This window comes from Furipterus horrens, unplaced genomic scaffold, assembly GCF_987537825.1.
Source record: "Furipterus horrens unplaced genomic scaffold, mFurHor1.1.pri manual_scaffold_5, whole genome shotgun sequence".
Lineage (NCBI taxonomy): Eukaryota > Metazoa > Chordata > Mammalia > Chiroptera > Furipteridae > Furipterus > Furipterus horrens.
In genome coordinates this window covers 152,860,667-153,149,024 of record NW_028327175.1, presented here as the reverse complement: position 1 = coordinate 153,149,024, position 288,358 = coordinate 152,860,667, and the positions used below count along the sequence as shown (strand labels likewise).

General features: G+C 37.2%; 1 protein-coding gene across 1 annotated transcript; it reads right to left on the bottom strand.

Annotated features, from left to right (window-relative positions):
* Positions 1-102,070: 102,070 nt before the first annotated feature.
* Positions 102,071-229,226, bottom strand: CABCOCO1 (ciliary associated calcium binding coiled-coil 1). The gene is made up of 8 exons (XM_090279299.1): positions 229,143-229,226; positions 214,081-214,184; positions 207,817-207,986; positions 190,818-190,962; positions 186,239-186,311; positions 109,027-109,149; positions 108,458-108,598; positions 102,071-102,377 (listed from the first exon to the last, which is right to left on the bottom strand). Exons 1-8 carry the CDS (start codon positions 229,221-229,223, stop codon positions 102,303-102,305), a joined length of 912 nt encoding a protein of 303 aa, XP_090135425.1. The 5' UTR covers positions 229,224-229,226; the 3' UTR covers positions 102,071-102,302.
* Positions 229,227-288,358: the final 59,132 nt, after the last annotated feature.

The following is a 288,358-nucleotide window of genomic DNA, read 5'->3' as shown; positions in this document are numbered from 1 at the left end:
TGATAGCCAGGCACCTGGGTGCTGCCCAGGGGAAAAGTATGCTGGACCAACACCTGGTGAAGATATAGATCTCACAGATCTTTTATTTATTAACATTTATCCTGAGGGAAGAATGCTTTATAATTTCATTAAAAAAATAAAAAGTCCTCTAAGCTAGCATTGCATTATAAATAGTGCTAATTTGGTTCAATTATTTTGCTCATTATGGGCAGGAACACAGGTGACATTAGAGACCTAGGACTGAGAAATCAAGTCCCAGATTAACACAAGTGGGATTTAAAAAAGGTATCAAATAACTAGCTGTCACACCTGATTAATACCACCCCATCTAAGAGAAATGGCTATTCTATCTTCTAAAATGTCATTAAAATATCAAAAATAAAGAGTTCATGTAATTAAAGAAACATTATTTTGTTCAAACGGCCTGAAAAAATGTGATTAGGCAGCAGTTCTGAAATGGTGATATTCAATCAGGTAGGTGTTTGTATACCAGCTCCGAGCAGATACTGCTTGTTATGTAAAATGTTGCCTCCTTATGTGCCGTGTTAGGACAGTCGCCAGGGAAAGAGAAAGATGGAGCTGGGGCACATGGTTCATTCACAAGAGTGGAGGTGTTTGTTCTTTGTTTTGTTTTTGTTTTTTGTTTTTGTTTTTTAGTTTGTTTCAAAGCCAGAATAGCCCTGTTTTATCAAATAAGCTATCTGGGTTACATTTCCTGTCAGCAAAACCACAGGAGCCATGTCAACATTTGGGCTATAAAAAGACTGACTTAGTTATTCTGTCACTAAACACAAGCTAAATTTCCATTCAATAAAAACAAGAATAATTGGTTTGGTTTTAGAAAGACAAGGTATCATTTTCCATTAGTGTATGTGGGAAAGGGAGCATGCTGTTGGCTGCTAATATATGCTCGCAATGGTGCCAGGGGACGGGCATGGGAAGTCCACTTAGCAATCATTTTCTGTGAAATAATTTTCCTAAAATGGGGGTTCTGTGTATAACTGGATCTCTCAAGCCACATATCTATGTTGGCTCAAGCCATTCAGCAAGAATAAATTCCTATTTGTTGTGTCTTATTCAACATAGGCACTCAAGAAATATTGGTTGGTTAATTTGCATAAATATGAGCAGACATTGGTGTAAGGAAACATTTTCTTGTAGTTCATGGGCTTCACTATTTTGCCTTGGAAATGGAGGATGACAAGAATACTGATGCTTCATAACTGAAGGCCTGGTGGAAGTGTGCGGCCAGGCTTGTCCAGGTAATGTGTTTCTGGAGAGAATGCACCAGAGATTTTTCTTAGTCTCTGTGAGGTTTCTGGCATTGATCAATAAACCAGCTATTCCTGGTGTGTGAGGTATTTTGTGAGGAATAGTCACTCAAGCAGTGTGTCTATCCAATGGCAAAATGAGTGGTTAAAAAGTGAAAACTCAGTCAAACAACATATATGACCATGGTTGCTCGGATTTTAAGAGTGATTTTAGGTGTCTGCGAATCCCAGACAGGACCAGTGATGTTGGCCAGATATTGGTCAGTGGCTTCCTGGATGGGAATAAAAAATACTCAGCCCAGCCCTAGCCCCAGGATGTAGGTCAGTCCTTGACCATGCCTGAAGGGAGCTGTAATTCAAGTTAGGTCAATGCATGGACATTGGAAGTTCAGCTCACTAGACCAGGGGTCTATGTTCAAGGGTTTTTCTAATAATGGAGTGAAACCATCAAAAAAGCTTAGAGATATTGTACTTGGTCGAGCTCTGTGAGGGCAGCAATGGAATCAGTTTTGTTGATCTCTGTATATCCAGTTTCTAGCACAGAAATTAGAAGGTGCTTTTTATACCGTAAGCTTAATACTATGTCTCAAGAACCTAGCACAGTCCTTGGAATCTAGTAGGTGTTAAAAAAAACCCACATTAAAAAAAAAAAATGACTACTAGATAAGTCAATTGTTGTAATTGAAGGTTTGTCAAGTTTTCCTGACACATTTGAGGATCTCTAACCCGTGAGATCTTTGAAAGCATTTTAGACATTTTGGATGGTTTATTTGTCCAAACATTTAAAATAGAAGGTAGGGAAATGGTCTTTTATACATGACTGCATGCTGCCAGGATTCCCTTTCTCTTTAAAATATAAACTAGACTTATTTTTTAAAAATCCTGATTGATTAATTTCCAGATATAAATTAGGGCACTAATTTGCTTTTCAAAATTAAGATTCTTCACTTTGCAGAAGTATCACAATAAAATTTCTTTAAATAATGACGCCTCTATACAATAAAAATTGGCTAATCAAATATAATGAGTGCTCACATTTTTAGGAATACATATCTATCTGTATTGTGTGGGTCAGACCTTCAGAGTCATCTAGAATAATTATAAATTTTGATTGGACAGTGTAGTGGAATGACCCACAGAGGTTATTTGAAAATCTCACTGTAAGGTATAGAGATGTGTGTGTGTGTGTGTGTGTGTGTGTGTGTGTGTGTCTGTGTGTGTGCTTCCCTTATCCACTCTGTGTCAGGTGTTTTGCCTCATCCCTGAGAACAGTAAAGTATAAAGCTAGGAAATCTCAAATTCAAACCTTAACTGTACTAATTATTAGCTATAATTGGGCTAATGTGATGTTTTGGAGTCTTAATTTACAATAATTATTTTCAATACTTCCTTTATTGTCTTATAAATAAAGACTCCTGGTTTGCAAGTTATAAAAAGCCTAATTCTGACTGACTTACATAAATAAAGGAAGTTGATTTGCTCATGTAAATGACAAGTCCAGATCATAGGAGTGGCTTCAAGCCCAGCTTAGTCTAGGGCTTATCCAGCATCATCATGACTCATGTCTCCCCTCTCTTGGCTCTGCCTTCCTCTTTTTTTTTTTTTTTTTTTTAAATATATTTTATTGATTATGCTGTTACAGTAGTTCCAATTTTTTCCCCTTTACTCCCCTCCACCCAGTATCTCCCTCCCCCAGCATCCCCCCCCAAGTCCATACCCATGGTTCGTAAAAAATAACTATCCCTCCCTCTCAGATATTAAGACCCTTTGTAATCTTGTAAAGGACAATGGGCGAAGGTCTCAAGCTCCTCTAGCTGCTTCAAGCTGGACATGGTCGTCGTCCTACCTACCCTTGGGTCCAGAAATCCCTAATAAGAGTGGGGGTGTGGAGGGGAGGGTGGCCTTCCCACATGGGGAAGGATCATGCAGACTCCAGGTCAGTTGGCTGTCTCCGGACAACGGCGTGCTTGGTTTAGCAGGCTGGCATCCTTGTTGTGTTCTGGGGGCAACAGATTTGGCAAAAAGGGTTAAAAAGCATCATTCAATCCATAACTACTAGGTGGCAAAAGGCAGGGATTAATTTTTCAATGTTCCACATTAGGAGAAAAAAAAAAAAAAAAAAAAAAAAGGGCTTCTTTGGAGGAAGGTGTGCTAGGCACATCTCTCCTGTCCAAAACCCTTTTGCCCATTTTATTTAGTTTGGGCTGAGGGAAATAGTTTATGTTTCCCCCCTCTCAGACCTCTGGGCCCTTTCTGTCCAAGCCATTAGGATAGAAAAGAGAATTCAGTTTTAAAGTGAAGCCCACAGACCACCCCATTCTTCACCAACTCAGCCATTTAGTTCAGCCAAACTGTTGAGTCTCCGGAGGCAGCGCTGCAGAGAGGATTAAGTGAGGCTTATGCGTACAGACAATCACTCAGGTAATGCGGTCATAGGCTTATGCCCTTTGAAAACAGAAAACACATGTTAATTTATGTAACATAACCAACAAAAAAGTCTCTAAATCTGTAAGACTGTCTTATTGGGAAGACATACAGTTGCAAGGCACTTGACATTCTACTTGCCTGCAACTTGAATCTCTTTGGTGATATCACAGATATGGTTTAATTTTCAAGTGAAACCATTTTTTAAATGAGAAGAAACTTTTAAGACGGTTAGCTGCCCTACTTTACAGTCTGCCACTGATCATTGTGATTTTCCTTGAATACTGATTTTTCTCCCTAAGATTACTCTCCTTGTCTTTAAAGGGACTGCATTAAGTCCATTTTTAATTTATCCTGTTCATTTGCATAAGCATAACAAGAGCAGCAAATGATCACTTATGATCTTTAGTTCTGTTTTGCTGGAACTTACCCAAGGAACATTTAGGGTGGCCCTCAGTCTGCTCTTCAGTGCACAGAAGCTGGGCCACATACCTGGCATTCATCCTTGCCTGTACACACCTGTCCTTTCCAAGTCTTTCTGGTTTTCCATTGTGCCTTAAGGTCCCTTCTAGCCATCTTTCAGGAAAACAACCTTCGTTCCTTCCCTGGAGAGATTGCTGTGGACCGCACAACCAACCATGGCAGCAGGCCTTTTATTTCGCGGGCTTTTATTACCTTTGAAAGTCATTCCCAGTTCCTTAGGGCTTTTTGGTAACAACATGAGCCCAAGCATGTCTCCTTTAGGCTTGACATTCCAGTCAAAGGCTTGTTCAGAAAAAGGAACCTCTATTAACAACTGGTCTTATTAGGTCTATGCAAAGAAACTTAAGTCATTACTTACTTGTTTAGAATGCCAAACTCTGGAGAGATCAAATAGGGAGAAAAATATACAACGTGAAGGAAAATCTTTGTCCTAATATTCACTGAACTGGCATTTCCATTCTTCATATTTTCATTTTCCCCCACTAAAAAAAATTTTTTGTTTGTTTTTCCATTACAGTTGTCTCTCTTTTTTTTTTTTCCCCCTCTTGCTTCCCTGTATCCTGCCCCTCCCTTCCCCCACATTCAGTCCCCACTCAGTTGCCCATGTCTGTGGGTCATTTATACATGTTCTTTGATTTTACACTTCCCCTTCTTACCCCCTTTTCTCCCTCCCCCCTCCCCCCTTGTTACTGTTAGTCTACTCCTTGTTTACATACCTCTGGTTCAATTTTGCTCATTTGTTTGTGCTGTTCATTAGTTTCCTGTAATAGGTGACAGCATAACGTATTTTTCTTTCGTTGCCTGGCTTATTTCGCTAAGCATAATTCTCTCTAGTTCCATCCATGTTGTTGCAAATGGTAGAAGTTCCTTCTTTCTTTCTGCTACATAGAGCTCCATTGTGTAAATGTACCACAGTTTTTTGATCCACTCATCTACAGATGGGCATTTAGGTTGTTTCCAGCACTTGGCTATTGTAAATAGTGCTGCTATGAACATTGGAGTGCATAGGTTCTTTTGAATTGGTGTTTCAGGATTTTTCGGATATAATCCCAGTAATGGAATTGCTGGTTCAAAAGGCAGTTCCATTTTTAGTTTTTTGAGGAAATTCCAAACTGTTTTCCATAGTGGCTGCACCAGTCTGCATTGCCACCAGCAATGCACCAGGGTTCCCGTTTCTCCGCATCCTCTCCAGCACAAGTTGTTTGTTGATTTGTTGATTATGGCCATTCTGACTGGTGTGAGGTGGTATCTCATTGTGGTTTTTATTTGCATCTCTCTGATGGCTAGTGATGTTGAGCATATTTTCATATGTCTATGGGCCCTCTGTATGTCTTCTTTGGAGAAGTGTTTGTTCAGGTCCTTTGCCCATTTTTTAATTGGGTTGTCTGTCTTCTTGGTGTTGAGTCGTATGAGTTCTTTATATATTTTGGAGATCAATCCCTTGTCTGAGATGTCATTGGCGAATATATTTTCCCATATGGTTGGTTTCCTTTTCATCTTGCTGATGTTTTCTTTAGCTGAGCAGAAACTTTTTAGTTTGATGTAATCCCATTTGTTTATTCTTTCCTTTATTTCCCTTGCCTTAGGAGATATATCAGTGAAAATGTTGCTACGTGGGATATCTGAAATTTTCCTGCCTATTTTTTCCTCTAGGACTTTTATGGTATCACGGCTTACATTTAAGTCTTTGATCCATTTTGAGTTTATTCTGGTGTATGGTGTAAGTTGGTGGTCTAGTTTCATTTTTTTGCATGTCTCTGTCCAGTTCTCCCAACACCATTTGTTGAAGAGGCTCTTTTCACTCCATTTGATGTTCTTTCCCCCTTTGTCAAATATTAGTTGACCATATGAACCTGGGTTTATTTCTGGGCTCTCTATTCTGTTCCATTGATCTATATGTCTGTTTTTATGCCAGTACCAGACTGTTTTGATTACCGTGGCCTTGTAGTATAGTTTGATATCAGGTATTGTGATTCCTCCTACTGTGTTCTTCTTCCTCAAAATTGCTGTGGCTATTCGGGCTCTTTTTTGGTTCCATATAAATTTTTGAAGTATTTGTTCTAGGTCTGTGAAATATGTTGCTGGTATTTTAATAGGGATTGCATTGAATCTATAAATTGCTTTGGGTAGTATGGACATTTTAATGATGTTGATTCTTCCCATCCATGAGCATGGTATATGCTTCCATTTATTTGTATCTTCTTTAATTTCTTTCTTCAATGTTATGTAGTTTTCTGAGTACAGGTCTTTTACCTCCTTGGTTAAGTTTATTCCTAGGTATTTTATTTTTCTTGTTGCTATGGTAAATTGAATTTTTCTTTCAGTTTCTATCTCTGAGTTTTTATTGTTGGTGTATAAAAATGCCTTTGATTTCTTAATATTGACTTTGTATCCTGCTATTTTGCCGAATTCACTTATTAGGTCGAGTAGTTTTTTTGTGGAGTCTATAGGGTTTTCTATGTACACTATCATGTCATCTGCAAATAATGACAGTTTTACTTCCTCTTTTCCAATTTGGATGCCTTTTATTTCTCTTTCTTGTCTGATTGCGGTGGCTAGAACTTCCAAGACTATGTTGAATAGGAGTGGGGAGAGCGGACATCCTTGTCTTGTTCCTGATCTCAGGGGGAATGCTCTCAGTTTTTGCCCATTGAGTATGATGTTGGCTTCAGGTTTCTCATATATGGCCTTTATTATGTTGAGGTATGCTCCCTCTATTCCCATTTTGCTGAGAGTTTTTATCATAAATGGGTGTTATACTTTATCAAATGCTTTTTCTGCATCTATTGATATTATCATGTGGTTTTTGTCTTTCATTTTGTTTATGTGGTGTATTACGTTTATTGATTTACGAATGTTAAACCATCCTTGCATCCCTGGGATGAATCCTACTTGATCGTGGTGTATGATCTTTCTAATGTGTTGTTGGATCCGGTTTGCCAATATTTTGTTGAGGATTTTAGCATCTATGTTCATCAGCGATATTGGCCTGTAGTTTTCTTTCTTTGTTGTGTCTTGACCTGGTTTTGGAATTAAGGTTATACTGGCTTCATAGAATGAGTTTGGCAGTCTTCCCTCTTCTTGAATCTTTTGGAATAGTCTGAGAAGGATAGGAGTTAGTTCTTTCCTAAATGTTTTGTAGAATTCACTTGTGAAGCCATCCGGTCCAGGGCTTTTGTGTGCTGGGAGTTTTTTGATTACTGCTTCAATTTCACTAGCTGTTATTGGTCTATTCAGACTTTCTGCTTCTTCTTGATTCAGTTTGGGAAGACTATAGGTTTCCAGGAATCTGTCCATTTCCTCTAGGTTGTCAAATTTCTTGCCATACAGTTGTTCATAATAATTTCTTATAATCCTTTGTATTTCTGTGGTATCAGTTGTGATTTCTCCTCTTTCATTTCTGATTTTATTTATTTGGGTCCTCTCTCTTTTTTTCTTGATGAGCCTGCTTAAAGGCTTGTCAATTTTGTTTATTTTTTCAAAGAACCAGCTCCTACTTTTGTTGATCTTTTGAATTGTTAGTTTAGACTCTATGTCATTTAATTCTGCTCTGATCTTGATGATTTCCTTCCTTCTACTTGATCTGGGCTTTGCTTGTTGTTCTTCCTCTAAATCTTGTAGCTGTAGGGTTAAATTTTTTATTAGATATTCCTCTAGCTTTTTTAGGTAGGCCTGTATTGCTATGAACTTTCCTCTTAGTACTGCTTTCGCTGTATCCCATAGGTTTTGGGTTGTTGTGTGTTCATTATCATTAGTTTCCAGAAACTTTTTGATTTCTTCCTTGATGTCATTGTTAACCCATTCATTATTTAATAGCATGTTATTCATTCTCCATGAGTTTGAATGTTTTTGAGTTTTTTCCTTGAGGTTGATTTCCAATTTTAAGCCATTGTGATCTGAGAAGATGCTTGATATAATTTCAATTTTCTTGAATTTGTTAAGGCTTGTTTTGTGTCCTACCATGTGGTCTATCTTTGAAAATGTTCCATGTGCACTTGAGAAGTATGTATATTTTGCTTCTTTGGGGTGAAAACTTCTATATATATCGACTAAGTCCATTTGATCTAGGGTGTTGTTCAGTGCCTCCATATCTTTGGTGTTTCTTTGCTTCGAAGATCTGTCCATTGTTGACAATGGGGTGTTAAAGTCCCCTACTATGAGTGTGTTGTTGTCTATATCTTTCTTGGAGTCTTTCAAAAGTTTCCTTACATATTTGGGTGCTCCTAAGTTTGGTGCATATATATTTATAAGGGTTATATCTTCTTGATGGATTTTTCCCTTAAGTATTATGAAATGCCCTTCTTTGTCTCTTTTTATGGACTTTGCTGTGAAATCTGTTTTGTCTGATATAAGTATTGCTACCCCGGCTTTTTTTTCATGTCCATTTGCTTGGAATACATTTTTCCATCCCTTTACTTTCAGTCTGTGTAGATCTTTTGTTCTAAGGTGTGTCTCTTGTAGACAGCATATATGTGGGTCATTCTTTCTAATCCATTCAGCTACCCTATGTCTTTTAATTGGAGCGTTTAATCCATTTACATTTAAGGTTATTACCGATAAGTACTTATTCATTGTCATTTTTCCCCTTTGTACTCGTGTTCTTCTCTGTCTCTCTCTGTTTCTTTATCTTCTTAGAGCAGACCTTTTAGCATCTCTTGCATTGCTGGTTTGGTGGAGATGTATTCTTTTAGCCTTCTTTTGTCTTGGAAGCTCCTTATTTCACCCTCCATTTTGAATGAGAGCTTTTCTGGGTATAGTATTCTAGGTTGTAGGCCTTTGTTTTTCATTGCTTGGAATACTTTTTGCCATTCCCTTCTGGCTTGTAGTGTTTCTGCTGAGAAATCTGATGATAGCCTTATTGGAGTACCCTTGTATGTTATTAGTTGTTTTTCTCTTGCTGCTTTTAGGATCCTCTCTTTGTCTTTGAATGTTGCCATTTTAATTATGATGTGTCTTGAGATGGGCCTGTTGGGGTTCATCTTCATTGGGACCCTCTGTGCTTCCTGGACTTGCGTGACTCTTTCTCTCGTCATGTTAGGAAAGTTTTCTGTCATTAGTTTTTCAAAGAGGTTTTCTATCCCTTGCTCTTCTTCTTCTCCTTCTGGAATTCCTATGATACGGATATTATTACGTTTCATGTTGTCCTGCAGCTGTCTTAGAACCTCTTCAGTCTTGTTCAGTCTTTTTTCATTTTGTTGCATTGTCTGGGAGTTTTTGTGTAGGTTGTCCTCCAGCTCGCTGATCCGATCTTCTGCTTCCTCTAGCCTGCTTTTAATTCCTTCTACTGTGTTCTTCAATTCAGAGATCGTATTTTTCATTTCCTCCTGGCTCTTATTGATAGCTTCTATGTCCTTTTTCATGCTCATGTAATTTTCTGTGAGTTCCTTGTAGTTTTTCTGGAGTTCTTTGAAGTTTCCGCTGAGCTCATTCAGCTTCTCCATAATCCATGTTTTGAATTCCATATCTGATAGTTCGCTCCCCTCTATTTCATTTAGCACTCTTTCTGGGGATTCTACCTTTCCTTTTGATGGGAGGTTGTTTCTCTGTCTCCCCATTTTTTTGACTCCTATTGTTTGTTGGTGCTTCTTGGAATGATCTGCACTTCCTGGATCTGCCTCTGGAGGCGTCAGATCATGTACCAGTCATGGCCCTAGGCAGCCTGTTGGAGACTTCCAGGGATCTACTGCTGTTGTCTGTCTTCTTTGATTGCTAATCTATTCAATCTGTGATTAGCTGTCAGGCTTAAGAACTGTGGGTGTGGCAGCTTAACTCCTGTAGGCAGGGCTTTTGCTTCCCCTCAGGCTGACGCCACTTGGAGGGGAATGGTCTACCCGCAGTACTGGGGATGAGTCAGCACTGGGACCCAGTCAGCTGCTCCTCCAGTTCTCCCCTCAAAGCCACCGTGCCAAATTCTCCCCAAGTGTCTCCAGTCCTCTCTGCCTTCCCTCTGCTTGAGCCCAGGGTAAGTGGTGGCCAAAATATTTTCGTATGTGATCCACTTAAGAGCTCTTTTTCTCCTGCTGTTTCTCTCCGGCTAGCAAGAAAGCCTGTGGCTTTTCGCTTTTCACAGCTGATACTATTTTACTTTCCACTCTGTCGCTGTAGGCTGGGAAGCCCAGCTGGGGGTTTAGACCCTGTCCTTCTCAGGGGGAATCCCCGGCTGCTGAGCTGTTTCTCAGTCCCTTCAGCAGCCACCCGTGTGAGCCCAGCCAGCCCTTCCGCGTCTCCGCACTCCCTACCGGTCACGTTGTGATGTAGCGGCCTTTTCTGTCTCTCCGTGGTTATAAGACTTCTTTCCAGCTAGTGTTCCATTGGTTATTCCAGATGATTTCTCCAAAATTAAGTTGTAAATCCAGACTGGTCCTGGGAGGAGGTTAGTGTAGCTTCCACTTACTCCTCCGCCATCTTGGATCTCTCTGTGCCTTCCTCTTTATTGGTGTCATTTATAGGCTCAGGTGGGGCAAGTTGGCCATAGCAGTTCTGGCAGTATATATTTTGGGGAATAGAATCTAAGTCTATCTTAGCAGCTTAGCTGCAAGGGTATTTTTTGTTTGTTTGTTTTTTGTTTTTGCTTCTCATTGGCTATTTTGGTCATGTTCCCATTCCTGAGACAATAACTGTGGCCCCAGGAATGTGATATGATATTTGGCTTTAGTCTTTAGTCTTGGTCATATGTCCATTCACTACTGTGTGCTGTTAGCACCCCTCACTCCACCCAGATCTCTTGGTGCTGAGTAGGGGATGGCAGTCCCATAGAGGAAAATTGGAGTACGTTTGTGAGATGAAGGAAGAGTGAATGCTAAAAGAAGACATAAATACCAGCTCTCTACCATGGCCAGTTTGAGGGAAGATTAAATGAAGTCATATATGTGAAAATGCACAGCATGTAGATAATCAGTAAACCATCAAAGTCAATGATCAGATTAAGTAAATCTCAAGAAATGAGATGGAGAAGCAATGTAGGACAAGTTTTACATAAAGAACACAAGGAAACTTGGAAAAAATTAGTTGAGTTCACTAAATATTTCTTCAGCATCTATGATGTGGATAGGCCTCTGGGTACTGAAATTTAAGAGAGCTGGTCTCTGCACTGGATTTTCTTATAGTCTAGCAAGAGGTGCAAATGTGTATGTAATTTTAACACAGTCTGCAAAGTGTTTGATGGATGTATGCTCATGGGTCTGTAGGACCATCAGGCAGGGGCTCCTAACACAGCCTTAAGGATAGGTGATGAGATGGAGGGGCATCAAGGGAAGCGTTCCCCAAGAAAAACCTTCTGATCAGATTTATGAACAATTAATAAGAGCTATCACGGTGATAGGCTTTTTCTGGGCAGCGCAATGGCATGGGTAGATGTGACAGAGCCAGAAAATGCACAATGTGTCTGCCAGAGTGGGGCTGAGGGCCATTTGTTATATCTGGTATGTAAAATGGAGGCTGAGAGTGGCAGGAGATGAGCCTGGAGACATGCTCATAGGGGCCCCCTATTCTATGTAATGGACACCGGGCATTATCCTTTGGCTATGGGAGGCCACTGAATGGCTTTAAAGCAGGGGAATGACATGGTCCAATTGGAGTTTTTGGAAGACGACTCTGCCTGGGAGTGGTGAAAAGATAGAGACGGGTCCAGATGGGCTTTAGGGAGTTCAGGGAAGATGCTATTGCACTGGCCCACAAGAAAGGTGTGAGAGGGCCTGTGCAAGCAGCAGGACTCAGTGACTGGTCAGATGTGTGGAATTAGGAGGAATCAAGTGTATGACAAATATTGCGGTGCAGGTGAATTTTTTTTTTTACAATAAAAGGTAAAAAGGAAAACAAATAACTGAAATTGACAAGTCCATTAAAAAAGAACTAGTTGAATACATGATGGTATTTCCATATCGTAGCCTAAATTTGCTCTGCAGAAGTCAAAAATACTATTTTTATAGAATATTTAATGGCTGAGAATATGCTCATAATCTATAAAGTCAAAAAAACAGGCCATAAAACAAAATAGCATTATGATACCAATGTCTGTAGAGTTAGTTATTGAAACATCTGCATTGTATAATTCCAGATGACTTACAGCATACTGTGAATAACTTTTGTCTTGGAAAAGAGGGAGCATTTCTGTATTTTCCATTTTTAAAAACAATGAACTTGTAATACTTTTTAAAATTAGAAGAAAATAAATGTTACATTATAAAAGAAAACCCAAACAGTCATTTCTGATAGATGCCGACTTTTTAGGAAAGAGGTTCCCGATAAGATGGGCACTGGCTCTGGGGTTTACACCTAGAACATGGGGAAGGAGAATCAGCTTTTGGCCTGTTGCACTTGTGGAGAGAATTGCCTTTCACACCACAGCCCTTGAAGGGGGGCTAGGAAAGACTAAGACCTGAAATATCTACCCCACTGTAGCCTGGAGTCCACCATTTGCTATTCCTCTAGCAAGAGGCTCCCCCATATCCAAAGACCCAAAAGTCAGGAGATGTAGATGTGAAACTCCACCCTGTGGTTTATGAGCTGTGGGATCACAAATCATGTGTGCTCCTCAAATCTGTTTTCTCATTTCTAGAATGGGGTACAATCTACCTTCTCTGCTTAGCATATAAGTTTGCTGTAGGCTTCAAGAGATGGTATGAAAGAACTTGCTTAAGGGTAAAATGTTATCTGCCTCTGAGCTATTATTACCTTTGTCCTATGATGTTTTATAGCTTGTACCACTTTCTTTTCCCAAGATGGCTGCCAACCTTATGGTGGGATACTCGTAGGCTTGTCAGTAGGAATAGATTTACAGATAAATCTATGAATGTGTTCACTGACATCCCTCCCTTACTCCCCATGCTAACAACTATAGAGTGTATTACATTTTCCTGCTGAGAAGCATGGACAAATGTGTTTGCTTTTCCCTTTTCCCCTAGTGATATCTGCTGGCCTATACCTTACATTTGGTTTAATGTACTAGAGACTGTAAAATTCAAAAGGTCATGTGACATCAAACAAAAGAGGGACCTTTAGATGAGCTCTGGGTGAAAGCCGTTTTTTAGCTTATGAATTTATGATTAGTGGTATTTCATTTTTTAAAAAATGTATTGAATTTATTAGAATGACAACGGTTAATAAAATTATATAGGTTTCAGGTGTAAAATTATATAATACATCATCTAAACACTGTAGTGTGTATTCACCACCCCAAATCTACTTCTATTTCTATTTATCTCCCCTTTACCCTTTTCTACCTGCCCCCACTTTCCCTCTGTTAATCACCATACTGTTGTCTGCGTCCATGAGTTTTTTGTTGTTGATGTTTGTTTGTTTGTTTAAATCTTCACCTTTTTCACCCAGCCCTCAACCACCTACTCTCTAACAGCTGTCAGTCTGTTTTCTGTATCTATGAGTCTGTTTCTATTTCATTTTTTGAAAGCATGCCCACAAAAGTGTGACTAAAGGCAGGTGTTTCAGGAACAGCAATCTGCAGAAAGAAGAGTTCCTCAGGGCTCTTCTGGCTGCATAGAAAACTGCCGCCACCTATACCTAGGTGAGTTGCCCTTTCATTTCTCTTCAGGACTTTCCTGAGGGAGTGAAATCTGGGGGGATGGGGGATGGAGGAAGAACACAGAGCACAGTGTGAAAGGCATTCCCTAGAGTGGTACCTACACAGCTCTCCGCAGTGGCCCTGGAAAGGAAGGCTGTATCAATAGGAAGAAAACTGGCTGCTCTTGGATTCCATGAAATGTTAGTTTAGACTCCAGACTAAATTGATTTGCTCTAACAGTGTTGGCCGCTTTACAGAGATGTGTGAATATAGTGTTTGTGACAATTTGGACCTCATGGGCATTTTGGAGTCCTGACAGTCACAGCTCTCATAAATGGCATTGGCAGGGCAGCCCTGGCGATAGGCTGGAAATTGGGCATCTTCTAAATATTTAGAAGTCAACTTACTTGATACAAGAATCACAGATTTTTTTTTTTTTAATGGACTTAAAGAAAAGACCGATATTTTTAGCAGCCTAGTCATCTCTTGAATTTGAGATTATTAAGATCCTCTGGAATGGTTTCAAATTTCTTGATGCAATTCAGGCATCAAGATTTTGTTTCACTGTCTTACTTTCTATCCTTTCTCAACTCAAATCTGTTTCTTCTCAGTTCTCCCCAGCTCAGTAAATGTCACCGTTACCCACTCGGTCACTCAGAACCGTGGGACCACTCATATGTCCTCTCCCCTTCATGCTCCACATCCTACCCATCAGCACTGGCTTTCCACCCGGGCATCTGACTCCTTTATCTCATCTCCTCTGGTTCTATCTTTGTTCAAGCCATTGTCATCTCTTTCCTTGAAAACTTATTCTATTCTTAACTCTTAGCAGCCAAGGTGATATTTAGATAAAAATCCAGAGATGCTGTGTGTCAGAACCCTCCAGCAGCTCTGTCTCAGGGTAAGCAAGGGTGGATGAGAAAAAGCTTCTCTTTATAAAAGTATTTCTGCCAATAAACACAGAAGCAATGATAGTATTAGAAAACTACCCTTCAAAACCCCCAAGAAAGAAAAGAATCTAGGTATTAATCACCAATGGCTGCTAATTTTAGATGAGAGAGAAATAGAACCTGACATGTATGGATGTACATACTACTACCTGTAGAGTTTTCTTGCCCAAACATTAAACTCAAATCCAATCTGGTTTCTGGATCTAACTGCCAATTTTTAGGAAGTACAAGGGATAGAGGTATATAAGAAATAATACAATGGGAATGCATTTAGTAAAATTCAGACTGTGGAAAAAGTTACAGAACAAATAAGTTGGCTACTTCAATAAATAAACAGCAAGGAGTGAAGGAAAATGGAGAACTGATTCATACCTGTTTGCCTAGGATGTTCCTGGTTTTAGCACTGAAAGTCCAGCATCCTAGAACTGCCCCACCCCCCAACCAGATAAACTGGGATAGTTGGTCACTTCTCAGAGATGGTGGAGGAGGAAAAGGACTCTATTAATTAAAAGAGGCTTAAGAGACAGACACATGGACTTTATTTGGGTATTACTTAAATAAAATTGTGGGCAGAAAAATATGACTGAATCCTTGATGATATTAAGGAATTGTTTTATATATTTTTGAGGTGTGATTTTGATATGGTGGTGCTTTAAATTTTTTTTCAGAGATATATGCTCAAATATTTATATATAAAATGACATGATATCAAGATTCCTTTCTGTAGAATACCAGGGTTTGGGACATGGATTTAAATATAATTAGACCACCTGAGTTAACAATTTTTGCAGCAGGTTGATGAGAATATGGGGATTTTTGTTCTATTTTATCTAGTCTTGTAAATATTTAAATTTTTCTATAATAAGAAGTTACCATGCAGACAAACCAAAAGTTCCCTCCAGTGGCCTCCCTTTCCATTTGGAAGACAGCTCAACTCCGTGTCCTTGTGTGCCACATACCCCTCATCTCCCGTCGCCCTCAGTCCTTTCCCCATTGGCCCTTTGGGCTGTACTTCAAGCATAGGCTTTAGCATTTGCTCTTCTCTGAGGCTCCTCCCAAGACCTCACTTCTGCCCAATTCTTACTTTTTCCCTAACCAGTCTACAGAGTATTGTCTTTCCCTACATCTCACCTGGTAATCATATTTTTTAAAATTAAAAAAATATATAATTTATTTATTTGTTTATTTATTTATTTTTACAGAGAGGGGAAAGGAGAAAGAGAGGGACAGAAACATCACTGTGTGGTTGCCTCTCACTTGTACCCCAACTGGGGACCTGATGTGCAACCTAGTAATGTGCCCTGACTGGGAATCGAACCAGCAACACTTGGCTTGCAGGTTGACCCTCAATCCACTGAGCCACAGCAGCCAGGGCTTTTTTAAAAAAACTTATTTTCTATACTTTAAGAAGCTTTGACAGCTTGAGGCCCTATAGACCCATGGAAGGACTGCCCCTTCCAGGGCTGGCTAATTAGTAGAGACAGCAAACACTTGTCTTCAGCACCAGTGTGCAAAGCAACCGGTCCTGAGTGATATCCCCACCCCCTCCTTTTATCAAGGTCCTATAGTCCCAGACACTATCCCCCTGCTCTAAATCATCTCATGGCCAGGTACTCAGAGACCATCTGTACAGCTCAGAGTCCACCAAAATTATTCAAACTGCCTAAACCTGTACCCGCTCAGCTGGTTACTAGCCTCATCCATTTCTTCCCACAAAAACCACAATAAAGGCTTTCGCCTAGTTTTTCCATTGTTTCTGCCTCCTGACTGACCCCAGGGCCCTTTGGGTGGCCCTGAGTGCTATGGTGTGCCCCCTCCTCTTGAAAACTATGAGTAACAAACTATCTTTTCAGTGGCAATGATCTGATCTGTTGGCCTCACCGGACCTGAATAAAAACAAAATCCCTGGCACATTTTAAAGCACGAACCCTTGTCCTCTGTCTTCTTCCTTTCTCTGGAGCCCTTATCACTACCCCAAAGCACGACTCTATGTTCACTTACTTGTGCATCTCTGTAGGATCTGTTAATCCCTTGTTCCCCAGAACCTAGAACGGTGCCTGCTTCATAGTATTCACTCACTAAATATTTCTGAAGTGAAGGAGCCTGCTTACTGCTTGGGTAAAGAACAAATAGGTGTACTGTCCAATGCCATCTTTGACTGAGAGTGGTTTTCTGGAGATCAATGCTCAGAAGGATTGGAAGGCCTTCTCCAGCAGAAAAGAAAGACAAGATGACTTAGTAGTCTGACGTGTAAGACTAGGGAAGGTGTGGGGGAGATTGGAATTTTAGTGAGTGAAGAATTTGTGTAGATCCCCCTTGGAATCCTTCGGAACATTCTTGTTTTCTCGTGTCCTCCCTAATGCTTCTCATATCATAAGCCCTGCACCCACTACTTATATAACATTTTCCCTGTTCTGTTGCTGACTAGTTGTTCTCACACCAATAATGCTCCTTTTCCTTGGAGAGCAGGAACAAGTGCTGAATGGCTGTCAAAAAGCCCTTGCTTTTTAACCAATTTGCCAAATTCAACAATGACTTATTGAAAGCAAAATATGAATAAGGAAAGGCAGGTCTGATTTTTTTGATGCTAAAAATTATACTTTGAATAAGGAAAAATGAAGCTCCACAACAGACTCAAGCACTAAAAACACAGAAACCTTCGGGTTTCTTTTTTTTCCTTTCTTTTTTTTGGTATGGGGGCCAAGAACTCTACTTGCCTTAATAGCCCCCAAGGGCTTCATTATAGGATATCAGAGTACAGTAATTGATGTGCCTAAAGTTGCCTAACTCATCAGGAAAACAATACATTATAACCATTATATTCTGTTTAAGAAAGCAAGGACATCTGTCTATAGTGTTCTTTACAAAAGTTATTGACAATTAATTAAAATAAGGAAGTATTGCTGAAAAGACTAAAAATTTTATGATATGAAACACCCTCTTCTTTGATGATATTGTATGATTACAAATGTTTTTAACCCCAACCATATTTAGGTAGCATGTAGCATTTAAAAGCAGAAACTATTCAGTGCTATAGAGAGATTATAAATTAAACAGGTAAGAAATAAATATTGGAGGAAATGAAGAATTCATTAGGAGAGATGGTAGCTATCTACTGAATTTTGTTTCTACAAGCATTTACCAACCACTTCTCATATGTACGGCACTGTACTGGGTCCTGTGGATACTAAATGAATGAGAAGGGGTTGCTTGTTCAGGGAGTTCACGGTCTAGCAGAAGAGACCAATGTGTTAAAAATAACTATAGCACAAATGAAGAAAGTAATTCAGCCCAGCAAGGGATAGAAAGTGTGACAGGAAAGCTAAGAGGAGACATAATACTCAAATAGGATATTGAGGGATAAGTAGGGATTTGCTCTTGCCCAGATGAGCAAAAGGAAAAGCATCCCAAGAAGTCCCAATTTTTCTGTTGTGTAGACTTACCCTCAGCCATATCATCATTTAAACAGAACTCCAAAAGTTTTCCTGGGAAAAAACTGAATTTTGAGAATGCCTGTAGAAAGGAAGGAAATATTGGAGGTAAACTCGAACCCCCAAAATGGAGAAAACATGAAAATGTTTAAATTAAAAAAAAAAAAAAGGCTAGAGAAGGAATTAAATTTACACAGTGGAGTAGAATATGTGCTTATACCAAGTCAGGAGAACCACATTTTAGTGGGTTTCTAGCCCTGACCACTATGATATGATCTTTGATATGATCTTACGGCATATTGCAAATCAGGCCACCTAATTACTTCCTCAGGTGTTTAATAATGAGCTGACCCCACTTGCAATTGAGTTTCCTTCTAGGTCCAAAATGTCCCAGTGTTCTACAAGACTAGGGAGCTAGGACAGAGACAGTACTTGGAACATAGCAGGTGCTCCATAAATTCAAAGAAATGAACTCATGGCCTTTTCTTTGGTGGAAGCATCTTGTGGAGTCTTGTGAAAGGAATTGGAATGGCATCAGACAAGTGTCTGCTTTTGCAAGTGACTGGTATTTTGTAAATGATATCATCAATAAGATGATATCACTAATGATAAAGCAAAAGGGAAACATCTGAGGACTTAATGACCTGGGAATGGCAAGAAGGAAGAGATAAAATGTCAGTAGGATCAACATTTGGGAGTCTGTTGTAGGATTCAAGGAAATGGCAATACAGTGTTTAGTTCTCCATATTGAGATTGTGACCTTGAACCATGTCTTTGGGGTGTTGAGTTAGATTAACTTCATACTGATGATCAAGGGTTCTGTAAATATTTTAAGGAGGACGATGAGCCACATGTTCACCTTGTTTTTTTGAAAATTTGTGGGACTAAGAGGGGAAGCCAGGGATGGCTATCATGCACCTAATGGAGAGCATTGAACTTAATGCCAGTCAGTAGCCTTTCTAATGCTTTTGATTACACTTTATATTTTTCTTAGGCTGGTTTGGCTCAGTGGATTGAGCGTCGGCCTGCGAGCTAAGTGTCGCTGGTTCGATCTTCCAGTCAGGGCACATCAGAGAAGGAAAACTCTGACTCCAAAAAACCTCCGCTGCCTTGCGGCATACCTCTTCAGGGGAAAGGCTAAGGGAGTAAACCCCGACAGAAAATCCGGAGCCGGAGTCCCTAAGGCGGTTTGACGTTGTAGTCAACACCGGCAACTCCTGCGGCGCACCTGAAGCCAAGCTGTATTGACTCCGTCTTTCCCTTGGACCCTTCAGCTGCGAAGAGAGGGGGGGTCTGCTGCATGGGCAACAGCAGACCCTCCATATCACCCTGCCCAGGCTCTGTAGCTTCAGCTTCACTGGAGAGGACACTCCAGCATCATCGCAAGATGTCGATTCAACACGGGAGGAGACAGATACCGTGTCACTCCCGAGTTGGACTGCACAACCATTCTCGGCGGTGCAGATAGACTCTTAAGAAGCTACACCATCGTCTCTTGAGACGGACAGCTTCCAACGACGACGATATTTTTCTTAACAATTTCCTTGGTAAAATCCTCATTTGACTAGTCCATGGGGATCAGAGACCATAGATCTTGGGAAGAGTCCCAGGAAACCATTAATGATTTACCGATTTACAGTTTAGCAACAGCACTCAATATCCCACCCTCTGAAGCTTCTGTAGCTGTCAGAGGCAATGGTTTTGCTGGGAAGAAGTTCCCAGACACATGAACAGAAAGAAGCAATAGCACAGAAAGGCACCTCAGTGCAAGGCAAGGGGTGCCTTGAGGAAGAGCTATCTCATCTTACTATAATCACAGAGGCTTTGAGGGCATAGAAGTAATGGTGCAAATACCAAGTCTGAAGTGAGTAGCAATTACTCTTGAGTACAGTGCTCTCACATAATTGCCTGTAATGGGTTTATGAAGAAGAAATTTGATTGATGCATGTCAAGTTTTTTGATAAATGGTATTGTCTCAGCTGCTGACAAGGTTGTGGGTTTTTTTTTTGGGGGGGGAGTGGATGCTATATTGAAAATCAAAAAAAGAACTAAAACTACTCATATTGTCACCCCTTTTTATTAGCAATAACATGAAATTAAGAGTTAAAATTTTTATATTTTAAATTATATTCCCATTTCATTGCATCTACCACTCAACATTTACTCTACATCTTTTCTTAGTTATTTTTAAGCCTTTCTGTCTCTATCCATTTATCTATCATATGTATATATATGTATATATTTAGGATCATTCTACCAATATTAGTTAAATGTTTACACATTGGTAGATATAAATTTATAATATTTTAAAAAATGGCTTCATTACATTCTATAGTGTGAATCATAATTTAAACCAGTGCCAGACTAGTGTACATTTAAGTGTTTTTCTTCTAATTTTGTTGTAAACAACACGCCAACAAAATTCTTTAGTATGATGTACACTTTCATTTCTGTAGGCTGGATTCCTAGACATGGGATTACAAGGTCAAATTTTGTACACGTTAAAAATTTCACTTTCCAGAAAAAATTAGGTTGATTAACATCTCCAACACTGGTGTATGAGAATGCCTATTTCTGTTACCTCTGGCACCACTTTAAGTGCAACTCTCAAATTTCTACTTTTTTGCCAAACTGAAGGCTGAAACTAGTACCTCATTAGTGATTTAGTTTGTAATTCTCTGACAGCCAGAAGGTTGAACATTCTTCTGTGTTTATTGTGCATCTGTATTTTCTTTTCTCTTAATTCCCTATTTAGATACTTTGCCTATATTTCCATTGAGTTATTTGTATTTTAAATTAATTTCTAAGAATTCCTTAAGTATTCCATATAGATTCTTTATTAACATTTTCTTCCAAAGACAGGTGGTATTCAAAGAAATGTTTAAGTAGCAAAACCCTTTATTCAATGGGATTCTTATGCCAAAGCTCAATAAATACAATAAAGTGGGGCTGCAGAATGTGGTCTTTAAATACCACTGCTTACCAAAAATAAAACAGTGTTCTTTGGAAAAATAGCTAATTCCATATCTGGGGTGAGAAAGGTACAAGAAGCACCTAGAAAATTTTGACATAGTAAAGAAAGATGTCATCAGAGGCTGTGGGGCTCAAAGAGCAAGGACCCAGGAGTCAGCTCCCACTTCACAGAGATGTGGAAATGTGAGAATCCAGAAGGACACTAACTACAATGAGTTAAAACACATCACATTGTTTGAATCCATGGGTTTATAATGATACTTAAAAGAACCCAATTGATGCTAAGGAACCAACTAATTTTGAAAACTGAAAAATAAATTAATAATTTATTCTGCCTTTCCTATACTTCAGGGTTTCCAGAAAGCTTATAAGGAGAAGTTTTCATTACAGAAGTCGTCGTCGGCAGCCGTCCGTCTCGAGAGACGATGGTGTAGCTTCTTAAGAGTCCATCTGCACCGCCGAGAATGGCTGTGCAGTCCGACTCGGGAGTGACACGGTATCTGTCTCCTCCCGTGTTGAATAAAGTTATTAAAATTAGAATATCACTAACTGAATAAAGGATCTAATGCAAAGATTCTGATGAATTCTCTTAGTGGTCCATGAATCTCTTCAAGAGCCCCTAATGAAATTAGGGATGTAGGCAATGACCATACATGGCTGCTAACATCACAAAGAGCAAAATATCAACCAGCTATTAAAAGCCTCCCAACAGACCTTTGAAATACTCTTGCCAAAAGATCAAAACCACCTCTAAGCAAATCTTTGACTATAACTACCTCATTGCAGAAAATACATACAACAGAGGAGGAACATGTTACATGATACTATGGGGATGCAATCAGCAAAATCCAGACTATACAGAAGAGAGAACATGGTTACTCCAGGAAATTTTGAGAAAGAGACAGAGAGAGAGAGAGAGAGAGAGAGGGAAAAAAAAATGAAGTCTGTCTGGAAAAAGTCCAGCCATTAATATAATGAGAAAGGTTTGTGTGACATCGATGTAACCCGGCAGCCAAGGAAAGTGGACTTGAATGAGCATGTGTGAACAATGATGACTTCACTGTACTAGTCAGTGGGGGTGGTAGATGCCATTGAATGAGCATGTGTACTGTGTGGCTGTTGCATTCAAAATGGCTGAGCGAGTAGAGCAATGAACCTGCACCAAATTTTGCATTAAACTTGAACATTCTTCCATGGAAACTATTTGGATGATTCAGAAGGCCACAGCTATGGACAACTGGTGATTGGCATCTTCATCGTGACAACATGCCTGCTCATGCACCATGTCTTGTACAAAGTTTTTGGCAGAACATCAAATCACCCAGGTGACTCAGCCCCCCTACAGCCGAGATTTGGCACCCTGTGATTTCTGGTTTTTCCCAAAACTAAAATTACCTTTGAAAGGGAAGAAATCTCAGGTGAGTTTTAGAAAACCAGACAGGGCAGTTGACGGTGACTGGGAGAGCTGTGTGAGGTGTCAGGGTGCCTACTTTGAAGGAGACTGAGGCGTCATTGTCCTATACACAGACTTTTATCTTCTTTGATAAATGTCTCTATTTTTCATATTATATTACTGGATACTTTTTGGACAGACCTCGTATTTTAGAGCAAAGAGACTTAAGAGATACATGGACCTCTTCACAGTCTAGAGACTATTGGTGCAAACCAGTAAACTCATGGCTTGTTTACAAAAAGAGAATGTCAGAGATCTGTTTCACATTGCAAGCTAAGGACTTAACAACCTTGTGGCCCAACGTGGCAGGGCCGATCCAGCCCACTAAGCCCATGGAAGTCTCCAAACCAGAGGGTCGTCACATCAGCCACAAAGCAGAACCACCTGGGGTGGGGGTGGTTGCATTAAAAATACATGTTCCTGGGCCTCTCCTCCAGAGATTTGAATTCCTATCTGCAGGAGCCAGGCCCAGGCAAGTTGTTGCGAAGCAAAACTCCACAGGTGATTCTGAGGGCTGTAAGCACAGTAACCCAAATTATTCCCTCAGCTCTGTCCTGGCCTTGGTCCATAGACCTGTGGTCTAACAACATTCCTGTAGGGTCTTCCTCTTAACAGGAGGTTGAAGCACCTTCTCCCATATGGCACCTAAGCAAGTTTACGGTGGAAACATAGATGGAGTTGCTTGCCCATCATGCTCCTCCTTGCTCCTCAGCAGCCAGTATTTGTTATCTGAAGTTGAAACAGTGTGCTTTTATGGGGCCCTCTCTGCATATTCTCAGTCGGCAGCCCTCCTGCCTTGGAGCCCAATTGTCCCGCTTCTTTGTTTTTAACTAGCATTTTTAACTAGTTTCTGGAGGCGGGGCTTCCTGCTGCTGCAGTTACTCCCTGGGCTGGCGCTTCCAATTGATATTCTCCCTGCAAGTTACCTCAGAGATGATTCCTTCATGGCCTGAAGTCTTGTGGATTCTTCCCCAGGCCTTGACTGACTTTTGCTTTCCTATTATATATATATATATATATATATATATATATATATATATATATAACCTTATTGATTAATCAAAACTATAGCTCACAGCTCCTGGTTAATGGATGATGGCTCTGGAGTTTTCCTGAATACAATTATTTATTGCTTTATTGATGTGCTACTTATTACTCTGTTAAGTACCATAGGGTGTTTAATTAAGTGAAAGGGAAGTGCAAAGGCAGCTGCTGAAAGCTGGAGTTAAAGGGGCCCAGTACCTGAGTTCCTGACAATGTGTCATAAAACAGCTTTAAAACACATGCACACACAAAGGACAAACCCCATACCGAAGTTTAACGAGCTTGGAAACAGAACAGGCTTGGGGAGCTGCCTTACCACTCTGTGGTCTGATATTAGCCACAGCACAAGCAAAGAAATCTCAATGTTGTAAGTGAAAAGGAGACTCCCCCCTCCCTTTGGGCTTTCATGCATTTTCCTACTTACTGATAATGATTCAAGTGGAACTCCTAAAAAGGCCACAGCTAGAGGAGTAGGTGATAGGACTGAGAAATAGCTTCTGTTAGAATGGGGAGTAGGGTGAAGCGTTCAACATGGCCCACCAGCTCCATGGAGTCAACTCCTTTTCTGAAGGTAGTTGACTCTTGTCACTCCAAAGGGCAGCCATATTGCCCCAGGAGAAGCCTTTGGAAGAAGCACAAACACTGGATTGTTGTAATACTCACCATATTTTGCATCTTGTTCTATCCTTGCCAACGGGGATGGATTCCCTGGCATGGCGCCAGTGAGTTCTGTGCCTCGTGCCTCGAAGCCTCCGTGAAGCCGGATTTGTGCCTGTGTTCAAGCACGTACCTTACTGCTAAGTCTGAGCCCTGGTCTGGCAGAGGGGAAGACATTTTCATTACGTTAATTCTTTCATTTGGAGCTTTTCAAGTTATCCACTGAACAATCTTAGGGTTCCCTATTACAAAGATGAGCAGCTGCACGTACCATGTGCTGATGGTAATCAGAGGCAGCAGGGCCGCTGACCAGAACGCTTGCATTGGGGGCCTGCTGGGCAGCCTCCCTGGGCACAGCGCCTTTCCCCACCTCCAGCAACTTCAGGTCTTCTCCACTTGCAGACCACGGCCGCCCGCGAAGCTCTCCCACCTTGGGAAGGCACCCCTCCACCGTTTTGATTTAGGAAGGGGAAAATTCCTTTTTTCTTCTAGTCACCTGTAAAATCAGGAACATGCCATAAATTAATATCTCAGGAAATAATCTTGTCAAAGAGACATGCATGGATGCCAACAGAAATACTTGGAATGACCGGGTGTGCTGTGGTGCAAAAAGCTCTCAGACGGGAGCAAGAAAGAGTTGAAATCCCGCTTCTGCCACTTTTCAGTTGCATGACCTGGAACGGCCACTTAATTACTTTGACCCTTGGTTCTTTATTCATAAATGGACAAAACAATAGCTACATCAGAAGTTTGTTATGGGTATTAGTTGAGACAATAACTATAAAGTCCAGTCCTGTCCCTAATACATGTTAATGAGCAAATATTAATGTTTATTTTTTCCTGATGGTACATGTAACATTTGTTCTTTCAGATTAAAAAAATATTGAGATCACATTTTTACTTTTAATGTATTCCTTTTCAGAATTTTTTCATGCTGAATATTATAGAGATTGTATACTCACAAAAGTAAGGTTAAGTAAAAGTCAGGGATATAAACTTGCATATAAAATATGTTTTCTGAAGTATATTTTACAAATATATATTTACTAAAATTTAAAAAATATTTATGCTATTGGGATAATATACACAATTGTATATCTTGCTTTAAAAAATACAATTATATCATGAACAGGCTGCTTTGGGGGAGCTTTATTTTGTTTTGGAATTTAAACTCTGTTCTCTAGAATTCCTGGGAACTCAGTTTGCTCAAGTACATTAAAAAAGTTGTTTATAATACTTAAAAACCCATACTTGTCCCAAGTAACAGGGAATGTCTAAATGAAAATGGGTACTTTTCCATCACTCGGATTCAAGACTCCAGAGATAGCATAGCACCCTGGATTCAGTCCTGGAATCCGGCAGTCAGGATTTGCATCTCAGTTCTTCTACCTCTTAGGTTTAATTTACCCTTGGAAAAGTTCTGCAACCTCTCTGAGCTTCAGTTTAGCATCTGTCAAAGGGCAAAACATTAGCAACTAACCCAGAAGGAAGTTGACAGAAATACAGGAGATCACCTAGTGCCTGACACAAAGTCTCAGTAAATGAATAGTAAGTTAGTAATTATTATTTGATTTAAATATTATTTAAATTATTATTTAAGGGTAAATAATGCCCTTAACGTAAGCCCGTTGAGGTGAGTTGGAGGCAACTGATCACAAGTAAGTTGAATTCTTGGGGAAGGGTTAGCCACGCCTTAGAATGAGAACATTTGGAGAGTTGTGACCATGATTTTGTCTGCACTTGTAGCGTATATTCATGATTTTAATGATTCAAATGCCCAGTCCTGTGACTATAAATGCTCTGTTGTGAAATATTTTTCCCTCAGGATGATGAAAATAAAAAACATACATTATCAGATTTCCTTTATTTTAAAAAATCCACTGTGTTACATTGAATGACCTCAAAATGTTATGATATTTTAGAAAGCCAGTGTGTATGTAGTGGTTTAAGAACCTCTCTTTGGTACCAGGCAGACCTAGACTATAGTTTTGAAAAATCTTGACAAATAATTTTTCTTCTAAGCCTCAGTTTTGTCAACTGTGAAACAGGGATAATAAAAGAGCATTCATCTTTGCATTCTTGGTCATGCCTGGTACATAATGAGTGCTCAGACTTTCTGAAGCAATTGTCCTCAGTTTAAGTTTCAGGCTTCTGTCTCCTGGTTTGGAGAGCAAGAGACCCACCTTGCCTGCATCCCAGACAGGCTCAATTAGATCCCTGACTACATGACATCATTGGTTCAATGGCTCTGGGCATAAACTCTACTTTTGGTTTATTGGCATTTTTATAAATGCTCCATCCTGAACCATTTGGGCATGTCCCTGCGAGACACTGACTCTCATGCTCTCTCTGACTGCCTGGCCAAGCATTGATAAGTCAAGCCCAATCTCCTCTGAGTATCTAAGTGCAGCTTCTCTAGGTCTCTGAGTCATTTCATAGTCTATAACCTAATCCAAACCCAATGAAGACTTAGGAGCACTTGGAGAAATGAAGAAGCACTCCCCTACACTGCAAGAATGATTTGTAAGTACAAAATCTTTTCCTGCTCAGAAATGAGATGATACATATAAGAGGAACATGTAAGCCATAAAGTGTTTAATAAGTGTGACTTCTCCCTCTCATGGTATCTGCTTAGGACCACTCTCTTTGGACAATGAGCAGCAGGTAATTTTTGTCTCCACCTTCAAGATGAGGAAAGTCCTGCACCAGAGAGGCCACATGACTTGCTCAAAGATATGTGAATAGTTGGTGACATAAGTGGGATTCAAAGTCAGAGAGATGACTTTTGAATCATTTAAGTCATTTTACTAGCATTGAGTACTTACCATGTATCAGTCACTGTTGCAAGCCTTATAGCACTTGTCCAGTCTTATATCATTTAATAACATAAAATAGAGAAACTGTTTTATGAGCTTCTATTAGAAACTAAAAGAGAGCATAAACCATATATGTAAAGCATTAAAAATATTGGTTAACTGATTTCTTATTCTGTCCTTCCTTCCTTCATTTGACAAATATGAAGTCCCTACGGTGTTAGCCACTATCTGAGACACAACAGAGAACTGCAGTTAAACTTCTCCGAGGTTACTACTGATATTTAGATACCCCACCAAAGGGGACTGTGAGGGCTCTGCCCGTAGTCCCTCAGCCATGGCTTTAGGCATGCTGGCCTGCTTAACAACTGCCATCTCCTGCATTGCTTTGCTGGAGAGCTTCTTTCAGCTACCAAACCTGCTTTGCCTGCCTTTGTGGCTGACTGCAAGTGCCCTGGAACTAATGCCTCTAAGGAACAACCTCACCCAAAGAATGATGATAAATGGTGTATAACTAACCCAGCTCCCATCTCTCTGGTTGGGATAATTCTAAGGTGTGTACTCTATACCTGCTCCCAGAGGTTTTTTTTGTTTGTTTGTTTGTTTTTTGTTTTTGTCGAGATTAAGCTCCAGTTGTCCACATCGGTAGCTGGCATATTAATACTTTGTGTGTTGGCTGCCTTCCCTATCCTGCCTCATTTTCCTGCTCTCCAACTGGTATTCCTTTTGCCTCCCAAGTCAGCGTCTTGCACTCATGCCCTTGTCTCAGAGTGCACTTTTGTGGCAGATTAAGACAGGGCTCCTAACAGTTCTTTGGTTCTCTCATGAGTGGATATTTTGAAACTTATGAATACAGGCAGCCATATTTAAATTGTCTTAGGATTTAATTCTTGGTCCAGTAGTGGCTTAACTTATTTTTACTTTAGCCTCTTCATTACTTATGTGAGGTTATTGAGGGCTGTTACATATTACTGTATATCCTATATTATTTCTAAATATTGAAAAAATAATGTTCCAAATTTTCTCCTAAGAGAAAAATGTGTTCTTGCTTTGCAGGAATTTACTTTGTGAGACCTGCTGGGGCAAAGGATACTTAGAGAACAAGGTACATGAATATGGTATTATTTTCTTCTTTCTGGATCTTACTACATATTTCAAAGGAAGTGCTTATTGCACTCGTTGAGAAGATAGTATATGCCCTACTCGTGAGGTTTTTTGGGGAACTTGGTTCCAAAAGTTCAGTTGGGTGAACTTGAGAGCCATCCTTATCTCCTTAGCGGGCATTTTCACTTTGGTGTTCAACAGTAGTTATTGAACCTTTGCAAGGCTTGAACCCCAGGCTGAGCAACATGGAACACACACAGACACACAAAATGATCAAAAGTCACAGTTCCATGTAAGGATTCATGGATCTGGGAACAGCATTTAAAATACCTCTTTTGGGGGTTTATTTTCAAGTCTACATTTCATCCTGGAGAACAATCAGAAAATTAAATTGACTTTAGTAGGTTTGCTTGACTTTAAAAATATAATCTCAGGGGAGAAATGGCTTGTCTATAGAGACAAATGGCTACCAATCTCAAAATAGTTTTTGCTTTATTTTTACTCAGTCAACAAACATTCTCTTTTGATTTTTAACCTAATTTCCCAGAGTTGCCTGGCCTATCTTTTTCTTCTAATTTTAATGCTCTACTCAAGTCTTTAAGGTCTCAGTTGGTTAATGTTTAATGCTCTCCATGACCAGTGTTTGATGTTTACACTTTACTGGGCTAACCAAATTTGTAGAGCAAATTACAAGTGTGCGGTTCTTTGGCAAGCCACGTTTAGATATGTGTTGCTCAGAAACCATCTCCTTGTTCAGTGCTGTATGCCCCGAATAGTTTCAATTAACTGTTCTCTTTTCCTGGCAATATCTGCAGCTCTTTGCATTGCTTTTGTGGAGCTATTACTTCCTAGATTTACAAATTCACAGCCTCATACCCTCTGCTCCCAGAAAGCATGTCACAGCAGAGAGCTCCACTTCTATGTGTAGTGAGAGTGTCAGCCACAGGTAACCTATTAAACCAGACTGACCAAAGACCGCAAAAGAGTACACTGGAGGGGCCGGGGGTGGGGCTGAAGAGGACAGTTTGTTGGAGGGGGAAGGAGGGAGAAAGAATTGAAGAGCTAGTATTTTTGTTTGAAAAAAATACAAATATTCTAAGAAAACATACAGGTGTAATAGCACAAAGATTAAGTAAATAGCCATTACTATAATTACATAAACAACTATATTACCTCTCTTACCCATGAGTTTAATTTCAGCCTTTTTGAATGAACTGAAAGGGTGGTGTGGTATCACACAACAGACAAGTTTGGGGAAGCCAAAGCTTGGGTTCCATGTTCAGCTAGGTCAGGCCTCCCCTTTCCACACTGGTCATGCCCTGTCCTTGATGTTCCTGGGCATTGTCCATGAAATATGTAGTAGGCTACGATATCTGCAATGTTTCAGTTCAGGCATTTTGGGATTCTATCCTATCTTTAGCCCCAATCATAAAATTCCTGGAGTGTGGAAGGTGGGACTTACAACAATCTTCTTATCGGACACAAGATTCAAAAATAATTGCCCAATAGACTGCAACTTTAATTTTTCTCAAAGGGTGCCTTGTGTGTGGCTGGCTATTAACAGTTTTTCCCTCCATCTTCCCAAGCCCAAATTCTCTTTCAGCTTTGCTGAGAGACACCAGTTTTGACGACAGAGTGAGAAGATATGAAGAAGGTTTCGGGATTTAATCAGCAGATGAAAATGAGGAATCCCCACACTGCAGGGTCATTGATGGACTCAGGGGTCAGGTTTCCTGGGGTTCAGATTTCTTCTGTCTCCTAGAGGCCACAGAGAGAGTCCGGCCTGTGCCGGAGTGATAGCTGCTCTCCTGGCACATCAGCAGTGGTTGAACACTAATATGTTTAACAGTTGGACTTATTTTTAATCTACTGTATTAGGAACACAAATTTAATCAAGAACAAAATGTTACCAATGTTGGGTTTTTTTGTTCCTGTATACGCATATATCCTTAACACTGTATTGCCGTCCCTGGTGTAGAAAGCTCTCCATCTGACATCTGACTTATTTCATAACATTAGTTTTTTGTTTTTTTAAAGTGCAAATATATGTGGAGAAAAAAAAATAAAAGAAACAAGGAGCTGAATTTCCACACAATACAGCCCCCCTGCTTAAAGAAATAACTGCAGTACAGATTTTAACAATTAACATTCCTGCCGTGGATGCCGTTATGGATGGAGCTAATAAATGTTTTCAAACACTCCTCAGCTCAAATACACATTCAGCTTATTTTCTGCCATTTGATGGCATGGGTGGGTTGAGACATTCCTCTAAGCCTTTTTTTTTTTTTTTCCTTCCTAGTCAAAGAAAGAGATCTTATCTCCCTACCCACCCTAACTCACCCCCTTCCTCCGCCCTCCCCACTCTGCTCTGTGCCTACTTTACTGAAACCTGACTTGCAGGTCAGCGGGCTGGTAACAGATTAATTTTACTCTGTGAGGAACACCAAGCATTTTGGCCAAGAAACATGAGAACCCTGTTATAATATTACCGTTTTTCTAAATTAAATATTAGGAAAAATTAAACCAAATTGTGGTGCATAGTGCAATGGAAAATATTTCTCTTCCAAACATGGCTCTGTGATAAATGCCTATGAGTGAAAGCACAATAAATATGCACTACATTAAAAATCCAGATTATTCAGGTTTTAAGACTTATAGCTAAAAGTGGTTTAATGTTTCATGCCTAATAATAGATTACTCCTATCGCATTTCTAACCTTTATTTCTCCTAGCTTTGAAGTGCAGCCATATAAAGGTTGTTTGTAGAACCACACGAAAGTTAAAGCAAATATTACTTAGAATGATTCATACCAGCAAGAATTTGCAATGAAGGCTGAAGCTTTTTTCTCTCTTTTTTTTCTTTTTGGTGTGTATGTGTGTCTGAATCAAAAGAAATGCGATATTTGTAATGTTTTTTAGTTGATAAATTTATTAAAACATTTTAGAGCCTCGCAGTAGAGGCGTAGCTGATATAAACAGACTGACTGGAAACAGATTATATTCTGCTCCATGGGGGAGGCAGAATTTAAAGGGGGAAAAATTCCCTGGATTTCAAAAATTGCCACCAGGTCACAGCAATACTTAATTAACTGAATACATTAACGAAAGGCTATAACATAGATGCTAAAAATACGGGGGTTGGTTGGGGGGGAGCAGACCAGTTCATTTAATCCTCTATTCTTTGCTTACAGATTAGCCTTTCAGAATGAGCAACCTGATTTTTTTAAAAAAGGATCCATTTACCTTCCAGAGATTTCATAGCAAAACATTTTGCATGGTTGCAAAAGAAATTAATTTGTTGCCAGTTGCTCCATACTGGCAGGAATTCTGAATAAAGAATGTAAGCAATCTATCTTTGTTTGCAAGATATAATTAATCTGGCAGTTAAAATTCTTTGGAAACATTCTGGTGACTTATGTGGAAAAGTAGCACAGCATTTTCAAAGAAAACTCAACTGTATGCAGGGGAAGATAAAAGATATATGAAGTGTTTGTTCTAAGCGATACTATTCATTTAAAGATCATAATGTAACCCCACCCTAGCAATTATTGTGGAAAAACAAGACAAATCTCCATCTATAGCTTTCCGACACAGTCTTGATTTGAGAAACAAAATAAGCACATTACTGTTATAGTCTAATAGACTGCAAGCTGTTTTATTAGAGTCAGCTGAATCCTGTTTTGCATAAAAAAGAACTCTGCTATCAAGAACACATTTACATTAATATGACTTTGACAAAGTAAAATAAAATCGCATTAAGATGATGTAAGTAGATAAGACAATGAAATCTCTGTGAGAGAGTTTTGGCATACACTAATTACACTCAAGTCCCTGCAGGAAAAGAACATATTTTTACACCAACTATCCATGTGTTTGAAAATGTAGAGCCCAAAATGCAATCCACAGTTTAGGTATTTCCTGAATACATTGTGTTTCTGAGGTAGTTTTTTTTTTTTTTTTTTTTAAAGGAGCCTGCCTGATAAATAACACTTTCATTTACAATAATACAAGCAAGTTTCTTTCAGAGTACTAGCTTGTAATCATCCTGATTATTTTAAGGGACTTTCCAATATAGGGCAGCTGAAAACAAGGTTTTAGATTACATGGTAATTTAGGAATGCATGAAAAGCAAAGCAGTTACCATAATAAGGTTCTGGATAAACTTCATGGTTTTTAGAGCAAAACATAACAACATATGTTTTGTGATTTGTTTCAATGATTTTTCTATATTTTTTTTGTTCAGGTTCTATCAAAATATTTGGAGGCCTCATCTGCGTACAGCATTTTTATAACCTTATTTTGAAAACTTTGATGTCTCTCTTTTTAGTTCAGTCATTAAAAGAAAGGCAATGATGGATGAAGATAATGCTGTGGATTTTATGACTAATCAGTTCTTGGCAGTGGCCATATTTCTTCCGTAGTGAAACTTTAATATTCCTTTGGCCTTGTATAGGCTTCAAAAAATTCTGTTTTGGAACTAGGCTACATGAGCTACTTATTAAGTATTACCAAACAGTTATTGCACAAAGTTAGGACTCTGATTTAATGCCTGACAAAATGAAGCAACCAGGAAAAGATTTCTCCTTCCTGGCTACTCACAGATTTTGGGCGCCTTGTCATTGTGTTTTTCTCCACATTTTAAAGGCTGGACTATGGAGAAAAACCATATGGAGGGTAGAAAATTTGAAAGGGAAGAAAGACTGCTAGGTATGAGATGAGCTACCATTTGTCTTTGTGACGAAGCAATTTTTATGAGGAGCCTGACCTTCTGCCTGGAGTCTTTGGTGTACTGTTCTTGAAATTGCAATAACAAACACCAGGTGTCTCCACTAAGCTGAGCTAAAGTTTCTAGAAAGGAAGGCCACTTGGCCAGGAAAGTTGAAGCACCCTTCCCTTTCCCTAGTGCTCTTGGCTGCTACCTGGTTAATCCCAGAAGGGCTGGCTGAGGCCAGGTTAGGGGAGCTCATTCTTCGATGAACATTCAGGTTAGAGCCTCTGGACCCATATCAGATCTGTAAGGGAACATGATTTTTGTGTGAAATTCATGAAGACTGGGACCCCTGGCAATGCCGGTATGGGGGTGAAGGAGTCTAGTGAACTGGGAAGTCAGGAGGCCAGTACTGGGTAAATGGCAGCCTTCTTCTTGAGGGAGAAGATCCCCAACTCCATGGTGATCTTCTGTTTGAAGACAAGCAGACTGAAGACACAGCAGCTGATGAGTTGGCTTCTTCTTTACCAGTGGCTGATCCCTCAACTCACAAGCTGTGCCTTCCATTAAAATATATTTATCTCTTCATCAAATAATCATTTAATTTCTACTGTGGGCCAGGTTCTGTCCCAGCATTGAATAACTAGACAAAACCAACTTGCTTACAGGGCTTGCATCAAAACATGCCCCTTCCCAAGGATTCCAAGGGTAATAATTGAGGCCAGTGGCATTCCAAGTATGGTGATAGATGTTGTGCTGAGAAAAGATTTTATATCGATGCTATGGAACTGCTGGGTGAGCCGGTATCTAGATGCAGAACTTCTTAGTAGCCTCTTTGTGCTAATTCACGTTTTCCTTTTTCAAGAGATATCGTATTTCTCAAACTTATTTGGCCAAGGAATCTTATTTTCCCCTAACCTAGAAATTACCCTAGATACAATGAATATTTTGAGGAACATATGGGAAAATCACTTGGAGTGGTAGACAGTGAGAACCTTTTTCCTTTCTGATATAGACAGAAAAGAGGTTAGATTTGGAATGTGGAAGAAGTGGGAAAAACAAACCAGGGCCACCTGTCCAAGGAAGGAGATGTTTGCCCCAGAGAATGTGACTGTGGAAGCAAAACTGCTCTCATTATAGAGGAAAGCTATGTTTCCCATCAGGTTCTGAGTAGCCTTCAAATGACCACATGAAGGATGGGAAAGATAAGAGATATGTGTTCTTGTTCTACTTCTGCCTCTAACTAGTAATGCAATATTGGGTGCTTTTTTTTTTAACCCTTTTGATCTTAATTCTTCATTCCTAATGATTAGCATTGAGTCTGTATTAAGTCATTTAATCATCAAAACAACTTTATGAAGTAGATCATGTTATTATTGCCTCTGTTTTATAGATAAGGAATCTGAATAACTGCTAGATTAAGAAACTTGCCCAAGGTCACACATGTAGAAATTAATGGCTCCAAGAATATTAAATGAAAATATTGGACCAGATGGTCCCTGCTGCAAGGTCTAATATACTATGATGTTTATGAGAGTGACTTTTGCTATGTCTCATGTCTATTATGATCAGGCACTCAATCCTCTAAGCAGAAATCATTCATCAGTCAACAGATTTATTGAGCACGTACTCTCTGTCAGAACTAGCCGAGGCCCTGAGGAATCCATAATGAAAAAGACAAAGTTTTTTTCAGGACCTTATAGTCTAGTGAAGATGGGGTAGGGACAAGTACACAAGTAGTCCATTTGTGTAACAAAAATATTTATCACTAATATTTCTATAGGCAATCCCATTATGAAACTATTATGGCAGACTGTTTATAAAAGCAAAAAGGTAGAAACAACCCAAATGCCCTTCAGCTGATGGATGAAATAAGCAAAATGTGGTATATCTAACAGAATGGGATGTTATTTAGCCATAAAAAGAAACAAAGTACTAATATATGCTACAACATGGATGAACCCCCAAAATATCATGTTATGTGAAAAAAGTGAAGCATCAAGGCCACATATTATATAATTTTATTAATGTGAGATGTCTAGAATTGGCAAATCCATAGATACAGAAAGTAGATTAGTGCTTGCCAGGGCCTCAGGGGAGGAGAGAATAAGAAATGACTAGTTCATGAGTACTCTGTTTCTCTTTGGAGTGATGAGATACTCTGTGATGGTTGTACAACATTACAAATGCACTAAGTTACTAATGGTAACTTTTATGCTATTTGAGTTTTACCACAATAAAGAAATGGTGATAGATAAGGCCAGTTTTATTATTTCAATTTCAAGTTAATAAATTCCTATTCATCATCTGCATTATGAAAAACTGGGCTCAGCAGCATTATGGGTATAAATGTGAATATGATGTTATCCTGCCCTAACAGATTTTAAAATCTACCTATTGGGATAATAGAAGATCAACAATGAATTATAATAAATTGTAATTACATCAGCATTCTAATGGCAGAACAGACAGAATGATGAGGAATATTTGGGAGAAAAAAATAATTCATCAACAAGGCACTGAAGACACATGGTCAATATCAACCCCAGACACATAACCCACACAGGCCTTCTGCACCATGACAGTGACATAAACAGGAGTGGGCACACAGCCACACAGTAGTCATAGACCATGAGGGCCAGGAGGTAGCAGTCATTGCAACCAAAGAAGGTAAAGAGGAATAGCCACACAGCACAATGTGTGTAGGATAAAGCTGTCCTTGCTCCAAGAAAATGGCCATCATCTGAGGCACAGCAACAGATGAATAACCAGCATCCATGAAAGGAGGTAACTCAGGAATAAAATAAACAATTAATCCTCAACTGGGGTTATTGGAAAATCCTCATGTAAGAGATGGTGTTTTCTTTGTCTTGAAGGCTGAATGGGAAGAAATTTAGTAGATGGAGAAGCAACCAACAGACAGAGAGGATTAAAGAATAGATAGCTTACTGAATATCACATGGTAGTGATGGAGCGGAAATTGAACTGTCGTTGAGCATACAGTGAATCCTTCTTATTCATGAATTCTGTATTTGTGCATTTTCCCACTCACTAAAATTTATTTGTAACTTCAAACCAGTACTTGGGCATTTTTACAGTCATTTGTGGACCTGTGCAGAGTAGTGAAGAATTTGAGTTGCTGGACATGCATGTTCCTAGCTGAAGTCAAGCAAGGCTCTACTTTGCATTCTTGTTTCCTCTCTTGTAATGTAACTGAGTGTGTTCAGTGCCATATTTTCACATTTTTGTCTTTTTTTTTTTGGTGATGTCACTGTTTAAAATGGCCCCCAAGCATAGTGCTGAAGTGCCCACTAGTGTTCCTAAATACAAAAAGGCTGTGACATTCCTTGTAGAGGAAACATGTATATAATTTAAGCTTTGTTCAGACTTGTGCTATAGAGCTGTTGGCTGTTTTATGTGAATGAATCAACAATATATATTAAGTTAGGTGTCTCTAAACAGAAACACATATAAAAGTAGCTTGTATGTTGATAAGCTGATGACAGTGTTGTGATCAGAGGCTCACAGGAACCTAACTCTCTATTTCCCTTAGGAGCATTGGTTCAGTTTTCACTAATTCACTGTTTGCAGCAACTTTATCAAACATTACCACAAATAATGAGAACCGAGTGTTCTTCTCTTTATTGTTTACCCCCTGGTTTGAAATTGGGCCATTTCTCTCTACTCATCACTTACCATCAACTCCCACCCCCTGGCTGAACACACACATATTCACACAAGTGTGCAGATATGCATGCATATGCATACATAGATGCACATACACATGTATACACACACCTACATAAATGCCTCGCCTCAGAGTTATTTACATAATTTTTAGGGTTCAGAGTAAAATGAAAATGCAAGGTCCATTGTTCAATAATAAATAAGAGTTTTAAGTTGGCAAGAACATGTGTGGGGGCCTGTGCACACATGGCACACCTGTGAAGCCGGTCCTGCTTCTCCCTCCTCATTAGTCATCTTCTACTTCAGTGCATTGCTTCTTTTTCCTCTGGAACAAAGAAAATGTGATCACTGTTCCTCCCGCATCATTTTAGATAAGAAATTTACCAAGCCATTTGGACTTAGCAAATGTCTCCAGGAAGAGGATAACACACTCAGACACATGGTCTGTGACGACTTGGTGGCTGAAGGGTTAGTTTGGCCTTTGGCCTTCTAGAGTCCAGTGACTTGGAGGTGGTTTCATTTTCTCACTGACAACCAGCCAGAGTCATGTGGGCTTGCATGTCTTAGCCAAACAGCACTGCAGAGTTCCACTCTGCCTCTCACGAATCCCCTGGGCCACATTCCCTGCAAGAAAGCTCTGTAATGGTTTGATAGGTCTCAATTTAGCCTCCTTGACATTCCTGGACAATGCCCAGGCCTTGGCAGCCTCTCACAGGCAGCCTTCGTTCAGAGTCTGCGGACTCCCCAGCTAAATATTCAGACTTCCAGGACAGAAGCAGGGCGGCACTGGACTCCTGAATTGCATTGGCTTGGCTCAGAACCCACTCCTTACAGAAGTTGTGGCTTAGAGTCCTCAGTGAAGAAAGGAAGGGCGGGGAAGCATGGATATACAAAAGCAACTCACTGAAGGCTGATCCCTGGAGAGCATTGTCTTATCTGGGCTTCCCTCACTCCCACTTTCCCTCTGACCCAGGAGGAGCAGGGTGAAGTCAGGGAAAGCCTCTGAAGTCTGGGCTTCCTTCTGGAAGAAAGGATCCAGGCAAGTTTGCTGGTCACTAATTGCTCCCTTGCCATTTTCAGCTGTCTTCACCTCTCTTCTTTGTGTGGCCACATGCCACAGGGCCATAGAGCTGTGACTTTCAGAAAGCCTTCCAAGCCCTAGGCAGGTAGGAGGCTGTATTAGTTTGCTAGGACTCCCCTAACAAACTACCAGTAAATGAGTGGATACAAAAGCTGTGGTAAGTTTACACAATGGAATACTACTTGGACATAAAAAAGAATGAAATTTTGCCCTTTGCAACAGCATGGATGGACCTAGAGAGCATTATGCTAAATAAATAGGTCAGTCAGAGAAAAACAAGTGCCATATGATTCCACTTATATGTGATATCTAATGAACAAAATAAACTAACAAACAAAATAGAAGCACACTCACAGAGAACAGTCTGACAGCTATCAGAGGGGGTTGAGGGGGTTGATTGAAAAATGTGAAGAGATTAAGCAAAACAAACAAACTCATAGACACAGACAACGATAAGGTGATTACCAGAAGGAAAGTGGGTGGGGGACTTGACTTGGAGTGGTGAACACACAATACAATACAGTATACAGAAGATGTATTATAGAATTGTACACCTGAAACCTATATAATTTTATTAACCAATGTTACCCCAATAAATTCAATTTAAAAATAGAAATTTTTTGTGTCTCAGTTCTGGATGCCAGAAGTCCAAGATCCAGGTTCTGGCAGATTTGGATCCTTCTGGGGCTGTGAATCTGTTCCATGCTTGTCTCCTAGCTTCGATGGTTTGCTGGCCATCTTTCACATTTTTTGTAGGCACACCTCCCGATCTATGTTTTGATATTCACATATTCTCCATCTCTGTTTCCAAATTTCCCCTTTTTATAAAGACACTTATAGGGGTCACCCTACTCCAATATGACCTCTTCTTAACTGATTGCATCTGCATGACCCTTTTCCCGAGAAAGGTTATATTCTGAGGTATTGGGGGTCCAGACTTCAACACATGAATTTTGAGCAACTCAATTTAATCCAGAACAGAGGCTGTAGTGGAAGTGAAGAACAGAAGTGAGATTTAGCAAGGTGGGTACTAACCAGATCTGAGTGCTCAGTATATACTGTGAAGAGGTGGGACTTGAAGTTTAACATGTATTGTGCAGCCAGACTGGGAAATGTTTCAGAAGACAGAATAAATTCAGACTTTGTGTAGAAGGCAAGTGGGAGCCACTGTAAGCTCTTGAGCAGGATTGCAATAGTGTAAAAATGGCATTTTAGGATAATGACTCAGGCAGAGGTATAAAGAATAGATTAAAGAGTATGACAATAGAGGTAGAGGGAATAATTGAAGTCTGGGCTGCAGTGAGAGTGTAATGGAAAGGCTGTGAAAGTTCTTAAAGGAAAAAAAGATAGTAAGATTTAACTAATTAACTGGGTTTAGAGGGCAGGAAGATTAAGGATAGGGACATAAACTGATAACAAGTTGTAAAGGGAAAGGTGGGGATTTTGGGGTCTGTGTGTACGCAGATGTGTGCATGAATGCACATGCTCAGATAAAAATTCTTAATTGGGGATGTGCAGCATTTGAAATAATATTTGGCGTCTAAGAGGACATGTGCTCTATTTAGAGGTCAGCAAGCTCTTTCTGTAAAGGGCCAGATAATATATATTTCAGGCTTTGTGGACTATACTAGCTCTGTTGTAAATACTTAATTCTGCTGTTATGGCAGGAAAACAACCAGAGCTAGTATGCAAATGAATAGGTGTGGCTGTGTTCCAATAAAACTTTATAAAAACAAGCAGCATGCTGGATTTGGTTCAAGGGCTGTAGTTTGCCAACTTTTGCTCTGGATACTTGGAATTATGCTACACAATACATTAAAATGAGAGAGAACATACATGTCCTTTAAAGATCAATTTTGTTGTGTCTTTTGGAATTATGACTATGTAGTGTTCAGTGGAAAAATATAGCATTAATTAAAACACACTTATTCATGCATGCAATGAACATTTTATTGAGAATCAACTAAGTGCCAAGCATGTTCACATTTTACCACAATCATTCTCCATTGGCAACTTTGTGAGTTGGGCCACTCTTATTTTCATTTTACAGATGAGGAAGCTAAGGAAGCCCTCAGCAAGGCAACTTGGAGTTGTCAAACTTTCTTCTTGGCTAGGAAGTTTAACCAGTCTTTGGGTGAAGGCTTTCCACTCAGACAAGATTATGACCTAGGCTTGAGGGCTTGCATGAGGCAATGTCAAATTTCACATCTGCTTACATGTCAAAGTTTTAACTTTGTTTTCAGTTAATGGTCTTCAGAAGAACTGCACTCTGTGTCTTGTTAGAGAGTAAGGTCTTGAAATTGTGTAATATCTACACCTGTCAAGAGCCCTGGAAAAGAAAAAAAAAAAAAAAAAAGAGCAAAGAAGATAACTTAAGGCTCAGGTAATTTGCCCTTTTCTCTAAATTACCTACATTTTTCCTTTGATCAAATTGACTTCTGCATCCCTCACAGAATCTTTCTTTTATTATAAGACATTATTTTGGTCTCTTAGGTAGACTTGATACAAAAAAGTTGTATGGATCTTGTTCCTAGTTTAGCTGAGAGTTGTTACTGAAAATATTGTTTATTATATTCCTCTATATATTGCTCCCTGTGAGAAAATTATTTCAGAAGTTGACATAAGAAAAATTCTTTTCTTTTGAGAAAATAGAATTCTACTTCTCAGCTAAACAGAACCATGCAACTAATTGTGTTTCCCGGTTTGATTTGGCTCCCAGGAAGCTCAGAGCCACATTTAATGTGCAAAGGCAACACCTATTATCACTTACTACCAAATGTTTTCTAAAGATGTATCTCCTTTTTTTGTTTCCATTCTGTTAATCTTATCTTTCCTTCCATAAGTTACTTCAAATACTTCTTGGAGAGAGATCACCATTTAAAAAATAAATTTAAATTGAATGAAAATAGAGTCTTTCAGCCAATCAAAATAGTAGCCAAAGTTCAATTAGACTCAGGAAAAAGGTTGAAGAACATTTTATGATTAAAGGCAGAAATTTGCTTGGATAACTCTTAGAGAATACATGGTATTTGTTCTATGATGACAAATTATTTCGCATCTGCTGAGTGATCTGAGTTAATGGATTACGATATACATTTGCTTAACACTAAGTGCTGGGTAAGGTACCAAGAACCTGAAACAAGCATAAGGTTTAAAGTTAGAAGATCTGAGAACTTATTTCAACTCTGCCACTCAACAGTCACGTGAGCTCAGGCAAATCCCAGATGTCAGCTGGATGATCCTGAACATCCCTTCAAACATAACCTTTTAGGAACCTATTGCATATGTGTTTCTGTCTACCATTCAGTTCTTTCGACTGTTATAATAAGTCTTATTTTTTTAGCAAGATTCCTAGCATCTGGGTGTCAGGAGTTATGTCTAGGTTTGGCCCTATGTCTGTGTTGAGCATTATCTATATCCATATCTATATCTATATTTATGAATAAATATATAAAATTGGGTTATAACCATATTATTTCAAATGGATTTAAGGTAGCTTACAAAAATGAGTACAGTGAAATGTGATGAAATAAATTTAAACTAAATTAAAAAATAGATTTATGCAAGAGGGAAAAATTAAGACTAAAATGATGAGAAGGTAGGTGGATAGGTAGGTAGGTAAGTAGTAGGTAGGTAACCGTTGAATAAAAAGGCAGCATCTGTATGCCTGTAGAAAGCATGTTTATTTTCTGTACAAACACAAAGTGCCTTGGAAACGAAAGCAAAATGGGATAAGGATGTGAAGAAATCTTCGTCTTAAATTAAATTTGACCATCACATGATGGAAATATAGCACATAATGATTGAGAGTTAAAAGTCAGCTGCTGAGTCATCAATCTATAAAGGCGCTTACTGGATGTGGTCAATGGAAATTCCTTCAGTCAAAAAGGGCAGCACAGAAGTTCAGGAGGTGTGCTGCACTGGGACATGAAGAGGAGAGATTTTGTTCGAGAAGGAGAGTGTTTTCACTGGGAAGGCTTGGCTCCTGAAGGCTGCCTGTGGCCCCCAAAGAATGAGGACAGCAAAGAAGACAGCAGCAGACAAAGTGCAAAATGTGGAGGAAGCTGGTTGGGGGAATTCAGAAATCAGCACTTATGAAATTAGTGAGTAATAAGTTAATCTAGGGGCCTGTTCCTCTTTATGGGAAATATTCTCTGGTGAGCTCTTCAAATGGAAAATTCTCAAGTACTGTAATGCACTGATATGAAAGATTTATGTAATAAGAGGCCTGAACGTATAGCAAAAGAAATTTGAGGCTATGAGGATTGGCAGTCCTGCTCTCAATTCTTCATTCATTTAACAAATATTTATAGAGTCCCTAGCATGTACTAAATACTATGCCAATCACTTGAGGGAATGGGGGGCAAGGGAACAAATAATGAGTAATACATTAATTTGTCTTTCAGACACATACATCTTAATGGGGGAGATGACCTACAAGAAATCTTATTAATTCATTAAAAGTATTTATTGAATAGCTATTATATACCCAAGCTAGTGCCAGATGAGGAATACAATGTAGAACTAAAAGGATCATAATTTGTGTGGAAACATTAAGTTGGAAATCGATAAATCAGAAATTATTTTTTACTGTTTCAACAAAGAGTTTATACAAAATCTTTGCTGAGAACTGCAGAGATTAAATGGTATAAACGATCAAGCACCAAAGAAAACATTTATTATGAGATTAATGAGGCTGAAGTTTCAGAGACCCTCATTTTCCAGGGTCCATTCTAAGACCCCTGAAGAGGCCCTAGTAGTTTTTATTTATAATTTTGTTTTCTTTTACTTAAAGAAGTTCCTCTCAATTACATAAGCTTTGGCCCCCATGAAACTCACATCTGCCACTGAAAACACCATATTATTCTAGACTTTATCATCATATAGTCCTTCCATTCTTATCTTCCACAATCACATGGATAATCTAGTAGAGCCTTCTCTTCTCTTGACTATTATTTGTTAACCAAATGCTCAATGTTTTCCTTCGCTGGGATCTCATTTTTTTTATAAGATAGCAAGTTGTATTGGGGCTGATAGCTTTTAACCACTCAGCAAATAAGTATTAATTTTTTCTCTGTCACGTCACATATGACATTGTCAATGGTGTATTTCTCACGCCTGTAAGAATGGCCAGCCTTCTAATTTTAGTAAATGCAGTCAAGGAAAAGGGACCATATTTTAAACAAACAGCCATAACTTTTGCATTTGCATGTCATGTACTGAAATCATCTTTATCTGAGTCACAGATTGTCCATTTGGATCAAGCTACAAAGAGCATCATGTTTTGTTAATTTTAGGCGTTTGGGAAGAGTAAAGGAATTCTAGTCAAATATCCTAAGAGGTTCTGTACTCTTCAAAGTAAAACATCTTGCTAAATCATTAATAGTCCTTGAGTGACTACACTTAGGACAGGAATATATTCATGCTCAGTGAGCTGCATTTCCAGAACTCTGACAATGTAGAATATACAATTTTTGGAAGATTCAGTAGTTACTGGAGAATGCTGAATTACTGTAAAAATTGATTTGGGAAATAATTTGCACCATATGATTATTGGAACAAGACATATAAGATATTTATTTCTTCCTATCCATCAGAATAAACCCAGGTATGTGTAAGAGAGTATTAGTTTAAGTAAGAGCAATGTTACTAATAAGTTGTGTGACTTTAGACAGTGATGATAATGATAATGATGGACACTAGCATTATTGATTATTTACTATATCAAGTACTGTGCTGAACACCTCATATTCATTACCTCATTTAATCCTCATAACTCTATTATTGTCTGCCTTTTTTTGGATGCGAACACTGGGGCCCAGGAAGGTCAAATGACTAGGCAAGGTCATTTGGTAAACTGTGGATTTTGGATTTGAGCAAGGTCTGTCTTAGGACCTAAGCTCTTGATCACTCTTCATGCTATTGTGGGGCTCAATTTTACAGTTTGCAAAATGAGGGGCTTGGCCTTCCTAAGATCTACCATTTCTTCCACCCCTAACACTGGGATAATCTGATTTCAAGTCATCATCCTCTGGCAGCACAAGAGTGCTTGGTTTACTAATATGTTTGTTTTCCAAATTGATCTCTACCAGCTCAGGGTAATTAAAACCCCACAGCTCTTACATTCCCCAAATAAACAGGCATGCGCATTTACCACCCCTCACAGCAGTGCACATGGCTTTGTTTATGCATGGCACCCAAGATAGAAACCAAATATATGGTGGGAAATTGCAAGCTCTGTGAGAACAGAAGAATAAATGTGTGTGCATCTTAGTGTAATAGACTGTAAGTTCCTACTTATTTATTGATGGCGCTAAGTGTTGACCTAAACCGGGGCTCCCTGAAACAACCTCAGATGTTCTTTTTGGTAAATAGCACTTTATATTCATGGTAACTATGCAGCGGAATGGTGGGTTCAGAAATGCGGAATGTCATTCAGCAGCTTGCAATCCAGGTATAACCATGTATTATGGCCAGAAAAACAGAATTAACAATAAGATTAAGATACTATCATGGCAAAGCTTTTTGTGTACAATCTTAGTTACTGTGGGAATTATAATGCAGACTGTTCTAAGTTCTTGGTATCTCTGGACTGTGAGTTTTTTTTTTTTTTTTTTTTTTTTTTTGTACCTTTGTATGGCTATACAGCTGACCCTTGAATACTGCGAGGGTTAGGGGCATCAACCCCTACGTAATTGAAAATCTATATATAACTTTTGACTCACCCACCCCAAACTTAACTACTAATAGCCTACTGTTGACCAGAGGTTTGACTGGTAATATAAGCAGTCAGTTGACACATATTTTTGTCATATTATTATACAATATACTCATAAGATAAAGTAAGCTAGATAAAAAATCTTGTTAAGAAAATCATAAGGAAGAGAAAATATTTATTGAAAAAAATCACATATAAATGGACTCACACAGTTCAAACGTATTGTTGTTCAAGAATCATCTGTGTTCTTGAATGGCTGCAGAAGCAGAACAGGGTTTCCTATGAGGAGCATAGATAAAGATTCTTTAAAGTACAGATGTCAGGACAAGGGAGAAGACTGTTTATTTCATAGTTACTGAGGATTTCCTTTCCTGGGTTTGTGCTGGGAGTCTTTGGCACTATTAAGATAAAGTATGAGTTGAATCTATAGATCGTTTTGAATAGTGTGGATATTTTAATGATGTTAATTCTTCTAATCCACTAACACTATATATGCTTCCACTTATTTGTATCTTCTTCAATTTCTTTTTTTAGTACCTTATAATTTTCTGACTACAGGTTTCTTACATTCTTGGTTAAATTTATTCCTATGTATTTTATTATTTTTGAAGCAATTTTGAATGTTTCCTTAGTTTTTTCCTTAGTTTTCCTTCCTGATCGTTCATTATTGATGTATAAAAATGCAGCTCAGTTGGTAGGTGCGTCATCATACAACCCATAGGTTGTGGGTTTGATTCCTGGTCAGGGCACATACCTAGGTGGTGGGTTCCATACCTGGTCCAGGTGCATCTGATCCCTGGTCGGGCAGTGTGTAATTGCTAGTTAGGGCGCATACAGAGGCAGCCAATTGATATTTCTCTCTCACATCAATGTCTTTCACTCCCCCTTTATCTCTGTTTAAAAAGCAATAAAAATGTCTTCAGTGAGGTAAAAAAATATAAATAAAAACACAACTGACTTCTGGACTTTTTTTTTTTTTTTTTTTTTTTTTTTTGTATCCTGCAACTGTACTGAATTCATTTAAAAGTTCTAGTAGTTTTTTGGTGAAATCTTTAGGGTTTGCATGTCATGTGCAAATAATGACAGTTTTACTTCTTCCTTTCCTGTTTAGATGCTTTTTATTTATTTTTCTCTGACTGTTATGGTTAGGACTTCCAGTACTATGTTGAATAAGAATGGTGAAAGCAGACATTTCTTTATAGTGCTTGATCTTAAGGGAAACACTTGTAGTTTTTGTCCATTGAGTATGATGTCGCCTGTGGGTTTGTCCAATGTCATATTTCACATAACTAGAACTAATAGTCTAAAATTTTATGTGGAACCGAAAAGATCTCAAATGGCTACAGTGATCCTGAGAAAGAAGAACAAAGTTGGAAGAATCATGCTACATAATATAATATCAAACCGTACTGTAAGGCCATAGTAATCAAAACAGTATGGTACTGGCATATTTTTATTTTAGATATATAGATCAATGGAAGAGAATAGAGAGCCGAGAAATAAACCCACATCTTTATAGTCAATTAATATTTGACAAAGGAGGCAAAAACATACAATGGGGAAAAGACAGTCTATTCAATAAATAATGTTGGAAAAATTGGACAGATACATGCAGAAAAATAAAATTAGATCATCTTCTCACAGTGTGCACAAGAATAAACTCAAAATGGGTTAAAGACTTAAATGTTAGACCCAAATTCATAAAAATTCTTGGAGAAAATAGAGGCAGTAAAATCTCAGACATTTTTTGTAGCAAAATTTTTCTGATGTATGTCCTCAGGCAAGGGGAACAAACAAAAAACAAAATAAACAAATGTGACTACATCAAACAAAAATGTTTTTGCACAACAAAGGAAACCATCAACAAAATGAAAAGACAGCACATTGAATGGGAGAACATATTCACCAATGATACATTTGATAAGGGGTTAATATCCAAAAATTTTAAAGAACTTATAAATCTCAACACATACAAAAAACAAACAATCTAATCAAAAATGGGCAAAGGACCTGAATAGACACTTGTACAAAAAAGATATAGTTGGCCAATCGACATGTGAAAAGATGCTTAATGCCACTGATCATAATGAGATATCAGCTCACACCTGTCAGGATGGTTGTAATCAATAAGTCAACAAATAACAAGTACTGGTGAGGCCGTGGAGAAAAGGGAACCCTACTGCACTGTTGGTGGGAATGCAGACTTGTGCAGCCACTGTGGAAAGCAGAGTAGAGATAAATCAAAAAATTAAAATGAAACTGCCTTAAAACCCAGTGATTCCACTTTTGGAAATATATCTGAAGAAACCTGAAACACTAATGTGAAAAATATATGCACCCCTATGTTCATTGCAGCATTATTTACAATAGCCAAGAGTTAAAAGCAACCTGTCTATCAGTAGATGAATGGATAAAAAAATCTGTGGTTATTTACACAATGGAATACTATTTGGCTATAAAAAAGAAGAAAATCTTACCCTTTGCAACAGCATAGATAAACTTGGACAGTATTATGTTTAATGAACTGAGCCAGTTAGAGAAAGACAAGTACCATATGATTTCACTCATATGTGGAATCTCATGGAAAAAAACCAACAACTAATGAGAAAAATAGAGACAGATTCATAGATAGAGAGCATGCTAACAACTTTCAGGAAAGGGGATTTTGGGGCCTGGGTGGGAAGTAAGAGGGGGATTGAGTTAAAAAGAAAAGGAGAGAGAGAGAGAGAGAGAGAGAGAGAGAGAGAGAGAGAGAGAGAGAGGAGAGAACTCATGGAGTTGGACCACAGTGTGGTGATTGCCAGGGGAAGGAGGGGTGGGGGGGGAATTAGAAAAGGGTATGGGGGGAATAAATGGTGATGAAAGGAGACTTGACTTGGAGTGGCGAACACACAACACAGAGTACAAAGATGTGCTATGGAATTGTGCACCTGAAATGTACAATTTTGTTAATCAGTATCACCCCAATAAATCAATAAAAAGGAAAAAATTGTGTGTAAAAGAAAGATAAAGTATTTGAAGCCTTGCCCTCAGGAGGGCAAGATGTGCATAAAAATCAATCTGCATGCTAACAAGATACACCCTTTTTTCTCTTTCTTGTCTTATGTTCATGGAAAAGATAGCATTGCAACAGTCCTTGAAGGATAAGAATTTGAGTGCACAGACAATGGGATGAAAGTGGAAAGAATGAAAAGGTAGGAGGAGAGGTTAGTTGAGACGAGACAAGGAAGAGGCTGGGCCTAGGATAAGCTGGTCTATATTTTATTATTATAGTTGGCATTGTTTGTGTTGTTATTTGCTCACTGACAATATACCCCAACTGGAGTGTAAGCTTCTAGAGATCAAGAACAAAGAACAAAGTCTGTTTTATTCACTGACATGTGCCAAGAGCCTATAGCTCTCTCTGGCACACAGACAGGGCTCAGTAGATATCTATCATGTAGAGAGAGGAAGACACGTTTGGAATGAGACTGACCAGGACTAGAGGCACGTGCAGAACCTTAGGATCAAAAACACATAGGAGTTAAGTTATCTGGACCATTAGACAAGTCTTTTTAACAAGTAAGAGCCTTGCGTTGGTATGGTCATAATGTGGGCAAGGCAGATAGCAAGAATCTACAAAAAAAGAAAACAAGCAGGCATAAAGACTAGGAACAGGAGTCAGAATGGCAGCAATTTAATTCATTTTAGCAAACATGTACCAGCCACGAGCCAAGCATTATGGAGGTCAAGATGAACTTCAACAAGGCTTCAAAGGAAGGAAAATTATGTCTTTTGGATAAATAACAGCTTCACAGGAGAGGCAGTGTTTCAAGTAGAATTTGAATAATGGGTAGGATTTTTTCATTAATGGAAATGGAAAGAAAAGCATTTCAATTAGAAAAAAGAAATTAGAGGTGGGAAGAGAAATAGCATTTATGAAGAACCTGTGTGTCAAGTATTTTAGTATGCACCTTACTTAAGTCACTTTATTTATTCTTTGCTGAACCAAATAAAGCAATATTATAGATGAGGAAACTGACCTTTCCAATGGAGCCATGACTTGAATCCATATCTATCTGACTCAAATTTTGTAAGAATGATAATAATAATGGGTAACATTTATTGAGCTACCTTCTTCCTTAAGTCCTTGGGAAACTCTGTCCTTCATGAATTAACTCCAGCATCAACTTCTTGATAACTTTCACTGAAAGTATCTGCATTAAGTGCTCTCTATATGCCCTTATTTGAGTAGTTCTCTCAGTATATTGCAGTTGTCCAATGACATCTATTTGGAACACACTAGATTATGAACTCAGTGAGGAGAGAGGCTGATATAACTACTGCCTTCTGTAGACAGGCTTTAGGTGGTACTTCTTTGTGTAACCACATTTTGAATTCAAAGTCTCACGTGGGGTCATCAGATGAGCAGAGTCTGAACTAAATGACTGTGTCCTAGTGCAGGGGAGGCTGGTAAAATGAGTTTCTGGCATTGTTTTTGTTGTGAGATGGACCATAAGTCGGGGAATCTCCAAACATGCGTATGGTGTTCAGATGAACTAAACATTCAGAAGGAAATACAGAAGTCCACCAGAGAAAGCAAAGTTGTGAATTAATTCCCTGAAGCACCCCTGAATAAAAAATTAACCCTAGTTTGGATGTGGGTTATGGATAAAGGAAGAATGGGAGAAAGTAGAAGTAATGACCTCACTCACAAAGACTCAGGTGAGCTGCAATGTGTAGGGGCAGCAGTTTGCAGAGGTCACCTCCCCAAGTTCAGTATGTGTACCACTGTTAGAACACAAATAATTTTAGTGCTTTGTGAAGGCATTTAAAAATATTTGAATAGTTATTTATTTTAAAGTGTATCAGACAACATAGCATATCAAAACTATGAGTTCACAGCTGTTGTTGCTTAGGAAGAAATTAAATTTAAGTTCAGTTTAAAAAGAGTGATTCAATATTAAAAGAATTATGTAACAGTATAGCAGGTAGCACATAGCTGTGGCATGGCTTCTGAAAGTAGCAGAAGAATGGCTAGAATTTGAGAAATTCCAGACATGGAGGTAGAAAGCTGGAGTTTTACTCACCATCTACATCTCTAACTCAGGGGGCTTCATCTCACATGTCAAAGGGGTACAACAACACTATCTTAGGTTCCTGAAGCCAGTGTTAAGATTAGACCTCTTGTGGTGTCACTTCAGTGACCCTTCGGTTGGTTTGCCATGCTTACCAAGACTGTTTGTGAATTTTGGGGAATTTAATCTGTTGATTCTCATCATTCAGCCATTGCCTGGGCAATGTCAGATTCCTAAGTTATCAGTCTTTAAATGTGAGTCCACATCTGAGTGGCCTTTGAGGGAGAGGTTATCATGGGTGGGTGTATTTTAGTCACTTGATAAATGACTTAGACTCTAATTTTTGATTTGCTCTAGATATGGGTCTGCTCCCTGGCTTAATTTGGCATTGTCCAGTTTTCCCATCCATAAATCCTTCCCTTGAACTCCTGGCTACTTGCTCTTAGACTGTGAACTAACTGAGAATTGAGCCCACCCAGAGTCTAGCTCCTAGTTTAGCTCCTGGATGGTATGTGGTGGGGTAGAAACACATCTCTTGAGAGTGGACACTCTCCTACTTATATAAATTCAGGTCTCAGGAAATTGTATTACTTTTTTATATATCTCTCCCCACAATTCATTTAGTTACATATGCCTTAGGGGTATTACTGGTTCAGCAAGATTTGCTGCTTCAGGAAGCAAGGGATGAAAGAAATCAAGACAGAAGAACAACATGGGATGGATATGGCAGAGCACTTTTTGTTAAGATGTTCGGTATGAAGCATCTGGATGAAAATGAAGTCATAGCAGTGAGAACTGAACTCACTGCTCTGAGCTTTTGTGAAATAGTAGCTGAAGTTGTCTATGCCGGGACCTAAGTATAAAAGAGAAATTTGGGTAGTTTTCCTAAATGTAGGATCTATTTAGAGACTATTTTTATATATAGATCGGATTGCACTGGCTGGAGCTGTAGACCCTATTAGTTAAGCTGGGTCAACATTTAGACTAAAGAAAATGGGTCTAAAGGTTGTACCCTCAGAAAACAAGTCCAACATCAGTCCTTTTTACTCATGATTCTCTAAATAAACTTTGGATGGATCACTTAGTGAGTTACCTGCCTCATTTTGTCTTTGAATTAATAACAGCGTGGTTGATAATATTACTGCTCACCAAGTATTCTATTTCCTTGTGGTACCTTTTCTGTGGGGCGGTTATACTTTTCCACCTTGTTAAACTTATGAGTGGCTATGTGATTTGCTTTATTCAATGAAATATGGGCCAAAGTAATGTATATCTCCTGGGCAAAAGTTTTAAGAGCCAGCAATAGTTTTCTTCTTTTTATTCCCTCTGCCATGATAGCCCACAATGTTTCAGCTTGAGTCCCAGAGAAAAGATGTGTTGGGGCAAAGCTGCAGCAAACCTGTAGTGGATAATCAGTGAATTCAATAAATAAATCTGAGATTCCTTTGTGTTGGCTGTTACGGCAGTATAATCTAGCCCATTTGGCTGATAAATTAGTAATGGCAATAATGCCAGCAATAAAAATATTGTCATTTGGGGGGCATATGCTAAGTGCTAAACCTCATACTTGACATTGAGCATGCTCTGTCTCATTTAATTTGATAACAACCTTGTGAGGTAGACATATTTCCCTAATTTACAGATGAGGAAGCTGGAACACAGAGATTGAAAATGTTTTTCGTGGTCACATCATAGTGTCTGTGGTCAGAATCTGACCTTTGTTCTCACTGCTTCACTTTCTTGTGCATCCCCACCCCAATAACTTTCATTAACCTGTCATGCCATTAAGTGCCAAGGCTTCAGAGTCTCAGATCCCTCAGGTATGGATCCTGTAGGAATCAAACCTGCAAAAAAGCAAGGCATGGTATCCATTAATCTGGAGAACAAAATTTAAAAATGTAGCTGATCTGCTGCTTATAATTTATAAAAACCTATTATTTATCATATAAGAGAAGACTAGAGCCATATACATGTGATTTTTAAATTATAAATCGATGCCCTACACCTATAAAATTACCTAATTATTGTATTACATTATTAACTTGATAGTATATTGGAAGTTATATAAAGAACCCAAATATTTATCACCAATAAAATGTCAATGTACAAGCAAATTTTGAGTGAATATTTAATATATAAATATATATGTATACTTATAAAATTATATATTTTAATATATAACATATATACACACATTTATGCACATATATACCTATATAACATCTAATATAGAAAAAATAATCTGGATGATTCACACTCCAATAATTAGAGGACAAAAATAATTGGTGCAACTATGCGCCATTACACATAGTATAGTAGGGTTCATCAAATAACTGACAACGAACTAAATTAATAATGATGTAACTAAACTACAGTAATTTGTAACTAAAAATGAATAGTAGCAATTTAAAAGCTACAACCAACCAACCCCAAACTACACTGATAATACATTGACAACAATAGATCCTTCCTGAAATTTGTGGAAATTCCAGCTGTGTGTGCATGAGCTTGTGATGGAGCTTGCAATGTTGCCAAGCCTTGTGTAGGAGCCAGGATTGTTAGCAGAGTGATGAGTTAACATCCTTAGTCAACTCATAATGTGCTCACTGGCATTTATGAAGAATAAGATTTAGTGATCCCTAAGTACCCACATAGTAGTAAGTAGTCCTTATGTTTATGAATTAAATCAGGATTAGTTTTCATTCATTGAAATAACAGCCAATCCGTGGATCTCACTGGCCATAGTTTGCTCATTGCTGTTCTAGACCCTTATTTAGATAGATCTTCTGGCAAACACCTCTGCAAGTGAGGGTCCAGGCACTGGGCATCTGCTTCTTAAACTGTTTCAAAAGTCCTTTGGATCTATTGATCACCTCTGAGAGTGCATTTGGTTTTCTAGGTGCTTTAGTACTGAGAGGGGAGTGCATTGTGTTGAGGGCTTCCATGGTTTGTCCTAACCCAATGGTTAGCATCATATTTGCTAAGGCTGTGAGAATGTCAGCCCATTCGTGGACCAATAGAACAGTAATGTACAACCAACATACTTCATAGATACAGTGCTGAGGGAGGAAAGGGAGCTTCAGACTCTCGTGGAGATATGGTTCTTGGATTTCTAGCTGGAGCAGCCTGGCTAAAAGTCTTTGTGTGACTTTTACCCAGGGCCCCTATTTGGACCACTATCTACATAATTTTACTGAGTTTTCTATCCCCTCATCCTTAATTCTTGCACCCTTACCTCCCCATTGCCCCCATGCAGAAGGGTAATAAATGTCTGGGTAACTGTTCCAATGACATCAAACAACTGAAGAATTTGTTTAGGTTTAAGTTTGAGCATTCTCAGTTTAAAATATCCTGTTGGTACACCTGCCTGTATATTTTCTCAGCATATATATTGTATCCCTCAAAACAAATTAGCTGAAGTCCTAACTCTCCAGTACCTGAGAGTGTGATTTTATTTGGAGATAGGGTCTTTACTGAGAGAATCAGGTTAACATGAGGTCATTAGGATGGGCTCTATTCCAATACAACTGATGTGCTTATATACAAAGGGGATATTGGGACACAGAGGCAGACATGCACAGAGGGAAAACATTGAACACACAGGGTGTATGCCATCTACAAGTCAAGGAATGCCTGAGGCTACTGGAAGTCCAAAGAGAGTCATGAAACAGGTTCTCTCTTACAACCCGAAGAAGAAATCAACCCTGACAACACCTGACTTGTAACTTTCAGCCTCCAGAACTCTGAACCAATACATTTTTGTTGTTTAAACCAACTGGTCCCAGGAAACTAATAGACCATGTAACTTGGCTGATGGTGTTCATTAAAACTTAATTCCATTTAATAAGTGCTTGTACATGAATTTAGGCAGAGATGTTGATATCTTATTATGTTCTAATGTGCTTCCCTCTTCTCAAGCTCTCCAAATCTCTTTCTCCCCACTGGGACTTACAGTCCTTTTATCCATTTGTTCACTGTCCCTCAATCCTTTCAATGTCCTCAGTACACTCTTTATAAGATTAGACTCCATGGGCCATCATTATAAGCATTTCTTGCATTCCATCAATCACCTCGCCCTCTCTTTTTTCATTATTCTCTTCTGGAAAATTTCAACCTTGATGAAATTGAAATTCCACTCTCTGCCTGGATCCATACAGTTAAATGTTGCTGAAGAAAACACACATGATGAACAGTGACACTTTAATTAACAGCTACTAACCTGAACTACCTGGTTTAGGCATTTCCTTCCTGACAAAGGATTATTTTACTTCTTCCTCTTCAAAAGTCTGGGTGCCCTTCTCTCCTCTTCCACACTTCTCTCTCAGCTAATGGCCTTGCTTCCTGTTTCAGAGAGAAGCAATCAACAGAAGATGTCCATGTGCTCTGATTTGCCAATCTAACTGAATCTGTGCTGTTCCCTTCACTGGCTTCCTTTTACCGTCAATGGGTTGACCATGTACTTAAGGCCAGCTCTCCTCCTGGGTGTCAGACCAGGGCTATTTTCTCTACTTAAGAGTTGACTCTGCCATTGCCTCCTTCTCTCCAGCATCATCAATGGTCCCTGTTTATTCATTTAGCAGATATTTCCCATTAGCATAGAAATATTTTTTTAAAAGGTTTTTACATTAAAAAATCATCTTCTGACATACACATCTTCCTGCTGCCATTCCATTTCTCAGATCTTTAAGAAACACAATTGAACAAGTTGCCTTTATGTTTTTCTCTAGTTTTTATCTTTTCATTCTCTCTTGAAGTCTCTCTAATCAGCCTTTGGCCACCCAGTACTCCACAAAGACTATCTCTCTGAAGGTCACACGAATGATCTCCAAACTATTTTGTCCACTGGTCAAGTCACAGTCTTTATTTTACTTGACTTATGAGAAGTACTCAACACAATGGTTGCTTCTTATTCATTAAATTTCTTTTTCTTTTTGTTTCAAGACTCCTTATTTACCTGCTTTCCACTCTATCTCAATAGCCACTCCTTTTCCATATTCCTCTGACACTTTTTCCTCATTTCCTAACCTCTAAATATTGGCACATCCCAGGAATGAGCCTGGAATTCTTTTCATTTATATCTACTTCCATTCTCCAGAGGATATCATTCCAAGTTATGGTTTAAAATATCTAAATGCTGATCATCCCTATTTTATTTTTCAGTTGTTACCTCTCTTCTGAATGCCAGATTGAGGTGCCCACTTGACACTTCCACTTAGATGTCTAATAGGATCTCAAGTTTAGCATAGATCTCATGTTCCTCTGGTAATTTTTTCTTCCAGCAATAGCTCCTTCACAGTACATAACAATTCTATCAGTTGCTCAGACCCAAAACTGAAATTGACCTATAACTCATATTTTATACTTAATTCATCAGAAGTGAAGGACGTTAACTTAACTTTCAAAATACGTATAATACTCAATGACGTCTCCCACATTTAACACTCACTCTATAGTCCATCATCTCAAACCTGGTTTTTGCAATAGCCTCCTAATTGGTTTCCACACTTCTGCCCTTGATACTCTATAGTAGCACCCAAGCAGCTCTGATGATGGACTGATTTTACTTTTTATCATAGCTTAATTGATGTATTGTTCAGATACAATATAATTCATCCATTTAAAGTGTACAATTTTATGGTTTTTAATATACTTAAAGAGTTGTGCAACTGTCAGCACATATTTCAGAACATTTTCATTGCTCCCCGGAAGAAACTCTATACCTATTAGGATTCACTTCTTAACATCATCCTGACTTCCCCTGCACCCCCCCATCCCTAAGCAACTACCCATCTAGTTTCTGTTTCTTGTATATTTGCCTATTTTGAACTCTTCATATAAACAGAATCATGTAGTACGTGATCATTTATGACTAGCTTCTTTCACAAAGCATATTGTGTTCAAGGTTCATCTATGTTATAGCATGTATCAGTATTTCATTTCTTTTTGTTACCAAATAATATTCTCTTGTATGGATCTATTATATTTTACTCGTCTACTCATCAATTAACAGACATGTGTGTTGTTTCCACTTTTGGCTACTACAAATAATGCTCCTGTGAGCATTTATGTACAAGTTTTTGCATGGACATATACTTTCATTTCTCTTGGGTGTTTAAGTACCAGTGGAGCTACGAGTCATATGGTAGCTCTATGTTTAACCTTTTGAGGAACTTTCATATTGTTTTCCAAAGCAACTGTATCATTTTACATTCCTTCTGGCAATGCATGAAGGTTCCAACTTTCTAGTCCTTGCCCTCAGTTGCTATTATCTGACCTTTCGTTACATAGCTATGATAGCGAATGTGATCTCTCATCAAATAGACTGTTCCTTTAAAAATGTAAGTTAAATCACCTCACTTCCCTTTTCTAAGTGTCCCAATGGCTCATCACTCATAGTAAAATCCAAAGTCCTTACAACTACTTTTAAGGCCCTATGTAATTTGCTCCCCATCCTTCCTAACCCAATTCTTTTGTCTGCTTCTTTGCCTTTTTGTTCATTTTGTTCAGTTTGGCCACACAGCTATTGTAGTTACCATTCCTTCTGCCTAGAACATGGATCCTGGCTTGCTCCATCACATCTTTTTGGTCTCTGCTCAATTGTCACCTTGTAGTGCCACCCTGGCTGGTTTGGCTCAGTGGATTGAGCGTCGGCCTGCGAGCTAAGTGTCGCTGGTTTGATCTTCCAGTCAGGGCACATCAGAGAAGGAAAACTCTGACTCCAAAAAACCTCCGCTGCCTTGCGGCATACCTCTTCGGGGGAAAGGCTAAGGGAGTAAACCCCGACAGAAAATCCGGAGCCGGAGTCCCTAAGGCGGTTTGACGTTGTAGTCAACGCCGGCAACTCCTGCGGCGCACCTGAAGCCAAGCTGTATTGACTCCGTCTTTCCCTTGGACCCTTCAGCTGGGAAGAGAGGGGGGATCTGCTGCATGGACAATAGCAGACCCTCCATATCACCCTGCCCAGGCTCTGTAGCTTCAGCTCTTAAGAAGCTACACCATCGTCTCTCGAGACGGACGGCTGCCGACGAGTGCCACCTTTCCTGAGCACCCATTAATTCCTAGCCCTCCCTAGAACCTTTCCCTTAGATACCACAGCCAGCAAATGAAAGCATTTTGGGCCAGGGAGAGCTTTCAATGGGTATTCCAAGCCACATGAATGCGGCAGCTATACCTCCTTTTGATAAGCTATACACTACCTATGGCCTTGACAGAATTGGATACTTAAATTGTTTATTTATTTATTTATTTATTTATTTACTTATTTATTTTTAAGTATGTTTTATTGATTATGTTGTTACAGTAGTCCCATTTTTTTTTCCCTTTTGCTCCTCTCAGCCCAGTATACCCCTTCACTCCAACAATCCGTCCCCCTTAGTTCATGTCCCTGGGTCCTGCATATAAGTTCTTTGGCTTCCCCCTGCCTATTTTGTACCAACCAATTATGCTTCTTAGTCCTACATCATTTCTCCATTTCTCCCCCTTCCCCCTGCCAGCTGATAACCCTCCAAATAATCCTCATACCTATAATTCTGTCCTTATTCTGGTTTGCTTAGTTGGATAGTGTTCTAATTTTTTAGATTCAGTTGTTGATTGTTGTGAGTTTTGTTGTCATTTTAATGTTCATAATTTTGACCTTTTTATTAAGTAAGTCCCTTAGACATTTCATATAATAATAGCTTGGTGATGATGAGCTCCTTTAGCTTTACCTTGTCTGGGAAGCACTTGATTTGCCTTGATAGCTTTGCTGGATAGAGGAATCTTGATTGTAGGTCTTTGCTTCTCATCACCTTGAATACTTCTTGCCAATCCTTTCTTGCCTGCAAAGTTTCTTTTGAGAAACCAGCTGATAGCCTTATAGGCACCCCTTTGTAGGTAACTCTCTGTTTTTCTCTTGCTACTTTTAAGTTTCTTTATCTTGAAACTTTGACATTTTAATTATGATGTGTCTTGGTGTGGTCCTTTTGGGGTCTAGCTTGTTTCAAACTCTCTGTGCTTCCTGGACTTGTATGTCTATATCCTTTACCAAATTTGGGGAGTTTTCCTTCATTATTTTCTCACATAAGTTTTCAATTTCTTGCTGTCCTCTTCTCCTTCTGGCACCTGTATGGTTTGGATGTTGGCACCTTTAAAGTTGTCCCAGAGGTTCCTAAGCCTCTCCTCATTTTTTTCAATTTTTGTTTCCTCATTCTGTACTGGTTGACTGTTCTTTTCTTCCTTATGTTCCAAATCGTTGACTTGAACCCTGGTTTCCATCTCTTCACCATTGGTTTTGTGTGGATTATCCTTTGTTTCATTTCGCATAGCCTTCACTTCTTCCCTTATGCGTTTGCTGTACTTAAGCATATCTGTCAAGCCTGTGAGCATCTTTATCACTAGTGGTTTGAACTCTGCTTTTGTTAGGTTGCCTATCTTCTCATCGCTTAGTTCTCCCACTGGAACCTTGATCCTTTCCCCCTTTTGGGCCATAATTCTCTGTTTCCTCATCTTGACAGGCTCTTGTGTTTGTTTGCCTCTGTGTCTTAGGCAGAGTTGTAGCTCCTTAGGTATTCATCAGTACAGGGTGATCTGTTTCACCACATTGTGGTGCTGTATGTGGGGTAGGGGTCTGAGAGTGAATAATGCTGCTTGCTCAGCACTCACCCCTTTTCCAGGCACTTCTTCCACTTCTGTATGGGACTGGCACCTCTCTAGCTATTGCCCTGACCATCTTTCCCAGAGTGTGAGGGAATGTGGACATTCTAGGACCAGGGGGGCCATTTAAACAATCGGACTCTGCTGAGAGACTGTCAGTTTCTTCCTCTGGCCCAACCCCCACTGGTTTTCACAGTCAAAAGCAATGAGGCTTTATTTTCCCTGGTGCTGGGATTGTGAACTGCATGGTATAGTCTGGTGCTGGGAGCGCTCCCCAGCTGTCCCTCCCAAATTTTTAAAACATGTGTCTGTGCTTTCTGCTGGCCTGCCACTGCCACCACTGCTGCCGCCACCACACAATATCCTCTCCTCCTGGCTCCGCTCCTCCTACCTGTCTGGATGAGTATTTCTTCTCTATATCTTTGCTTATTGTACTTCCATGTAATTTGATTTTCTGGAACTTCTGGTTGCCTCTCGTTTTGAGGTAGTTGTATTCCTTCTTAGTTGTGGAGAGAGATGTAGCGTATCTGTCTAGGCCTCCATTTTGGCCAGAAGTCCCATATTTAAATTTTTTAATGTATTTTTTTTTCTCCTGGGTTTTCTTAATTCTTTTAGGATAAGAGAAAATAAAGTGGAGTGCAAATGGCTATTGGGTAGGCCATTAACATTTAACATTAAATGTTAAACATCGCCAGAGGACAGTTAGAGTTGGAAAATTGGCTCTATTTGTTTTCTAGGCCCCCAAAAGATGGTGACTTGTTACTTTCTGGAATAACAAAGGATGGTGGGCAGGTGCATGCATAGATGTGTGTGGGTTGCCCAGAAGGCAAGGGTTCCAATCCTGCCTTGTCACTAAGTTGATTAGGACTCTGAGCAAATCATTTACTCTTCCTGGGCATATTTTCCTTATTTGTAAAACAAATGGTTAAACTACATGGTCTTTGAGGTCTCCTCTAGTCCTGACAGTCTATATTCTGCCATACTTTTCACCTAATGAGATATTAACTCTGGCTTGGTTTTAAGCCTTGGGGTCCTGGGAACTGGCAGCTATCAGCAAAATATCTCCAAATGCAATTTGAATCCAGTGGAGCTTAATATATTTTTGTATTTGGGCTTCAAGAGATCAAGCTTTGAGTTGGAAATATGGGGAATTCAGTTACTATTTTTGACAAGCGGTTGGATTTATTAAATGATACATTGCATCTGGCAGCATTGCTGATGAATCAGGGAACAAGGACAGAGTTAAGAATTTCAAAATAGTTGAAGGGCCTTAAAAGATCGATGCTAATGAGGACAGTAGATTCTTTTAAGAACCATAGGGTCTGTCTTGCAATATCCTCATTATGTACGATGAGCTACTTAAAGACAGGCAGGTGGAATGAAAGGAGAAGGGTTAGGAGAGGAGAATTTGAGGAGGGACAGGGCTCAAATGGGCTAGTCAAGAGGACAATTACTCTTGCTCTCAACAAATCAGTTTATTTCTTACTTAATGTGTATTTTTTGAGAACAGGGGAAAGTGATGTTCATGGAATTGTGAGGGTAGGAATTGTTGAGGTGTTTTGTACTTAAGCTGCTTGTGGAAATAAACAAAAAACCTTATGTGCAATCCTGTTTCCCTCCCCATCTTAGAGGAATTGTTCTTAAGAGTAAACCCCAATAAACAACCTGTATGCAAATCTCTGCCTCTGAGTTCATGTTACAAAGAATATGACCTAAGATAGACTCTGGATATTGAGGGTGCTGAACCACAAGATGGAGTATAAAGCTGGATAAGAGAGAGTAAATAAATGTGAACACTCTCCATGGACACAAGGTTTAACACACTGGCAAGGACTCCAGGAGACAGGGCTAGGATGGCTTTGAGAACCTTGGAAAATCCTATTGCCCTCACCAAGTGAAGCAGAAATGTTAGAACTGCCCAAGCAGATAGTAAAGAAAGTGATCAAAAGGCTCAGAGAATGGGGTCTGCTAGAACTGACATACTACCAAAGGCTAGAAAGCCCAGCGGGTGGCTATTTTCCATGGATGGGTCAGCAGACACTCTTACCCAAATGATAAGGTGTATGCTGGTGAGGTGAACACTGGGGTTGCTAAGAAGTTCAGTGTTGCCAGTCCTCTGTAGCTAGAAATGACAGTAAGAGATGCAGTTACAAAACTGGGCTTCCTTGTAGTAACAGGAATGTTAGGATTCTCAAATAACAGAGGCCATGTGGTAACACAACACAAGGAGCAAGGCACACGCAGTTACTATAATGAGTAGCAAGGTCAAAGTGGCTGCTGGGGGACTTGATTTGCAAAGAGCTTTGGAGACATTTAGTAGAATATGGTGTTCTTTAGGGACAAGATAGCTGGGAAGCCAAGAAGGGTATTACTTCATTTAGACAATTAAAAGAAAGAAGGATAGAAGGCCAGGAAGCTGAAGATGGCCTCCACAGTTAAAAAAAAAAAAAAAAAAAAAAAAAAAAACTTTTTATATTTTATCCATTTTTGGGGCTTAAACTGGTTTTTGGACCTGAAGCCTACTGTGACATCATAGCAAGTGTATGCAATATTAGTTTCCCTGTTCTTTGGAGTTCACTGAGGTAAAGGGATTGTCTAGGCATTTTGAAGAATGTTGGACACAGGGTTAGAATTAGCATTGATACCAGGGATATTAGCATGATAGAATTTAGGAGGCAGGTAATAAATGGAATTGTCTCTCTGTCTTGTCCATAGTGGGGTCCACTGGTTCCATTCTGGGTCATTTCCTTGGACCTGGTATATCTAATTGGGATGTATATACTGGGTGATAGGCAGAACCGTCACATTGTTTTCTTGCTCTGTGAGGTTAAAGGTATCTTAGAACAGAACTGTGAGTGAAAACCTTTGGAACTGCCTCTCTACTAACCTCCACAGTAGTAAATCAAAACTAATACTGCATTCTTGAAGCATGGCAGAGATTAGAGATACCCTTAAATATCTAAAGAATGCAGGGTTAATGGTCCCCACCCAATTTACCAGTCTGACCCCTACAAAATCAGGCTGGATTCTGGTATTTGACAGTAGATCCCCGATCTCAAGCAAGTGGTAGTTCCAACTGCAATTATGATTGCAAGAGCAGGTTAACATGGCCTCATGCACAGACCAGTGTGTGGTCATTGATGAGAGGATTGTGTCTGTTTCCATTTCTACTGAAAAGAAGAATCAGAAACAATTCACACTGACGTAGAATGCACATTCTTGCCCAAAGGCTTTGTTATTTCTTCTTCTTACTGTCATCATATAGTCTGAAGAGATATGCTGGAGAACATCACATTGGTCCTTTACATTGACAAAATAATATTTATTAGGTCAGGTAAACAAAAAGTAGCAAGTGAGTGGAAGTTTTGGTAAGATATATGTGTGCCAGAGGGTGGGAAAGAAACTTCATAAAGATAAATTCCTGTACTGGTGAATTTTTTAGAAGCCAGATGGCCTGGGTCATGCCAAGACATCATCTCCAAAGGAATGAATAGCTTATTTCATTTTTCCTCTCTAACCATTCAAAAAGGGTTCAGGGGTACTTTTGAGTTCTGGGGCAACATATTCCACACTTGGAAATACTGCTTCTATCTATTTACTATGTAACATGGAGTGCATCCAGCTTTTAGTGGGCCAAGAGCTGGAAAGGGCTCCGTAGCAGGTCCGGGCTGCAGTGCAAGCAGCCCTGCCACTTGGGCCATAACAGCTGGCAGACTCTATGATAATATAAGTCTGTGTGATCTTAAAGACTCCATGTGGGTCCTTCAAATTCTACAGCAAGACCATTCCACCCACAGTAAGGAATTATACAGCATTCAAAAAGGGACTCCTGACATGTTACTTGTCCTTGGAAAGACAGAGGATCTGACCTTGTACCAGTCAGTAAGTGGCCTTGTGGCCAGAGTTGCCCATCATGAGCTTTCTCAGATCCATGAAAGATGAGTGGATCCATCAGCAATCCATCATCATCATCATCATCACCATCATCATTATTATCACCATCACCATTATCATTGTTGTTATCATTATTATCGCATAACATTGGGCATAAGCAGGATCAGAAGGCATAAGTTGCACAAGCAAATAGCCAGACCCCTGTGCCATCATCGCTTTTGCCTCAATCCTTCTCCCTCAGCACACACCTATGGCCATGTAGGGGGCTCCTTATCACCAGCTTTCAGAGGAGGAAAGAGCAGCAATTGGTCCATAAGTGGATTGACTCAATATGTAGGTGGGAGCCAAGAATGAACCACTACATTACAGTCCTGCTCAGGGAAAGATAGCAGTTAGGCAAGATGCTCTCAATGGACAGAGCATCACAGGGTACGCTGAGGCCACCACTTTTGTGAAAAGATAAGTGGCCCAAGGTAAGAATATGCATGGAAAGAATATATTCAGACTCAGAGTCAGTGGCAAATGGTTGGGTTGGTTGATCAGGAGACTGGAATGAGCAAGAGTAGAAGACAGAGGAAAAAATCAGGGTAAGAAGCATATGAATGGATGTATAGAAGTGGGTATGAAGTATGAAGATCTTTGTAAGGTATATTAACCCCCACCCAAGAGCATCCACTCCAAAAGCAGCACTAGCAACCAAATGTCTTTTTACTGGGGAATCTTATGTTTTGGCCAGTTGGCTAGATTATCATTTGGATTTCATTTTATTTGCTCCAGAGAGAACTTGGCCACCTTAACTAAGGGCTTTCCCCTCTACTCTTTCATAATACCTTGTTCAACTTTATTGTCCTGTATTAAATAATACTATTTTACATACTGTCTGTGTTTGATTAGTCACCAACTAATGAAGAGGGACATCTTTGTCTTATTCATCACTTTACCTCCTATGCTGAGAACAATTCCTTATACAGCATATGCACTCAATAAATATCTGTTGAACGAAGGAATAGGGCTCAGAAAGTTTAAGTAATTTGCCCAAAGCTACATAGCTAGTAAGTGTTACAGTTGGGATGTTGACCCAGGCTCCAGAGTGCTAGCTTTGGGACTTTGGCCAAGACGCTTTACCTTTATTTGCCTTAGTTTCTCCATCTATATCTGGGAATAATAATAGTATTTACCTCTGGGTTATTGTGGGGATAAAAGAAGTTAGTATAAACAAATATTTAGACCAGTGACTGATGTGTTTTGAAATTAAGTAGTGGAATGGGATTTTGACTTGAGTCTGACTAGGTCTTATAATTTGGTGGAGATGCTAAATGACATTTTTGAGGGACCTGGGAACTTGTGGGGGAGGAACAGTCACTGATAAAGGGAAAGGCTGGGTATGTTATGTAAAGTTACTTTCATAATTCTCACCATTTTTATGTATTGAGTGCCTAATGTATACAAAGCACAGGAATGGGTACTATGGGAAACTAAAAGAGAAAACTACAATATGGTCTCTGTCCTCAAGCAAGTGTTGCCATAGGACACAATGTTTTAAATGCTCACAGCCACATCATCGAGGCCTAGATCTATGGGGGCAGTGCTGAGGCAGAAAGTGCCCTTCTCTAGGACAGAGGGTAGTCATAGCCATTGTTACTACTTCACACTAATGACATATTCCCCCAATTAAGATGCATGGAAACACCTACAGATGTCCTGGGAAGCCTCCCTGGATATTGACTGCAACTACATTTTGACTTGCGTCACTGAATTCGTCCTTGCCTGAGAAGTAACTAAGTGTAGCCTCCCTGTGACAGTGATGTGACCAACTTTGGTCTTAACTTCTGGATTTCTAGCTGCCAAGGACCTTGAGCAATGTCTTGGGTAGAATTTATAGGACAGGGCTACCTGAGCTTATCCCACTAGTTGATGGAAGCACATGGCCACATTTTTACTCTGGACACTGAAAACTTTGCCCAAATTCCTCTTGGATGAATTGTATTCAACTTTGCCTGGTAGTTTGTGCCAGTATTGCTCACTAAACTATAGTGAGTGCTGATCTTTTATTTCCTCCATGATTTAACTGTAAGTTTTCCTGTTTGGGTTGAATTCCAAGAACCAAGATGAATAACAAGGTGTGATAGACCTTATTTTGTAGATGCGTTTATTGCTACAGCCATAACACATTCTGCATTTCTGATGAAGGGAGATGATTTCACATAGGCTGCCAGGAGACTCATTGCTTTACTAAAATTAGGAATTTGGTCTTTCCTAATGTGAATGTGTGTGAAATATTCTTATCCAGCAGTTTCTTTTTCTTCTCCTTTTTCCCTGGCAATGTAGTATCAGCTTTTCTCTTCCTCTTGGTGTCAGGAAAGGTTATATGTTGTTTTACTCGTATGTGTGTATAATACCCATTAGTACTAATGGGATGTATTCTTTCATCAGGACATAATCGCCAATAGCATGTAATCAGCACACTTGTTCATCTCCAATGTTTGCTGAAGGCTCTGTTCTTGGGCAACATATGTTCTCCAGTTGCCTCTTCACTCTGCTCTGAAATATTTCCATTATACATCTTAATCATCGATTTTTTTTAACCCTCTGCTTAAGAAATGAATTAAGGCAGTAAAAATTGAAATGATGAGCATTTTTAGATTGAAATGTCCTCCTTACTGCCAAAACTCACTGCTGCACTTTTACATGAAAGAAAAAAATGTTTTTTACGTCACCAATTAGCAGTTCAAAGTGGTTTTTTTGTGTCTGGCATGCATGGGGTGTGAACTATAAAAATCCTATTTTCAAAGCTTCTTTTGCTCTGTTCTGTGGGAAGAAATTTCCTTTATGAAAAAATCACTCAGGCACAGGAATAACAGTTTAAGAGGCATCAGGAATAGCATTTGTCCAGACAGTCAATGTAATTTCAGAAAATGTGTGGATCTCATAAATTTAATCTGATGAATACCTAGAAAGAAGAAGTTAAAAATGAAAGACCACCTATTATGTGTCAAACATTACATTTGCCTTATATCACTTACTTTTCTTAACAGACAAGGTAACTGATGTAACTTGCCCAAGCTCACTCATTTATTTGACCATTTATTGTTTTACCAGAAAACTATTTAATAAGTGCTAGTTTTTTTCTACCACTGTACAGAAGGTAGTGAATTTGATCCTAAGCTTTAAGGGGCTTACAATCTTTGGGGGAACAGATAAAATATAAATAAATGAATATATCAATGAAAAACAAATAGTGGTAATGCCCCAAAAGCAATAATTTGAGTGTTAAGATAAGGAGTAATTGGGGGTATAGGGTAGGAGGACCTTCCTTGACCTTGGACATCACAATGCAGGTAGGGAGTGGGGCCTTGATTCAAATTCAAGTTAGTGTGGCCCATTTCTTTCATTACTCTTGTGTCAACTGGCCAACTTTATTCTGAGTTTTGATGACTAAGTGACTATCATGTTTAATATTTTCATTCAACTTTATGTGTTTCTTCAGCTGTTTTATGAAGTTGGAACCCCCTCCATCCCATTTTGCAGATGAGGATCCTGAGACTTAAGAGAAGTCTGTGATATGCCCAAGGTGATACAGTACCATTTTCTCTTTGACCCACAATGCTCATATTCTTGACAGTTAGATTTTATAACCAACCTTTCTTCTAAGAGCCCATGGGCATGTGTTTCATTTTGTTTCTCCTTTTCCCCTTGGGAATGTATTTTCAGCTTCTTCTTTGCTCTTAGTCTCAGAAAAAGTTGTTTTCATTGAATGTGTATATAATGCCTATGAGTACTAATGGGGTGCAGTCTTTCATCAGGAGATAATCATCAATAGACAATGTGAACTGGCTGGTGGGACATTCTATGTCTCTCTATTTCCAAAAGTAAAACAAAATAAGATAAAATAAAATAAAAATAAAGTAAAATAAAATAAAATAAAAGAAAGAAAAGATCCATCTCTGGACCCTGGGAGTCAAGAATAGCATTGATTTTGAATAGAACCTACTTCTTTAAAAGCCTCATGTTTTTCAGGTTCTAAATTGTGCATTATAGGCAATTTAGAAAAAAAATGGAGAAATGTAAAATGAAAATAACTTGTTTCATCATCTAGAAAGGATAAGTATTTTTTCAAAGTATTATAACTAAATTGACTGGCATATAGCACTTATGACCTGTGAGTTGTAATTCCACACATTTTGCCAGAATTAACTAGTTTAATCATCATGGAAACCCTACATGGAAGGTACTGTTGTTGTCCCAATATTATAGATGAGAAAAGGAGTAACATTGATAAAGTAACGTTCCCAAAGCCTTAGATCTAACCTACCCAGGCAGCCTGTCTCTGAAGTCCATACTCCCCATGAGCTATCCCACCTACATATAAAAGAGATGTATATATTCTTTTTATAAACCTGGGATCATATTTTGCATACAATTTTAGATTCTGCTTTTTAAATTAACATTCTTTTATAGGCATTTTTCCATGTACTTATACATTCTTCAAAATATCTTTAATGGCCGTATGGATATATTTATCTATAACCACCTCCCATGTTACACATTTAGGTTGTTTCCAATTTTTTTTGGTAATAATAAAAAAAAAAAATGATGCAATGAATGTCCATGCACATAAATCTTTGATTAGCATTTTTATTATTTCCTCAGAACAGATTCCTGTAAGAAGATGACTTGGACAGAATTTTTGGCATTTCTTCAAATCTGTGGTGGGAAAAAAGTGTTCTGATATGGGACAGATATTTCAATAATGGAAAAACGCAAGAAAGTTAGAGGACTGTATGGTTTGAGTGAAAAAAAAAGAAGAAAAGAAAACCAACAACCATCAGGGAAGACTTCATTAAGGAGGTGGGTGCAGTATAAGCCAGCTGCAGACGATGAGAATCTGGAGCCTGCTGAGGGGGGAGCTTCTCCAGGCCTCTGCGCATCTAACTCCTGTGTCAGTTAATTTCAACAGAGGGTCAGCAAGGGAAGGTTTCACAGAGCAAGGTCTTGAAGAATGAATAGAAACTTCCAAGGCAGACAAGGAATGTGAGGGGAGGAGTTAGGTGAGACTTTTAAGCAGTGTGACAACATAGACGAGCCCAGAGGTGCGAGAGCACGGAGGACTTTGAGCTGATGCAGGGAAGATTGGGGAGAGTTGCTTTGAGCAGATAAGCAAAGAGTATAAAAACATCAAAGAAGACAGTTTCTTTTGAGGAAATAGAGGGTAGCTGAAGAGTTTGAGCTCAAAAAGAATCATGGTCATATTTACATTTTTGATAACACTGTGGTAAGGACAGAGGCGGGCCCACTTGGAGGACATTCGGGGGACTCGGAGAAGCACAGTTCTGTTTTCAGTGGCTTTTCCCACAGCAGGGTCCACAGTCCTCTTTGTCATTCTTCGTGACTCACCAGGAGGAGTCCATACTGAATATTTATAAAGCACTGACCTAGAAACGAAAATATTGCAGAAACAAAGAGTATAAACACTTCCTTCATGTTGTTGAGAGTTAATATCCATGAGAAATATGCAACTATATCCGAGCAGAAAATATCGAGTCAATACACTTCCCTAACCAGGTTCAGTTCATCACGGAACAGGGGTGCAGTTGGAGGGGCGCTGACTGCTCCTTGCCTGCAAGTCCGCTCACTCAGCGCTTTCTCTCAGGCCGTTAAGTTCAGGATGACTAGGGATTCTGATCACACAATCAAGCTTGTATAGAAGCCACTTTTCCTGATTATGTCCTTGATCTTTAACTCAGGGACAGATTTTCCTCAGTAGAGCTTCACAGCCTCAAGTTTTCAATTAATTTCTCTCCCCACCCCTTGCATCTTGCTTTTGTTTTCAGTTGGGGAGCTGCAATGTTCATAGGCGCATGTGAACTTCCCAGGTGAAGGGTGTGTGTGTGTAAGCTAAGTGAACAAGAACTGAGAAGATGACATACCTGTAGTGTGTAGATGACTCTGATCTCTGGGGTGATTGGAGTCAGGACTACCCCCAGGGTATGGAGAACAAGGCAGGATCAGTGTTTTCAAATGCAGGAAGCATATCCCTGCTTCAAAATACACTGATGAATATTTTAATTTTAATGGATATGCATCTATTTCAGTGTGATTTATTCCATGGAAATGATTGCTTTTCTTTGAAAATAAAATTATTCATATAATATGTGTGACTTAAATGAAAATGTTAAATAAGTATTAGTTCAGATGCAATGGGGAAGGTGGCACCTCAATACCTTAAGATTAGGAGACACTGGAATGAATTTTGGAATCAAAGAGATACAGATAAAATTTAAGTTATGCCTCTTACTAAATGTGGGCCTGTGGGAAAATTACTTAATATTTAGGCACCTTAGTTTTTTCATCTGTAAAATGGGTATGTAAAACCTACTTTTTAGCACTGTTGTTGAGTAGAGAGGTTTATTTGTTCACTCAGGCATTCATTTAATCATTAAATATTTATTGAGCATCTACTATGTGTCACTCATTGTCTGTGTATAAGGAATACAGCAGTGAACCTAACAATGTTCCTGCCCCCGGGGAGCTCCAATTCTAATGGGAGTGGAGGGTGGGGCAGATAATGAATGCATAGACAGACATGTAAGAAACTGTCAGGTTCAAAGAAAAATAGCACAGAGGAAGGGAGAGGTTATAAGAAAGCCCCTGATACAGGAACGTGTTAGCTGTATTTGAGGAAAAGCAAGGTGGGAGTGGATGGAGTCACAGGGAGAAAGAAGGAAACAAGGTGGAACAACTAGTCAGATGCCAGGGTAGGGTAGGGTAGACACTGGGGTTTATTTTAACTGTGATTTGCAAAGGAGTAATCAATATATTGTATCTATTCATAATGGCAAATTCAATTAATATTTGACCAGCTATTTACCTAGTGCTCAACATGCACACAGCACTACCTTAGGCTCCCAGGATTTGGATATACCAAGATAAGCTGAACAGAGGAGCTAATATTCTTGTTGGAAAAACAGTGGTCTAATCAGTTAATATCTAACATTCATCAAATATTATACGTGCTATTTGTCAGACATAGTTCTGCATGTTTTCCTCTAATGCAGTGGCTCATGTAGTCCTTTGAAACAAAGAAATATAATCAATTATTATTTCCATTCTGCAGATGAGAAAGCTGGGGCACAGAGAAGCTTACTACTGTACATATCACCACTCCCAACTTTCAAAGAAAGGAGAGTGACATAGATATGCTCCCTTTGAAGTTCAAAGCACAGTGGGAATGCAAAGCAAATGTTAGCCTCAAAAGAGGTGACACAGCCAAGGGACTGTGGATACTCTGGAGTGAGGATCCCACTTACTGTCTGTGATGGCGGCCACACTGCCTCTCCTTTCTGTGCTTCTGTTTCCTCATCCATGAAATGGGATCAGTAGGAGTATCTGTCCCACAGGACAGCCTTGAGGATGAAATGAGACAGTGCACAGGAAATGCTTTTGTACAGAACCTGGCACATGACAAGTGTGTCTCAAGTCTTAGAGATACCCCACAAGGTACTGGGCACCCCAGGCCTGGACCTTAAGGAGTAAATAATAGGAAGCAAATAAAGGTTAATTAACTTCAGGTTGAAAGAGAATATCTTGGGGAATTAGTAGTGTTGAAAGTTGATAGTGTGGCTGGGTGGTGGGTCAGAGTGTTGTGGACAATTCTATGACTTTTATTAATCTGTGACTTTGAGGGACCTTGACTGCCATCCTTAGTACACTTTATGTTTTGATGGACTACATACAGGAAAGCTTTGATCCTTTGAGCAATGGAAGGCCTATGATCTGACCTGTACCCAGCAGCAGCATGAGGACAAGACTGTACAGTCCAAGTGATAAATGCTGAAAGTGTGACCCAGCCCAGTAGGGGAAGGATGGAGAGGAGAGGTGAGAGATGAGACACTTCAGAGGTGGATTCTACAGGGCTTGGAGTCTGCTTTCACCACCTCCTTGGAGAAACACACACACACACACACACACACACACACACACACACACACACACACACAGCAAGAGAAATCCTACTTCATTCCACCTGCCTTCTTTCTGTCCCCAGAGATGAGTCTACTTATAGCTCCTTAGTTTTTCCATCTGTTAAGTGGGAAAAATAAAACCAGAATCTCATGGCTCCCAATGGGATAGACTCATATGTTACTTCATTACTGAGAATTCTGTGGAAATGCAGACTGGTTCCATTACTTCTGCTAATAAAGAACCATCTTCCTACCAGAATACAGTACCAAAAACTTGCATTTTCTGAGTATCAGAAAGCGATGGTTTGGGTTTGAGCTATTCACTCACTTATGATCTGAGATTATTTTAAAAAGACTTCGCAGCTTAGTCTAATTGGGTAATTGGGATGTTTCCAGATGAAATTCGACTTGTATTTTTAAAAAACCTCTTTGAAGAACTGGTTGCCATGGCAGTTCTGCTGACAAGATCCTTCACTGGCTCCCACTAAGCAGCAATAATGGGCTTCTGTTTACTCTAAGTTTCGGGTTGCCCCACCTGAACATCTTCTGGAAAGAAGCAAGGTATGAACCTAAAGGCATTAGTGCAGCCAGCCCTTCCCTTGCTCTCCTTGATGGGGTCGGGGTTGGGTGTGTCTCAGTAGGGGAAGAGATATGTCATTACTTTGGTAGTAGGGTCAAATCCTAGGAGAAGCCCAGCTGGTGGAAAGGGACTTCCCAGACCACGTCACTCCTGGGCAGCTGGGAGTTGAGGAAGAAAGCACTGTACATCTGCCATAGTGTAAACTGGATGGTTGTTTCAGGTTATGAATACCACTTCTCTCATATTTGAGGGCAAATAGATATTTGGCAGAGAGAATTGTCTTTATTTTAAGAAATAACATGGTTTTAAAAATTAATATTAATGTTTTTATAGTATTACTCTTTTAAATTTGAGAAAGCCTTGTTCTAACTCAATTTTTCAATCTACTGGACAATAATTTTTACCCATCATCCTTAAACTTCTTGTACCCAAATGTTTATTATAAGAATGTGAAACATCTTCCCCAGATGCAGGATTTTTGGCTTCATTCAAAGTTTTTCTAGTTCCTCTTCAGTCATGTCAATATTTACCTTGGACAATGCTTTGAAACCTTTGTTTATAATTCCTGAATTCTCCAAGACAAACTGATTATTCAGGACTCTCTGGCCTGGGTTACAATTTAAACATACCTTATGTTGACGTTTTTAAAAGTACAAATCCCCAAAACTATTTCCTCTACTTCTTATAGATGTGTGATTTGCAACTTTCTGTACTCATTTCCTGCCCTGTATTTTTTTTTTTTTTTTTTTTTACTTTTAGGTATCTTCCAAGCTCATCTTTTTGTTGTTGTTGTTGGGCATACTTTTAGAACATTAGCAAGCAAACTTTTTCTTGTTTTCTTTTTAAAATTTCAGGATCTGTCTGTTTGCCAGGGGTGCATTGACAACACCATGCTGTCCCCATGTTCTTTGAACCCTTCTATTGTTTGCCCAGAGAGCACACTCTTCCCGTTGTCTCCTCCCTCTTGTTGAATTTTTTGGTGGCTGTTGCAGAGAATGTGGGACCCTTGTCTTCATTGTTCCAAAGACTTTAGTTTAAAACCCCCAATGAGTAAAAGCAGGCCTTAGAGACCAAATAGACATAAATATACAATATGTTTTTCTTGAATAGTTCACTTATATCAAGCCAGTCATCTTTCTTTAATTGCTCAGGATTTTAGGAGTCAATTCTCTACATGTGGTTTTCAGTTGTAGAGGATTTAAAATTTACTAAGTACTTCACATATATTATCACATTTGATTCTTCTAACTTTGTGAGGGAGACCCAGAAGAGTGAACTGTTGATCAGGATGAGAGAATAAGGCAAAGTTTTACCCTCTATGACATTCATATTAATAAACAATTTGGTTTTATATGTCTTTCTGTTCCTTTAAAACACTGTGCTTTTTCTTGATTTAGGGACACTGCATGTGCTGTTTCCTTTGCACCATCCCACTTCTCCCTTGACCAGCTAAACTCCCACTCATTTTTAAAATGATAGTTTTGATTTCACTTCCCCTAGAAACATTCCCTGGTCTCCAAGTCCATGCTATAGTTTCTTCCTCTATGCTCCCGCAGCTTTCTTAAACTACTCTGGGATGACCCTCAATAAATACCTTTGGAATAAATAAATGATGTGCATTGTGTAGCCTTGGATCTTGGAGTTCAAGAACAAATACCAGAGAGGGCACGAAGAGGGTACAGGAAATTTTAGGTTCATTCTTCATAATACCATATGAGTGTTCATAGCTGATGTGGTTATCTGTTATTTGTCCAAAAAATATATTTTGCGCCTACTTTACCTTTACCTCCCCACTTTTCCTTCGGGGATCTGTCTGTTCCCACTTTTGATTAGTGGTGTTCAGTTGGAGCTGGTCACCTCTTGGGCCTAAGAAGTGTATTCTATGTCTAGAGTACAGTGACAAGCATAGGGATAGTCCCTCAACCCAGGCTGGTAACCTTGGGACTTCTACTGTAACTCTTAGGTTAGAGAGGATCTCCTTTTCTTTGGAAGGTTGCAAGCAATAGATAAGATCATGCATGGAACTGCTGGTTCTTGGAAAACTTTTGAAAAGGTCAATGAAGCCACCAGAGAACAATGAGAGCCAAGAGATGGTGACAGAACGAAGGCACCATGAAGACCTGGATTTAGCAGTGCCCGATCCCTTGACTTTCCAAATTTATGAACTGACAGATTCCATTTTTGGTTGCAGCTAGTTTGAGCTGCATTTTGGTCAGTCATCAATGACTGATAGAGTTCTGCTTAATTCAGTGGAAAGCAAAATGCCATGTTAATTTTTTACTGACATTAGTGTTTTTTGTTCCTTCGTGGCTATGCCTTATGCTTTCACTTCTTCATATGTGTTTTGCATCCATGTAACCTGACTTAGACAGTTAATCAGAAATCAAGTAAGCAAGCATATTTTTGAATTTTTCTCAAGTCTAATGCATGCAATAAGCTTGCTGACTGTGCCCTAGTTCACATCTGAGCTGAGCACATGCTTGAAGTTCTTCCAAGAACGGTGATGATTTTATACAGATTTTCCCACATGCCCATACTCTACCTATTGGTCTCCTGGGGTGAATTGTGGGAGGGTGAAAGCCCTGGGGTCTGGAAGGATGCCCGTGATCTCAAAGTAACATAAAGTTCCTGAGTTTGAAGAATCGGGCCTCAAACTGAATATGAATGAGTTTCATGCCTAGATCCAGACAAACAAGACATTCCTATTCTCTTTGGAGACCACTTTCTGCTCTTCTAGGGATCTGGAGAATCAAAAGGAGCTGTAGTCCATACGTGGTGGATACTGATCACTAAGTGCTGTGGGGACTCCACCATGGCCTTTGGAAGGGTGGAAACATCTCTCTTCTATAGAAGCCCTTGATAAAGCACAAATAAAGATCTTTATGATGATTGTTTACCATAATCAGTAAACTTATCAATTGCTTTTTCTACCTGATTCATAGACAGCTTATTAGTAATGAAAGCAGGGAGGGAGAGATTCATTCCTAGCTTTTTGCCAAAACGTATTACTGGAAACTGGATCGTTGAGGGCATTACTGTATAATGAACAATACCTTCCATTCAAATAATGTTATATTTGGGAGTTCTGTTCCTGAGTAAGGCCACAGCTTCAAATATAGCAGAGATGACCTTTTATTGTTGCCGAATTCAAGATGCAAACAGCAAAATCTTAAAAATCATAATATTACATTCTAATTCATATTGAATTGAAAACATATAAAAATGCAAAATCACAGGTTTTAAAAGAAATGTATGTTCTTTGCCCATTTTTTATGTAAGTGTTCCACATAAAAATCTATTTATAAATTATTCATACATCACATAAAAATCTGTTGGACTACAACAATGTAAACAAAAGGGAGATGTGCTAATTATAAAACAAGCATTCTTTCTTTACAATGAAATTAATTTTGCCTGTCTTAGAATCTTGAAGGGTTTTTAGGAGGATGTTTTGGATAATTTAGATCTCTCAACACTGCCGAGTCACCTTTGAGCTGGCCTTTTCTTACACATTTTCTGACAGTAAACATGGGTGTTTTAGTCTAATGTGTAACCAACTGTATTAAAAAATTCTTGTTTATGATGATAGTGATCATAGTGATGATAGTGACGGTATACTTCCTGAACCTGGAAAGACATGGAAAAGTGATGGGCAAATTGTCACCTGTAAATAGCAAAATTTCCATGAACAGAAAGTATAAAACTATCCATCAAGTGAAATCCATTTTTGCTGTGAATCATATCATTAAGAGGCAAAATCTCCCTCTCTTTATAGGCTGAAGTAGATAAATCTTAGGGCTCACTTCCACATGGGACATAACCATCTCCTCTTTTGTCCTGTAGTGCCCTAACTTGGATTTAGGCTGATGGGCAGGGAGAAGACCCAGAAGTCCTGACCTGTGACATGCATTCCTGCTGGTACTCTCAGAAAGCTCTATCTAAGAGCTTAGGGCACAAGCATTACTGACAATGAGGTATTGTTGGTTTATCTTCCTCAGTTTCTTATGCATATGACTCCCTGATAAATTGTCTAGGGATGTAGGTTTCTAGGACAAAATCATTCCATTCCTATAGATTCCTAATGCAACCAAAAGAGAAAAAAGTTTTCTACACAGACCACAGTTAACCTGAAAATTCAATTAAATGGCATCCTCCAATCACTCCAGTCCACTGAAGTTTATGTACATTCTTGGAAAGGCCAAACTACATGACACTGACATTTTGAGAGCTCTGTTTTATAATGAAATAGAAATTGAAATAGGAATGTTTTAGTACTTACTTGTTTTGATAGAAGTTTACTGATAAGGAGTTTGGGGAGAAGGGTTTGAGGAGGCAAATGCCTAGCATTTGGTTTATTATCAGTGAACATTTTCTCAGCCTGTACCCTGTTGCTATATTTATGAATAGTGCTTAACAAAATTATATTTTTGCATTGGAATTTCATTGCTGCTTTCTCTCTGACTTACTACCTAGGAGGTCTTTGGATAGTGAAGGGTTGCAGCCCCTGAGATTAGTGTTGACTTTTGCATTGGAGGGTTTTTCTTTAACTTTACGCTAGAATTAATGAGCACAACAAAGAGCTGTGCCAATAAACCCATTCTGCTTGGTGACACTCCTGCCAGAGCAATTGGAAAGCAGTCTGTCTTGCAGAGGATGACAGTGGAATGGGGAGACAATGCTGATAGGAGAGTGAGTCCTATTTATTTGAAGTCAGATTCTTCCATTTTTCTCCTGGTATTTAAGTAACTTGCCTCATAGTACCCCACCTCCCATTCTAATTAGGTGGACAGTCTCTCTTCTCCATTTATATATGTCCACTCGGTTTTACTTTTTTAATTCCGACAATCTTACTCCTGGCATCTAAAGCTTTGTCCACATTGCTCTTGGGGGAGTGTGGAGGGTGTTATTCTATGAGAAGTCTACAGCTTGATTCAATCTTCTGATAAAATTACCACTGAAAAACAGCGAAGTGAATAAAAGTAGACAAGAGGAGCTGACTGTGTGACAAAGGCAAGCTTGTCACAGTAGTGCTACCCAAACTGATGTTAGCCTGGATTGCAGAGCACATGCCTGTTCGAAGACATGTGTGGTGCTGTTTTGTCTTTGATTTGTATTACTCTGCCTTGAATAAAATTACCTGTTGCACATCTTATGATCCTCTTGGAACAGGTTGACTTATTTCTAGCCCTTGAAATGTAAGAAACCTATTTGTGAGTGTCTAGAAACTGAGGTATTTTTGTTTGTTTTAAAATGTTCTTTAAGGAAAGGAAATGAAACATCCTTTTGCTTCTAAAAAATTAGTCCCTTTCCCTACATAGCTATTACAGAGCTAACAGACCTAAAAACAGTTTTGAGCATACCTATGTGTGTTCAGTTATCTCAGCTCAGAATATTGTCCTTGAGTTGCCTGGTATCCTCAATTTCAAGTTCTTTTTATGAATATTAATTATCAACCATTCTTTTTAAAACTGTGGATAGTTTACCCACTCCTAAGAGAGACTTTCTTTTATTTTTCCAGGTTTATTGAAATATAATTGACAAAATTGTATATATTTAAGGTGTGCACTGGGATGGTTTGATATGTGTACACATTGTGAAATGATTACCACAATCAAGTTAATTACTACATCCACCATCTCACATAATTACCTTACCTTTGTTTGTGTGTGTGTACCCATGTGATAGAACACTTAAGATGTACTCTTAGCAAATTTCAAATATTCACTCTAGCATTATTAACTATAATCATTACGCTGTACGTTGGATCCCCAGAACTTAATCAAACTGAATGTTTGTAAATTTTCACCAATATCTCTCTCTATTTTCCCCTGCCCCAACCCCTGACAACCACCATTCTACTTCCTGGTTTTATGAGTTTATTACATTTAAAAGTCCACATATGACTAAAATCATATTTGTCTTTCTGTGTCTTGTTTATTTCACTTAGCATACCATTCTCCAGGTTCAACCATGTTGTCACAATTGGCAGAATTTTCTTCCTTTTTAATGATTGAACAATATTCCATCAATCACCTTTCTTTCTTTCTTTCTTTCTTTCTTTCTTTCTTTCTTTCTTTCTTTCTTTCTTTCTTTCTTTCTTTCTTCCTCACATTCTCTTTATTTATTCATCTGTTTGTGGATACTTAGACTGTTTCCATATCTTGGCTATTTTGAATGATGATGCAATGAACATGGAAGTGCAGACATCTCTTTGGCATACTCATTTTACTTTCTTTGGATATATACCCAGCATGTGACTGCTGGATAGGGAGAGACTTTCTCCTATAGAATTGTTTTTGGTGGTCTCAAGATGGAAAATGATTCAAAAGGCTCTGAGATACTGAAGCCACGTTTGTAACTGGCTCCCAAAGAATGTTTTTGAAATCCTGACGTCACAAGAAAATTGTGTACTTGCTGGAAGGGCAGCAAGTGCTGAAGGGGATTGTCAGAGTTTCCTTACAGCCCATGAACAACTGAACTCATGACTTTGAGAATCTCTTCCAGTTCCAGTATTATTCAGGATATGGGAGTTCTTTCGTCTATAATTTCCCTGCCAGGGGGAGAACATCCAGCTATTGCTTGGATACAAAACTTATTACTTCAGCAAGGGATTATTTAGGGTTTCTGTAGTTGTGAATATTATCTCCCCACCTCTATAACTTCAGCAGATTCTGTATTCTGGAGCCAAAAAGACCCCTCAAATCCCTCTTCACTTGACAGATCTTCAGAAGATGTCATATCCTCTGCAAGTCATTCTTTTTGGGGGGTTAAACATCTTTATGATGTTAACTTATGTCCAGACATTTTATTATCTTGACTACCCACCATTGTCTGTTGAAAATACAACTTAGTCAGGGTCTATATAAGAAAACAGCATAAGGAAGTGACTATGCTTGAGTGAACAGAAGTCAAATAAGCACGTTGAAGGTGGCATGGTTTCCTAGATGTGTCTAACAGTACAGAGCATACAGGGCCTCAGGTATTGCTTTGGGGAACATTCTCATGTTTCTGGTTGTAGAAGGATCTAAGGATCTGCCTCCAAATACCAAAGTAATTCAGGCTCTTAGGCAGTGCTTAAGGGTTGATATTTCTGCTTGGATACCCCCCAAACACATAAAATCAAATTTATTCAAAATCCAAACTGTGATCTCTAAACTGACACCACATTTGGTCCTTCCTCTTGACTTGGCTGTTTTCTGAGAGTGGGACCCACATTCTTCTTCACATCTCTGACTCTTCCTTTTTCTCCATCACTTTCTTCCAAATGGTTATCATTCCTCTTCTTCCTGCCTCTGGTTTCTTTCCCAATTCCAGTCCACCTTTTACCTGATGCTAGGAGTGTGCAAAGCATAGACATTCTTGTAATTCTTGAGAAATCAGACCTTCTTCAGATGTCGCAGTGAGGAGAGGCTTGCTACAAAATAACTTTCTTTTTGACATTGTTAATCTGCATTTTCCTAAAACATTTATGTGAGGGAGAAGGTTTACATGACAAAAAGAAGATGGAGAATGAAGTTATCCATCTTCTTAAAGAGACCACTGTTGAAAGGCCCATGAGAAAAACACATTCTCAAACTGATTACTCATCTACAAAGGGTTAAAACTGTAGTTCCTCCAGCCAAGCTGCACCCAGAGGAGTGGGGCAGAGGTTCTGATTGAGAACTTTGATTTCCCACAGATTGTTTGCGTCTTAAATAAAATTTGGAAAGGTTCCCTGACATCAAAGGCTGTTCCTTTTGGCTAATCGATTGAGTATGTTGGGCCTGTCCTCCCCTGAGCCCCCACCCTCACCCCCCACGACTGGGAACATAAGTCAGGTTCTCCCTTTGCCAGTAATTTGGAGGTTCATGACAATAAAACACCCTTTTTCTAAATAAAAGAAAGGGTGTCCTGGGGAAAGTTAAGGCAGCAGAGAATAGCAAGGATTTACTCTTGCCTGAAAATGCTATACAAAGCCTGATCAATTCATATCTGAATATCATCTGCATAATTTGGAAGTAACATATTGAAGGGAATCGGCCCAGCCTCACTATCCTGTTCACATTTACATCTGGAACAGCTGCCTGGGCCTCTCACAGTTGATTTTGTTCAGTTCTGCAGGGCTGACTTGAAATCTAGGCAGAAAATGAAAGTGAGCAAATTTACCTCTGGCATTCAAAGAAATGCTTTTGGTCAAAGTGAGTATTTCTGACCATGACTCATTTTCAAAAGAAGCATTGAATTCGCTTTGTCATCTTTGCCTGGATCGGACTCAATCGGCCCTTTTATGATTTTTAAAACATCCTATATAGTCGGGATGGCATTTATTAAGCTTCAGCTATTCAATATTGCATTTCAATATATAAAAGTCACTGTTCAATTGAATATTGAGTTTTCTAAGGAAGTAAACCTACAGAAAAGAAATTTGCAAGAGTCTAAAATAAATGAGCTTGAGGAAGAGCAAACTGCCCTTTTGGCTGGTTCAAAGATTAAAACATCTCTTTTATAGAAATCAGGCGCAGGCGCGGTTTGAAGAGGCTCTTTCCTCTACTGCAAAGCCCCATTTTTTTCACTGTCATTGATAGCCTGCAACTGCACCAGAATGGTATGAAAGGCCACAGGGAGGAGGGAAGAAGGTTCATTCCCAAAAAGCACCCAGGACTTTTGTGTCAGAAATAGCAGATGCTTCATTTAATTTAGTCACAAGCCCAGCAGAGTGAGAAAATGAAAATCTGTCCTCAGCTCCTTTAGAAGGAAGGGTGGTCTTTAAGGGCACGACAGGGTCTCCTGATAATTATTTTTAAAGCCTGCTGAGCATCTTTGTCTCTGCCTCTCAGGGATGATGGATTATGTAAGGAGGCTATCATGGGTTTCATACCACCTTTTGTTCTGCATAACTTTAGGAAGTTACTTAATCTCTCAGGTCTCTTGCTTCATGTGTAAAGTGAAGATAATTCTATATACCTCATTGGCTCCTTCTAATCTCAAAACCTTTGCTCACGCTGTTCCTTCAACCTGGCTAACTTGCGCTCACTCCCCAAGATTCAGCTGCCGTGTCTTTTCTTCTGGAAAGCATTCCACGAACTCCCAGACTAAGTTATGCCAACTCCCCTTCCCACAACAGACAGTATACTATGGTCTTCCTTTGTAGCCCTGGCCTCAGTTATAATTGAGAACATTCTGCACAGCACTCGTTTTGCAGAATTCATGCTGGCTCCCTATACAAGGATTAAAAAATCTAGCTCCTACATCCCTGTCTATAAGTAAAACACAACCACAAAGTGTCTGTTGAATGAATGAAATTAGTGGAGATAAAGTCTGTCACACAGAAGTGATCAAGACATGGCAATTTCTATTATTTCCCTGCAGAGGTGGATTAAGGTTGGTTGAGGTCCCAGGTGCAGAAGAAAACATTGGGCCCCTTACAAAAAAGAGACAGGAAAAATAAAAATACATGTTAACCATATTTTTAAATAAATAAAAAATAGTATGTGCTATTAATGTTTTATTTCCAATAAAATTTGAATATATGTATAATTAATGATAGCATAATAATAATCACAAAGTTTTGAACTAATAGTTGAACATATGTAAAAGTATAATTATAATTAATAACAGTAGATGTATAATAGGAGTAACAATCAGAAATTTGAGTTAATAATAGAATTTTACTTGAAATTAAAATTACAAATGTGAAAATATTTAAATAATTTTTTCTTGCTGCTGTAACAACAGGAATTAATTTTATCTTAATATAACTTCAACAATAGGAATTAATTTTATTTTAACATAATTTTAACTTACCTGAATATTTATTTATATGCACAGAACACTTCTTAAAATCGTAAATGAAATAAGTACATATCCACAAACTAATTTACATCCCGGCATATTTGCGTATATAGTCTGCACTGCAGGAGAACCTTTGTAAGTACAAAGTAGCAAATACAATTCTATCACTCAGATGAGCAGTAGCGCAGCTGTGCAGGGCCTATGCAGCATATTATGTGTATAGCATGCAGCACAGTAATGAAATAATGAAAACAAGCGAATATAAACATACTATCAGGTTTTACCACCAATTGTAAACTTGTACATAGTTAAAATTGCACATCTGAAACCAAACTTGTTGTCATTAGAAAAAAGTGTAAAATTGGGGTTTTACAGGGCTCTTCAGAAGTCAGGGCCCAGGGTGCATGCCCAGTGTGCCCGCCATTCAGTCCGCCTCTGTTTCCTGTGCTTTGAGCTCTTGGAGGCTAATGTGAGCCTCATCTCTCCCCAAGGATGGAACCGGTTCAGGATCATCTGTGGGTGTGCAGATAGATGGACAGCATCATTCACCTCCCCATCCGATTGCCTTCTTCACCTGCCTGTTTCTTTATCTTCTCTGAGAGTATGTTATTGACTTTAAAGGAGAGTCTAGAACCCTTGTTCACCTTTTTTTGATGCAGGTTTTCTCTTTGCTGGAAGGCCCTTGTGATTTCACAGAGAGCTCCATAGCAGAGGTCTGCAGTGAGAGGTGAGAACTGAGTGGTAACCAGGGTGTTTTGGGCCCTGGTTAGAGGGTGTAGTGGGGCAGGAGGAGGAACTTGGAGATATCAGTCCACTGAGCCTTACAAGTTGGATCAGCTCCCTTACACATCGCCACCACCATTACTGTCTCCATCACCATTAATAACCAACAACTTCTTTACAGTTTAAAATACCTCTGCATCCCTATCCAGGAAAAAAAATCCCATGAACATTGTAAGCCATTCATAGCTGGAACTCACCATTAGAATATTTTTGCTTGGTTAAGGCAAATGCTCCTAAGAAGTTACTTTCTTAGTTATTAACTATGTACTTAATGTGAGTTAGATTATCAGCTCATTTCATCTGAGAAGATGGGGGAGGGACAAGCATTAAGGAACTTGGTTGCTTATGTAGATGAAGCATTCCTGGCATAGTTTAGTTGTAGATAATAGAATTCAGTCTAGCTATTTTTAACAGAAATCGATTTCATAGATGGAATAAGGAACTTACAAAAATCCCTAGAAGGCCTACAGGAGGAGGCTTTCAGCAGAACTTCTGGGGATCACATGTTAGAACAATACCTTGGAGCTGGTCCACCGAGGCAGCTATGATCAAGTTGATGAAGAAGGAGGTCACCGTGATAGCTGCTGGTTCTTGCACCTCATCACACTCACCCCAACCTGCCCCAACAAAACACATACCTTCTTCTTGCTTCTTGAAGCCACAGTGCTGGTGTCTTGACCCTGGGTCTTCTCTTATAGTTCCCATGTGTCTCCACACTGTGCTGGTTAGCAGAAGTAGTGGAGTGCAGCCTCCACCTTGATGTCTACCTCCACCATGAGAATCTCCTGGGGAGTCCCCTTGGCTACCACTTGGTCTCATGTGGAACCTAAGCTATAAGTCACTCTGGGGAATGAGATCATTTAGCTCGTCAGCCTCTACAGGGCCATGCACTGGCTCTGGAGAGGTCAGGATGGACTAGACTCAACTAGCCTTTGGGTTCTGCTGCAAGGGTACATGTGGGTGCGCAAGAGAGCATTTTTGAGAGGGAAATGGAGAAGCTGCTGAAAACAACTTTGACTGAACTCACAACTTAGCCTGGTCCTGGTTATTGAGATCAGGCTTTTGAGGAATGCCACATCAGAAAGACATTATGGTGTTTCTTCTTTTTTTTTTTTTTGCAGGGGGGCTGGTGGTGGTGGTGGTGGTGATTTTGAGGTCTGCATGTAAACTTTCTTGCATTAATAGACTCCTACTCCTATGCCTCTGACATTTACAGTGGCAGTATTTTATTGGTTTGCAAACTGGCTCCTGTACATGGAGGGCAAGGAGAGACTGAAGAAAGAGGCAGACTGCTGTATATTGGTGTGTGACAGTTTTAACAAGCAAAGGCAACTTATATAGGAGACTTGTCTTGGGTGACCACAAGTCAAATAGATCTCTGCACCCACCTGCCAGAATCTTAAAAGATTTTATAGAGGCCCTCACTAGGTCAGTCACATATACTATCCAAATGGTCTTCACAGCACATTGCTCTCTCTAGGCTGCACCCATAAAAACAACAGCGCCCACCGTGGGAATGATGGGTAGACCATGTATTCCAGGGTCAGGAGAGGGGATAAGGGGACACCACTGCCAGGGTCCAGTTTACTCCTTCCCAGAGGAGGAAAGGTGTTCAGGGTCACCTTCAACTGAGTAACCTGTCTTTAGGCCAGTGTCCATTTGGCCTAGAAAGTGCTGTCATGACAGTGGCTGAAAAGAGAAGGTTTAGGTGCTACCCAGGGATGTGGACACTTTGATCTACTGGGTAAACTGCTATTTCCCTGATAAGAAGATACCAGATGAGGGCTCTGAGTTGCTCATTTGGGATGGATCATGGGAGCCCCTCTGGGTTTTGGAAACAGTGGTGTTATCCTGCCATCTTCCTTTTAACATCCAATCCCGCAAATGCTTTAAGCTTTAATAAAAACATCTTTTCTTTTAATAGTGTTGACTTCAAGCTAATACGGTGACTAGTGAATCAAGTCAAGGTAAATTTCTCATTAACAATTTATTTAACTTCGTGGAAGAGAGCAATTTCAACTTCTGCTAATTGAGTTTGTAACAAAAAGATGGATCCATTTTACCACCACTCTCATGAACTTAATCACACTCAGGGAAAGGTAAAGTGACTCTCATTAACAGACTAAAAGGTAAAATCCAGGATGGAACAGAAAGTGCTAGAACATGGTTAAAGTCCAAAAACTTCAACAGGATTATAAAGCAGAGGCTCACATTGGCCTTTCACGGTGTTTTGAATTTTATTTGCCAGAGGAAGACCCCCTTTGACTTGAAGCAAAAGCCATGTGTAAGACTTTGAAGATGCTGGCTTCAGGGTGCAGAGGACGTGTTCTCTTTCTCCCCGTTTATTTGAGGTGCCTGTGTGGAATGTGGAAAAGCATGCTGGGAAGACCTGTAAGAGGACTTACCCTTTTCAGCTGATCCAAAGCCTTTCCCTCTGGCTCCAGGAGGTGGCTGTAATTTAGAAGTTTCACAATGAAGGGAGAGCGACATCGCCTAATGTGACAGCCCTGTGGGCAGAGGGACATGTGGGGCGTCTGTGATCAGTCAGTGATTGAATTTGAAGGGATTTAATGATTCTTCTTAAAATTCTCAGCTTTTTCCTCAGACTTTCCTCTGGAAGCCTGATTAAATGCGTATTATTTCTTCTTAAGTGATTTTACAGGTCGTTTATTTTGGATTTATGAGCATCAACACATTTTAAAAGATATTAGTGAGCTGTACTGCTGGATACTTGTTCTCTAAATCATTAACTTTACTCTCTATCAGCATCAGATAATAAGAAATATTTCAAACATTACTTTGTTTTTAGTTCTTATGTATTTATTCAGGCAACAGATCTTCTTTAAACACCTCCTATGTTCCGGGTTCTAGAAATATGATACTTGAATGAACAAGGCAGGCATGGTCTTGCTGTCCCTACATTGTACAAATTAAAGAAAAAATGTTTAGTCAAGTCTATATGATTGTGAAATCATGGGGAATGGATTTGAATTTGGTTTAGTCTTTATTTCCCATTCAACACTCTATCCATAAATCAAGGGCTATATGGAGAGACACAAACAGAATACACATTTTGACATATGCTGGTGTTTGGTAACATTTAATGTAAGAAGGTGAGGTGAGTGGGGGAAAACCTATCCCTTTTCCCTTTGTTTCCTTCTCCTAAGGTACCTGTTCTATAGAATTTGAAATTATCCAATTGTTTTAAGTCTATTGCTCCCGAAGAGAAAATGTCCCCAGGGCTGGTAGAAATCCCTACACTGCCTGTTTTGGGAGACATGCATCTCAGCTCCTATACCTGCATGTAAACTCTTCTTTTTGCCTGCGTCCCAGTCATGAGACTGGAGTAAAAGGTGCTAGGACCAAGGGGGAGTGGGTAAAGGGAGTGTGATTGAGTGAATCATTTGAATCATGATGGAGAAAGGAATCCAAAGGCCCAAGCTAGAAGAGTGGACCTATCTCTAAAGCAGGAGAGGTGAGGCAGACAACACCAAAAGGTTAATCACAAGGTCAGGAATGAGGTGAGTCAAAGGGGTTCAGAATGGAGGCCATGAGAAATGGTGGACGGGGGGTATTGTTTTCCTGTATTATCTGAAGCCATGGTTTTAAGTGTCATGAGTAGGGACTTGTCTGCTTAAAAGCTCTTAGTGGGGCTGCACATAGGGAGCCCACCAGAAGTGGTCAGCTGTGCAGCAGCTGGACGTCCCCCTCAGAATATCTTGTTCGCCTCACCCATAGCTTTGGGGGAAAACCTGGATGAAGAAGATGTGGGCAAAGGACCAAGGATGCCGCTATTTTTCTCAGGAGGAAACAGTAGTTAACCCAACACAGAGAAGGAGTCAGCAGGGTCCATGAGGCTTGAGACTAGTACTTTCCCACCCAACCCATTTGTCCCTACAGTGGCCCCAGATGCAGATGCTAATTGGAGGGACATGGTTCTTACTTGACAGATGATGAAATTAAAACCAATGAGAGCACATGAGTTTAAGATCATGTAACTTTGTAAGGTCAGACTTAGGATTTGAGTCTAAATTTTATTCCAACTGCAATTCTCTTGCCAATATAATTTACATTGTATTTAAATAATATGTAAAAATAAGCAAATGATGAACAGAACATTACACATTTATTGACCCATTGACATATAACTGTGAGAGTGTAGCCAAGTCTCTGTGATTTTTTGGGAACCTTTGACAATTTGCTCTGGTCATCTTTGTTTTCACCTTTCTGACCTTGATTGGCCCTGGTAGAAATGGTCTCTGGGGATTTGTGATGCCTACTACCTCCAACACTCAGCCTGGCATTCTATCTACGTCCACAGGCTTCAGGGTGATTAAACTGGAGTACTAGGAAACTTTGTATTCAGTAAGATCCCACAAATGCTTATTTGGTTACTGAATTACCTTCCTGGAATAAATCAAAAGGTTTTACCATTCTATTTGCTTGCTTTAGCTGTGAAATCTGAGGGAAAAAAATCTAATTCACTCTTCACAGTTTTAATGAAAACTTTTGACATTTCAAGCTTTTTAATAGGGGAAAAAGGGAAAGGAAACATTGTGAGGAAGGTAGCTTTGAGAAGACAGAATCCATGTGAGATTTCTTGAGTAAGAAAGGTTAATAAAGGCAACAACAACAACAGAAAAAAATACTGCTTGTTTTTTGCTTGCTTAAAAAAACAGCAACTCAAACCATCTCCAAATGTAGCTTAGTCCATTTTCAGACTCTATACATTATGTATCAAGACTTTGTACAAAAGAAATTTGAGAGTGTTTGCACGAAACCACTTGAGCAGATTAAATTTGTACTTCAGCATATTAGACTAAAAAATATAGAAGATATTTTGAGACCCCTGTCCCCTCTTATGTGCAAAGTTCTCACTTTGGATAAATAACTTAAGAATGGGTGGACTCCTGCATCTGTCTTTAAAAAAAAAATTAAGGAATGATTTGGTCCTCCTTCCATTTAGTTTAGCAATGCCTATGAAAGCTTGAAGAACAGAAAGTATGGTTGATAAGGTCGATCTAAGCAGTTCTGTGAATCGTGAGGCTCTTTCAGGCAAAACCACCCTATCCAAGGTGGAAATGTTAATGTAAAAATACATTCTCAATAAAAGGAGCTCACATGGATAGCTTCATAATAACTGCAGACCCACCCAGCTACAGTTCAAAGTAGAGCTGCCACTATGGTTAAATGTCTGGATGGAAAGCTCAGAATCAATCATTCAGATGTCTTCACCTTGCAGATGCCAAACATCATTGAGACCACATCTGGATGCTTGGAGGGCCAGTGGCATTTTTATTTCCTGTTGTTTCAGTAATGGATTATTGGGGTCTTGGAATAACAGTATCTTTTCCCTGTTACCCCAGAGACTTTATCTCACTGGAGGAACACACTTATGGGAATCAGGCAAGGGTCTGGAGCACCCCAAAGGCAACCCATTTGGGGGCTGTTAATGACAGGAAGCCCTAAACTGACAGGCAAAGTCTGACCTTGGGCATCATCACTGTTATAAACCATGGGTTCCAAACAATCTAAGAACATCTAAAAGTTTTTAGGCAGCTTTTATGTTTTTTTAAGTGTTGAAAAGTTCCCCATGGCATGGCTGGTTGCCTGGGCTACAGGGCTGTGTTGACAGCTCTGGTCCTTTTCCTGGCAACTGAAGATTTGGACAGTGACCAATGAGAGGGCAGCATTCTCTTCTGAACTTTCCATTAGGCTGGTGATTCATGTTGAGACCCACATTTTATGAATGCTGTGAATTCAATGCAGTGTAGCTGTTGAGGTGTCTACATTCAAATTGAATTCCATTAACTTTATGGTGTGATTAAATGTCTGAATCATAAGGACTCAGGGTTGAATTTATGTGCCTTCTGAAAGCATTTTCAAGACTGGCAGCTTTGATGAATGTAATTTGATGCATGGGACTGAAAGAACAAACCTAAAGAGATATTCAAGGCTATCTCAAATATAACAAGGATTTGAGAACCCAAATTTGAGAGTTGAGGTGGGTGGGCACTCTCAAATGTACAGAGTAGAGCTGTGTTTCAGTATGAATATATATTGTTTCCTTTGGATTTTTGGCATTAGAAGGAACTTGGTGGTCTGCTATTACATGGTTTTCAAATTTCAAGTAACAAGGCATTAGTTGGGGTCCTTGTTAAAAATGCCAGTTTCCAGGTCCTGCCTTCTGATTCTTAAGGGCTGGAGTGGAGTGCAGGTATGATAGACCTTGCTGGGAGAAATACTGATTTAACCATTTCAAATGTGGAGAAGTGATGTGCCTTAATCCTGGCCTGGCTCACAGCTAGGGGTGAGAGAGCAAGACTCAGAACTAGATCTCTTTAGGTTTTCCTCAGGGATCTTTTATAGTATATTTAGTTCACACTCATCTAGATCAGTATTTTTGACATGGAAATTGTGAGTTGAGGAAGCCACATGTGCCACGTTAGAAAAGTAGAGAAGAACATGGGGCAGCAGAGAGAGTGATTAAGTGGCATTTTACAATTTACCAAAAATGAGTTCTAATAGCACATTTAAAAATTTAAAGTACTCCTAATACATAGAGGTTAAATGAGAAGTGCACAATGCTTCCCATATTCAATCAGTTTTGGGCAGTTCCTGACATAGAGGTGTATAAAAATACTTCAGTTTCTGTGCTTTTATTTATGGATTTCTTCAGCTTTAAATATACCAAACACATAGAATTTGGAAATTCCAGAACTGATTAAACACTTTTCCATTATTGCTGACAATTTGTATTTACCCTTTAATTTGTGAATTATTTGTTTAGATCCACTGTAATTTTTCTACTGAATTGTTAGCAATTTTTATTAATTTTAAAGAGCCATTTATATATTACAGTTGTTAACTCCATGTCTGTCATATATCTTGCTGAAAGTATTTTGTATCAGATTTTTGTTTATTTTTACATACAGTGAACTTTCTTTTATGTGAAGCAGTTCAAATATTTCCTGTAGTTAAAGTTATTCTTTCTGCCTGTTTTCTGTGATGTTATTTCATTACTTTTCTTTGTTAAAGTCTTTCCTGTCACAATACCAGAAAAAAAAACTCTGACTTCCTTCTAGCTATATTGTAGTTTTAATGCTTTAACCTGTTGACATATTCTGAAAAATGTAATTTATAAAACAAATATGTAATATATAAACAGCTTTCTTCAAAAATTTAATTGTCCCAGCACAATTTCTTATAGATTTCTTTACTTTTTCTTTGTTTGATCACTACCATTTATTGTATACTTTGGCACTGTGTAAATAGTTTTAATGAATTTTAAGTGTTAATGAATATGCATTTCATTTGGTCCTTCCAACAACATTCTAGTGTAGTTATGTTTACCTTCATTTTACAGATGCGTGAACTGAGGCTTAGATAGTTTAAGTTGCTTATCTACATGGGGCAGATCTGAGAGGGGATCTCAAAATTTAGTGACTTCAAAGTTTACGGACTCAGTCACCCAAGGAGATTTCACTATAAAACAAATTCTTACTAGTAAGGCCTTTTTTTGGTTAGCTATTGTCTCACTAATTAGGCTGCTATTTTTGCAACTAATATCATACTTTTAAGTATTATAGCTGAAAGCCCTTACGCTTTATTACTTTTTCAGTATTTATGTTGACCTCAGACTAAATTTAGCAAATAGAAATCATGTGATTTTCAATGGAATTACACTTACGATGATATCTTTACTATATTTAAATTTTCAATACCGTAAAATGCCCTTTAGAAAAGTTTTCTGTTTTTATTCAGACAGGTCCTTCACATTTTCTATTTTCATTTTAAGTATTTTGTATATTTGTTACTATGGTAAAGTATTTTTTCCATTATATTTTATCATTATTAATGTATTACAGATCTATTTTTTAATACTTATATTTTATCTGGCTTATTGATTTTTTTAAGAACAGTTTTTGTCATGGGTTTTTCAGTGTACATAACCTTAAAATCTACACATAATAATGATTTTAGCTCTTTGTTAATTATACTTAAATTTCTCTGTACTGTTTTATTTCAGTGGTAAGAAAAGCTAAATAGTAGGGCTGAAGACAGCCAACCAGCCAGTGTGTCTGGTTGCCTTCTGCTTTTTCTTCTACAAAAATATTTATGAAGTATCTACAGGGACTATACTAGATCTTGGAGATAGAGAATGGACAAGACAGACACAGTCCCTACCCTCTTAGAGCAATAGCCTGGGCTGTAGGACAGACATTAAATAGGTATTTATACAATTATTTCATTAGTTATAACCCATTCTTGACCAGTGGGAATGTATCTGGTGTTTCAACTTTGAGCCAATTTGAGATATTCTTTTACATGGTATGTTCTTTTAAGACTAGCTTCTAGTTTTTAAAGTCAGAGATGGCCCTTGAAATTTAGGAAAAGGTATCTCAACTTTGCCTCCTTTTACCTGTTGCCACCCCATGCATTTTATAAAGAATAAACCTGAAGCTCAGTGAGGGCATGACACATACCCTACCTTACACATTTGCTGAAACAGAGGCCTCTTTGGAATCCAGCTTTAGAAGTTGTCTTGGAACTATCAAGACAATGTGTCTATTTATCCAGGGCTTGCCAGTGTAAACAATTTAGATTGGAAGCTCCTCCAGAACAAGAGCCATTTCTGGGCAGCTCTTTGCTTCCCTGGGTGCAGGCAGTAGCTGCTGTGTCCTAATGGCTTCTGTAAAGACACCCTGCCTGCCCCAGAGAGAGGTGGGAAATACACAAGCCTCCAGTGGGTTGGTCCACAAGCTGGTAAGAAAGCAATGACACTGAAGGCTAGGGTGTCACATAAACCTATCAGAAGCAGTGTTTCTTTCTTTCTTTAAAAAACAAACAAATGTTATTTGTTTTTAGAGAGAGGAGAAGGGAGGGAGAAAGAGAGGAAGAGAAACATCAGTGTGCGAGAGATCCATTGACAGGTTGCCTCTTGCGTGCTCCCAACTGGGACCTGGCCCGCAAGCCAGGCATGTGCCCTGACTAGGAATCAAACTGGTGACCTTTTGGTTCACGGGCTGGGACTCAGTCCACTGAGCCTTACCAACCAGTCCAGCAGTGTTTATTTCTTATTAAAAAGTTAATATAGAATCTATGAAAGTGCAAAAAAAGTATTAAATCACCTATAATCTCACCATTGAGACAACCCCCACTTTGTTTGAATGCCTTTTATTTCCCTATCAATTTTATCTCACAAAACACATATATTAAATGATAGATTTTTCCACTTTTTTTCATTTAATACTATATCATGAGAAATTTCCCAACACTGTAATTGCCTCATCTTTTTGTTGGTTTTGTTTTCTCAGTTTAACCCTGGCCCATGAGTTTGCTTTGTAGTCTTCTGCTGATTCATCTGGCTGTTCATTTTGAAATAGTTCTAACAAATAAAGGAGCCTATGAGGACACCTTAAATCAAGACACTTAACTGAATCTGAAGTGGCCACGCTTGGTTGAATGAATGGTAACCATGTCATCAAAATTTCAGCAGGAAGAAAATGGTAATAATAATTCAGTATGAGTCTAGCACCTTAGGAGCAGAAAAGCTTTGGTTTCAAAAATTTCTAGCTATTTTTCATAGCCATGTTGGAATTGTGGTAGCTTCGTCTCTGGCAAACCCAGCTGTATTAATACAAAACATACCCCTCCCCCACATAGAGATAATAATCAGCACCAGTAGCTTAATCTTTGAAAAAGAAGACCTGTATATCTAAGTCTGAAAGTGAAGAATACTGAGAATGTAGGACATTTCAAGGTATAAAATGTGATGCAGGCAAAGTCACTCGGTGGATTAGAATGGCAGTTGCCCACCCAGTAGCCATTTCCCCCTTTTTTTTCTCTCTCTGACGGAACCCCGATTTTGTTCAGCTACTCTCCAGCTCCAGGTGGTGAATCCTGACTCCCCTAAGTCACTCCTGATAATTCTACTTCCCTTCCCAGGGTCTGGTTTAGGATTGGCCAAGTGACACAGTTCCACAGGAGGGATCCTTCTAGTAGGCTCTGGGAAGAGTTTTTCTTGTTCTCAAAAAGAAATGTAGGAAGAGAAGAAAACTTTTCTTGGAGCTTTTCGTCCTGTAGTGAGAATGTAGCTGCTGTCTTCGGAGTACAAGGGGAACAGCTCTGAGGATGAACACCAAGGTGCCGAGGAGAGCGCTGCGGACAGAAACACCGTGGACTTTCCACAGTGTCACTGATGGCTCCCTCCTCTGAGCCGTTTGGGGTTTAGGTTTTACTTGCTTATAGCCAAAAGCATTCTAACTGATTCAGAAGGTCACTGATAACAAGTGAATTAGTGACTGAGCATGTTTGAGGGAGGGAAAAACTAAGTGCTGTTTCTATTTTCAACTCTATCTATGATCTGACTGTGCCTTTTAATTTAACCTATGGAACTATTTACTATCCAAACTATAATACTACTATATCAATACTATTAATATTACTACTTATAATATGTTAGTCTTTAGAACTGGATATAGTTAATATTATTAGTAGCTAACATATCAATATTTGCTCTAGCAAGGGCCTTAGCCAGATTCCTGGACTGGAATTTGGTAAATAACTTTTATTGAATTAGGAGTATTTCAGCTGAGGAAATAGCCTTGGCCTAAGGGAAGAACTATTAGCAAATTAATAATTTAGAACCTTGTTTATACTTTTCTTATTATATTAAAGAAGTCCCAAGCCAACTATAGACATTTAAAAAATTACTAGCCTCACTTAAAGTAGAAAGTATTTAAGGTGTGCCCTCTCGTGTGAAATTCCTGAGTGTACAATTCATCATACTTATATGGCTCAGTCAATTATTTCATAGAATGTCAGTTTAGGAGGGACTGTAGGCTTATATAAACTAAGAAGTAATTACCTTATGCAATAAAACTATAAGTAGGTCCCTAGTAAATGAATTTGCTAGTTGTTTTCCAAGTTTATAGTCGTCGTCGGCAGCCGTCCGTCTCGAGAGACGATGGCGTAGCTTCTTGAGAGTCTATCTGCACCGCCGAGAATGGCTGTGCAGTCCGATTCGGGAGTGACAATCCCTGCCGCACTTGGTACAGGTGAAGGCAGATGGCTGTTGTTGCTGCTGCTGACGCTGCTTCCGCCTCGATCTTTTCTGGACCGCCTCCTCGTTGCGCGCAGCCTCTGCACGTGACGTACCTTGCCTGACCGCGAGCCTCCAGGCTAGGCGGTCGTCTGCTTGAACTTCCCATGTGTTGAGATTGATGGAGCATTGTGTCATGTCCTTTTTGCAGATGTCTTTGAACCGCAGTTTTGGGCGCCCTGTCATCCTCTTGCCTTCTGCTAGCTCGCCATAGAGGAGGTCTTTGGGGATACGGCCTGCATCCATTCTTTTGATATGGCCGAGCCACCTGAGGCGTCTCTCGCTAAGAACTGCATGCAAACTGCTCATATTGGCTCGCTTCAGCACCTCGGTGTTGGGGACCTTATCCTGCCAGGCGACATGCAGGACGCGTCGCAGGCACCTCATGTGGAAGCTGTTGAGTTTCCTTTCGTGCCTTGCGTAGGTGGTCCACGTCTCGCTGCCATAGAGGAGAGTGCTGAGTACGCAGGCTTGGTAGATGCGCAGTCTGGTTTTCTCAGTGAGGCTGGAATTGTTCCACGCTCGCCGGTTCAGTCTGGCCATAACTGTGGCTGCCCTGGCGATTCTCCGGTTGACCTCCAAGTCGACTGACAGAGAGCTCGAGATGGTGGACCCGAGGTAAGTGAAGTCGTTGACAACCTCCAGGGTGTATCCGTCGATGGTGATGCATGGGGGAGTCCCCGTGCCTTGAGCCATAACATTCGTCTTCGTCAGGCTGATGGCTAGTCCGAACTCCTTGCATGCGTGGGAAAGGCAAGTGACTAGTTGCTGGAGTCCCTCTTCGGAGTGTGATGTCAAAGCTGCGTCGTCGGCGAAGAGCATCTCACGGATGAGCACCTCTTTGAGTTTGGTCTTGGCTCGTAGACGGGCCAGGTTGTAGAGCTTGCCATCGGATCTGGTGTGAATGAAGACACCCTCGCTGCAGTCCTTAAAGGCGTATTGGAGGAGCATGGAGAAGAAGATTCCGAACAGCGTAGGCGCGAGGACGCAGCCCTGCTTTACTCCGCTGCTGACTGGGAAGGCCTCAGAGGTTGCGCCGTTGTAGGACACCGTGCTGTGCATGTTGTCGTGAAAGGACATGACCACAGCAAGCAGATGTGGTGGACAGCCAATCTTCCGTAGCAAGCTGAAGAGTCCGCTTCGACTGACCAGATCAAACGCCTTCGTGAGGTCGATAAAGGCGAGGTAGAGTGGTTTATGCTGCTCGTGACACTTCTCCTGCAGCTGGCGTAGGGAGAAGATCATGTCCACTGTTGATCGGCCAGCTCTGAAGCCACACTGGGACTCTGGGTAGACGCGGGAAGCAAGGGTCTGCAGGCGGGCAAGAGCGACCCGGGCGAATACTTTGCCGACGACGCTGAGGAGAGAGATGCCCCGGTAGTTGTTGCAGTCGCTGCGGTCTCCTTTGTTCTTGTACATGGTGATAATGTTGGCGTCTCTCATATCCTGGGGGATGTAACCCTCCTTCCAGCAGAGACAGAGTAGATGGTGGAGCGGCTGTAGCAGGACTGGTTTCCCGCTCTTTAGGATTTCTGGAGGGATTCCGTCGCTTCCTGGTGCTTTCCCGCAAGCAAGGCGGTCGATGGCTTTGCTGAGCTCTGCCGCAGTAGGTGGGGTGTCTAGCTCCTCCATGACTGGTAGGTCTGGGATGGCGTTAAGAGCAGTGTCTGTTACGGTGTTCTTCATTGCGTACAGCTCGAGGTAGTGCTCGGTCCACCGCCGCATTTGCTGTTCCTGGTCAGTGATGACCTCACCTGTCTTGGACTTAAGGGGGGCGATCTTGGAGGGGATTGGGCCTGTTGCCTTCTTGATACCCTCATACATTCCTCGTGTGTTGCCTATATCGGCGCCCAGACTCCAGCAAGGAGGAAGAGACAACATGAAAGAGGTGTGGATGGTCTTGAGCAACACCCTCCAAGTAGCACAGTTAACTTCTGCTCACATTTCAGTGGCTACAACTTGGTCATATGGTCACACCTAATTGCAAAGGGACCTGTGAAATAAAATCCAGGCATGAGTTTAGGAATAATGGAAGCCTGGATTTTGATGAACAGCTTCTGACACATACATAGTGTAATAGAGAGAATCGGACTGCAGAAGTCTCCTAACTGGGGTGACTCCCTCCCCTCTGGTCTCTTCCCCATTCGCCCCACTGCAATTAGAGTCATCTCTGCACAGTGCGCATGTGCCTGTTCTTCACCAAAATCACCTCCATGTTTCTGCTTAAAACCTTTCAATAACTTTTCACTGTATTTGGGACAAAGATAAAGACATACAAGACTCTGTAAAATTTAATATCCACTTACCTATTCATTTTCAATTTTGGAAAGTGCTTCTTCTCACTTTTGAGACTCAAGACCCCACACCGCCTCTTCACATTCTCTACTTTCTGCAGGCATTTTGCACTTGCTGCTCCTGTGCCTGAACACTCTTTTCTCCCCTCTTTGCCCAGTGGGTGCGTAGTCATCCTTTAAGTATGGCTCTCCCAGTGGAACCGTCTTTGAGTCTTTGATTTAGTCAGACTCCTCTAACTGCAGGGCATAGTACCTTTTTTTTTTTTTTTTTTTTTGCATAGCACCACTTACATTTATTCTTTTATAATTGTGTGATTGACCAAAATCTCCCTCTCCCACTAGACTCCTATGAGGTCAGTGATAATGTCTGTTTTTTGTTTATGAATATTTAGCATAGCTTGTGACCCACAAAAGATACTCAGTAAACATTTGTTGAATATAAGCATGTTTGAATAAAGGAAGGAAGGAAGACAGGAAGGAAGGAAGAGAGGGAGGGAGGAAGGCTGGAAGGGAGGAAGGAAGGTCTGGGTTCTATTTCTTGCTATAAATCAGCAGTATGATCACAAAATCTTCATTTTCCTGGACCTCAGTTCCTTCATTCTGAAAGGATTCAATTAAGTGATATTTCAGACTTTCAGCACCATGATTCTATGGTACTACTATTTAAAAATTGAATCATTTGGATCATTACGTTTGTTCAATCATTCAATTGTTTCCTAAGCAGATGTAACAAGTTGTGGATCAGGAAAAGTCAAGTGAGAACACTTTTTATTCTTAAATTTGAATTTTTGACTATTACAGCTTCAGTGTTTAGACTTTAACTTTATCCTAATCCATAGGTCCAAAAACAACCCAAAAGGAGACTGGATAGAGTCCATGAAAAATAATGGCATCAATTATTATACAGAAAAAGATAAAAAATAAAATCCAGAACCATTTTTGGTGGTCATTGTATGGGACTGTAAGGTAAGTATTATGTTCCTTTTATTCTGGTTGAATTTGGGCCTTGATATTATGAAAACCATGCATTGACAGTATATTAACATAATATTTCACTGGTATAAAAACAGAGGCTATTTTTTTCTCCATTTAATTTTGAGCTTTATATTCAATAAAAAGATTAATATCCAGGCTATTTTAACTCCTTTTCTTTCATAATAGGATGGCAGGTAATCACTACCAGGCCTGATTTCAAGTTGCTGGATATCACATCTCTCTCTCTCTCTCTCTGTCTTTCTCTCTTTTTCTCAGTCTATTCATCCATCCACCCACTTATCTATTTAACAAAGGCACTGTTGACATAAGACAAAGAATGCTCATTTAGAGAAGTCTTAGGATCCCGAGGAGATTTACCTCATTGAGAGCAGCTTGAGAGACTGGGACTGATCTAGTGTATAAGTAAGTGACTGATCTCTTTTATTTAGCTGGTGGATCACATTATCATGTTATATTTGAGAGAGTTAGGTACTTAAAATAAGCCATCTATTCTCTGCTTTTATGAGCTATACACGTTCATAGAAAGTTTAGAATTCTACCATGAAACTGAGAAAATAAGGAGTGGGCCAGGACTGATGAAGTTAGCAATTTCCTCTTAAAAAAGGTGAAGGGAGTGGCCAAAGAACATACAAGCATGATCCATGAATGTGGACTACGGTGGGGGGATTGCACGAGGGAGTGGGGGATGCTGTGTAGAGGGGGGCAAAGGGGGAAAGACTGGGACAACTGCATAAACTGAAATATAATTTAAGTAAATAAATAAAAACACGAAATTTTTCTCACTTTATCCTTTTTTATAAGCATATCTTTTCCTCTCTAGTGTTCAAAATGGCTATATCTAACTTTTCATGTGTTGTTTATAAGGGGGTGTCATTCCATCCATGGCAAAATTTGATGGTAGGCGTCTTTCCTTCTAACCAATTTTGGTTTGTTTTCATCAAGATTTTTTGAAATTTGTAACTATTTTTTAGAACAGTTTTAGATCTACAAAAAGATTGAGTAGTCAGTACAGAATTCCCATATATTGTTCCTCTTTCTTCACTACAGTTTCCCCTATCATTACTAATCTTACATTAATATAGTATATTTGGTAAAATTAATGCACCAGTTTTAAAAAAAATTTTATCAACTAACATTCATAATTTATACATATTTCTTAAGGTTTCCTCTTTCTTTTCCAGAATCACATCCAGAATTTTTTATTACGTTAGTTGTCACATCTCCTTAAGCTTCTTTTGGCTGCAGCATGGTCTCATACTTGATTTGCTTTTGATGACCTTGACAGTTGTGAGGCATACTGACTGATCTGGTATACATTAGGATTCTCCTTTATTGGAATTTGCCAGATTTTTTTTTATGATTAGACTGGGATTATGATTTTTGGTAGGAAGATCACAGAGGTAAAGTACTATTTTCATTATCTCATATCAAGTGTACAGGCCATCAACATGATTTATGAATACTGATATTGACCTTGATCATCTGGCAGTAGTAGTGTTGGTCAGCTTCCTTAACTGTAAAGGTACTCTTCCCCTCCACCTTTCCATATTGTATTTGGTGAGAAGTCACAATGCACAGCCCACACAAAATGAGTGGGAGTTATGCTCCTCCTTTTCTGGAGTGGAGTACCTACATAATTTATTTGCTAATCTCCTGCAAAAGAGATTTGGACCAAGTAGGTGAGTATATTTGGGATTGGGAGTTTTACTGATAAGCATTTTGTTACTATAATTCTGTTCTTTTTTTTTTTTTTTTTTTGGAAAAAAATAAGGCAAATGACTGCCAACATGATGGAACAGCAAAGGCACTAGATTAAGAACATGAAGGTCTGAAGTTAAAAACCAGCCTGGTTATTTCCCAGGAGTTGGCCACTGGGGACGCCCCTTTGCCCTGAAAGCTGCTTTGAGTGATCAAAAGTTCCATTTGGCAATGTCACCTTACTTGTTATTTTCACTAGCTGGAACTCCATGGTGTGGCCCATGGCTAGTTCCTTCCCTTTTGGTCATCTCGAAAGTCATCCCTTACAAGAAGGGCTCTTGGAGCACCCTAAGTAAAGTAGCTCTCCCACATCCCAGAACCTTCTATCCCATTGGCTCTGTATTCATCATTGGCATTGTTTGTTATCTGAGATCACCTTATTGATTCTCTTGCTTATCACCTGACTAGACTATAAACTTTATCAATTCCATGAACTTCATGAAGTCAAGGACCTTATCTGTTTTATTTCATCTCAGTGCCTAGAAAATCCCCAGAATAAACTACACACTTGATTAAAAAATAGAAGCAAACACTAACACGACCATTGGAGACATCTGCACTGAACATTGTCTAGAGCCAAAAATAAAACAAACTAACACAATACTCTTTGGCAGCTCTGACAAAAAATTTAAACTGATCTCCATTGCTGGTATTTCCATGAAAAGGGTTGGAATCCTGAAAGCAAAAGAGATTTTTACTATTCTCTGTTTTGGAATTTGGTTTCCAACAAGATGGTGTTATTTGGGTCTAAAGTATTTTTGCTTAAGAAACTTAAATTAACATGTGTTTTGACTGCCACAAAGAGGTCATGACTTCTCTTATTTAACAAATCAATGTCCCCCCAAAAAAGACTTTGATGTCCAGAAGAGGGAAGTCTTCTTGAGACTCTGAAATTTGAGATGTCAGAAGTATTTCTCTTCTACAATTGTTGGGAAAAGGAGCATGCTTATTCTCTAGGGGAACTGAAGCGTAATAAAATGCAATATAAGAACATACAAACTTATTATCTACCAAGATGGTTGAATGGTTCCAATCAAATGGAGGATAGAAATAGGGACTTTATATTCGGATTTTGGGAAAATGACTCCACAGCTATATTTAGGTGCAAGAGTGCCTGCAAATACCTGTAATAGTGTCAGGCTGTGACTTGTTCATAACATAATGAATATAGTTACTCTTTGAAATTTGTCACGAGGGTGAGGAGAGAAAACCCAAATTATTCCTGCAAATGAAGGAAGATATCTTACTGTAGATGATAAGAGAAAGGCTGCCACTTGTGTAAGAGATAAGTTGGTACTGGTTTTTAATTGGCTCTTCAGAGGCTGCCTTTGTGCCAGAGACTGGATCCTGTGAGTTTAAGAGTCAAATGTTTTCTTTATTTCTCCCACTCTCAGAATTGCTAAGAAGTAGAAATACAGCACCATTAACAGTAGGAATCCTTTTGTGAGAATATTTTTTCCACATCTCTATGGATAGACATCCTGGCACCAGGGAGATGACCTTTATTAAAAATACTAATCTGATATCACTTGCTACTTAAAATTATCAACAAATACCCATTGTTTTAGGGTAAAAATAAAAACCTGTCTGTGGTCTATGGAACCCTACAAGAGCTCTGGCTGTGGACAATTGTTCAGACTCATTTTGTGTCCCAGGGACTTTGCACATGCTTTTCTCTCTTCCTGAAATCCATCTTCCTTCATCTTCTGCTTAGTTAAATTCTACACTTATCCCTTAGATTGCAGCCCAATGTCAAAACTCATGGATCGCTTCTCTCATGACCTAGACTAGATCAGTCTTCTTTGTTCTACACTTATAATTCCCTGAAGCTTGTTTTTTTTTCACAGTTGGTGTTAACTGACACTCCCACTGATTATTAGGTAGAGATCCTTTCTATTTGGCTCACTACTAAATGCAATAGCACATAGTAGGTATTCAATGAGTACACATTGTAAAAATGAATAAATAAATGAATGGAGCTGGGTGATGCATTCCATACTTGCACACACTTTCTAAATACTTACTATGCAAGCAACATGAATAAGTTTGTCCCCTTATTATAACTAATAACAAAAATGGTCAGTTTTTAATTTGTTTCTTATTGACTATGAGGAAGCTAGATGAAGATAAAAGTTAAGTATGTGGGTTTTGTAATCATACAGGTCTAAATTCAAAACCTGGTTCCACCACTTAATGGCTATTTGATCAGGGAAAAATTACTTAAAATGTCTGTGTTCGTTTCCTCATCTGTGAAATAGGTCACTCCTGGGTTTCAAGACTTGATGCATCAATTATTAATTGTGTAACTTGGTTCAAGTTAACAATCTCTTTAAGCTTAAGGCTCCATAACTTATAAATAAAATGAGGCTAAATAATATGTCTATCTCTTAAGGTTGTTAGGAAAACTAATACGTACATGTAATTTAAGTATACATATATTTAATTTGCTTATAAACATATGAAAGGTGCTCAGTCCACGTAGAGTAAAAGAATAAAAGCAAATTAAAATAGTGTGACATTATTTTTTATCTATCAGGATATCAAATATTAAAAAAATGAGCCATGCATGAAATTGGTAACAGTGTAGACAAAGAGGTTTTTTTTCACACATTGTTAGTGAAATAACTTTGGGAGGCACTTTGGCAACATCTATCAAAATTGGAAATGCATATGAAATTTGACCTAGAAATTTATTCCTCTGGGAATTCATCATACAGGTATAATCATGCTCACAAAGATGGCAATGCAGCATTGTGAGAGCAAAGTACTGGAAATAATAAAATTTTCATCAACAGGACTAGTTTAAAAAGTTATGAAGTTGCTACAGTGAAATATTATATGGTCATTAATGTACTGACAGAGAATTATCTCTAAGATACAGTATTTGATTTTTTAAAAAGCCAGTATAAAGAACAATTTAAATTATGTTAAAAAAAAAAGACCATAGTATGCAAGCATCCAAATGTTTAAATGGGCAAAAAATACTTTACGAAGAACTTACTGGAAGCTGTAGTTGCCTCGTAGAGAGAGAAATGAAGGTACCAAGCTAAGGTGAAAGTTATTTTTCATTGCATACACTTTTTTTTATAACAAAGTACATATATTTATCAATTTGAAATTAATTTAAAAGAGCAGAGACTGTGAATTAAAATTTGTAGCTACTGCTACTATGATTGCTCTTTCTCTTTTTATTATTAATGTTAAAGTTAGGTTCCCACAGAGAGCCCTGGGCTGCTCCGACATGAACGATGTAGGCCCCAGAGTGGCAACGTGCTCACTGTGGGAGGACACACAGGGGCCAGTGGGTGACACAGGAGGCCAGGAATTCTGGCAAAGAGGATGATCAAACAACTGGGCAATGAGTCTTAGAGATGCAAAGTGGCTTTCTGAGTATCCTAAGAGGTAAATAGAAACCAAACCTTACAATAAACATCACTTTAATATATATTTATTGAATCCTCATAACTAGTTCACAAATAAGTATTATGCCCATTTAAAAGATGAGCAAATAGAGGTTCAGTAGTCTGTCCAAAGTCACACTAGCCATTGGTGAAGCCAGTATCAGACTGGGAGTCTTACTCCAGAGGTATGCTGTAGGCATGATCACGTGCTTTAGGCATGTGTATAGAACATCATCTCTGCTTAGGGATCCTACCGTGTTTTTTATTCAGTTTTGGACTCTTGGTACCTTTGCTCAAAATAATCACTCTTTACTAGAAATGCAGGGCCACTCTATGCCAATGGCTTCATTTGGTGATTTCTGGAAGATTCTTTATTCCCAGTTTGTGGTTTTCCTAATTTCAACTGTTTTCCCTAGAGAAAAAAAACTGCTTGATGGATCGAGACATGACAGCCCTCCTAGTGCTCTCCTATGGCCATGACAATTTTCAATTAGTAGGAGAGCTCACAGAAAAAACAAGCACATCTCAACACAGCTCAACTCCAGACCTTCCAGACTTAGAACTGCATGAACTGTGAGCATGGTTTTATCTTAAGGACTGCTCTTACATCATTGATCAGTGTACATAGAAAATTACCAAATGCTGTCATATCTGTGTGTGCCCCTAATAAACCCATTCTGGGCAATCTCTTTGATACTGATGGAGAAGGTAAGGTTATAGCCTGAGGTTAGAATATAGACAGAACATATTCAACCAAGTGCCTCCCAGATGCAAGTACATTTGGTTCCAGTATAAACTGGAAACTTTTTGAAGGAACTGTCCCTCCTAACAACACTCTCCATTTTAGACTACTCGGAAGTCTAAGACATTTGGAGAGGGTCTATGTAGTAATTAATTTAACTTGTCCAACTAGGGACAATCAGTTGGTAAACAGATATTTTTCTGTTGAAATTGTATTTTAATAAATGTATTTAAAGGCTTGAGATGTTTTCAGTCACTCTACTGCTATATAATGGTTAATTTTAAGAGCTCTGTGAGTTTGATTTGTATTTAAGCTTTTTACAATCTATATATAGGTTGGTCTTTAATAACTATTTATACATTGCTTCTTTTTATATAGGTCATGTATTCTCCTGGGAGAGTAACAAGATTAGAAATAACAAATACAGTACAGAATAAATTAAAGTGCTTCGAACTGCATTATATAATTTCAGAAAATTGGTTTCACACGGAAACGTTTAAATAAGAAAACCAAATGATTTAAGGGAAAAAAATCGCTAATATATGCATTTGAATGGCTATTGTTTAGCAAGTTTTATCCGCAGTAGCATGGTTAGTGTTATCTGTTCACGGTGCTCCATTAAAGTGGCAGTTCATTTGGGTCAATATGGATAAAATTATTATTTTTTCTTTATTTAAAAATGTAGGCTTCATTCTCCTTGAAGATGAATAACATTTATTAGTCAAAATGTCAAAGGAGTATTGTAAAAGTAATTGTATTTTTATATAGTATTCTCCAAACTCTTGTATACAAAATGTTCTTATTACACTCAGTGCAGTAAATTCAGAGGTTGTTATTGGACAGGAGATAGCAAAATTGGGGCCAATAGTTTTCTAATTATTTAGGGTAATAAAAAGTGGGGCTTGGTTTTCCTCTCTGAACTAAATATAGGAGACAGGGTGCTCTGGAGAGTCTATTATTCTGACTGGTTTTGTTTGTTTCTGTGAAGTTTAGCATCATTCTCTTTGTACTGAGTCCTCAGGCCTTTTTCAATTTTTCTGTTCGTGCATTAAAGGCCTCTTCCTGTATTTGCAGCTTTTCGTTTATCTTGGTCTGTGAAGACAATCATAAAAAAGGTGGTTATGATGGAGCTATCTTCTGCTGCACATTGTCTTTGTGGTTTTGACATACTATAGTGCCTAAAGACAGACATTATCCCTCACACACCTTCCTGTTTTGCAGACATAGCTGTGTTTCAGCCTGTAGTGATGTGATAACACTTTATCATATTTCTCTGCACATTCCCAATGTATAGCATGTCTGCTATGAACAGGAAGTGGTATTTGGACAGCCATTTTTCACATAGCCTTGTGTTGGAAGATAGGATAATTTATCTGTATTTTCAGACAGACTTTACCAATAAGCACTGAGTCAGAATAACTGCCCAGAGCTCAGTTATTGCAATGTTGTTGGTCTCCCCTCCCCTTTGCAATAAATGTTTCTGTCTCCTGTGTAATACATTCTAAATGGGATCCCAGAAAGATTATGTTGTGAAATAACACCACAAATAATCTTACAATTAGAACAATTTTCATAATTAAAAGTATTCATCAAACAATATAACTCCTGGAATTATGCCACTTTATAGTGTAGTTTTGGTAGAAAAAAAAAGTAAGTGATTGCTGACAGGTTTTAGTGTTTGCTGCAGCTGTGATAGTATTTAGCTTCTGGCAGTGATAATCTGTGGACTAACATTGCTACCTGCACTCTCCCAGAAATATTTTCACATTAACTGAACATAGTAGCTCTGGAAATGTCTTCTCTTTTTCATGATGGCAAATAAAATTATGTATAGAGAAACCAGTGGTGGGCGATGTGGTAAAATTGGTGTTTTTTTTAGATGATTAAAAAAAAATCTACTAGTGTATGAAGAATAGTTTATACATAAATGTTAATAACTAACTTGAAGTTCAGAATGTCCATGTCCATAACATAATTTGAAGTTTTCAGGGTATCTGTATTTTGAGAAACTCTTATTATTTTAATTTACATAGAAGAAATTTCAAAAATCAAATACTGTTTTGGTCCAGATATAACTTTTCATTCTCATTTATTTCTTTATGACTATGATAGATAGTTTTGAAGTGTACATCCTGGTTACCCTATCTGATGAGGTTTTGTTTTACCTTCACAGTAAAAATGGACATTTCTGAAAAGGTCACATTGATGTAAACAATTCTCAATTCTTGTTTGGGTACTATTTTTATTGTTGGTGTTCAAGTTTTATCAAGCCTTGGACCAAACTCTGTCCTCTGGTTTTTCTGGTTTTTCATTTTTTCCTTTCTTGGTGATCAGGTGAAAGACACAAGGAGGAATTAACGCGGTCTTCCAGGTTACAAAGAAACTCTGTCATTTTTCAGGAATCTCTAATCCCTCAGGCATGATTCTCGTGGAGCTGGAAAGAGCATACCGGTCTAGGAGTGTGGAGACCTAGAGATTAGTTTAGCTATGTAGCCTTGGGCAAAATACTTAACCACCTAGGGTCTTAGCTCTTACCTGAAATAGTAAGCAGTTAAAAATTAAGTATTAAGTTAATATTACATGCTAGCTCTTAAACTCATAATTCCAACTCCTAATTTTGTGATATATTCACCAATGTTATATTTCAGTGATAAAGTGTTGTGAAATGTTTTAAAAATATGTTGCTCCTATTTCTTTATGTGATACAACATAGCAGACCATGTAAGTATAAAATGGTTGGAAGAAATAATCCTGTCACCATTCCAAACGCTTTATTTTATTGGGAAGCACTGCTCTCACTAAACTGACTCTCCCCACTTTCAATTATGTGCCACACAAGGACATTTTAGTCCAAGACAAACCACAAATACGACGGTGGCCCCATTCAGTTAATAAAGGAGCTGAAAAATTCCTATTGCTCAGTGACATCATAGCCATTGTAATGTCCTAGCACAGCACAGTACTCATGCACTTGTGGGCATGCTGCTGTAAACAAACGTACGGTGCTACATATAAAAGGACAGTATATACTACTTGATAATAATAAAAAACAACTATGTTAGTGGCTTATGTCTTTAGGATACTACACTTTTTCACATTATTTTAGAGTGTGGCCTTTGTACTTATTAAAAAAGCTTGCTGTGAAACAGCACACTGTGTCACTCAGGCAGCAGACTCACGCCTCTCACGTTTACTGTGCTTCTCGCTTGTGTCGTTCTCCTTTGGCTTCATTTAATCTCGTGTTGTTCTGCGGAGTAGCATGTAGAGGTGTATGGCCCAAGAACAATAGGCTATGTCACAGTGTTGGTGCGTAGTAGGCTCTATGACATCTGATGTTAGGTACACTCTTTTATGTTTGCACAGTGGCCCAATGACACATTTCTCAGAATGTATCTCCACCGTTAAGCAGTGCCTGACTATAATGTGTTCCATGTCCATCAATAATCTCATTTCCTTTCAACTAAGGACAGATGTACTATCATCTTCCAGTCCTGGCTGGTTTGGCTCAGTGGATTGAGCGTCGGCCTGCAAGCTAAGTGTCGCTGGTTCGATCTTCCAGTCAGGGCACATCAGAGAAGGAAAACTCTGACTCCAAAAAACCTCCGCTGCCTTGCGGCATACCTCTTCAGGGGAAAGGCTAAGGGAGTAAACCCCGACAGAAAATCTGGAGCCGGAGTCCCTAAGGCGGTTTGACGTTGTAGTCAACACCGGCAACTCCTGCGGTGCACCTGAAACCAAGCTGTATTGACTCCGTCTTTCCCTTGGACCCTTCAGCTGCGAAGAGAGGGGGGGTCTGCTGCATGGGCAACAGCAGACCCTCCATATCACCCTGCCCAGGCTCTGTAGCTTCAGCTTCACTGGAGAGGACACTCCAGCGTCATCGCAAGATGTCGATTCAACACGGGAGGAGACAGATACCGTGTCACTCCCGAGTCGGACTGCACAGCCATTCTCGGCGGTGCAGATAGACTCTTAAGAAGCTACACCATCGTCTCTCGAGACGGACGACTGCCGACGATGACTATCATCTTCCCATTTCTGTTTCACTGTCTCACCAGGGTTTTTTCACAGTCACCTAGACACCTTTCTGGTATTTCACTGAAACAGCTTTATAAGTGTGGGCTTTGGGGAAAAGATTCATGAAGGTAAGGAGCCCACCTAACAGAGCAGTGGTGTACTTACAGTTATGTATAAAACCTCTAGACCACCGTGGTGACCAGTACTTCAGACATAACCAGCAGAGCTGGATGAAAAGACTCCTTGTCTGGTCAACAGCACATTGCATTAGTCTACCATCTCTCCTTGCTATTCCTTAGAACCCCGCTGAACAGACAAGCTCTCCTATAGAAACTAGGACTGGGTATGCTCTGTTTCCTTTCAGGGAGAATGGGAAATGCACGGCCTGGGTTCGATAGCCTCTCAGTGATCACCACCTCCAGGTGATCTCACTCTTAGATTTTCTAAGATGGAAATTCAGATTGACCTAAAAATACCTGTAGTCCCAAGATGGCAAACTTCCCTCAAGGTTTTCATTTTATTTCACTCTATTGCTTAGACAGGGCCAACAGCCAAATTTAACAGTGAGAATTTAGTGTTAGCATTCATATTTCTCTGTAATGTAATTCTTTCAATATATTAAAGTTTGCTCCATTGGGTATAATCTTTTATTAGACAATTCAGGGCCAAAATAATTTCATTTTGAATGTATCTTTAAAATGAAAATAACTAAACTATAGAACCTTAAAATGTTTGCTTTATTCAGTATAATTTTAATTAACATCTTAGGGCCAAGATAACTTCGTTCTTAATAAAAATCTCTAAAACCTTAAAGTGAGTCAATGGGAAGGTAAGTGGATTAATGTAAAAAATTTAAGGATTCTACTACATTTTTAGAAATTTCTGGATTATATAAAGTGAAAATGCCTATAACCACACTGAAGGAGGAATTCTGAAAAAAATTATACTTAAAACATGATCTCTCTACTGCCTTTTTCTCCAATAAACATAATAACAGTATGATTTTTAAATAAATGAGAAGAAAAACTATTGGAAAATTTAAAACATCTTACAAATAATAACTTATTAAATGTTTCTACAGCAGGCCATTGTATTCAGAAGGCTTGTACTCACTGACCACTGGCATGCAGCTGCCTTTGAAAAGGGATGCAGCACTTTTAAGAGCCAGAAACATTGGAAGGCAGGTTTAAGAATTGGAAAATAACTTATCCATCTAAAACAAGGGGAGAAATTTAGGTAAGCAGAGAGTAATTGCCCAACTTGGAATCTGACCAGACACAGGGCAAACACTGAAAAAGTGCCACACCGCGGGAGTATTAAAATCTAAAGTAGTCTGGTCATGATATTAGAGGTTATGTGGTTTTTGTGGATAACTCTGGAATTTGAACTAGAACCCAGTTTACAGCTCTCATTCAGCGTCTTTCATCAGTTTCTGATCTTCAAAACTCTGGACAAATGACTCAGTCTTCTTGTGTCTCTCATTTCTCCATTGATTTGTCAGAGGAGTGCCTGCCTAATTTGCCTAGAATGTACTTGGACTATTGGAAGAAAATACATAAGGGGGGTTGCTATCTTGAAACACTGTATAAGTCTGTAACATCATGTCATTTTATTGAAAAAGTGGCAGTAATTTGGCCCAATCTAATCCATGAATCCACTTAATATGGAAATGATTGTAGTACCTAAAGGATCTATATCCTTCACCTCTGGCCCAAGTTCTTTCTATGTCTAATTATATTTAGATGAACCAGCTAATGAACTTCCAAGTTCAGTTAAGGATAGCTGCAGGCCAGTGGGACAATCATACACACACATAACAATCATATTCTTCTTGTTATAGAGTAGTGTTATAAATGTTACAGACTCTAATATTAAAAAAAAAATCAATGAATAGTTAAAAATATACTCACTACATGGAACATGGCCTTGGTAAAATGTTTTCAATTTGGGGGGCCTGCAAACAATTCTATTACTGTCTAGTAGTTCCTCAGCAATAATTTCAGAGCCACAGGATTGTAAAGGAGCCCAGAGCCATCATTATACATAAACTATATTTAGATGAAATGTTATCAAATCTAAAAAGGAGATATGTTCTGAATTCAGCTTAATTCACTGCACTCTGCCCTTCCACACAGTAACCAGTTATTACATTCATGGGGTTGTTAACAATAAAGCTTTGTGTAAAACGTGTTCTTCCACTATTTCTGGTAAACACTAAATCCTCCTTATTAAGCCAAGGACTTTGGCTGATTCTGTTGGCATCAAATCATTAAATGTTCATGTAAATAGTGCATTAACATTTGATGATTAAACAAGTAACAAGGTATGCTTATGCCAAGCTAATCTTTTGCTCGTTCTAAATTAGTTGTTAATACAGTGAGTTTCTTATATACAGTCTCATGTTTAGATATCAACTAAATCTTTCCCTAAGATGCATTAATATTTTAAACATGTAGTAAACTGTCTTATTGATTCATGGTTATTTCTGCAAGAAATTATAAATCCTCTCAAAATGTGCACACTTATTTAATCATTTTGCCTGGGCAATGATGCAAGTCTTTGTGTAGGTAGAATTTTTCTTTTTAATGGAAAAAAATTAAGCATAAAGCTAAGCCAACTGATCCATCATTGGCAACTGCTATTGAGATGGCTGTTGCCATCACCAGTTTCACACGGCCCTTGGTGTAAACTGCTTAGCTATTAGGAATGTGTGAAAAGAAACAAACTATCTGAGAGGAAGTTCAAAGATATGAAACCTCTTTTTAGAAATTTGGTGAGAAAACTTAGCTGAAAATTATACTTTGATCATCAGTGTTTACTGTTTTTAGAAATGTGTACTACTCTTGCAGGAGCAACTTTAGTGTGACAAGGCATGGAGGCTTTGCCATGTTGTTATTTTTGTTTGTTTCTATGCTGAATGATTTTTTTAAACTGAAAGCACACACCACACTATGTGCTATTAGTGAATTTATTTTGTGATCTTATTGGGTCTCAGATGACTCAACTGAGAATAACGCGGAGATGTTAAATTGAACTCCTCCATCATAAGCATTGCTCTTGCTGACTGACTGTAGGTATTACTTACGGACATTAAGGATGAGGTTGGCTAATTAACCAGTAATGAAGTAAGTGAGCATACTCTCAAGGCTGAGTACCTGAAAGCCGATTAAAATGTCATCTGTGACTTGAGCCAGCACTGATTTTACATCTTCAATAGTGAAACCAACCAAAGCATCTGTGTCTGAAGCGCTGGCTTCTGGCTGGGACTCCACAGAGCCTCCTTCTTGACCCAATCCCTAGAATATTGAAAGTAAACAAAGCTCAGGTGATAAATAACTGGAGCACTCAGGGATTTATATGTAGCCTCAAACTTCTCCTGGTTACTTTTCTACTAGGAATAATGTCACTCTATCAGGATACTGTAATTTGACATCATCCTGCATTTTCATTAATTATGAGCACCACGACAGATCAAGTCATCGTGCTAACAGCGCTTACTTTGGGGAAAACGAAGCTGGAAATTGGGGAGAATGGAGCGGAAAATATTAAAATTGCTGAATCACCCTCTGCTTGCCCACCTGTGACTCAATGGTGAACAAATATTTATATTTAGCTGGGAAAAATCAGAGTGAGAAAAAATAGAAGTACAATTGCTTCCTTTCCTCCCACCCATAGAGAATACTATGCTGAGATAGGGTGAATTAAGGGACAAAAGGAAACATACCTTCATTTCTGTATCCAGTGTTGGGTGTGGTTCTATGAACATTGAGTAAATATCAAATGAGATTCCTTCTTCTAGGGGGTTGGGGAAAAGGCCACCTGAAGGCTTGACAACTTCTATCATTTGCTGGAGGGGAAGAAAAGAGCTGTATTATAATAAAGCCTTTTGCGTGTAACCACAATTTACCATTTCAGTCTATGTCTGATAGTTAGCATTTTATTCTATCCACTAATTCTCTTTCTATATTATATTGTTTAGGACTTCATTTTGTACTTCTCTGAGCTTTAATTGTTCTTGGGTCAGTGTCTCCTTCCTGCTGCTTAAGAGCTCTCTGTACATAGAGACAATGTTTTATTTCCCCTGTATATCTTCTCCAGTTGTGGCAGAGTTATATGCTTAAAACAAGCAATAATATCCTGATGGTGATCCATATTACTCAGCAAGGTATACGAGTAACTATTCTTGGGGGCAATAGTAAAATGGCCATCAAGAACTTGATAATGAACTTGATAAAGTCTCTAAAGGTTAATGTATAAAACCAGCACACAGTAAATCAGAGATTCTTGCCAAATCAACCAGAAACACAGAGGGCAAGGCAAGATTTCACTGTGAGCATTAAATAATTCTGTAGCAAGAGTGTGTCAAACAGAGGAAGGGTGATTATGGTTGTTTAACACTGGCAATGAAGAAACAAGAGTTAAAGAAGTCAGCTCACGCGGTGTCCATCTCACCAGAGCTTGGGAGAGAGAGATGATTATAGTGATGTCATTAAACATCAGAATCATTTTATTAGCTCCTCTTGTTCTGATTCCATGTTGAACAACCCACATTTTGATCATAATCTGACTTCCCATTTCTCAAATGATCTGTAAAGATATGTCCACCTCAGTGCTCTGATTCTCATTCTTATTGCATCCCTAACTATACAATACATTGATGCCCCAGTTTACATAGTAAGCTCCAGGAGCCTGTTTTTGTGGCCTGAGATGGAACCACCGACTATGTGTTGACACAGTTAACACTGAGCCAAAAGTTTGAAGACAATATTCTGAAAGTGCATAAATTCAAATAATTACCATCCCATGAGGCCTGGAATAACCCTAAAATCACCATACATTCATTTCTAATTTCACATAAACTTACATATTATAATATTTCATTATTTAAATGTTAATATTTATTTTTACTTAGATAGGTTTTGGAATGTACTGGAGGCTAAGTTATTGCTTGGTGATACCAATGCATTTTACATTGAATATATATTTTTAATTTTAATTTGATTTTATAGAAAGTTGCTGCCTAATATACACACAAAGAAGAACTGAAGTGTCCTAACTTCACAGTCAAGTAAATTTGGAAACCAAGAGATTAAAAAAATGGCTTATTCAAATAATTACTTAGTGATAGGTCTGGGACAGGTCATGGTGTGCCAACTTCTTGGCCTACCCAATTTTCAGTGAACTGTAATATGTCATCATGTTGCCATAGTTGGAAATTACTGATATTATTAAGCACTTAATCTCTATTCTGTTAGATGACATCATGACAGATTATTTATCTTAAATTGACTAAACATTAATCCAAATAAAATATCAAGAAACGTATTAGAACGGTTCTTTTCTCTCATCGCATTCATAGGCCACTGTTTTTCTCCCCCCTAATTGGGACACACAAGCATATGCAGCTTCCTACAAAATAATTTGCACCTTTTCTCGCCATGCTTGTTTCTTCATCCTCCACCTTATCTTGCTCTTTATTTTACCAAGCTAGGAAAATGAAACAGCTAAACATATTTAAAGTGTTCCCTGAAAACATTACAGGTAAAATAAATAAACTGCACAGTGGAATACAGACAGGGGAAGATGGTGAGTGGTACAGACTTTAATTGAGGGTGAGAAATAGAAATTTAGGGGAAGTGGTGCTGACTGAGGCATTGAAAAAAGAAGAGAGAAAGGAACTGAATGGAGGTTACTAAATTTGTTGCAGGCATTAAGCGCGAGCAAGTGTGAGCTAATCTACAAGGAACGAGTAGAGGAAGAGCATGTCCTCTTCATGAAGCCGGATTTTCTTTGTTGCTGTCGCCACATTTGACCTGTGCGATGCTTTTCCAGGCACACACTGAGCCTTTCTGCTACTTTTCTCTCACATCTTAGTGGAAGTTCTCAACAGATTCCCTCTCCATCCTGTCAGGCACAGATTATACCATCTGCACACCTACCTTTGTCCAATCTTGCATCAGGTTAGACACAGACGTATAAACAGATATTTGTGCTCAAATCTCTTCTTTTATCCTGCATACTCCCGGACTGGGTTATTTTAAGGCTAATCTGAACTGCTTGCAAGTTGCCCAGTTTTCCTGGTCTTTGGGACTGGTGTGTGTGTGTGTGTGTGTGTGTGTGTGTGTGTGTGTGTGTGTGTACTGGGCACACACTTGGAAACTTGGAACTCCTCACTCAGGTCCACATTACTTCTTTGGTAAAATTAAGCTCTTAGTTATTTCCCGAACCTGAAGCTCCAATTGAGAATTGGGCTTTTTTTAAATTCCTTGACTTTTATGAGTTTAGCTCATACAGCTAGCCACTTGATTTAATTTGGGCACAAAGCTGGAAGCGAGCATTTCTTTACTTCAGGGTGTTTGGCATACTAACAGTGAACCAAACCATAGCTACACATTTTTTTTTTTTTTTTTTTCATGAAGAGCTACATTTGGCTGTGTTAGTAAGATACTGCAAGAGAAAAAAATGTCCTAATTTCAGATGAGAGTAAATATAAAGTCATTTCACTAATAACACAAAGGTATACAATCAAATATATAGATTGAAATAAACATAGTTTCCAGAAGCATAACAGTAATTTTTCCCCATTAAGTAGCATTTTAAAAAAAACAAGTTTAAGAAAAATTAGAATCAATAATTGTGGTGAGAGCACAAAGCCAGCAAATATGTTTAAATGAAACCGTCTGATGCAATACTTTCTTAAAAAAAAATACAATTAGGCCTTTGTATTTTTTTTTTTTAACAAAACCTCATGTTTTACAACATCACTGTTCTGTAATAAAATCTATTTAAAACAGAGAGACACGGTCAGCTTTATTAAGTTAGATTTTCTGAAAGAACATTATAATTTCCTCAAGTCTATGAATAGTTGAAGCAAATTAAATAAAGCTAGTTTTATAACTATTTTTATACATTCTTGTAGAATTGTAATTGTCTCATATTTTTTTCCTCAAAAGTCTAATATGTTACCTTTTAAATCTAGAAAAATAAAAACAAAAGAAGGATCAAGAATGTTTATTAAAAAAACACTCCTATTCGGTACCCTGATTTAGCAATCCACCCCTCCCCCTGCTTCTTCTATAAGAGAATAGCACCCATAATCTTCAGATCAAGAAACAAAGGGAAAGACTTTAAGTGACTTGCCTGAGGCCTAATGCTGAGATTAAAACTCAGGAGTTTCTGATTATACACATGCATCCATTTGGCCAAATGATTGGTTTTGCTTGACTTTCAAATACCCCCTAAATATTACTTTGAATGTAAAGCAATAAATGTGTTTCTCTTGCCATTTTTGAATGCTTGCACACAAGTGGATATAATAAAAACAATCATGTTGTTCCATGTGAATGCCATTTATATTTTTTCAGATAATGAGCAGACCATTTGAATCAAGGTGAGTACATTAAAAGCTCTAATAAAGAAGAGAATAGATTTCTAAACTGAATAATTGATTGTTAAAGGAACATACAATAAATAACATCTACAGATGTGGTGGCTAGAAAATTAGTTTTAGATAACTTACCAATATGCCTTTCTCCCAGATGTTATCTGTTACATGAAAATTAACTTAATTTAGTTATATTTTTCATTACGTGTACATTTCATTAATGTTATTTAAGATGGTTTACAATCTGAGCTTTAGCTGAAGTATGCTATGGTATTTAAATAATATCAAGTTAATGGATTTTTGGCATAATTTAATACTCGTAAGAACAAAGTTTCATCATCAACCATTATGTAGCTTTAAAAAAGTCCAAGACCTTTACTTACAAGCCAAATAAAATCACTAGAAATCTGTTAAGAATTTATATCTTCAGTATGAAATGGACCTTTATCATGGGAAAAAAAGATAAGAATTTTGAACCCTCCTGGAACTAAGTATAGGGTCAATTTAGGTCTTAAAACATAATTATAAGAATTAAAATCTGCTTTCAGATATTACTCTAAGAACTATAAAGCTTTTACCTGAAAAACATGTTACTTCATGCTTTCTTTTTCTACTTTATGTGATAACATTATTAATACCATTAACTTTGATTGTTTCGCTTTGTTGTTATTTGTTTTTAGTTGTCTGTTTTCATTTGTTGCTGTTTATCTTATTTGTTCATTATTTTGTGGGTAGTGTTTGTACTGCACAAAACTATAATTAAAATGCCAATTACTAAATTATTCAAAATATTAAAAATGTCATTGAGATGACAACTTTCCACTGTTTTGAATGGCAGAAAGCAAGATAAATCTGTTAAACCCTTTTGGAGCTACAGGGACACATACAAAATGCTGGTTTGCTTTAAAAAGACATTTGTTTGGAATTGTCAAAAGATTACTTCAAATGTAAATCAGAACTTTCTAAAAAATGTCAAAGTTTCAAAAACCAAACTTTATTGAAAACTTTTCCCAATACTAAGGAAAAATGGCACAAAATTCCTGCAATGTTCTAAGTATTTTTCCCACACAAGAGAAAGGCATTACTGATTTGCAACTCTAATTAAGAAGTACTTGTGTAGTTCTGGAAATTTTTAACAAAAAATTGTAACCCATTTCCCACAATATACTACATGTAAAGTAACAACATATGAATGCCACCTGCAAAACGCAGTAAACTCTGGTAATGTCATACTGAGGCCATAAATTTAAAATCAAAAGAGAGTAAAATCAAAAGCTAAGATTATCAGAGAAACTAAAATTAATTCATTTCTGAAGCGTTTTTCTTTTGTGTTCAGGCCATTACAAACTTCTTAATATACCCTTCTACATTTGTAAATGCAGATTATCAATTCTGCTACGACATCCTCCTCCTTTGCATTTTTGACTTGGAAATAAATTTGCAAATGCAGCACATTAATTTTCTTTCCTATGCTTAATGTGCAGTATTTACATTCTGAAAGGTTCAGAATGTTGCCAGGCTTCTGCAGGGTATGAATAGACATCTAATAGCAACTTCTATTTTTACTCTGGCATACTGGTGGTTTGAACATTTATAACTTAATAGAGCTTTGAGACCATCAGATCCACATGCTAATCACCTACACAGTGAACGGTAACACAGTACAAGTCAGGACAGGAAATGAAGACTACTCACTCCAGCTGAAGCTGCAAGGAGGAATTGAAGTTGGCATGCCCCAGTCAACCAATTTGCAACCTGGCTAGGACACTCCAGTTAACACTTCGTGCTCATTTTTATTTATATGTCTTGATTTGATCTTGTTTAACTTGGGCTTGAAATTAAGGGGAAAAAAGTTAGATAGTTAAAGAAACTGATTCCAGAGTATTTTAGACATCTTTAGTATTTCAAGCATACTTCTGCTTCAGGCCAACACAATTTGAAAAGAAATCTGAGTACTCCTACCTTAATGACCTAAGAAAACAAAATCCTCTCTAATGAATTTGAAAAAGAGTACCTTCTCAGAGTAAATGCAATTTAAAAGGAAAAGATCTGGCTCTGGTGCAAACATTTCCTGAGGGATAGAGCCATTCTTCAGATACCCAAACACTTTCTAAAGATGGCAGTAATCTGGAAGATCGACCACTGAATTATAGGTTTTTAGCCTTGGCTGTATTCCTAATTGTGTGATGCTAAGAAAATCCCTAGGCCTCAGTTTATTTATCTGTAAAAGGAGGATAATGATAATTGCTACCTGGCTACTTCATCGAATTGTTTCAAGCACAAATTAGATAATGTGGATGAAAATGATGGGAGTTCTTCAAAGGGAAAGTATTATTAAACTCAAAGGTGTATTATTATTATTATTATTTATAATTACTGTTATTATTGAAAGGGTCTTCTCTCTAATGCTAGCATTGGGAGACAGATTAGAGTAGCCATATTGAGGACACTGACCCATGTTATTTCTATATGTAATTGCTAATACAGTGCATTGCCCAAGCGATCTAATGAACTCAGAAGAATTTAATGAGAACATACCATCACCGTGTTTGTATATAGTCACAGGCTTGGTAATGCCAAAACCATATGAATGCCATTTTATGTGAAGAATTCCGTGGACTCAGATAACTTCCTTTTGAGACCTAGATAGCATGGCTTAATTAAGTAGTCCTGTGGCATGGTCAGGACTAATGCAAATCTCCTATTTAGAAAAGAAGAGTGTTTACATCTAACTTTCAGATTAGAAAATCTGCCTTCCCACCACCCCCGGCTCAATTTATTACTCTTATTATCTTTTGTTTTTCAGCAGCCAGTGTAGTCTGTGGTTGTCCAGATTGAGTTCATTTCAAAAAGATTTCCTTCAACAAATTTCAGCAAAAGTAAAGAGTTAGGGCATATAGGGCAAACTTTCAACAAGTCTTTCTTTTGAAAATTGAAATAGCAGAGGTCTTGGAATTACTAAATTCAAGATTGTATTTTTGACTGATCTTATCCTCCAATTTCTTCAATGTGAGAGACAGAAAGTATGGTTGGTTCCATTATAAATAGTTAGAAAATAACTAATGCTTTTCAAAAATATTTTTAGAAGCTTCTCAGAGAATATTTGTTTAGCTTACTAAATTATACTCTAAAAGGCATACCCTTGAACTCAGTTGTAAATTATTTCAAGTAGTTCTGATCATGAATAAATTTATTTTTGTTTCATTTAGAGTGTTCTGTTTAAATTTGAGGGTATTTTTAAAGATTTACTTATTTATTTATTTACTTATTTAAAAATTTATTTTAGATGGAGGGGAAGGGAAGGACACATCAATGTGAAAGAGAATCATCGATCAGCTGCCTCCAGCCTGTGCCTCGACCTGGAATTGAACCTGCAACCCAGGCACATGCCCTGACCAGGAATTGAACCAGTGATCTTCTGCTTTGCAGGATGATGCCAACCAACTGAGCCATACTGGTCAGAGCTGAGGTTTCTAATATTTAAAATATTAATAGGAAATACTCTACATTATCTCTTGTTTAAAAAATTGGAAATTAAGAATCAGTATCTGTCAATTAGTCAGAATAATAAAGATAAGTTAAGTAATTATCTTTGTGGAAAGCCTGTTTTTAATTATAAAATATAAATTAAAAAATTTTAAATTGTATATATGTTGCATTTTAATTACACCCAAAGGTAGCTTACATAAAGATGAAGCTATTTTATGGTCTTCATATTTGAGCATATTCTTTTTGAACAAGTATCCATAATTTGAAGAAAACACATGAGATAAATCACAATAGTTAGAAGAGAAATTATAACGGAAGAACCCTAAGTCCTTGACCCTGGTCTTTCTTTTTTCATGGGCTTCCTGTTATTTTTCACAGTTTAAGCTATCTTAGCAAGAGGAGGCTGAAACCGTTTTTGGATAAAGTTATACATGTAATTTACTTAATTTCAAAGTATACTGAGTGAACTGCATTTCAGTCCTTAAGTCATCACTTGGAATAATAATAATAATTACAAAACTCTTAAAACTATATTGAAACTAATTTCATTTAGAAATATAAAACATTTAAAACAAAACAAGAATGTTTGTAAAGTGCTATGAAACTTTCAGAGAAGTAAACATAATATTATTATTCCTGTCCTCCTAGACCCAAGATGTCTATTTTAAGTAATCTGACATTAAAAATGTGCTGACAAATATAGATTAAAAAACAACACAGGAAGTTGTAAATCAGTTGGTAACCCTTAGCATCAAGGAAATAAGAGACCATGAAAATGTAGTCATTTACTTTAGTCAACCTCAACTTTAATTTTTAACTAAAGAAAATTTGCAGAAGGCATGATGTTTACATTTTGGATATCTTACTCCTAGTTTGTGTGTTTCCTTTTTCTTCAGTGGGCTCATAAATTATTACAAGGAAACATGTTGTCACAGTTATAAATATTTCGCTCTCTGCTTAGCTCCCCTCCACCATGCCTCCCCCTCCGTTTTCAGATCTCCACGCACTGGCTCTCTGACTAGGAGGCACTCTCCCTTGGTCAGCAGCCGTGCATGATTTTCTTCCTTCAGAGGAGGAAACTGCTGTCAGTCATTCTCATGTGCCTGGCGTTCTAGAAACAGGACTCTTTCAGGAAGAACCCAACCCTTCACTTCCATGCAGGGCATCTCCTTATCATATACATGAGGGAGGGGTCATTATTTTAATGATCTAAAAAATGTCATGTCTTCCCAAGCAAGAAACAGCTCTAGGTATTCTAAGCTGCTGAGGCTTTTTATGGAAATCTGAATTCTTGGAAATTAATTTCAAAAGTGATTTTGCAGACAATGGTTTACATAACAATACATTTTTTTCAAAAAGGACCTTTCATCTATAATCTGTAAATCATGCTAATTTAGTTAATAATGATCAAGCTAAGATAACAACTCTGAAAAGTTTAGATGGTATCTTTATTCCAGATTTTAATGTTTTAGAAATCTGGAGTTTTTCCCTTAAATGTGTAGAGTCCTAGATTGGCCCTTGTACTCAGTAGAGAGTATGTCTGAAATGTGGTTTCTTTGCTTGTAAAATTAGGGGGTTGGTCTAGGTCATCTCTAGTCTAGTTACAGATGTTGTATCTTAATTTACTAAATTTCAAGTGGCTTTCTTTCTATTTATATAAGACACAAAGTCTCCGGTCTATGAAGATCCTCAGACTCAGTATTTGTCTGTTGTGATGTAGAAGAATATTTGGATTACAAACCCCATGCTTACTGGAATCTTTCACATGCTGAAGCTTGTCCATTCATTTCTACTTAATTATCTTCTTTAAACTTGCTCCTTCTCCATTTCCTTATCTCTCAACGGCATCAACAGCTTCATAGTGACCAGCCTTAAAACCCTGAGGTTGCCTTCAGTTGTTCCCCTTCCTTTGTTCCTAACATTAAATCAACCACAAATCATTTTGGGGGCATCTCCTGATGTCTGTCACACCTGCCCCCTTCTTTTTCATCATGATACCCATTGTGTAATCTTCAGGTCCAAGTTCTCGTCTTGTGCTCCAGGCATACTGGGCTACTTCCTTGTTCCCAATATGCACAATGCCTGGAACACAGTGGGTGCTCAATAAAAATGCGTTATATATATATATAAAAAAAAAAAATAGGAAAGAAATTGTGGATGGAAGTGCGTCCCCAGCTCTGAGTCTTGCCTGTGCTACTCCCTTCGCTGTGAGGGTGGTTCTCCCTTATCACTGCCAGTCAATATTTCATTTGGCCTTCTAGGCCAGCTCATTCACCTCGGTGAAGTTTTCTTGATCGCCCTTGTGCTTCAGAGCATTTTGCTTGTTCCTCTTGTGCTATACCTGTTACACTGGGCCCTGAGTTATAGCCATGCACAAATGATCTCCCACCACTCTGTGAGGACAGTGACCATGTCTTATTCATCTTGAGGGGCCCTAGCTCAGGTTGGTCTTTGCACATAGGAGGCATTCAGTAGGTGTTGAGTATTCCATTAGGATAATCAGTCGTTTAAAAATTTTCAAGGCTGACAGTTTGATCAGCTATGAGTCAGTTTTAAAAATTTATCATGAAAAATAATATCCGTTGCAGGAGAAAACCTAATGGTTGATTGCATCAGTGTAATACCTGTATTTCTCAGCTATGAACGAAGTCCTAAGGTGTTTGTGGGATTAGCATAATGCCAAACAACTAAGCAGCTTCCCGCTGACTTGGCTGCATTGCTCAAGCTAACCAACAGTTGTTTTACAGACACAGGGCAGGTTAAAATTCTAAGGAATTCCACAGAGTTATCACTCACCCCACATAGTCCCTGATGGGGTCCCCACATTAGAAAATCTCTAGATTTTCAGAGTCTCCTGGCCCAGGGACCATGTCTCACATTGTTTCCCGTGAGCCATCCCCTTCATTCCTGGTACCGTCAGCCCCCAAAATATGAATGATACTCTTTGGACTTGTGGTGTGACATTTGCCACCATCCAGGAAAATGAACATTGATGATGAAAAACAAACAAACAAACAAAAAACAAAACCAAGCTTTTATTTACTAGAACATACTCTGAGTTTGGCATTGGAACAGTGAGAAAGCAGATTATAAATTAGGCCCTTTTATTTAGGGGTCCCCAATCTCTGGGCTGCAGATGGGTACCAACGCAGGCCTGTTAGGAACTAGGTCACACAGCAGGACATGAGCTTGAATGTAATGCGCTTGAATCATCCTGAAACCATCCCCCACGCCACTGGCAAAATTGTCTTCCATGAAGAAGTTTCTGGTGCCAAGAAGGTTGGGGACTGCTGCTTTAATTCATATTGAATTGTGAGGAGAGGTTTTATTGACCTTATGTTTTGATTGAAGAACTAAAGCTCAAAGAGGTTAAGTAACTTCATCAAGGCTACACAACTAGGAAATAGCAAATTCTGTCAGAACTTGAACCCAGATCTATATGACTCCAAAGTCCATGCACCTAATTCATAGGGGCAAATGGAATCCCACTGGTTCTTCATGATCCCCCCAAATATTTCTCTCCAGTTTATAGGTGAGAAAATAGGGGTTCAGGAAAGTAAAATGATAGATGCACACTAGGGATCCAAAGGCATAAGACCTCTGGGAATTTCAGAAACAGAATTTGTTCACTGGTTTCTCACAGCATTATAGTGCATTGTTCCAAAATAAGCCAATGAAAAGAAGGCATGGAGGATTGATTTTTTTTTTTTTTTAAATATGGCAAGATATAAAAAGCATTTGGGTTAGAAATAAGTCTGAGAACATGTTTAACTGATTCATGTAAACAGGAAATATAGGCGCATCAGTTTGCTTTTGGTGACTAAAACTGCATGTTCCTGCTCAAATAGCAATTTGTCCTATTTGTTGTAATTGTAATGACTATTTTCATTGGAATAACAGTTGTTTTTTTCTCTAGGAACAGGCATGTAGAAAAACAACCAATAACCTAGGCAGTTAAAAAACGCATTGAAAAATGGGTATGGTTGTGTGAACAAATCTCTTGTGATTATCCTTCCACTGTGTGCTGCAATGTGCTTTAAATCCATTTCCATATTTTTAATTAACACTTAATTCCCAAAAACCTTCTGGAGGCCATTAAAATCACAAATGGAAGAAAAAAACAAATTTACTTTATCAGAAAATTGACTATAGACTATTTTGGTGGCTTTAAAAATTATTTTACATTTTAATGATTAAAATTAAATATAGCCCAATTACTCATGACAGAGGACAGTGAAATAATTTTAATGACTGATACAATTTTAAAGTCAAACCTGGGTTTGACTTTATTAGTTCTGTTGTGGCTCAGCTCCACTGTCCATCCTGCAGCTCTAATTCTTGATTACTTGCACATATTTCATAAAAGGAGTTAGACAGGGGTACCAAGTGACTCTTCCCGCAAAGACCTAGTGGTGCAGTGGCTTTATTTCAACAGCTTTCTATATAGGGACTATAGTGTTGCTTCAGTCCTATGGATTTTAGGCAACTATTTTCATAGTTTGAATCATTCATTTCCTTGATAGAGAAACAGAGAATGCACAAGTATTTGAAAATTCTTTGCACTGAAAAACCTATATTATTTGCTGTTTAGAAACACTATCATTTGTTGCAAGTAGAAGGCATAACTGCAGCACTCTGAGGATACTTACCCATTCATGGTCCCACAGCAAGGGCCATTGTTTCCTCATCTAGAGAATGGGGGTAACAGTGTTACCCACCACATGGACTTCTGTGAGGATTAAATCAATATGCATAAACCTCCTAATTCAGTGCCTGGCAGGTAGGAAGAGCTTCAAAGTATGAAGCTTGTTTTTCTTCATATTTTTATCTCATATACTTATGTCTATAACAATAACAAACAAAAACTCTCCAAAGATAGGGAGTTGGTCTCTTTTGTTCCCCACCTCACTACCTGCCAGGTGGCTGATAAATATGGGAAAATAATGAAGATTTATTGAATAATTAAATGTAGGAAATCATTGTGATCTCATATGGTCAATAGATCATTTTACCACTACTTTTCACCATTATATAGTCTAATAAGATACAGGGCACTAAATTTTAAGTTTTCTTTTTTTTTTTTTTTCATTTCTACTTTCTCTTCCTTTAAGACCTATAACTCAAGATGCTTCTCATCTAGGTGTCCAGCTCAGCTCCTTGACTTTACATACTTCTCGCCTGCTGGTGGTCAGGCTTTTCCTGTCTATGCTAGATGGAGTTATACAAAATGAATAGATTGTAGTGGCCAGAAAAACCCTTGAAGGATCATTCTGATTTTCACACTTGTATGAACACAGCTTTGGTATAAAGGGTTGCTAATGAAGCCAGAGAATCTGGCCCAGCATGTTAATTTCAATGAAGGGAACTTCTCAGTATTTATAAATGAATTCTGTACATCAGGCCACTGGTATTTTGATAAGAAAATCAGAAAACAGCACATGCTGTAGTATAGTGCTTCAACAGATAATAATATCAATCCATTCTAGCAAAGCTAACATCATTTAAGCACAGTATTCTCTCACATATCATGGGTATTACATTCTAGAACCCCCCCATCCTCGCAATAGGTGAGAATCCGTGAAGTAGGAACCTTACATTTATTTTAGTATTTATATATATTTTAAGACTTTAAAAACCCTTTCCACACACTTATAAACCATTCCCAGTCCCTTATTAACCTTTCCCACTCCCTTATTAACTTTTTCCACACTTTTATAAACACTACTTATGTTCTTAAACATATTCTACACTCTTAAACCTACGTAACTTTAAGAACATATGTATTCAGTAACACAAAATCCTGCAATATTGTGAAAATCTGCAATAAATATTAAATATAATATTTTAAAAATCCTGCAATACAGCGAGGCCACAATAAGTGAACCGCAATATAGAGAGGGACTACTGTAATCAAAAACAAGTAAGGACAGTGAGCTACTGTTTTGATATTCTTCTGATAGAAATAAGAAACCAGGACTAAAACCATGCAAATAACAAAGGTACATTGCAAAATTAAGCCATAGTATTAATTTGGTTTATCTAATTATACAACCTACAACAAAGCCCTAACAGAATTCAGAATGGAGTATCATTGGAAGCATCAGTCACCTGGTTATCCTCATTGCCTTAGGAAAAGATGAAGTGTTTCTCTTTGAAGGATCCCGTGCTCAAGGCATGTTTTGAAGAACAGATACAGTATCAAAATATTATGAAAAGACACAGTCAATTTGTTTAGCTTCTGTTTCTATCTGAAACGTTTTATTTTGTTTGGCTCACCAATGCTGGTAAACACTAAGAAATGACTGGGAAGATAATATTTTACAGCAATTCTTTATTCTAAAAATATTTCTTTCCTTACAGTTTATTTTGCTCTAACTAGATTATTTATATTCTCATTGGTAAATAATTTTATTTTGATTTTATACACAGAAATACAATATTGTAACTGATTTAGTCTTTTATGAAACTGATTTTTCTATTGGTAGATCATATTTATTTTAACAAGAAAAATTTAAGCTTTTTCTGTTACATCTCAGGACTTCACCATCTCACTAACATCTGTCAGATTTAATCACCTACAGCACTACCTCATAAAGATTACCTTATCAGAAAAAGTGTCATCTTTCGAGCTTAGGTGTGAGAATAGCAAAATAAAGCTGAGATACACTAACAACTGCTGTGTTAATTTATTGTAAATTATGGTTTTTTTTTTTGTTTGCAGATATAAGACATGAGGAGTGTTTCTATTTTAAATTCATTTCCTATTATTTCAACATAAATACCAAACAACTTAACAACAAAAAAATGAGAGCAGAGAATATTCCTTAAATAGGTTCTAGTGACAGTGAAATGTATCGGCACCAGTCATGTCACCCTGTTCTAGGTACAGAATCAGGCAGCACAATTAAGACAAAACATGTATGCTTAGAATGCTAGATGGAAATCGTTGATTGTTGTGTGAAGAGTGATGATTTATAGGATATGAACTGGAAATAATTGCAGAGCAAACTGGTCTACAACAAAGCTTTAATTCACTGGGCTGACACTGTAAACTCATAATGTGTCGACCTGGCACTAGCCATGATAGATTACAGCTGTTCAGAACATATAAGCACGTCCCTTTCACGAACATGCTGGGAACCATAGTGCAGATGACCCCAGTAAAAACAACTGCAATGGTTTTAACCAAGCTAGTTCACTAAGACACGTAAAAACCATGATGAATCATTATATTATTAAAATTCAGAACTAGGTGGCAATGAATCACATGAAGTTATCACCTCTAAATCATCAAAGAGAGTACAAACTGGGTTCTATAAAGTACCATGAGTCTCAATGCATTTAACAAGCTGAACCTCTTACATAAACAAGATTTTATTATTATATTTATTCTTCTTGTTATTAAAATAAGAGTGAAATTTAGTGGCCATTAAAGTGAAGGGCTAATGTTCCTAGCTTGAGCCAGAAGGAATACAGGCCTGTATTTGTAGACTACTTTATGTAGCTCTGCCAATAACTTTTGACCTGTTTTTGTTCTTATGAATCAATGCCAAAAATGGGAATTAGTATGATTCTTTAAAAATGCATTAGTGGATTGGGCATGTGGCAAGAAGCTCCCAAGTCTATTTTGTTTTTTAATCTAAACAAGAATTTGAACCCTAGTTTCAAGAACCAGCTGTAGATCAACCTAACTATTTCACAGACACCCCCTCCACCACTTTTTTAAAAATATACTGAATTTTTCGAAGAAAACAGAGTGGAAATGCCATTTAAGAAAAATGTAAAATTAAAGACAACTTGCTGGATTTGCTGTGGGCTAGGAAGCTTTACTTTGCATCAGATCACATATTTAAAGTTTTGCCTCTCATGTAAGATTTAGATAGCAGTTTAATTTAATTTGTCTGAGTGTATTCCATTGAGGCAGACATTTCATAGGTAGGATTTTTGCCTTCACAAAGGTTACAATCTGGAGGTGAAATTAGAAGGCAAAGGATACAAATATCCATACAATAAATGATAATAGTATGTGAAAATGTCTACAAGCAAGCTAGAATACGGTACTACTGGGTAATTCACATTTTATTTAGCTGACGACTGAATGATGTAGTAGTTACGAAATCAGACAGACAAGGAGAAGAGCAATGAAGGTAAGAGCATGGTGGGGTATGTGTCAGCTAGCTAGTTTTTACAATAATTACTCAAAACAGAGGAATAAGTGACAGTAAATCATTTGAATATAAAAAATGCTAAAATAAACTCAGTTAAGCATAATTGTTAAATGCTGAAATATTGCTTTCTTACAGCAATTTTCAACCTTTTTCACCTTATGGCACACCTAGACTAATTATAAAAATTCTGCAGCACGCCAAAAAATAGATTATTTGCTAATCTGACAAAAAAAAAAAAAAAGGTAGGTATAATTTTGATCCATTCACATGGGATGGCTACTGTTGTGTTGGCTCTTGTCATTTTTTTATCTGACAGTCTAAGGGAAAAAAGGTCAGTGCCCCTGATTAAATAGTCAGGTATTGAATGCTTTAAGAATTCGTGCAGCACACCACTGTGCCATGGCACACCAGCTGAAATTGCTGCTTTATTATAAAGAAGGATAGAAGAAATATTGTTGGTTAATGGTTATTTTTACCTAAAATATTTATAGTTGGAAAGACACAAATAGACCTCTGGTCATAGATTATGGAAAACACATTTGATAGCTAAATATAAAAAAATCCAAATATTAATAACTACTGACATTTATGTAGTCTTTTTTTTCCTCCCAAAGCTCTTGACAAACATTACTGACTGTATACACACAGGAATAGCAATGAAATGACGCTACTCTTTCAAAAGACTAGACATTAGTCCAAGAAAAGAGTAGCAAGTAGCTGATCTATTTAAATATGTCGTCTGCAGAATATAGGTATGCATTTGAAATGAAAACTCACACTGCAGCACCTCCCTCCCAAAATTTTTGCCATATTTTAACTTTATTGAATAACTCGTCTTCTCTAACTCCATCCTCTTACTAAGACAACTATGGTGTTTGTTTGTTTGTTTCTTAGATGGAGACTGAGCTGGTCTATGCTTGTTGTGCAGCAGTTCCAAGTACCAGGGCTGATGGCAACTCCTTTCTGAGGATATTCACGTTGGCTCCTTAGTGTCTCCTAGCGTGAGGAGGGCTGATATACCAGTGCAACACAGGACTGCGTCCTGCTATAGAACTAGCTGTTTCATCATGAACCAAGTTTTTTGAGACAAATCATCTGGCTCAAGCAAGTTTCATTTATGAAATATTAAACCAGATGAATTGTTGCTGGGCTTCTTGGTGACACTGATTAGAAAGATGCCCTGTTTGTTGTGCTTGCCTGAACAAAGTGTAAATTACATGGCAGTAATCATTTGTAAAGGCTGGAAAATGGAAAATGTTTAATGTATACTCTTAGGGCCCTTACTGTAAAATATTAATTATTTTAAATTATTTTCACAGTATGACTGGTAAAGACAGAAATATAATTGAAGTTTCTTTACATTTCCTGTAATGATGTTACACGTTAGAAATTTTCAATTCAGGGATTATAAATACCTTACTTTAAATTTTAACATTACTTCCTCTCCTCTATAAATCCTATATGTCTTTAAAAGTTCAGCTGAACTCCAAACTCCTCCTTAAAGCTTTCACAAATTTTTCAGAAAACAAGGCACTATGTTTTTAAAACTCTCATTTGTACAATCATTATCAGGGTATCTTTCCTGAGCATGCACTACAAGACAAGCATTGTCTAGGTCCCGGGGATTCAGGGATGATCAAGACACATTTGTAGACTCCCCAAAAGGGTGGAATCTAGTGTGTGTGTGTTTGGGGGCAGGGATTGGTAGAGATAACACACAAGGTAATCTGCAGAATAAAATTATCGTTAGAATTATATGTAGGGTGTTCTTGAAATAAAGGAAAGACAGCCATTTCATTCTAGTGGGAAGGAAGACAGGAAAGGATTCAGGAAAAGCATAAAGCGGAGATGGTGTCTGAGTTGAACTTTCAAGGATGAGTAGGGGATAGCGTGCAGATAGTGTTGGATAGAGAGAAAAAATCCCAGACAGGAAGACAAAGAGGGGAAGTGGGATGTACGAAAGCACAGAGACATAAAAAGGGCATTCCAGGACAAGAGATTCACGTGGTGCTGTGGAAGAGCTGGGGTCAGACAGGCCTAGGTTTAGTTCCAGCTCTGGTATTTATTTAATAACAACATAACCTTTGGGCAAGTCATTTATTTTCCTATAAGCATGGGGTTTTCCACCTGTCAAATGGATCAAGTAACCTGACAAACACCAAACTGGTAGAGCCCATTTACTTGGACATGTTGTGGGAACATATATCAAAAATTAAAAAATCAGAACAGTAGAAATACAATTTATGGTGTTCAAGTCTAACAACAAAAACCAAAATTATATTTTAGGAGTGCTAATCTTTTAAGTATTTAAATATTGTGAACATTTTAAGTTTAAAATGTGACTCATAGTCTTTTAGAGTAAGTTATGTCTAGAAGTAAGTGTATGTTTGCCATTTGCTATAGCTACGTAGAAATGATTTAAAAAATGAATAAAAATTCAAGGGATTTATTTTCCATATGTCCAAATAACATCCAGCAATTTTAAAAACAAGTTTAGCAGAAGTTAGAACAATGTATTTCCTTCAGCATTTGCTGAGAGGAAGCCTACTTGATTAATGTAATTAAAGGGTTGCTTGTAACTCAAGGCTCAATTTAAAAAATAAATTTGGCCTCATTACTTTACTTCCAACTGGTGGTTTTCCTAGTGTGATTTTTGAGCTACAATCTGCGGCTGCTTTGTTCATGACACATGAATTGTTTTAGCACATCCTTTCCCCTGCTGTGCATATGATTAAGAAAGCAGAGGTTAAATAGTGCAGTAAAGAATTGGATAAATTCATTCTATTTTTGCTCATAGTGCCATTTTAGTCCCCCTCCCCCTCCCCACTTGAAGAGTGCAGAAATCTATGCTCTTCTCCTGAAATTATTTAAGATATATTCTTGTACCAAAAATGTAACTTCCCTCTCAGCATTTTCTACTACACTGGTTTGTGATGTCTGTGATATAGATATTATCTGTATTGGCATGAAAACCAAATGCAAGTGCATCATACTACTGATTGAGTGCTCATATGTGCTAGGCACTGTGATAAGCAGTTTAAATATGTTGTTTTATTTTTACTTTGTGATAATCCTATAAGGACATTTTCATTTTTAGATAAGAAAGAAGGGGCTCTGAGAGGTTAAGTTATCCTTTCAAGATCCTACAATTATCAGGTGACAGAATGAAGGTGTTAATGCAATATTTCATTCTAAACCTGGGTTCTTATCCATTTGCATTTTTGGTAGGTAGAGTTTAATTCAAAGGATTTACTGGTAGAGTATGTTATGTATAATTGGTCCAAAACATGTTAAATTCATTTGAATGAAAATTTTATGTTCATGAGGGCAAAGAGCAGTAAGTTGTCCTCTTTGAATTTCTATAATAGAAGGTGTAATATGAACACATGAAAGGCACTGTACTACAGTGGGGGAATCATGACAAACTCAGTATGTCCAAAGAAACTCTGTTCCTTCCCCAGTCTTCCAGACAATGGTGCTAATACCCACCCAGCTGTCCAAATCAGAATCCCAGGAACATTCTTGATTCCTCCCTCTGCCTCACATAAAATTCTTGATCTTTCAAATCTTCCCTGAAATACAAATAAAATCTACTTTTCTCTACCCTCCCTGCCACCACCCTTTCCAAACTACCCCTACCATCAACTTCTAACTGGTTTCCTGTAGGAAGTAAGCACAATGTACAAGAATAGCCATAGCAGGTTTTGTGGAGCCTGAAGTTATATTATGATATGATATTACATACAAAAGTGAATACACAGAAATTTCAGAAGTGAATATGTAGAATGATAAACAAAAATTACATATATTAAAAAGATGAAAAATTCCACAAATATCACAGAAAATAAATTTAAAAATTAATAACTACTTGGCCTATAATATGCTCTAATCTACTTTTTGGGCTTCATAATCTAATATCATTGTAATATCATTTTCCACATAAAGAAGAGAAAGATCATTTTGTGTCTAGCTTGGCTAAGAAAAATTGTTTTTATTAGTGATGTAGTTAAAAAAATACTTCAGCCTTGCAACTCATTATTGGAAACATAACATATATTAAAATTCATGTCAACTTTCAGAGAACCTGTAGTAAGTTTCCTTAATATATGAACTGCAAGATTTAAGGCTCTTTTCAGGTCCTTTTATATAGCAAACAATTTAAAATATTCTTTCCTTCTTGAATGGATGACACTCATTAACCAATCTGTGTCAATGTCTTCCCTGTAGAGACATATTATACATTTGATGTTCTCTTCATCGATGCAAGAAAGTTAACTCTTTACAAGGTGTTCATATGATTCATTCCTCTTCACTAATTGGACTATCAAGCAATCTGAAAGCCTATTATTGCTTCTATTTAAAACATATTTCTTCTTACTGATCTGATTCATGGGTTTATAATTTACTCATTGATGTCAGAATTTCTATTGAATTTAATTACTTATCTGTATTGCTCTTATTTTATATTCTATGATATTTTGAATTTCTAACATTTCTTTAATAAATCAATTTGAAGATGACAAAAGAAAGTACTCTGAATATAAGTCCCAAATCAGAAGTTGTAACTTCTCACTTGTTGAACTAAAACATTCCAAAAGTCTACCAGAATTCCAGCTAAAATAGTATATTCAAAATTTATTGAATAAAATGTTAGCATTTCATTTGCACTTGGGTTTTTACTCCAAGTCTTCAAAAATATTTTTTAGAGTTCTTAAAATGTCATTTAGCTCCTATTGCAAGACTTGAATAATGTTTTACACAGCTGATGATTATTAGAATTTTCCATAGACTATTTTCTAACTCCATTTATTTCATTCTCGTTTCTTCTCCACTTCTTACGCATGCCTAGAATCTGGCCCTAAAGGACACACTCACATTGCAATATTACCTTGAACCTTGCACCTTTGTATCATGATATCCTAGTGGGTGGTAGAAGCTGTATCTGCACAAAGATGGCTATAGTTCATTATATAAGAGTTCTCTCTTCCAATTCAATCAATGATCTTTCTTATATACTTTTCTAGCCCTGTATTTCCAACTATGTGTAGGAAGTTTATATCTTGTCATTCCACTATTACATTAAACTTAATGTATTTAACACTAACATCATCATAACAACTTTTACAGTCATTATGAAAAGATTTTCTAATCATGCCAATGGCACAATTACTTTTAGATCCAATTGTTTAAATTTGTAAGACTTAAAAAACATATTTATTTTTATTTTTTTAGAGGGAGAACAGGAAGGAGAAAGAAAGGGAGAGAAAGATTGATCAGTTGCCTCTCATATGCAGGGGACTGGTGCCCTGACTGGTGACCTTTCCCTTTGGGGGACGATGCTCAACCAACTGAATCACACCAGTAAGGGAAAAGTTGTGTAAGTTCTGATTGACCTTAACTCCTTAGCCTTTCTTTACCAAATGGTCATAATTTCTATGTTACATTTTCTTTAGAATATTTCTGACATATGTCCATTCCTTTCCATTTCCATTCCTGTATTCTGGCCCTGTTATTTTTTACAATTTCTTAATTTCCTAATTTATCTTTCTATCCTTAATCACTTTTCATTTCAAAATCTTGTATATAATATTGCCAAGTTACTTAGCTCAAAATACTACTTTTATCATACCAGTCATATGCTTAAAAACTGAAATCTAGAATTGCTTTTTATAATGGAATTTTTTAAATGAGCTGAAATTTCTGAGGAGTTAAAGATACTTAGACATAATTTTCTGCATGTCTTAGTTCTCTTGCAGGGCCCCTGTTAAAAACACTGGTATGGTAACTGGGATAAACTGTTAATAAATTGTTACAAGTAGAGATTCTGGATACACTTTAATGACTGAAAAAAAAAAAAACCCACTTCATTTATAATTAGCAATGTCTATCTGCATATAAACAATGAATGCTGCCAAATTCAAACCCTGTCCCACTTCAGAGAGCAAGAGGCTGTTTATAAACAGCCTTCATGTAATATCGTCTACATTGTGTCTCTGTTCTTTTATAGACTAAAGTTTTACTATTAGTGCAGACCAGAATGATATGTCTGAAATTCAAAGTTATTTGTGTTTGAATTAATAAGGTTTGTAAAAATATTCAAACTGCAACATCTATTGTCCAATATAATACTGGGGAACAGTTTTTAACATAATTCCTGTCGAGTTAGATTTTTCAGCTGTTTTAGATTTAAATAAGCATGCTAATTTCAAAACCGTAGTTAGTTTTCTTCTAAGACATCAAGTTTTTCTGTATCGATTATCTTAATGCAACCACTCTAGGCTGGATCGAACCTGGATTGAGGGAAGCACTAGTGCTCCCCTATTGGCTGAGAGCAAACCTCTCTCAAGTGGAGAGGGGTGGGGGATGACCTTGGAGACCAGCGACAGGTTCATACTTGTCTACGCTATTCAGTTACAAATGCGACAGTGTGGTGAGAGGTTGTGTGCCGCTCTATATAGTGAACCGTCTTCCAAAGTGTAGTCCGAGTTCTTGTCTGTATACAAGGAGTTAGCAAAATTTATTTTTCTATTTACATATGTACTTATTTCCTTTCCTTCAGATCATGTCTGCCTCTGCTATTTCTTGTCTTAAGTGCCTAAACAACCCTGATTTGTTTTGTTATATTTGTGGCAGTTTCACCATTCCCAAAGGACAAACATTAGCACATTTGTCAGGCAAGCCTATTTTGCATATTGTAAAGTAAAACTTGATGATCAAGGATTTCTGGCCAAGATGGAGGCATAGACAGACACACTGTATCTCCCTCCACAACTAAGATTGAGATGCCAAAGGTGAAAGATAAAGACAGAGTCCTGAGGGCAGCAAGACAGAGGTGGAGAGTTGCCTACAGGGGGGTGCCTATAGGACTATCAGCTGATTTCTCAGAGGACATTGTTTAGGCAGGAAGAGACTGGCAAGCAGTATTCAATGTGATAAAAGGCAACCTGCAACAAGGATTACTCTATCCAGTAAGGCTATCATTTGGAATGGAAGGGCAGATGAAGTGCTTTCCAGACAAGGTAAAGCTAAAGGAGCTCATCATCACCAAGCCATTATTATATGAAATGTCAAAGGGACTTACTTAAGAAAAAGAAGATCAAAACTATGAACACTAAAATGACAACAAACTCACAAATATTAACAACTGAATCTAAAAAATAAGAACAAAATCCAACTAAGCAAACCAGAATAGGAACAGAATCATAGGTATGGGGATCATTTGGAGGGTTTTCAGCTGGGAGGGGGGAGGGGGAGAAACGGGGATATGGTGCAGGGATTAAGAAGCATAATCGTTGGTACAAAATAGACAGGGGAAAGTTAAGAATAATATAGGAAAGTGTGAAGCCAAAAAACATTATATGCATGACCCATGAACATGAACTAAGGGGAGTGGGATTGCCGGAGGGAAGGGGGGTACTGGGCATAGGGGAGCAAAGAGGAAAAATAATGGAACTACTGTAACAACATAATCAATAAAATATACTTTAAAAAAATCTTGGTGATCAAAATAAGTCTTGCGCCCCTCACAAGGTGTGCAAGCAGTGTGTCGAGAGTTTATGGATGTGGATGAAGAGAACATGTCATAAATTGCCATTTGGTATTCCTATGATTTGGCAAGAGTCCGGAGATCATTCAAGTGACTTACTTTTGTATAGTGAAAACATGAGGATATAACAAGAAAAATAAATGTAAAACAGAGTATCTTAGTCTACGATCAGCTATACACCCAGTACCTCATTCAGCTGAAATCCCAGTGCCAGTTTTCACTGAACTTCCCTCTTATGAAAAACAGGAGTGTGGTGAAGAACTAAGTGACAACAACGATGAAGATTTTGAAATTGAAGATGACTCAGCTGATAAGAGATTTGATTAGCATGAGTTGAATGATTTGGCATGAAATTTGGGACTATCCAAAAAGGCTTCAAAACTCCTACCATCAAAACTGCATGAGAAAAACTTGCTTGAAAAAGAGCGAAGGCATCCTACTTTCAATCAAGAGAAAGTGCATTTCTGCAGTACTTTCGAAGTGACGGTGGCTTTGTGTGTTGCCACTACATACATGGTTTAATGAAGGAATTGGGAATTCCAATCTATAACGAAACTGAATGGTGACTGTTCTTCGATAGCTCAAAGCAGATCTTAAAGTGTGTCCTCCTCCACAATGGCAATTTGCTTGGTGCAGTCCCAACTGGCCATTCAGTTTGTTTTCGTGAAGAATACGAAGACATAAAGAGAGTCATTGATCTGTTGCAATGTCACAAGCACAATTGGATCATCTGTGTTGACCTTAAAATGGTCTGCTTCCTTCTTGGTCAGCAACATGGATACACCAAGTAGCCCTGTTTTCTGTGTATGTGGGACAGCAGAGCTCATGAGAAGCATTGGGTGGAGTTGAATAGGCCTCCAAGATCTGACCTCAAACCTGATGATCCAAACATTCTATATGAGTCACTTTTTGACAGAAAGAACATTCTATTCCCACCTCTGCACATAAAACTGCAGCATCAGGCAAGGTTTTCCACAGATTGAACATTCCAGGAAAAGCTATAAGTGTAAATTTTTTACTTAATATGTATATTTGTAGCAGTACTTTAGTATTTGCACACAATTTAACTTACAGTAACAATATATAGCCTTTATATGAATAAAATAACTCTAAATAAACAGTATATTCAGATAATTTTTTTCTTTATTTGCCTTTGTATGTACATTTTGTATAATTTTTGGGACAAAGGGAGGGTATTCTGTACTTGAAAAAGTTGACATGATAGAGAAAAACTGGTGTCATTTTTGGATTCAGATGCCAAAAGTTAGTCAAAAACAAGTGTCAGATATAACTCACTGAAAATTGTGTTTCCCCATGTAATACTTAACATATAATACTAATTTTTATGTTAGTATTATATAAAAAGCAAATATTTTGAGAGGAGAAACTATGAGAATATTTTATTCAAGAGCTATTATTAATATGTTTTCCATGTAATTAAAAAAAATTAAACATTTGTTCACAATACAAAAGTAGTGAAATTGGTGTATTTGGTTAGCATTTAGCTATTAAGTGACAGAAAGCCAAAATTCAGAACTAGTAAGGGAAAAGACTAGGAAAGATTAAGTCAGAATTGTTAGCATTTTTGCAAATGCTCCCTTCTTCCCTGATTTATCTGCCTTGGTTACCCATTCTTGTTATTTCCACCTTTCATCAAGTCTTCAGAGCAGTTTAGCCATAGCCCACATGACAAAGTAAAGAGGGAAAAAGAAATCTAGGATTAAAAAAAGAAAAAGTTTTCTGCAAGGAACTTAGGTGATAGATAATGATCACACTGACAGTTATAAAGTGAACTTCTGGCAAGCAAGGCCTTCATCATTTCAAGAGGAACTCCAGGGTCTATGGCATGGTAGAAGCTCAAGAAATTTCAGTGTGGAGCACCTACTAATCTGTACTGGCTTTCTAAGTCAGGCTGCTCCTGGGCTTTGGGTGGGAAGCTGAGACTCAAGATTTAAGTATTACCATTACCTAGCATTAGATAATTTCACCTCCCTGACTTGATCTGATTTTATTGACTGAAAACTACTCTCAGGCCTGTCTGAAGTCTAGAGAGATATTGAATTTCTGCTGATTCTGAATCAGCTTTATGAGGTCATGTTCTGAGCCCTACACATTCCATTTTGACTATGGACCATGTGATGCTCATTTTGTAAATGGCTTTTGGGATTTATCCTGGATCCCTTTGAGGGAACTTTTCTGACTGGGCCCCAATTTTATTCCATGGATTTTATTGTTCTACAAAGATACCTTAGATTTACCCATTGCTCGTCAATGGAAATCCCTATATTCTTGGCCTTAGAAAATTCTGTTCTTTTAGATTCTTTTTAGAATGTAGAAGAACAAGGATGCTCAATACTAAGCATGCCTCCACTAAAATATTGAGGTTACTTTTAGGTTAGATTTAGTTTCTCAACTATGAATCTAAACTCACCTTGTCTAACTAATTAAGCTCTTTTTACTACAGGAAACTAACTGTCCTCCACTCTGTTCCATATTATCTCATCCTATTTTTGTTTTAAAATTTTTTTCTACACTTCTAATTTAGATGAGCTTACTCATAATCTCTTTGATCATGGCTATTGCTTCAGAAAGAGCTCCACTTACTTCTCCAGTTATGAACGCTGCCAGTTACCTAATAGTCTGTAATTATAGACGTTTAAACTTTGGAAAACTAGTGTTTTTCCCTTTCCATTTGCAGGAGACAGACTGAGATTTATGTGACTAGACAAAAATCCATTGTATTTCTTGTTGACATAAATAGCTTTCTGGTTTTGTCTCAACTCTCTTTAGTGTTTTTCCCCTCCTCCTTCTTCAAGAAAGTCTTAATTAGATTCTAGTGGTTCTCAACACATGCGTTAAATTCCCATTTAAGAAGGAAGGTGGCCTTCAGGTTTTCAGTAGCTAGCAGGCATCCTTAGCCTTAGCAAATGGAAAAAGCTTGGGTAGTAAAGCTGTGCTACTGGAGGAAAAGACTAAATACAACAGGAACTACTAGACATTTAGGTCCACAGATCTGAGAATTAATGTACATTGAACTGGATTATCAACGTGCACCAAGAGTAACAAGGCTGTGTGTGTGTGGTATGATTGTATGTGCACATGTGCATGCCACATATGAAAATCAACTTCACATTTCCATATCCCTGAAACTAAGAGTAAAAGAAAATTTAGAGCTAAGAGGAGAAACAAAGTATTTTGAAATAAATATCGGATATGTAACATTAACTTATCCCTAGAAAGTTTACATCTTGAACTGGGGAGAAAAGCTTGAGTTTGAAAAAAAATCAACTTTGACATATTTTATTTACAAATATAAAAGAGTGTATATGCTAGATTAAACTTTGTCATTTTCTCTTTAATAATTAAAAATATAATCTTAAAGGACTCATGGATATGGACAACAGTGTAGCGATTGCTGGAGGTAGGTGGGTATAAGGGAACTAAATGGTAGTGAAAAAAATACAATAAAGATTAAATTAACAATTAAAAAATAAATAATTTTTATGCTTCCAACAATAAAACTGTTTTTATTACATACATCTGAAAATGCCTTTGCTGAAGAACTTATCTTTCTAGTTAAGGATTTGATTATGCTCCTTCTTCTTTACTAATTAATTATTTAGGGAAAAAGCAAGGAAAAAAATAATCTTAATAAAACAAATTTAAAATGTAGATAAAAAGACAACATTCCTCAATTTGTATTTTGAACCGCAAATCTTCTGAACTGTCAAGGCTTTTACATTTTAAAAGTAATTTAACAACTAGTTACAAATGAAAAAAATGACCAAACTATATAAAACTTCAGTAATTTGAATGCAATGATTTTGTCACTTTGTTTGAAAATCATGCTCATGGGCACAAAAATGAAGTTTTAAGCAAACCTCCACAGGAGGGCACTATAGTGTGACTCTGGTATAAACCAAAACTACAGCAACCCATTCTGTCATTATCTGGCCCTTTGATTAAACGTCCAAAATACTGCGTCCTCCACAATGAGAAAATTATGGTAGATTTCACATGTGGTAAATATTTTTTATTTGGTAAAAAAGGTACATAGGTAAATTAATCTTTTTTTGTATGGCATATATTTAACATAAAATCATATCTCAAAATAACAGTAAAAATTTTAAGATCCATGGTCTGGATGAAGCAAAATCTAAATAGTTTAAAATTATGTAATATTTTAACAAATAGCAGAAATATTTTAGAACCATCATGTTACGTAATCAAAACTGAAAGCTATTACAACTTGTAAATGTATTTACTAAGTGGTATGTATTTATGAATAGTATGTGTAAATGGTATATACTAATATTACTTATAATGGTATATCTAGATAACTGGACAGTAGATAGGTAAATCAAATTTTAGTGAATGGAGAAATATAATCAAAACATATATACCAAAGCATTTCCAAACTGGTTCAGCTTGTCCCAAAAATGTTCTAGAAACATTTGCTGTTATGATAAAGATGAAGATTTGGTCCAAATTAAAGGTTCTTAAAATACCTTTGTCCTAACTTCAATTTCAATGGTGTATTTTCAAGTTGTTCTTCAGGAGATAAAATATTTTGATATTTTACTAGAGTTATATCAATGTAAAAGTAATTGTAATCTTTTCAGTTGCCATGTGCTTGTGGACCTTGCCTTGAGTTTTTGAGGACTAACAGAATGCTTACAAGTCCAGGAAAGCTGTATTAGACAGTTTAATTAAAGTTGATGAGTAAAAAGAGCAGTGGTTATAAACATAATTGCACAACTCTATAACTTTACATAACAAATGTGTTTCCATTGAGGAAATTACTCATTACATTACAGTTTTGCAAAAATGAAAAAGACATTTAGGTAAATTCTAATAATGGAGGAAAGGACTGGTAGAAAGTGAAAATGGTGAAAATCCCTATTTATATCATCAGTGCTTAACTTTGGGGTGGTACATATGCCTTTTTATAGTCTAATATTGATAGTTTTAATATTATGAAATTTATAGTTAAATCAAAATAATGTAACCACTGTACAAACCTGACAGCTTTCCAAATCTGCATTCTATATTGATGGCATCATATTTTCATACAATTGCAAAGCACTTAACTTAAAACAGAAGAGTTCTCTAAACTCTTGATGGTTCACACCTGGGTTGAATAATTAAATTTATTGATAATTAAAATACTAGTTCATCACTCCCCTGGGGACTTAAGCAGCCATTTCTAATTTAAATATCTTTTCTTTTAACTCATACTTACAGATTCTTTAGGCAATAAAGAATTCAAAAAGTAGACTTAAAAGTAATACAAATAACAAAGTAAGACTTGGATAATCTGCTTGAAAATAATAAAACCACTTTAAAGTATTATTTTTATGTCGTCGGCGGCGGCAGCCGTCCGTCTCGAGAGACGATGGTGTAGCTTCTTAAGAGTCTATCTGCACCGCCGAGAATGGCTGTGCAGTCCGACTCGGGAGTGACACGGTATCTGTCTCCTCCCGTGTTGAATCGACATCTTGTGATGACGCTGAAGCTACAGAGCCTGGGCAGGGTGATATGGAGGGTCTGCTGTTGCCCATGCAGCAGACCCCCCCTCTCTTCGCAGCTGAAGGGTCCAAGGGAAAGACGGAGTCAATACAGCTTGGCTTCAGGTGCGCCGCAGGAGTTGCCGGTGTTGACTACAACGTCAAACCGCCTTAGGGACTCCGGCTCCGGATTTTCTGTCGGGGTTTACTCCCTTAGCCTTTCCCCTGAAGAGGTATGCCGCAAGGCAGCGGAGGTTTTTTGGAGTCAGAGTTTTCCTTCTCTGATGTACCCTGACTGGAAGATCGAACCAGCGACACTTAGCTCGCAGGCCGACGCTCAATCCACTGAGCTAAACCAGCCAGGGCTATTTTTATGTAATATTGGCAAATTATATAGTCAGATATTTAAATAATAAAATCATACAAAATCCAAGTTTTCCTTTGTTTCTTTAATCTGGAATCAAAGCTAACCAGAACATTCAATTTACTGGATATTTTGTTTTTTAGAATTTCTTTATTTAAAATGTTTTCCCAGCTTTATGGAGCATATAAAAGTACATGTATAAAATTACACATATTTAATAGATACACTTCGATAAGTTTGAACACATGCCTACACCCATTACATCATCACTATAGTCAAGGTAATAAACATATCCACCACCTCCAAAATATTTTGTGTCCCTGTACATTTATTTTTTTATTTTGTGGTAGTAACAGTTTACCCTCTTAAGTTTTCAAGTGCACAACACCATATTGTTAACCACAGACACTATAAACAGATCTCTAGAACGTATTCATCTTGCATACCTGAAACTTTATATCCACTGAACAACTTCATCTCTCGCAACTCTTATTCTATTTTTGCTTTGACTACTTTATATACCCTATATAAGTAGAACCATGCAGTATTTGTCCTTCTGTCACTGGCTTATTTCACCTAGCAAGATGTCTTTCAGGTCCATCCGTATGTTGTTGTAAATGGTAGGATTTCCTCCTTTTTTTAAGACTGAATAATATTTCACTATATGTATATAACATTATCTTTGCCCATTCATTTGTTGATGAACATTTAGATTGTTTTCTTATCTCGGCTATTGTGAATAATTCTACAATAAACATGTGAGTGCTGGATCATACAGTAGTTCTATTTTTAATTTTTTTGAGGATCTTCCTTACTCTTTTCCATTGTGGCTGCACTATTTTACATTCTCATCAATAGAATATCATAGTTCCAATTTCTCCACATCCTCACCAACATTTTTTAAAATTTCTTTTTAATAATAACCACCGTAAGAGGTGTGAGGTGATAACTCACTGTGGTTTTAACCTGCACTTCTCTGATGATTAGTGATGTTGAGCACCTTCATATATTTGTTATCCATTTGTATTATACAGGATTATGTAACACAATCCAATAGAAACAGGATCTAGAAAATGTGGAAGTAGCTTCTCCTAAAGTCCCACATGAATATTTCCAGCATCCCTAACAATTCAGACCCTAAGACTTTTAAAAGATTACAAACAACTTTTGTAAAAATTATCTTTTTCTCTGGTTTTATTTTTTGTTTTGAAATAATTTCTAATTTACATATGCTATAGAAATAATACAGCATTCCTGGATAACCAATTATATTAAATTGCAGACTACTGTGCATTTCTCATAAGACTTCAATGTGCATTTAAGTACAATGACACTAACCACAGAATAGCTATTAAAATTAATTGGATCTAATATTGTCATATAATCCCTAGACTCCAATAGAGTTTTGACAATTATCATATGTTGTTTATAAGTCCAGCAGGTTTTGTGTTTAAATGTTTCTTTAGTCTCTTTCAGTTTATGAGTTTCTCAGTCTTTCCTCATTTCCCTTGACATTGACATTTTTAAAGAGCCTAGAATAGTTACTTTTTGGACTATTCTTCTTTTGCAGTTTATCTGATGTTCCTCATGATTTATGTATTTTTGACAATAGTACCCCAGAAGTAATGTTATATTCTTCCCACTGCTGCATATCAAAAAGCACTAATATTAGTTTGCATCATTTCTTATATTAATGTTTATTACATGAATAAGATTATATGAATCATTTCTCTTAAGTGAAGTTAATGATTCAGTATGCTTTACTTATTATCTAATAAAAATAATTTCTATGAGAAGATAGAGACTATGTAAATATTCAGTTCCATACTACACACCTTCAGTTTTAATACTCTTTAATCATTCACAGCTAAATCAATTATTATTGTAATGGTTATCAAATGGTAACATTCTAATTTCATTATTCTTTTTGGATTGTACTATTTCTCTCATGTATCCTTTTTTTAGATTCATGTAGTTATAACAGTAATGCTTCATGGATATATATTTTACTTCAATAGTTATAGCCCATTACTATCATAATCTGTTTTGATACCCAAATTGGTTAATAAGAGATCCTTCAAACTGATCTCATATCCTTTGTTTTCTTTTTCAAAAACTTGTCCTTTTTTTAATCCTCACCTGAGGATATGTTTACTGATTTTTAGAGAGAGGGGGAGGAAGAGAGAAACATCGATTGGTTGCTTCCTGAATGCACCCTGACCAGAGACTGAACCCACAATTGTCTGGTGTATGGGACGATGCTGCAACCAACCGAGCCACCTGATCAGGGCAATCCTGTGTCCTTTGGATAAGATCCCATCAATCTTTGTATACTTCTTTACTGTCTAGTACAATAACATATTCCAGACCCATCCAATTTTTTCCTTCTGCAAACCCAGCCACTCATTTTTTTATGGAGTCCTAGTTTCTTCTATTGGATAATGGTATTTAGAAATCAAGAGCTGAGTGCTTATGCTTAGTATGCTTGTCACTAAGGTATCATTGCTCTGGGATATCTCAGCAGACAAACTTAGAAAAAAATTTTATATTTTATTATGATCATGACCATCCATCTGTCTATCTAACCTATTACCTATCTTAAAATCCATTAAATCACACTGATAAACTCTTAACAGCATATAGTTTATTGTAGTCTTCCCCCTTACCAAATATTTAATTATTTTCTCCTATAGTGACAAATCCCATTATTCTTGATATATTTACTTATTTGCTCAGTTCTCCAACCCCAATATGGGACCGATTTTCAAAGATGAGCCAGTAAAGTTCAACCTGAGACATACACTGCCCTGTTGCCCTTCCCCCTCCCCATTTCCCCTAGCCAGGCTCCAAGAAGGGGAATGGGGAGTGAATGAAGAAAGAAAGGAGGTGGAAAGGCTTAAGAATATTGACTCAGGCGGTATAGCCCTGTATCCAGCTCTAGTTGTGTTAATTGAAAGCTAGACCCTGGATGGATACACTGTATCTCTCCAGCCCTCTGCTGGGTATGTGACAGCAGCTTAGCTTGGTCGAAATTTTTGAAAACCCAAATTCTGAAATCATCTTTTGGAGTCTATTCAATATTAATTGAAACAATCAGGTTAGCTATCTAGGCATATAAAAGAAACTAATATTGCTATATTCCCTTTCCCTTGTAATCTCAAGTGTTCAATATATTCTTTTACCTTGGAAGATAAAAAATGTAGAGGAATATTATAAATTAGTCTTCCTTTTTAATTGGAAAAGGGATAGCTAATGAATTTACTTATGAGGCTAGCTCTCTCTTGATCTAATTTTGCTCAGAAATCTGCAATCACCTGGTAACATGTGGTGCTGCCCTGTAAATACTGACAGGCCAACTGCAATGCCAGCAGATCTGTCTCATACTGCCATATTTCAAGAAAGATATTTTTATTGGCAAACATCTAAGAATTGATATGTCAAGCATTAAAGGCCCTGAATATAAACATGAGCATACATAAAAGAAAAAATGAATAACAATAAAAATAGAAAAAAATACCCCCAACAACACAAAAGAAGACTTACAAAGCTAAAAGATTATAAACGAATTAGCTAAAAAGATAAAATACCCATACCTTCAGGTGCATTCAAAGGTTGAAAAAGCAGCTTTAGTTCTATGACAGTATAGTCTAAAAACACTGAATGTTTGTGACCCACAGATTTTAAGTATCTAGAAATACAATTTAAACCAATTCTGAAACAGATGCTAATGTAAATGATGCTTACAGGCATTGATAAAACACTTTGCCTTCCTTCTACTAACATATTCCATAATTATACTGTGATTTAAATAGTTTATATATAGAGAGATGAATGTGGAACAGGAGAAAATATTCATACATTAGCATTCAGAGTAAGTAATTCAAACATCTAATTGTTCCAGCTCAAGGAATATTTTAAAATATTATCACTTAGGTGTTCAAAATTATTTTGGTTTATTTATGAATGCTGATCATTTATAAAATTAGAAAATGTTTAGAATCATCATACATGCACATTACAGGAAATACAGAAAAGGAACAGAATAGCAGACAATTATCCGAAAAGCATTTCTGTTTTTCTTTTATTCTAGTTACATTAAAAATCATTTTTCTAAAACAGAACTTGTGTTATTTGAAGACAGTTATGGGTGAAAACAGACATTTCTAGTTCTTTTTTTTATTTGAGAGAAATACTGTGTGTAAGGGGTTTGATTGTACATTCTTTGAACTCCAATTCTCTTTCAGATACATTTTAATTAGCTTGAAAAAGTTTGTCTCTTTTTTCAATATTCTGAGAACACCAGTGAAAATCTTACTATTGTAAAAATTATTATGAGTTTCCAAGCTTGTAGGTTGAAACCTTGTATAAATTCATCTTTCTGCTTTGTTTTATTTGATATATATGCAACTAAAATAATTTGAAAATTTAAAATCTTTAAAAATTCTATTTTATTTGTATAGGTATAAGATGATAAAAGGTAATAACTTAAAAGTCACACTTTGTCTTTTATCATTATAATTTATACAAGTGTCATAAATGATGTAGGAGTTCAAAGGAAATCATCCAATTTTGGGCAAGCATGTATGATTCCATAAAAATAGTATTTTCTAACTATTAAGAATGAGTAGCATATCCTCTATCATAGTATTTCCCCACTAATAAAAATGATTTTACTGTTTTTTTATTATAAAAACAAAAAGAATCACTGTAAAAGAGGTCAAGCAATCAATAAAATAGGAAAAATATAAAAAAATGAAAAATCATCCAAATCCCATAACTCATTAGCATTTAAACATTTCCTAGATATTTTTCTATATAATCAAATATTCACATACAAATAAACCCATATCTTTTATATTGCTACTTTAATATTATATATGTATATATTTATTTTAAAAATGATATGATTTGGTATTTTGTAATATTTCTTTTACAATCTTGTGTAAACAATTAATGAGCTCAGCATTTTTAATGGGTATGTCTTCTTAAATTTGGATGGATGTGCCAATATGTGCTTAATCAATGAACAATATTACTTTCCAAATTGTCATGATTGTAAAACATAACACTGGGATGAAAATCCTCATCAACATACCTCTGCACATGTTAAATTTTCTTCTTGGAATAAAGCCTTAAAGTTAGAATTGTCAGATCAAAGATATGCCTTTCTAAAATTTTGATACAAATACCAATCTAGAAGAATATCACTTTAAATTCCCACAAACAATGCAGGAGTTTCTCACACATATGCTAACACTCGGGATTTCCAATCTAATAATGACAAACTGGTACCAAATTATCTTATTTGTATTTTTTTATTATTAGTGAGCCTAGATATTTTTTCATATTTTTTGGCCATTTTGTTTCTTTTGTTGTAAAATGTTATTTATGTTGTTTATTTTGTTATTGGGGTGTTTTTATTTTTCTTATTCACCTGTGAAATGCTAGAAATATTATTAATCCTGTTCAACAGGCATTACAAATAATATTTCTGTTTAAAAACTCCGTAAAACTTGTTTTTTGTGTCTCTTTCTCTTAAAAATGTAATTTTGATATTTTACAATTATATATCTTTTCCTTTATGGTTTATTTGATATGCTCATAAAGGCTGCCCCAAATTAATTCACTCATATTTTCATTTAGTTTTAGTATGATTTCATTTTTTTCTTTTTAAAAAATATGCTTTATTGATTATGATGTTACAGTTGTCCCAATTTCTTTTCCTTTTGTTCCCCTCCACCCTCCCCCTTCCCTCCACTTGCACCTCCCCCCTTAGTCCATGCCCATTGGTTGTGCATATACCTCTTCTCAACATCTTCCCGTCTACTCCACTCCCTCCTACTATGCTTCTTAATTCCCGTACCATCTCCCTCCCTTTCCCTCCTTCTCCTTCCCTGCTGACCTCCCCCCATAATATTTCCCATACCTATAATTCTTTTCCCACTCTCGTTGCCTACTTAGTTTGCTTTTGTTTCAGTTCCCTAGCTTCTGTTGTTGGTTGTTTATGGTACAGTTTTCATTTTAATGTTCATAGTTTTGACCTTCTTTCTTCTAAACAAGTCCCTTTAACATTTCATATAACAGTGGTTTGGATCTGATGAACTCCTTCAGTTTTACTTTGTCCTGGAAGCACTTTCTCTGCCCTTCTATTCTGAATGACAGCTTCACTAGATAAGAGTAGTTGTGGTTGTAGGCTTTTGATTTTCATTACTTTGAATATTTCTTGCCAGTCCCTTCTTGACTGCAGAGTTTCTTTTGAGAACTCAGCTGATAGTCTTATTGGGACCCCTTTGTACATAATTCTCTTCTCTCTTGCTGCTTTTAAGATTCTCTCTTTATCCTTAATTTTTGACATTTTGATTATAATATGTCTTGGTGTGGTTCTCCCTGGATCCTCTTTTTTTGGAAGTCTCTATGCTTCCTGGACCTGTAAGTCTATTTCCTTCCCCTAGTTAGGGAAGTTCTGCTTCATTATTTTTTCACATAAATTGTCAATTTCTTCTTCTTCTTCACCTCTGGCAACCCTATGATTCAGATGTTGGCCCGCTTATAGCTGTCCCATAGGTTTCTGAGCCTCTCCTCATTTTCCTCACTTTTTGTGCACATCCTCTTTCTGCACTGGTTGACTGTTTGTTCCTTCCCTATGTTCCGATTTGTTGATTTGATCCCTGTTTTTCTCTCCCTCACCACTTGTTTTGTATGTGTTTTTGTTTGTTTCAGCAAGACTAGCCTTCATTCCTTCCCTGTCTTGTTTAGGATCTGCTGTCAGGTTTGTAAGCATTCTTATAACCAAAGCTCTGAACTGTGCCTCAGAAAGATTTCCTATCTGCTAATCCATTAGATCAGATATTTGTTTGCTGGTCAGCTGCATCACTGGGATCTCCATCATGATCTGTGCCATCCTAACAGTTTTGTGTTTACCTTTGCTTTCTGGGTAAGGCTGTCACACATCCTATGCTATAGGGGGCGGAGCCCCATGCTCTTGTAACTACTGAGCGACCTTTCTCACCATGCTGTGGCATTTTATATGAGGGCGGGGGTCCAAGATGAATTCCTGCTATTCACTCTCCGCTGAGAGACTGGGAGCTTCTTCCTCTTTCCCCACCCTCTCTGGCCTTCACAGTCTGAGGCAATGGGGGTCTGCCTTCCCTGGCATTGAAATCATGAGCTGACAGGTCTGGTCTGTAGCCAGGGTTGCTCCCTAGGTGCTTCTCGCCTCCCCTTAAATACGAGTGTCTGTGCTCATTGCCATTCCACCGCTGTCACTGCAGCTGCCATGCCAGTACAGGTTGACCTCTCCCCCAGCTTTGCCCCTCCTACCTGTTCGAACGAGCACCACTTCTTTATAACTTCATACGTTGGACTTCCACGTAGCTTTATTTTCTGGAACTTCTGGTTATTTCTGGTTTTGCGATAGATGTATTCCTTCTCAGTTGTGGAGGGACAAAGAGCATGTCAGTCTGGGCCTCCATCTTGGCCAGAAGACCCTGGTTTCATTTTTTAACTTTATATATTTACTGGCATATTTTGATATAAGAAGTAAGCTAAACTTCCGGCCAAGATGGAGGCTTAGATGGACACGCTCAGTCTCCTTCTACAACCAGAGAGGAATACAACTACTTCAAAACAAAAGATAACTAGAAATTCCAGAAAATAAAGCTACATGGAAGCCCAATGTATGAAGTTATAAACCAGTGGCGCCCTTTGGGCAGGTAAGAAGAGCGAAAGGGGGCGGTGCTGTTTGTGGTAGCACCAGGGACAGCGGCAGGGAGAACAATCCCAGCGGCAGGGAGAGCAATCTCAGTTGCAGTCTAACCCTGGCAGCTTGTAACCCCAACGCTGGGAAAAGCAGCCACCGCATCACCTAGAACAGTGAGGCCCAGAGGGCGGGAGGACGGATCCCGGTCTCCTAGTGGAATAATGGCAGGAATCCATCTTGGACCCCCGCCCCCACACAAAGCGCCACAGCGATGAGAATTAGGTTGCGGATCACCACTGGTCACTGGGCAGTGACGACAAAGTGCCACAGCATGGCGAGAAAGGTTGCTGGACCACCGGCGGCTGCTGGGTTGTGACGAGTACACAGTCACTGCCCCCTATAGCCGGCCCAAGAAAACAAAATGCATCTGTCAAAATGAGGCAGACAACTATAGAAATCCCGGTGGCGCAGCGCACCAGGCAACAGATGAAGAACCTGACAGATGAACAAATAAGAAACCTGTCAGAGGCTCAGTTCAGGGCCATTGTTATCAGGTGGCTTACAGAATTAACAAAAGATCTGGAAAAAGATGAGAAAGAAGCGAAAAACACTCATACTGAAAGGAACAAAACCATATATGAGACAGATGGTGAGGAAATAAAATCCAGAGTTCAAATCAACAAACCAGAACATAGAGAAGGAACAAACAGTCAACCAGTGCAGAGAGAGGAAACGGGAAGCAAGGAAAATGATGAGAGGATCAGAAACCTCTGGGACAGCTATAAGAGATCCAACATACGGATGATCGGATTGCCAGAGGACGAAGAAGAAGAACTAGAAATTGAAAAATTAAGTGAAAATTTAATAAAGCAGAACTTCCCAAACTTGGGGAAGGAAATAGACTTACAGGCCCAGGAAGCACAGAGAGTTCCAAAACAACTGGACCCAGGGAGAACCACTCCAAGACACATTATAATCAAATTGTCAAAAGTTAAAGATAAAGAGAGAATCTTAAAAGCAGCGAGAAGAAAAGAATCATGTACAAAGGGGTCCCAATTAGACTATCAGCTGACTTCTCAAGGGAGACCCTGCAGGCAAGAAGGGACTGGCAAGAAATATTCAAAGTAATGAAAATCCAAAACCTACAACCACGAATACTTTATCCAGCGAAGCTGTCATTCAGAATAGAAGGGCAGAGAAAGTGTTTCCAGGACAAAATAAAACTGAAAGAGTTCATTAGATCCAAACCACTGTTATATGAGATGTTAAAGGAACAGGTTTAGAAAAAGGAGGATCAAAACTATGAACGCTAAAATGGAAACTGTATCACAAGAAACAACAACAGAAGCTAGGGAATTGAAACAGAGGCAAACTAAATAGGCAATGAGAGTGGAAAAAGAACTATAGGGATGGGGAGCATATTGGGGGGAGGTCAGCAGGGAAGGGGAAGGAGGAGAGGGAGGGAGATGGTACAGGAATTAAGAAACATCGTAGGAGGGAATGGAATAGACAGAGAGAGGTTGGGAAGAACTATATGCACAACCAATGGACATGGACTAAAAGGGCGGGGGACAAGGGGAGGGAGGGGGGCCACTGGGTGGAGGGGAGCATAGGGAAGGGAAATTGGAACAAATGTAACACTGTAATCAATAAAACACATTTAAGAAAAAAAGAAGTAAGCTGATAATGAACATTTTCCCATATTCCATATTTGAATCATTCGTTTGAATATCATCTATACCATATATTAAGATCCTATACAAGCTCACAGCTATTTCTAAACTTTTTATTGTGCCTCATTGATCTATCTGTTGGTCTTCCAGATCCTGGAAGCTTTGTGGCTCCTCTTCCATGATTCTATCCCTTATTAGACTCTAGCAGTCTTACTATTCTTTATCCCCTGCAGGCTTAAGGATAGTATATAATAGTAAGAGAAGACTAGATATGCTGCTGTGAAAACTTACTCCTAAATCTCAGGGACTTACAACTACAAAGGTTATTTATTGCTCATTGGTTGTGGTGCTGCTTCCTAATGTCCAGTCTGGGATCCAAGTGGTAGAGAAGTACAAACTGACTTTAAAAGTTTCTTCCCATCTATTTCATGACATTTCAGCACACATTTTATTAACTTAGGTAATGGCCAAGTCTAACTTCAGTGACCAGGGAAGTATAAGGCTCTTCAAGAAGAAGCAGAAATGGGTGAACAGTAATATAATCTAGCAAAGGTATTAATGCCTTCCTTGCTGTTATTTGGGTGTGTATTTGTCCCCCATTTTCCCCTTTGCTTCCCTCCACCCATCTCCCACCCCTACCATCCAGCCTTCATCACATTGTTGTCTGTTGCATATACGCATATATTCTTTGGTTAATCTCTTCCAGTCCCCCAACCCTGTTAGTCTGTTCCATGTATCTGTGCCTCTGCTCCTATTTTGTTCACCAGTTTATGTTGTTTATTAGATTCCACATAGATGTTAGATCATATGGTCTTTGTCTTTCTCTGACTGGCTTATTTCATTTAGTATATTCTCCAGTTCCATCCAATCTGTGCCACATCTTTTTTATCCATTCATTTATTGATGGGCACTTGGGCTATTGTAAATAATGCTGCTATGAACATAGGGGTTCATATATTCTTTCTGACTGGTGTTTTGAGATTCTTGAATATCCAGAAGTGGGATCACTGGGTCAAACAGAAGTTCCATTTTTATTTTTTTGAGATAACTCCATCCTGTTTTCCACAGTGGCTACACCAGTCTGCATTTCCACTAGCAGTGCACTAGGGTTCCCTTTACTTTGCATCCTTGCCAGAACTTGAGTCTTTTACCACCATTTTTCTTCAACATCATGTAGTTTTTCTTTTATGAATTACAATAGGGACGTTGTCTTATACTTTGTTAATTAGTAATTTGGCCTTAGTTATGATATATTCTCAACTGAACTTAGTACTCACCAACTGACTCTCATCCTTTAGTTTTTATTTGGATGAATCTCTCTCTATTGGTTGGTTTGTGTTGAATACATTTTTCAGAAGTATTACCTAGATAGCTGGGAGATATACTTCCTCAAACTCTGTACATTTGAGATTATTTCATATTTTCTGGATATTTGAATACAATTTGGCTGAGTATGCAATTCAAATATATTTTTTCTCCCAAAACTCTAATGACATCTTTCCACAACTTTCTTACATCTAAAGGTGCTAAAGACACCTGTTTGAGAGTTATTTTCCTTTATTTTTATCTCTTCCTTCATTGGTAACTTATTTTTATTGCTTGAATGCTTTAACCTTGAAGTTCAATAACTTCACTTAGATATGTGTCAATGTGTCATTTTTTACTTTTCTAGAACAGTGACTACTTTTGTTCTTCATGTTCTGTCTTTCTTCACTTCAGAAAAGTTATTTCAATTATATCATTGAATAATTTTTTTTTATTCCATTCACTGTGCTATGTCCTTTCCCTCACATTTCTTGTGTGATTTTTTAAAGCAGGTTCTCCATGTCATAGGTTTGTTTCCCTGGTGTCATTTTCTACTCTTCATTATTTCTAAATATTTTAAAGTTCTTAAATGTCATCATTTCTCTCTCTCTTTAGACTAGCAGTTCTTTTTTTCATTTTACTCTGTTTTATATCTTTATATGTCATAAGTATTTTCTTAATTTGGGGGGCGGTTACATAGCATTAATAGTTTAAAATCTTTTTTCTCAAGTAAATCTTCATCTATCTTTAGTGAGCCCATTTGTCTTTTTAAATTCCTTTTTCCTCTCCCTTCCTTCTCCTTTCTCTTCTTCCCCTTTGTCTCTTCTTTTCCTCCCCTTTCTTCTTCTCTTCCTTCTTTCTTTCTCTTTCTTTCTTTCTTTTTCTTTTTTTTTTTTTTTTTGGCTGTTTTAAACCATAGATTCATTTTTTTAAAACTGCTTACTTATTTTTGATCAAAGGATTCTCTTTCTGGTACCCATTAACGTCCCCCAAGATTGATAACTGGAAATGAAGAGAGCGAACCACAAAATAGAACAAACTCCTAACATGGAGAAGTGCTCCCGAGTTTCGGAGTTTCAAAGAATTTAGAGGAAAAACACAGAAGGAAGCCTCCCATAATTCTACAGCTCAATGCTCGCTCTAACATGACACCAGTTTTGATTAAAAGGACAGGTCAGAGATAACAGCATGCTGCTTGGAGAAGCGGTCTCCCACCTGTTTGCCAGTCTTGCTCAACAGTGGTAGAAGAGTAGACCTACAGCGAGTATTTTCTAGCCTTTTGAAAGCTAACAACAACAAAAAAGTGAGAATCATTAGATTTACTATCATATGTCACCTATAACTCTGCACTGTGTTCATAAACTGGAGAATTTAAGTGTGGCTCTCATTATCCTCTCTCAGTGGTCTAAATAGTATTGTACCTAAGAGTTGCTCTGTGGCATTTATTGTAGAGGCCTAACCATTTCAAGTTTAAATGGGAAATCAAAGAAAAAAGTTTTGTAAACATACTCATGTCATTACTTTTCCAAGAAGTCCACTGTAACTTTCATAATTTGTTTTGCTAAGATACAGGAAAGCAATGATCAAACTTAATGTTTGCTTTAAGATACAGGAAGTCAGGGCTTTACTAATACTTCCTGAAACTCTAGGCATTTAGACGCAAATTATATATTGGAATTATTTTACTCCATTAGTAAGTGTATCCAAAAGGTAATTTATTTAAATTAATGACTTTCTGTAAAATTAACAAAGTGTTTTCAAAGCATATTTATGAAATGAAAAGTAATTGATGAAAGTTTTCCATTTGGCAATTTTGCTGAACTTTTTATTATTAATTGGAAATCAATTTCTAAGCACCTAGAAGACATAGGCATTTGGTAAAAATTAACATTATTTTCTGAGAAATGTAGCCATGAGATTAATCAAATTTATTTCTATGACAGAGTGACAAACCATTAGACTGCAAAAAATAATACCTGTATTAATACTTTTCATTAGAAAAACTTACAGTGGCTTTTCACAATAAATTGGTAAATTTTTTTATACTTAGTTTTTTGAATTTTTTCTTTTAAATTATCTATTTGTGAATTGAAATAACCAACTTGTTGGTTGGCCACATTTGTAGTATGAATCTGCCTTTTGATTCCCTACTTTGGAGATTAAAACATACATACACACACAAAATACACACCCAAACTCTGACCTTTGCTTTATATTTAAATAATAATTTCCTTATGGAAAAATATGCTTATTTTTATACCTTTCTTTAAATAAACCAGGGTTGCTTTCCATAAAAAGTTTGTAATTATTTTAATTTAAATTTAGTGTTTTCCAGTGAATTGACTACTTTTTGGACTGAACTGAACAGCTTGCTTAGTTGCTGTGACACTGCATAGCCCTAACCTGACCCTGACTTTGGAAATTAAAACACCTGCACACACCATCGTGTTCATGGGCACAAACACACACCCAAACACTGACCTTTACTTCATGTCAAAAATAATAACCTCTTTATGGAAAATCATGCTGCATTCATGCCAAACAAGTAGGGAGATTTCATTCCATCTAAGCTTCAGGAAGAATTTTCCTATGTTAAAACTCAGTCAAGTTTCATTTACTTCATTAAATACTCTCACAGTCAAGTATGTAAATGGCTTCAGGTTGTTTATTGCACCAAGCTTGAACCGCATTGACAAGCATCCATTTACAGCTTGCCATAATATAGACTTTTACCTATTAAATTATATTTTTCAGTACTCTCTGCTGCATAAGCCCTGCTCAAGATGAGTATAGTCTCTTTCCTGCTAGCTGGTTAAAATGTAACAGTCATTCTTGTCTCCATGACCTTGCTCATACTGTTAATAATTTCCACCTTCTCAAGTCTGAAATGTCTTGCTAACTTTTCTACATTCTGCCCTTCTTTGTGGGCCCACTTCCATTCCTAACTCCTGAAACAAAGTTTGAATCTGCTGTCAAATTCCACAGTGATTCTTCCCTTTTCTGATCTTTAATTTTTTAAACTAAAGCTTTCTCATTAATTCCCTAAATGTTTAATTTTACCTTTTCAGGTAGACTGCATATTCTCTGATGCCAGGTACCATATGACACACTGTTTTTATTTTCTTTTTTTTTTAATGTGTTTTATTGATTATAATATTACATTTGTGCCAATTTCCCTTCCCTCTGCTCCCCTCCACCCGGTGGCCCCCCTCCCTCCAGTTGTCCCCCCTTTTAGATCATGTCCATTAGTTGTGCATACAGTTCTTCTCAACCTCTCTCTGTCTATTCCATTCCCTCCTACCATGATCCTTAATTCCTATATCACCTCCCTCCCTCTCCCCATTCCCCCTCCCTGTTGACCTCCCCCCAATATGTTCCCCGTACCTAAAGTTCTTTTTCCACTCTCGTTGCCTGTTTAGTTTGCCTTTGTTTCAATTCCCTAGCTTCTGTTGTTTCTTGTGATGCAGTTTTCATTTTAGATTTCATTGTCTTGATCCTCCTTTTTCTAAACCAGTCCCTTTAACATCTCATATAACAGTGGTTTGGATCTAATGAACTCTTTCAGTTTTATTTTGTCCTGGAAACACTTTCTCTGTCCTTCTATTCTGAATGACAATTTCGCTGGATAGAGTATTCGTCGTTGTAGGTTTTGGATTTTCATTACTTTGAATATTTCTTGCCAGTCCCTTCTTGCCTGCAGGGTCTCCCTTGAGAAGTCAGCTGATAGTCTAATTGGGACCCCTTTGTACATAATTCTTTTCTTCTCTCTTGCTGCTTTTAAGATTCTCTCTTTATCTTTAATTTTTGACATTTTGATTATAATGTGTCTTGGAGTGGTTCTCCCTGCGTCCAGGTTTTTTGGAACTCTCTGTGCTTCCTGGACCTGAAAGTCTATTTCCTTCCCCAAGTCTGGAAAGTTCTCCTTTATTATATTTTCACTCAATTTTTCAAGTTCTAGTTCATCTTCCTCGCTCTCTGGCAAACCAATGATTCTTATGTTGGGCCTTTTATAGCTGTCCCAGAGGTTTCTGATCCTCTCATCATTGCTTCCCATTTCCTCTCGCTGCATTGGTTGACTGCTTGTTCCTTCTCCATATTCCGGTTTGTTGAAATGAACTCTGGATTTTATTTCCTCACCATCTGTCTCATATGTGGTTTTGTTCCTTTCGTTATGAGTGTTTTTTGCTTCTTTCTCATCTTTTTCCTGCTCTTTTGTGAATTCTGTAAGCCACCTGATAACAATGGCCCAGAACTGAGCATCTGACAGGTTTCTTATCTGTTCATCTGTCAGGTTCTCCATCTGTTGCCTGGTGAGCTGTGCCACCGGGATTTCTATAGTTGTCTGCCTCATTTTGACAGATGCGTTTTGTTTTCTTGGGCCGCCTGTAGGGGGCAGTGCCTGTGTACTCGTCACAAGCCAGCGACCGGCGCCTGTCCGCGACCTATTTCGCAGCCCTGTGGCGCTTTCTTTGGGGGCGGGGGTCCAAGATGGATTCACACAGTTATTCCGCTAGGAGACCGGGATCCGTCCTCCCGCCCCCCTGGGCCTCACCGTTCAAGGCGATGTGGTGGCTGCTTTCCCCAGCGTTGGGGTCGCGAGCTGCCGGGGATTCGACTGCAGCTGGGGTTGTTCTCCCCGCCACTGTCCCAGGTGCGACTGCAAACAGCGCCGCCCCCTTTCGCTCTTACCTGCCCAAAGAGCGCCGCTGGTTTATAACTTCATATGTTGGGCTTCCGTGTAGTTTTATTTTCTGGAATTTCTAGTTATCCTTTGTTTTGAAGTAGTTGTGTCCCTCTCTAGTTGTAGAGGGAGACCTAGCGTGTCCGTCTAAGCCTCCATCTTGGCCGGAAGTCGGTTTTTATTTTCAACAGTCATAAAGCATAACACTGAGCACATAATAGTTTTGGGTTGTTAACAAAAGTATCAGAAATGTGTTTGATTTTCAGTGGATTTTTACTTCTAGGTAGAGGTCAATTAAAAAAAAAAGAAAAAGTTATTGTCAGGCTTTGCTTTTCCTATATAAGTGCTTAAAGGATTTAACATTATATTAAAAACAATACTAAGGTAATTTGAAGCCTTCAAAGGCCCAAGAAGGCAGCAAATCAATGATTTTTTTAAAAAAAATAAGAATTCACGAGATAAATTTCGCTCCATATAAACATGGGAAACGTAGATTCTAATTCAGAGGAAAGATGTCCTTAGTTATCCCAAAAGTGATTTCCTGAAGATGCTCTTAGAGTCTGGATTTTGTCACTTAGCCAACTATGTCAGATTTTCAGAAGTCTTGGAGCTGTTCAGGGTTCTATAGGATACATTTTTTTCTGGTTCTTTTCTTTCATTTGTTCCTCATTGCTTGGTTATTTCTTCCTTTTCTTCAAAACACTGCAGGGCTGTTAGGAGAATGAAATTCTCAGAGCTGTCCGTGCCACATAGTTAAGATCTAAGTGTTAGCTATTGTGTTACTTTTTGTTTGTTTGTTTCTTTTATTATGACATTATCCACCAACCCCATTTGTGCCTGGTACAATATACAAAAACATTACTTAATATTATCTTACCTATTTGTACCTAAAAATGTGATTAAGGATAAAAAAGAAAGTAGCAAGCTAAATGCCCTTAGGAGTACCTAGTATTTGCTGTAAGAAAGTTTGGATTTTATCCCTACCTTCCTCAATAAATGTTTAGTAATCATCTCATATGTGTAAAGCAGTGTAGGAAGGCCCATATTATTCAGAAATGGACCCTGATAATTTTCTAAATATGAATATCTTATTTCAGCAACTAGAAACAATGTTATTTAAAATGTAGAGGAGATAAGACATAAATAATTCAAGCATGAAAATTAAAATTCCCCCAAGAAAGGTATAGATAAAATGAGTTCCAGGGGGACATGGAAGAGCTATTTTCAGTTTAGGGGGTTAATAATTCATAAAAGAGAGAGGCTTTGAAATGAACTTTGATGATAGAGCTAGTTTTGGACAAGCATATATTTGAGGGAGGTGGGAAGATGTCACTCCCCACATTGACAGTTGGCATTTATTTCCCCTCCTCTTGAGTGTTAGCTAGTTCTCTGCTTTCACTAATGCAATGTGGGCATGGTCAAAATGACACCATGCCAGTTCTGAGCTCATCCTCTAAGAGGACTGGAAGCTTCTGCTTCCTCCTTCCTGCAACCCTCACTTTTAGGATCCAAGCAGTGTAAATTGCTCAGGGAGCCACATGAAGAGACCATGGGTAGAGCCATGTAGACAGTGGTCAGCTTCCAGTGGTTCGCATTTTCTTAATGACTAATAAAATTGGACACATCTTTTCATTTGGTATCTTCTTTTGTGGCCCATTTTTTCCTATTGGTTTATCTGTCTCATGTCTCATTGATTTTGTAGTTCTCTATCTATTGTGGATATAGCTTTTATCACATACATTTCATGGCAAATGTTTTTTTCCAAATCTACTTGAAGTTTTGCCCTAATTGTGTTGAAAAGAAGTTCTTAATATTAATGTGGTACCGTTTATCAACATTTTCTCTCATGGTTAGTATTTTTGTGATAAATATAAGGCCATTATGTCATTTTTCTGGTTTCTTCTAAAAGCTTGAAAGTTTTACCTTCATGTTTAGATCTGCACTGCATTCAGAACTGATCTTTGTTTACACTGTAAGCTAAGATTCTAGATTCATTATTTTCTTTATGAAATGTAGACTTGACCCAGCATCATTTAAGGAAAAGGCCATGTTTCCCCTCTGCACTGCACTGCCACTTCTGTCATAAACTAAATGTCCACATATACATGGGTCTTTTCTGCACCCTTTTCTCTTCCAGATCTCTGTCCATCATTGAGCCAAACACATGTTGCTTTAATTCCTTTAAATCTTGAAACATGGTAGTATAAAGCCTTCAATTTTCTTTTTCAAGATTGTTTTATCTCGTTTTTTCCTTTTGCAATTCTTTATATATTTTAGAATCAGGTTGGCAATTACATGCACAAAACCTGCTGGTATTTTTAATGATGTTATGTTGAATATATAGAACAAATTGGAAAAAATAGACGTTTTTATTATATTGATTCCCCCAATCCATATCTATTATGTATTTCTCCATTGTTTAGATGTCCTTCACTTTCATTCAATGAGGTTTTGTGTGTGTGTGTACTTTACACATTGCCAATTAGATATCTCATGCTTTTTGATGCTATCGTAAATGCTGTCATTATATTAAATTTTATTTCCTAATTGTTTCTTGCTAGTATATAGAAGAAGTATTTTTATATTTGTCATTTGTCCATCAGTTTACAAAATTGTTTGGTTTTTCTGTATTCTTTTTCATTCTTAATATACACTCAGAGCAAATGTGAAAAATTAGAGTTTTAAATCTTACTTTCCAACATCTCTATTTCCATTTTTTCTTGCCATATTGCACTAGCTAAGATTGTCAGGGCATACTGAATAAAACTAGTGGCAGCAGACATTCTTATTCCCATTCTCAGTAGAAAAGGTTTCAATATTTGACTGTTAATTATGATCATTACTATTATTAATTCTTCTGTTCCAGGTTTGCTAACAGATTTTATAATGAGTGGGTGTTTCATAAATTTATGAAAGGATTGTTCAGCTTCTAATGAGAAGGACATACGCTTGCCCTCCTTTATTCTAATGTGGTAAATTGCATCAACTGATTCTGAAATATTAAACGAACCTTGCATTTGTGAAATAAACTCGTGTTCTATCTTTTCATTTTCCATTGGATTTGGTTTGTTAACATCTTGCTTAGAGTTTTCTCTTGTATGTTCATAATGAAGATACACCAAGAATTTTCCTTTCTTGTAAGGTCCTTGTCAAGTTTAGGTATTAAAGTTTTGTTGTTATTTTTCTAAACTTGAAAAGTTTTATATAAGATTAGTTTCATTTCTTTCCTAAATATGAAGATATATGGCCTTGGAAATTTACTTGTGGAAAATATTTTAAATTACTTTTTAAAATATTTTAATTAAATTCAGTTTCTTAGATATAGAAATATTATAATTCTCCAATTTTATCATTTAATCTAATATAAAATTTAGATATAATCTTGCTTATAGTATCTTCTTGTTTTTTAATGTCTATGTGGTATTCTGAGGTGCCCCAATTTATTACTGATGTTGTATTTTGTGCCATCTCTCTCTTTTTTCTTTAATAGCCTTGCGAGAAATTATGAATTTTATTAGTCTTTCTACAGAATCACCAAATAGGCTTGTTAATTTTCTCTATTGGTTGTATATTCTCTGTTTCATTAATTTATGCTCCTAGTTTTTAATTTCCTTCCATATCCTTTTTTTGAGTATAATTTGGCATTTTTAATATTTTTATTACTCTAACTTGAACTCTGGCTCAGGAGTCTGGGTTCTTTTGCCTGTATCCATAAAACTGAATGCTAACACATAAAGTATGTAATATCTCAGACCATTCCCAGTTTCTGACAATAATATTCCCATATTTTCCTTCCAATATTGTAGAAATTTTAGTGATGTCTTAAGAATCAGCCCATGGCTGGAGTAGAGCTGTTGTAGAGTGTCAGGCTCAATTCTGTACACCACCTTCTTACTGTGATCATTATTTCTTATCCCTAGCTGCCTTGGCATGCTCATAATCTGATTTTATTTGCCCAGTTTTATGAATGTCAAAAGATTGATTTGCTTCTCTGCTTCTTGGGGGCAGCCCTCTGCCTTTTTCTAGACTTCTTGCCTTGTACTTCCTAAAACAAATTCCCCTACGGGAAAAGTAGCACACAAATATTGGGCTTCTACTTGGCCATAAAAAGAAGAAAATTTTACCCTTTGTGACAGTATGGATGGACCTGGAGAACATTATGAAGCCAGTCAGAGAAAGAAATACCATATGATTTCACTCATATGTGGAATCTAATGAACAACCTTAACTAAGAAGAAAAATAGAGACAGACTCATAGATGGAGAGCATGTGACAGCTAGTGGGGAGGGGGTTAGGGGTTGGAGGGACTGAGCAGAAAGGAGAAAGAACTCATGGGCATGGAAAGCAGTGTGGTGATTGCTGGAGGGAGGGCATATAAGGAAACCAAATGGTAATGGAAAAATACAATAAAGATTAAACTTAAAAAAAATATTGGGCTCACTTCTCTCTGGGATCATGGCCTCTTAAGTCCTTACTTCTTTGGAAGATCTCAAAAGCCTTCAAATGGATTTTTAAAAATGCATCTACTTTTTTATTTGCTCTTGATTAGAGCATGACCTGCTACAAGCTACTCCTTCAGAGCTGGAAACATGCGCAGGAATGATTGTTTTTTGAATGAAGGATTTTTCACATTGGAAAGATATAAAATTATTTGTAAATTTTATGCTTAATTATTCAATACCCCTCCAAACATATTTCCTTTGTTTTGAACAATGAGAATATTTTAGAGTTCACTGTATATTCATGGAATGTCAATAGAGTCACAACTGCACTTAGGATACAAACTGTGTTCAGCAGAAATTTAGTGTTTCTTTAGTTAACTCTAAGAGCTCCTTAAAGAAGCTGTTACAATGAAGTCTCTGTCATTACCTCTTTCTTTATGTCTATATCTACACACACTCACACATGTGCACACATGAATTCAGTATCTCAAGCCTCCAGTCACAATGCTGTGTTAGGAACTAAGTATTTGTGGCATAGAACAAAGGTTATCTATCATTGACTATACACAAAAAATAGCTCACCAAAAATGCTATTTAAAATAGTAATTAGATACATTTTTTTCTTTTGTCTTTTGGCAAATAAATACAATACATTCTTAAATTGTTGTCTTCATTTTGTATACAAAACTTAAACTTACAAATTATGTAAAATTCTTATTTTATGAAGTCATTCATGTTTTAATTCATGTCCTTCACCCTTTAATTCATTTTATAATTTTGAAATGGAAAGTGGAGCTTATGTTACCCACAAACATTTCCTTTAATTTGAAAAATATGTTTGTTAAAAATGCCACTCAATTTAAATAAAGCTCTAAGTAAAGCTTCTTTTTCTAAATCACTTTAAATTAGTTATATTTTAGATAGTGAGGCAGTGCTGGAGCCCTAAGAAAACTGAGAGAAAAATAATTAAGTTTGTCATTTATGAATGTTTTTTCTATTTGTAGGGAAGCATGGAAGTCAGGCCAATACTGACTTAACTTAAAAAAAATCTTTCTTCTTTTTGTATTTGTTTTTAGTGGTTGTTGAAGTCCTTTTCAGTATGTAAAATGAATTTGTGAAAAGGCACTGATTTTGTGTATTTGTGAGTTTGTGTGAATGCACTATGCATTTACTGTGCAAATTTAACTGAGTGTTTATGCAATGGCATAGAACTAATAAAAACAACCCAAATATTTTAGCCATGTTTTAATCAAAGGTGACTATCTTAAACTAACGTAATTCCAAATGTCTGGCCTTATTTTAACTTAATGTGTCTATGTCTAAGCAATAATCTAATTTTAAGCTTTTTGTTTATTCCAAGTAAAGTCAAACAATATGTACATTTGTTAAGCATAATCATTGGGCAACACTTGAGTTGATGTATCCCATTAGAAATGATTTGAGGGGACCTCTTTTAATAACCTATCCAAATTGTTTTTCTTATGTTTTGTAGAAATAAGTGAGATCTGTGTCTTTTAGTCAAAATTAACTGTTCAATGTTAAATATTTTCCATAGCTATTCATTTTGGATTTATTGAGATAAGTTCCAGAAGTGGGGCCTCTTCCAAATTCTTAGAGAATTTTAACCATAAATGGCTAAAACATATTTTGCAATCCCACGGTCAGTAACCTGATATTTAGAAGAGTTCTTTTTTTAAAAAAAATAATGGAATATAAGCTTTCAAAGTTAGAATTCTATGTGTGAACCATCATAGACAACATTATTTCAGTGCTATAATGTGCCAGGCACTTGAGATTCAAAGGGGACAAGAGAAAAAGAAATAAAATTTATGGAGTACTCCCTATTTTCCAGCTATTTTAACTGTTATTTAATTTATTTCTTATAGTATTCCTATAAGGATAGGAGTAGTTATCTCAATTTTAAAACTGTGGAACACACAGCTCAGTAGGCTTAAGTAATTTGTCCACAGTTATAAAGGCAGCATATGGATATGGAATTTAAACACACATAGAGGAATGAATGGAAAAGAAGGTAAATCATAAACTGACCACTTCCATTTCATTATAAAAATAAAGACATTTATTCATTCAATCACTCACACAGTTGGGATATGCTATGTATCTGTCTTTGTGTTGAGCACTGGGGCTATACTGGTAAAATGAAGTAAGTAGGCACGGATCCTGAACTCAAGGGGTATGTAGTACATACAGTAGGTGGTACTAGATTATAAGTGCTATGAGAGAGGAAAGTCCAAGATGTTGATCCCAGAAGAAGGGAAACTTAATTAGCTTGAGTTGCTGTCCTCTATCTTGCTTATCCTTGCAACTATGGGAAACAGATATTATTGCCCTCATTTTATAGATGAAGAAATTGAGCTTCATAGAGATTAAAAGAATTGTTAACAACCCAAGTAGTAAGTGGGGAGGGCTTACCTTTGAACCAAGTTCATGTATCAGCTTCTGTTTTTACCTTGCACTAAACTTGAAATAGGACTCAGTAACTTTTTGTAACAGTTATACAGAGTATATTCATTAAAGTGTTAGTGTCCAGTGTAGATTTTACTGGAGAATTTTGTAAAGAGTTTCATTCAGCATTCTTTTGTCACTAATATTATTAAAAATTCATTTAGCAGTTAAGAAAGAATAAAAATACCATGGGAGTGGGAAATATAATCTACATCTCAAACATGGTTCCCAGCATCCCACTCCCCTGCAGAGAAGTCAGCCTACAGAGAACAGCCACCACCGACTGGACAGTTTTGGTGATGACGACCTCACCTGTGCGTTTCTGAATGCCTTGATAAAGGGAATGTGTCCTGTGGGCTACCCTGGTGGTAATGGTCAGCAAGTAGCTAAACGTGCATTATTTCATCTTCCTGATGGATCCTTTCTCTACATATCTGGATCCTGTCTCTACATATGGCAGGGAAGTTCTGGCACAGCACACTAATTTACTGTAGGCCACCACTGAGTTCAACCTTCAGTTATCTGGTCCAGCGGACTAATGAAGCACACCTGGGTACCCAAGCCACAGTTCGAAGTCGGAATTCTGAGTGAGTACATCTACGTGAGTACCTTCAGCCTGCTCAATCTGTATTATTTCATCATTAGTATCACCCTCTTTTGTCTGATACCCTTCCAGTCAACTTAATCACGTCCCTTAGTGTTGCATCTCCACTTCCCCCTACTCTTGCCCAGTAAGTCATCTGGATACCACAGACATATGTGGACAACCAAGTTCAGAATCCCCTTTGAGGGTGAGTTTCCTGAGACCACTCCTGTTATCAATTACTATATAGTCAGGGTTCTACGAGAAAAATAGCACACTGATGCTGGGTCATTGAAGAGGGCTTAATAAAGGGACTACTTACAAATATGCAGGCCAGATTAGGGGAAAGTAACAAGAATGGTTTGGCACCCTGAATGTTCTCCTCCCACAGCCTAATGGGAAGGTGAGGGAGTCATTTCCAGAATGAAGAAAGAAGAGCTCTATAGACAGGGCAGGAACTGCCTTTCTGTAGAAGACACACCCACTATACAGTGACCCAACTGGGAGGGAGCTGGGAGTAAAGACATGTCAACCGCACTCTTTTCTCATTCATTTCACCAGCTGGTCCAGCCAGAAGTCAGAGGGGAAAGGAGCCTATTGGTAATTTCCATAAACTCCGGCCTCATGAGTACAGGGTCAGGTAGAAAAGAGCAGAAAGTGGATCTGAAGGGGCAAACAGAAGATAGCCAATGTAAGGTACAGCATGGGGAGTATAATCAATGACATTGTAATAACTATGTATGGTGCCAGGTAGGTTCTAGACATTTCAGAGTGATCAATTCATAAACCATTTACAAAGAGCATACAACTAGGTTGTACACCTAAAACTAATATATTGTATGCCAACTATAATTAAAACATAAATTAAAAAAATTACAGCCAAGCAATAGGCCAAATATTTAATGTAGCATTGTTTATGCTATATGAAAGGTATTTAGGAAATAATTACATTCAGTTCTAATTGTTTTTACCAAGATAACTAATTATGTTGAATAGGTGACTGCACACATTTTATGTAAATGGAATGATTAAATATTCAGAATTTCAGCCAAAGAGCTTATCTTAAGAAACATTTCAAGTTTGAAAAAATTTACATTTATATCACATCTATGTTCATTTGTATTTAATGAGCACATTACTTCAAAACATTCATTATTTAATAAAGAATAATAAAGCACTTTCCCTTTTCTAAATTTTGGCTATTATTTAATACATAGTAAAGTGTCCATTTTCATAAACTATATCAGAGGAAGCATACGTATCTGGTTAGCAGTATTTATTACATGGAAAAGGGCAGCATGGGGTTCTTGGATAGAAAGCATAAAGAATTTGCAAAGGCTGTAAAAGTGATGAATAATTTAAAATTGCTTAGTTATAATATTATTTATAACATCCTTTAATTTTTAGAGACCACATTTGGAGGGTAATAAAGTTAAACTATGTCCTCTTTTGTTTGGATTTTAATTGTTGAAACTTCTGTGGATAATCAGTATTGTGACATGGTGCTTAACTTAAAAGTGGTCTCAACTGTCTCTTTCATTCAAGACTTTCTTTGGGGCCTCGGGGATGAATTTGAAGTCTTTGCAGAGGACATTTTGGATAGTAGCTAATTAAGCATGTGGACATTAGGCCGCAGGTTTCATGGTTTTTTGAAATGTAGTTAAAGTGGTGCCTACATCCCACGGTTGTGAAGATGGCATGTGTTGATACTTAAAGTGCTTTGACAGTTCCTGGCATATAGTAAATGCTGAATTAACTTCCCTTCCCTTCCCCCTGTACTTGTGCCTAGGTAACTCCTCTTGTCCCTAGATCTCCATAACTAGCTCAGGAGAGCCTTCTATGAGAGAAAGCCCTCTATTATACCTCTTTACAGTAAGCTTTTTTTTTCCTTTACAATATTTGGCCTGTAATTATATGCCTTGTAGGTTTATTAAATTGATGTCCATATCTCTCCCCAGACTGTTTAGCATTATTAGAAATTACATTTATTTTGCTACCCAATGTCATGTACAAATAGTACAAGTCATATTTACACATGAACTAACAGTAACTTTTCAGTCTGGCAGGGTTGTGTCAGGATGACTGTAGCCAGGAAAATACATGCATGTATTTTCCCAAATCATCCTTATGTAAGAGAGTGCCTTAATGCACAGGTGCCACCCTATCTCATAGTTCTTGTTGGCCCTGTGCCACTCTTGTTTAATATTCTATATATATGAACCTCTGTTGTTCAGGTGGTGTGGACTCTATTCCCGTCTCACCTACCGCTGTGAGAATTCCCTCTCCAATGCTGCACTGTTGTTTTTCAGTCTCGCTGAATCCAAAGTTAACCTGACAGGAGCTGAGCTCCTGCGGTACAGGTACATATTACCACATTTGTTTAATAAATATACTGATTATTTAAGGTGGCAATAGTCACCAACCTGAAAATTACAGGCAACACCTAGAATTAGACCTGCATTTAGAATACAGTGATCTTGAACCTATAATTGTTCCTTAGGGCAAAGCTTGTTGAACATTAACTGCATGGCGTCTTTGCCCATCTGGTACTGAAATGCATACATATTCCTGTTCCTGAAGCCAAAGAGTGTATTGAATCCAGTATCTGTCTGGCTCAGGCACCAGGTGAAGTTGTATAGTTATCAGTAGTAAACCTTGCTTATAAAAAGACTTAGCTTCACATACTTAAACACTTCTCTTTATAACTCTAGTCTGAGCTGGTAAATATATATTATTTTCCAAATGAATGATTTTTGTTTGCACAAGTGAAAAGAAAATGAAATTTGGTTATACGATGAACAGATACTTATTAAGCACCTTCTGTGAGCACTTTAGGAGATAAGCCATTCATGTGGAGAATCTGAGTTTTCACGAGAATTATAGGGGGCTTCCTTGGGAGTGAAAAGCAGGCTGGAGTGCATTGTATAGGTGCAGCCTGACACAGAGGAGCAGAAAATGAAAGATGAAGAAATGAGCATTTGGAGAGTGACTAAAATATGGTATGAAAGAAAGATTTCAGCTACTGTTGTGAATGAGAAGTGTATTAGTTATCCGGTGCTATGTAACAAATTTCCCCAAATTTGGCAGCTTAAAATGACAAGCATTTTGAATCACTCCCTTCTGTGTGTCAGGAACCTGGAAATGGCTCAGCTGGGTGATTCTGGCTCCAGTTCTCTCACCTGGTTGCAGTCAAGTTGTTGGTCTGGCTGCAGAGATTTTAAGGCTCACATTGGGGAAGATCTTCTTAGCTCACTCATGTGGCTGTTGGCAGGCTTCAGGACCTTGCCCAGTGGGCTTTTCCAGAAGCCTCTTGCCTCTCACTACAGAGCAGCTGGCTTCCCCAAGTGCAAGTGATTCAAAAGGGAGAGATAACCACAAGATGGAAGCCACAGCGTTTTTATAGCCTAATCTTGGATGTGACACTCCATTACTTATTTCCACCATATTCTACTCTCCAGAAGCGAGTAATTCAATCCAGCCCACATTCAAGGAGAGGGAAATTAAGGTCTATCTCTTGAAAAGAGAAGTATTAAATTTTTGTACATATTTTTAAAAGTGATAGAGGAACCATGGAGGGATGTGGAAATACACAGACCTCTTTGTGATGCCTTATGCATAAGTCTGGGCTGACCTTTTAAAGAAAGGTAAAGGTATAGAGGATCATAGTTGAATCTATCTCCTAGGAATCAACTTTTTGTGTGTGTATATATGTACATGTGTGTCTGAGTGTGTATATTTCAACTTCAAGGAAACCCAGCCATAGTCAGATGACATACAAACCAACACTGTGAGGCATAGTGTCAGATCCCCACAGTAGTTTACAGAGAAAGAATTCAGCATAGTCTAGGAAAGTCAGGAATGGCTTCAAAGAAGCACAAGTTGCTCCAGATTTTAAATATTATATGCGGTATTTATTCAATGTATTTTGCATTTTACTGACAAAAGATAATTCAAGTCGGATTACCACTGCTTAAAAAGAGCAAAAATATATGCTTCATTTGTTAGCTGCATGTATCTTTTTTTCCCATCTAAAATACTTGATTTCTTTAGTTGAAAGCCCCTATTTTTTTAAGTTGCTACACATTAAATATATAGGACAGAAAACTTTCTCTGAATAATGGAGAATATCTCACCAAAAGCAGTGGCACATTATATGATTCTGTGTGTACCAGTAGGCATGCAAATCCTGAAATAAGAGAAAGTAGGTTGCTGCTCCCATCTAAATTCTTATTAGCCAAAGCCATGCTCTGGGAGCTATGCAACTCCATGTCAATCAGTTAAACTTGCCACATTTGCTGTGGTCATTAGCATGTTAAGCAAACAGAAGAAATAAGCAACTTAAAAACAAAACAAAACAAAAAGTCTACCTCGTCTACCCTTTTATTATTTTCTTAACCAGCCACAGAGCTAGTTTGCCACAGAAAACTTTGGAATTTTTTCCCCTCTTCACTCCTATACTGTCAATGGTGCTGATGCAGCTGTGTAATTTGCATAGGAGGCTGCTCGATTCTGTAGTCAGAATACCAAAAAGGTGGCCTGTTTCTAAGCATGTTTATTCTCTCTTGATTGACTCTTCACTTGCATGCTTTTCTGCACAATGCGCACTTACTTGCATATTCTCAGCCATCTGTCAAACACTCACCAAGCCTTAAGGCTGGTCTAGTGATCAAACTTGAACACTGTGGAAATATTGGGATATGGCTCAATATTGTACAACTGTGGCCAAAATTCCTTTAAAGAAAGTATTCAGTAAAAATATATCATTCACACTCTTGCTTGACTTACATTTGATTACATAAATTTATTAACATTTAAGTCTGCATTCACCAAGAGAGAGCTAGGTATATATTTATAGTAAATGACTTTCTAGTTATAAACAAGTGTAGTTCTCTATCCACACCACTATAGCAGTCCAACATGATTTCCAGTCTGTAGAATACAATCTATTTTGTCATTCGATTAGTTATGCTACCCAAAGTAAGACAGGCTCATCATAAATTGTGGGCTTTACTACCAAGAAGAACATTTGGAAGCATATTTATGGGAACAATAGGGCAAAATAGTTTAAATTGAAATTGTCTTAGAAAATCCTAGAAAAATCTGGAATAGATGGGCATGTACTTATAGGTGACCTGGCTCAATCTCCTAACCAATGCTTAAACGACTTTACAAAATATCTTTCAACAAATCATGTAGTTAAATCTGAAATATAGTCAATGAAGGTATAACTTATTACCTCTCAATTCATTCAATATAATGTATTAAGTGCCTTCTGTTTGCGAGGAGGGCACTTCATAGCCTTTCCATTTCTGGGTACATTCATTATTTAGAAAGTGACTGCATATACTAGTCAAAATTTTCCTTGAGAAGAGCCAGCCACTGGTATTTGTTCTGCCATCTGGGAATTATACAGACAAGACAAATCTTTTTTATTTTGCCACGCCTTTAGATTTGAAGACAGTAATTAAATCTTCTTGGAATTGTTTCTTCTTCAGAGACCTCTGGTACTGGAAATACAGGTTATTTTCTTGTGAACACATTTTGATTTGAATATGGCCCTTTTCAAATGTGGGTTGTTAAACCTTATCTATTCAGTCTATATAGACATGTCTGGACTTTTTCTTTAAACCAGAAGCTTGGATTATTAATGGATTCTGCTGAGAATGTAAATCACAGAATAAAGACATGCTGATTTTTCTTAGACTCCATTCATCCCCCTATTTTTGCCATCTATTAGTCAGGTAGTATCTTAAATAAGAGAGTACAGCCCTGTAGCTAGAGTCCTTCCTTTTTAGGTTTTATTGTGATCACCCTGAACATTTTGGTGATTTATATAACTCATGAATAATAAAATGCTCATCCTCAAGTAACAATTAAATCTTCATTTACAATAGAACCTTTTGCTTTAGGGAAAAAGAATACTGCCTAATCACATAAACATGAAATGCATCTCTTCAAAATAAAACAGACATTTTCATAATGTTAGGCAATCTTTTAAAGTTAAATAAGCAAGAAAAAACAATGCTGAATAAGGTCAATAAAAGGAAATGGAATAAAACTGATAGTTTAAGTCCTTACTCTTAAAAAATAACTACAGACGATAACTACAGACGATAATACATGCTGATTACAAAAAATATTTTCAGGATGTATGGACGAGTGTAAAGAGAAAGCAAAGATTATCTGGTATGCTATCAACATTGAATGACTATTGCCAGCAATTTGATGTATGTCCTTCAGGACCTATTCTCTATGTACATATACATAGATATGGATCTGACATAAATTGCAATCACAATAGATTCACTTAATAGTATCTTTTTTAACTTAAATAATATAGTGTGAATGACTTTCCATCATAAGTACAACACTATATGAGTACTCAATGATGAAAGAATTACAATGAGGCACCACAAGTTTTTAAGACTTCTTCCTAGTGATAGATATTTAGGTACTTCACCATCTGAGGCGTTTTCTCTCTACTATAAGCAAACATATGCGCCCATAGTTCTTTCCATTTTTCTGATTATCTCCTTAGGTTAAACTCAAAGAAGTATAACTTTTGGCTAAAAAGTTAAAACACATTTTAAAGTCTGATATATCACTCTAGCTGCTCTTGAAAAGTTTGCTAAAGTTACATTCTTAACATCAGTACATGAGAATGCCAGTTCACCATACTTGCACAAGACAATGTGTCATCATTTTAATGTCTGAGAACCTGATCATTTAAATTTATTGAATAGTTTTCATTTCTTTGGTACTACAAAGAGTGAAAATCTTTGCACAAGTTTATTGGTTATTTATATATCTTCTCTAAGTATGCTTTGTTAATTTTTCCTTTAGCATAGTGACCATTTTCTCACTAATTTTTAAGAAATCATTATACTGTACAGAGTCTTAAAACTATTGATATTATGCCTGTCACTTATACATGTAAATTTTATTTTTAGTTTGTTTGATTTTTGTTTCTGGTATTCTGTCCCTCAAAAATAGAAGTTTTAAATTTTCATGTGGTCAATACATTAGTGGCTTCTGATAGCTTAGTCTCAATTTGTAATATGCATACACTCTACATTAAACATTCCGAAGGTAGTCCATATACAGTAAGATCATAATTAAAAATGACTAATCTTAGCATATTTTCTTATTACATCACCTTTTAATTTTCTGGTAATGGGTTTAATAATCGATATTTTAAAACATTAATTTAGATTTTTTGATCCATACACCAAAATAATGTTCCAAATATAATGTTTTGAAATTAATCAAAAAAATAAAAATTTCCTGTTTCACATTGATTTAGTAAACAATTATTGAAAACTAGGTGAATGTATGTAAAGTTGAGCCTTGAATAACATGGGAGATTGGTTCCAGGACCTTTGAGAATACCAAAAGCCATAGATGCTCAAGTTCCTTATATAAAATGGTATAGCACAATGCATATAGTTTGCCTTCTCCGTCAGGATTCCCAATCATGAGCATAAAATACTCTTTTTTATCTATGATTAGTTGAATTTTAGATGCAAAACCCAGGAATACAGAGGGATGACTACGTATTTATTTTTAAAAGTCCATGTATGTGGACCCACACAATTCAAAGTTATGCTGTTCAAGGGTCAACTGTAGTTTCTATACTGAGAAAAACAAGAAAAATTGTCAGTTATCCAGATTTCAGAGACCTTAATGATTAGTTCCACCAGAAGTAACTCTATAAATAGAAGGTATTTAATACTGGAGAAATAAGTAAAAAGTAACATTAGAGAAACTACTTTTCCCTCCCTTCTTTCCTTCTTTCTTTCTTTTATTCCTTAAGAGAGGTGTTCCTCAAACTGAGCTGCGATGAAATAAAAAAATTTTGTTGGCAGAAAAAACGATGGATAACCTATCAGGTGGTAGGAAGAGCATACTTCAAGGCAGAAATAAGTAGGAAAACTGTAATTATGAAAAGACCAACATAAAACTCAGAGAACTGGTCACAGAGGAGCTGAGATTAATGCTAGTGGGCCAACAAATGGAAAGACTTGAGTGACAGGTTCAGGAGTTTAGGTGCCATATGATCTGTGACGGAAACCATCTTTAAATTATGCTCCTGCCATTTATCAATTATTTTACTGGAGAAAGATTCCTTGAATTTCTTAAAAGATTGATATTTAAGGAGGATTATTATTTTTCTGTGCTCTGGAGTAAAAGGGCTAGGTTGAAGTTTGATAAATTGTACACCCAAGTGTCAACCATTTTCTTTAAATGATAGATTCTGAAGTCAGTTAGTCACACATGCCAGGGAGTGCAGGTAGAGTTATTTTAACACAACAATTTTTGATTCATTTTCTTTAGCAACACCCAATGTGAGTAGGTCAAACTACAAATTATGTCCTGTATGATTTTCCCTTCCAGCAGTTTGCTAATACAATCATCCAACAAGAAAAAAAAGCCTTTTTCAAGATTAAAAACATCATCTGGATAAGGTTAGATTATTTTGATAGGTACATCTCAAGGGTAAACTGAAGGGAAAAAGATATCTTTACAGCTATGCTTCAGTTGCCTGCCTCCTCTCCAAAATATGATCAGACATGCAATGTTGCTTTTCTTTCTTTTTTTCCATAAAAGGGTATGTGTTTACATAAGTCTCATATTTTGTTTATTCAGGAAACCAAAACTTTATAGTTTAAAGAAATAAAATAAAATTTATATTTCTACCTGATTATTTTCCTCTTAAAGCCTAACGATTTCTAAGTACAGTATCATTAACACCCATAATCTGTGTTGGTTTTGAAATAGGAAGAAAAAAGTGTTTTATTTATTTTGTTTTTGCTTTAGGAATAAGTGCTCAGGACATAAAATTATATACAATTGACATTCACTGCTTTTAGAGAGGTCTGAATTTTCTGTATTTGCTGACTTTAAGTGGTATTACTTTGGGTTATGAAAGACTGCCAAAATATGGCTCTAGGCAAGGTAACTACTTAGGTGTATTTGTCATTCTCTTTAAATATCTAAGTTTATCACATTTATAATAATCAACTTCTGCCATAGTACCACTTGTGAAAACAGGGCCTCCTCCAACGACTGCACGGACTGTGCAATGGACGACTCCATTAATCACATGGACTATAATGTGAATTGTGCCCCCTGGAATTGTGCAAAGGAAGTTTATGTGAAAATGCTCATGTCATAAAGTAAAATTCTGACACATGTTAAGTATACTGGCTTAAACAAAAATAAAACTACATCTGTTACACTTTGTAAGTTAAGGAAACTATTAAAGCAGACAACCTTATGAGGTTTTTGAACAACTAAACACAAATATGTACATGTGTGTGTGTTTAAATACTTATAAGCTTTGAAAGTACAAATTATCCAAGATGTGATATGTTGTCATGTTGTTGAAATTAAACAGAATATTTTTAAATGTGCTATGTATACATAATTCATGATTTCAATTTTATTTACTTAGGGAAAATTTGGGAGGTTATAGCACAACACCAGATTTTTACTCTATAAACTAGCTAAACCTAGTTTATACGTAAAATTAAAATATGGCAGCAACATAGTTGTAAAGGATTTAATTTTATGGATCAAAAGTTCACCTATTTATTTCTATTTGGTCTTTAATATTGTAAACACCTAGATAATATCTCCCTGCTTGTCTGTCAATACATTAGTATGGGAGCTTGTTTATACACCTACACTTAATGTACAAAATGTGCCTCAAAATTCTGGAATAAACTAGGGGTAATTTTACTATTGTGTAAGTAATACATGGAAACATTCACATTATAAAAGATTGACATAAAAATAAAATATACAGAATAAAATGTCTCTCTTCGCATCTATCCAACTATTACTTCTAGTCTATTGACCAATGATATGCCATGTTAATGGATAGTATAAATCCTCCTAGTCCCTTTATTATCACTTAAATAGATACACCTGTCTATATGTTCTCCTGTTTATCTGCACTTAAAAATAAATGGAAAGCCTACTCATATTGTTCTTCCTCTATATTCTTTTCATTATGAATGTTTAAGATCTTAACATAACCATACATGGGATCTACTGAAATCCTTTTAAAGACTGGATAGTTTTCTATAGTGTAATTATACTTTATAATTGACCTTCCACAATTATTAGCTGGTATAAACCATGTTTTGATATATATATTTGTGTGTGACTAGCTTTATATAATATTAGTATATCCACGGGTTCTCAGAATTAGAATTTGAGGGGCAAAATATATTCACATCCGATTTTGCTAATCTGCTATCCAAAGTGGCTTTACAAATTTAATTTCTCACTAACCTCTCAACATGAGATGTATTTTATTATATCCTCATTAATACTAGGTATTAGTCAATCTTTTTGCTATTACCCAATGTTACACTTGAAACTACATTTTTCTTTTGACGGTCCTTGATAACCAATAAAATTGAATATCTTTATCTAGTTAATGATAATGCATATTGTCTATATTCTTTGCTCAATTTCTATTGTCTTGTTTGTTTTTTGGTTATTTTATCTAGGAATTACTTGTGAACAGAATATTCTTAACCTTTATATATTGGTTTTCAAAAGTTTTATCCAAGTTACTTCTAAAAGTTTTTGTTCATAGTATCTTGATTCAACTTAAAAATATTTAGTGGCCAACCCTACAACTAAATTTAATCTCATGATTAAAAATATTTTACTCCTTTTTAAATTTAACACTTCAAACCAACTGATTTTATTATTCCATTTTCCTCCTCTACTAGCTTAGCCTTTATTACTTGTGCAATGCTTACCTGAGAGGTTACAATACTCATCCTCAACTTAAGTGTTTATAAATAAGTACTTATATTTTTCTCAATGTCAAAACCTTAGACTACATTAACTCCTTTACTTTTCTCTAAATTTGTTATTGTCATTGTTTATTTTAATTTTCTATGTATTTTAAAACTATGCAAAACATTGTTGTTATACATGCAATATATTTGTATATTCATATATATCATCTATCTATATTATTATCTCCTTTATCTATATTGTTTTAGCTGTTTTCATCCTTTCTCTTTCTCTCACTTCTAACTTAGAATTGTTTTCTTTATGCCTGGAGAATATCCTTTAGTATTCCCTTTAGTATGTTTCCGTTTGTAATGGATTTCTTATGATTTGCATAAAAATGCCTCTTTAAAGTTATTCATTTTTGAAGAAAATTTCTGCTTGGAATAGAATTCTGCATTGACAATTACTTTCTTAGAGCAGTTTGTAGTTCCTTATTGTCTTTTGGCTTTCAATGTTTCTGTTGAGAAGTCAGCTGTCAATCTTATTATACTTCTTTGAAGGAAAAACACATCGTTTTCCTCACAATAGCTAGTTTTAAGAAATTTTCTTCACTTTTTAAATTAAAAATGTTAATGCTTCATTATTTTAGAGCAGTTTGTTTCACAGCAAATGTGAGGTACACAGATTTCCTAAATGTTCCTTGCATCCACACATACATACCATCCGCCATTATTTACATTCCTCACAGAGAGGTATATTTGTTACAACTGAGAAACCTACATTCACACATTAGTCATCCCAAGTCCATAGTTTACATTAGGGTTAACTCTGGGTATTGCATATCCTATGGTTTTGGATAAAAGCATAATGACAAGTATCTATCATTATGGTACCATAGAGTATTTTTATTGCTGTAAAAAAATCCTCTGTGCTCCACCACCTAGTTATCCTATCAATCCATTTCATCCACTTTCAGCCCCTGGAAAACACTAATCTTTTTACTGTTTCCATAGATTTGTCTTTTCCAGAATGTCACATCGTTGGAATCATACACTATTGTCTTTTAAGGTTGGCTTCTTTTACTTCCTAATATTATTTCAGGTTCCTTCATGTATTTTTATAGTTTCATAGCTCTTTTTTTTTAAGCACTGAATAATATTCCATTGTCTGGGTGTATCATACACTATTCATCCATTCGTCTACTGATGAACATCTCAGTTGCTTCCAGTTTTGGCAAGTTGGAAAAAAGCTGATGTAAATATCTGTGTGCAGGTTTTTGTGAGGACATACACTTTCATCATCATTGGGTAACTATCAAGAAGCAGCACTCTTGGATTGCATGGTTAGAGTATGTTTGGTTTTGTCTTCCAAAGTGGCTGTTTCATTTTTCATTTCCCAATGGCAGTGAATAAGAGTTCCTATTGCTTCATATCCTTACCACCATTTGGTGTTACTGTTCCAGATTTTGGTCATTCTAATAGGTGCATAGTTGCATCCCATTGTTGTTTTAATTTGTGTTTCTCTGATGACATGTGGAGCATCTCTTCAAATGCTTATCTGCTATCTGTATATCTTCTTGGTAACATATCTGTTAAGGTCTTTGGCCTATAATATAATCAGGTTGTTTGTTTTTTATTGTTGAGTTTTAAGAGTTCTTTGTATATTCTGGATAACAATTCTTTATCTATGTGTCTTTTACAAATATTTACTCCCAGTCTGTGGTATATATTTACATTCTCATAATTTTCACTTTCCCCAGGAAAGAAGTTTTCATTTTAATGACTTTTGGCTTATCAATTATTTCTCCCATGAATGACTTTCAAAGGTAATAAAAGCCAGTGAGATAAAAGGCCTAGTACCATGGTTGGTTGTGCGGTCCACAGCAATCTTTCCAGGGAAGGAACGAAAGTTGTTTTCCTGAAAGATGGCTAGAAGGGACCTTAAGGCACAATGAAAAGCCAGAAGGACTTGGAAAAAACAGGTGTGTACAGGCAAGGATGAATGCCAGATATGTGGCTCAGCTTCTGTGCCCTGAAGAACAGACTGAGGGTCACCCCAAATATTCCTTGGGTAAGTTCCAGCAAAGCAGAACTAAAGATCATAAGTGATCATTTGCTGCTCTTGTTATGTTTATGCAAATGAACAGGATAAATTAAAAATGGACTTAATGTAGTCCCTTTAAAGAAAAGGAGGGTAACTTTAGGGAGAAAAATCAATATTCAAGGAAAATCACAATGATCAGTAGTAGAGTATAAAATAGGGCAACTAACCGTCTTAAAAGTTTCTTCTCGTTTAAAATATGGTTTCACTTGAAAATTAAACCATGTCTATGATATCATCAAAGATATTCAAGTTGCAGGCAAATAGAATTTCAAGTGCCTTGCAACTAGATGTCTTCCCAATAAGACAGTCTTACAGATTTAGAGACTTGTTTGTGGGTTATGTTACATAAATTAACATGTGTTTTCTGTTTTCAAAGGACATAAGCCTATGATCGCATTACCTGAGTGATTGTCTGTACGCATAAGCCTCACTTAATCCTCTCTGCAGCACTGCCTCCTGAGACTCAACGGTTTGGCTGAACTAAATGGCTGGGTTGGTGAAGAATGGGGTGGTCTGTGGGCTTCACTTTAAAACTGAATTCTCTTTTCTATCCTAATGGCTTGGACAGAAAGGGCCCAGAGGTCTGAGAAGGGGGAAACATAAACTATTTCCCTCAGCCCAAACTAAATATAATGGGCAAAAGGGTTTTGGACAGGTGAGATGTGCCTAGCACACCTTCCTCCAAAGAAGCTCCCCCCCTTTTTTTTTTCTTTCTCCTAATATGGAACATTGAAAAATTAATCCCTGCCTTTTGTCATCTAGTAGTTATGGATTGAATGATGTCTTTTAACCCTTTTCGCCAAATCTGTTCCCCCAGAATACAACAAGGATGCCAGCCTGTTAAACCGAGCACGCCATTGACCGGAGACAGCCAACTGACCTGGAGTCTGCACGATCCTTCCCCATGTGGGAAGGCCACCCTCCCCTCCACACCCCCACTCTTATTAGGGTTTTCTGGACCCAAGGGTAGGTAGGACGACGACCATGTCCAGCTTGAAGCAGCTAGAGGAGCTTGAGACCTTCGCCCATTGTCCTTTACAAGATTACAAAGGGTCCTAATATTTGAGAGGGGGGGGATAGTTATTTTTATGAACCAGGGGTATGGACTTGGGGGGGGGATTGCTGGGGGAGGGAGATGCTGGGTGGAGGGGAGCAAAGGGGAGAAAATTGGAACTGTTGTAACAATATAATCAATAAAAAACATTAAAAAAATTATTTCTCCCAATGGACTGTGCCATTGATGTTGTATCTTAAAAGTCATTGCCATACATAAGGTCATATAGGTTTTCTCCTATGTCATTTTTTAGGACCTTAATAGGTTCATGTTTTACAGTTAGGTGTGAGATCCATTTGGAGTTAATTTTTGTGAAAGTTGTAAGGTCTGCCTCTAGATTTATGTTTTTCTGTGTTGATGTCCAGTTTTTCCAGCATCATTTGTTAAAAAGGCTATTATTGATCAATTATATTTCATTTGCTCCTTTATCAAAGATCCATTATGTATATAGAGGTGAACAAAAGTAGGTTTCCCATTGTGTGTGTGCAAAAAAATTTATTCTGGCATTGTTATTTATTAATTATTATATTTCTATTTGTTTCCTGCCCCTGGTATTTATAGATTCATGAGGGCATACTTCTAGGTTCTTTACTGTTCTATTAATCTATTTGTTGATTTTTTTTTTTTTTTTTTTTTTACCAATACCACACTATCTTGATCACTGTAGCTTATAATAAGTTTTGAAGTTAGGTAGTATCATTCTTCAACTTTGCTTTTCTCTTTCAATATTGTGTTGGTTGTTCTGAGCCTTTTGTCTCTCCATATAAACTTAAGAATGACCTTTTCAATATTTATAAAATAACTTGCTTAAATTTTTATTGTGACTCCATTAAACCTATTTGTCAAGTTGGGGAGAACTGACATCTTGACAATATTGAGTTTTTCTACCCATAAACATTCAATATCTCTCCATTTATATAGTTCTTCCTTTATTTTGTTCATCAGAGTTTTGTAGTCTTCATATAGATCTTGTACATATTTTGTTATATTTATACCTATGTATTTCATTTTGAGCATGCTAATGTAAATGGTAAAGAGTTTTCAATTTCAAATTCTACTTGTTCATTGAAGGATGTGGAAAAGCAATTGACTTTTGGTATATTAATACTGTATCATGCAACTTTGCCATAGTCACTTATTCATTCTAGTTTTTATTTCTTTTGTAAAATCCTTTCATGTTTTCTGCATATATAGTCATAGCATCAGCAAAGACAGTTTGATTTATTCCTTCCAAATTTATACAACTTTTATTTGCTTTTCTTATTAAATTAGCTAAAACTTCTGGTATAATGTTGAAAGGAGTGATGAGAGGAGAGATCCCCAACTTGTACTTGATCTTACTGGGAAAACTTTTGAGTTTCTCATTGTTAAGTATAATGTTAATGGCAGGGTTCTTTTTGGTCAATAGTCCTTATCACCTGAGGAAGTTTCCCTCCATGCCTAATATGCTGAGAATTTTTCTCATCAATGGTTGTTGGATTTTATTAAATACTTTTTCTGTAGCTATTGTTGTAATGATATAATTTTTTTATTTTTAGCTTATTGTGATAGATTACATTAGTTGATTTTTTAAATGTTGAACAAGCCTTGCACACCTGGAATAAGTCCCACTTGATCATGGCGAATACACTGTTGCACACAGCTTGCTAATTTTTTTTTTTTTTTTTGAGCATTTTTGCATGCATGTTCATGAAAGACATTGTTCTACAGTTTTCTTTTCTTGGAATGTCTTTGTCTAATTTTAGTATTAGGGTAATGCTGACCCCATAGAATGAGTTAAGAATTATTCCCTCTGCTTTTATCTTTTGAAAAAGATTGTAGAGAACTAGTATAATTTCTTCCTAATGTGTTTGTTAGAGTTTACCAGTGAACCCATCTGAGTCTTCTGCTTTCCCTCTTTGAATGTTAATAACTATTTATTTAACTTCTTTAGTATATATAGATTTTTTCAGATTATCTATTTCTTGTGTGAGTTTTGGCAAATTGTATCTTTCAGGGAATTGGTCCACTTCATATAGGTTATCAAATTTGTGGGTATAGAGTTGTTCACAGTATTCCTTTATTATTCTTTTCATGTCCATAGGATATGTAGTAGTGCCCCCTCTTTAATTATTGATATTAATTTGTGTCCCTTTTTTTAGTTAGCCTTGCTAGAGGCTTATTAATTTTTTCAAAACAACAGCTTTTTGATTTTAATTATTCTTCTCTATTGATTTCCTGTTTTTAATTTTATTTACTTCTGCTCTAATTCTTTCTTTTCTTCTTATTGCTTTGAATTTAATTTGCTCTTCTTTCTCTAGTTTTCTAAGGTAGAAACTTAGATTATTGATTTTAGATTTTTCTTATTTTTTTAATATATACATTCAATACCATAAATTTTCCTCTAACTATGTTTGCTGTACCCCACAAATTTTGATAAGCTGTGTTTTCATTTGTATTTAGTTCAAAATATTTAAAAAGATTTTTTGAGATGTCTTATTTGACCCAGTGTTATTAGAAGTGTATTGTTTAATCTCTCTGCACTGTTTTTTTCCAGTTATATTTCTGTTGTTGATTTTTAATTTAATTCCATTGTGATCTGAGAGCATTGTATGATTGTGTTCTTTTAAATTTGTCAAGGTGTGGTTTATGGCCCAGAATGTCTTGGTGAATATTCTATGTGAGCTTGAGAAGAGTATGTATTCTGCTGGTTTGGTTGGACTAAGTACTCTACAGATGTCAATTACCCTCAGTTGAGTGATGGTGTAGTTGAGTTCAACTATGTCCTTACTGGTTTACTGCCTGCTAAATCTGTGCATTCCTGGTGGGTGGGGGTATTGATGTCTCCAAAAATGATAGAGGATTCTTCTATTTCTCTTTGCAATTTTGCCCTGCTGTTAGTCACATACACATTAGACTTGTTGTTTCTTCTTGGAGAATTAACTTTCATTATTAGGTAATGTCCTTCTTTATATCTGATAACTTTCCTTGCTTGAAGTCTGCTCTGTCTGAAATTAACACAGCTATTCCTGTTTTCTTTTGATTAATGTCAGTATAGTGTAATGTCCTCCATCCACTTAGTTTTACTCTACATGTGTCTGTATATGTAAGTGGGTTCCCTGCAGACAACATTGTAGTTGGGCTTTGCTTTTGGATGCACACTGACAATCTCTTTTTATTAATGCATTTAGACCATTGACCTTGAAAGTGATTATTCTTATAGTTGGACTAATATCTACCATATTTGTTAGTTTTCTATTTGTTGAACTTGTTCTTTGTTACTGTTTTTGTTTTCTACTATTTTTCTGCCTTTTGTAGTTTTAATTGAACATTTTATATTATTCCATTTTTTCCTTTCTTAGTGTATCAGTTATATATCTTTTTAGTGGTTTCCCTAGAATTTGCAATATCCATTTACAAATAATCCAAATCCAATTTCCAATAACACCTTATTGCTTCATGGGTAATATAAGGACTTTATAACAAAATAATCTTGTTTTCCCTCTTCTGTCTTATATCATTGCTGCCATTTGTTTCAGTTATACAATTTTATATACATATATATATATACACACACATTATGGTATTATTATTTTGACAGACTGTTATCTATAACATAATTTAGGGATAAGAAAAATAAAAGATTTTAACTTATCTTCATTTATTCCTTCTTTGATGCTTTTCCTTATTTTACATAGATCCTAGTTTCTCACCTATATTATTTTCTTTCTTTCTAAGTAACTTGTTTTAACATTTCTTGCAATGCAATTCTACTGGCAACAAATGGCCTCAAGTTTTGTTTGAGAAAGTATTTCTGTTTCACTTTTGAAGGATAATTTTGGAGGGTACAGAATTATAGATCATGTCTTTTTTTTTCCTCTCAAAACTGTATATTTCATTCCACTCATTTCCTGCTGGCATGTCTTTTGAGGAGAAGTTGGATATAATTATTATATTAATTTCTTTGTGTATTTTCCCCCTCTTCTTTCACAACTTTTAATCTTTGATTTTAAATAGTTTGGAGGGGGGTAGGATTTATCATTTCTGGTTTTCTTTAAGCTACCTGGATCTGTGGCTTGGTGTCTGACATTAATTTGGGGCAATTTTCAGTCATTATTGCTTCAAATATTTCTGTCTCTTTCTCTCCTTCTGATAGTCCCAATACGTATATGTTAAACACCTGTTATAGTTGTCTCACAGTCCTTGACTAGTCTGTTTTTTTTTCTCAGTATTTTTCTCTTTTTTTGTTTGATAATTCAATGAATAATAAATATCCTCTACCCTAGATATTCTTTCCTCAGTTGTGCCCATTCTACTAATAAGCTGATGAAAGACATTCTTCATTACTCTTACTGATTTTTTTAAACCTTTAGCATTTCTTTTCAATTCTTTCTTAGGATTTCTATCTCTCTGCTTATATTTTCCTTCTGTTCATCTATGATACCTATTTTACTCATTAGAACCTTTAGTCTATTAATCATAATTGTTTAAAATTTCTCCTTTTATAACTCTAAGATCTTTGTCAGGCTCACTTCTTGGCCCATAATTTTTAAAAAGTTTTGATAGCTCCAATACTTTCAAATATTTAAATCTTAAAAAAAAAAAAAAATCTTGCCCAACTTTTCTAGTTGTTTTCAGTGGAAGTTTGGGACACAATTATAGTTTTACATTATGGGATGTGTCTGTCATTACATGAAATGAATCTCTTAATGAATTAGACTTATTTTCAAGTTTTGTATGAGGTAGAATTTTAACTTTTTTCCATCATATATGTAGCCAATTATCCCAAGTGATTTTAAATGCCAATTTTCTAAATACTTATATATATTATATGCAAGAAACACATATATTCATGAGTTTAATTCTAAATTCATATAGAAAAAATGACCTATTACATATAAGCTATAGAATCAACCAAGTATTGAAGAAGAACAATGTGAAGGCATTGTGATATCAGATAACAAGACATTCTACAAAGCTATGGTAATTAAAACAGTGTAGTATTCAGACAGGGATTGGCAAATAGACCAATGGAATAACTGGTCAAAGATGAGACAACTTGAGCATTAATAAGAATAGCAATTAAAATTCATCAAAACAAAACAAATGTGTGCTATTAGTCAAAATCTATATTAGTTTCTATAATATGTTTCCTGCTGTAACATATTATCACAAACACAGTGGCTTAAAATAACACAAATTTAATATCTTACAGTTCTGTAAGTCAAAAGGCCTTCACTTAACACATTGACAGGCCTGCATTCATTATAGAAGCTCTGGAGGAGAATCTGTTTCTTTGCCCTATCCACTGCCTGGAGGGGTCCAGAATTCTTTGGTTCCTGGGCTATTTCTCCATCTTGAAGGCTAGTAGTATAGCAACTTCAAATTTCTCTCCCTATCTCTTTATGACTCTCCTCCTTGTCTTTTCTCTTATAAGGAGTCTTATGATTAAATTGAGCCCACTTGGATAATATAGAATAATCTGCCCATCTTGAATCTTTTAGTCACATCTGCACATGTTTTGCCCATAAAGTTACCCATTCACAGGTTCCAAGAATTGGTACGCAGGCATCTTGAGATGGAGGAGTCACTTTTGGAGGATACTAAAAATCCAACTTCTTATTTGAAAACTATTTTTTAAAGAAAAATCAAGCACTTATGTGTTTTCTATATGAACTATATCTCAGTTTAATAGAAAAATGAAGAGTAAAAGTTTTTATTTATAAGTGTCCATTTCATAAATTAAAAAAGAATAGTTAAATAGAATATCACCACTTTTTAACTCTTAATGAAATAATAGATCTAGCCAATGATGATGACCAGTGGTTCCTAAGATCACATACACATAAAAAAGAGAAAAATCAGACATTATTGCCTAATAAAATTGTACAAAACCACCTATTGATTGTTCTTGCTAAACATCTAAAATGAAATCTGGTCAACCTTTAAACCTTAACAATCCATTTACTAGAAATATGGAAGACAGGGGAACATGTTAAGGATTCCATAGGCATGCAATTAGGAAACCAAACTGTGGAAAATTCTAGAGGACAGAAGATGTAGATTCTTCAATAAATAAATTGCAAGGAAAGAATAAAAACAAATAGTAAACCTATACATTAAAAAAGACTTAAGAAACTAATTGTAATGTAGTTGTCTTCTTTGGATGCTACTTCAAACAAAAAAACCGAAACACAAGCACAAACCGGTTTTAATATAATCAGGGGCTTTTGATCATTGGTTACACATTTGATGATATTAAACAGTTACTTTAAATTTACTATATTTTAATCATATTAAAATATTTAACAATTATTGCCACCAGTTCATAACTGTGGGCTATAGGTAACAGATATATGAGTGTTAATACTATTTTTCTATTTTGTGTATGTTCCACAAATTTTTTTTAAAAACAAATTTACTTGGTAAAGTGCCACAGTTATAACATTTTGATTGTAACCACCTTGAGATTAATTTAGAGGGTCATAATATTTTCCTAAAATTGAGAATTCTTAACTGGGAACATATTTGTCTCTCCATTTACTCAGCATTTAAGAAAACATTTTCTTTACCAAAACTACTTAATTTTTATTGCCTTATTCTTTCACATTTTTGTTAGGTTCATACCTAAATATTTTATGGTTTTCATCATTATCAATGTGATCCTTTTCTAATGGGTTATTATTATATAGAGAAATGATATTTTCTTGTTGTTTACATATCATACAATCTGCAAACAATGGCAGGTTTGTATATTATTTTTTAGTAACTTTCTTTTTCACTTTTGACTTTTTGATTTTATTATTACATTGCTAGAAACTAAAAAGCAATATTGGGTAATAACATTTAGCATTGTCTTATTCCAAGTGGGTATTTTAAGGTTTTCATTTAAATATTTCTAGTGAGTTTCTTGAGTTGATATATTTTATGATTCAAGAGTGGATTTATATGTACTGATTAACTAAAGTCTTTTTAAAATCAGAAATTAATGTTGAATTTTATTAAATGCTCTTCCATATCTATTGAGGTGATCATTTGTTTTTTCTTACATTAATTTCACAATATAATGAATTACATTAATAAATGTCCAAGTGTTAAATCATCCTTCCATATCTGGAATAAAGCCTATTTGACCATCTAATCCTCTGCTATGTTTCACTTCCTAATATTTTATTTAAGATTGTTGCATCTATTTCCATAACTGAGATTGCCCATAACTTTGCATTATTCTTTTCCATTTTTTACTATAATTCATTATCAATTTATAGCCTTTCTCAGGATAATACTAACTTCAAATGAGTTGAAAGCTTTCTATGGCCTTCTATCCTCCATTGTACTTTATATAAAAGGGAGTTATCTATGAAATTTTGGTAAAACTGCCCTATAAAACCTTCTAGGTCTGATGCCATTTTGATGCATAGATCTTTCAGTATTTTATATGGTTATCATTCATTCTATTAAGATTTTTTGCATTCTCTTAAGAAAATACTGGTAATTTATAGCTCCCTGATATCGCTTTTTCAATATTTTCAAATTTATCAACATAAAATTGTACCTGTTATTTCATTAAAAGTTTGCCATTCATGTTTTAAATTTCTAAGATCTCTATTAGTTCATTTTTTAAGGATATAATAAAATTTCAAAATTCTGAAAATATTAATCAGTCTTCTACCATTTACTCTGTTAACTCTTCCTTAGCTAATATCTGATTTGTCTATAGAGTTTCAGGCCTTTGTATGTTTTTACTTTCCTCAACTGTTAGATGATTTTTGGGCTGCCAGTTTATCCTTACATTAGATGATTCCAGCTGACTTGTCTGGGCATGTGTGTTGGACATAGTTTGCCTTAGAGACTGCAGGAGGGGCAAAGGATGATGGTAGTTATGTGTACCAGTAGCTTATATGTAATGTACATTGGCTGTCTCTCCTGAAGGTCAGTAGCCACTACAATTGGACGCCCTCCTGTTGGATGTCAATATCTGCACTAGTTTCTTTAGCTTTGGAGCAAATACTGTGGAGTCCTAGTGCTCTGCTCAAGCACCAGAGGTGAAGGTGCTGAATAATGCAGTTGTTTTGAAAGTAATCTCCAATTTGCTTTCATTTTTTCCACCTACAGCATTCTCCCATTTCCATACCAATTGAGGATGCCTAAGAAACATTCATTAACTCTGTATCATCTTTTGTGTACATGTGAGGCTATGGTTTCATCTAATCAATAATTATAATTTTACATGTCATCAAATCTCTCATCCATAGCATTATGGATTTTGAAGATTGGAAAATTTTGGTGTCATGGGAGTATGGATGGCAGAAGAGCTGTGCACACATGTTTACTTCACTCTTTTGATAAGATCACTTTTCCCTTCTGCAAAATTTCTTTCTGCTTCTTTTAGGTATCTATACATCCTGTTACCCATTCAATATGGACTACATCGGTCTTCCAATAACATTAATCAAGCATGGACACATGACACAGCACAGCCAGTAATGTTCACGCTGTGAGGAAGTGTCTGTCCTCCAGAATTGTTAATCTAGAGCTGGCTGTGTCATGTCTCCTGCCAGTTGGAGGAAGCCTGTCTGCAGTAGAAGGGAAGGAGGCCAAAACAGAGAGAATCTGAGAAGAGAAAGAAAACTAGGAAGAGTGAATGAGACACATGCACGCATAACAACACACTCTCGTGTACATACACACTTAATAACATTATTTTACTCCTTAGATCCAGTTAACCTTGCTCTGGCTTACCCCATGTGTTTACCAGTTATTTTGAGTGGAATTTCTTTCATTTGCACTCCCAAATTTTAATATACTGTCTGGCTAGTTCATTCACAAACTTGAGGTTTCCTGTTAGACTTCACTTATTCCTAGAAACCTCTGTAACCCTTCAATCTACAGGTTAGATATTCACTCTTTGTCTTCTATTTGTCCCTATAGGATCACACTTTGGATCTATATTGTAATTAGTTATTTATTCTTCTCTATTTTTTCATCAGAGTGTAAACTCCTTGAGGACAAGAATTTTTGCTTGTCACTGTAACTCAGCACAAGGCCTAAATGTAATAGGAACTCGATAACATACACTGAAAAAATAAAGAAGCAATTTTATTGCTGCATCATCTAATTTCAGTTGATGTCTAGCAGTAGATACTGGGCTATAAAAATGACTTTAGGTGTCTGCTATCAGTTTTTGATCATCCCCATTGTTAATATCCAATAGAGTTCTTTGTGTGACGTTATTAACTGTTTCTTGTAGTTTTTAGGTAACAAAAGCAAAAGAGCAGTTTCCAGGTTTCTGGGTAGGGGGGCTCAGGTCAAGGAAAATATATATCCCCTAAGGAGACTCTGGTTTACTTTTAATTCTTACGTCACAGAGCCTGTGAGCTAATTGCATGGTCAAAACAACAGACTTAGAGAGCTCCTCGATTGGGTGACTGAATGGTAGACCTCATTTCTTTAAATAAAGTGAGTGACATTCATGTACTTCATTTACTCAGGTGGCTACAACTACAAGCATTTGCTTCTTCCATTTTCTATCATTATCTGAGCTCATTTTGGTTGTTTACTGCCTTTTTAAGATATATATATGGTAAATCACTGAATAAATGACAAAAAATATTGACTATAAACTTATGTCTATTAAAACATTTCTTGATTATAAAAAATTCTCAGGTCAAGAATAATGATTTACTAAAATGTGCCTTCTGTGATCTAAGAATAATATGAAATTTCTTGAAAAAAGCAAGTAGAAATAGCTAGAAGCAATCATTAAATTAAAAAAATAAAAATTCAATTAATTTATATTCTTTATTAAAATTAATAGTATTTATATTCTTTATTAATAATTAAAATTAATATTTGTTAAGTATTCTTAGAGGTGATTTATGTGTTTTATTCTAGTTTTCCATCCACAATTTAAAAACTAAATTTCATCATCTTTTTAACTTGAATACTTGCCTGGCAGTTAAATTTGAAGCGTTTATGTGGTTGTCAGTGGCCCTTGTTTGGTCCCAGGGCACTGAGGTCAGCATGAATAATCACATTAGTGGGCAGGCTCCTACCTCTTTCATAAAAGGTTTTTAATTTAATTAAAACAGATGTTTGTACCAACAGTTATCAGACAATTCCAAAATGCCACAAGATATTGTGTTATAATAAGTGCTTTGGATAATCCTTTAAAATTCCATAAGAGGTCTAATTCTTGAAGACCAATATCTTTTCCTTAAAGATTATTTTTATAGTTCTGATAAGCTTGGGGAAAATACAAAAGACAATGGCAAATAAAGGAGCCAATCCCTGTCTACTTTTTCCATTTTATCTTTCCATAAGCATAAATGTCACCTAAATATATCCTTACAACAAAGAAAGGCATGATTGTGCAATTAACAAAGGGAAAAGGGAGTTCTTTATGACATTTTTTCTAGATAACTCTAAATATCTGCTTCTGTTGAAACCACTATCATTTTCCCAAAGTTTTGCTGAATAGATGAGATAGGATTGTATTCCAAACTGATAATTGTTGCTATGCTGTCACACTATATGATGCAATTCTGAAATGGAAATGTTTTCAGTGAAACTTGGTCAAATGACATTTAATTTAAGCTACAAGGATGTTGCAAAGAAGAAATTTTAAGGAATCTCAAAAGCAAAAGGGTTCCTTGTTTTCCTTTAGTTCATTTTTCAAAGGGCACCATTAAAACAAATACCCAAATGGAGGGTGAGTAACTGTGACTGAAATGTTTATGAAATAAGCAATTTGTAAACACCAGAATAACAATCTTCTGGAAGACTGAATAGCTGGCCCATTCCATCTGGTTCTTAATATCAGGAGAATTATAAAAATAACATAACATCCCCTTATTCAGTGTTTATTTCTAAACATGGCTACTCCTATCCCTTATAATTCAAAGCAATGTAGCAGAAGACCTTTCTAATGGCATTTTTAGCCTCCTCAAGGTGTTGTCTTATACAAAATTTATTTCTAGTCCTTACAGATATGTGATTACTTGTAAGGCTGTTCCAAAGTGTGTCCAGGTAGACTACTAACCATAGAACTGCTCCTCTATGCATTGACACTGAATCACTTATGTACTGTTAATTGACGGACTACTCTGTTCTGCATTATACTGTGTGCTGTGGTAGATCCTTTCCTTCAAGAAAATTACAGTCAGGATGTATTGACTATATCAATCCATATAACACAATACATATAAATGTGCTTATTGGTGTGGTAAAAGTAGCCAATATTCATCAGAAAAAGATCAATTGGAGTGAAATAATAGAATGTGATTGAAGAGTTGGCTAAACCCTTCTTTTAAGATGTGATAAAATTAAGGAAGGTTTGTTTCATTGAGGAAGTGGGCTTTGAATTAGGACTTAAACGAGTAGACCAAAATAAATGTGAAATTAGAAGAGATTTAACTGAATTAATTTATCTCACTTTTCCTGATTTTATTTCTATGAAGACATACATATCCTATTGAATTGAGCTTTGTCAAATAATCAATCCATAAATACCTAAAGTATATGTGATTAGCAATGCTTTAATACCGAAAGATGGCTTATTTTCTTAATCCAAAGCTCACATCATGTAATTATTCTTTCTGTAAACCACTAGTTGGTTATATTAACAATTGAGTAATCTTGACAAGAACTTGCTTTAAGCACTTAAAGATCCAGATGCTGATCAGCATGCATTAAGTGATTCAGCTTAATTAGTCTCATCTAGATAAATTACTTACCTCAGTTCCTATCACAATTTCTTCCCTGGTAGAGTAGAACAGAAATTCATACAGCTTGTAGTGTTGAAATAAGCTGAAATATAAAATAAATGTGCAACTGTGATCAATTTATTTCAGGAAAAAAAGCAAATATGTAAGAGTTTATTAAAGGAAAGTTGTTCATATTGACCAAGCTAAAGACATTAAATACTACTATGGAGTTAACCAGCTCCTTTATTCCAAAATACATTTGGCATAAGTTTATTTTATTTAGAAATACTAAGAAATTAAAGGTTTACTTTTTGAGACATTGACAATATAGCACAGTACCTAAAATAATATGAATAAATTAATCATGATGAGTAGGTAGGTTTTGGATAAGGGAGTAATTACAATGCACGTTGACATTTTTTAGCTTACATCTAAGTAACACAGAAACTTCACATTATTTTTCATATTTTGCTCCAAACTGGAGTCAGTTTCTTGTGCACGAATGGCACTAAATTGTATAAACTACTTCCATATCAATTACTTCTCACATTCTAAAACTGTTTCAAGATTAAATTAATCTCCAATAACTTCTGAAAAATGATACAACGTAAACTGAAATCTATTTAGAAGATGTCTCATTTTCTTGTAGAATATTTGATCACATCTCAAAGAGAAGAATTAATTTAGGAAAGATAATTTCTTCAATTCCTACCCTAAAGACCAAGTGGTAAGTGTATAAAAATTATAAAGAGCCAAAAACTATATGAGTTTCTTAAACACATATTTCTAGCAAGTTTAAAGACCTCAGCAATATATTATTAAAAGTTAAAATTTTACTGAAGGGCTGACTTCTAATATCCTGTTTGTGATACTATTTGAATATTTCTAATTCTCTTCCCGCTGGTTGGGAAAATTAATAGACTCATAATACAGCAAAATGCCTAAGAACAAAAAAATTGTCTTAGTGGTTTCTCTTTCACTCTGGTGGCTTTTGCTATTTAAGAAAATTGATTTTAATATAACTGAGAAATTAACATTTGCAAAATGTAGCTACAGAGCATGTATAATAATGGCTTCATCTGAATGCTGTAATGGATCAAAGTTTCAATTCATTTGAAATCAATGATAAAATCCTCAGGCAGCTGAGTCTCTTTGAATTATATTTGCAGTTGATCTCACTAGTAACACATTCCATTAAAAAGTGATGGGTGTGCAGCCTCACTTGTATTGAGGGGGGACCTAATACATTCAAATTAATCATCAACATTCAGAAAATTACTTAGCTTTTGACATTTCTTTGATTTGTTGGCTAGAAAATACGTCATGATTAGTGAAATTTGATGATTCCATGAAGCAAAATAAATTCAAATTCAAATTCTCCCTCCCTTACATCTCTTACCTAGGGAAAGTTTTAAGATTAAAAAGATTACACTGACAATAACTGATTTTGAGTAGAAAAAATAAAAACTATAAAACTATAAAATATTTGTCAATAGTTTGGCTTTCTCTCAGTGTAAAATTTTTCTTTCTCCACCTTGAAGTTAATTCATACATCTTCCTGAAATTTCACAATCTTTCACTAATTCTCCTCATTTCCTAGAGTAATTGGATTTTCCCATGGCAAAAGGGAAGTTCATGGCTCAGATGCCACAGTCAAAGATTCAAGACTGGCGCAAGGCCAGGACTAGAGTGAGACAGAGGAGGGGAAAGAGGAACCTCACTCAGGGGCAGGTCAAGTTGTCTCCATTGGTCTCCATTGCCCTACACTGGTGGCACCTTGGTTGGGGTTCTTAAACTTTACTAAGGAATGTTAGATGGCCTTTAATGGGAGCCGAGTGATACTTCTGTTATGAGATTACATTTCCTCCCTCTTTTATTGACTTCTGGCTGACCCAAGCCTGTAGAATATTTTTGTTAAACATGTTGTCTTAGACATAAATCAAACGGAAAATACGCAGAATGAAAATGGGCCAGGATCTCTGGTTCCATGTCAGAAAGAGTGATACCTTGTTGTGCACAAAGGTGTGGTGCTGATTTTCTTGTACTGAGCACATGCCTCTGCACATTACCTTCACCTAGTTCTCAGGGAGCTGGTAGAATACACAATGGCAAGAGTGTACTTGGACCAGATAAAGACATATATTTAAATGATGTCTCATAATAAAGAGCTACAGTAGTAGTTACATTTGTATTTGTACATTATACAACATTTAAAACTGTATATATTGCACAAGAAAATTCATCAGTACTTATAGTAATGTTGGGGAAGAATTTTGGTTTTTTTTTTTTTTTTTTTCAAGTCACAGACACATAACAGAATATACAATTTAGACCAGTGATTTTCAACCTTTTTCATTTCATGGCACACATAAACTAATTACTAAAATTCTGTGGCACACCAAAAATTTTATTTTTTGCTGATCCAACAAAAAATAGGTATAATTTTGATCCATTTATATTGGGTGACTACTGTGTTGACTGTTGTCATTTTTATATTTGACAATCTAGGGGAAAAGCAGTCAGTGCTCCTGACTAAATAGTCAGGTATTGCATATTTAAAAATTTTTTGTGACACACTGGTTGAAAATAGCTGAGTTAGACTCTATTAACAGGATCAAATGAGATTTCAATTTTATTGCCAGTTAACTTTCATGTGCTATGGGGTCATGTTCTAAAAACTACTCTCCCTAAATTGATGAGTGCTTTTACTGGTTGAGTAAATTTAATATCAGGTTAATTGAAGCATGCTTATACTTTCAGTAATTGACTTAGCTTCATATTTATAAAATTTCTTTGTAGTCATTAAAATAAAAAGTATTATGTGATTTAATTGCCATTAAATTTACATTTGTGGATCTATGAGGCATTCTGAACAGGTGTTATAGAAAAGCACATTTCTCTTTATACAATTTAAGTATCAATTCCAGATATCCTACTAACTGATATTTTATTTTTTGTAACAGGTACATTTAAGATATATAATTTCTTTGAAATCACAGTATAAATATTTAACAGCACCAAAATAGTTCTGATTTATTTTATATGACTAATACCTCAAATATTACCTTTCTTTTAGAATACTAGGGATTTTTGGTACATGGTTACCCTGGTTAGGCTCTAACAGTGACTAACACTGACATCTCCCCTTAACCATTTCTGAAATAAAATGTTAAGTACACTGATGAGAGAGATGAGATGAAGGAGAAAAGAGCCACCACCTTTAACCATCAAGAAGGTGTCATTATGGCATCTGCATTGGTTTTGTTGCTATGGTTAACAATCAGTTCCATTGTAAATCTCCTGGAGTTAGGGTTTAGCTGTAAAAATATGCTCTGCAAAAGAGATTTAGTAGGTTCAAACAGAGAGAAAGGGAAAGAAGGGTGCTATCTATACAAATGTGCAGAGGATTCCCCTTGCCCAGTGATGCCCAAGCCCTGAGAAGCAGAAAGACCCTTGGGGACCAGATTATCCTTCAATTCTGGATTTTCATTCCCTCCTCTCCCACTAAGAAAGGACCTTGCTTTATTCTAATTGACATGAAGACTACTGAGGCTTTTAATGGGAGACACACATTAGAGGTATGTTTTTATGTTAAGAAGTCATATATAGCAAATGCTGTTATATAAAGACATATCATGTACCATTATTAATTCATGCCAGAAACCAGTATATAAACCTTATCATATTAAACACATTAATATTTAAAAAGCTTCCAGACTACAACCAGGATCCTTGCCAAGCAAACCATGAGCATGTCTAGGACATCATGAAGCACCCTTTATTTTGGAACTTTAAAATTTAAAGTTGGAAAACACTGTAGTATACAGTATTAGAGGAACAAAAGTATTCTGTGGAAGCTTTTAGCTAGACAAAAGACAGATTTTTACCAACTCTTGTTTAAACATTTGCAAACTCTAAAAATGTCCCCTGGGAGAGATGCATGACTCTAATGCAGACCTTATGACAGATTAAATAAAAAGACAGATTTCTTAGTTCACCAATAAAGAATTACTGTAATAAAAATACTTTCCCTCCATATACCATCATTTTCTAAGCAGAAAGAAAAGCTTACTGAGTTTAATTGGTCAAAAGTACAAAATATTTCCGGATGCATAATAAATTTGAGGAAGTATATACATAAATCTTCTTAATTTCTGGTACAAAGCATCTAAAATAAATGTTTAAGTGGAAATGAATGTTGCTCTTTAAATTGTAAAATTTTGATGTCAAGGTCAACTACCTAAAATATAAATTCTCTTGTAATCAAGTTGGAAAAATCTGAATCATTTTATTTTTAAAATGGTATTAGAGATTTAAAGAAAAAAGAAATGCTTAATTTATTATAATTCTAAATAAAATCATACTTATCAAACACAAACCTTTTTTTTTTTTTTTTTATCAGAGTGTGAGGCTAGCTAAATCATTCAATGTCCTGACTTTTATTTGTTAATGGAAGATTAGAATATTATCTAATTATTGGTTGGGTTACTTACTGCATAAATTCTGTAAATGTCAAACTTGAGTAAAAATTGAATTAGTTTCTATTTAGAAGATATTTTTCTGGAAGACAAGAAATAACATATAAATGCTACTGAACAGAAATCCATACCTGATTTGTAAGTAATCAATGATAGCATTGGCTTGTTTTATGTCAAAGATATTCCATTTCTCATTTTTCAGTAAATGGGATGGTCCTATTTCAGCCATAACTTCTCCAAGCCATTTTAAGCTGTCTGCTAAGGACATATGCAGTGCTGAAATAAAATCCAGAGAAGGCGTAGGCATTATTTTGATAGATGTTTTGGAAAAAAAATAATCCAAGAGGTCCTTAAGGTGAAAAACGTACTTTTTCAGTATTTATGAGGACAAATTTTAAGACTATTGTTTCTTTACGATAAATTAATAATTATATTTTGAGTAGAATAACTGACGCCCCAACAACTGTAAATTTCTATAACAGTACACAATTTTCTGAAGTTTATGTTTTCATTTTAAGACACCGAAATTTGAAATCTATTTAAAGATGACTTTGAAATGGAAAAGAAATATTTTTATGATATTCAAATAACAGCACACATGGAAGTGAGGCAGAAGTTGGTTGGGCTAGCTGGTGAGGAAGGCCACATGGTAGATTCAGTCACTGTAGACAGCAAAGCTGAACTCAGAGCCGAACAGGTAAATGAACAGTCAACCGACACTTGGCTTTAGCTGATTGTTACCATGTGGAAATTTGGGCTTGAAGGTTTTCAGTGGATGCCAGAAATATGGATTTTTATGTAAAACATCAAGATTATTTTTCTTTTCCAAGCTATAGACTTACAATTTATGTAAGCTGTTCTCAAATTACGTGTGGTGTGGTGGTGAGAGCCAGATGACAGTGCATAAGAGTGGCACGGTCGCCACTGTGCCACCATTACCAAAAATAAACAAGTCAGTGACTGTGGTCTACTATCTTGCAGCTAGAAACAAACAAATAACAGAGCAACACTATCTTTTATGGCACTTGTTCAGGTGAAAAAGAAGTAAATGTCAAAAGCCTTAGACAACTTTTATAGTATCTATAATACAGATATTAACTTCTATCTTCTTTTCATGTTTGGTTACATTATGTTCAATGTTACTTGTGGCAGGAAAATATTATGAACAATCCAAACATACCCACTCCCCACATCCCAAGGTGAATCCAGGTAACTGGGCTGTCCAGAATGTCCTTTCCTGACAAGTGATGGTTGGTTGTATGGAAGGAAACTGAAGAGGCTTAAGGTGGAGAGTTGCAAAGCTCTAGCAAAAGTGAGGTTGGATCAGCTGCTTTGGGGAGGTGAGTGGGCTCTCAAGAGTACTGTGCTGCTCAGTGTGAACCCACCCTCCCATTCCTACCCACACCTCTCTCTCTCTCTTAGGAAACCATCGATACCCTTTCTACTTCCTGCTAATGGAGTAAAACTTTCAGGGAGGTAGGAAAGGAGAATGCAGAGAAGTTATGAAGACATAGGCAGATTGCTGAACCCTGCCATTTCTGGGTTTCACAGCTACTTTTTATTTCTGGTTCCATGCCTCCAAGTTACTAACAAATGACAGTAATTTAGTATTTTAGGAAAATACTATAAATACTAACTTATAATTTATTTAATCTAGATTCTTTTCTACTTACAGAAATTAGAAAGCAGCAAAAATATATATATATATATATAACTATTAAAACCTGGTTTAATAAATGAAAATTGGTCCATGTATCACAGGCTCCCTCCAGATCATCTTTTATGAATGTCAGATACACAAATTATTGCTCGATAACTAGGCTTTCTGATACCATCCTAAGTGGAGTTCAATTATTATTGTATATTCCTTATTCCATAGCAAACTTCTTTAGAAAATAGTGGGAGTAACTTCAGAAATAAAAAAATCTATTGACTAAAAGCAATTAAAAAATGTATGGATTAAAAATGTGAATTATTTTATTAATAAAATGGTATCAATTAGAGATGCAAAAAATTCTTAGATAATTGTTTATAATTCTATATGTAATTATACTCATGGGTCTGCTGCATGGGCAACAGCAGACCCTCCATATCACCCTGCCCAGGCTCTGTAGCTTCAGCTTCACTGGAGAGGACACTCCAGCGTCATCGCAAGATGTCAATTCAACACGGGAGGAGACAGATACCGTGTCACTCCCGAGTCGGACTGCACAACCATTCTTGGCGGTGCAGATAGACTCTTAAGAAGCTACACCATCGTCTCTCGAGACGGACGGCTGCCGACGACGACGAATTATACTCATCAAGCATAAAAATATATTTATGTGACTATTTCTTTATGTTGAAATATAACTGATCCTTAAAACTGTTTTTCAATTCCTAATGTCTTTTTATAGATAATAGTTTTAAAAATGAAGAAAGTTATCATTTCACCTATCTAACTGAAATGTTTGCTCTTTTAAAAATCACATTTAGTGATGTGATTGAAATATGAAATATTTTACACCATTTAAATAGTAAGGGCTGTTAGAAATAAAATGTCTTTGAAAATTTATGGTAATGAAAGAGCACACTGGACTTAGATTTAGTTGCGAGATTTAAGAAGGTACCTCATAACTGCCACTTACTAGCTAGGTGATCTGAGTCCATTTTCCTTATGTGTAAACAAAAATAATACCAATATTCAAAATTATAGTGCTGTTCTGAAGGTCAGATAAGAAATTCATGTGAAACTCTTGGTAAATTGAAAAGATACATACACTAGTATATTACATGTATATAGTGCTTTCTAGAATTCAGCCCAAAGCCAGGCACATTTGATAAAGTAATCAGAAGAATGGGCTCTCACTCACTGGGGTTGACCCTTGTGACCTTAAGGAGTTATTTAAACTTTCTGGATCTCATTTATGTTTCCTATTTTTTTAATGGAAAGAATAATAGAACTACTTTATAAAATTGTGTGTGAATTAAATGACACAAGGCAAATGACACTGTGATAGGCACAAGTTAATCACACAAATTTTAGCTATTACTATTATTATTGTCATTACTATTTGGGGGAAAATGAGTCAACTTTATGGAACTAAAAAGTAGTCTATGGTCATTTACTAATGTTCATGTTATACACAAGGGAATCAATCTGGGGCCATGGGCCTGGAGAGAGGCCAAATATTGTCTCTCTAATACTTTACAGCTTGTCTTTGGTCAGGCCCTGGAAAAACTAGACCCCGAAATATATATTGTTAGGACAACTGTACAAATCCTATATATTTTATAATCTTTCAGCTGATCCAATTTGATTCCAGGTGGCCTGTCTGCAGAATGCCTTGTAGATAACACAGCACAAGTTTGAGGCAAGAAAAAGATCAGAAACTGAGTCAGTATAAAATGCAGTTCCCACACTAGAATTTTATTAATAATGATCAACCACACTACAGCTAACAGCCCAGACTGGGCTCTCAGTGCCTTTTCTATTAGGATGTTGCTGGGTGGAAATGCTCACTGGGGCTCAGGACTCGACCACCTCTTAGTCTAAGTATAAACACACGTTACCTCTTACCTTGGCTAAGATTACATTTGTCCCTGATGATTACTGTAACCTTGCTGGTTTTTTTTTTTTTTTTTTTTTTTTTTCCCTTGCCATAAGGGAAAACTAGATCCCTTGCTTTTTTTCTGGTTAGATTTCACATATGTACTTTTATTCTCCCATAGTTTATGAGTAGTTGGATGGACCCTACTCAGGTTTAAAAATTCATTTTTGAATTGATATCAACAATATAAAGTTTCACATAAAAGAAATGTTCTTGGGTCAGTTATAAATTATGGAAAAAGTTTAAAATGGAAATACCTTGTCAGATTTGGAATTGAGGTTCATGAAAATTTTATACTTCCCTTAATTCTGTTTCTAGTTTGTGAGTAATCAGCTCAGAGGTTGCAGTGGTTAGGACTGTTTATGTCATACATTCCTTTCACAGTTTAAGCTTTGCATAGGTGATCTCTTCACGTTGTTCAAAAAAACACAGAGGAAAATACACTATGGAAAGACTTCCTTCAATTCCTGTTGTCCAAAATGCCCAGTTCCCACACCGTTCCCTATAGAAAATTTTGATAGTTTTTTTTTCTGCATTCTCCTAGCATTTCTTTGTACATACAATAAACAAAAGCATATATGTTCTCATTTTGTCTTTTTTATAAACAAAAGCACACAATTCTGCACCTTGCTTTACTCAATAACAATATACAGTTTCCCAAACAATACTTAAAAGCTTCCTTATTCTTTCCTTTCTACAGCTGCATTATATTTAATTTTAGGGAGACTAGTCCCTATTAGTTAACTTTTATTTAAGAATAGTCTTAGATTTACAAAAATGTTTCAATAATATCGCAGTTTCCATACACCCCAGTTTTCCCTGTTGTTAATATTGTTACGGTACATTTGGCACAACTAATGAACAAATGCTTCTGAGAGATTTCTTAGTTTTTATTAAAGGCTTTCTTATCTACCAGGATCCATCCATGATACCCCATTACATTTAGTTGTCACATCTTCTTGGATTGTACGGTTTCTCATACCTTCCTTGTTTTTGATGGCCTTGACAGTTTCAAGAAGCACTGGTACGGTATTCTGTAGTATGTCTTTCAATTTGGATTTGTCTGTTATTTTTGTCATGATTAGATAGGGGTTCATGGTTTGAGGGAGGAAGACCACAGTGCCATTCTCATCACATTATGTAAGGGTGTATACTATTAAGCATGGCTCCTCAGTAATGATGTTGGCCTTAAACACCTGGCTGAGGGAGAATTTGCCAGCTTCTCTATTGTAAAGTGTCTGTCCTCCCCGTTTCCATACTGTCCTCTCCGTTTCCATACTGTCCTCTTTAGAAGGAAGTCACTGTGCAGCCCACACTTAAAGAGTGGAGAGTTATGCTTCAACTTCTTGAGGGTGAACTATCTAAATGAATTATTGAGAATTCTGTGTGGGAGATTATCTATTGTACTCCAGGTCATTATTTACTTAATCATTAATTGATGTCAGTGTGGATCCATGGATAGTAATTTTATACTTTAGATTATAATTCAATACTGTATTGAATTTTGTTCAAATTGTTCCAACCTGGGATATTGGGAGCTTTCCATTTTCATTCTTGAGTCCTTATTTTTGGCCACTAAAGTTGCCGCAGGTTCATCTTTTATGATCCCTACTCAATGTCTACAACCATTTTTCTGAGGAGCCCTGGTTCCTTTTATTAAAAAATGAAATTATAAACCTAGACCTGGGTCCTGGGTATGCTCATTGCTACTGAGATGTCATTGCTTGTAGGCCCTCTCTTTGGACAGAACTAAGAAATATCTGTGTGTAATGACATCAAAGAAGAAATCAAGAAATTTCTAGAAACTAATGATAATGAACACACAACAGCCCAAAACCTATGGGACACAGCAAAAGCAGTCCTAAGAGGGAAGTTCATAGCAATACAGGCATATCTGAAAAGGACAGAAGAATCTCAAATAAAAAATCTAACCCTAAAGCCAAAAGAACTAGAACAACAACAACAAACAAAGCCTAGGGAAAGAAGAAGGAAGGAAATCATCAAGATCAGAGCAGAATTAAATGACATAGAGACTAAACAAACAATCCAAAAGATCAACGAAACTAGGAGCTGGTTCTTCGAAAAAATAAACAAAATCGACAAGCCTCTAGCCAGGCTCATCAAGAAAAAAGAGAAAAGACCCAAATAAACAAAATCAGAAATGAAAGAGGAAAAATCACGACTGATACCACAGAAATACAAACAATATTAAGAAATTACTACAAACAACTGTATGGCAAGAAATTTGACAACCTAGAAGAAATGGACAAATTTCTAGAAACATATAACCTTCCAAAACTGAATAAAAAAGAAGTAGAAAGTCTCAACAGACCAATAACAAAGAAGGAAATTGAAACAGTAATAAAAAATCTCCCTGCACACAAAAGCCCTGGACCGGATGGCTTCATAGGCGAATTTTACAAAACCTTTAGGGAAGAACTAACTCCTACCCTCCTCAAACTATTCCAAAAAATCCAAGAAGAGGGAAAAATCCCAAACTCTTTCTATGAAGCCAGTATTACCCTAATCCCCAAACCAGGTCAAGACACAAGAAAGAAAGAAAATTACAGGCCAAAATCACTGATGAACATAGATGCTAAAATCCTCAATAAAATATTGGCAAACAGGATCCATCAAAAAGATCATACACCATGATCAAGTGGGATTCATCCCAGGGATGCAAGGATGGTTTAATATTCGCAGATCAATAAATATAATACATCACCTAAACAAAATGAAAAACAAAAATCACATGATCATATCAATAGATACAGAAAAAGCATTTGGTAAAGTACAACACCCATTTATGATGAAAACACTCAGCAAAATGGGAATAGAGGGAGCATACCTTAACATAATTAAGGCTATATATGAGAAGCCTGAAGCCAACATCATACTCAATGGACAAAAACTGAAAGTATTCCCCCTAAAATCAGGAACTAGAAAAGGCTGTCCACTCTCTCCACTCCTATTTAACATAGTGTTGGAAGTCCTAGCCACAGCAATCAGACAAGAAAAAATAAATAAATAAAAGGCATCCAAATTGGGAAAGAAGAAGTAAAACTATCATTATATGCAGATGACATGATAGTATACCTAGAAAACCCTATAAACTCCACTAAAAGGCTACTCGATATAATAAGTGATTTTGGCAAAATAGCAGGGTACAAAATAAATATGCAGAAATCTAAGGCATTTCTGTACACCAACAATAAAATATCAGAAACAGAGACAAAAAAAGAAAATACCATTTTCTATAGCAACAAGAAAAATAAAGTATCTAGGAGTAAACTTAACCAAAGAGATAAAAGACCTGTACTCTGAAAATTATGTAACATTGAAGAAAGTAATTAAGGAAGATACAAATAAATGGAAGCGAATACCATGTTCTTGGATGGGAAGAATGAACATCATCAAAATGGCCATACTACCCAAAGCAATTTACAGATTCAATGCAATCCTTATTAAAATACCAATGACATATTTCACAGACCTAGAACAAATACTCCAAAAATTCATATGGAACCAAAAAAGACCCCGAATAGCAGAAGCAATCTTGAGACAGTAGAACACAGAAGGAGGAATCACAACACCAGATATCAAACAATACGACAAAGCCACTATGATCAAAACAGTCTGGCACTGGCATAAGAACAGACATATAGATCAATGGAACAGAATAGAGAGTCCAGAAATAAACCCAGGCCTCTATGGTCAACTAATATTTGATAGAGGAGGAAGGAACATAAAATGGAGTGAGAAGAGCCTCTTTAACAAGTGGTGCTGGGAGAACTGAACAGGGACTTGCAAAAAAATGAAACTAGACCACCAACTTACACAACACACAAGAATAAACTCAAGATGGATCAAAGACGTAAATGTAAGCCATGACACCATAAAAGTCCTAGAGGAAAACATAGGCAGGAAAATTTCAGATATCTCACGTAACAATATCTTCATGGATACATCTCCCAAGGCAAGAGAAATAAAGGAAAAAATAAACAAATGGGACTACAGCAGACTAAAGAGTTTCTGCTCAGCAAAAGAAAACATCAGCAAGATGAAAAGGAAACCAACCATATGGGAAAACATATTTGCCAATGACATCACAGACAGGGGACTGATCTCCCCAATATATATAGAACTTATATGACTCAACATCAAGAAAACAAACAACCCAATTAAAAAATGGGCAAAGGACCCGAACAAACACTTCTCCAAAGAGGACATACAGAAAGTCCATAGACACATGAAAAAATGCTCAACATCATTAGCCATCAGGGAGATGCAAATAAAAACCACAATGAGATACCATTTTACACCAGTCAGAATGGCCATCATCAACAAATCAACAAACAACTTGTGCTGGTGAGGATGTGGAGAAATAGGAACCCTACTGCACTGTTGGTGGGAATGCAGACTGGTGTAGCCACTATGGAAAACAGTATGGAATTACCTCAAAAAACTAAAAATGGAACTGCCTTTTGAACCAGCGATTCCACTGTTAGGACTATACCCGAAAAATCCTAAAACACTAATTCAAAAGAACTTATGCACTCCTATGTTCATAGCAGCACTGTTTACAATAGCTAAGTGCTGGAAACAGCCTAAATGCCCATCTGTAGATGACTGGATCAAAAAACTGTGGTACATTTACACAATGGAATACTATGCAGCAGAAAGAAAGAAGGAACTCCTGCCGTTTGCAATAACATGGATGGAACTAGAGAGAATTATACTTAGTGAAATAAGCCAGGCAAAGAAAGCAAAATACCATATGATATCACCTAATACAGGCAACTAAAGAACAACATAAACAAATGAACTAAATAGGACAAGGAGCAGAATAGCAGTCAATAGGGGGGAGGGGGGAGGGAGAGAAAGGGGATAAGTAAGGGAAGGGTTTAGTTAAGGAATGTGTATAAATGACTCATGGAAATGGACAGCTAAGAGAGATATGATTGTGGGAGAAGGGGTGGGCTGGGTGCGGGAGAGCAAAGGGGGAAAATGGGACAACTGTAATTGAAAAATAAAAAAATAAAAAAATTAAATTGATTTTCAGACAAAGAAAAATATATATATGTGTGTAGGCATATGTGCACTTAAATATATAAATATACACTTGTGTCTATATTAAGTTAAACGTAAGGTCACACTGATGTTTCCAGTTGAAATTTCTAATCGTTTGCTTTTACAAACATTACTGTAATTAATGACTTTACATATATATCAGATTACATGCATGCAAATGGATATGTAGGATATAATCCCTAAAGTGGAATTGCTGGGTCAAAGGGACAATACATTGTAAATTTGATAGATAACTTCTAACCTACACTCTATAGAGCAGTTTTAATGTATACTTTATTAACAGTATAGGAGCGTATCTGTTTTCTTCCAGATCTGACAACTGAGAATGATACCAAAATTTTATAGTTTTGTCAATCTGATATGAGAAATGACATTTCTGTGTAGTTTTAATTAGCATTTTTCTTATTAACTTTATGGCTGAACTCTTCATTTGTTTAAGAATCATTTGCATTTATTTAGTCACATCCTTGGCATCCTCTTCTATTACATTATTGGACTTTTTCTTCCTGCTTCTGCATGCTCTTTATAATTCAGAACTTAACTGTTTGATGGTGTGCAAGATGCAATAATTTTCTTAGTTTGTTTTCTTGATTTTTCTTTTAAGAAATTTCTTGTATTTTTTCTTTGCAGACTTTTGACTTTTATATATCAAATTTAACTACCTTTGTCTTTATGGCTTTATGGCTTGGAGGCATAGTTATAAATGTCTTTCTCATCTAAGGCTCTGAAGAAATTAAACCATGTTTTCCACTAACATTTTTATAGTTGCACTTATTTTACATTTAAGTCTTTGATCAAATTGGAATGTATTCTCGTTTATGAACAGAGAGAAGTTTGGATCCAATTATATTTTATTTTTTTCTAGATGGATATCTAGTTGTCCCAATATTATTTACTGAACAGTACTTTTTTTTTTTTTTTAACCACAGATGTGAGATGCCATTTTATCAAATATTGAATTCCAATGCTTGCTTGGGTTTGTTTCTAAACCTTTGGTCTGTCTGTTCAGGCATTCACTACTGTGTTTAAATATTTGAGATTTTATAAACACTACTACATACTAATACTTCTAATATATGCTATAGCTTCCTACATTTTTAAAGACAGTTTTTCTGGCTATATTGTATTTTTTTTATTTTCTATATTTTTGTGAGAATCTACTTTCCTAGTAACCCACCCCTAGGCAAAATATCAACAAAAAAACTGTTGGTATTTTTATTGGAATCTTAATATTTTAAATTAACTTGAGATTTCACATCTTTATGCTGTTGAGTCAAAGAATGCTGTGTTTTTTCTAAATGTTATGAACTTCTTTTTTGACCTTCTTAATTCCCCCCCAAAATCATGTTTATTAATTGTAACATTCTAATAAATAATATGTTTATTCTGTTTTCAGAAGTTTTCTTCCTATAGGACCTGCACATGTATTTTTTAAGTTTATTCCTAGGTAGTTTCTTTCTCTTGTTAGAGGATGTATATATTTGCTTTCATTAATCTTTTATATTTGTTTTTATACACACATATTTTAAAAATTATTATACAGAGAAATTGACTTTTCCTTTTGCTGTACAGTTTTGTGAACTTAAACACTTTTCTAGATCAGGTAACCACCACCACCACCATCAGGATACAGACAGTTATATCGCATTCCTGCCTATAGCTTGTCTTTTCATTTTCTTAAGAGTGATATTCATAAAACAAACATTTTATAATTTGATGCAATCCAATTTATAATTTTTTTTTAATTTTATGGTTCATGTTTTGGCGATCATTTCTAAGAACTTCTTATATAACCGCTGGTTGTGAAGATTTTTCTCCTAGTGCTTTCTTCTAAATATTTATAGTTTTGGAGGAATTTTTCTGTAAATATCAATTAGACCCAGTTAGTTGCTTATGCTTTTCTTTTTGTTTAGCTAGTTTGTGGTCCAATCAGATTCTTGAATGTATGGGTTCATGTCTTTTGCCAAAATTTGGGAAGTTTTCAACTAATATTTCTTCAAATGTTTTTTCAGCACTGTACTCTTCCTTCTATCCTTCTGGGACTGTGATGATAGGTGTATTAGAACTTTAGTTGTCCCATAGGCTCCTGAGGTTTTGTTCATGTTTTCTCTGTATTGTGCAGACTGGACAATTTCTGACACTCTATCTTCAAATTCACTTATTTCTCCCCCTTTGTCTTCTCTCCATTTTTCTATTGACTTCATCCAGTGAGATATTAATTATGGTTATTATATTCTTTGGTTTTAAAATATACATTTGTTTTTATTTATATCTTCCATTACTTTTGATTCTTTACATTTTAATATTTGTTTCAAGAATGTGCACTATTGTTCATTTAAGTACTTTTATAATAGCTGTTTTGAAGTCTTTGGCATATAATCTCAATATCCATTTCATCTTACTGTTGGCTTCTATTTATTATTTTCCATGCAAGTTCAGATTTACATGTTCTTTGTTTACTGAATAATTTTGGCAACGCTGTGGAAAGAACATGTTTAGAGAAACATGTAGTTCTCAAATATTCTATAAATATTTGTGTCATGGAAAAAAACAGCCAAAGTCTGTCTTTTTGATGATTTACTAAAAATTCCTTTTTGGAAGGTTGTAGTTTAACAATTGAAATTGAAACAATATTATATTATTTATTCCGCTTCTTAATTATAAAATGTGTTTCTTGAATGCTAGTAATGGAAAAGGCTGAATTGTTTTTGTTTTATATCATGTTTCCCATGTACAGAATAATATGAAATCAGTTATTATCAATTTGTTTCCATTATTGTGTATAATTATTTTATCTTCTATAGGTATCTTTTTTTCTTTAACATGGCAATACATACTTAAGTAAAAGCAAAGATGAACTTCTCACACTTGCAGAGAAGCAAAATAATAATTTCTTCTCCCCACATATGAGAACTCCCGATTCTTTGCTTGTAAAGATGACTGGGGGCAGAAAGAGTGCAAAGGGCACGAGTGGCTTCTCTGTGGTCTTGCTGACTCACTAAAAGCGTCATCTGCAGCAGTGTAGTTAGAAATTGATGCAAAGAACAGAACAGGCTTTGTGTGACTACAAGGCATCCACACATTTTGCTAGGATGACGGCCCAGTTAAAAACAACAAAAAATAGAAACAAACCTAAAAAAAGGGCAAATGACTAAAATTTTAAAAAAGAGAGAAAAGAAATAAGGTAAGGAACAAAAAAGAGGGGGAGATGGAGGGAGAAAGAGAGAAAAGGAGGGATGTCAGAAGGGGAGGAGTGAGGGAAAGAAGAAGAAAGAAAGAAGATGCCTTCCAAGACAAGTATATCTTTCAGTTGAGACACAAACATCTTTACATTTATTGTGCTAATGGCGTTTTGAGTTTTTTTATAGCCTGAGATCCAAATTCTAGTTCCGTCATTTCCCAGCTCTATGACCTTGTTCTCTGGGCTGCTTGTTTTGCTCTGAGACAATGGTTATAACACCCGCCCTGCAGCAGATGCTCTGAGGTTCAATAATGCATGTTAAAGGTTAGAGCCAAACACAGCACCTAGAATACAGAGTCGGCATTAAATAAATTATATTTCTTTCTTTTCCTCTTTCCACGAAACAATTTTATTTATTCTCAAACAAAAGTTAACACATTTAAAATTTTTCTGAGGAAGAATTTGAAAATTTCCTGTAGTAACTGATTGCAATGTTATATAAGAAAAAAATAGACATAAAATCTAAGTGTATGTGAGTAATGCCTATTTAATGGGGGTTTGAAATTGAGCAAAGTACCTCCTCTTTCAGTCATCCTGAGATATCCCAGTAATACTTCTAGGTAAGATGAGATGAAAACAGCTCAAACAATGAAAAAATACCTAAATAAATCTGAATTACCTGACATTTTGGGGAATGAATGGTGCTGATAAGATTTTAAAATAAAATGAATTTATCTTTGGTAAATTAATTTAAAAAAATACCTATATTATATATTTTATTTTATTTTTATTTTTTATTTTATTTTTTCCCATTATCATTTATCCCCCTTAAATTCCTACACCCCTGCAATCACCACCCTGTTGTCAATGTCCATGAGTCCTTTTTCCTTTTTGCTCAGTGCCTCCACTCCCTAACTCCATTATTAAGAGGCCTTTAGTATTGTTAAGTATTATTTGAAGTTTTACAACTTAATGAAGATATAAACTATATCAGCGTGTGTCGGCCACGTGATCGGCGCGTGATCAGCGCGTGATAGGGGAGTGACCAGCACGTGATAGGGGCGTGATCAGCACGGGCCGGGCACGTGATCGGCACGTGGTTGGGGCGTGATCAGTGCATGCCGGGCACGTGATCGGGGCGTGATCAGCGCGAGTCGAGCACGTGATCGGGGCGTGATCAGCGCGTGTCGGGCACGTGATCGGCGCGTGATCAGCGCTTGATAGGGGGCAGGTGGCTCAGACACCAAGTGGGCCATCTCTACTCCTGTAAAGGAGGAAAGAGGAAGGACATCCCTAAAATCAGAGAAGGAAAACTCTGACACCAAAAAAAAAAAAAACCTCCGCTGCCTTGCGGCATACCTCTTTAGGGGAAAGGCTAAGGGAGTAAACCCCGACAGAAAATCCGGAGCCGGAGTCCCTAAGGCGGTTTGACATTGTAGTCAACACCGGCAACTCCTGCGGCGCACCTGAAGCCAAGCTGTATTGACTCCGTCTTTCCCTTGGACCCTTCAGCTGCGAAGAGAGGGGGGGTCTGCTGCATGGGCAACAGCGGACCCTCCATATCACCCTGCCCAGGCTCTGTAGCTTCAGTTTCACTGGAGAGGACACTCCAGCGTCATCGCAAGATGTCGACTCAACACGGGAAGAGACAGATACCGGTTATAAGCTCATCCGATTGGCGAAGGAAACGAGCGCCAGAGGTCTCCTCTGACGGCGGGAGAGGTCATCGCACCTCACTGGACAGCTACCGCCCGCCTCAAGCTGGGCAGCCCCAGCCAATTAGGTGCCGTCTCGCCATGGCTCGCCTGCCCCACTGGGTGCGTGGGGATCAGAGAGGCGCCTCTCGAAAAGTGGGCCACAAAACACCCGCACCAGTTAATTCCAAGCAAACAACAAGAAAGAAGCCTCCAGCTCTTCGCCTCGCTAGCTGGAACATCAGGACCATGTGCCCTGGACTTACTGCAGACCTTCCGTGGATCAACGGTGCCAGGAAAACCGCTGTCATCGATAGGGAACTGGCACGACTAAACATCGACATTGCGGCTCTACAGGAGACCCGGTTGGCCGACAACGGAACTATCAGAGAAACCAACTACACCTTCTACTGGCAAGGGAAGTCTCCGGACCAACCAAGACAGCACGGTGTTGGGTTCGCTGTGAAGAACACGCTTGTTAACTCCATAGAGCCACCCACAGGAGGCACAGAGAGATTACTTACCCTCCGATTGTCAACGACTTTCGGCCCAGTCAGCATTCTTAGCGCGTACGCCCCAACCCTCTGCGCCACCATCGAAGAGAAAGAACAGTTCTACCATGCACTGGACGAAGCGTTATCCAAGATCCCCAGAAGTAACGCTCTCTATCTCCTTGGAGACTTCAACGCAAGAGTAGGAGCCGACCACATGGCCTGGCCCACCTGCCTTGGAAACTTTGGGAGAGGAAAGATCAATGAGAATGGTCAGCGACTGCTTGAGCTTTCGTGTCACCACGGCCTGTGCGTGACAAACACATTCTTCAAGTGCAAAGAGATCCACCAGGTGTCATGGAGGCACCCCCGCTCCCGCCATTGGCACCAGCTTGACCTCGTCATCACCAGAAGAACGGATATTGGCAGCACCCTCCTCACCCGCAGCTACCACAGTGCAGACTGCGACACGGACCATGCCCTCGTGGTAAGCAAGGTGTGCATAATGCCGAAGAGGTTGCACCACTCCAAGATGAAGGGTCGCCCACGCATCAACACCAGTTGTGCCAGCAACCCAGTTAAGACCCAGCAATTCATCAACAGGATGGAAGATGCACTCGGCGAGGGAGTGGCGGCAGATGACATTATCGAATCTAATTGGCTACGTCTCCGCGACGCCATATACAACTCCGCCATTATTGCTTACGGGAAGAAAGAGCGGAAGAACGCTGACTGGTACGAGGCTCACTGGGAAGAAATGGAACCCGTGATCGAGGCTAAGAGGAAGGCCCTACTGGCTTACAAGGTCACGCCCACTCCCAGTACACTTCAAGCTCTACGGGCTGCCAGGAACAAAGTCCAGAAGACCGCCCGCCACTGTGCCAACACCTATTGGCTAAACCTGTGCAGAAGCATTCAGGAAGCCGCCGATATAGGCAACGCACGAGGAATGTATGAGGGTATCAAGAAGGCAACAGGCCCAATCCCCTCCAAGATCGCCCCCCTTAAGTCCAAGACAGGTGAGGTCATCACTGACCAGGAACAGCAAATGCGGCGGTGGACCGAGCACTACCTCGAGCTGTACGCAACGAAGAACACCGTAACAGACACTGCTCTTAACGCCATCCCAGACCTACCAGTCATGGAGGAGCTAGACACCCCACCTACTGCGGCAGAGCTCAGCAAAGCCATCGACCGCCTCACTTGCGGGAAAGCACCAGGAAGCGACGGAATCCCTCCAGAAATCCTAAAGAGCGGGAAACCAGTCCTGCTACAGCCGCTCCACCATCTACTCTGTCGCTGCTGGAAGGAGGGTTACATGCCCCAGGATATGAGAGACGCCAACATTATCACCATGTACAAGAACAAAGGAGACCGCAGCGACTGCAACAACTACCGGGGCATCTCTCTCCTCAGCGTCGTCGGCAAAGTATTCGCCCGGGTCGCTCTTGCCCGCCTGCAGACCCTTGCTTCCCGCGTCTACCCAGAGTCCCAGTGTGGCTTCAGAGCTGGCCGATCAACAGTGGACATGATCTTCTCCCTACGCCAGCTGCAGGAGAAGTGTCACGAGCAGCATAAACCACTCTACCTCGCCTTTATCGACCTTACGAAGGCGTTCGATCTGGTCAGTCGAAGCGGTCTCTTCAGCTTGCTACGGAAGATTGGCTGTCCACCACATCTGCTTGCTGTGGTCATGTCCTTTCACGACAACATGCACAGCACGGTGTCCTACAACGGCGCAACCTCTGAGGCCTTCCCAGTCAGCAGCGGAGTAAAGCAGGGCTGCGTCCTCGCGCCTACGCTGTTCGGAATCTTCTTCTCCATGCTCCTCCAATACGCCTTTAAGGACTGCAGCGAGGGTGTCTTCATTCACACCAGATCCGATGGCAAGCTCTACAACCTGGCCCGTCTACGAGCCAAGACCAAAGTCAAAGAGGTGCTCATCCGTGAGATGCTCTTCGCCGACGACGCAGCCTTGACATCACACTCCGAAGAGGGACTCCAGCAGCTAGTCACTTGCCTTTTCCACGCATGCAAGGAGTTCGGACTAGCCATCAGCCTGACGAAGACGAATGTTATGGCTCAAGGCACGGGGACTCCCCCATGCATCACCATCGACGGATACACCCTGGAGGTTGTCAACGACTTCACTTACCTCGGGTTCACCATCTCGAGCTCTCTGTCAGTCGACTTGGAGGTCAACCGGAGAATCGCCAGGGCAGCCACAGTTATGGCCAGACTGAACCGGCGAGCGTGGAACAATTCCAGCCTCACTGAGAAAACCAGACTGCGCATCTACCAAGCCTGCGTACTCAGCACTCTCCTCTATGGCAGCGAGACGTGGACCACTTACGCAAGGCACGAAAGGAAACTCAACAGCTTTCACATGAGGTGCCTACGACGGGTCCTGCATGTCGCCTGGCAGGATAAGGTCCCCAACACCGAGGTGCTGAAGCGAGCCAATATGAGCAGTTTGCATGCAGTTCTTAGCGAGAGACGCCTCAGGTGGCTCGGCCATGTCAAAAGAATGGATGCAGGCCGTATCCCCAAAGACCTCCTCTACGGCGAGCTAGCAGAAGGCAAGAGGATGACAGGGCGCCCAAAACTGCGGTTCAAAGACATCTGCAAAAAGGACATGACACAATGCTCCATCAATCTCAACACATGGGAAGTTCAAGCAGACGACCGCCTAGCCTGGAGGCTCGCGGTCAGGCAAGGTACGTCACGTGCAGAGGCTGCGCGCAACGACGAGGCGGTCCAGAAAAGATCGAGGCGGAAGCAGCGTCAACAGCAGCAACAACGGCCATCTGCCTTCACCTGTAACAAGTGTGCCAGGGATTGTCACTCCCGAATCGGACTGCACAGCCATTCTCGGCGGTGCAGATAGTCTCTCAAGAAGCTACGCCATCGTCTTTCTAGACGGACGGCTGCCGACGAAACTATATTTTTGTTACACCGAGGAAAAAATATAATTTTCATTGAAGGAATTATTATACAATTAGGAACTTCTGTTTAACAATACAATTTAAATGATGGACTAAATTTTCTTTTCTTTTTTTTTTTATAAAGAAGAAAGTACTTACTTCTAAGATTATGAAGCAACATATCTAGTAAAGTCATAAATTTTGAATATTGAATAATAGAAAAGTCCATGCCTCTGGCCCACAAAAATCCAGATACATAATAATCCAGTAGAATGGCTTCTTTTAAAGAGGTTTTAAGGTTTTTGAAATTCAAAGACATGGCCAATTTTCTGTAAAAAAAAAAAAAAAAAAAGAAAAATTCAGGTATTAAAATCAAATTAAATAGTGGATATTTCCTTTTCTGTTGTGAAAACAAATATTTTTCCTGAATGAAAATTCTATAACATCCATAATCTATAAATATTTAAAGTTATATCTAAATTCTAAGTCCAAAATGACATTCAAAAGAAAAGAGAGAGAGAAGTGTGAGCAAACCATTTTTGATCTTCTTCCTGTACTTTTCATTTTTTAAAAAGATTTTATTTTTAGAGAAGGGAAGGGAGGGAGAAAGAGAAACATCACTGTGTGGTTGCCTCTCACACAGCCCCAACCAGCGACCTGGCCGAGGAATATGCCCTGATGGGGAATCGAACCAATGACCCTTTGGTTTGCAGGCCGGCACTCAATCCACTGAGCCGCACCAGTCAGGGCCTTCATTCATTTCTAATTCTCCTCCTCCTCCTCTCAGTCCTCCTTTCTCTTTTTCCATCTTTGAAGTATAGTAACTACTACAATTTTTTTCTCTGAAATTCAATGTCTTTTTCTATTATGCAATCAAGTTTCATTTTCTTCTGACAATATTCTAGAACTAGATTGTTAAATATTTGTTTTTTTAAGTATTCCAATTATGTATATTAACTCATTTTTTCTATAGCTATAATTTTCTCTCTAACCTTCAAAAAATGTTCAAATCAATTTCCTTTTAATTTTACATATTTTCTCATTTTTGTCCTCTATGTCCCTCAGTGTTTTCAGTGTTAATTCTCCCTTGGGCTGCTTATAAATGTTCTCTCTGCAAGATGTTTCCTTTTCTACTCTGTTTTACACATTCTATCACCTTTTATTTCTTATTATCTCTTCCTTGAGTTTTTATATCTGTTTCACACTCTTGTAGTGATTGCTTCATAAGTTTTTTTAAAATTCATGATAAATATCTGAACTTATTTTTTATCTGCTCATGGCTCTATTATTCTGGTGTATTTAATTTTCCTATCAGTTATTTTTCATAGTCTTCAATCTTTTTCCCTTGCAATATCTTTGTTTGCATATTTCTTGTTAAGTACTCAGACCTGGCCGCATTTTCTGTATGAAATGAGTCAATGATTCTAGTTTTACATTTTTTAAGTAGTGGGGGGAAAGGAAAAAAATGTAGGATAGGTTTTCTTTACTACCACATAAACAATCTGTTTCCTGTGATCACGGGAAGGATCTGCTCCAGGCCTGTAAAACCTGGTCCTGCTGTTGCAAACATGAGTTCTCGGGATGGCATTTCGGGGTTGTCTGTTCAGCTTGGACAGTAAGTATATTTTTACCTCATTCTAAAATCTTCAAATATGTACATCCTTCTAGTCCTTTCTTCTACACTTTTGCTTGATCTAGATGCTTCCGGCACTGATCCTCATATTTTGTGGTTTGGGCTTTCAGCATGCTTCTTGTCTGAACAACGATGGGATTAGTATTCCCTCATTGCTTATATGTGATTTCTGAGAGAGCATGTGACAACTTTATACTGCTGTTTGCAAAAAGGGAAGTCCTTATTAATCACAGCATTAAATTAAATTACATGATCAGAATAAAAAATACAGCAGGATTGAACAAGTCTTGGAATAAATAAAGCTGAAACTGTGTTTAACTCTCTTATATCCACTTCATCTATAGTTGGATCAGGGTAGACCTCAACCCCAGAAGGTAGTTCTGACTCTTCTAAGCCAGTCATGGTAGTCTCACCCCCTTCCCAGAATGCCATATAATGCCATTCTGTATATGACATTCTATTGGGTACTCTCCTGTATTGTTCTAATTAATTCACAACTAAGGATGAAGGACATTTTTCTGTAGTACAAAAATATAAAAGAGAAAACAAGTAGGTTTTGATTGCTAATGACAGCCATCTTAACCATAAGATTGTGCCTCATTTCTTAATACTATTGAGTCCTTCAGTTAATTAATTCTGGATTCAGTCTATCTCTGAGTGTCCTGTTATGTGATAGTATACATATGTGTGTGTGTCTTTTCTTTATTTTTTAAGTCAATATAATCAGTTTTTCATGTTACATGCAACTGAACGCATCCCAAGTGATATACTTCATCAAACACACAACTTAGTTGGTGGATACACATATGAACAGGCAAGCACTCTGTAGGAGGAGAGGCTACCTTAGCAGCCAGGCATCTTCAATTTGCATTGGCTAAATTTATTTTTCCATGTTTAAGGTACAATATCATTTAGTCTTAAGTGAAAGTCAGTAAGAAAACATCTACAATAATAAAATCTTCTGGTATTTTAACAGAATCAATAAATAGGCCAATGGAACAGTAGAAAGCCCAGAAATAGACCCAATATGTTATGGGAATTTGGTATGTGACAGAATGTATTTCAAATCAGTGAGGGAAATATGAACTCTTCAAAAATGGTGCTGGGACCACTGACTAGCCTTATAGAAAATAAAATGCTACCTCACCCAATACACTAAAGTAAAATCCAGAAGGTTTAACTAAAGCAACAATGCAAATTAATGTTTTATTTTGGAATCATGTTCTTTTCACTCCCTAAATTTGGTTACTTGTCACTCTACTGATTTCTGTTACCTATTCTACTAAGGAAAAGTCTGAGACCTGCTGAATTATTGTCCTGCCTACGTTACTTTTTTTACCCAAGGGGTAAGGTAATGTACAAAGTTTCATACAGTATTATTAAAATATTAAAATCAATGCTTATAGTTTATAAAGTTGAAATATTTTTCTGATTCATTATGTTGGATGTATATTCAAACATCTTCTAATTGCTTTAATCTGCATTTTGTTTAAGTTTTCTTAAATATGTTTTCCACATTAGTGGTTTAATTTTCAGCAAGGTAAGTTCTACATTGGTTTTATTCTCTAGGTTCTTACCTTAGTTCTAAGAACTTTTTATTTACATATTTTATCATCTTTTCTTTAATCCATTGTTTTGTAGAACCAATGCCCTCTTTTTTCACCAACTTTTGTTTGACATTTTCTTCTGCTTCTAGCAGTTAATCTTCTTTCTAAGTGTACTCTTCATCTGCCATCTCCATGCTATGTATTTTTAAAATCTAAATATTTGGCCTGAATAGTTAATTTGTTTTTTGCTTTTTATTTTTATTTTTATTTTCAGTGTTTGATCATATGTGAATGAAGGTAACTACTTGCATAAGAATATTTGGGTGCAATTTCTTTGACATCCTCCACCTTTGCTGTCGCCCAAACCCCCTATACTTCTTCCCATAGTACTACCGTTTGGATCTTAACCTTCAACTTGAAGTCGTCGTCGTCTCGTCGGCAGCCGTCCGTCTCGAGAGACGATGGTGTAGCTTCTTAAGAGTCTATCTGCACCGCCGAGAATGGCTGTGCAGTCCGACTCGGGAGTGACACGGTATCTGTCTCCTCCCGTGTTGAATCGACATCTTGCGATGTCGCTGGAGTGTCCTCTCCAGTGAAGCTGAAGCTACAGAGCCTGGGCAGGGTGATATGGAGGGTCTGCTGTTGCCCATGCAGCAGACCCCCCCTCTCTTCGCAGCTGAAGGATCCAAGGGAAAGACGGAGTCAATACAGCTTGGCTTCAGGTGCGCCGCAGGAGTTGCCGGTGTTGACTACAACGTCGAACCGCCTTAGGGACTCCGGCTCCGGATTTTCTGTCGGGGTTTACTCCCCTAGCCTTTCCCCTGAAGAGGTATGCCGCAAGGCAGCGGAGGTTTTTTGGAGTCAGAGTTTTCCTTCTCTGCAACTTGAAGTATAGGGCTAAATATTTAGCATTTTTATTTTTTGTTCAGTCATTCCACCCCAAAGGAAATAATGCAGGGAGGCATTTGGAGCAAGTGGTTTGAATGCAGTTTCCATACCCTACTGGCAAATTTCTAAGCTTTTCTTCTGGGGATAAGGAGAGACTAAGCAGGGCAAAGGGGAGAGATGCTCTCAGCTGTAGAATGAGAAAATGCAGGGAAAGTGAAAGATGCTTAAGAATGACTTAGGAAGTTCTGTTACAGTGATAGGTGATGTAGTAACTATCTCACCAAGAATTTCAGTAAAAATATTACATTATTTTTGCATGCTCTTGAAATTGGAGTGCGATTTATTTTCTAAAATATGATATGCAGAAATAAGCCTTAAGGTAAAAATTGAGCAGTTCATGAAATCCCAGTTATAGAAATGTTATTAGAAGATCTCTGTTATTTCTGTGTTTTCATAGTTATTTTTAATTTTGTTGTTATCATTTTTTTTCAAAAATGTATTTGGTAGATCTTTAAATAAAATCAGGGTTACATTAAAACATTATTCATAGTTTAGGAGACCATGAGAAATGTACCCAGACATTTAGCTTTACTTGAAGTATAATCCACAGATATGTTTTAATGATACTTAAATGTTTTATTTGGTTGGATGCTTTCATGACATATAATTTTTTAATTTTAAAAGGTAGGAAAATGTGATAATTTACTATAATTAATTTAAATAGGTTTATACCTTTGTAGACTGTATGCTTTTGGCATATTTATTTAACTTAGTAACAAGATGCCTAAATTATATTTCTGTTATATTGAAAGGTACTTAATCCCCATTTATAATAACATTATTTAAAATAGAAAGTGAAAGACTGATTGCAAATATTTCAGCATTACTTTTACAAAAATCATATTAAAATTCTCAAGAAAATTACATTGCAAAGAAATGGCTCCTGATATAACATTGCTACCATTTACCCAAAATTGATGACCTAAAATTTGAAATTACTTCAGGTGAATTCTCTTAATGAGACAGTATAAAAGGTCAATCTCTGTTGAACCTGCTTGTTTCTATCTTGCTCACTTCTGTATCAACCTCTATATAATTTCCTTTGTCCTAGACTTCACCTCTTAAAGATTAAAATACTTTTAGAATTTAGATATTTAACAACAAAGACAATGAATAATTGAAAAAATGATTGTCATTGAAGGTATGATACACAGTACGACTTAGATGTGGTAATAAATAAGTCTAAAAAGCATTTGTTTGTAATACCTTTTATTTGATATTAACTGCATTTAATATAACATCTTTTATTTATAATATTTAATGAAAATAAATTTAAACTATATTAAATATCTGACATTTGCAACACATTATTTTTCCTAGTATTAAATACCTAGCTTTTGCATTTCTATGACCAACATCATTTGGGATTACCTAGTAATAGAAAACAATATTTTACTTCAATCGTAAATAATCAGTGATGCTAATACAATGGGTTTTACTAATCAATTCTGACACTAAACGTTAGAATTCCCAATGTGCTTTCATGCCTACAAAAATGGTAAAATTGCCATGAAATACTTGTTTTAAAACCAGCAAAAAATTTTATTGGCTAATAGTTATAAAGATGCAGATAGCAGCAGTATGGACAAATCACAAATCACCCGCATTTCCTGCAGGATTTGCAGGCACTGGAAGTGAACAGCATCTTGGGAAAGGCCTGTCAATGTCATTCACCTGTTCTTAATATGCCTTCCTTTCTCAGATTTCTCTTCCAGCCAGTAAATCTGTCATATTTCCTTCTCAGTAGTAAATCACCTCTATTCCATAATATTTGTGCGATTTGCAAATGATAACCACTAACAGAGTCATTTTCTATTTGTCTATTATAGTCCACAATATCCTGCTACTATCTGGGGGACTGGCCTTCAGAAATCTTACACTGGGATGCTAATGTCTGGAACATCACATTGTCCCACACATTATAGCCAATCAAGATTCCATTATTAGAGCCAGATGATTTTTAAAATGAATGATTACTAAAATCACCATTTAGGAATTTGTGTGTTGGATATATCTGGCTAGAGTTCTAAGTAAATGTTCTACTATAGAGACCAAAAAGCTGCTTTTATTTTATAAAACCCTACTCTCAGTTAATATTAACAAGTTGGTTTGAAATGCTTATCTCCCATAAAGAAGACTGCTGAGCATTGCCAAGTTAGTTGCTTGAGAATCTCTGTGTTCCAAAGTTTGGAGATATTTAGAAAAAAGTTTAAAATTTTTAATAGAATATCATGGTCATTTGTAGATGCAAAAGTAGAACTGTTCTATATTTGGCTGTAATATTGAAGTGCTTACTTTTGAACTCCATCTATGTCCTCTGCTAGCATCTCTGTGATTTGGGCAACTGAAAGAAAATCTGGAGACAGAATTTCTTCATGCTCCTGGAATTCAGCATCTCTCTACAAAAAAAAAAAAAAATGTTATGAGTTAGCTCAATTACATGTTTTACATATTAATCCCAATGATATCAAAATTTGTTCTTACTGTGGTCTAGTTGCTATCAGGAAATTTTTTTTAATCCTCACCTGAGGATATGTTTATTGATTTTAGAAAGAGAGGAAAGAGGAGAGAGAGAAACATCAAAGAAACATCAATGAGATAGAGAAACATTGATCAGTTGTCTCCTGAACAGACCACAACTAGGGATCGAACCTGCAACCTAGGTATATGCCCCGACCCACGATCAAACCAACAACCTTTCGGTGTATGGGATGATGCTCCAAGTAACTGAGCTACTCAGTCAGGACAGGAAGAAAAAAAAATTGAGACAACAGTCTCTTAGATAATCCTTTTTCTTTTCTGTTTTTAAATAAAAGTTAAATGGCTAAATCTGTCTTTTGTGCATATTTAAAATTGGGTGATGGTTTTCAATTAACAAATATTTTTAATATCCACATATCCCTCATTGAATTTAGGGCTCAGGAGAAGACAAATACAAGTAAGAAAGACTTGCCTCAAGAAGCTTAACATCTAGTGAGAGGAACAAACCAAGGCAGAGTTTAAAACAAGAAAATAAACTGGTGGACCATAAAAAATGTGGCATTCAGTCTAAATGAAGGGACCAGAATAGGGATAGGACAAAGAAAGTCTATGGACAGAAGGTCCAGGAATGTTCTTTGGGAGATTAGGCCTGGATAATGCCCCAGGTGACTGAATCAGTGATGCCAATGTGACAAAGAAATGACAGTTGAGTGCCAGTTCTGTAAGTATTAAGTAATTCATAATGGTGCCTAGGATACAAGTAGGGGACTAGTTGTGCATAAGTGGGACGTCGCCAATGGGAACCTACTGTGGGAGATCTTAAATTTAATAATTCAGTAAATATTTATTGAGTGATTACAAGACACAAGATACCATGCAAAGAACCATAAATATTTTCTACCCTGGCAGGTTAAAGACTGACAGGCTAAAGAATTTGTTCTAACAGAGTAGCAACTTTCAACATTTTCTATCTCATGGCACACATAAACTAATCACTAAAATTCTGCAACACACCAAAAAATATATTTTTTGTCAATCTGACTAAAATAAGCATTATTTTGATTCATTCACACTGGACAGTTATTGTTGTGTTGACTGTTTTTTTTTTTTTATTTAACAATCTAAGGGGAGAGAGGTCAGTGCTCTTAAGTCAGATTTTGCATGTTTTAAAACTCAGTGGCACAATGGTTGAAAATCGTTGTAATAGAGGCAAGGAGGCACCCATAAAGTTTCTGAGCAGTGGAATGGCAAGGTAAATCTGTGCTTCAAGGGTAGTTTGTAGCAGGGAGAGGGAAAGACCAGAGCAGACAAAGGACACACTGGAGGAGTTAAGTGAAAAGGTTGTTAAAACAGTTTAGGAATGAGGCATTGGGCAGTACTAGGCTCTGTGCAGTGTGCGTGAAAAGAAAGGGGTGAATGTGACATACTACATATGGGGGACTAAAAGAGGGAAGAAGCAATGGAGATTCTGAGTTTCTGAAACAGATGACTAGAAGGAAAACGGCCTTCAATAGCACATACACCACCTTTGCATGACGTAACATCCTCTTTAAGAGCAGGAAGTGCTAAAAGTCTGCAGGACGGCACAGCCCTGGGCCCACGTGCACCACTTGTGAAGACAGTATAGTTTCAGCTCCTGCTCACCCCTCGGCTGAGCCCTTGTGTTCAGAGTACAGTCGGAAAAATCATACATGGTACTCTTGTTATACAGAATAGAAATTGGAGTTCTGGAGGGTGATGCTAGTTTCAAAAAGGCAAGATAATGAGTTTGGTTTCAGTGGTTGAGTTGAAGATGACATATGCCTATCTAGGAAGAAGTGTTTAGAGATTAATTAGAAATACTAGACTCAGAAAGATCAAGTTTGAAGATCCTGGCTTAGGAATCACTGCAAGTGTGAGAATGGATGAAACTGACCAAAGCCAGAGCAGGAAGAGAAGAACATGAATGGGATGGAAGAGGAGACAGACACAGAGGAAGGGCAACAACTCCATAAAAATCAAGGATTGTAAGATTTGAGGGAAAGAGGGTGCAAATGTTTTCAAGTCAATAAATAGTGATGTATCTTTCCATGTGAATAAGCTCCAATAAATAAGAAAAGCAAAGAAATGCTTTGTTATACTTAATGAGACCATATCCCAAATTTTCCTTATTCTTTTCCCAGAGTAGAAAAATCCCCAAACTGGCACTTATTGGTAATGGTAATCAGCTTAACGTTTGTATTTAAATTAGGTTGTTATATTTTTATTTTTTTAAATCTAAATTTAGAAATGAAATATACTACTTGAATAGCTATCTTTTTGTAATCTAGGATTAGCAAATAACCTAAACTAGGTTATTCTATTCGAGTAAAATCTCAAAAACTCAAAAATACCTGAGTATCTAAAATGTAATAATGCTTTGCACCTAGTAGGCATTCAGATACTTGGAAATTAAATGCACTCAATTTTTAGGGTAGTATTTTAGTCCATAATATATGACTATATATTTGTTTAAATGTTTGTTTTTTTATGTATATCTTTATTAGTAGCAGTAAAGTATAAGTATTCCTGTACTGTCAATCCTATTAGATTATAAATTCTCCAGGGACAGTCATTCAGTCTTTTACTTCTTTTTAGAACTCTACAAATCCTAGTCATGTCCACATAGGCTGCTAATAGGCTGTCTGAATTATCTCCCGCATATGATGACACTGTTAGATGACGCAGCGCGATGAACAGCAGGACTTGGATCTGGAAATCTCATGAGGTTTGACTACTGATTATTTTGTGACTTACAGCAAGTCTTATGAACCTAAATTTGGATTCATGTTAAAAAATCATTTTGATATGTTTTAATACCACACAAGATTGCAATCATTATTAATAATGGATAAGATATACATAAAAGGTACGTTATACAGACATTCAGATCAATTTAGTTCTATTTAAAATTTTTCTGGAAAGGAAAAAATAGGTCACACAAGAACTACATGAAAAAGAATACAATAATCTTAACCTTTTGTATAATAACAATTCTAGCTAATATGCCTATGATTAGTGCTTCATTTTTATTTTTATTTTTAACTAAAACTTGATAGATTAAGATAATCATCTTGTAGGAGGGTTTGCCTCTGGTTTCTTGTTTCCTTTGTTTTAAACTGAATTCCTGGACCTGTTTTAAACTAGAGCTCTTTTGTTTGCTTATAAAGTGGTTAAAAATCTTTAATCTTTTAACATATACATTCTACTTTGCACAAATTGAAGATAAATAGAAAATTCATGAATAGGCTAATAAAAATGCTGATATGTAATTGTGGCTTTCTCTGTACAATTATATCTCTTACTAGGAAAATCTGTAAACTAAACTGCGGTATAACTCATTTTACTCCACCACCTGGTAGATTTTAGCAGTTTTTTCAGAAGTAATAAAATTGAAAGCCTAATATTATTTGCTACGTAATCTTTTCTCTGAATTTTTTCTCTAATGTCACCTAAACCTTCCACATTGTACATACATCTTCCTTCTAGAATTTAAGGTTTCTGGGGGCATCTTTGTATCCATCACTGGTAATGTCTTAAAAGATTCTTAATGAATGTTTCACCAAAGATGACTAAAGAGGGGTTTAACAATCATAGAGAACATAGGGTGATCTACAATTTCCACACTTTAAAAGACTTTCTTTAAGCCTGAAAATAAGTGAACCAAGAAGCAGCACTGTGTTGAACCATATTGGAGCCTGAGGCAAAAGGAAAAAGAATCAGTAATACCAATGCTATCTTTACTTAAAACTTTGATCTATTGGGATTTTTTTTTGCATTAACTTTGATTTTTTAAATATTGCATTAAAACATAGTTTACCTTTCCCACTGCATATTTTGGCAACCCTTAAATTTGGTGCCCAAGGGGAGTGCCTCACTCACCTCACTATAGTCCTGTCCACATAATTTAAGAAAAAGAAAAAAAGACCTGAAAGAAGGATAAGTTAAAGCAAGAGCTAGTTCTTTAAAAATAATGAATAATATAGGCAAATCTTTGGCAAATGGCATTAAAAATAAAAAAAAATATATAAATATTGCCACATAAGTGGAAATGCACTTAAAATTACTACAAGGAAATGGATTTCAGACTTCCAGCCAAGATGGAGGCCTAGACTGACACACTCCATCTCCCTCCACAACTAAGAAGGAATAGGTCTACTGCAAAACCAGAAGTTCCAGAAAATAAAGCTACATGGAAGTCCAACGTATGAAGTTATAAAGAAGTGGTGCTCGTCCAGATGAGTAGGAGGGGCAAAGCCAGGGCAGAGAGGGCAAGCTGTGTTGTCAACAGAAGCTGCAGCAATGGCAGCAGGATGGAGGTAAGCACAGACACCCGTATTTAAGGGGAGGTGAGAAGCACCTGGGGAGCACCTCTGGCTGCAGACCAGACCTGTCAGCTTGCAATTCCAACACTGGGGAAGGCCACAGGGGGTGGGGACAGAGGAAGAAGCTCCTGGTATCTCAGCGGAGAGTAAATAGCAAGAATCCATCTTGGACCCCTGCCCCCACACAAAATGCCACAGTGTGGTAAGAAGGGTCGCCCAGTAGTGAGGAGTGCACAGGGCTCTGCCCCTTATAGCATACAAGGTGTGACAGCCCCACCCAGGAAGCAAAGGTAAACACAAAACTGTCAGGATGGCAGAGATCATGGTAGAGATCCCAGCGATGCAGCTGACCAGCCAGCAAATAGCTGATCTAATGGATTAGCAGATAGGAAATCTTTCCAAGGCACAGTTCAGAGTTTTGGTTCTAAGAATGCTTACAGACCTGACAGCAGATCTTAAACAAGACGAGGAAGGAATGAAGGCTAGTCTTGCTGAAACGAACAAAAACACATACAAAAAAAGTGGTGAGGGAGAGAAAATGAGGTATCAAATCAACAAATCGGAACATAGGGTAGGAACAAACAGTCAACCAGTGCAGAAAGAGGAAGTGCACAAAAAGTGAGGAAAATGAGGAGAGGCTCAGAAACCTATGAGACAGCTATAAGCGGGCCAACATCTGAATCATAGGGTTGCCAGAGGTGAAGAAGAAGAACAAGAAATTGAAAAATTATGTGAAAAAATAATGAAGCAGAACTTCCCTAACTAGGGGAAGGAAATAGACTTACAGGTCCAGGAAGCACAGAGAGTTCCAAAAAAACTGGACCCAGGGAGAATCACAGCAAGACACCTTATAATCAAAATGTCAAAAATTAAGGATAAAGAGAGAATCTTAAAAGCAGCAAGAGAGAAGAAGAGAATTAAATACAAAGGGGTCCCAATAAGACTATCAGCTGATTTCTCAAAAAAAAAAAAAAAAAAAAAAAAGGAGAAACAAGATGGCAGAGGAGTAAGTGGAAGCTACACTAACTTCCTCCCAGAACTAGTCTGGATTTACAACGTAATTTTGGAGAAATCATCTGGAATAACCAACCAAACACCAGCTGGAGAGAAGTCTTATAACCACGGAGAGACAAAAAAGGCCGCTACATCACAACGTGACCGGTAGGGAGTGCGGAGATGTGGAAGGGCTGGCTGGGCTCACACGGGTGGCAGCTGAAGGGACTGAGAAACAGCTCAGCAGCCAGGCATTCCCCCTGAGAAGGGCAGGGTCTAAACCCCCAGCTGGGCTTCCCAGCCTACAGCAACAGAATGGAAAGTAAAATAGTATCCAGCTGAGAAAAGCGAAAAGCCACAGGGTTTCTTGATAGCCGGAGAGAAACAGCTGGAGAAAAAGAGCTCTTAAGTGGATCACATACAAAAATATTTTGGCCCCCACTTACCCTGGGCTCAAGCGGAGGAAAGGCAGAGAGGACTGGAGACGCTTGGGGAGAGTTTGGTGTGGTGGCTTTGAGGGGAGAGCTGGGGAAGTGGCTGGCCGGGTCCCAGTGCTGACTCATCCCCACACTGCAGGCAGACCATTCCCGGCCAAGTGACGTCAGCCTGAGGGGAAGCAAAGGCCCTGCCTACAGGAATTAAGCTGCCACACCCACGGTCCTTAAGCCTGAAGGCTAATCACAGATTGAATAGATTAACAACTAAAGAAGCCAGACAAAGGCAATAGATCCCTGGAAGTCTCCAACAGGCTGCCTAGGCCCAGACTGGTACAGGATCTGACGCCACCAGGGGCAGATCCAGGAAGTGCAGATCATTCTAAGAGCACCAACAAACAATAGGAGTCACAAAAATGGGGAGACAGAGAAACAACACCCCATCGAAAGGAAAGGTAGAGTCCCCAGAAAGAGTGCTAAATGAAAGAGAGGGGAGCCAACTATCAGATATGGAATTGAAAGCATGGATTATGGAGAAGCTCAATGAGCTCAGCGGAAACTACAAAGAACTCCAGAAAAACTACAGTGAACTCCAGAAGAACTATAAGGAACTTACTGAGAACTATACCAGCATCAAAAAGGACATGGAAGCTATCAATAAGAGCCAGGAGGAAATGAAGAATATGATCTCTGAATTGAAGAACACAGTAGAAGGAATTAAAAACAGGCTAGAGGAAGCAGAAAATCGGATCAGCGAGCTGGAGGACAATGTAGACAAAAACTCACAGACAGTGCAACAAAATGAAAAAAGGCTGAACAAGACTGAAGAGGCTCTAAGACAGCTGCAGGACAACATGAAACGTAATAATATCCGTATCATAGGAATTCCAGAAGGAGAAGAAGAAGAGCAAGGGATAGAAAACCTCTTTGAAAAACTAATGACAGAAAACTTCCCTAACATGAAGAGAGAAAGAATCATGCAAGTTCAGGAAGCACAGAGGGTCCCAATGAAGATGAACCCCAACAAGCCCACTTCAAGACACATCATAATTAAAATGGCAACATTCAAAGACAAAGAGAGAATCCTAAAAGCAGCAAGAGAGAAACAACTAATAACATACAAGGGAGCTCCAATAAGGCTATCATCAGATTTCTCAGCAGAAACACTACAAGCCAGAAGGGAATGGCAAAATATATTCCAAGTAATGAAAAACAAAGGCCTACAACCAAGAATACTCTACCCAGCAAGGCTCTCATTCAAAATGGAAGGTGAAATAAGGAGTTTCCAAGACAAAAGAAGGTTAAAAGAATACATCTCCACCAAACCAGTATTGCAAGAGATGCTAAAGGGTCTGCTTTAAGAAGATGAAGAAACAGAGAGAGACAGAGAGGAACACGAGTACAAAGGGGGAAAATGACAATGAATAAGTACTGAAAGAAAGAAGGCACTTCTACCATTTGCAACAACATGATTGGAACTAGAGAGAATTATGCTTAGCGAAATAAGCCAGGCAACAAAAGAAAATTACCTTATGCTATCACCTGTTACAGGAAACTAATGAACAACACAAACAAATGAGCAAAATTGAACCAGAGGTATGTAAACGAGGAATAAACTAACAGTAACAAAGGGGGAGATGGGAGGGAGAGAAGTGGTAAGAAGGGGAAGGGTCTAGTCAAAGAGCATGTATAAATGACCCATGGACATGGACAACTGGGTGGGGACTGAATGTGGGAGAAGGGAGGGACAGGGTGCAGAGAAGCAAGAGGGGGAAAAAAGTGAGACAACTGTAATGGAAAAACAAAGAAGCAGAAAAATTTTTAGTGGGGGGAAAAATAAAAATATAAAGAATAGAAATGCAAGTTCAGTGAATATTAGAAGGACAAGGTTTTTCCTTCACACTGTATATATTTTCTCCCTATCTGATCCCTCTAGAATTTGGCATTCTAAAGAAGTAAGTAATGACTTAAGTTTCTTTGCATAAAACTAATAAGACCAGTTGTTAATAATGATTTTTTTTACTAAGACTTTGACTGGAATGTCATGCCTAAAGGAGACATGCTTGGGCTTTGGTTGTTACCAAAAAGCCCTGAGCAACTGGGACTGACTTTCAAAGGTAATAAAAGTCCACGAGATAAAAGGCCTGGTACCTTGGATGGATGAGCGGTCCATAGCAATATTTCCAGGGAAGGAACGAAGGTTGTTTTCCTGAAAGATGGCTAGAAGGGACCCTAAGGCACAATGGAAAACCAGGAGGACCTGGAAAAGACAGGTGTTTACAGGCAAGGCTGAATGCCAGGTATGTGGCTCAGCTTCTGTGCCCTGAAGGGCAGACTGAAGGTCACCCTAAATGTTCCTTGCGTAAATTCCAGCAAAGCAGAACTAAAGATCATAAGTGATCATTTGCTGCTCTTGTTGTATTTATGCAAATGAACAGGATAAATTAAAAATGAACTTAATGCAGTCCCTTTAATGACAAGGAGGGTAATCTTAGGGAGAAAAATCAAGATTCAAGGAAGATCACAATGCCCAGTGGTAGACTATAAAGTAGTGCAGCTAACCGTCTTTAAAGTTTCTTTTCATTTAAAATTTGTTTTCATTTGAAAGTTAAACTATGTCTGTGGCATTATCAAAGATGTTTAATTTACAGGCAAGAAGAATGTCAAATGCCTTGCAACTGGATGTCTTTCCGATAAGACAGTCCTACAGATCTATAAACTTGTGTGTGGGTTATATTACATAAATTAACATGTGTTTTCTGATTTCAAAGGGCGTAAGCCTATGATCTCATTACCTGAGTGATTGTCTGTACGTATAGGCCTCACTTAATCCTGTCTGCATTGCTGCCTCCTGAGACTCAATGGTTTGGCTGAACTAAGTGGCTGGGTTGGTGAAGAACGGGGTGGTCTGTGGGCTTCACATTAAAACTGGTTTCTCTTTTCTATCCTAATGGCTTGGACAGAAAGAGCCCAGAGGCCTGAGAGGGGGGAAACCTAAAATATTTCCCTCAGCCCAAACTAAGTATAATGGGCAAAAGGGTTTTAGACAGATGAGATGTACCTGGCATACCTTCCTCCAAAGAAGCCCTTCTTTTCCCTAATGTGGGACATTGAAAAATTAATACCTGTCTTTTGTCATCTAGTGGTTACGGATTGAACGATGTCCTTTAACCCTGTTGCCCCCAGAATACAACAAGGATGCCAGCCTGTTAAACCAAGCATGCCGTTGTCCAGAGACAGCCAACCAACCTAGAGTCTGCACGATCCTTCCCCTTGTAGGAAGGCCACCCTCCTCTCCACATCCCCACTCTTATTAGGGATTTCTTGACCCAAGGGTAGGTAGGACGATGACCATGTCCAGCTTGAAGCAGCTAGAGGAGCTCGAGACCTTCGTCCATTGTCCTTTATAAGATTGTAAAGGGTCTTAAGTCTGAGAGGGAGGGATTGTTATTTTTTATTGTTAAAATATTTAACTAATTAATTAATTATTTTAAAACAAAAGAAGAAGAATATATGAAAGGGTGAGCCATGGGCATGGACTTGGGGAGCGGATTGTCAGGGAAGGGGGGTGCTGGGCGGGGGGGAGCAAAGGGGAAAAAATTGGAACTATTGTAACAATATAATCAATAAAATATACTTAAAAAATATAACATACATAGATTGAGATGGAAAGGCTGCAAAAAGATATACCGTGAAAACATTAATCAGAGAAGGAGTGGCCATATGAAATATCAGATAAAGTAAATTTCAGATCAAAGAAATTTTCTAGAACCAAGAAGGAACATTAATAATAATAAAAGAATCAATTTTATGCAACAACAACAACAACAACAAAAAACCAACTCTGCAGGCAAGAAAGGACTGTAAAGAAATATTCAAAGTAATGAAAATCAAAAACCTACAACCATGATTACTTTACCCAGCAAAGCTGTCATTCAGAATAGAAGGGCAGAGAAAGTGCTTCCAGGACAAAGTAAAACTGAAGGAGTTCATCAGATCCAAACCACTGTCATATGAGATGTTAAAGGGACTTGTTTAGGAGAAAGAGGATCAAAACTACGAGCATTAAAATGAAAACTGCATCACAACCACCAACAACAGAAGCTAGGGAATCAAAACAAAGGCAAACGAAGTAGGCAACGAGAGTGGGAAAAGGATTATAGGTGTGGGGAACATTTCAAGGGGAGGTCAGCAGGGAGGGGAAGGAGGAAAGGTAGAGAGATGGTACAGGAATTAAGAAGCATAGTAGGAGGGAGTGGAGTAGACAGGAAGATGTTGAGAAGAACTTTATGCACAACCAATGGGCATGGACTAAGGGGGAGGAGGGGTGTCACTGGGTGGAGGGGAACAAATGGAAAAGAAATTGGGACAACTGTAACATCATAATCAATAAAGCATATTAAAAATTTTTTTTAATTACAAGGAAATGTGTGATTTTGTAGGTATATGTAAATTATCCAACTTGACCAGGGGAAAGAGAGAAAACAGAACTGACTAAACATGAACTACATTGAAGGTCGATTTTTTTAAATGTCTCTGTGCCCAATAATTTTACACTTGAAATCCTACCTAACAAACAAGAACACATAAATACTGCTAAGTGTAATAATTATAGACTGCAGATAATTCATTTTTAAGAAGTCAGCATAATCTATACACAAAAACCTGACCTAGCACAAGAAGAAAATTATAAACCAAAATCATTAACAAATTTGAGATGCAAAAATTCTTATTAAAATATTCTCTTAGAAAATTGAATCCAGAAATTTACTAAAAGAATACTAAGTTGTCATTGTGACAAAATTAGGTTAAATTCAGAAATCCAAGGATGGATCATCATAAACAACTATAACATAACTTTGAAAGTATTTAATCACATGTAGGAACTAAATCTTTAGTTCCATTGCATTGCATTTATACTGTAGGAAGAACTTAATTTTTTAAATTTGAAGGTTTCCAATAAATCTTTTTTATCAGCTCCTGTTATTAAACTTTTCATAGTTTGTAATTTATGTTCCATGCCTTTCTTATTATGTTTATAACCAAGTATAGCTTAACCACGTTCTTGCCATTTCCATTTCTAATTAATTCTAATATAGAGAAAAGCAATTGGCCTTATATGTGTGTTACATGTAACCTTATCAAATTTCTTATTAGCTTAAATCATGCAAATATAGTGTCAGGTTCCTAGGTATGCAATCATGTAATCTTTACAACTAAAGTTTTTTTAAATTTCCTCATTTCTAAAATGTAAACCACATACTTAGTTTTCTTATTTTATTAGTTAGAACCTCTATAATACATTGGATTACAATGTTACTAGCCAGAATCTCTTTTTTAGTTCCTAGTTTTTCTACAAATAGCTTTGGTATTTCATCATTCAACACAATGATGTTTGGCAAATAATTTTTTCATGTTTGGCTTTTCTTTTTTTATTCATATTGTACTGAGAGTTTTGCCACTGAAATCTAGCAATGCCTGTTATGTATTTGAATTCTCTATTCTGTCCATCTGAATATTTTGTCCATTCTTGTGCCCATTCAAGTATACATATAATGTTATAATATGATAGTGGCAGTCAGTCCCTTCTCTACAAGCAGAGAGGATAGTTTATTTAGTAAATGAAGCTACCGTAATTGATGATTCACATCTAGAAGAAAACAAAGTAAGATCCTCATTTAAAATAAGCAATATACATCTATCAAACATTAATTGTAGCTGTGTTAAAAACCTAACTTTAGTATATTAAAACTTTAAATATTAGAAAAAGATTGAAGATTATTTGTGCAACCTGAAAGAGAGGCTGGAGAAGGGAGATGAAGCAAGACTTTTAAAATAAGACAGGAGACCCAAAGACCAATAGTAATAAGAAAGACAACCCTAAATGTTAGCCGATATCTCCACAACCACAGCCAGTATTCCCAGAATCTGATAAATAATACTACTGTATATTAACATTTTGAGGTACATTAGTACTGTTTTCTCAACAATATTTTAAGCAATATTTTGGCGTCCTCCCCTTAGCCTTGCAGAGGTTGATTTACACTATATGCTGTGAATGGCTTCAGTAGATACCACTTGAGTAATATGAAATTGCAGAAACCTCATCATTTTTCTGTTCAAGTTGAGCCTCTAACTTGCCAATAATAGAGTGGGGGCTGTTTTCAAGGTCTCTAGAGACCCCCTAATATACAGAGAATTGTCAATGGCCTCCTCCTGGGCAGGCTGAGGATCTCTAAGACAGATGACATTCATCTTTCCACTCAAGAGTATGTAAGTTAAGTGTCCTCCTGTGCGGATCAAGGCCTGAATGCATTGCGGAAATGTCAGCTATCAGGGGTTGTGGTAATGGGAAGGGACATAATTCAAAAGAAGCAATTGGGTGGGAAATTATCATTTACACTTTTTTTTTAGTTCTCTGATGTAAATTGAAGTACAGTCCTTTTAAGCATACTACTTAAATGATTATATTTACCAAACAGTATTTTTGAAGATATTAAGAAAGTCAGTTTATGAACAAACTAATGATAAAAGATTGATGATTGAATTCTTAGTATTCATTTATAAACTCATTTACAAATTAACTTATAAACTCATTTCACTTATATGACTATAGCAAATGCTTATTTTCAGGTTTTTGTTATTTTTCTATTCTTGTGCATTTATACAGACATCTGCTACTAGTTTAGCCTTACCTTTCAGAGGGAGACATTTACTCCAATGTTACTAAAGAACCTGGATTGTTAAATTCAGAAAGTTGGCAAGAAGAGTTAATGCAATGTCATAGGAAAAGTATTTTCCTGGACCTGCATTTCATGCCTACTTATTTATGGTATCTCCCAGAGTAGATTTTAGTCTGTGATAACTACCCCTCCTGGCATATGTCAGACCACCTGTGATTTTAATTAGTTATATTTTATTGAGTGCCTACTATGTGATTGGGATAATTGGATATTTTCATTCTAGGTATTGGCAACAAACAACAAATGGGAAGCCTCAGACTACTGGAAGCTTATGGTTTATTTCCAATAGACTTGGCAAGAAAAGAAATATTTCACTACAGCTTCTTTCAAATGACTACCTGGTCTATCGACTAAGTCAATTTGAATACCGAATTTATTAGAAATGACACCTTAAGGGACCAGGTCTCAGGGGTTCAACTCTGGAAAGAACCTGATCTGAGAAGAAACTTTCAGTATCTAACTGAAAAGCTGTGGCCTTGGGAACAGACACCAAGAGAGAGAAGTTTTTGCCACCTTTTCCATCTAACCCCTGAACCCTCCAGTCAGCACAAATGGGCAGCTGGCAGAACTTGTCATTCTAATGAATGACACAGCTCTGTAGATCAATTCTCTTCTCCGTGAACTACAGGAACTCTGCTTTAATTAGAAAGGAAACATGGAATTTCCACCATGCAGAGTATTAACCTGTTACTGTTAGTAACTGAGCACAGCTAAGTGAGTCTAAGTTCCAACTGGATTTCTTAAATTTGTTACTAACTAAAAGATTAAGCATATCTTGAATGATTATAGGGAAAATCTGATCCTTGAAGAAGTTAACAAGTGTGCCTACCGATAGTGCTAACATGGCAGATAATCATCTAAGGTCTGGAACTAGCTAATTCATCTGACTCATCATCCATTATAAAAAGTGAAAATTTTCCCCTGGAGCATGACATTTCTTTGCATCTTTAAAAAAAATTGTGGGGTCTTTCTTTCTTCCTTCCTTTCTTTCGTTCTTTCTTTCGTACAGATTCATTAAGCCCTCAAATTATCAGCCTGTTTAGAAAGGATGTTATCTACATGGATAAGTACATGTAAGTGCACACTGACAATTATGCACTGTCCTAAGTACATTTTTGTATATATTTAAATAAAACAATTTCATTGGAAAATTTTCTATGCCATTTTTGAAATTGTATTACCTACATTCGAGATAACAAGGGAGTAACTGGCTTAGTAACCAGTTTATCACATTAAAATGTATTTTTGAAAATATGCTAGTTTCAAAGGCTCATAGGAGAGACAGCATGCCTTTGCAGTCTGCAGATAGTAATGGAAAGAGTCTGGGTTGGGAAAGACTGTATATCTCTGAGCAAGGAACTTAATTATTGGCTCATTTCTAATATTGTAGCTAATATTTCCTTCTACACAGAAAACATTATTTAGACTAATAAGGGAGTTGAGCATACAACGTCAATATAACATCATTTACCTTTGGGGCCTTAGAAAAATTAAAAAAAAAAAAACTTCATAGGAACATCATGTGGGCTTAGTGTATGAAGAAAATAATTTTTAGTAATAACTGGCATAGCAGGCATGTTCTCAGTAAGTATCTCAGGATACTAAGCTTATAAGTAATTAAAGTTACCTAAAGCCCATCTATTATTGAGAGCTGATATTGGGAGGAACCTAAAGATAAATATTGTGCACAGGCAACCACGAGGGCCGAAGGAGGTTAAAGAACTTTCCGGAAGACAAGCTGGTTGGTGATGAACAACTAAGCCATAATCAGAATGTCGATTTTCCAGGCGTTCCTCCTTTGTCCAACCTCTTATCATGTATTTATTTATTTAGAGAAATGGTAAAATAATAAGGGAGAAATCAAGCCCTAGCCTTCAGATATAATCCAGTACCTATGAAGAGTTATTTTCTGACAACTTTTCACAAATCGGAATTGTGATCATTGAAAAAAGACTTGAGTAGATATTTCCAAAAGGAACTGGCTGGCCCATTTAAAATTACAAGACCCCTTTTTAAGTGCATCGAATCCGGGGAGAAGCGCCTAGTTATCAGGTCCTTTAGGCCTGAAAACGATCCGTCCAATCAATGGAGGAATTGCTACAGTTTGTACTGCAGGGCACCACGCGGGGCACGCCAAGGCTGGTAGGACGTGGCAGGCTGGCGGGCTTCGGGAGCGCGGGGCGGGATCTCCGGGGCCCTAACACCGCCCCGGCACGCAGCACCGCCCCAAATCCTCTGCCCTCTAGGCTCGCGGCCCGCCCAACCCTGGTCGGGGACGCCACCCCGCACTGGCCTGGGCCCCCCACCCCACAGGCCGAGGGCGTGCACTCAGGGGTTGCAGGTACCGGGTGGGGGCGATGTACCACTGACTCGGGCGAGGCTCCTACCGGGGTCGCCGGCGTGGGGGTCGCACCCCCTAAAGGTGTTCCCAAAGAAGTCGCCATGATCTCGCCGCTGCAAAGCGGGCCCTCGTCGCCTAGGCAACCGGGGCGGGGCCAGCGTCCTGGGCCCGGGGAGCTGATCCCGGCGCCAAGCGGTTTCTGGTCCGGAGCCTGGACCGCACCTGGGAAGGGGCTGGGACTGGCTAGTGCTGGGAGCGGGAGACCCTGGTGAGGTTGTTCAGTGGCGCTGCTGGGAAGGCCTTTTAAATCTTTGGGTAGAAACAGACGCATTCTTTTTAGTAAGAGTGGAAGAAGGGGAAAAGACCCCCCCCCCCAAAAAAAAAATCCATTTAAATAACAGCAATTTAAGCGAGCTAATATATGGAAGTTTCTAATGCTAATGCATAAGTTCTCAATAAATGTTCAAGTGAGATGTATTATTGGAACTTTACTATTGATTGACATTTGATTTTGAGGAATTATTGCAATTTTAAGGTGCCATGTTATTATATTTAAAAAGAAAAGAGCTTCCTTATCTTTCAGAGATGCGGACTGAAAGATGTACAGTATTGATGATGAAATGATACAATGTATGGATTTACTCCAAAGTGATAAGGGGAATAGAGGTATAGTAGGTGAGTCAAGATTAGGTACATGGTGGCGAGGGTGGTCGTTATAGTATTCGTATGTTTGAAATTTTTCCATAATAAAAACAATATAGTTCGTGGCTGTATGAGTATTCCTTTCTGGATTATACCTGTTTTGAAAATAAGTAGTACTTTGCTTGTAATTACCTGCATGGATGTTGCTGCGTAGGAAGCTTAGTGTAAAAATCAAAATCAGACATTATTTAAGTGCTTCAGTTTTGCCATCTGTAAAATGGCATAATGACTGCCTTATAGTATTACTGCAAGTTTTGTTTTTTTTTAATCCTCACCCAATCATATGTTTATTGATATTTTGTTGTGGGGGGAAGGGAAGGAGGGGGGAGAGAGACAGACAGAGAGAAAGAGAGAGAGAGAGAGACATAGATGGGTTTCTGTATGCACCCCTACCAGGGATGGAACTGCAGCCTTTTTGGTGCACAGGACGTAGTTCCAACCGACGGAGCCACCCAGCCAGGGCTACTGAGAGAATTTAACATGTTAATATATGGGAATGTTTAGAACAGGGTCTGGCTCCTGTAAATATTAGATATTGTTAGGGTTGGCATTATTTCGTACTATTTCTCCTGACTTTAACCCATCCTGTATATAGCTGCCAGGATAATATTTCATCGTGGACCACTTCTTATGTTTCCCCAATTTCAGACCAAATTGAACACTTCAGCTTTACATAACCTCATGATAATAATGCCTTTCCTTCGAATTGTCTCACAGTTCAAATTATGCACACAATTTGTACTGTCAACTTGTGTTCATGAATTGTCTCTGGTTTTGTATGTGTTTGGACAATTTTTTCAAGTGGGTTGTAATGGTATTTTTACTCATAAAGACACTAGTTTAGTTCTTAATACACAGTATCCATTCAAGAATGTGTTTATGACTTCCAAGTCCATTTTTAAAAGACTACATTAGACCTTCCTCAATTAGTGGAAATATATTCACTTTTTAGTGATTGCCAGAGTTAATACAAGAGCTACCACCTTACAAACTCATTACAATGAGTTTATTTCCTTCTGATCACTACTTCAAAGACATTGAAAACAGCAAATCACCTTCTGCTAGCTAAGAACTCTCCACATTCCTTAAATTTATTTCTCTAAACTACAGTTCTAATTTTCTCAAAGATCCGATATATTTTTCTGGCCTTTAATTATGCCATTTCTTTGACAGTTTTTAGATTTCTGTTCCACCTTTTTGGATCCCAGAACTAGATGGTGTACTCCATTAAAGATAACATCAATTTTAATAGTGGTGGGAAGGTTACCTCAGGGAGAGGGGAATTGTTTTGTAGGAATTCCAGTTTGACAGTATTTAATGTTGTAATTTACTGGATAAGTCAGTTTTGAGGAGGTTCTTTAATATTATGGGGCACAATTAATTTTTACCTGGTAAGGAGTGATGTTTAAAACCCATTAGCCTGAAGGTTACTTTTAGTTTTCACAAGTTGAAGCTAATTTTAGTTCCTCACTTCTTTCATAGGGAAGTGCAAAAAAAAAAAAAAAAGACATCTCAGTAGATGATGTGCTTTCTTATATGGAAAGGTCAGTAAACTCTTCCTTCTCAGGTCTCTTTTGAAGATAAAGGCTTCAAACCAAAGCCTACAAAATTCCATTTGTTATCTTAGTTTATTTTTTAAGCTGGAATAGGAAAGGAAACATACGGGTCTTTTTAAAAAAGACCTCAGACTTTCACCACATTACAGCAAAACATGGAGTAACTTGACACTATTGTTTGACCAATTGGATTGGCCCCTATACTAATGAAAGTACAGTATTCCCTCACTTATCGTGGGTATTACATCCTAGACACCCCTGCGATAGGTGAAAATCCATAAATTAGGAACCTTACATTTATTTTAGTATTTATATATATATATATTAAAGCTTTATAAACCCTTCCCACACACTTATAAACCATTCCCAGCCCCTTATTAACATTTCCCACTCCCTTATTAATCTTTTCCACACTTTTATAAACACTACTTATGTTCTTAAACATATTCTACCCTCTTAAACCTATGTAACTTTAACAACATACGTATACAGTACCGCAAAATCCCACGACATAGCGGAAAATCTGCGATAAATAATTAAATATAATATTTTTTTAAAATCCTGCCATACAGTGAGGCCGCGATAAGTGAACCGTGATATAGAGAGGGACTACTGTACTCCAGTCTACACACCTAGATAATTATGAATAGTTAAAAATGGAATTAAGTTTTCTTGAAGAGGGGCTTTTCTATTTTACCAATTAAAGCATTGGATGTTTAAAAAGACCATACCTTTAAATACAAGAGAAACTTTAAAGAAAGGACTAGGTAATTCAGTGATGCATATGAATAGGCTAGGGTGGCAACAGCTGACAATGAACTCTGAGATTTCAGCTGTCTTTTAGGGCGAGGAAACGGCTCCTCCACTCTTCATGGTTCCTATGCCACTGGCTCATTTTAAGTATGAATGAAGTCTTTAACAATACATGAAATAATGTCCTAAATAGCCTATTAGTAGTTAAAACAATGATTCCTGAAGTTTTTAATCTATTAAGTAACACCCGTGATAGTCTTAGGTGGGTCAGGCTGGAAAGGTTCCAATTTGTCCATCAAATGTTACTGAGAGACCACAAAGTTCTAGAGGTGGAATTTAGATAATATGTTGTATCTTAGCCTTCAAATATGTTGAAAGTGCCAGATGTGGAAAAATATATAAAATCCATTTTAATTTCTGCTTAAATTTTATTCTTTGTTATATACTTAATTTTTAGCAAAGCAAGTAATCTAATAATCAATCTTGAAATATATTTGGTTTTCTTAAATCTTGACCTAATCCTTAAATCTGGTCTTGTCATTTCAGTCAAGTGCCTTAATATGTTCAAGTCATATGTGAGAAGATTTGAAAGTCTAACCTTAAGAAAATACTTTTTTAAAAAAAGAGAAAACACTTTTAGGAGATGGGCATAGTAAACCTCCTGTAGCAGAATGCATCTAAGACTGACTAATTGTTATTGGGGGAGGGAATGATTTCCATTAAATGCTATGATTTTGACAGTGTTCTTGTGATTCTGCAGCTTGTCTTCAAAACTCTGCTCTCCCGTTGTGGATATATCTGTTTTTCTCTCTCCAGTTATTTATTTTACAGTTGATCCTTATGTTCTTGCTATGAAAATTTAAAATTTTTCTCCCAGACCAGAAAATACTCTTTTCCAAATCCAGATACCTCTTTAAGATAGTTTTATAATTTGTTCGTTTTTTTTCCCTGATCAACATACTGAAAAAGTGGTCTCTTGTTTATCAGTCTCCACAGCCTTCCATCAGCCTCCCACTTCCTTTGCTTTCCTAAAGCTGTCCTCTCCAGGGTTGCCACTGGGTCCTGTCTTCCTTGGCATGTGGACATCTTCTGTTTGCCCCTCACTCTTCACCTTCTCCACTTGACAGTGTGCCCTGGATGGCTTACCCTTGACTGATATCAGCAAAAATGAACTCCAAAGTATTTAACACAGACGACTAAATCTGGCTTGTTCAACATCATTGCTGCCCACCACTTAGCTGTTTGTTGCACAATGAGCAGTTCAAGTAACCTTGAACTGTTACCTAGATAGAATTGCACCCTACCTCCAACCATTTTCCCCTGGAGGTGCTGTAGCCAAGTTCCACCACCCTCAGAATTGATGGCAGGCAGAGGGGAACTACTCATGGGACCTGTAATTGCCATGTCCTGGGCAGCTCTGTCCCAGATGATTCGTGTAAGCTTCTGGTTCCCCAAGTCCTCACTTTCCAATGCCAAGAAGCCTGTGTAGTTATCCCATTGTCAAGAATTTAAAACTTGACCTATGACAAGGCAAAATAATAGATCGCTTGGGCCCTGGCATGCCTCTCCATGGGTGATAGGGAGTGTGGGGAAGGAATAGTACTTTCCTCTTCTCTTTCTTGCTGATCCTGGCATTGGAGATTGGATCTTTCCCAATAAAACTTTATTCTATGCTATGTGATGTTGTGGTATTCATCTGGAAACCAGGAGGGAGGAGAGGTTGTTTGTGAAAATGCACAGTGTTCACAGATTCACTTGTCCCAGCATATTGAAACTTATAATCTGTATTTGCACACAAGTTAATTACTTTCACTTACAAACTGTTCTTTACTGTAGTATTTGCCTTAGCATTTTCATCATTTCCTTTATGCTTTGGTGAACTTCTGTTGAATCATCGATTCATATTTGTGGATTGGTAATTTAATGCAAAATACAAGTTTAGAAACCTAAACAATGACATCTTTATTAAGTGGCCATGCTTCAGCTGACAAAGAAAAAACTGTACCTTGTTTCCAGAGTGTTGTCCAAGGCAGACAGACTCAAACTCAAGTGCAAACAGAATCTTTCAAAACATGATCCAAGTTACCCATAAAGATTTTTTTGTAAAAATCAAAATCCATCCCACCTTTTATATTTGTGAAATAAAATAGATTCATTGATTTTTTTTTTCTTCTAAAACTACCTAGAAGTGTCTGGGTGTCACTTAATGAATAGCAGGGGACATGCCCTTTGAATGTATTTTTGAGAATATTTATCTCGGGTATCCTAGAAAGTGCTTGACTGAGCAAGCATTGCCCCTCTCTGTGTATGACCTCCCACCTCACCCCACTTTTAAATATAGCAAGTCTATTTTACCTGTTTTACATAATAGTTTTCTTGTAAATTTTGTTACAAGGAAGGATTTTGAGTTTTAAAAAGTTTGAAAGCCCCTGGATAATCTCTAAAGAAGCTTTATCTCTGAAAATTCTATTAGAGTATAATTTCCCAAAGCATTCTTTGTCTGAAACATTTACTTTGACAAGCACACAGTATTACAGTACTGTTATTAAACATTTCTAATTACATGCATGGTTATGATTCTGAGGAAATAAAATAACATACATTATTTTATTTAATTATTAGAATCCACTGTCATGGTATTCCATACAGCATTGCTTCTGATCAAAGAAATTATTTCACAGCAAAGGAAGTGTGGCAATGGGCCCATGTTTATGGATTCACTGGTCCTACCATGTTCACCTCATCTGGAAGTAGATTTGATGGACCAGTGGAATGGCCCTTTGAAGACTCAGTTATAGCAGCATATAGGTGGCAATACCTGGCAGGGCTAAGGAGGCAAGGTTCTCCAGAAAGCTGTTTATGCTCTGAATCAGTGTCTGCTATATAGTGCTGTTTCTTCTGTAGCTAAGGATCCATTGGCCTAGGAATCAAGGAGTAGAAATGAGAAAGACCCACTAGCAAAAGTTTTGCTTCCTGTTCCCATGACTTTATGCTCGGCTGGCCTAAAAGTCTTAGTTCCAGAGGGAGGAGAGATGCCTCTATCAGGAAACAAGAATGATCCCATAGGACTGGAAGTTAAGACAGCTACCTGATCACTTGGGGTTTCTCATGCCCCTGAATCAACAGGTAAAGAAGGGAATTATGGTGTTGGTTTGGGTGACTGATCCTGACTACAGAGGGGAAATTAGGCTACTGCTCCACAGTGGAGGTAAGAAGAGTATGTCTGGTACACAAAACACCCTTGAGGACCTCTTAATTACCATGTCCTGTAATTAAGGTCAATGGGAAACCACAACAACCCAGTTCAGGCAGGGTAACTAATGTTCCAGACCCTTCAGGAATGAAGGTTCAGGTCATCCCAGCAAGTAAACAACCTCAACCGTCTAAGGTGCTTGCTGAAGACCAAAGGAATACAGAAAAGGTAGTAGAAGAGAGTACTTATAAATATTATGACCACTAATCAGTTACAGAAACAGATTGTAACTATCATGAGTACTTTCTCCTTATTTTGTTATGAATACATGTGTGCTTTCTTCTTGTTTACCCTTATATAACATAAAATGTATTGACTTTATGTCATAATATTCAGGTATTATTACTAAGTTTACATCATAGTATTTAAGTCACAGGATATCAAGAAAACTAAACATCACTCAAGGACTTTAACTTCTGGGGAAATGGTTAGTGTGTTTTCAGTTGGGCAGAGGATGGTTGTGGCATGTTAGGTGGAATTATGACCATGTTATTTTCTTTATTTGGAGATGAAGCATGGTTTAAGGAAATGCATATCAGTGATGAAGGATGGACTTGTGATGATTAATTTTATGACAGCTTGACTAGGCCACAGGCTGCCCAGATATTTGGCTAAACATTATTTCTGGGTGTGTCTGTGAGGGTGTTTCTGAATAAGATTAATATTGGAACCAGTAGACTGAGTAAAATATATTGGCCTCCCATAAGTGCCCAAATAAGACAAAAACACAGGGGAAAATATAATTCACTTTCTATGCCTGACCATTGAGCTGAAACATAATCTCCTTTTGCCCTTGGACTCAGATTGGGAATGACACCATCAGCTCCCCTGGTTCTCAGGCCTTCACACTTGGCTTGGAATTCTATTATTGGCTTCCCTAGATCTGCACCTTGCGGAAGGCAGACCGTAGATGTCTCAGCCCCTGTAATCATGTTAACCAATTCCTCATCATAAATCTCTATGTTTTAAACACTTATCCTATCAATTCTGTTTCTCTGGAGAACTCTGATAAATACAATGGCCTTTTGTTTTACAGATGAGGACACTGAGGCTCAGAGGGCCAAGGTAAAATATCTAATGTCTTGTGGCTAAGTAGGTAGCTGGCAGCCCCTGGTGTGGACTCATTCCTGTGATTCCCCAGCCTGCTCTCTCTGCCCCACTACATTATATTACCTCAACTGTGTCAGGCTGGTAGGTCGATGAAGTCTATCACTGGAACCTTTCCATTTTCCCCTCAATGTCTCTCCTCTTGTCCCCTGCCCCCCTTCCCTAGTGCTTTTGCAAAAATTGCTAACTCATTTAGTGTTTTCCTCTTGGGAAGTTATCCACCAAGGTATATAATAATAACTAAAGTGTGAGATGATACATCTTAGCACCTAACAGGGGTATTTGTGTTTCACTAGGAGGTTCTTGAAGATGGAAAATTCTTTTGCAGCTCAAATGAGTGATGTTTTAGTACAGGATTCCCAAACTGTGGAGTGTGTATTTTGGAAATAGGAGGTCTCTTCTGATATCTTCTTACCTCATAGACAGCTTTACTCTATCTACCAGTGTCATAGATGTTATGATTTCTTTTACCATCCATAGCATCTATTGTACTGTTCTGGTGCAATTCAATTAACAGTCAGAGCATGATGATGAAAAAATAAATCAACTAATAGCAAATATTCTTGTAGCTATAACTATTCTCAATTCTAGCACAACAGATGACATAATTTTCTCTGTTTTTCTTTTTTGTAGTTGAAATTATTTTATCTTTTTCTCAGTTTTATTGGGATATAAATTAACATATGTCACTGTATAAATTTAAGGTGTATGTACAGCATAATGGTTTGACTTACATATATTGTGAAATGATTAATATGGTAAGTTCAATAAGTATCCATCCTCTCATATAAATTAAGTACGAAGAAAACACAAAAAAGGGAAAAAAATTTCTCATGATGAAAACTCTTAGCATTTGCTCTTTTAATAACTTTCATATATACCATTCAGCAGTATTAACTATAGTTAACACTGTACATTACAATCCTAGTACTTATTTCTCTTATAACTACAAGTTTGTACCTCTTGGCAACCTTCCTCCATTGGTCCTCTTCCCACACCCCAACCTCTGGTAAACACAAATCTGATTTTTTAAAATTAGTTTGGTTTTTGTATTTTGTAATATTTATTTTTTGTTTTTAGATTTCACATGTAAGTGAGATAATACAGTATTTGTCTTTCTCTTTCTGGCATTTCACTTAGCAAAATGCCCTCCATGTCCACCCCTGTTGTTGCAAAAGGCAAGATTTCCTCTCTTTCTATGACTAAATAATATTCTACATATATAATATTCATATATATACATATCTAAAAGATTCTTTATCCTTCATCCATCGATGGAAACTTAAATTGTTTTCTTAGTCTTGGGTACTATAAATAATCCTGCTATGAATATGGGGATACATATCTTTTCAGGTTAGTGTTTTCGTTCCCTTTGTATATATTCCCAATAGTGAAATCGCTAGATTATTGTAGTTCTATTTTTAATTTTTTTAGGATCCTGTATGCTGTTTTCCATAGTGGTTGTACCGGTTTACAATCCCACTAACAGTGCACGAGTATTCCCTTCCCTCCACATCCTCACCAACACTTGTTATCTCTTGTTGTTTTTATCATGCCCATTTTAACAGGTCTGAAATAACATCTCACTGTGGTTTCAGTTGGCATTTCCCTATGACTAGCAATAAGCATTTTTCCCTGTACCAACTGGTCATTTTTATATCTTCTTTGGGAAATGTCTATGTAGGCTGTTGTCAGTGGCATACTTTTAAACGTTTTTTTTTTTTTTTCAATATTACCAAAAGCCTCAAGTGTATCTTCTTCAGATAAAATGCATTTTGAGTACTTCCAACCAGGTTAACTATCTATACTACAGGAATTCATGTTTTCATTGTGCTGTTTTCAGAGGAGTACATCAAAGTACTCCCCTGGCTGGTTTGGCTCAGTGGATTGAGCGTCGGCCTGCGAGCTAAGTGTCGCTGGTTCGATCTTCCAGTCAGGGCACATCAGAGAAGGAAAACTCTGACTCCAAAAAACCTCCGCTGCCTTGCGGCATACCTCTTCAGGGGAAAGGCTAAGGGAGTAAACCCCGACAGAAAATCCGGAGCCGGAGTCCCTAAGGCGGTTCGACGTTGTAGTCAACACCGGCAACTCCTGCGGCGCACCTGAACCCAAGCTGTATTGACTCCGTCTTTCCCTTGGACCCTTCAGCTGCGAAGAGAGGGGGGGGTCTGCTGCATGGGCAACAGCAGACCCTCCATATCACCCTGCCCAGGCTCTGTAGCTTCAGCTTCACTGGAGAGGACACTCCAGCGTCATCGCAAGATGTCGATTCAACACGGGAGGAGACAGATACCGTGTCACTCCCGAGTCGGACTGCACAGCCATTCTCGGTGGTGCAGATAGACTCTTAAGAAGCTACACCATCGTCTCTCGAGACAGACGGCTGCCGACGACGACATCAAAGTAGCATAATTTACTCTGCCACTTTCTATTTTATTTTAGAAGAAGAGAAATCACTAATTTTTTGGGAATGTTTGATTGTCTATATTCTCTGGAAGGCTAGGTTAGTAAAGATTATATGGGGTATTTCTCAAACTAGATATCATAGCTGATTGGTGGTTAATGGTTAACGTCATGTTGTTATTATGACAGTTCCACATGCCTCTTATGGTGTCACCTCATGACCACCAGTATTCTGATAAACATAGCTTGTATACAAGGTAGCACAATAAATCCTGTTTCATAGAACATAGCTTAACTACAAAGTAGTACAGTTAATCCTGTCAAGTGAGACTTTTGACCAGCTGGATAACCTTAAAAATTTTAGTTTCCTGTAACATTGATGGTTCTTCTCAGAAAATCATTAAACAATTCCTCATATTGAGTCATCTAAACTTAGAATATTTGCCTAGAAAAAGAAAAAATAAAGTTAAAAAAAAAAGAAAAAAGAAGGGACGAGAAACTGGATGGTAGAGCAGAAGTAATCTTTAGACTCTGGAAAGAGAAAATGGATTCAAATAAAAAAACTGAGTTGAAACCACCATGACACTCAATCATATTTTTGTCATTAAGAATGAGCTCATATGAGATTCAACCAGAATGTTCTAGCAGGTCTGGCTTTGCCCTGAAATTACCCTCATAATTTGTGGGAGGGTTGTTAGGACAATCTCCTCTTTGGGATCTAGATCCTCTAAACAAATGATACACCGAAATGAGATCATCTTTTTCTTTCGATTATTAGACTCTCTGAAAATAGTTGATGCCCTGGCCATAGACACAAAGCTGACTGATGCAAGTTGATTAAAATTCAGCAGTTGAATTAAATATTCAAGATATGTTTAAAAGGTTGATTTTGAAAGGACCAGTGGGCTACTCTTGGTAGGCATTCCACTCCTGAGTGCCTGGCCAATCTTGATTTGGCAGCCTTCCCATTGACTCTTGACTCTGCCCAAGAAGAGATAGGCTATTCACAGGACTCTGTAACTGGTAGAGTCCAATGGTCATAGGTCCAAGGTTCAAGGATATTGTAAGACTATAGGGAAAGACATTATTCTAGTTTCTTTCTTGCCGTTATATTTTTTTGAAACCTATTGGCAGAATTACTGCCCCTCCCTTCATTGGACAAGGAATGGAACTTTTTACCTAATCTCTGCCTGGAGTGGTCAGGCACTGTAAACTTGAACCTCCTTATTCACCTACAGAGCCTTCCCTTTCTTCCCTACTGGAACCTAGATTATGGGGATGCCCATGAAACTGGCTTGGGTTATATCCATACATGGATAGATAAACTCTGTATTAGAGTCCTGCTTCTAATTACACCTTCAGTGACCAGTGTTTAATTATATGATTACACTGAATATTAGGAACATAAAATGAAGTAAAAGGAATTTCCTTCACAATTTAAACCATTTAAAGCCAATAATGTTTCCCAAGGCATTTTCTTCTTCTTATTCATTCAACAAGTTTTTATTGACTACTGACTATGTGTCAGGCACTATACTAAGCATTTGGTTAAAAAAAAAAATGACAGCAAACATGTATACTCTCGGAAATGTCATTCTAGTGAATTAATAATCCTAGATTCCATTTCAAGATATAAGAACCCACCAATTAGTATTTTGAAAGGCCTTTTCTCTATGTGAATCTGAGAAGTTAAGATCAGCAAGGAGACTGATAGTATATGTAATGTGATCTTTCTTTAATTGGAAATAATATTCTACTGGTTGATGCTTAATAGTTTGGCAAAAAGTGATTATGTGCTATGGAAAAAATAGAGCAGATGGTCAAAGGATCAGAAATGTTGGGTTGTGAGAATCTGGGCATGTTATAGTTTTAAGTGGGATGGTCAGGATAGGCCTTAGAGAAAAGATGACAATTGAACAATGCTTACTATCACAACATCACCATAACTAGCCTTCTGGATAACTGCTTTCCATGCATAACTTTCTTATATCTCACAACAGGTGTGGTTACTGAAGCTTAAAGAAGTTAGTTATTTTCCAGTGTTACACATCTATTTAGTAGAGGGGATAGAATTTAAACTCAAGACAATCTGAGTAGGGGCCAAAGTTACATTCTGTACTGTTTCATAGCAGTGGTTTACAAACAGTGTTTGGAGGTTACGCTGAAATTTGATTTGACATTAGTTTTTCAAAGCATCTATTATTAGCCATATTTTAAAAGCTATGTTTAAAATCATGTGCTCAAACATCTATAATCCACATACTAACATATTGGGGGACCTCAACCTGTGTTAGACACTTTTTGCATATGTGCAAACATTTTCTACCTCTGTGCATAGATTTGGACATTGCATCGATGTTTTTTGGCTGGAAATGTTTAAATATTTCATGATTTTAAATAAAGTCATGTCTTATCGTTCTGTTCAAAATAAAATTTTTACATAGTTCATGTGTTGCACAGGGTAGAATCAGGAATGTGTCTGCTAGTTACATGTTCTCATCATAGTGAAATTGTTGACAGCTCATTAACAAGGAAACCATAACATATTTATATAGTGCCATGAAAAATAATTCTAGTACTGTTTGTTAGGTTTAGATTATTTCTGAGAAAAGCTGAAATACAATTGGTGACTAACCTTTATTTTATTTTAAGTTCTGAATAGCTTAACTAAAGAACATTCTGAGACTACAGGGAAATTTTGTGTTTTTTGCAACCTACCATTTGCAATTACTTATATAGATTGGATTTCCTTTTTTTAACACAACTAGATCAAGTCAGAATATTGCAATAAATTAAATATTGAGATTGACATGGCTGGAAAAGTCTCTCTATGCTTGTTTTTATAGTTATAAACAAATATACTTTATAGTAACTAAATGTGTTTATAGTTATAACATATGTTAAAATGGAATATAAATTATATTTATATGAATAATATAACACTTTCATCTATGTATTTACATATAGAAACTTAATTTTAAAAAATTAGTAAGAGAAGGGTATAGGTTGTTATTCTTTAAATAAATAAATGTGAAAGTAGATTTTAAAATGGTAATAGGAAATAACATAAATTGTGCCCATAGTTGCCCTAAATGAAACTAGAAAGTATTGCTCCTTTTGTGAATATAAATAGTACAATGACCAAAATAATTTGTGTTTTCTTTCACCTGTTTTAATCTATATAATGTACCATTGAGGAAGTAGAATAGTACAAAAACCTTCATAATTTTATTAGTTGTCATTGACTTTAGATGACTGAACTTGGAGGGAGGTTATTGCTACAGTGTTAGAGGTAAAGGGGCAATTCACTGGAGCTTAAAGTTGCTACTGCTGTGTCCACAGGCTTCTAAATTTTATACCTCACCCCTCAACTCACTTGAAGAACTACACCTAAATTTTACCTTCTTATCTAGTCAGAATATAAGTTGTTTTCTGTCCATGAATTGAGAAGTGGATATTCATAGTTTTATCATACTTCCATAATTAGTACGTTGGTTGTCTTCAGTGGTTGATTAATATGTTGAAAATGGTTTCATTTATGTGGAAGCCATGTCTTAATGTGGAGAAAAATAAAACATAAAATATTAACCTAAAACTTATTTTGTGTTGAATTAGAATTATTGAAATGAATGTGAGATGAGGAAAACAAAAATATTGTCTGCCCTCTCCCCAGTAGAAAAATAGGCAGGGTGTATATGAGTACAACTCAAAAGAAGATATATTAATGAAAAGAAACACATGAAAGAGGTTAAACCTCACTAATGTTAAAAGAAATGCAAATTAAAACAATCACAGTATCTCTTTGCCTATCAAGATTCTTAGGACACTTCTTGTGAACATGTAAATTAGTAGCATTTCTAGAAGTTCATATGACAATATACATAAAAATATAAAAGTTTATATACTCCTTGACTTGTAAATTACATTTCTAGAATTGTATCCCAAGGATATAATCCCAAATGTCTGCAATAATCACCTATAATTTTTGGTATAACATTGCTTATAATCTTAGAGTGGGGAAGAGAGAAATAATGTTTAATAATGGGAGAAAATTAAAATAAACCAAGTTAGATCCATAAAGTGAAATTTTATATGGTTACAAAAACCATGTTTGAGAAATTGTTCATGATTAATTAAAAGAGGTCACAGAACAAACTGTGATATAAATAGTATGATACTTATATATAATCTATGTGTATTTATATTATATTATATTATATATGTATTTAATAAAAGAACTGGAGGGCTTCCAGCCAAGATGGAGGCCTAGACAGACATGCTGCGTCTCCCTCCACAACTAAGAAGGAATACAACTACCTCAAAACTAGAGACAACCAGAAGTTCCAGAATATCAAGCTGCATGGAAGTCCAACAAACAAAGATATAAAGAAGAAATACTCATCCAGACAGGTAGGAGGGGCGGAGCTGGGGCAGAGAGGATGCAGTGTGGTGGTAGCAGCAGTGGTAGGAGCATCAGGCTGCCAGAAAGCGCAGTCACACATTTTAAAAAGTCAGGAGAGACACATGGGGAGCACTCCCAGCACCAGACCAGACCACGCAGCTCATGATCCCAGTGCCAGAGAAAATAAAGCCTTATTGCTCCTGACTGTGCGAACCAGTGGGCGTTGGGGCAGAGGAAGAAATGGCCAGTCTATTAGCAGAGTCTGCTTGTTAAAAAATCCCCCGCAGTCCTAGAATGTCTGCAGATCCACCCATTCAGGTAATGACAGCCAGAGCAACAACTAGAGAGGAGCCAATCCCATACAAAGTGGGAGAACTGCCAGAAAAAGGGTGAGTACTGAACAGGTGGCAGTGTTCCCTCACAGACCCGTCCCCCACGTACAGTGCCACAATGTGATGAAACAGGTTGCCCTCTACTGACGAGCAACCTAACCCTCTGCCCCTTACAATGTAACAGGAGCTACAGCTCTACATAAGACACAGAGGCAAACAAACACAGAAGCCTGTCAAGATGAGGAGACAGAGAAGTATGGCCCAAAAGGGGAAATGGATCAAGGTTCCAGTGGGAGAAATAAGCGACGAGCAGATAGCTAACCTAACAAACGAGGAGATAGCCAAGCTAATAGATGCAGAATTCAAAACACTGGTGATAAAGATGTCCACAGGCTTGACAGATATGCTTAAGTATGGCAAATGCATAAGGGAAGAAGTGAAGGCTATGCTAAATGAAACAAAGGAAAATTCACACAAAACCAATGGTGAAAGGAAGGAAACGAGTTCAGATCAATGATTTGGAACATAAGGAGGAAAACAATAGTCAACCAGCACAGAATGAAGAAATAAGAATTGAAAAAAATGAGGAGAGGCTTAGGAACCTCTGGGACAACTTTAAACAGTCAACATCCAAACCAAAGGGGTGCCAGAAGGAGAAGAGGAAGAGGAAGAACAAGATATTGAAAACTTGTGTGAGAAAGTAATGAAGGAAAGCTCCCCATAGTTGGCAATGGAAATAGACACACAAGTCCAGGAAGCACAGAGAGTCCCAAACAAGCTCAACCCAAAAAGGACCACACCACAACACATCATAATTAAAGTGCCAAAGGTTAAAGATAAAGAGAGAATCTTGAGAGTAGCAAGAGAAAAACAGAGAGTTGCCAGGCAAGAAGGGACTGGCAATAAGTATTCAAGGTGATGAATAGCAAGGACTTACAACCAAGATTACTCTATCCAGCAAAGCTATCATTTAGAATGGAAGGGCAGATGAAGTGCTTCCCAGACATGATAAAGTTAAAGGAGCTCATTATCATCAAGCTATTATTATATGAAATGTCAAAGCGACTTACTTAGGAAAAAGAAGATCAAGATTGTGAACATTAAAATGACAACAAACTCACAACTATCAACAACTGAATCTACAAAATAAGAAAATCCAACTAAGCAAACCAGAATAGGAACAGAATCACAGGTATGGGGATCATTCAGAGAGTTGTCAGTTGGGAGGGGGAAGGGAGAGAAATGGGGAAATGGCATAGGGATTACAAAGCATAATTGGTAAATACAAACTAGACAGGGGAAAGTTAAGAATAATACAGGAAAGGGTGAAGCCAAAGAACATATGTGCACGACCCATGGACATGAACTGGAGGGGTTGGGACTGCTGGAGGGAAGGGGGGTACTGGGCAGAGGGGAGAAAAGGGGGAAAAATTGAAACTACTGTAACAACATAATCAATAAAATATATTTTTTAAAAATGACAAAGGAAAGAAGTGTTGAATGTGATGAAAAGCAAGGACCTACAAATAAGACTACTCTATTCAGCAAAGCTATCATTTAGAATGCAAGGGCAGATAAAGTGCTTCCCAGACAAGGTAAAGCTAAAGGAGTTCATCATCACCAAGCCATTATTATGTGAAATATTAAAGGGACTTATTTAAGAAAAGGAATATTAACATTATGAACATTAAAATGACAACAAACTCACAACTATCAACAACTGAATCTAAAAAATAAAAAATAAAAAATCCAACTAAGCAAACCAGAATAGGAACAGAATCATAGGTATGGGGACATTTGGAGGGGGAAGAGGGAGAAATGGGGAAATGGTGCAGGGACTAAGAAACGTAATTGGTTTGTACGAAATAGACAAAGGAAGTTAAGCATAATATAGGAAAGGATGAAGCCAAAGAACTTATATGCATGACCCATGGACATGAACTAAGGGGGATGGAATTGATGGAGGGAAGAGGAGTACTGGGTAGATGTGAGCAAAGGAAAAATAAATTGGGACAACTGTAACAACGTAATCAATAAAATGTACTTAAAAGTAAAAAAATAAAAATAAATAAAAGAACTGGAGGAATGTTCACTAAAATATTTAGTGTCATTGCATGATTTCTTCTTTTTCTTATCCTTTTACTTTATCATTTTCTATAATAAATAGGCAATATTATTTTTTCCTTTAAAAGGAAAATTTCAAATTTACACAAAACTAGAGAGAATAGTATAATAAATCTTCACTTAACTCTATTTCAAAAACTATCAACCAAAATTCTTTAAAAACATTTTTATCAGCCATAGCCTGGTAGCCAGTTGGTTAGGGTCTTCATTCCAATTCACCAAGGGTTGTGGGTTCTATCCCCAGTCAGGACATATACAAAAATCCACCAGTGAATGCATTAATAAGTGAAAAATGATATTGAGGTTTCTCTCGCTCTCTCTCTCCCTTTCTCTCTCTAAAAATAAATAAAATTTAAAAATGTATTAAAATATTTTTTAAAAGTTCAATTACTCACAAACATTATGCTCAAAGCTCCTGGGGCTACTTAGTAATTATAATTTTTCATCAAAAATTTTCCTATCTTGCCTTGAGAAATATTTTGTTTCTACTGCCCAAATTCTGTTTCCAAAACATTGGCTTAGTTACCCAAATTTTTTTGTAAGAGAAAGCTAAAAGCTTTTCAGTGTTGTTAATGGAAATAGTAAATCAATAATGTGACTTAGTATTTTTCTTTTAATCAAACTAAAAAACACATGTTTGTTTTCTGGAAGTTTATTATTGTTCCTTTGAATATACAAACAAGAAGCTTATGAACAAGGAGATCTAAAAGGCAAAATGGCCAGTTGTGTGTGGTTCTTGCCATGTCTTTCTTCCTCTAGTTTAGGAATGAGGCAGAATTTGATAAAGCACATTTAAGTAAAGGGGTCTATACACTCTGTAATCGGTTTGGGGAACACTTTCATTCTTGAATTTAGAATATGAACTACAGAACTTGCTGTGCAAACAGATGTTTTTAAAGAGCATCTAGAGAAGTTAAGAGCCATGTTTGCTCCAAAAGATTAGGTGCTTACGTGCAAAAAGCAGACTCCTATGAGTTTAAATATTTTCCCCACTGACAAATAAAAGACACAAACAGGTATAACAACCATCATCTATATAGCATGTTTATAACTAAAAAGCTCTCCCCTAGACTCCTCGTGCTTTACAGGCACATTTTTACACTGTGCGTTAGGAATGTGTGCATTCTGATGGATTAACCCTTCTGTGTGTTGTTTTTTAAAATTCTGGCTAAGTTAGTTTTGGAAAATAGAAAATAGTTTCTTTTATTTCCACAAGGCCTAATACTGTGGTTTGAGTGCACTCAGTATAATTTGACCATAAAAATAATGAGTGTTTGACAACGTGAGTATAAACATAATAAATGTCATGCTTTCACATGGCAAATTGTCAATATCTATTGACATTTGTTCTTATGGCATCTATTAAGGCCTCACCATATTTATTAACTCTGGTTTGATTACACCGCTCCATTAACTTGCTAATTTCATTACAGTTTAAGAGGGATTTTAGCTGCTGGATTTAGTTTAAAATTTATGCACAAGCCCAGAAGTCCCTGGGCAGTAAATACATTTCATATATATCAAACAAATAATTAACGAATAGAGAGAAGCAGAAAACAACGGAAACAGGATCAGATAACTTCGTAATAATGCAGTCATGAACTGTGTCAGGTGTATTCATATGCTTGTTAATAAAATACCTGGGAGTAGAAGTACCATATCAGAGTGAAACATTACTTCTTTCAGAAAATAGATGTTAAGCCCACATAGTGTGAACAGTAAGGAAGATGTCTATATGGGTGTAAGAGGCTGAGTAAATGTGTTTGTTTCTGAACTAATTTCAAACATTATATTGCAGATATTCAAGATAAAAATGTTCTCCTTCTGATAAACCCCACAAAAGTTTCCAAAAGACCAGTTAAGAAAGACTATATTAGCTAAGGCATCTCTGGTCTGTAGTTAATCTCACTTGCAAAATATATCAAATATTAATATGTGTTATTTTAGCTACTATCTATTAACGAACCATAGGCTACATTTGGGTTTGACCTTTCAGTTCTCAGCCCACTAATTTATTTAATTCATTGTCCTCTCTAAAGGCACTTAGAACATCAAAAAAATGTTTAAAAGCCTTGAAAACAAATGAGTAAACAAATGTTCTACTTATCATTTTGTCAGACTGAACAAAGCTCTTTGGACATGCTCAACAGCTCTTGGATGAAGACAAACACAATCTGTTAAATAAATGAACGATTTCAGTGGGATCAGAAAGTTGTAGCAGAAGCTATTAATTTTTATGAGCACTAACTGACAAAAGTCTATCCATTTGACATAACCTATGTATCTGTAAAGCACTCCCTCCATGTTAACATCGGGAATAGTGATTCAGGCAATTCAGATAAAAATTATAGCATATGGTAGAATCTTTACAATAGTGGGAAGATAGGCTAAAAATTATGTTTGTAAATTTCTGAAATGATTTCCAGAAATGCATTACAGACTAAGTGCTTTATACAGTATGTATTGTTAGCAGGTGTTGTGAGTACTTTATTTCTTACACACAATGCTGACATTTTACTCCTTTATACTCTTTAAGGGAACAAGCAGCATAATTGGAATTCCTTTGAGAATGATTTGTTAGTTATTTTGGACCTTTAGAGGGAGTAAATGATAAATAAGAGCTGCGTTTTTGGACATTAGTGTCTATTGGTTGAGCAGATTATACTGTAAATTTTAAAAAGGAAGGGCAATTTAGGCAATGATACTAACAGCTGCATGGTTATTGTGTAATAGTGGCCCACCTGGGCTGAATTGTGAATTGCAAAACAACACTGAATGCTTTCGATTCTGTGATGTATTACGCTACATGGGAAGCTCTCAGCTAAGCGGGCTGTAGAGCTACTGTCAGGCCATCCCTCTGCCAAATTACTGCTGCACTGAAAAATGACTACAGTGATATCACTTGGTGAGATCATCACAGTCTACTTCTCTTAACGGAAGTTCCCATCATTTCTGATCCCAATTTTGCATCTCGGTAATTTATTTTTGGTAATGAAGTGTTTTCTCCACCTTCACTTTGGTAGATTTTGGATTTAAAAAACTTCTTCAGCTCTTTGAAAATGAAATCATGTGTTTTCTCCCTCCATCATGAAGAGTGTAATAGGTGAAGAATATCTGGGCAATGACTCACATGCTATAATTTATATATGTAATGTGTAATTACTTTAAATATAGAGGACTGTTCCTAAAAGTGGGTTATACTCAGCAAAAGGAAGCTTTTTTGCACTTAAGAATTTACTACAAAATGATGTGATTGATTAGTTTTCTACAATTTAAAGAAGAAAAAGAATTTTTGACATCTCCATCAGGACCCCAACTCTGCATTCCTTTGATTTTCCTCTATACTTCCTAGTGTTGAAGAGAATAATGGGGACTTCTAGAAACATGCGTTCTTAGAGAAAAAGGACTTGAGACATAGGGAAACCATGTGGTCTTGCTATGAATCATCACAAATAGGAGCCAAAGAAAAATTGGGCATTCTACCAAGCATTGTTTTCTTTCCAGGTTTTGTTAAATCTGGCTGAGTTTTACAAACACTTTAGGGGAAGTTCAGAGATCTGCCTCTTATTCCTAAGAAGCCACTTAGGCTCACAGATGTGCTTGAGATAGATTTTAAACCACCTTTCCAAATGTATCAGAAAAAAAAAAAGATGTTTATTTGTATGTTTTTTCTTCACACAAACTTAGACAAAAGCACGGAAACTGTTATTATATTTTGATGCAAAGAATAATTCAAATTTTTAATAAAGCCAAATGGTTGCCTGAATAAATCTGTTAATCAGTGTTCTCTTTTCTTATTTTCCTTCAGTAATGTGGTTTCCATTAGACATTTCAATTCTGTCTCATTGCTGGTATGCATCTGTTCTAACATACACTTAAAAATTGGCACTCTTGGTCCAATTCCAAGGGGCAAAATCATCAGGAATAAGTAATCCCACAGCCCTAAGAAGAAACTTCTAAACCATGAAAAAAAAGTAATAAGTACTAAACTTTGAATAAAAGAGCCATAAATGAGTCTGGAAGCCTCATTTACATTGTAATGTGCATACCAGCGTGATGTCATTATCAATTAGTGTGAGTATTTTCTAACAGCCATCTATTCTGAGTATGTAGTCATTTGGTTTATGGTTATGATCGTGGTGTGTGTGTGTGTGTGTGTGTGTGTGTGTGTGTGTGTTGATATCAGAGTGAACACAAAAGCAGCAACATCCACAGAAAGTAGTAATACAGAGAAATTTATGCCAGCCATGAATCAGTCCTACTTCATTTAATGTGATTTATTGATACGCTGTAGATATAGTACCTCAATAATCTATGCACGTTGAAAAGCATATATATATTCTTTTTTGTCAGTCGCATCATAGTGTAGTTTTTTCCTTTTGGGTTTTGGAATGCTGTAGCTATTGTCAAGACTCATATTTCATTCTCTGTGTTTTAATGTCTAGCTTAGTTTCTCTGTTTTGATTATTTTTCAAGAATCCCTGTGCACTGATTAGGAAAGTGGTGTCTGAAGTATGAGGTGAGATGTTCTCCGGAGCTTATTTTTGTTCTTGGTGACTCCAGGCTCTCTGGGAGAATCTAGGGGAATCTAGGGCAGTTTGCATGGATGCTGATGTTATGAGCAAAGCAATCTCAATGAGACATGGGGTTTCTTAGGCCTGCTTTCTTGGTTTTGGGCTGTTTCTTAAAATTTAATTTGATTTGTTTTTATGTATTTCTGTATGCTATGAAGCATTCTATAGCTTCCATCGTCTTTAAAAATTATTATCATTAACCTTTTTCTGCTTTGCTGCATTTCCACATATTAACTCATCCCAATGATTAGGGACTTGGTTACAATTTTTTATTGTGGAACATAAATAATCAGGATGACTGAGAGCCATCAGTGAAAGCTATCCAGGTACTTCATATAAATGTGGAAAGTAGGTCTCAATAGTATTGATGAAAAATATATAAGAGTCACCTGAGAAATGTATACCTTGTTTCAAAAAATGACTTGAAATGATGTTTGACTTACCCATGGAGTAAAGGAAAAATAGTGAATAAACAAAACAAAACAGCAACAACAACAAAACTCAGTTTATGGACTCTGCTCCAAGTGAGCTTTTTACCAGTAAGGTTGCCTTTCCTCTGGATGGTGGTACACGCTTAGTCGTCTATGCTCTCCGGCCAAGGCTGGGGTGCTTTGCTCTGAGCACACTGCAGTTCAGCCACCTATGGAATACTCTGTGTCTTTGTTAATCACACAATAGAAGGATTCAGCTTATTTAATCATTTGCTTTATTGTGACTCCAGAACCACACTGTAACTGCCCTATGGGAACTTTCTTGGAGAGAGTTCTTCTGGATGCAGTCACTATGGAACTGCATCTCTTCAATTCCTGTAAATGGCACCAAGACATTCTGCAATGACTCAGCTAGCGAGACATTCTGCAACGACTCAGTTTGAAAACAAAATAACCCTTTTGATAAGCTTTCCTAGTGGAAGTTTTTTAATGCTGCATTTAATAACATCATGGTGTTAGCATGTTAAATTGCTAGGGTGGTAACTGAATGGGATAATGTATGTAAGAGTGGTTTGGTGCGGTGCCTGGCAGATGAGGAGAACTCAATACATGCTACATGTCCAGCCATGATGCTGGCTACTGACCATGCTCCTTACATTATGTTTCAAATAGGCATTCATTTAAACAGCTTTGTTTGAAAACTTGGATGTGCCTTCCTCATTTTGTCCCAGTGCACAAATGTGTATTTTTGAAAAGTATATAGAATTCTTTCACCCGATCCCATCCTGCTCCATCTGGCATCACTTCAGTCTCTCTTACTCCACCGTCCACTTTTCTGCAAACCTGTACACACTCTCAAGTCTCCCTCTAAGACTTGTCCATAAAGTATAATACCTTTCCTTGATCCAACCTTCTTTTAAGCAATTGACTTAAGTTTATTCTTTTCTTTATAGCCAAACTTCTTAAAAGAGCCATCTACTTAGTGTTACCTCCTCACTGCCTACATAATGTGAAAAGCAACAAGTAGTATATCAGAACAAATATTGCATAAAGATATAGTAGTATGTCCAGCATATCTGGGATCAACTGCAAATTGAGTGTTAATCAGAAAAAGATGATGATGCCTCTCTTAAGTCAGCTTCTCAGTATCTAAATTGAGCCTACATTGTAAGAAATCATCTTACATACTGTGGGGGCATGCCCAGAGAGGCAAGGCATGTTTTCTCTCTCTAAGCTCCTTATGAACTAATTGTGGAGAGGACTGAATATATAGAAGGATAACAGAAGAAAAGGGAAGACCTCTGGTTAGGAGAGTTGCAGTGGCAGGATCAAAGCTAAATCTAAAGGCTGGATTGAATGTGGCAAGGTTGAGGAGATACATTTCCAGGTGTAAGTATGGTTAGTGATGGAAAGGTAAAATATGTTTGGTAGATAGGAACAGTCTATCTAGGAAAGAAAATTCTTATGGAACAATGGTGCAAGTCAATGTAAAAATATTAGTCAATTTTTATTTCATTCAATAAATACATTCTTGGATCCTGGCTGCTGTGGCTCAATGGATTGAGCATCGGCCTGCGAACCAAGCGTCGCTGGTTCGATTCCCAGTCAGGGCTCATGACTAGGTTGCACGTCAGGTCCCCAGTTGGAGGTACGAGTGAGATAAATAAACAAAAAAACAAATAAATATAAATAAATAATTAAAAGAAAAATAAATAAATACATTCCTGGAAAGTGGGAGGAATTAGGACTGATGTATCTAGTTTTTAAAGAAATAGTGACAGCTGGCTCTCTCAGCAATGAATGGATGCTTAAGAACCAGGTTCTCATAGTCTCCAGTCTTACCTTAGTGTGAATGGCAATTGCATTAACTCTTTCAGGCCTTTAGGTGATCTAGCATTTGCTGTGTCAATAATTTACTGGCACCTGTCATTTAATCTACTGTTGAATAATAGTGAGTATGCAATGCTATCAATGCAGAGTGTCATGGACCTCTTGGATGTTATTTTAATAAATATTTGAATGCTTCCTGTTGACCCAACTTTTACTATTAACTATCTCAATAACACTCTGTGTTAATAGTAAAAATCAGGTTGACTGGTGCTACACTGTGGGGAAATTTTAGAGAAGAATTACACCAAATATATAAATTAGGGCTGTCACAGGTGCTGGGTCATTTTCAAATTTTAATTTCATTGAATTGATAAGGGCTATAAAGGGGCTCAATTAGCCAGACTTTCCCAAGATGTAACATACTCTTTGAAGCCACACATCAAATTGTACGTGGCTGGAGGTCCATTTAATAAATTACTTCCTCTGTGCACTAGATAGGACTCAAGAGACCTGAAATTGTTCATGTGGCTTCTAGTCATCCACACACATGACTAGATGACTAGATGTTTATTTACTACTCTCTGGCAATATTTTATTGATATACTATATGTCAATTTGTCAGATTGGGCATTCTGTGTAATGATGCAAACTATTCTGAGTTTTTTTCCCTTCTGAAAGACTGTGTTCCTCTAAAAGCCTCTGTGTAATATTTATCCATTAGTAATTTTGAGAAGTGATGTGGGTAGGGGCTAGAGCTCTGGGGGCTTGAGTGGGTAAAATGTGTAGCCAGGTTTATATTAAAACTGACAGATATCTAAGAAAGATAAAATATTATTGAGAACATTAAACTAGGTCTTAAGTCAGTGACTTGATATTAGCATTCCATCTAAAACAGCATCATCGAAGGAATACTATGAAACATTTATCCAACTCTGATCCTTTGAAAGCAGTCAGTCAGAGTAGAGTTTTCCTTTAACATCTGAATTTGACCTACAGCTCTTGGGCCAATCTGGAAAACAGTGTGTTAAGGTGAAAATAATAAGACTCGACAACAAACACTCATCTTCCTGATTTTTCTATTGAAAATTCAAAACGATGAAGTTATTGGCAGGCAAACTCCTAAGGTTATAAGTAACATATTTTAAAGACCTACATAATGTAATATAACAGAATCAGCCAGCAATTGGTCAGAAAAGTCAGAGCTAGACCAAGCAATGCTATATACATGGAAGAGCATCAGCCACATTTTTTTTAACAGAATTTTAACAGAATCTTATTTATTTGTTGTATTACTCCTTTAACTAATCTGGGGATTCAAATTATTTAGCCATAATTCAGAATCCCTTTAATGAAGTTATTAAAAGCATATCTACTTAATTACCATATTTAAAGACTGGAAATGTAACTTCACATGAGGTTGCTCTGAAATCTTTATTGGACAAGGCTTATTATACACAACCAACCAGAAGGGTATTTTAAAATTATTCAGTCCACCATCAGGTCATTTTCAAGAAGAGCTTGAGACCCAGAAGGTATCTGAATTACTCAACCTCCTGTATCTAGGGCTCATCTTTCCCTGTACCACCCTGTTACTTGCTTGAGAATGTGGGGGAATATCAAAAATTTTGTAAGAATTTACAGGGTCATCATTTTTCTGTGCTTTGGTATTATTTGATTATTTTTCTTGTGAAGGAAGAGAATATTTCCCTATGAATGCAAACTACTCTTAAACAATAATTATATTCAGTTTACTAAAGTTTGGCTACACGATGGGTTCAGATCATGAGCTTTACTGTCTAGTAGGCATGGATGGATTCAAGTCCTGGCTTGGGAACATTTTATAAGTTACATAATCTAGGCCTCGATTTCCTCATAAGGAAAATAGCTTTTGTTTATTATTGTGAACAAAGTGAGTAGTCAATAAATATTGCTCTCATTTATTATTATTCAATAAATGCTTATCAGTCAGTTGAATCTAGGAAAAAATTCCGCTGCTTCATCACTACCTTTAATAATGTTTCTTTTTCCATATTCTTAAAAAAATGTTAGTGTTAATATTTAGAAATAAAATGTGTGAATGTGTTCAACTGTGTTCCTTTTTGGTAGTATTTATAGATTTATAGACTTTATGACCTCATTTGTATAATGCAGGAAAAAAACAGCCAAAAATGTAATTTACTGAATTGCTGGTGAGTCAAAGGTAGGTCAGAGTTTAAGCAAGGTTTGATTCAGAAGTTAATAGAGGATGGATTATGGAATTTCCTCAAAAGACATTGAAAATAGAATTAGCATATAATCCAGCAATCTCACCTCTGTATATTTATCTGAAGAAGATGAAAATACTGACTCAAAAAGATATATAAACTCCTATGTTAATTGTAACGTTATTTACTATAGCCAAAATATGGAAACATCCTAAGTGTCCATTGATGAATAAATGGATAAAAAAAAATGTGTAATATACACAAATATGTTTCAACCATTAAAAAGAATGAAATCTTATCATTTGTGATAATGTGGATGGACATTGAGGGTTTATAAATATGTATGTTAACAAATGTTAACTATACTTATTTTAGTGATAATTTGGCAATATATAAAACATCAAGTCATTATGTTGTACACCTGAAACTAGTATAATGTTATATGTCAATTCGTCGTCGTCGGCAGCCGTCCGTCTCGAGAGACGATGGTGTAGCTTCTTAAGAGTCTATCTGCACCGCCGAGAATGGTTGTGCAGTCCGACTCGGGAGTGACACGGTATCTGTCTCCTCCCGTGTTGAATCGACCTCTTACGATGACGCTGGAGTGTCCTCTCCAGCGAAGCTGAAGCTACAGAGCCCGGGCAGGGTGATATGGAGGGTCTGCTGTTGCCCATGCAGCAGACCCCCCCTCTCTTCGCAGCTGAAGGGTCCAAGGGAAAGACGGAGTCGATACAGCTTGGTTTCAGGTGCGCCGCAGGAGTTGCCGGTGTTGACTACAACGTCAAACCGCCTTAGGGACTCCGGCTCCGGATTTTCTGTCGGGGTTTACTCCCTTAGCCTTTCCCCTGAAGAGGTATGCCGCAAGGCAGTGGAGGTTTTTTGGAGTCAGAGTTTTCCTTCTCTGATGTGCCCTGACTGGAAGATCGAACCAGCGACACTTAGCTCGCAGGCCGACGCTCAATCCACTGAGCCAAACCAGCCAGGGGTTTATATGTCAATTACACCTCAATAAAAATAATATCTATCAACAATTGATTTTAAAAAACAAACTAAGCAAGCAAGAATAACAGAGACAGAATCATGGATATGGAAAGGGTTTTGATGGTTGCCAGATGGGAGGAGGGTGTGGGGGAATGAGTGAAGAGGTGAGGGGATTTGAGAACTACAAATAGTTAGTTACATAATAGCCATGGGGGTGTAAAGTACAGTATAGGAAATGGAGTAGCCAAAGAACTTATGCACATGACCATGGACATGAGCAATGTTTGGGAGATAGCCTGAGGGAGTGGGGAGAGCTGCGTGGAGGGGAGCAAAAGGGGAAAAATTGGGACAACTGTAATAGCATAATCAATAAAATATAATTAAAAAATAAAAATAAATTAAACTATGTTATTAATGATCCCATTTTATCCTCTCTGCCTGACAAAGTGTCTGCTTCAACCAAGAGAGGCTCAGCTTTGGAGAACTAACTAAGTGCTTCCTAATTCAGAATTAGCAACCAACAGAGAAAATTTCTTCTGGTAGCTCTCAAAGAAGAGGATGGAAATGTATTTCTTCAGAAACTCTCAGCAAAGATCTTCTTGTGATTCAATGACCCTCACTAGACTCTGGTCATTCTATCAAAGATTGGACTTGTTCACTGGTTTTAGGCAGTCAGGATCTGTTTCTGGTGTTGGGGATAAGTCCAGCTTCTTATCACTAAACATGCTGTGTTGGAGAGGGGAGGCTACTCCAAAGGAAATCACTAAGAGAACAAGACAATAAATAATGGTAGACCAAAATGTTTGCTACAGCTCCCCAAAGTAAGTGGTATGTCCCAAGTTTGAGATCAAACGTTAGATATAACCACAGTTCTTTACTTTATATATCTTCAAATTCTTTGCTTTTGCAGATTTATAACTATTATGGACAAATGCATGTTAGCATGGAGCTATTTAAAGAATTACTTCTATTTTTGTTAAAATTTTCTCAATCTCCTCCCAAAGCAGTGGCCTATGGAAGAGCTTCCTATTGTTGGGCAGCAGGTCTTAATTAATTGTATTCAATATAGCACTTTGCAGAATCTCTGGAGGGTGGTGTTTGAAGCTTTGAACCCAAAGACAAATTATTTACATTACTTTGTATTACATGTAACTGAATTTTCTTCTTTAGAAAAAAAAAAATTATTATACAAGATAAAAATGAGAATGGAATGAATTCATGTTAATCATTTGGCTACACTACTTCCACTTCTGGCAAATAATAGTGTTATCAACATGTAATCCTTCTTATTTCCACATGTAGTATTTAACAAAATATTGGTCAAGTTGGAAATTCTTTTCTATCAAGGAAATTTATAGTCTCAGTTTGGACAGTCTCTAAACGCTATGAATCACACTGCATGAATGTCTGTGGCTACAGTATGTATCCAAGCTGCAGGACACTAAAAATAGAATTATGGCTTGAGAGTAATTTGCATCCCTGTAAAGAGTATACACCTCCATCACAGGAAAAATAATCACAGGACCAAATGATGCTAAGTGCAACAAAAAATGGTGCAACGACAGACTCAGAGAACTTCCAGAGTAAGAAATCTGACTTATTTTGGACTTCATGGTTTTTGAGTGCACCAGGGCCTCGTGAGAGTTACTGAATAGCCTGCAAGAGGGCATTTTTGGGTGATATCTTAGTGCTTAGAGCAATAGGTTCCTTCAGAATCACATGATAGCTACAAATGCTCACATCAGAAAAATGCTCCTCCACTCCAAATTTCACATGTAGTTTGGGGGGAGGGAGGTTCAGGAACTCCCTAAAGCTCATTTCTAGACTGAAACATATAAACCATTTTTATCAGAATGCAAACACTAACTCCTCTTTCTTTGAATTTTAAAATTTAGTATCTTTCTTATTATGGGCATAGCTTTAGGAAGTTGAAAGAACTGAGTTCATGTTTCTTAATATATATTTCTAGTAGTTCAGTCTATTAGGACTAAAAACATGTAAATAACTGTGGAGCATTAATGAATTCTTCCAATGTGTTGCACACAGTAGGTACAATAAACTTTGTAAAAATAAAAAATCAGCCTTAGAATTCTGCTTGAGGGAGTAGCTCCTCTGATGTCATAAAAATAATACTAGGTGAATACTTATTAAAATAATTCTTTATTTTGTCATAAGCAAACTACTTCATCATTATATGATTTTTAAGCTTCTAAACAGAACTTTCTTAACATGTGAATTCATTAGATTATACAAAATACTTGAAGTTCCTGGATACTTTCCTTCCTTTTCTTGCCTTTATCATTTCAGTGAAATTTTGTTCAAAATAAATAATTGTGTTTCTGGGTGAATTCAAATAGGTCCATGAAGAATGTTCCTTACAGTTTGCATTTTTAAGGCTATTTTAATTCTGTTTTTTGATCTTTATAATCTCTAATAAACTGTTTTCTAAAATCAGTGTTCTCACTGGAGATAATCCGACATGTCGACTCAAATGACTTAAAAAATACATGATTGGTCCTAACACGGAGTGAAACTATGTGGAAAATTTATAATGATTTGTAAACATTTTTACACTTATTATGATTCAGATATGGACCGTGGCCCAGAAAACATTTGGATTTATTTTGATAGTCCCTGTAATTAGCTCGGCAATGTTTTCCTAAGTTATGATTTCATGCTGACTATTAGAAATTGCACATTGTCGGGATGCCACATACAAAGAAGGTATAGTATTATATAACACCAGTTAAAAACACCATAAAGTAAATTAGACAGGATTTCAAAGCAAGAAAACAAAAATGGGAATAAATAGAATTGAAAAGAAAAATATGTAGTCTTATGTTTTACTTAAAATTCTAAGCACATAGCCCAATCGCATTTCGAACAAGCAGAGCAAAACTAGAGTTCTGAGGACACAACAGAAAATGTGGACTTGACTCCTATATCATTGGCATTAGTGTGGAGAGCAAGGGACATCTCCTGGCCTTAATGTCATGCTACTAATGTCTTTTCTCTTAGGATGAACAGCAGGCAGGCAGAATTGGCTACACAATTGGTGGGACCAAATACAAAATGAAAATGTATGACTCCTTCTTCAATATCCATTTTTTAAAAAATCAAGAGGACAACAGAAATCTATTAAACCAAGCACGGGACTTGGTGACAGGAAAAGGAAGTTGTAGACACGCTTTTGACTCCTGTCTATCCAGTCCCTCCTCCTCCTGGGCTCTGTGGGGATACTCAGCGAAGCCCAGGGGAATGGCCAGGCTCAGTTTGGGCAAGTTTTGAAGGCGATTGAGATGACAGGTCTCTGCTCCTTCCTGAAATCTGTCCTCTAGATAGGCTGTGAGGATTAATGAGTTAATATCAGAAATTGCTCTAGGGCAAATCTTCACTTGCCTAAAAGAGCATAAAATTTTTATTTTGCCTTTTATGCTTTCTGACAATCCCTTCAGTCTGCCACTAGGCTTTTAGTAGAGCGTGTGGAGAATTTAGGACAAGATGATGAATCTGACTCAAGGGCATCTCGATTGCTTTGCAAACTTAATGCAATAATGTAGGTCTGGGGCCTTGTGTCACAGAGTAAAGGAAGGCAGCCAAAACTTCAGATAAAAGAGGCTATTGCTCATCTATTGTTATTATTTAGGAGACAGATTACGGCAATGGATTTCTATTTATCTTAGAATCCCTTTTATCATTACATGTCTACCTGATTTTATTTTGAGCAACTACAAAGCTATAAAGATATTTGATTAAGTGTTTAAGGTCATATTTTTAAAAATAGTTCATAAAGGATACACTTTGGCTCCAGAAAGAAAGAAGAAAGGGAGAAAGAAAGGAAGAAAGAAAGAAAAGGAAGGAAGGAAGGGAGGAAGGAAGGAAGGAAGGAAGCAAGCAAGCCAGGTTATATGACTCAAAACTGGGTACAGCCCCAGATGAAAGCTGTTGGGACAGCTGGAACAGAAACAAAGTTATATCCTTTGCTTTTGCACATACATTTGAGCAGGGCGAGGTTGAGAGCAAATTCCTGCCCGAGTGCCACAGCCTGGGCTGTGCCTATAGTCTTCAAAAACACTTGAGAGCATCTACTTCTACAAGTCACTATAAAAAAAGGTGCTAGTGAGGCCTTTAACACTTGTACTCCAGGAACTAAGCTGAGGGTAACTGCAAGCAGAGAAAATAGCCAGGGGTGCCAAGGGGAAAGGGAGGAGGGAGGGGAAACTGGAGCGTGGCAAACAGGTAGGTAAAGTGTAGCCGCCTTCAACATTTCCTCTTGGAAGCAGCTCTTTCTCTCCTCCTCTTCCCTTTGCTTGGATTTCTCAGTTTATAAGTAGACTTTAGGTGTCTTCCATTCAAAAAACCATTGGGGATGGAGTGATTCAGGTCCTGTTTTCAAGGAGCTTTCAGACTGGTGGCTGAGCTAAAAATATCAGGAACTGCAGACAATGTCTCGGAACACTATAAGGGAATTGAAGGGGAGGGAAGAATAGGGAGAGAAGAAAGGTTTACTGAGGTAGGCTTTCAGGGGCCAAACTTTGAGAGCTGAGATGGGAACGTGGGAAGAAATGGGAAGGGAACACAGGCTGCATTAAGGAGAACTATTATGAGATACCTATAAGTGCCAGAATGGATCTGAGAACTTTCCATAAATTTGTCACTTCCCATCTTCATGATGCCTCTGTGAACCCAGTGTTAATAGCTTCATTTAGAGACATTATTTTTTGTTTCACTAGAGATTAAAAAAAAAAAAAAAACCAAAGTGAGACATGATTAAGAGTCTTAGAATAGCAAACACCAACAAGATTAAGGTAGACTTTTCTGTATATAATTCAAAAGAAGATAATACATTACACAATACATTCCCATATATGCTGGGGTTCAACTAGCTTATTTTCTAATTTTCTCATGGCTAAACCCTGGGTAAGTTAATTAAACACGAACTTGTGTGAGGGGTCCTTGTTCTGCTGCACTTTAATTCCATGGTCTTCCCTGGCTTATTAAATAAAACAGCACTTCACCCAAGGGTGACAAAGTCAGTAAGTAGTGGAGGAAGGATTCAGACTTAGGTCTGCCCAATGCCGAAGCCCAGGCTTTTCATAACATGTCTGTCCTAGCTGGTCGTGCCTGAGCTACGTCCAGTTACAGCTGTGCACTCACCTCATGGGGACCTTATTACCATGTACTCAGAAACAATGCCTCTGTGAAGAGGCACAAGGATTCCCAGGACAGTCTGTGAAATTTTGTCATGGTTTTAAGCGACATAAACCTCCCCTGTATTCCTGGTATGTTATTAAGTAAGAAAAGCACGTTACAGAGAAAGGTACACAGCATGATCTTATTTTTTCGTGACACAATGTTCCCATATCTATCTTTATAGACAGTAGGTACTGAGGATGTTAAGAAGAAAAGGAAGGGAAAACAGTAAGTAGGTTCCTACTGTAACGTAAAAGGGACATATACATAATAACACAGTTCAATCAAGGTGCCTAGGAATGAGGTCTCCGGGTGAAATTAAAAGACAACATTGATTTATTTAGGTAATGGGGCTGTGGATAGTCTGGGCCATAGATTCCTTCCTTTTATTTTAGTTTTTGCTCTAAGATAAAAGAACAAAACAAACACAAAAGATTTCCTGAAATCTGCATGCACTTGGTTGTACCTATGGGTGTACAGCCAATGATGACACACCCTCTGGCCGCAGACGCCCTGGCCCCAGGCCTCTCAGCATCCTCTGTAGTTCTAGATGGGGAGCTACCCGCTCTTTTTCCAGGGGTAGATGCTGGCGGTGATGAAAGTCCCTAACCACCCACCCCACCCCACCCCACAGTAAACAGTCAAAAGGCTGGAGGGCACCCTCTGGGAGCTCGGGAAACTACCTTATGCTTGCTCTTTTTAACAGGGGCAGCCTCTGCTCCAGTCTTTGAGACTGTTGTCTTACAGGATGATAAGCCCAGTATTTTTTAATCACCCAGTTCTTATAGAAAAGTATCAAATTCAGATTTGTATGTGAACACTCTTCCTTGTTTATGATTGAAACTAAATCACATAGGAAAAGGTGCTAGGCAAGCAGCAAGACACATCTGCAATCACATGTAACTGTGCCTTGAAGAGAATAGGGTCTAGTTCAATATTTTGATGAGAGCTCAGGAAAGTTCTGGCATATGGCTCTTGGGTGGAACACAACATTGTGTGGGTGGGGTGGTAGGCTGGGGTGGTTAGATGGGGAAATCGGAACATACAGGGAATCACAAAGTCACATATTCTGGTACCATAGAAAGACATCAGTGATAACCTCTGCTGATATCCCATTTTTGCTGAGTGTCTATCTTTTCCCATTTATTTATCTTCTCTTAGATCAGGTGTTAAAATTGAACTATGTAGTTCAAACACCAAGAGTGCCATGTCAATAAGGAGTGAAAACATTTTCTCTCCAGTCCTAACCACATATATGCATATATCCCACACATCTCAAAGCATGTAGAAACATGGAGTGTTGTTTTATTCCTTTTTTTTTTAAATATACTGGAGAGTTAGGGGTAGGAATGAACTTATGTAAAATATTATAGTGCATCACTGCATGTTCTGAATTCCAACGTAATTCAAAAACCTCCCACTAAGACTTGTCATAATGCCTCAGGCATGACCATTCTTAAAATTTTCTTGACATATGAGCACTTGTGGTATTCATTAGGCCCTCCTGGGACTAAGATCTCCTTAAAGCTACTCAAAGTATCTCCTCTTAAAGAATGAAGTTCTATATCTCCATCAGTAAGATGAAGGTATTGCCTTCACTCTGCCATAGAGTAAAAGGCAAGAGAAGTAGGTTAGCATGTAGTGAGAGGAATTAAGTCTGTGCCGGCATTATTTAAGAAGTATGCCTTATAGAGTTCATGACTTAATATCAGTGAAACTCTCCTCCCCACTCTGCCATTCAGAAAAGGGACTCAAGAATTTTGGAACATCATACTCTATTACTTTTTAAGCACCATGAGGTATGATTGCATTTAAACATGGAAATATTAAGAATTGTTCTGTACCCCAAATGGATGTTCTTATATTAGAAAGTGTTTCTTCAACATCTAGCACAACATTCTTTTGCAAGAAACTAGCTAAAAGGGAGTGAAACTTTTTCTGTATCATAAGTCTGTCTTCTCTGTTCTGGTTCAAGCCAATAACTCATTTTATGAAGCCACAGAATGAGAATTTTGAAATTTCCAAGGTATTATTGGAATAGCATAGTCTCCATGATCCCAAAGATACATTTCTTGATGACACATTGATCACTATATCCTTAAACAGGTACTTCCGGTACATTGTTTAGCAGCCATATATTTCCACCAATTTGTCTGATAATTTCTGGCTCCAGAAGAACATATGGGTCATATTCTCAACTTCTACCATTTTTAGTGTCTATCATTAGTCCGTCAAATTTCTTAGGAACCCTTTTCATTTCCCTCTTGTGTCTTTATTCTCTTTACTTTTTCTTATATGTGCTGATTAGTGATTTGTTTTCATAAAGCTCCAGTTTTAAAGTTTGTGTGATAGTCAACTTCAGTGATAAGAAAATGGCAAATCAGGAGGCTAAAGTTTTATTTAGTCTTTTCTCTGTTATTATTTATGTCAACAATTTTTATGGTCATTTCCCAACCTCATGCCTAGAGTCTCTACATACCAAATGCAATAAAGGCAGTTTCCTCTCACCAGCTTAGCAAAAACACAGTGACAATGAATAATGTACGTGAATTACTTTGAGAGTCTTTGGAAAAATCTGAGTTCTTGACCTTACTGCCAACAGCTCTGTGTGCAGTCTGTGCAAGTCACTTCGAATGTTCTTTGTTTTGGTTTCTCCATTTGAAAAATCTGAGTAATAATTTCTTTCTCCACCAATTTCACAGAGATGCCTGAGTCTTGATTGTCAATTGTGACACTTTGAAAAGACAGCCTACCAAGAATTTAAGGCGCTGTGGTTTAGCTTCTGGAAAAGAAATAGTAATAAGTACTATGGTAATCAATGCCCTATTAAGTGCAGACTCCTGTGCTTTGTGTTAATTACATGACTTTTTTTTATTGTCTCTGCAATGTGGGTACAATTATCTCTATTTTTATAGGTAGATCATGAAACTAAGACTTGGTGTGTAAAAAACTAATCTGAGGACCTAGAGTAAGAGACAAAACCGGAATTTGAACCTATATTTTTAGTTCTTGAGTATTTTCTTATTTTAATCAATGATGGCTACATATTTGTCTATATCTTTGTTACTTATCTATATTCATATTTGCACAATTATTTTTTATTATAAAAGTTTTGGACTGATAACAATTTTATCTAAACTTCTGAATGTTACCTGTTCATGCATCAAAGAAGATACTTCAGAAATGGCTATAGGGCCAAACAAAGTAGCTGAGTGTGATTTCTAATGTGGGTTTAAATATAGAAAAGGAAGTACATTCTATATCTAATCTATATTGATGAAGAGCAGATCACTGGTTTCCAGGGCCCAGGGTTGGGGGTTAGCTTGGAAAAGGCACAAGGGGACCCTTTGGGCAGATTACAATGTTCTATGTCTTAACTGTGGTTGTGGTTACAAAGGTACATATACTTATCAAAACCCAATCTCTGCACTTAAAATGGGAATATTTTACTGTGGATAAATTATGTATCAAAAGACTTGAGCTTTAAAATACAGGTACCATCACCAGCTTGCTCTCTTTGTGGGCAAAATACTTAACCTATATGAGTCTCATATTCCTTCTGTAAAAATGGGGATACTAATTGTACCACCTTTAAAATGTGAGGAATATAAAGTAAGATAATGCATATAAAGAGCTTACCATCATACTTATACACAGTAAGTGTGCTTATTTTACTATGTCAATGTTCTAAGTACAGAAGAATTGGTGGTAAGAGAAAGTTGCTGCTTTCACAGAACTTATATTCTAGACTGGGGAGGCAGACAATGAGCGAGGAGACAAAGAAATGACCAAGATACTGTCAAACAGCAATGAAGAAAGTAAGACAATGGTAGGATAATGTCTGTGAGGATGATGGTTATTTCCATGAGTGGTTAGTGAAGAACCCTGTGAGAAAGTCTCACTTCAAATGAGATCTAGAAAATATCACAGACAGTAACAGGAAATTTTGGAGGTAAGTGTTCTAAGCTGAAGGGACAGAATGTACAAAGTACCCAAAACAGGATCAGGTGTTCTCTTGCAGGAAGAAAAGGCTGGAAGAGACAAGTAAGATGTTAGCTCGGCAGTGTACCTTGTGGGGAGACACTAGAGGAAACTAAGCAGGGGATGACGTGTTTTGTTTTAATTTACAATAATTTCTTTGATTTGTGTGTGGAATATGGATTCTAAAGGTGTGAGAGAATCAACAAGGAGACCAGGCAAAAAATGGTGGTGATTGGACTCGGATGGTGGGAATTAGAGATGGTGAAATGTGGCCAGATTTGGGATCTATTTTGGAGTAGAAAACAGAATTGCCAACAGTTTGGATGTGACAAGGGATAGAGAGCTCACATTTTTTTTTTTTTTTTTTTTTTTTGCTTGAAAAACTAGGTGCTATTCACTGGATTGACATTCACTGATATTTAGTTATAACTATAATAATTTATCCTGAGAAGCCATTTGGTGAGCTGTTAAGTATTATATCTAAGATGTTTCTGGGTTAACTACTGATATTGAAGTATTTGTGTACTAAATGCTAGCTTGGGGACAAAATCTTAGCATTGTCATAAACTGTCTATTAGATAACTAAATGATTGTGCTGAAACTGTTTCTGAATTATAAAGGATATTGGTGCTTGTGTGCATGAGGAAGTGTGAATGTTTGTGCATGTGCAATGTTTTCTAGAGGCTACAGAACTCTACTCACAAGAGTGACGTTCAAGGGCGGACCCTAGAATTCCTTGTCAATAGCAGTTTTGAAGTTGCCCCTTGCTCACCTCACTTGTACCATATCCTACACTCCGCGCAATCTTTATGGAGCTAAGACTTTGCCCAGCTGTGGTTCCCTCATTACTGTTTATGTTTCTAAAACACGTAGAGTTCCCCAGCATCTGACGTGGCAAGTGAGAAGATGTTCAGGAGACTCCTGTAATTTTCTCTCACAGTTTGGAATTCAAAGGCTAAAGCTTAATTTTCTCCCTTTGGTGGGCGGGGTCAGATCAACATCACATCAGTTAATTAGTAGTTACTTTCCTCCCCCTGGCTATTCTCCCTGCCTCTCATTGCTTTTGCTTCATCCTCTAGGAACCTCTGACGTTTCACTCAATGTGAAGGAATTAGTGGTACTCAGTAGTACTCTGGGATAAATCAATAAACCACAGTGCCAATGGTCAAGAGACAATGGACAGAACCTTTAATTCAGTAACAATAGAATAAAGTTGTTGCCCTCCATTGAGCACATACAGGCATACCTTGGAGACGTTGCCGTTTGACTCCAGACCATCACAATAAAGCCAGTATCACTATGAAGTGAGTTGTAATCTTTTTGCTGGTGGAGGGTTTCGCCTTCAATTTGTAAAAAATGCAGCATCTGTGAAGCACAATAAAGCGAAGCATGATAGAAATGAGATATGCCTGTGTTACCTGCCAATGCTTTATAGGAATTTTCTTTTAATCCTTCCAGCAAATCCAAAAGCTCTCTTGTACAAACTTGTAAAGCTCTCCTATTTTCCATTTCTAATGGTTGTATACACATGCTCAGAGAGTAAAGTAATGCGCCCAAGGCCACACAGCCAGTAAATGGCAGAACTGGGACTTTGCCTCCAGGTCCGTCTGGCTCCAGCTTCAAAATTGTAACTACTAAACTATAGGGCCTCCATCTGTCTAAACCTTTAAGTATGGGATGCTATGGCAAGATATCCCAGAGTCTTGGCTTCTTACTAAATCAACTGTTGTGATGCCGACTATGAGTGACTATGAAGCCTAGAGAACATGACCACAAATACAGCAGCTGCTGTCTTAATTAAAGGCCAGTTTCTGTGTTACTTACATGGAAGGATATATTTGTTCTATTTTGGCCTTTCATCAAGGCATGGAAAATAGCATCACCTTCATTTTCAGAACCAAGTTCCCTGATTTTTTTCTAAGTAGTTTTTTTTTTTAAGTGCACCTTTAATTCATTGGTATTAATTTACTTAAAAACAAACAAACAAAAATAACCAAAAAACAGAAAGAAACCTATTCATACATTATTAACAGTGAAATTTTATATGCTTTGAATCTCAGTCATACTGAATAGTAGTCATACTTCCTGTGCTTATATGAGGGAATACAGATGTGATGTTCAGCAAGTTAAGTTCAAATGGAAGCATTGTTGATTGACAAAAGCACAAAAGAATATTTTTCAGATTCATGTTGCTTTGAAGGAAACATACTCAAACACACACACACACACAGAAAGAGAAAATAGATAGATAGATAGATAGATAGATAGACAGATAGCATTCATCTAGTAGTTCTGGCCTGTTTGAAAGGAAGAAGTACTAGACATACTGTTAAAAGGCATGATCTCATGAGACTTCTACCCCATTTTAGCAGAATGAAATATTTGGTTTATATAGGTAACAAACATTGGAAGCGGTCTCTAGAACTAGTCTAAACAAAACCCTGCAATTTTTCCATTGCTACTTGCAAATTTTATTTGCTGGAACGGCGGGGGCAAAAAATTATTTACCCTCTTATAACACTCTTTCTATTCAGAGACGATGTTTGTATGTGACTCAAATGTACTTCATTCCAATAATGGAGAAATAAAAGTCTGAATTACAGATTGTTAACAAAGCGATGCAGATGAAGCTATTAAAGTATATCTCCTCACTGTTTTGTTTACTTACTTCCAATTGTCACTTTTTCTTGCCTCTCAGCTTTGAAACTTGAAAATACAACGCCTCTGGAAACAAAGCAAAGTGAGCTTAAGTGTGTGTGTTATACAGAAGACTGCTAGCAATCTCTGTGCCTCACACAGCTACAGCTGTCACCAATTTTTCATCTCCAGGGAGGTCAGCCAGACAGAAAGACCTAAGACAACACATTCAGTAGCATCTTTGTTCTCATCTCAGTCTAAAAGAGGTAACTTGTAGTGACTTCCAATTATGGTCATAGTGATTTTTTTCAGCACAACATTGGTTTGGATATTAATTGTTGGTCAGATGGGGGAGTTCTTTCAAGCTTTTCACATAAAATAAATGCAGCTTTCATGAAAGATGTTCACCCCAAAACTCTAGAGATAAATGACTTAATTCACCACGGTGGAAACTGATGGTTTATCTCCAGATTGTTTTGGGGGGGATAAGGATTAATTATGAATTCAAAATGATTTGCAATGACAAAGAATTACTCTATTATTTAGAGTTTGGTCATATAAATTATTCTTGAGATCCTTTGCTCTACCTTGCTGTCTTCTACATCAAATGCCTAGATGAGACCAATCTTTTACTTATTGGGTATCTAAAGAACAGTTAATAAAATGAGATTTATAAATTGTTCAATGACCAGTGCTCTCCTTCTCCTAATTATCTGTGTCTATTGAAATGTAAAAAATTTTTTTATTTTACTTTTATTGTTTTTCTGTTACAATTGTCCCACTTTTCCCCTCATTGCTACCCACCACCCAGCCCACAAAATGTAAAAGTTTTGCCCAGTTTTTCTTTTTATCAATATGTATTGTTAAAATAATACTAGTGAAATAAAAAATTAGGGAGCTTTTCAACTATGCCTTCAAATTTTGTGATTTCAAAGGCACAATTTGGAAAGAACCTTCCTTTTTCTTGAAGCATTTTTTTCATGAGAAGGATGCTTAGTTTTTATGATTAAACAAAATCGAGAGTGCTGATGTAATTTTTTTCTAGTAGTTATACTTTTTATTCTAAAATATTTTAATGAATTATAAATGTTAAAATTCACAACATTCATATCCCAGAATCTAATAATGGTCACCCTCAAATATAGCAAAATCTATCTAGAGGAGTTGGCCATGGTGTGCTAACATCAAAATGATATGGAAGCCCTGGCTGCTGCAGCTCAGTGGATTGAGCTTCGGCCTGCCAACCAAGTGTCACTGGTTTGACCCCTAGTCAGGGCACATGACTAGGTTGCATGTCAGGTCCCCAGTTGGGGGCGCAAGTGAGAGGCAAGCACACAGTGATGTTTCTCTCCCTCTCTTTCTCCTTTCCCCTCTCTCTAAAAATAAAACAAACAAACAAACAAATAAATTATTATTTTTTAAATGACATGGAATACATTCCAAGGAAAACTTATGGGTTTCTAGAATATTAATTAAAAACAATTATAATCAGACAGAAAAATACATTAAAAGGTGATGGAAATTACACCTATATGTGATTCTGAAGAAAATAAATATTGGGGAGATGCTTTAATGTTCAGTCTCAAAGAATATTTTGAAGATTCTTCAATGACTTTACACCTGAAAAATGTGAAGGGAAACTTTGAGTCACACTGTCTTAAAAATGTTTTGGTTTGTCTTAATCATATAATATATTATTTCATGGGTCATTCATTAATCTTTTCACATGCAGAATTATATTAAAATAAGCCTAAATTTTTAAAAAAAATGCTAAAGCTGTTACATTATTTCCAAAGACCTTAAAAATTCTAATTATTAAACATAATAGTCTGTTACTTGCCCAAATTAAAATGGTATTATAAACCTAAAGACAGTTGTTATCATTTTAATAACACATCATTTTGCATAACCACAGTATACAGACCAGTACAGAAGTAAACAAACATATGATTCTGATGGATGAGCAGTGACGGAAATTGAGAGATCATAATGAGAAAGTAAATTCCACAGAGAAAGAGTTAGTAGCTGATTTTTTTTTTTTTTTTTAATGTAGACATTTAACTTGAATGGAACTCTGTGTCTTCTCCATTTTCTTCGTTTTATGTCCTGTCTACTTCCAGAGTATTTGATTTATAAAAATGTTTTAAGAGAAATATTGCACACCATCGTACCAGGACCAATGCAAAATACGATTTTCCTTGTGTTATTATTTACCTTTCTCTCTCTATTACTCTGGTGGTTAGGTACTGAATAGAGAGAAATAACAGAAGCCTTCAGAAACCTGTAAATCTGTAATTAAGAACTGTATTTGACAAGAGTTCTTTTTGTCATGACAAATAAATGTCACGTTTAAAAGGAATATTACAGGAAGAGTGATAAAAAAATAGACAAAAGGGCAAAAATTGTCCCTTCTCTTCTTTGTGACAAAATACAGAGGGTTCCCCCCCCCCTTTTATTTTTTGATAAGTACTTACAATGACTACACTGTTGACTTGGCATGCAGATCAAAAGACTGACAGATTTAATTCATGTTTCTGTGCTATACAAACAATGACATGTACAAACCAATCTGTGCTGCTTTCAGCAAATAATTGAAGGTAGTGCAAACACAGACTTTAAAAGATCAGTGGTGCCCAACTGAACTGTTGGACAGAAAGAGATCCGACAGTGTGTATTCATTTTACTGTTTCGTTGGGGTATTCCGCTTTGCCTGCCCCCTGCCCTGCCCTCACTCTCCTGGAATTAATAGTGACTGATAGTCTGTGCATTGTATCAATGGAAATGGACACACACACACTGTATATTAACTCACTTGTCTGCTGCTGGGTGAAGAGATAAGCTCCAAGAGTGCACAAAATAATCTGAAGACGTTTGGAAGTTAACCACAAGAAATCAATGTTTGCATAAGCTTCCATTACAGGCAGCTTTTGGTCTGTAATGCTGGCCAGTCTGGGTAATGAGGTAATAAATTCATCCACAAATGTATAAATGATGACCCTGCAGGATTTTGACATGACATTTTCTGTAAATCTAACTTGGTTGGAAAATACAGGCGGCATTTTCTCCAGTAATTTGTGTACTTGATGCATTTTTTTTTTCCAAATTGCATGGTGCCAGCAATTTGAGTTTTAAATACAATAGTCTTTTGAAAAGTACTGAAGAAAATGAATAGAAAATCACCAGCATCATAGCAAATTATCCTAGGTCAATATATAATGCCTTCATTTTCCAGATGTCTCAATTCAGGCAGCTACTTCGAGCATTTTTGTCTAAGGATGCTTTTAAGTATTCCAAGTTTAATAATGCATTTTATGTTCTGTGTTACCATAGGCTAACATCACTGTATGTGTCTTCAACATTAAGGGTCCAAAAGAAATGAATATAAATCATGTACCCAGAGGCAGTGCTTTTGCTTGAATGTTTCTGATGAATTCTTTGTTCAAAATTCTTGTCTTTACTTAAGGGTCATAGATAATTTTTCATGATTCTACCTCAATTATAAAACTATAATTGTTTTATGCTAAAAGGTCTTAAAATATAATTTCCAAAATTTTTAATGTCCAGAGTTTAAACATTTGAGAGTTGTCTATGCCATAATAATTAATTGATAAATTGTTTTAAGAATATTGGTCTTTATGGACTGTCTTAAAATGAGTTACATAAATAACACGGGCTTATTGTAGAAAAATTAGAAATTTCAAAGAAGCAAAAGCGACAAAAAGTATAATACTTTCACCTCAGTGTAATTATTAAAATTTGGATTCTGTCCTGTCAGACTTTTTAAAAAGATTTTATTTGTTTCTTTTTAGAGAAAGGGAAGAGAGGGAGAAACAAAGGGAGAGAAACATCAACGTGTGGTTGCCTCTTGTGTGCCCCCAACTGGGGGCCAGGCCTGCAACCCAGGCATGTGCCCTGACTGGGAATTTAACCCATGACCCTTTGGTTCACAGGCTGATGCTCAATCTACTGAACCACACTAGCCAGGTGATAAAAATAATAGTATTCCCAATTCTTTTAGGAAGCAAGTAGGAACTTTAATCTCTTAGCTATTATAGAATATATATTTTATATTATATACATGATTTTTATAATTTAATTTTTTGTTTTCCTGTAGAGTTGTGCGAGTGCTTTGTTTGCTAAGTCTTTTCAAATTGTGTTTCTTACTCTCGCTGCTGTGGCTCAGTGAATTGAGTGTCGGCCTGTGAACCAAGTGTTGCTGGTTCGATTCCTAGTCAGGGCACATGCCTAGGTTGGACATCAGGTCCCCAGTTGGGGGCGTGAGTGAGAGGCAACCACGCAGTGATGTTTCTCTCCCCCTCTTTCTCCTTTCCCCTCTCTCTAAAAATAAATAAATAAATAAATAAATAAATTAATTAATTAATTAAAAAACATTGTGTTTCTTCTGTGGATTTCTTAGAATCTAGAGATTCTGAGTATACGTGTACAATGTACGTGTATTTGTTATAACATAAGTTAGGAAATGGTTAAGTAATATTAGCAAGATCACTTGAGCTGTTTAGTTGGAAGAAGAGAATTGACAATAGTAAGTGATTGCTAACAACTTGAACAGAAGGGTGAAATATTTGAAAACTATGGTTATGAAGAAAGAGAAATTGGGCATGTTTTGTTTAAGAGAAATGTGATAACTGCCTTTTTATTTGAATGGTTGCCATGTGAAATTCATCATGAGTGCTGTCTTAGTCTGGGTTGCTGTAACAATAATACCATAGGCTGTGTAGCTGAAACAGCAAACATTTATTTCTCACAATTTTGGAAGTTGGAATTCAAAGGTAAGAGTGCCAGCATGGTGGGGTTCTTGGTGAAGACCCTCTTCTGGGTTTATGAAAGACTATCTCCTGGCTTCTCATTTGGTAGACAGAGAGAGAGAAAGGAAAGTACCTCTTTCCTGTCTCTTCTCAAAAGTGCCCTGATCCCATCATAAGGACCCAACGCTCATGACCCAACTATGTCCCCAAGGTCCCATCTCTGAATACCACCACATTGGGCATTAGAGTTGGTGAAACAAACATCCAGCAGATAGCAAGTGCTCTAGATAAAAGAAAAATAAGACTAGGATACAGGGTGGAGATTACCCCAGGAGGCTTGAGATTCTGTTAAAAAGGAGGAAGAAATGAGCAACCAGAAATATTTAACAGTGGTATCAGCTGTATTTCAAATACTGAGCCCTCATTATTGGAGGGGTGCTGAATGGCTATTACTCGACAATGCTGAATAAGGCTTACCTGCAGGAGGAGAGATGTTAGAGTATGTAAGAAACCCCTTCCTTCCCCAAGACCTTATTTCTTTCATGCCAGGCGATCCAAAGGATTCAACTCCATAAGGATAAGACTGTATGTATACAAGGGTCTAGTCAAAGAACGTATATGAATGACTCATGGACATGGACAATGGGGAGGGATATAATTGTGGGAGAAGGGATGGGCTGGGAGGGGAGAGTAATGGGGGAAAAATGGGACAATTGTAATTGAATAACTAAAAAATAAAATTAAAAAAAATACATTGTGTTGAAACTTAAATGACAACTCAATAAAACTAAGAGCAAAAACAAAATCAATTCTGGTGTGGATAGCTGTTTGACTAAAACTTCCAATTATTAAAATGTCAGCAGCTCTTTTGCTTTGCCAGCTATAAGGGGTACTTTCAATTCTAGAAACATAAGGTCTGTAAGCTTCGAAGTTATCCGTAAAAAAATTTTGAGGTTGTGACTTTGATGCTATAGACTCCGCATCCCACCTTAGGAAAAGAAAACAGGAGGAAGCCAAAGGAAACAGGGAATTACGTGTAACACACTTGATTAAATGAACTGTGCTCCTTTCTTTCTGTGCAGAATCTAATCAGTTAGTTTATATATGTCAGCTCTGCAATAATGTATAGTCTAGAAGCAAGCAAACATACATCACCACTTTGGCAACAAACCAAACCGATAGGGAACGAGGCATAGAGATAATTCTTAGGTGGTAGAATAATAGCATAACCCAAGATGACTTTTTGTTATCCAGAGACAGAACAGGGTTGAGCATTATTCCTCAGTACTGTGATATCTGCAAAGGTGAGGTGATCATTATAAATCAGGGTATAACAAAAAGAAGAAAAAAGCTGTAGCTAGAAACATGCTCTAATTAGCAAGGTATCCATTTCCAAATTATTATGTTTTCAAGTAAATTCTGACATGCAATTTTGGAACATTGGAAAATAATATTAAACCAGCCCAAGTAGAAACAGGAAGGAAATCTTGGCAGAGCTTCCTGCCCTCAGCATATTACTAACAACTCATTCCCTTGCTGAGATGGGGGTGGGAGGGGATCGTGGTGAATAGAGTGATTTTAAAAACCAGCCTTTTCACTTGAGATGGTTTTCCCAAACTTAGAGTTACAACTCGAAACTGCCAAAGTCAGGAAAAAAATCTTGTAATTACTAAAGCAGATAGTTCAACCAGATAGTTTAAATTGATCTGTAAGGACCCTCGTGTTCCTAAGTATCAAATGCAGCTGAAAAGTCTTAGGAGCTTAATTTTACCCCCTGGTACATGGCATGCATCATTCCACATCTCAGAAAATCTATACTCTTCTTACACAGACATAAAATTCTGTTTTCTTTTCACTAAGTTCATTTATGCTATCCAGTTGGGACCAGTATAAGTCCATAAAAATGCTAACTCCACCCCTTCCCTTCCCAGCCCCCAGTACATAGATGCTATTTTTTTTTTTTTCCCAGAGAGAAAGGGAACATGGTGATACATGCATTGACTTGAAAACCCGTTCTCTTGGTAAAGTAGGGGAAAGAGGAGGAATAGTGCACTGTTTTACAAAGTAAGATCCTACATAAGAATCATCTGCATTGTTTCCTACTAAAGCAGTTTTCTAGAAACGTCCCAGCCCTATGAAGTAAGATTCTGTGGGGATTGGAGCTGCATTTTAAATGAGATCACTAGGGATTTTAGTATATTATCTTTTGAATATCATTGGATTCAGTGAAAGTCTCCAGCATCCTCCATAACTTCTAGAAGGTGTGGGCATTGTAGACTCAGTATTAAGGAGTGAGTGCAGGGAGTGAAAATAAAAAGCCAAGGGAGATTAGATGAGAAAGAAAAACATGAAAAATGACAAGTTTGAAGATCAAATAATTTGAAGTCTGAATGTCTGAGTGTGACATATGTAGACATAAGCTATTGAAATCAAAAGCAATGGTTTGGGGATAGAATGAGGGAAGGATAAAAAAGGGCTGTGTTCTTAAGCTGTCATTTATGTCAGCCCTTTGCTTGTCACTGGAAATAAGCTAAGAATCCCTATTGTATAACACAGCCATGAATCTTGGAAATTCGTACAAACATGTTTAAGTGCCATTGGAAACTCAGATGAAGCTTTCCTGTTGGAGTTCAGTTTATACAGCTGTTGTCAATGTGATACTCATGCTGATGTTTCGTGCCTGGCAATATTTAAAACCCTTTAGATGTATTATCTCAATTAATCTTTTCCGCCCTTCTCTGAGGTAGATGCTGTTGATCTTCCTGATTTACAGATAAGGACAATGAGGCTCAGGGAAGCCGAATTCTTTGCACAAGGTGCCAGTTACTCAAGCAGGCTGTAAACGGAACACTGACTTCAGAGTCTGTGCTTTAAAGCAGGGTATTATTCTACCTCAAATTGTGGGACCACATTATGTAGTTAGGGGTCAGCAAACATTTTCTGTAAAAGGCACATAGTAAATATTTTAGGCTTTGTGGGCCATACAGCCTCTGCCATTATATATGAAAGTCCTAGACAAACTGTAATTCAGTGGGCATGGCTATGATCCAAAAAAACTTTATTTATGAAAACAGATGGTTGGCAGAAGTTAGTTGTTCCATAGTATTTTTAAAATGTCCCTGTCATAGTGATGCAAAAGAACTACAAGTTTCAGTTTTCTGTGTGTGTGTGAACAAAGATTTCACATTCTCTTCTGGTGTAAGTTTTTGCCTTCTCTAACAGCCAAGAGCAGAAGAGCATAAGCTCAGGGGAGACTTCCAGAAGTGAAGAGCTTGCTTTGAAGTGGTCACAGTGTCTCACCTAGTTGTTCCTAGAAACACGGGCTCACAAAACAGCCAGCTGGGCTCCAAGTGGAGAGGAGGACTTTCTCAAAGGGAAAGAGATTTTGCATTTGGAGAATGCATTTCACTTGGGAGAGTACCACACCTGTAATCCAGCCTGCTTTGTCTTCACACTTTAATCCAACCAGACAAAATCAATGATTCTGAGAACTAAGCTAGTACATATGCTGTAAACTTTTTTGCTTTTTGAGCACATATCCCAACTGAACATTGCTTGCAAACATTTGCTTCTTATTTCATCAAAACGAGGAGACCTTTCCAGTCTAAACTTTTTCAGATGGCCTGTTAATGAGTGACTTGAAAACAGTCAATATTTTTGATAGTGGTTTTCAAAAATTCTCTAAAGTCTCTAGAATTTGGTTTCTGTCCATCCGTGAATTAGGAATGTACTCCACTGAACTGGGAAGATTGAATAAAGAAATAGACATCTAAAAGCCTTGATCAGTTTAGAGAGCTAAATAACTCTTGTTGGTAAGGGTATTGTTTGCATCATTTGGGGTCACATAAATCATACCTACTCTCTCTGTTATATGTGGGCTTTGTTAAGTGGATGGCAGCAGAACAGGATTCTCACTATATATAAAAATAGCACTGGATAATATTTTCAGGAGTTCACATAAAATTCCCTTGGTTACACTCATTGTAGAAAACTCTGAAGTTGTTTGAGGATAAATATGTATGCACTGCGAAAGGGGAGTGAAGGCCTTGAGACACACTGTGATGAAATATGGCACAAATGGATGTTGGCTTTGCATCCAAATGCCTCCCGGTGATAAACACCACCTTTTTAATGCAAATGATTATCCATTATTTTTAAGGAAAATGTGAAAGAAAGAGTTAGTTGCCATTCTAACAAACCTAGAAGAAGCTACGGAGTTCTCTCATGAAAACGGTTGGCAGAGAGAATGACTCCTTTCCCTTCCTTTTTACCGGCTTTCCTCTTGGAAACTTTAGAATTTATGTGGACAAAAGCATGGGTTGTTCTTGTGACTGGCAACTACTTGGTGGTACTTGGGAGACTGATACCCGCATAAAGGAAACAAATCAGATGAGCTCTACATCACTCCTTGAGAGGTCCCAAATTAAGTTTAGAGCTAAGCAACTTGATGAATATTTATTTATATGAGTTTTGATCATTTTTCCTTTTTTGGAGGGGAGGATGTGTGCAGATTACTAAAGGTGAACTAAGTATAATCAGGAATAGTGCAATGGGTAATATGACCACAGTTCTTCAGTAATAAACCTACTGAAATGTTCTGAATAACCTAAAATGTCTAATTCTTATTATACATACTCTATTGAGCACTTACTGTGTCAGTAACTGTGATAAGGGCGTTATATAAATTATTTCAGAGACTTCTGGCCAAGATGGAGGCTTAGACTGACACACTCGGTCTCCCACTACAACTAGAAAGGAATAGAACTACCTCAAAACAAAAGACAACCAGAAATTCCAGAAAATAAAACTACATGGAAGCCCAACATATGAAGTTATAAACCAGCGGTGCTCACCTGGATGGGTAGGAAGGGCAAAATCGGAACCAGAACAGAAAGGTCAGGTGGGGGGGGCTGTTTTCAGTAGCAGTGGGGAGAGCGGCAGGGGGAGCAATCCCAGCTGTAGTCCAGCCCTGGCAGCTCGCGACCCCAATGCTGGGAAAGGCAGCCCCCCACATTGTCTCGGACGGTGAGGCCCAGAGGGCGGGCGGATGGATCCTGGTCTTCCAGAGGAGAATAATGGCAAGAATCCATCTTGGAACCCCGCCCCCACACAGAGCACTGTAGCGCTGAGAAAAAGATCAGGATCGCCACTGGTCGCCAGTAGTGATGAGTACACGGGGCTCCTGACAAACAAATAAGAAACCTGTCAGAGGCTCAGTTCAGAGATATTACTATAGGGTGGCTTACAGAATTAACAAAAGATTTGGAACAGGACAGGGAAGAAAAGAAAACCACTCATACTGAAAAGAACAAAAACACATATGAGACATGTGGTGAGAAAATAAAATCCAGAGATCTAATCAACAAACCAGAACATAGAAAAGGAACAAACAGTCACCCAGTATAGAAAAAGGAAACAAAAAGAAAAGAAACTGAGGAGAAGACCAGAAACCTCTGGCACAGCTATAAGAGATCGAACATTCAGATTATAGGATTGCCAGAGGGCGAAAAAGAAGAACTAGAAATTGAAAAACTATGTGGAAAAATAATGAAGCAGAACTTCCTGAACTTGGGGAAGGAAATAGACTTACAGATCCAGGAAGCACAGAGAGTTCCAGAAAAACTGGATCCAGGGAGAGCCACTCCAAGACACATTATAATCAAATTCTCAAAAATTAAAGATAAAGAGAGAATCTTAAAAGCAGGAAGAGAGAAGAAAAGAATCATGTACAAAGGGGTCCCAATTAGACTATCAGCTGACTTCTCAAGGGAGGTCCTGCAGGCAAGAAATATTCAAAGTAATGAAAATCAAAAACCCACAACCACGAATACTCTATCCAGCGAAACTGTCATTCAGAATAGAAGGGCAGAGAAAATGCTTCCAGGACAAAATAAAACTGAATTGAGTTCATTATATCCAAATCACTATTATATGAGATGTTAAAGGGACTGGTTTAGAAGAAGGAGGATCAAAACTATGAAAATTAAAATGAAAACTGCATCACAAGAACCAACAACAGAAGCTAGGGAATCAAAACAAAGGCAAACTAAATAGGCAATGAGAGTGGAAAAAGAACTATAGGTATGGGGAACATACTGGGGGGAGGTCAGCAGTGAGGGGGAAGGGGGAGAGGGAGGGAGATGGTACAGGAATTAAGAAGCATAGTAGGAGGGAATGGAATAGACAGGAAGTGGTTGAGAAGAACTATATGCACAACCAATGGTCATGGACTAAAAGGTGGGGGATAACTGGAGGGAGGGGGGGCCACTGGGTGGAGGGTAGCAGAGGGAAGGGAAATTGGGACAACTATAACAGCATAATCAATAAAACATTTTTAAAAAATTATTTCATTTATCTCATCTTATCACCACAAAGTAGGCAATTTTATTTTCCACATTGTTACCAATGAAGAAAATAGCCAGGGGCACAGAGCTCATAAGCGGGATTTCAACCTGGATCTGTTTGATGCTAAAAACCATAGCGCTTAATCACTAGTTAGAAAAAAGAAAACAGAAGGATAACTGAAAACTAAGCTTGGTTTATATAGAATTGTGACTAAGGGAATAGAGCTCATGAGTAATTTAGTGATATAATTAAATGAGAGGGGAAGACGACATTTTTCTTTTTTCTTTTCTTTTATGGAGAAGGAGCATAAGAGGGCAGGGTGGAAGACACCTTCCCAACTGAGGTCCCCACACCAGTGTAACAGCTCCTCCTCCGTCCTTCTCTTGCCACTATATTAAAAGGGAAGACTGCACATTATTTTTCCTCTAAGCATTCTGTTTGTTTCTATCATATGACCTTCAGAATTTGAAAATTTTCAGTTACATGTTTATTTGTTCATTATGCTGTGAGCTCTGTGAGTGCTGGTTTCCAGTCCACTTTGTCCCCCTTATATCCACAGCACCTTATAGTTCCAGCCACAGAGTAAGCACACAAAACCCAATAGTAAGAATTATCTTTATTGAGCACTCACTAGGGGCTGGGTGCTCTTTCAAACACTTGCCATATATTATCTCATTTAACCCTTACCATGTCTGTCTGTTCACATTAGACTGTGTCTCTGTGGGTTCTTTTACTTATCACTAGTTCTTTTAATTCCCTATTCTGCAACTCCACTGCCTGTCATTTAAATGTGTTTTCTTCACTAAATCCACCACAAAACTGTTCTTTATTTATTGTGTTTACTTGCTTATTATATATGTATAATTTTATATAATATATAATGTATTATATATAATACACACATACATGCACACATAGACAGAGGGATTTATCCTTTCTCTTGTGAAGCTGGGCTATTTTTGTTGGACAAATGTCAGATAATACCACCCATGAAGTGGGATTAAAATAACTTTATGTACCAGCTAAAAAATAGAGAATATGAACTCAACCTCAGAGAAAGAATAACATCAAGAAAAAGAATGAAGTCCATTTAATACACAGGAGAACAATTTTAAACATAATTCCTGTTGAATTCAATTTTTCAGCTGTTTCTTACTTAAGTAGGCATGCTGATTTCAAAACTGCAGTTAGCTTTTTTCTATCACATCAAGTTTTTTTCTGTACTGCTTACCTTAATGCAACCACTCTAGGCTGGCTAGAGCCTGGATCAAGGGAAGCACTAGTGCTTTCCTATTGGCTGAGAGGAAAGCTCCTTCGAGTGGGGAAGCATAGGAGACAACTTTGGAGACCAACAACAGGTTCATACTTGTCTACACTATTCAGTTACACATGAGACCATGGTGAGAGTTTGTGTGCTGCTCTATATTGTGAATCGTATTCCCAAGTGTAGTCTGAGTTCTGGTCTGTATACAAGGAGTTAGCAGAATTTATTTTTTATTTACATATGTACTTGTATCCTTTCCTTCAGATCATGTCTGCCTCTGCTACTTCTCATCGTAAGTGCCTAAACAACCCTGATTCATTTTGTTATATCTGTGGCAGTTTCACCATTCGCAGTCAAAGGACAAACATCAGCTAATTTGTCAGGCATATTTTGCATATTTTAAAGTAAAACCTGGTGATCAAGATAAGTCTTGGGCCCCTCACAAGGTGTACAAGCAGTGTGTCAAGAGTTTATGGATATGGACAAAGAGAACACATGATAAATTGCCATTTAGTATACCTATGGGTTGGCAAGAGCCCAGAGATCATTCAAGTGACTGTTACTTTTGTACAGTGAAAATGTCAGGGTATAACAAGAAAAATAAATGTAAAATAGAGTATCCTTGTCTACCATCAGCTATACACCCAGTGTCTCATTCAGCTGAAATCCCAGTGCCAATTTTCATTGAACTACTCTCTTTCAAAAAACAAGAGTATAGTGAAGAACTAAGTGACAGCATGAGTTGAATGATTTGGCACAAGATTTGAAACTATCCAAAAAGGCTTCAGAATTCCTAGCATCAAGACCGCATGAGAAAAACTTGCTTGAAAAAGGAGCGAAGGCATCTTACTTTTGACCAAGAGAAAGCACATTTCTGCAGTATTGAAGTGATGGTGGCTTTGTGTGTTGCCATAACATACATGGTTTAATGGAGGAATTGGGAATTCCAATCTAGAACACAACTGAATGGCGACTGTTCATTGATAGCTCAAAGCAGAGCTTAAAGTGTGTCCTCCTCCACAATGGCAATTTATTTGGTGCAGTCCCAATTGGCCATTCAGTTTGTTTTCGTGAAGAATATGAAGACATAAAGAGAGTCATTGATCTGTTGCAATATCACAAGCACAATTGGATCATCTGTGTTGACCTTAAACTGGTCTGCTTCCTTCTTGGTCAGCAACGTGGATACATGAAGTATCCCTGTTTTCTGTGTATGTGGGACAGCAGAGCTCATGAGAAGCACTGGGTGGAGTCGAATTGGCCTCCACGATCTGACCTCAAACCTGGTGATCCAAACATTCTACATGAGCCACTTGTTGACAGAAAGAACATTCTATTCCCACCTCTGCACATTAAACTGAGTCTCATGAAGCAATTTGTTAAAGCTTTGCCAACTGAAGGAGACTGTTGCAAGTACCTCATTTTGGCATTTCCTAGCCTGTTGTTTGAAAAGATAAAATACCTTAACATGTATGTTTGGTAGCAGAACTTTACTACTAGTACACAATTTGACTTACAGTAACAATATATAGCCTTTACATGAATAAAATAACTCTAAATAAACAGTCTATTCAGGTATTTTTTTCTTTATTTTCCTTTGTATGTACATTTTGTATGATTTTTAAGACAAAGGGAGGGTATCCTGTACCTTAAAAAGTTGACATGATAGAGAAAACTGGGGTCATTTTTGGATTCAGATGCCAAAAGGGAGTCAAAAACAAGTGTCAGATCTACCTCAACAAAAATTGTGTTCCCCATTGATATGTATCTACTGAGTTTCTGGTTTATTTATATCCCTGTGCTTATAGAGAACAGAATTGAAACTCAAGGCCCAGTCTCACCACTAAGAACTTTACAATTTTTAAAGTTCTGGAGATAAGGAAATTCTTGAGAACAATCCTCTGGGCCTGAGTCACATGTCCCTTGAGGCTTGCACAGAGCTCCTAACTCACACAGCCATTCAGCTCGTTGGTGAAAGGGATGTGCAAGGAACTTGGTAAATATGTGCCACAACAATTACCCAGTGTCACAGGGATGGGGAAAAAAGAGCTTTGATGACTAACAGCAAATGTTTAATATAATCTTACATTATCTTAGAATTAAGTGAGAGAATAGGTGCTGAACAAGATTCTAGGTCGGAAAATCCAGGAGGGATAAGAAGAGAGGCAAAAAGTTAGCTAAACACGAGATGAAGCAGAAACAGTTCAAGTATAGAAGGTAAAATCATTGAGTCTTGTACACAGTAAATATTCAATAAATATTTGTTGAGACTAATTTGATTTCAAGAGTGTTTATGAGAAGAAATGGCCTCCCTCTGTACCCACATGTCAGTACAAGTCTTTCACTCAAGCAGAAGGAAAGATTAGCTGTTGGTTTTTGATCATCCTGAGAACAAGGCACATGCAAGAGATTGCTTTATTCTCTTATCTTCCTGTACCATCCCATGCTTTGACCATCATAAATCATTCTTTCTCCCTTCCTCTGTTCTCTGCCCATGGGACCTGTGACTTCCATTCTTAGACACAGTTATGCCATATGGATAAAAGAACAAAGTGAGGAGTCATTTCCTTTATCTGTTTTTATAAACAGCCCAGGAACATGAGACAGGATCTAGGGAAGTTTATACAGGAAAACGAATGACCTTTTTGAGTGGGAAGCTAGAGTAGGGGGTGTGACTGAAGGAGATTGGAGGTATGACCTGAAGAGAGAGTTTAAAGGGAGAGTCTTGTTATTAGGGATAATAATTGGAATTTGTTTAAAATTTAAATTACTCTGCTTTGCTTTTAATTTACTTACAGAGAAGCAATTAAAGGCATGTCCAAGAGCCTGTAAAAGACATGAATCTAAGAGTCGGAAACCCCCAACTGGAATCGTTTGGTGGTCATTGATGGATGCTCTGCCAAAAAAGATATTTTATATCATGTTTCTGTCATGCTGAGAATGGGGGAATCCCCGACAGGGGCTTGCCACACAAAGGAGATCTCGCCGTCTTCCCATGATGGAAATCTGGAATGGCAGCTTTTAGAGGAGTTTTATTTACTGCAGTGTGCATTGGACAAGAGGCAATATCTTTGATCGCTGGCTTCCAAATTATCTAAGCAGGGCTGTAGAGATTTAATTGCTCAAACTGACTATAGAACAGACAGAAAAGTTGGCAGGTGGTCATTGTCTTCATAGGACCACAAACCTGAATGTTTGCCCCAAGGCACATACCACACTCTGCACCGTAGGATGGGTAGAGGAAACACTATAGAGTAGTTCCAAGGGCAGGATCTTTCTGAGAGAATCGTTTGTCTGCATTGCTTCCTGATAGCTGTGATCTCAAGCTATCCTAAGTTATCTTGTATAATGTGTTCTCTCTGCCTCTTCTTCTCTCTCTCTCTGTCATTCTCACCCTATCCACTCCAGAGAGTTATGAAGGCTCTACAATTCTACAATATATATCTATATTTTCCCTCAATTCCTCCCCATTGCCTCCCTCTTCCTCTTTTTGGGCTGGCAACCAATAAGTTTTGTGTATATTTGGCATGTTTAAACTTATAGTGAAATGTATGACTATTTTTTGGAATTGAACAGGGCCTAAAAGATATATAGATATATAAGATATACTTTGGAAAGGGTCAGAAAAATATGACACTAAGCAGTTTTATAAATTAGGCATCTGCCAATATTGCAATATGGTTTTAGTCAACAACCATTGGAACAAGACTGTTTTCTTAAATAGTTGGATTCTTTAGTAGCTTGGGAAGGGAAATGGTATTTTGGGGGTGGGTACAGTGTGTTGCAATTACTTTACTCTGTTCCTAATCAGGGAGAAAATGAATTAACCTTACTTAAAAAAAAACTGAAAAGACAAAAACCACACACACATTAAAATATAATTATTTCAATGGAAACTTTAGGTTTTCCCTTCCCCAGTGGACAGCTGAAAGGCTTAGGAAATTCTTCCCTTGATTCTCTGATATTTTTTAGAGCATGAGAAAGGGAACTCCGTAATTTCAGTGTTAGAACAAAAGGGGACTTGAGAGACCCAGCTCAAGGGAGAAAGCAGAGGCTCAGATGCTGAGGGTGCTTTGCCTAGTGGCATACCACCAGGGATGTCAGGCTGGAATAGAAAGAGGACTAGAGGTGAAGTGTTGACTGGCAGATAGTTCAGCCTTCCCCTGAGCTGAGCGCTTACATGAGATAACTACTCTCTCTGAGCCTCTGTTTCCTCTTGTGCAAAGTCAGAAAGTCTAGCAAGGCTCAGGTGAGGATGAGAAAAGAGTCCTATACATTTTAAAGTACTATGCACATATAAAATATGCAGAGGGGATCCTGTATGAAAGACAGGAACTTCTAGTTCTCCTATTTTTTCCATGAGTGAAATATTTAGCCAGCATCTACTGTATTCACTGCTGGAGTGATTAATCCTTTTGGACTCATGTACAAGTTGATCTGCACAACGGACCCTTGTTACAGAGAAATGGGCCTGTGCTCATGCACATGTGTACATACTTGTACACACATATTTTGCATGCACATATCACTTTACATCCTGCCTGCCTCTGTCAATTCTGGCATGTCATAGTGGAATGAGCATAGACTCCAGAGATTGGTAGACTGGGTTCAAATTCTAGCCTTGTTACTTGCCAACTCCATGACTTTAGATAAATTACTTAACATCTTTGAGCTTCAATCTAGTTTCTTCCCCTGTAGAGTTAACACTGACCTAATACATTTAAGAAACTGGTTGGCTTATATTTGGGGTTCTCAATAAGTGGTAAAAGTGGTAGTTATTATCACTATTTTTATTATTACTAGGATTTTACATAGTCCTGAACTTTTAATTTGGTATATGCCTCACAAGATTCTGCTGTTGTGGCACTTTGAGTGATGTATGAATAAAAATGACCCTCGGGAGATTCTCAATATTGTCAAATTAGAGAAAAGAAAATTTTAGCATGTATTTAAACCCACCAGAGAAAATGTCTCCATCTAACTTGGGAACATTTAGTAGCCATAACCACTAAAAATGTTTTTACTGGAAAAATGTTTAACAGATTGACAAATGCAGCTGTGAATCTCATTTAACATTTTTAAGACAAAACTCTTGTCTTGGTAATACCTATCATGTAGACTTTCAAGGAGATATAAATTTGCATTTATTTAGAATAAAACACTATGAAGTCAATTAGACCAAGATAAAGGTAAATGAATAACGATTTTGAGTGGGAAGCTCAGGACTGTGTCTGAAGGCGATTAGAGGTATGACCTTAAGAGAGAGCCTAAAGGGATGGAGTATTTTACCTTCCTGGCTTTGTCAGTTTCCTTGACTTCAGTATCTTTTCGTTTTCCCTATTTCAAATATTCTGTGGTTTATAGTAACCACTCTTTTCTTATGGATCATTCTTGTCTTGTTTTTCTTTTATGTTGTTTCTTTTCCCAAGGTTCTGCTGTGAGTCAGTGTAACATCTAACATAATTTGGATTCCCCTTTTGCATTTGGTTTTGAACAATCACATCCAGATGTTGTTTGCATTATAGCCCGATTGCCATTCAATAAGGTTTGGATGTTTCAGAATGTTTTTCTATCAGAAGCTTCTTTCACATTCTTTTCAGTTCACAGTGATTTAGATTTTCCCATAATCTATTTGGTTCCCACATAGGGTCATAGCACTGAAGGGGACTTCAGAGATCATTTAATCCTATCCCCTGTGTTAGAACTGAGGAAACTGAACCCTTGAGAGACTTTGTGACCAATGCTAGTAATATAGCTAATATTTGGCAAATCTAGGAAGAAACCATGTTTCCCCTAGGCCACTCCAACTTGAATACTTCATGGTTGACCACGAAAATATATTTGAATTTTTTTAAAGAACTATTTCTCTCATTTATCTATTATATTCTAAATGTAACCCAGAAATCCCTGGTCCATGTGACTCATTTGGTTGGGCGTTGTCCCACAAATTCAAAGATCATCATCTTGATTCCCGGTCATGCCTGGGTTGCATGTGCGCAGATTTGGTTCTCACTGAGGGAGCATACAGAAAGCAGCCAATTGATGTTTCTCTCTCACACTGATGTTCTTCTACTTCTCTTTCTCCTTCCCTTCCCCTCTCTCTAAAATCAAGAATTAAAAAAAGAAAAGAAATAATAAAGATGCTTAGAAATCCGTAAGAATGATTGAAAATTAAAAATACTATAGCGTGACTTTTCTTGAAATACATAATTTTTAAAGCAAATTATTACATTTGTACCTCTGAATTTGAAACAAACTGTACTTCTTCAATTTCTATATTCTTTGAACATTTTAAACAAGGAGGTCAGTTTTTAAGCAATGTCTTCTCCACTTAGTTTCCGAATGTAAAGTCTGAAATTGAAGCAGAGTGAAGTCATCAGTAGATCATATGTCATTTAGGGGCCTATGTGGAGCTTTAATATTTTTCTCACTAGAGAAAGAAATGTTTAAAATTTAATTCAGGTGGAAGGAAAAATCCAAGAACAACTAAACCTTTTTTAAACAAGACCTAAAAATATAATTTAGAAAAGGTATGCTGTAAATACTAGTCCATGAAAATACCTCCATTTAAATCACAATCCACTTTTGATTTAACTGGTATTGAAATAAGGAATGAAAAAGCAAGTTTAAGGTTTTCTCTTTTTTAATGGGATATCTGCCAGCTACTAGCAATTGAGTAATTATTTTCCCGACAGAACACTCTGGGTTCATTGGAATGTGGCTTAAGATAATAATCACATTCAAAGTATTCTAATGCTAACATAACATGCATTCTAGAACTCAGGGAGATGAGGCAGGGCTTCCTTTCTCCTACCAGCTCAAAAACTCCTTTATGACTTTCATTTATAGGCTTATGAGACTTTGATTTAATCATTCATATCACCTTCAGTAATAAACTTTTAAGCACCCGCCATATAAGAGGTACTGTTCTCAACACCGAGGACAGAAGTTGACTGTTTAAATCAATGTTATCCCCAAGTGTGTTTAGTGGAATACTAATTTTCTGAGAAAAATAAAATAAATGTAGAAATTTATAGAAAAACCAATAATGACAGCTAACATTTAGACATACCATGTACAAACACTATTACATATTATCTATTTCATATCATTTTGTTTAGTCCTCATAAAAGCCCTAAAAGTAGATACTATAATATTCCCTGCCAGGGTCATTAAGGATTAGAAAGGTTAACTAAGGTGTTATAGGTCCTATAACTAATATATGGTTTATCTGAACTTCAAACATAGTCTAATTTTAAAGCTGATATTTTCAACCCTGTAACACAACATTCTGTCTAAAGGGCCTCAACAATTATTTACCATAATGGAATAGTTTAGTTGATGCTAAGTTTTAGTGTGAAAGTTGAATTGTTTATATCTATTCTTGAAATCACCTTGAAGCAAATTTTACTGTGCAGAAGATTTCATGTCTTTTAGGTGTATTTTATTACAATCAAGCTCACTGTAGCAGCCAGAACTGTGACAACTAATTTGCAATTCAAGTTCTGCAATTCTTCTGCAAAAAGGTTTGAATTCTAAGGGAGTCACCAAAAGATCCAGGAAGCTGAAGGCAAAAGTGTGGTTCATAGAATAGCACTTCAAGCTCCTCATTTCATGATTGACAGGATAATTTCTAACATAAGGTGATGATGAAATTTCTAGGGAGTTATGCACATCGAACTTGTTCCATGTGTCTGTGCCATGAATATGCACTATACTCTCTGAGGGACTGGAATGACTTTGAGCACTGAAGTTGTGAAGTTTAAATCTCTGGTTTGGCCAACCAAAACCAGGTACTCCTCCAACATCTCACAATTTCAGCTCATTGAACACATGCAATTAGGCAAAAATTAAGGAATTTGGTAAAGTTCAAGTTCTGTAGTGTTCAATATGTGATTCAAACCTTGCACATTGGTTTGCACTATGACTTGTTCTGGATCATAGACAAATTTTCAAATAAATGGGGGTCTGAGAAATTTGAAAAGAAAAACTGAACTAGTCTGTTATTAGTTCCTTGCCTCTAAATGGAAGCATTGGTACTAGTATGAAATTGGGCTGCATACAGAAAGACAAGTCACAGTTATCAATAATGATGGTCTGCATTTTATAGATGATCTTGTCTTACTGTTTCTATTACCTAATAAAGAGCAAGGACATGGAAAAGAACTTTTGAGATAACATAGTTTATATAACCTCAGTCTTGAAGATTCACCTTATATCTTCACATGGTAAAGATACTGAAAAGTCTTACAGTCTTATTTAATATAATGTTTCTCAAGTTATTTAACCACATACTATCATTTTTAGTAATCATTATTAACACAAAACTAATAATGTTTTGTGGAAAATGGCAAGGTCTACATGGGAATGAGCATTTTGATACAAAATGTTTCATTTCCA

Coding starts and splice junctions, on each gene's coding strand:
- CABCOCO1 (XM_090279299.1), bottom strand. CDS start 229,223: ATGGCGACTTCTTTGGGAACACCTTTAGGGGGTGCGACCCCCACGCCG. Junction 207,987..214,080: donor GACATAGATGGAGTTCAAAA/GTAAGCACTTCA, acceptor TTTTTTTTACAG/AAAATTGGCCATGTCTTTGA. Junction 108,599..109,026: donor CACTGGATACAGAAATGAAG/GTATGTTTCCTT, acceptor TCAATATTCTAG/GGATTGGGTCAAGAAGGAGG.